Raw genomic sequence first — 273,003 nt, forward strand, 5'->3', positions numbered from 1 at the left:
AACAAGTCTGCTTGGCCAAATTCTTGCTGTGGAAACCTGGCAAGCCCCTGACCTGCCTGTTTAACAGAGGAGAAGAGCGAGTCCAGAGGGAGCAAGTGGCCAGCCCAGGCTCAGTCCTGTACATTGGTGACAGGATATGAAGAGGGGGCCAGAGCCTCCCTGTGGTCTGTGCCCAGTTGGGCGTGCAGGGGGAGCCACTGGGCCGGGCAGACCGGGCCTGGATGCCTCAGAGGGGACACGTTGGAGCTGAGAGGGAACATGGCTTGCCAGAGATCATCCTGACTGTACATGGCATAGGTGGGCACCCCCACCCTAGGCCTGGGCCCCTGACACTGGGAGCATGGGATGGGGTCACATGTGGAGGGACTCTTCTGTAGCTGTGACAAAGCCAGACTCAGGCTTTTCCTAGTCCCTGGGCGAAAGAGGCCCTTCGCCCTGCAGGATTGAGGGACAAGAGAAGCTAGAGGAAGGGGCTCCAGCCCCGGCAGGTCCTGCTGTGTCACTGGCTTCAGTCTCTGCACTTATACAGTGGCTCCAAAGCACCCCATCTCTGGGACTGTGATAATCCTCTGAGCAGTCCCCACGCCAGTGGGGGCCTTAAGGGAATGTGGGGGTCCCATACCTGATCCCTGAATCTGACTGTTGCCAGTCATCTCCTGGGGCACCAACTGTTTGGGCCAGGTGCTGAGTACCATCAGTTTCTACCCCAGCCCAGTCTTGCACACAGTAGGTGCTCTAATAACATCTGTACCAGACCTGCCCACCTGAGGAGCCCATCCCATTCCTCCAAACGTGTTGTGTGGTGGGGGAAACTGAGGCCCAAAGTCATGTTCATTCATTCAAAAAATATGAGTGCCCTACTATTGTGCCAAGCTCTGTGCTGGGTGCTGAGGATACAAGACAGACCTGGTATATGTCACATACACACATACATGTAAAGTTATTATAAACTGTACTGATATAAAAGATGTGTAGCACATAAATTGCAAGTAATAAAATATACAATATTCTTTATTATAAATTCTGTATAGCCAATTGTTTCTCACAGAATGCTTTTGTTGATTTTTTTTTTTGCTTAGTTCTTGTGTTTGTAGCCTACTGTGGTTGTAATTCAGCCATGATATGGCAAATGGAGTTGCATCCCATCTGCTTGTGTTAGTTTCCTAGGCTGCTATAACAAATTATCACGAACTTGGTGGCTTAAAACAAGAGAAATTTATTTTCTCACAGTTCTGGGAGGTCAGAAATCCAAAATCAGTATCACTGGGCTGAAATCACAGTGTGGGCAGGGCCATGTTCCTTCTGGAGGCTCTAGTCCTTGCCTCTGACAACTGGGGGCTGTTGACATTCCTTGACGTGTGGCCACACAACTCCTGTCTCTGCCTCTGTGGTTCCCTGGCCACCTCTTCTGTGTGTCTCCTGCCTCACTCTCATTAGGACACTCGTGATTGGATTTAGGGCCCACCTGGATAATCAGAAATAATCTCCCCATGTAAAGATCTTTAATCATATCTGCAAGGTAAAAAAAAAAAGGAAAAAATTTTACAAGTTCCAGGGATTAGGACCTGATATATTTGGGAGCCACTGTTCAGCCTACCACACTCCTCTTTTCCCAATAAATTTATTGTCATTAAATCTGATACATGGCCTACTGATTTCTCATTATTGAACAAATTATGTTAATTGGATTGGAATTTCTCAGCACTACTTTTAAATTTAATCTGCATCATTAATATTTTCTCCATCGATTTCTTAAATCTAGACCTGTGCTGTCCAATATGGCAGCCGCTGGACAATTCAGCTGCTGAGCACTGAAATGTGGCTAGTTTGAATTGAGATGTGCTTTAAGTATAAAATACACGTTAGAATTTGAAGAGTTAGTATAAAAAAGAATGTAAAATTTATCATTAGTTACTTTATATTGATTACATGTTGAAATGATAATATTTTGGACATACTGGGTTAAATAAAATATGCTATTTAAATTTCACCTGTTTCCTGTTACTGTTTTAAATCTGGCTACTTGAGAATTTAAAAGTACATGTGTGGCTTGCATTATATTTCTATTGGATGGCACTGGTCTAGAAAATCAACCAAAAATCAAGCCTGATTTGTGGTGTTTGCCAGTTTCCATGGTGTAAAGACTCCCATCGTGGCTGATTTTAAGCAGTCAACCTAAGGTCACTGAGCATGGAATTGTGAAGAGATGTGCAGAAGCACACCATTATGTAGTGTTTCCACCACACAAATACAGTAGATGTAATTAAAGACCACAGACAGTAGTAAAATAAAGTGCTTAGTTTTGAACATTACCTTTATTTTTAACAATTTTAATTTTATATAATTTAATTTTTAATAATGTCTGTGTTTGACAACTGACTCATAAAAATTCTTAAAATTTGACAGTTGGCTCTTGTGAGTGGCTTCCCATGGGAGGGTTTTGAGCAGAGGAGGACGTGCTCAGACTTAGGATCCCTTGGGCTGCTGTGTTGAGGACAGTCAAAATCAATAAGGTGATTGTGCATTGGTGAGAGATTCAGGGGCTCCAAACAGGGGTTGGGGCTCCAGGCCAGGTGGGGTTGGAGCCATTGGGTGGTGTGGGGGCTGGGGTGCTCAGGCCGGGTGTCAGGGTGCTCACTGGTGCAGTTCCCCCTGTGCCCACAGTGCGGCAGCAGAGTCCAAGACGGTGCTTCAGAGTGGGGCAGGGGACCGCTGTCTCGGTTTGGATGGGGAACTGAGGCCCCAGACACAAGCACTTAGGCTCCCCTCTGCTTCTGCCCCGCTCAGCCAAGGCCCCCAGGCTTAGTGGGTGTGCAGAGGAGCCCTAGCTCACGGGGGCATCCTCCCCTATGAGTCTTTGCACATGCCAGTGCCATTTGCCTTAGGGGGCTCCTGCTGGAAGCCACTTTCTCTGGCCTCCAGCCATTCTCCTCAGGGCTGCCTCTGGGCTTCCCAGACCCCTGGCTTCCCTCAGCACAGCCCAGAGTGTACTACGTGGTCCCAGTGCTTCCACTGCAGGCTGGGAGACTAGGACTTAACTCCTGCCCTCTCCTGGACTCTCGTTGTGAGTGAGGCCCTTTACAAATTGTCTCATTTAATTCTCTCCACAACCTCTAATAGCTCACTTCCTGGGCTCAAATCCTGTCTCTGCCATGTACTAGCTGTGTGACTTTGGGCAAATTACTTAACCTCTCTGACCTTGGTTTCTTCCTAGGATTAACGGAATGACTATAGTGCCTGGCACAGAGTAACTGCTCAGTGTTAATAAATGGTAGCAATTAGTATGCGCCCCAATTTTGCAGGTGAGTAAACTGAGGGCCAGAAAGATGAAGTGGCAGAGGCAGGATTAGAACTTGGGGCCACAGAGAGGAATGAATCACAGAACTCCACTTTCCAGCAGGCCTGTGACAGTGTCCACCTGCCTGCCCCTTGGAGCCTCAAACCTGACACTCGCTGCACCTGAATCCCTAGGTCCTGTGGCCCAGCACGAGCCGAGAACAGTACAGCTCAGGATGCAGGCTCAGGGCAAGCGTCAGGGCTGCGTCCTGCACCCGGAGAAGAGCACTGGGCTGGAGGTCCAGAAACCCGTGTATCATCCCCCATGTGGCCCTGGGCAGGTCACGTCTCGCTGAGCCTCAGTTTCCTCCCTTGTGAAATGAAGCCAGGCCTGGTCTGCCCCACCACTCCCCTACCTGTCTGGCCTGTCATTGAGGCCTAGCACACTGTTCCCTCTCTGGGGTCTGAAGGCCCCCGAGCCACTGCCCCTCCCCTTTCTGGGCCCTAAAAGACACCCTTAGAGCCAGCTTCACTTTGCACACCCTGCAGGATGAGGTGCTCACTCCTCCCTGGCTTGGGCTCCCCAGTGGTCTCCCTGTCAGACCCCAACCCTGCTTTCTCCCTCTTCCCCTCCTACCCCAGGCCCCGCCCACCCCCGCCCCCAGCCCAGACTCCACTCCAGGAATCCTAGAGCCTGCCAGGCCCCTGGGGGAGCCTCCAGGAAGAAGCTGCGTGTGTGGTTTGGGCAGCAGAAGAGGCTCGTGGCCTCAGCAGGGATCTGGGCCAGCTCCTGGAAGGCAGGGCCCGCCTCCCTGAGCCGGGCTCTCCTGGTTCTCCTCCCACTCCCTCAGCTGCCCTGCCTCTGCCTCCACCTGGGGCTTTCCCGTCACCCCTTCTTCCCCCCGTCCCTCCACAGGTGGCCATGGGCAAGGCCCTTCTCGACCCTTCCACATACTGTCTGTAGGGTGGACTCGTCCCTGTCCCACCTCCAGCGTCACTGCAAGCATCCGAGCAGAGAGAGCACAGATCCAGCGTTTACCAGGGCACCTGCCTCTGAAGATGCCCTTGAGCCTGCCAGCCTGGCCCAGACACCCTGCTCTCCACCTGCCTCACCACCTCCCAGCAACCACCATTTCCTGTGGACTCGACTCCTAAACAGTGTGTGCATTATTAGTATCTGTGTTTTATGTTTTTTAAGGAAATATTTCAAACACACTGAAAAATACTTAGAATAACCGAGAAGCCATACAAGCACCCACCACCCACACACATTAACATTTTGTCATATTTGCTTCAGATTTTTAAAATTAATTTAAATATATTTTCAGGGGCCAGCCCGGTGGCATAGCAGTTGAGTTTGTGTGCTCTGCTTCAGCGGCCCGGGTTCACAGGTTCGGATCCTGGGCGCGGACCTACACACCACTCGTCAAGCCATGCTGTGGTGGTGACCCACATACAAAAATAGAGGAAGATGGACACAGATGTTCGAGTGAACCCTCCTCAAGCAAAAGGAGGAAGATTGGCAACAGATGTTAGCTCAGGGCCAATCTTCCTCACCAAAAAAGAAATATATATATATATACTTTTGTGTTTTCAAATGTGTTGCACACCTACTGTGTGCCAGCACAAGGGACACAGCAGTGAACAACAGCATTAAAAACCGAGCCCCAAGGGAGCTCATTCTCAAGCTGGGGAGACAAGTAATACACACATAAGGAAGTTAAATAGGTGGTGAGTGAGAAGAGGGAGTCAGAGAAGAACTAGGCAGAGGAGGGCATCAGGAGTGGGGGAAATAGAGAGGTCAGGGAGACTTCCTTTAAGTCAAGATCAAAAGGAGGTGAGGGGGCTGCCCGGTGGCCCCGGGTTAAGTGTGCGCACTCTGCTGCAGCTGTCCGGGGTTCGCAGGTTCAGATCCTGGGCACGTACTGACGCACTACTTGTTAAGCCATGCTGTGGCATGGGCCAGCCCTGTGGCTTAGCGGTTAAGTGTGCGCGCTCCGCTGCTGGTGGCCCGGGTTCGGATCCCGGGCGCGCACCGACGCACCGCTTCTCCGGCCATGCTGAGGCCGAGTCCAACATACAGCAACTAGAAGGATGTGCAACTATGACATACAACTATCTACTGGGGCTTTGAGGGGAAAAATAAATAAAGCTTAAAAAAAAAAAAAAGCCATGCTGTGGCAGCATCCCATATAAAGTAGAGGAAGATGGGCATGGATGTTAGCTCAGGGCCAGTCTTCCTCAGCAAAAAGAGGAGGATTGGCATCGGATGTTAGCTTAGGGCTGATCTTCCTCACACACAAACAAACAAACAAAAAACAAAACAAAAGGAGGTGAGGGATTTGGTTAAGTGAAAACCTGGGGGCAAAGCGTTCCAGGCAAGGAAACAGCAAGTGCAAAGGTCCTGAGGCAGAAGCTCATCTGGTACATTTAAAGAATGGTAAGGCAGCCAGCATGTCCTGGAGTAAGAGTCCTAAAAACAGCTGGCTCACTAGGTACAGACCCTGCCAGGCCCTATGCTCAACTCCTGTTTTGTTTATTTATTTATTTTTTTGCTTGAGGAAGATTGTCCCTGAGCTGACATCTGTGCCCATCTTCCTCTATTTTGTATGTGGGACGCCACCACAGCATGGCTTGATGAGCAGTGCGTAGATCCGTGCCTGGGATCCATAACCATGATCCGTGGGCCGCCAAAGTGGAGCATGTGGACCTAACGACTATCCACTGGGCCGGCCCTCAACTCCTGTTTTGAATCATCTCATTTAGTCCTCACTAGATTTTACAGAGGAGGAAGCTGACGCCCAAGGTGGACAAGTGGCTATCCTGAGGTCACCCAGCCAGCAAAAGGATGTCTTGGAATTTGAAGCCAGACCTGAGTCCTACCTCAGAGCTGGGCTCTGGTCCTGGAGTGGCCTAGGAGGAGGGGGGAGGGAGAGGCCACCCCACCCAGGAAATGCTGAGAAGGCAGCCCCTCCCTGACCCGAGGCTGACCCAGGGCTGGGAGGCTAGAGGAGGGACCCGCTTCCCCTTCCAGTGCTGCTGACTCAGGTGCCCTCCTGCCTCCCCAGCTCCCAGGACAGGTGCCAGGGCGCCTGGGATCCCCGAAGACCCTATGTCCACACCCTGGCCTGGCCTCCCCTGAGCCTCTGTTTCCTGCTTCGAGCTGTGAGTGGCCTTGGCCTTGCAGCCTGGCCCTGTCGCCTTGGGCTCTTAGGGGAAGGGAGAGAGGAACAGTTGTGGTGCCCCAGACCCTCGTGCCAGTCCTAAATCCTGTCTGGAATGTGGATGGGCTGGGCCTGTCTGCCCAGGTCTCAGTTTACCCATTGGTACCTCAGTGTACCCACTGAACCCCTTTCAACCTGATTGCATGCGGCCAAGTGGGGCCTCAGTCACCTGGGAAAGGGCTGGTTTAAAATCCTGATTCTAGGGCCCCACTCCACAGGCACTGGCGTTTGGTGGACCCAGACTCTGCACTGTGAACAAGTGTGGGGGAGCTTGGACACTGCGGGAACCCCTGCTTGCCACGCGACCCTTCTGTCTGCCTAGCCTCTCCACCTGTTCAAGTCTACCCATTACAGCCCGCTGGGACTGCCCTCCCTCCAGGACACCTGCCCCGGGCAGTGCCTCTGCTGGGCTCCCACAGCCCCTGTGCGTCCCCATCACAGCACAGCGACCTCCAGACGGTTGTGGTCTCTCCTCAGCTCTGTGCCCCCCTAGACTGTGAGCTGGTTGTGTGGAGAGGCATGCTGCTCACGCCTGATGACTAAGTCCCGTTTCAAAGACAGAGGGATGGAGACCCAGGAAGGGTAGGGACTTGCCCAGGGGGATGGAGGAGAGGAGCTCAAATAGCAATTAGCAAGAACTCCAATAACAGCGGACACTCACACGGCCCTTCCTGTCCACCTGGTGCACCCTCAGGGCTCTACAAGTGCTAATTCATTTCATCCTCACAATGACGCTTTGAGGTAGGGACAAGTATTATCCACGTTCTTACAGATGAGGAAACTGAGGCAGAGAGAGCTTAAGTAACTTGCTGCAGGCCGCACAGCTGCTAAATGGTGAAGTTGGGATGTGAATCAACAAATTCCTAACACATCACCGAGTCCCTGTGCGAGGCCCTCATTTCGTGGAAGAAGCAACTGGGGCTCAGGCCTTGTCACTCAGCCAGTGGGTGGCAAAGCAGGGACCAGACCCCCAGTCTCAGAGCTGCCTATGCTGGGGATGAGGTGGGCAGTGCCCGGAGGGGTCTGACCTTCTCAGTGCAGCCAGCTCTGCCCACAACTCAGGTCAAAGCCCCTCTTGCCTTCGCCCATCTGTCTTAGCTTGCTCATCAGTAGAACCGGGCAATATTGTGCCTCCCTCACAACTGTTGAGAGCATTCCGTCAGTGGAAACCAGGAAAGGGCTGTGAGTGTGCCAGCACACAGTAGGCACTCTGGGGCTTCCTTGGTCTTATCATCTTCCCCTCACCTCCCGACTCCCCCGCTTGCCCCTTGCAGATCCAGCCCCAACCCCAGGGAAGCGCTGAGCAGGGCTGGCTGGGTGGAGGAGGCAGCCAGGCCCCTGTTGCTCGGCAGCTGCCTCGGGTCAGAATTCAGGCCCGCCTCTCTTGACACAGCTGGTGGGGTTGGGGCCTGGTCCACCTGCCCCACCTAAGCTTCTGGGACCTTGGACCTGGCTAGCCCTGAGCCCAGGGCAGCCCATCCTCAGCCTGGAAGGAAGGGTTCAGCCTCCAGGCCATTGTCCAGATGAGAGAAAGAGGCCTGGGCGGTGGGTGGGGACAGGCCGATTGTCCCTCGGAGAGTGGAGGCGGGGCGCAGCTTTGTTTATAGCTGTTCCCTGCGCAGAGGGGAGGCCCTTCCCCCATCTCTGAAAAGCCCAAATCCATTCTCAGGACTGTCCCCAATGCCACTCTGAAGAAGGGCCTCTTCTCTCTGCTGGGTCTCTGTCCCTCTCTTTGGCTGATGGCACTCCTAAGAATCCCCAGTGCTGCCCCACAGAGCCTTTTGCGTTGGGTCCTGAAGGATGTGTAGGAGTTCCCCAGGGGGCTGAGGAGGACGTTCCGACTGACCACACAGCCGGGGCAAAAGCATGGCGGTGGGAAGTGTTCCGGCACACTGGAGAACAATCGAAGCGGTGTCCCGCGAAACTGGTAAAATACAACCTGGCGATCAAAGGGCCAATGGCCTAGGGGGGGAAACTGAGGTTGAGGGGCCAGGGAGTTGCTCCAGTCAGAACTCTCCTGGCTTTCGGAACAGGACTGACTGCCTCATTACCTGAATATGCACGTCGCTCGCTCGTCGGAGGAAGGAAAAAGCCTCCTCCAAGTTGGGGAGCACGCACCGGGCCCCTCCAAAGCTGGTCTCCGGCCGCCCACGCTGGAGCCCTGGCTCGCGGACTACAAGTCCCGGCAGGCCGCGCGCCGCAGCGCATGCTCGGCGGGCGTCCCTTTGCGAGCCCGGCCGAGCCCGAGGGCCCTGTCTTCCCCATTGTCTGGCCGGCAGGGGCGGGGCGGCGGCGCGAGGGCGCGCCCATTGGCCGGGTGGCACGTCAATCGCGCCCTGCGCCCACCCCACACAGGCCCCGCCCCGCGCGCCCGCGCCCGGCCGCCAGGCGCCCCGCCCGCGCCTCAGGACCGGCGGGGCCGCGCGGCGCATCCTGCGGGCGGGGGCGGGCGCGGCGCCGGCGGGCGGACGCAAGATGATGAAGTTTCGGTTCCGGCGGCAGGGCGCCGACCCGCAGCGCGAGAAGCTCAAGCAGGAGCTCTTCGCCTTCAACAAGGTGCGGTGGCGGCCCGGCCGGGCGGGAGGGGAGGGGAGGGGCGGGCCGGGGGCCCGGGCCGGGGGCCGGGGGCCGGAGCCACGTCGGGCCGGGGGGAGGGGGCGCGCGGCGGGGCGGGCCGGCCGCCCCTCGGCGGGCCCCACTCCGCGCCTGCTCCGCGGCTCCGCGCCGGGCGCTGGGGGGGGAGGTCTGGGTCTCCGCTCTCTGGGATTCCCTGGCCCGCTCCGCAGGTCTCTGTCCCCGGGGTCTCGGGGGCTCCCTGTCTCGGGGCGGCTCCGCGCGGCTGCGGGGCTCTGCCCCGCGCTCTTGGGCCGCCTCCCCGTCCTCGTCTCTGCCTGTGTCTGGGAGGGGGTGTCTCTGCCTCTGTCCCTGTGTCTCTGCGTCTCTCTTCTCTCCCTGTTTTTCTGTCTCTGCATCTCGGAGTCTTTGCCTGTCTCTTCCTGCGTGTCTCTCTTTGCCTCCATATGTCTCTGTGAGGTCTCTCGAACTCTCTGTCTTTCCCTCTCTGTCTCTCTATCTCTCTTTCTTTGGGGCCCCTCCACACCCCTGCTCAGCCCTTGGGGCAGCCCAGGGCCCCGTTTGTTTTGCTTTTGCGCCCAGGCTGGGCGGGAGGGGTGCGGAGTGGAGGCAGATGTTGGGGAGTGGGGCTGGGAAATCCCTTCTCGGTTCTCTCCTCCCTGCTCCCACGGCCCTCGGCTCTGCCGTGCCCTGCTCTGCCCTGCCCTGCCGGGGGCTCCAGGGCAGATGCCTGGCTGTGTACCCAACTGCGCTTCACATCGTGGGGCCTCAGTTTTCCTTGCTGTGAAATGGGGCCACGTTCCTCTCTGCTGTGGGCTCTGCCCCCTGTGTCACATGGGCCAGCCGACCGAGGAGGTGGGGGTGGAAGTCTGCTCCTTCCTTTCTTTCCCTGGGTAGGGCGAGAGGGGCCTTGAGAAAGGGGCTGCCTTCAGCCCCAGCCTGCCCCTTGCTAACTCCTCCCAGGGGTTGGTTCTGGCCTCAGTTTTACCCCAAAGCCCTCTGATTGCACAGCCCTCACTGCTCTTGGGAGCTAGAGTTGTTATCCCTGTCATACAGGTGAGAAAATTGAGGTTCAGAGAGGGCTGACGACTTGCCCAAAGTCACAGAGTGAGCTGGGGCACTTTGTCCTTGTGTCCCCTCGTCGGTGGGATTTGACTTTAGTTGAGAGGCAGGGGTTTTCCGAGGGGCTGCTGTGGTCCAGGAGGAGACTCTTGTCCAGGAAGAAGCTCTGGGACAACTGGACTTGGAGTGGCTGAGGCACTGGGACATCTCTTGGGGTGGGCAGGGTTTCTGAGGTGGTAGTGAGGGGCTGCCCGGACCCGCAGACTTGGTGGTTGAGAACCTGCCAGGGGCCTGAGGGGAGGCTGGTGCCCAGGTGCTCCCAGACGGCCCCCCTCCTGTGCTGCGTGGCTGTGAGGGTGAGCCCCCGGGCGGTGAGAGGAGAATGACAGTGGGGCAGGCACTGGGCTAAGGTGTCACCTCCTCAGCCAGTGAGTTGGAGTGTGAAGTGGGGACCTGAGACAGATGGTGGGGAGGCTCGGCTCACCCTGGCTGGCGCTGGGTTGGCAGAAGGTGAGGGCTCCCCGCTAAGGAGCCCTTTCTGAGTGGGCAGCAACGGTGGGGGCGTGGTCTTGGGCAAGGAGCTTGGTCACCAGAAGGAGTCGTATGTGATCACTAGAAAATAGGCCCCAGATTCTCTAGTGGGGGGGCTCGTCAGGGGCGAGCATGGACTTTGGACTCTGTCTTGGGTCCGAATTCCAGCCCTGCCCGTAAGTTGCCTGTGGGATGTCCACTCTATGACAGTTTAACAAATACTGAGCTCCTGCTGTGTGTGAGTTCTTTCTAGGTGCTGGGGACACCACAGTGACCAAAAGGGACAAATACCTCTTCCCTCAGGGGGCTGATGTACTAGTGGGGGAGAAAGTGAAAAGCCACAATAAGAGTAAATGCTGCAGTAATTTGGGTGGTGGGCAGTGCTGTGGATAAAATAAAGTAGGGGGAGGGCATGGAGCCTTTGGGCAGGGATGGCTGCTAGAGCCTGGGTGCTTTAGGAGGGAACTGACTCCTGAGCTGAGACCTGAGTGATGGAAAGGAGCCCGCCATGGGGTGTGCTGGGTGAAGTGCCTTGCAGGTAGAGGGATAGTAGATGCAAAGGCCCTGAGGCAGGAGCCTGCCTAGTAAATTAGGGGAGAGCAAAAGATCACTGGGCCTGGAGTCCAGTGAGCCAGGGGGAGAGTGGGAGATGGAGGGCGGAAAGGGGCCAGTTGTAAGGATTTGGCTTTGCCAGAGTGAGCTGGGAGCGCCTGGAGGGGCCTGAGCGGGGGAGGAGCCTGGTCAGACATGGTCAGGTCCAGCATGGGCATGCTGCCTCCCCACCCCCGGCGACATGGGTGATTGTTGTCAGGTGGACTCACTGCCCCCAGTGCCCAGGTGGGAAACTGAGGCTTGGAGAGTGCTGAGGCTAGCCTGAGGCTGAGCCAGCTGCCCAGAGGGCACAGTCCCTACCTGGATGGGATGAGGCAGGAGGGAGGCTGGGGCGCCAGGCCCGGGGACCAGGGTTTCTTACAAAATATGTGTCTTGCTGAGGCAGTGGTCAGGAGGTACCAGTGGCCCACATCTGGTGTCCCACATTGGTGTTGAGGACGGGGGCTGGGGGCCCAGGGCTCGAGGGATGAGTAGCAGCTCCTTGGGGGGGTGGGCAAATGGAGGAAAGTGCAAGTGAGTGGAATTAAGGAGCGAGTGCAGCCTGGCGGGACTGGCCTCGACACCCCCGGTGCACAAGCCCCCTTCACACCATCCCTGCCACAGAGGGAGTGTGAATCTCATTGCCTGGCTTCCAGGGAAGGAACCCACGTCTGGGAGGTGGGTGACACCTTCAGGGACTGGGCAGGAGGCTCCCCCTCTGGGCCTCAGTCTCCCTGTCTCTGAGTCTAGGGATGGGGGCAGTCCTCTGGGGGTGAGGGCATCAGGAGCCTCTGCCTAGATAACCTTTGGGTATTGGCCTCTGACCTCCACGTGGGGTCTGTGTTTGGGGAGCGCCATGGATTTCCCGTGGGAGCCCGGGCAGCGTGGCACCTCAGCAAGCTTCTGCGCCTCTAGGAGTGGGGTGCGGGACGCCACCCTTGGGGTAGGTGGAGTCCACTCCCGGGCCTGTGCCTCGCTGAGTTTTGTTCTGTGTGTTTGTTGCCAGAGCCCGTGCACAGTGAGGTGGACACGGGTGTGGAGAGGGACGGGGGCTTGGCCAGAGGAAGGCCTCTGGTGACGCCAGGGGCTCAGGCCCTTGTACGCTGACTGGAGGCATGATGGCCCATTTCACAGTTGAGGACACTGAGATACAGATTGCAGGTGGACCCAGCTCTAGTCCTGCTGTGCACCAGCGGCAGAGCCTGGAGGCGGCCTTGGGGTGGGCCTCGGGGTGGGGCAGCAGGGCCTGTGCGAGTGCCCTGCCCTCCCCTCCCCTGTAGACCGTGGAGCATGGCTTCCCCAACCAGCCAAGCGCCCTGGCCTTCGACCCCGAGCTTCGCATCATGGCCATCGGCACCAGGTCTGGGGCTGTCAAGATGTATCCTTTGCGGGCCACGGCCTCTGGGGCCTGTGAGGACCACCTGCTTGCAGCTCCTTGTGTGCTGGGCTCCGTGGGCAGGGTCCGGCCTGGGAGGGAGGCTGCGGTAGGTGCCGGGATCCTGGTGGAGGCCACTGCAGCTTCTGCCCTGGGATGTTTCCTCAGAGAGGGTGGGGTGTCAGCTGGTAGTGGCCACAGCTGTCCCTCACTGCATTCCAGCCAACCAGTTACCTGGGTGACCCTGCCATTGTCCCAGCAGCTGTGACTGGGGAAGTTGGCCCAGGGGGCTGGCTGAGCATGGGACCCATCAGGGGTAGTGGGTGGGTGGGGGTCACACAGTGGGCCCCTGCCCTGGTGACCGGGCACACACACGTGTGTGATGTGAAGACACGTGTGTTCGGCCGAGGGGCTGGGGGCAGTGCCAGGCTCGGCATGGTGAGCGCAGCGCGGCGCCCACCTGGATGCTGGCGGCCACACAATGGGCCGTGTGAGCTGCACAAAGCGGGCATTTTCCCTGCAAGCGAGGGGTGGGGGTGAGGGGGGGCAAACAGGCAGCTGAATGCCTCCGTGCCTGCGGTGGAGAGTCCCACCCCCATTGCTCGCAGCGAAGCCCCTCAGGCGGGGACACTGAGGTGCAGAGTGTGGTGACGGCTGCATGGTGCGAGCTGCCCACCCCCACCCCTCCCCGTGTGACCCTCTGGGTCTCAGTGTCCTCGTTGGGGACATCAGTTGGCACAAAATGAGTCAGTGCCTGAAAGGAGCAGGGTGGGGTGGGGTCTCCCCACCCCAGGTCTGGGGGCACTGGCCAGGCAGGGGCGGGCGCCTGGCCTGCGGTGTGTGAGCTTGCCTCCTTGGGAGTCTGGCAGGGCCGGGATGCCCCTCCGCCACGGGCACTGAGGTCCCAGTGGGGAAGGGGATGGGCCAGGTGGGTGCAGTGCCCTGGCCCCCGGCCCCCAACCGCCCACCTGCCCACTTCCTGGCCTGCTGCTCCCACCCCTCCTGGGTGCTGTCCTGCCCCACTTGTGTGTTGTGTCCCCACAGCCCCTTTCTCCGTCATAGCAGTCGGTATCCCACAGTGCCCTGCACCACGCGTCTCTGTTAGCCTCTCAAGCTATCCCTCCTGGTGTCCTGGTCTCTCTTGGGCACAGACTCCTCATGGTCACAAGGAACGTGATGTACAGATGAGGAGATAGCCTCAGAGGAGGCCAGAGCCCTCCCCTTCCCCCCAGACCACCCCAGCCCAGAGCCCTCGGTTGGGAAACTGAGGCTGGAGAGGACAGGCCCTGGCCACAGAAGCCGCCCCTCCCCCTCAAGCCTGGCCCCCGTCTCCTTGACGACCCTGGTTCACGCCCAGCACTCCTGCCCCCTCTTTTGTCCCCTTTTCTGTTCTCCTGGCTCCTACAGGGAATCCCAGCTCCAACTCCAAGCAACGGCTCCTGCCTTGTTGCCGGGAAACGTTGCTGATCCCTCCCAGCCCTCCCTCCTGGGCCCCCTTGGCCCTGCCCATCCACTGTCAAGTTGCTTGGCCTCTGGCACTGAGGCTGGGCACTTGAAACAGGTCGTCCAGCCTCCCCAAGCCTCTGTGTACTCATCTGTAAAATGGGCAGGCTGCGGCCTCTCCTGCCTTGCTGTGGGGGCTGCTGGCTGTCTGCCCCGGAGGGAGGTTGGTTGCCCACAGCTGGAGTTTGGCCTGGAGCTGTGGGAAGGGGCAGCCTGGACTCTCCTCTTCCCCGGGCTTCCCTGCCCAGGCCTGGCCTCACATCTCTGCCTGTGTGATCCTGACCTGCGGGCTCACGAAGCTGACATAGAGTGGACTCTGGCTGTGTGCCAGTCTGGGCCAGGAGTGCTGGGTGTGTTTCTCTTCTCACTTGCCCTGTGCCAGCCCTACGAGGCAGGAGTCACTAGCCCATTTTACAGATGAGGAGGTGAAGGTCACATGGCAGCGCCGACTTGCAGGAGCTCAGTGGAGCCTGCACTGGGACCTGGAGATCCCATGAGAGTGCAGGATGGCGCTTCCTCAGGGAAGGGCCCACCTGGACTTTGGGGCCTCCTGGGTAGGCAGGGCTGGCTGGGACCCATTGGAATGGTCTTGGGAACGAGGACGCTTGGGCATCTCCCGTGCCTTGGCTTCCTGGCCCGTGCCTGCTTCTTTCTGCCCTTGACCTGTTGCCCTCAGCTACGGTGCGCCTGGCGTGGAGTTCACGGGCCTGCACCGAGACATGACCACTGTCACGCAGATGCACTTCCTGCCCGGCCAGGTGAGCGTCTACCCGCCCACCACCAGTTGGCTCCCATGGCCCCTAGGCCCCCTCCCCAGCCAGCCCAGTCCTGGTCTCTGCTCCCCTCCAGGGTCGCCTCCTGACTCTGCTGGACGACAGCAGCCTGCATCTCTGGGAGATCGTCCACCGTAACGGCTGTGCCCATCTGGAGGAAGCGCTCAGCTTTCAGCCACCCGGTCGGCCGGGCTTTGATGGTGCCAGGTACTGGAGGACTTGGCTGGGCACCAGCCGCCGGGCATGGGGGAGCTGGGTGGGGGCTGTGGAAGCGGCCATGCGAAGGCGCGGTGGGGACAGGAAGCTGCCCGGGGCAGGGTTCAGGGTGGCGGGGTGCGTTGAGTTGGGCCTGGGTCCCGGAAGGCAGCACTTGGACCCCTCTTGACTGAGATGTGCTGCATGGACTTTGCGGGTATTAGATGGGGAGTTGCAGCTGAGTCTAAGTTGAGCACGTAGGGGCTGTGCTACGGGACTGCTAGGGCCTCGAGACCCAGGATGGGAGAGCGTGTTGTGTCCCAGGCTCCCGGTACCTGGTGTGTGGCACTGCGCTCCCTGCAGTGATGGGGGTGTCTGGGGGCACTGGGCAGGACTAAGCAGAGCTGATACTAGCAAGGGTCCCCTGGCCCCTTGAATTGGGGGTGGGGTGACAGGCCATAGTGTACACAGGTGAAAGGGCGAGTTTAGGGGCAAGGAGGGTCCTACTGGGCAGTGCTGTGTGAGGTGCTAGCAGGACACCCCAGGGGACAACAGAGTGGCCTGGACTGCTGGTGAGAGTGTAAGGCGCCTCAGTCCCTGGCCCTGCTGGCCCTCACTGAAATGGCTGGAGTGGGCAAGTCCTTCACCCTGCAAGATGCCTTTCTCTAGCTCAGCGAGAGGCTTGTACTGCTCCTGCTGGGGGCTGGATGACACCCCTACACGTGCAGCCATAACCTAGGGGTGCAGTCCTGGGGTCTCCCAGCCTCTGCAGGCAGGACTGATCTGGGCCCTCCTGCAAAGTCAGGGGGCCATCCAGAGGGCTGGCGTCAGGGGTTCTTGGGTGGGGCTCAGGAGGGCTGTGTGTCCTGGAGCTCCTGGTCCTGGCCCAAGGGGTGGCCTGGTTCCTGCCTTCCCTTCCTGGAGGGTGGGAGGAACTTCGGAGCCCGTCTCCAAGACCTGGGGAGCCTATTTTTATCCCTCTCACTGCCGACATCCTGACGAATAATTGAGCGAGCTAATTACCATGCCCACAGCCACCACCCTCACCTTCTGGTCACCAGCCTGCTTGATAATCAGGGCCCAGTGAGCACAGAGGAGCTGTAATGAGCTAACAGTGGCAGCCCAGCCCCCCCGCACCCTCCTCAGCAGGTGGATGGGCTTGCACTCTCACCCGCCTCCCCTTGTCTCCCACAGTGGCCCGCCCAGCCTCACCCGCGTCACAGTGGTCCTGCTGATAGCTGCTGGTGACATGGCAGCCCTGGGCACTGAGGGTGGCAGCATCTTCTTCCTGGATGTTCCCACGCTGACGCTGCTTGAGGGGCAGACCCTTGGCCCTGACGAGGTTCTGCGAAGGTGAGAGGTGGGCAGCTCTCCCAGCACCCTGTAGTGCCTGGGCAGTGCTTCTGCTGGCTCACCTGAGCCCCCTCTGCAGTGTGCCAGACGACTACCGCTGTGGGAAGGCCCTGGGCCCCGTGGAAGCTCTGCAGGGACACCTGCGGGACCCCACCAAGATCCTCATTGGCTACAGCCGAGGCCTGCTGGTCATCTGGAACCAGGCTGCACAGTGTGCAGACCGTGTCTTCCTGGGGAACCAGGTGTGTGGGTGAAGCCGGTGCCCGCAGCCGGGGCCCTCTGCTCATGGCCGCCTTGCTCATGCCCACCCGCCCTGCCCTGCAGCAGCTGGAGAGCTTGTGCTGGGAGCGTGGCGGCGGCACGCTGGTCAGCTCACACAGCGATGGCAGCTATGCCGTCTGGTCTGCAGACACCGGCAGCTCCCCGACAACGCAGCCCGTGGTAGCCACCACGCCCTACGGTGAGTACTGGGGAGGCCTGAGCACGGGGTTGATGGAGGATCCCAAGCTGAGGCACTGGGGGCTGCCGCGCCTCAGTGGGGGTATCCAGGAGGACTTGTGGAAGGCGGCAGCACCAAGCCAAATCTGCAGAGGTGAGCCCCCCGGGAGGCATGGTCAGGGGCAGCGGCCTTCCCCTTGGAGAGGCAGAAAGCAGCTGTGAGGCGGGGAGTGGTAGAGGCAGGACGGGAGTGGGCAGAGAGGTGAGCAGTGCGACCTGAGGCCCTTCTGGTCCCAGCAAGCGAGCGAGTGAGCCTGACGCTGTCCCCCCTCCAGGTCCCTTCCCCTGCAAAGCGATCAACAAGATTCTGTGGCGAAGCTGTCAGTCTGGGTAGGTGGGGAGCTGGTCTCAGGTGTGGGTCGGGGACTGCGTCAGGCTGTGGGGCGGAGGGTGTGTTCCGGGCCACAGGAATGTCCTGTGATGCTCTCCCTGGGTCGGGCAGTGTGCGCTTCCGGCCCAGGTGGCTCACATGGCTGCTCCACTCTGCGCAGGGGCCACTTTATCATCTTCAGTGGCGGCATGCCCCGCGCCAGCTATGGCGACCGCCACTGTGTGAGTGTGCTCCAGGCCGAGACTCTGGTGACGCTGGACTTCACCTCCCGCATCATCGACTTCTTCACGGTGCACAGCACGCGGCCCGAGGATGGTGTGTGCCCTGCCCTCCCCCGGCCTGTGCCCAGCGCTGCTTATCCATGCTCACCCCGCTGCTGCCCCACAGAGTTCGACGAGCCCCAGGCCCTGGCCGTGCTGCTCGAAGAGGAGCTGGTGGTGCTAGACCTGCAAACGCCCGGCTGGCCAGCTGTGCCTGCTCCATACCTGGCCCCGCTGCACTCATCCGCCATCACCTGCTCGGCCCACGTCGCCAACGTCCCTGCCAAGCTGTGGGCCCGCATCGTGAGCGCTGGCGAGCAGCAGAGCCCCCAGCCTGCCTCCAGCTCCTTGGTGTGTGTCGAGGCGTCCTGTGGGGCCAGGTCTTGGGGAGGGAGGGTGTTCCCGGTGGAGGGCACTGTCCAGGCACAGGCCTGGAGGTGGTTAACGTGGCAGGTGTCTGTGGGGATCTCTGGGGCAGTTTGGGTCCTGGATGCCATGTCTGGGGTGAGAGGGAGAAGATATTTGTACTCACTTTGCACTTACATCTCGCCCCTTCTCCCAGAGCTGGCCCATAACCGGGGGCCGCAACCTGGCCCAGGAGCCATCACAGCGAGGGCTGCTGCTGACTGGGTAGGGCAGATGTCGTGTTCCCTGGCCACGCACAGTCGTGATGTGTATGTGTGCGTGTGTACGTGGGCGCGTGGGGCCTGGTACAGCCCACACAAGTGTAGGAGAGCCGTCCTGGGCCTGGCGGGTATTGACCCGCCTGGTGACTCAGGCCCTGGCCCTTGGTGGGACCAGGTTGCCCCATCCCACAGGGTGCATTGGGGTGAAGCTTCCCTAGATCCTGGTTCAAGGCCCTGCCCTGCCCTGCCTTTTGGCCTGGAACTGAGCTTCCCCCACCCAGCCTTCCTTGGGACCGGAAAATCTGGGCTGGCCCATGCTGAGCCGCCCAGGGCTGGTGTTGGAGAGCCCGGCCTGGGCCTGGCAGGTGCTGACGTGCCCGGTGATTCAGGCCCCACTTCCTGCCCTGCCCTTGCCGCTTGCCTGTGCAGGGACCCTCAGGCCTCTGACTCCTGCGTCCCCTCCCCTGCATCAGAACTCTTAACTGTGGCTTTCAGGGCTGCTAGAGGTGTCCCAACCAGCCCCACAGACTCACTCACCTTCTCATGTCTTGTCTCTGGGCTCCCTCCACCGCCCAGGGGCTCCCCACTGGGCTCTGCAGCTGTGTCCCAAGGCTGCACCCCAGATTTGTCTGCCCCTTCCCCACCCTTTCCCTTCCCTGCTTCCTCCCGACCTCCCCATTCTTCCTGCTGCTCTGCCTACATGGCTGCCTCATGCCCCAACTGATCCCTCTGCTCTGTGACTGGCTAACTTCTGATTACCTTTTCTGGATGCCCTCGTGGGGGCAGAACCCCCTGGTCCTCTGTTCCCGGCATTACCCCCTCTTCCATTTCCTGTTCATCACACTGGGGATTCTTTCCACCCTTTCTCACCCTGTTTGAAGAGCCCAGGTGCATGTGGCCTGGCCTCCAGCAGGCCCTCAGTTATGTGTTTGCCCTATATAGTGGGTGCTTCCTGTTGGTTGTATGCAGTAGGAGTCTGGTCAACGTTCAGCATTTGCAGTAGGTGCTCAGTGAGCGATCACTGGATGAGTGGAAGGAGGGGTGCATGGGGACCCGGTGTGGGCCTGATGTCGCCCTCCCTGCAGCCACGAGGACGGCACTGTGCGGTTCTGGGATGCCTCTGGGGTGGCGCTGCGGCCGCTCTACAAGCTGAGCACAGCTGGCCTCTTCCAGACGGACTGCGAGCATGCCGACAGCCTGGCCCAGGCCGCCGAGGACGACTGGCCGCCCTTCCGCAAGGTGGGCCCCCCTCCCAGCCCCTTGGAGCCTGGTCCCCGCTCTGCCCTGTGTCATCACTCCATCGCACTCCCCAGGTGGGCTGCTTTGACCCCTACAGTGACGATCCCCGGCTCGGCGTGCAGAAGGTGGCACTCTGCAAGTACACAGCCCAGATGGTGGTGGCCGGCACTGCAGGCCAGGTAGGCCTGCAGTGTCCTCAGGGTTGGGGGTCTCAGAGGGCTTTCTGAAGGAGGTGGGCCTAAACTGGAGGGTCTGGTGGAGTGGTAGGGGGTCAGCATGGGCAAAAGCCCGGAGGTGGGAATGGGGCTCCAGGCGGGGCTGGCTGGGGTGAGGCCAGCCAGGGCGGTGGGGCCCGTTGTTGGGGGCCTTGCATCCAAGCTTTGGCTGTAGGGGACCATGGAGGGTTGGGGCCGGGGGCAGGAACATAGGTGTTAGATGAGCCCAGGGAGGGCAGGGGCCAGTGAGTCTTGGTCACTGCCATGCCGCCAGCACGCGCACATTATGTAGAAGGTGCTCAATTTGTGCTTATTGCTAAACGGGAGACAGGCTTGGTGCGGGGGGATTACTTGGCCCCAGAAGGGCAGGGACTGGCAGGTCTTGGTCACCACCATGTTCCTCAGTGCTCACTGACGGCCTTGGTATACAGTAGGCATTCAGTAAGTGCATATTCAGAAGACGAACTGGAGATAATCCTGGGACCACCCCGGCAGTGGCTCTGTGGGCTCGGTGGGGCATGGGGGGCCCCTCCTCCGTGCTCACCCCCCCCTCGCCCGGCTGCGGGCTCAGGTGCTGGTGCTGGAGCTGAGTGACGCGCCGTCAGAGCAGGCAGTCAGTGTGGCCAGTGTGGACCTCCTCCAGGACCGCGAGGGCTTCACATGGAAGGGCCATGAGCGGCTGAGCCCGCGCACGGGGCCCCTGCCCTGGCCCACTGGCTTCCAGCCCCACGTGCTGGTTCAGTGCCTGCCGCCAGCTGCTGTCACCGCGGTCACGCTCCACACTGAGTGGAGCCTCGTGGCCTTTGGCACCAGTCATGGCTTTGGCCTCTTTGACTACCAGCGCAAGAGCCCTGTCCTGGCCAGGTATGTGGGGGGGCAGGCCTGGAGCCTGGTGAGATGGGGTCTGCACCTCCACCTGGGCTCAGCCTCCTGTGGGACCTATGGTGCAGCCCTGTGCCTGCCTGGGCCTCAGTTTCCCCTTCTAAGCCTTGGTGTGGTGACGGTGGTTCTGTTGCCTCTGGCAGCTCCGTCCTTATGTGCAGTGCTGCTGGTGGGGCTCTCAGGCCACCAGCTGCTGGGCTGGCTGGGCAGCATAGAGGGGCTCGGGCTTCCTGACCGGGCCAGCAGGAGCACGGGGGCTGCTCCAGGAGGCTGCTTCGTAGCACGACTGGCGCCTGCCTGCCCCCAGGTGCACCCTTCACCCCAATGACTCCTTGGCCATGGAGGGGCCGCTCTCCCGGGTGAAGTCGCTCAAGAAGTCGCTGCGCCAGTCTTTCCGGCGCATCCGCAAGAGCCGAGTCTCAGGCAAGAAGCGGGCTGCCAACACCAACAGCAAGGTGAGCTGGGGCCTGGCTGCCCGGTGCTGCTCCTCTGGGCCGTGCTGTAGAAATGGAGCCCCCTGGGGCCCCTGGGGTGATCCGGGTGAGCGGGGAGGATGGAGGAGGAGTGTTGGGCGCCAGGCTGTGTGAGAGCAGATGGGGTGCAGGGAAGGTGGTGTTCCGGAGCCCCACGCCCTTCCAGTTGCAGGAGGCCAACGCACAGCTGGCGGAGCAGGCCTGCCCGCATGACGTGGAGATGACGCCCGTCCAGCGCCGCATTGAGCCGCGCTCGGCTGACGACTCCCTCTCGGGCGTGGTGCGCTGCCTCTACTTTGCTGACACGTTCCTTCGAGATGGTGAGGCCGGGGGAGGGCCAGGGCCTGGGGAGATGGGCCTCAGTTGACCCGTCTAGGAAATGGGTGGTGGTGGAGGAGGGGTGGGACCACACCTTCCAGGAGGTTGGAGAGTGTTCTGAGTGCCTGATGTGTGCCGGGCTGTGCTCGCAACAGGGTGCCCTGGCCACCCAGGCAGCCCCCAGAATTTCCTATGCTATGGGGTTGGTCACTGAGTTGGGGTCCTCTGAGAGCCAAGTGGAGAGAAGGGAGTCCGAGATAGGAGGAGGGGAGCGTGGGGGGTCGGCCGGGGCCGAGGCCCAGAGGTGGCATGTGTTTGGGAGACTGCCTGGGTGGTGTCTGGAGTTGGAGGGACAGGGCTCCGGGAGGCACTGGTGCTGGCCGCCTGCTGAGGAGCCAGCTTGGACCCCGAGTGTTGGAGCCCCGAGAGGGCCTTGCGCAGAGAAGTGGTGTGGTTGGGTTTACTGACTGATTCGCGGATTGATTTTTAACTTGTATAACGGACAGTTTCAACCATACACAGTCATTCACGTCCCTCCCCTGGTGCCAGCGAGCAGGCCACTGCTGCACCTGTTCCCGCCCCACACTCTTGTTTATCTGGTTCGAGTATTCTACGTGAAAACCCTTGTGTGTGCAGGTTGGGGTGTCTTGGCCGGCCGCGGCTTGAGTTGCTCGCTACCTTTTCTCTGGGGTTTGGCTCCCCCTCGTGGTTGTGCTGAGTTCATCAGTGCGTCACAGGCGCCCACCGCTGCCGCCCGGGTCCACCTCACTCCTGTATTTTAGCTTTGATTCTCCTCTAAAGGACCTTCTCCAGAGGTTCAGCTCACACACGGAGAGCAGGCTAGACGTCCAGGGCCAGCCTCGGTTCATTTCAGCCCAGGCCCGGGACCTTCTGGGTCTGGTTGCCATGGAGAACACACCTAAAGGGGTGGGGGCGGCACAGGGGACCAGCAGCGGGGCAGAGCCGGCACGCTGATGCCCCTTTTGGGTGAGGGACAGGACTGGTGATGGGATGTGGGGGGACGTTGGGGCTTTGTGACGGGGCTGCATTGCTAAGATGGGGCTGAGGGAGTGGCAGGTGGGGTTGAAAAGATCAGGGTCCACTTCGGGTACCGTTGATGTCCCTGTGGAGGTGCCTGAGAGGCCGTTCCTGCTTCTGCAGGAGGCTGCATCTGAGCCCCCCATTGTCATCAGCAGTCTAAAGAAGGGGCCCGAGGCCATGAGGCTGGCCGAGAGAACCAGTCCTGGGTCCCAAAGTGTCAGGAGAGGAGGGAGGAGCCTGCAGCGTGCAGGCAGACACCTTGCCTCACTGCCTGTCACCCGCAGCGGCCCACCACGGGCCCACCATGTGGGCAGGCACCAACTCGGGCTCCGTGTTTGCCTATGCGCTGGAGGTGCCGGCGGCAGCGGCGGGCGGCGAGAAGCGGCCGGAGCGGGCAGTGGAGGCCGTGCTGGGCAAGGAGGTGCAGCTGATGCACCGTGCACCTGTGGTGGCCATTGCTGTGCTGGACGGGCGCGGCCGCCCATTACCCGAGCCCTACGAGGCCTCGCGGGACCTGGCACAGGCACCTGACATGCAGGGCGGCCATGCTGTGCTCATCGCATCTGAGGAGCAGTTCAAGGTGAGCCGCGTGGAGACTCTGCAGGCCCCCGCCTCCTAGACACCATTGGACCCTCTAGAACCCCTGCTCTGCCTACGCCCCCTACCTGCTGAGACCCCCTGGGCTACCCCAGCCAGCAGAGATGCCCCGAAGCACCCCGCTGCCCCTTCAGCCTGCTGCATTTCTGCAGATGCTTCTACCTGAGTTCCCACCGGGATCCCTTGACTGTCCTCCAGGCTCTGTCTGGCAAGAACTCGTGGTCTTGGGGGGGTACCAGCCATCTAACCCTTACAACCCAGTGTGACTGGTTTTGCCACAGAGGGAGGGGCCCTGGGAGGTTTCTGGGAGCAGTATGGCACCTAGGTCGAGTCCGAGGATGGTAGCTCAGGGGGGAGAGTGTCCAGGCAGAGGAGGTAGTGTGGTCAGCGGCACAGAACTGACTGGGCTTGGGGTGGGGCCTGGCACCGGCAGCCAGGAAGGATGGGCCGTGGGGGCGTGGACAGGCCAGCCTCTGCTCACCAGCCACCTGCCCCTGGCCAGGTGTTCACACTGCCCAAGGTGAGTGCCAAGACCAAGTTCAAGCTGACGGCCCACGAGGGTTGTCGTGTGCGCAAGGTGGCACTGGCCACATTTGCCAGCGTGGCCTGTGAGGACTATGCTGAGACCTGCCTGGCCTGCCTCACCAACCTGGGCGACGTGCACGTCTTCTCGGTGCCTGGCCTGCGGCCGCAGGTGCACTACTCTTGTATCCGGAAGGAGGACATCAGCGGCATCGCTTCCTGTGTCTTCACACGCCACGGCCAGGGTGAGGCGAAGGCTGCCTGGGGCAAGCGACCAGGCAGGGCTAGGAGAACTGCCGGGGAGTGTCAGCAGAGGGGTGGAATCCAGGCGGGGGCATGGCGCCAGCCAGGGCGCAGCACTTGCTGGGGGGAGCCCAGCCGAGGGGCTGTAACTGGAGTTTCGCCTCCTAAATGCTCTCTTGGCTCCTTCTTTCCCCCAACCAACCCAGGTTTCTACCTGATTTCCCCGTCGGAGTTTGAACGCTTCTCCCTAAGTGCCCGGAACATCACAGAGCCACTCTGCTCCCTGGATATTAGTTGGCCCCGTGATGCCACCCATGCCAGGTGCATGGATGGGGAGCCCCTGGCCCAGAAGGCCTGTGACCAAGGCCGGTCTCATCCCCACCCCCACATCCTGCATGGAGCAAGGGTGGTCCTCCCTGGTGTCACCCCTTTCTGGTCCCAGGGCTTGGGAATGGGAGGGCAGGGGTCTGGCCCTCAAGCCTTGAGGCACCTGCCTGTGGCCCCTATCATGGCCCCATATCTGCAGCTACGAGCTCTGCGAGTCGCCCAAGCTGAGCCAGGCTAATGGGACCCCGGGCATCGTCCTGGCCCCACGGAGCCACGATGGAAGCCCCAGTCCTGTCCACAGCAAGGGAGCTGGTGAGGGGTGCTGGGCATGAAGTGAGGGTGGCGGGGTGCCCACACAGCTCAGACATCAGGGCAGGCCTCTGCGGGAGGCGGCAGCTGAGCCAAGGCTGGAAGCCTGGGGAGGGGCATGCAGGCCGGAGAGGGGTGGGGTCTGTTGGTGCTGCGTTCCACCGTGGGCTGGGTTTGGGACTGGGTCCCCAGGTGCAGAGGGTGCCCAGGGACCCTGGCAGGGACCTGATCACTTCCTCCCTGCAGACACCCCAGAGCCACCCGAGGCCACACTCTCACCCGTGTCCATTGACTCGGCCACCAGTGCTGACACCACACTGGACACGACAGGAGACGTCACGGTGGAGGACGTGAAGGATTTCATGGGGTGAGGCGGGTGGGCAAGTCCACAGGAGGGGCTCCCCTGGCTCCCCAGCCTCCCTCCCCTCCCCTTCAGCCAACCTTAAGTCCAAGCTGGGCATGGAGGACCAAGGAGGGGCCAGACCCCAGACCGTCTGATCACAGCCCCTTTCCCCAGCTCCTCAGAGGAATCGGAGAAGAATCTGAGGAACCTGGCGGAAGACGAGGCTCGAGCCTGTGCCATCCTGATCAAATGAAGTGCTGCAGGTGTGCCGGGCCCTGGGTCCACCTGGTCCTCACCGCTCAGCCTTGACCCCTTGGGGCCCCCCAGCCCTGGTCTCCCACCTGAAATCCTGGCAGGCCCCTCGAGGCCTGGCTTCCTTCCAGAGATGTCCCGGCAGGGGCTTCAGGGACCCACACAGACAGGACTTTCATAGTTTGGTATTACAAAAATGGCCAGCTTCTCAGTTCCTGGATGTCATGGGGAGGGGAGTTTGGAACAAGGCCAGACCAAAACTTAGAGGTGGTGGCAGCTTGGGGCTCAGTGGCTGGTTGGCCCACTTCCGCAGATGAGATCACCTAGGCATATGAGGTCGGGCCCTGCCAGGTGAGCCCCAACGGGGCTGGCCAGTTCCCGCTCCAGGCCCAGGATGGCCTCCTGCCTGGGTCTGGGGCGTGTGTCTCCCCAACCTGTTATGTACCGAGTGCCCCCGCCCACACAGCCTCGCCCTGCACCAGGTACAGACACCCCAGCTCTCTATCTTTTGCTGGGGTCACCACTGCCCCCTCCCTGGCTACGTCCTGGGCTGGATGTGGTCAGTGCTTGGAAACTTGGCAAGCCCACCTCAGGCTGTCACTGCAGGGTCCTTGCCCCTGGATGGGTTGAGTGGTTTTTTGGCCTGCCCTGGAGGCACCTCTGGGTAAGGCCACCTGCCTCTTTGGGCCTCCCTGGCCTTCTGCTGACCCCTCTTCTCTTCCTCTGCCAGGAAAGCCAGGACTACCCGGCCACTACCTGCCCTGCTCGGAGCTGGGGTCTAGGACCCCTGGCTCCTGCCTGGCCCTTCCCTTAGACCCACATCTGCTAACCTGTGGGCTCCAGCAGGACCTGCCCACTCTGGCCCCAGGGCAGCCCAAAGGCGTGGGCCTGGGATTCTGCTCAGAGCCTTTGGGGTGGGATCAGACTGGCCTCTCCCACAGGCAGTGGGCTCCCCCGGAGACCAGGTGCTGTGCAGGGAGGACAGCTGAGGCTGGCAGCCTGTGTTGCCTCCTACTCCACACGCCATCCTTCCCCCCTCTCTTTGCAGAGTATTTTTCTAACGCCTGTGCCTGGCTGGACAGTCATTTCTAAAACAACTATTTTGGTACTTGCCCCTGGGCCAGCACTCCCCACCCCCAGCCTGTGCACGAGTGTGAGTGTGTGTGTGTGTGAGTGACTGGGAGCTCTGCCAGGACTGGGGCCCAGTCAGGTGTGTTTGGGGGTGGTGGGGGTTAGGATGGATTTCCCTGTAGATTGTACCTTGGGTCTTTTTTTTTTTCCTGTCATTTTGTTAAAGTTAGTGCTGTTTTAATATTAAAAATACTGATTTTTAATACTGAAAATAAAAGCATTTAATATCTCTTAAAGGGCAACCACATCTGTTTTCTCCCTGGCACGGGAGAGGATGTCACACGAGAGCTCACACTGGAGAGAGTCCAATTTCCCAGCCCTCGGGGGCCACTGGTTAGGGTTACCCCCGTTGGTGCTGCTTGGGCTGTGCTGCTGGGGACCATGGCACTAGGGAGTGATCAGAGCAGGGGCTGCCACTTGCATGGACAGGCAGGCCCTTCCTCTCCCTCACCCAGAGCTGGGGTGCCGGGGGGGCGCTGTAGGCTGGGGTGCCGCCCTAGGCCAGGGCCTGGCGGAAGGTGCTCCAGGCGTGGAAGCAGCGAGTGAAGGCGTGCTGCTCGTTGCCCTTGCGGACCAGGCGCAGGCGGCGGGGACGCTCGTGCTCTTTGGATCGCATGTGCTGGATGTACACCTGGCAAGCAGGACAGCGTGTGAGCCTTGGGCAGTCCTCCCAGACACCAGCCCGGCCTCAGCCCTCCCCTCCACGGGGCTCACCTGGCAGGCCTTCAGACTCAGTTTGATCTCCACCTGGCTTGTCTGGGTCCCCACCCACATGTAGACCTGTGGGGATGGCAGGGGAGGTGGTCTCATGGGGGACCTGGGGACACTCCTCCTCTCCCAGCTTCAGAACGCCTGTCCACGGATGGGTAGGCTCTTTGAATGGGCAGGGTCAGCAGGGTCTCACCTCTTGGCCGTTGTCTAACAACATGATGTCATCGTCTGCCAGGTCATCTTGGCAAAAGTCAGAGCATTTCTCAGTCACTGCAAAGTAGCCCTTCTCGTTGGAGCACCTGGGGTCAAGGGTCAGGGAGAAGCTGAGGGTCATAAGCAGCAGTGCCAAGACTAAGGAGGAAGCTGGGGTGGGGGTCGGGCCTGCCTCACCGAAAGAGCCGGGTGTGCTTCATGTATTCAGCGTCATCGTCATAAGGCTTCTGTGCCCCGATGCCCACCCAGAAGAAGTTCTCGGGCTCCTCTCCTTCGTTGATGACCTGTAGGAAAAGAGTCGGTCCCAGCCCCAGGCCCTGTCTGTCCTCACCAGGTTGCCCACTGCACGTCCCAGTCACCTGCTTGCTGTAGGCGGCGTCAAACATGGTGTTCAGGATATCCTCTGCCAGCTTGGCCTCGTCGGGATCCGACGCCCGGCCCACCCATGCATACATGATGCCCTGGTTGTCCTCACTCTCAAAGGGAACCTGGGAGCGTGCAGGGGGTTCGGGTCAGGCCAGCCTACAACCCACCACCCTGACCCACAGTCCTGGTCACACCCACCACCCCACCTTGAGAATGAAGCAGAACTCGGAATTGAGAAGGCTGGAGTCAGTGTTGATCTGAATGCACCTGGAGGAGGGTGGGGTGTCAGCAAGGAGTCATCGACCCGCCTGCCCGCCCCGCGACCCCTCCCCTGCAGCCAGGCACCGGGTGCACAGGGCGCTGCCGTTGGTGCGAATCTGGTAGAGGCTGGGTTGCAGGGCGCCCTGGGCTGCCTTCCTCTTGCCCCGGTGGATGATGAACTTTCTCTTGAAATGGGACAGGAACTTGGGGTTCTCCTGCTGCTGTGTCATGCGCACCACCTGGGGGCGTAAAAGTGTCAGGCCCACCTCCCTGGACCCCCACCCTGCCCATCGCAGGGCAAGCCTCCCCTGGGTCTGAGTCCCAACCCCCCGAGGCTGAGGGCGTGGCCCTGCGCGGGGGTGGGCGTGGCCAGCGCACCTCCAGTTTGCCCGGGAAGAGGCTCTCGAACTTCTTCTGCAGGCTGAAAGTGAAGGTGAGCCAGCCCATGTTGGAGGCTTCGCGGCCCTGCCAGAAGTACACGATGCACTGAAAGTCCTCCTCGGGCTGCTTCTCCTCCGCCTCGGCTGCCGCCGCCTCGCTTTCTTTGCCCTCGGCCCCGGCCCTCTCCTTCTCTTCTTTCGTCTCCTCCTCCTCCTCGTACTCCACGGGGACCCAATACCTGCGGGGTCAGAGGGCGGTAAGAAGAGCCCCCAGCAGCAGGGGAGGGGCCAGGCGAGGGAAGCACACTGAGGCGGCACCTGCAGAGGAAGACATAGCAGTCCTGCGTGTAGAAGTGGCCGAACTCCTCCTCGGGCAGCCGCGCGAACTTCTTGCCCTCGAGCACGAAGCCCTCCATGCCGTCCAAGTCCTCGTTCCACTCCTCCATCAGCTGCTCGGCCTGCATGTTACCGTCACTCGTTGGCCCGGGCCGGCCCCTCCTCACCGCACAGGGACCGGCACAGTGGCTCCTCCCACAACAGGTCCCATCACCGCCCGCCAGGGCCACGTCCTCCAGCCCCACCTCTAGGCCCGCCCACCTCCCAGGCCCCGCCTCTGGCCCCGCCCAGGCCGCAGGCCCCACCCAGGCGCCCCTCTAAGCCCCGCTCATCTCACAGACCCCCTCTTGGCCCCGCCCACCTCCCAGGCCCCGCCTCTAATCCCCGCCCACCTCCCAGGCCCCACCCAGGTGCCCCATAAGCGCCGCCCACCTCGCGCCCTAGGCCCCGCCCTCCCCAGGCCCCGCCCACCTCGGCCAGCGCCATGTGCGGCTGCCGCGGCAGGAAGAGCGCGGTGAGGTCAGCCTTCATCTGATCTTTCTTTTCGGCGTCGCGCTTCACCTTCCCGGCGAGTCCCGGGCCCTGCAGCACAGCCTCCGCGTTGCGCGTGTAGTCCACCATCAACACGTCGTCCCAATTCTTGAACTTGGCCTTGAACACCTGCCGAGGGGACGTGGAGTGGGAATTGGGCGTGGCCAAGGCGGGCGTCAGAGGAGGTCCGGAGGCGGGCCCCAGGAGCCAGAGGTGGGAGTGGCGAGCCAGAGGGGGCGGGGCCCGGCGGCAGTTCCGGGAGGTGGGGGCGGGAACGGATACAGAGGGGCAGGGCGTGAGCGGTCCGCGGGACCCCGGGAGGCGGCGGTGGCCGCACTGCGCACCTGCGCCTCGGTGCCCTCGAGGCTGCGGCTGACCGTGGCGTGGCGCGGCCGGTGCAGCATCCCGCACAGCTCCTGGCCCAGCTTGAGGGCGGCGGCGCGCACCAGGCGCGGGGACTTGCGGCCGAGCCAGATGAACACGTCAGACCAACAGTCCAGGATGTACACGCAGCGCGTGTCCAGCAGGCTCTGCAGCTGCGGGGCCGAAGGCTGGAGGTCAACGCCGGGGCCGCGCCACTGGGGAGGGGTCGCGGCCCCCTCGCCCTCCTCCCTGTGTGTATGTCTCACCAGCCGCATCCTGGGCATCAGTTCCACCTTGGGCCGCTTCTTATGTTCCACAGACAGCTTGTAGTTGATCTGCGGCAGCTCCAGGTAGCCCAGACCCAGGCCCACCTGGCGGAGGAAGAGGTGGACGTGGCAGGGAGGCGGTCTGGGGACATGAGCTCCACCCACAACAGCCCCTGATTTGGCGTGTGGCCCCTGCCCTGCTGTGTGCTCTCAGCTGCACTGCCTGCTCCTCTCTGGACCCGTTTCCTTCCTCCACCCACAGGTGTTTTAAGGGCATCCTGTCAGTGGAGGGGCTTTTAAACGGTGCTTTCCTTGCCTGCCCTCCTCAGGTCCTTACTGTCGCTTCTAATTCTCTAACTTGTCCTTTTCCTGCTCATAACACCCATGGCTTCCCATCACCTACAGAATTAAGGCAAGGTTCTCAGGCCTGGCACCCAGGCACTTCTCAGCCTCACCTTCTGGAAACACACAGCCCAGCACTGTTTCTCATGGCCCCACCCAGACAACTTCCAGATCTTTGCTGGGGCTACTCCCTGTCCAGAAGGTGGCAACCACTCCACACCAAAGTCCAGATGGAACCCACAGCCACCACAGTGATGCGTGGCCCATTCCCCCACCCTGACTGCCCTGCACCCCAGCTCACCTTATACAGCTTGGGCTGGGGGGGCCAGAAGTCATCAGGCACATGCTGCTTGATCTCAGAGGGCTCTCCGCCCAGCACCTCCCAGAACTCTGGGGGCTCCTGGCCCTGCACCATCAGCGTGATCTCTGCCTTCCCTTTCCGCTCGTTCTTGTTAATTTTCTCTGCAAAGAGCCTGAGGGCAGGTGCAAAGCCCTTAGTGAGGCCCATTCCCCTTCTTCGGTGATGATTTTTCTTTGCACAAAACACCCCACCACGTCTGAGCGGAACAGTCCTCATACCTAGCCTTGGTGGTGCTACTCAGTGTGGCCTGGGCTCCCCGCCACACGTAGATGTCCAGCCCTCGGTCCAGCAGGAAGACAAACCTGGACAGGAGGGGCAGAAGGGGCTGTGACAGGCATGGGCACTGATTGCCCCCATGCCCCTGACCCCACCCCAAATCCCTTCTGATGGAGCTGTAGCCCCCCTTGCTGGTCCTTCCAAGGTCTGTGGGACAGGGGTTAAAGGGGCTGCTGGTGGCCTCTTCTTCTAGAGCCCAAGCTGCCCCTCCCTGGTGGGAGAAGGTTCAGGGTCCAGCACCCCCACCTCACATCATGGGGGCTCACCTCGGGTCCAGGGAGGCCCCCTTGAGCGGCACAGGCTCCAGCTTGACGTTCTTTTTCCCATACACACGGTACATCCTGGGGGCCGGAGCAAGAGTGGCTGGGTGGGGGCACCAAGGGCCAACTGACCCTAACACCCTCCCCCCAATCCTTCCCAGCTGAGTCCAGGTCAGTGCCACCCCCCCACACCCCCTCACCTGGTGACATAGTGCGTGTCCTCCACAGTGTAGAAGCCACTGGCTGTTCCACCCTCGATGTAGGAGATGTCGTTGTCAAATACCTGTGTGTGAGAGTGCGGGCCTCATCACTGCTGCCCCCCGCCCCCAGTACACCTGTCCAGAGGGGACAGCATTGTGTACACTGCATCAGGGGCTACAAATCCCTTATGAAGTTAAAAAAAAGAATGAGATCTGTGTCTATAAATGTAAACACATTCTGGAGTGTAAGGAGGTACAAACATCAGTGTCTGTAGATACACACAGCACGTTTAGATAAGCATGTATCAGGCTACGGGAGCAAGCAGGCTGACGAAGAGGCAAACCTGGATGAGTCGGTACAAGGGGATGTGGGGGTGTCTACAGGTAGCCAGCTAGCCGCCGGGCCAGCACAGCTCCCTAGCCCTTCTCAAGGGACTCAGGTGCCCTTGGCCCTGCCTCCTTGTGCCTGCTGGTGGCCCCGCCCCCTAGCTGCTATGGGCCCCACCTCCCCATCTCTCTCCTGGCCTCCGCTGACCCAGCCTCCCGACCTTTGGCCTCATCTGGCTCCCTTGCCTTCACCCCAGTTGCCCTCCTGTTGCTTTAGGTCCCCGACCTCACGACCTGTGGCCCCGCCCCCATCAGCCTGCCCCTCCCCCCACCCCCAGGCCCTTCTGGGGTGGCACCTGCAGGAACTCCTCGCTCTCATCGCCCATCTCCTCCCGCACGGTACGGCACTCGGCGCCCAGGTAGTTGCGCAGGTTCACGGCGTGGATGGCAGAGCAAGCCTTCTTGTCGAGTGTGGCCTCCCCGCCAATCCAGTAGTAAATCTCCCAGTTCAGAGAGCCGCTGTCATCGAGAAAGGTCTGGGACCCAGGTCACGAGCTACGTCAGCCTTCACCAGGAAGTCTTGGCTTCCCAGCTGCCCCCAGAGAGGCTGCTCTGACGGGCACCGGCCCCCCGGCCCCAGGATGGGCTGCACGGCCACACCTCCGCCTGGGTCTCTCCACCTGTCCTCCGCAAAGTCCTCCCTGCACCTCCCTCAGTGAACAAGACTGTGCAGCGGGGGATTCTGAGCCATCTAAGAAGAGGCTGTGGGGGTCATGGAGCCCCCACAGCTGCCCAACCCTCACCTTGAGCACGATGTAGCAGTCGGCCTCATAGAACTTGCCATGGAAGGCTTCCTCCACCAGCACGGGCACGAAGTTCTCGATCTGCCAGATGGTCAGGCCAGGCAGCTGGCCCACGTCCTCCGTGAAGAACTCAGAGTAGTCGAGGCGCGGCTTCTCCAGGCCCTGGTCCCAGCGCCGCACCTTGCCCCCGGGGGCTCGCGCATCAGCGCTCTCCTGGAGGCACAGTCACAGTGCGTGGATGACTGCAGCGACTCAGGCTGGTCTCTCTACTGGCTACCCACCGCAGGGCCTTGGCATGGGCTGCTCTCTCTGTCTGGGGCCCCTCTCCCTCTCAGCCTGGTTCACACTGTCTTGAGCAGAGCCCAGGGCCGCCTGCCCTGTCCCAGGCCCGGGCCGGGCTTACCTCCTGCTTTTTGTTCTTCTCCTGGGCCACGTCTGACATGCCCTTTAACACCTGCTTGGCTTGGTCATCCTGGGCTGAGTCCTTGCGCCTCCGCAGCCGCATCTTTCGAGCCAGGGGGTCCTTGGGCCCGCTCCCTGCTTAGGGGAGGGGCAGACAGCTGAGCCCTGGCTGGGCCTGCCTGCCTCCTGGGGCACCCAGCCAACCAGGGGCCAACTCCATCCCCCAGGGCCCAGAGAGCTGTGTCCCACCCAATTCAAGATGGGTAAGTTGTGGCCCAGAGAGGAGCCCCCGACTCCCAGGCCAGACCTTCCCCTGCTCACCCGCTGCTGCTGCAGCCACTGTGGCAGGGGAGGCGCCCGCCAGCCGTAGCTGGTTCTGCAGCGAGAAGTCAATGTTGTACCACTCGGCGGCACGGTCAGCAGGCTTGGGAGGCATGACCAGGCTGGGGTTCTCCCGCACGTCCAGGACCTGCCTCGTGGGGTGAGCAGAGCTGGCACTGAGCCTGACCCCGTCCCCCAGCCACCCCAAATCCAGCTTCTTGCTCCTTGCAGCCGCCCAGGGCTGGGGTCAGGGGGCTCTCATCCCAGCTCTGCGGCTGCCCCTTGTGGGCTGGGTTTCCCCATCTGAACTGTAACCGCGCAGGCTGGCTGTGGGGCTTAAATGACGCTGTTGAGCGTGATATGGACGTAGGGACGTGGTTCTCCTTCTCCCCAAAGGCCCCCTGGCACTGGCCAGCCCTCCAGGAGGCCTCTGCTGGGTCTCCCTCACTCCAAGGACACAGCTTTGCTCGTTCTTTCCTGAGGTCTGCCTGTACCTCCCCCTCCCCCGCCCTGCCCCCGGTGCCAGTTGGGCCTGCTCCAACCTCGATCTCCGTCAGGAAGTGGATGGCTTCTGGGAGGGTCACCAGGCGGTTCTTGTTCAGGACGAGCTTCCTCAGCTTGGTGCACCTGTGAGGACAGAGCCAGGGCCTCAGGGAGGTGTCAGACGAGGGGCAGGGAAACTTCCGGTCCTGGGGGATGGGACGCAGGTAGGGCCAGAGGAACTGAGCAGCCCGGCTAGTTAAGACACCCGTGACTCTAACACGCTGGGAGGGAGGGCAGGCTGGAGCCCGTGGGCTGGAGTTGCCTCCCAACTCAGAGGTGACTGGGAAGTCCTTCCTATGACTTCTATGGAGCAGCATTTTTCAAAATGGCCTCCTGCCAAATTAAGGGTCCCTAGATACGACCAAGTGGGCACCAAAACACATGTGCTGTCCTCAAATTGGCTTGGAAGCTGCTGGGGGGCCCTCCGTTCTCCGCCTGAAGGACTCTCAGAGCCGGCAGACCATGCTGGTGGACACTGGGACCTCCACAAGGGGATAGAAGTTGCACTCTGTCCCAAACTCACAGGGCTGTGGAACCCCTCTGGCCTCGTCCCTATCAGTGTCCCCAAAGGGAGCTCTGGGGACCCCAAACTGGCCGTCCCTGGCACAGGACTGTGCGGTCTTCAGCCACAAAGCCAAATCAACCCATTTATTTTGTATGATGCACGAAGACTACAGGTGGGTTCTGGTTACGATTCTGGGGTTTTTTACGCCGTGAGCCCCCACCCCGCTGTGCCCCAGAACCTGCAGAGGCTCTCCGGGATCAGCTCCAGGTTGTTGTTGGCAGCCATGAACTCCTCCAGGCTGGCCAGCTTGCCAATGCCCGAGGGCAGCCCGTCGAAGTCCAGCTTGTTGGAGTTCAGGTAGAGCTTCTTCAGCTTGGTCAGCTTGCAGATGGCTGACTGGAGGGGACACAGGCAGGGGTGGCAATGAGGGGCGGAAGCCAGGGTGGCCTTTGGCCTTCTCCTCCCTCTCCTCGGGCCCAGACGCACGGGCAGGGAGGTGAGCTGGTTTCGGGACAGGTTCAGGGTCTCCACGTGCACCCACTGGTCAATGCACAGGGACAGCTCCGTGATCTGGTTGCTGCTGAGGTTGAGGCGGCGCAGGCTGGGGAGGGTGTACAGGCACTCGGGGACCCGAGGCAGGTCGTTGCAGGACAGGTCCACATCTGGGATACAGGGTGGGGCGCATCAGCTGGGGCCCACACAGCGGGCTCCAGGGGTAGCCAGCCCTAGTGTGAACCCCAGCTGCACCACCTCCAGGCTCTGCAGCCTTAGGCAAGTGACTTAACCTCTCCGACCCTCAGTTTCTCCATCTGAAGAAACCTCCTCAAACCAGGTGAATCTAGGCATCAAGTCTGTGCTCACAACTTGGTGTTATTACTAGGCATCACAATAACGACAGAAATAATCATAATGTAATCACATCCTTTTCCCTCTGGGAAGTGGTAAGAGAAGCAGGGTTCAACCCCTTCCTCCGTAAGGAAGTGAGGGACCTGAGGGGACCAGAGCCTGAGGGGGTCACCCAGGGACTGCCAACCTGTGAGGTTGCTCAGGCCCTCCAGGCTGGTGGGGAGGTTGCCCTGGGTGCGCTGCGTGTTCCTCAGGTGCAGGGTCTGCAGGGCCGTCAGGGCCGGGAGCTGCCTGCAGGCAGACGCGGCAGTCAGGCCAGGGGCAGGCCCAGGAGCGGGCCGAGAGGGCCTGCGGGCACAAGGCCAAGGTGGTTGCGCAGGGGAGATGGGGCGTGATGCGGAGGGAGGACGGGGTCTGAGAAGCACAGCCTACACGGCAGGGGTCGGGGTGTGGCCGGGCCAAAGTGGGAAGGGCCAGGGCTCGGGGGAGACCAGGGACCAGGCCAGACTCCCAGGGAGGGGGCGGCGCCGACCGGAGCTGGGCGTGCAGCAGCGGGTTCCCGTTGAGCACGAGCGTCTGCAGGTGCACCAGGCGGCGCATCTGCGGCGGCAGGCTCTCCAGGCGGTTCTCGCTGAGGTCCAGGTACAGCAGGTCAGTGAGGTTGATGAAGAGCTGGTTGGGGATGGTGTCGATGCTGCAGGCGAAAGGGCAGGAAGCCAGGCAGGCGGGGCCGCCCAGTCAGTGCCCCACGCCACTCCAGGACCCACCTGGCTCCCTGTGATGTCTCCCAGCGCCCCCCCCGCCCCTGCCGCCTGCCACCAGCCAGGCACCTGTTGTGGCTGAGGTTTAGCACCAGCATGTTCTTGGCGTTCTCTAGCTCCCGCGGGCACTCTGTCAGCTGGTTGTAGCTCAAGTCCTGGACAGGAGGGATGATGGTGGCTCAGAGCTGGCCCCACCCCGCCAGTCCTCTGCTAGGCTGGGGATCAGGCGGGGCACTGAGAGGGGAGCGGATGAGGGAGTTTCAGGGCCAAAGGGAGACAGCGGGACCCTGTGAGGAAGGGTGCCTAGACGAGGGATCTGACTCTAAGAGTGACTTTGGACAAGGCACTGCCCACTCTAAGCCTCAGTTTTCCCATCTGTAAAATGGGATAACAATGGGCCCAGGGACCATTGTAGTGAGTGGGGACTGAATGATGGGGCCGGCACGGGAGCCAAGTGGGTGGGTAACCACTGACCAGGACCGAAAGGTCATCCAGCTTGAAGATGTCATCGGGGACTCCGGAATTCTTCAGGCTGTTGGCTCGAGCCACGATGGCCTGGGGATAAACCACAAGAGTCGGTGACTCCCAGCTTCCACCCCCAGGAAGGAACAGAGAGATCAGGGAGGGACACTTCCTCAGGAAGACCACCGGAGGCCAGGCCAGAGTGCTCTCCTCCCCTGGCCTTTGCTCATAGTCCCTCCACCTGGCAAGCTCTTGCTATCCTCCCTATGAGCTCCTATTCCCATCTCAAAGCCCAGCTCAAATGTGCCCCAGAGCCCAGCAGAGGGTCCTCAGGGAACCTTTTCTGATCGAACAATCCCTATTCTTCCCAATTCCAGAGGGCAAGATAGGGGTGCACCTCTGAGTGAGGGTTTCTACACAGAGGGAGAAAGTTGAGCCAAAGAGAAATCAGAGTGTGGACCAAGCACAAGTCTGTTCTCTCTCCCTGTCGGGCTGAAACCTTCTCACGCTACAGATGTGCAGAGAGTACATGCAGGATGGCTGAGGGGAGAGAAGACAGGCCAGGGGGCAGTGCCATGATTGCAAGTGACAACAAGATTAACGGTAGCCGCCGCTGTTGACACTCTTTCAGCCCTAACGCCTGTGTGGTGCCATGCTGCTCCCTCACAGAGGACACCGCTGAACCCTCCCCAGAAAGGGAAAGGACTTGTCCAAGGTCACATAGGCGGGAAGGGGTAGAGCTCAGATTTGAACTTGGGCAGCCCGAGTCCAGAAGCTGTGCCCTTAACATCTCAGGGCTCCAACCTTGGATGGGAATGACCCTTGCTGTGGCCTGAAGGGTCTGGGACAGGGGCCTGTTGTTTTGGGACGTCAGAGGCTCCATGGAGGGCAGCGGTAAGCAGACCACCTTGACTGCGTCCCCCACCAGCCAAACCCCACCATACCCCAGCGCTACCACTGCCTGGCCATGTGACCTCAGGCAAGTGACCTGCCTCTGTGGCCAAGTGTCCTCATCTGTGAACTTAGTGGAGGCCAGGATTATATGAAAAAACCCTCATGGAATAGTTGGCACACTGCTCAGCTGATGTCAGCTGTTATTATTGTAGTTGTTGTCCAAAATGGGTGGGATTTTGGATTTTTAACCGTTTTCCCCATGGGTGACTTAACATAGGGCATCACTGTTATCCTCTCCCCTTAGGAGCAGACCCCTGAGCCTCACACACTGATGGCAGGGGTGCTGGTCCAGCCTGGGGTCTGGCCCTGCCCTCATGCCCCTGGCTGGGCTCCAGCCCCCACTCCCGAGCTCAGCGAGCACTCACCCGCAGTGACGGCAGGCTGGACAGCTCCCCATGAAGCGTGGTCAGGTTGTTGTGACTCACGGATAAGTGCTCCTGGGCCAGGACAGGGGAGCGGAGGCTCAGCAGGGCGGGTAGGGTGTCTACAGAGTCCCACCACAACCTTCACCACCCAGGGCCCTCAGCCACACAGGCCCAGTCCACCTCTGCAGCCTCCCTCCCTCACAGACCGTCTCCACTCGCACATCCCCAGGGACAGGGTACCACTTCCCCTCTGCCAGCTCTGCTCGTGGCCGTCAACGTCTTCCTCTATGTCGTCAGCCTTCTGCACAGGCTCTGCCCCCTGGCCCAGCCCCACACACAGGGACTCTCCCTGCCCACCCAAAGCCCCTTACCAGCTTCTGAAGGGCAGCCAGCTCCTCCGGCAGGTAGCAGAGGCCGGTGCGGTTCAGCTTCAGCCATCGCAGACTGGTCATGGCCTTGACGTTCTCAGGGAAGTAGCCACCCTGGGAGGTGTGTCACGGTGAGGCTGGTCTGGGAGAGGGGCAGCCCTGCTCTACCACCCTCTGCGGCCCCCACTGCCCATGGGAGCCTTTACGAAGCAACAGAGCCACCTCACACCAGCTGTGTGACCCTGGACAACTCTGTGCCTCAGTTTCCTCACCATAAAATAGGGCTAATAAAAGCCCCCTCAGGACTAAAGCGTTGTGAGGACCAACGAATTATCGGGATGGCTGGCGGCCAAAGATCTGTCTCTGCGGCTGGATTCTGAGCCTCAGGAGGCCAGGACGGAGCTGGCTTGTTGCAGGTGACATCCCCACACCCAGCTATGTGCTTACCTCAGCTCAAACGCCTTCGCCTGGCATTCCCGGCCCTGCCTGGGCTGCCTGGGGTGAGGGTACCCCCTGAGGCCCTACCAAGGCCCTACCTGCACCACCACCACCACCCTCCCCCCGCCATCAGCACACAAGCCATCTGTAGTCAGGTCCAGACCCCCCTGTGCCCCAGCCTGCACGGGTCCGCCTCGATCATTCGTTCACTCGTTATTCAATTCCTCACACCCAAATGCCCACCTCAGTATCCCAGCCCTAAAGGCAGGGAGCCGCGGGCAGCACGTGCCTTCAGTGCCCTTGGCTGGTGTCCCCTTCCCCCTATGGCCACATTCCTGGCTGATAACTCAGACTCTCCCAGTCTAGAAAGGCCACATGGAGACCCCAGGCGACAGTGGCAGGAACTGGGGCCCAGGAAAGCGGTGTGGCCACCTGTGCATGGGGTCAAAGGTGTGTGCACATGTGGGTAAATGCAGGAAGGACCTGCCTGCTTCCCTGGCCCTGGCCAGACCTCTGACCCCAGCCAAAGCCTAGGTCCCCTGACCCTGCAGACCCAGGCTGACACTACAATGACCCCAGCCAGAGTCTGCCCAGCCACCCATGCTGCAGCCCCAGCCGACCCTCCCAGGACCAGGCCAGCTCTCACCTCCACTCCTACCCTGCCTCCTCCCTGGTCACCAGCACTGCCCACCTCGTTCCTGGCTCTCTACAACTGCCCACCCACTCGCTGGAAGGCTGGGCTCCGGTTCCTGTGGCGCTGGTCTGTGAGTTCACAGCTGCTCAGACAACTGCCACCCAGGGCCTCAAACACCTGCCCGACACACTCTCCATAGCAACTAATCCAGGCTGCCAAGAGGACGACTTTAAAGCCCCTTCACCGGATGAGAAAACTGAGGCTCGAGAGGGGAAGTGACTTGCTCAAGACCACACAGGATGGAGGTGGCGGCGGCGGGGACAGGGCAGAGATGAGTCGGCTCCAGACCCGCCCTGGGGACAGCCAGGGGCACGGCTGTGAGTCAGAGCCTGGTCTGGGCGTGTGACCTCAGAGGGGTGGGGAAGGAGAGCCAGGGAGGAGGACAGGCTCGCGACCCCCGAGTCGCTCTCTGGCCCAGGCGGGGCCCACACCCCAGGAAGGGACACGAGGTGGGGGCCCGGCCCACCCCCTAGCGTGACCCCGAGCCCAGGCGTCCGCGCCGGCCCCGCCCGGCCGCGGTCTTCCCGAGCGGCACTGGCGGGGGCCTCGGAGGCCCGTTCGCGGGGGCTGGGCCCGGGAGCGCCCCACCCCGGTCGCCCGCAGTCCCGGCGGCTAGGCCCTGAGGCGGGCGGGGCAGGAAGCGGAGAGCCGCGCGGGCGCAGCGGCAGGGACGGCCCGGAGGGTCCGGGCCGCCGGCTCACCTTGAAGTCGTTGCCGCTCAGGTCCACGCCGCGCACGAAGGGCAGCACCCCGGTGGCCTCCATGGCGCCGCTCTCGCTGCGGGGCGCGGGGGCGGGCGCGGGCGCGGGCGCGGGGGACAGCCGCGGGCTGGGCCAGCGCCCGCCCCGCCCCTCAGCGCGCCCCGCCCGGCCGGCGCGAAGGCGGAGCCCGGCGCTCCGTGGGAGGCGGGGACCCGCCGCGCCCTAGGCCTCTGCGGCCTGTGCTTCCCTGTGTGCTGGGTGACTGGAGGGGCCCCGGGGAGGCCGGGCGCCCCGGTGCTTGCGCAGGAGGACTCAGCGCCTCCAGGCCGGGTCCCCGTGCCGCACGGCGGGGTGTGTCCCGGGCCCTGCGGGTCCAGGTGCTGCCCCCTGCGTTGCTGGAGCAGCTGCAGTCGGCGTGACCGCGGGAGGAATTCTGGACTCAGTCCCGGGGGCGCAGGGACCCGGGAAGTCTCTCTCTGCCGCTGGGCCCTGCATGGCGACCAGTGGTGGGAGGACGCCTGGGCCCTTGGGTCCTAGAGCCCTCGGCAAGCCCCAGGCCTCTTCCTGCCTCAGTTTCCTCATCTGTGAAATGCGTCCTAGGGTGGTTGTCAGGAACAAATGAACAAACGCACGGGTGCCTAGAGGCATACAGCAGGCGCTCAATAAGTGGCGCGTTATCATTCCTGCTTAGAGTCAACACCCCGTCCCTGTCCGCTCATTTATTTGCTTGCTGGCCCCCTTGGCCGGCACATAACAGGCCCCAATAAATAATTGCCGGATGAGCCACAACATGCTTCGCAGGGGTGGGCGGTCTGGGGTCCCCATTTCGCAGGAGAAAAAACCGAGGCCCGGGTGAAGTGGCCCGCACAAGGTCACACGGAGCAGGCGGCACGGGTAGACCCTGAGTCATGTCGTGTGCCCCGCGGGCCAACAGGTAAGAACAATGGGGCCACCAAGGCCCTCTCGCAGAGGTGACCTCAAGGATCAGTCAGACGTGCGGGCCTCAGGGCCGCCTGTCTGCCCGGGCCCCGGAAGGAACGTGAGCCCGGACAGCTTTCTCCACACCGGAGGCTCACATTACAAGCGCACACGCGTCACAACGGGCCCCGGGGGCTGGCTTCTTCCGCAGCCGGCCATACAGCTCATATCACCAGCCAGCCGGGTCGCAGGCTCGGAAGGGGGCCTGCGCCTGTAAATTCAGAGTGCATCGGAAGTCCCGCCCCCAAGGGAGCGCGCAAACCGGGGAGGGGGCGTGGCCCTCCCACCATTGGCTGAGCTGCGCAGTATTTTGGAACGTGAGCGCGGGCCTCGAGCGCTCCGATTGGAGCTAGGGCCTGCTCGTCTGCGTGCCTCGGCGTCAGCGCCCGCCCCCGGGGCCTCGGAGTTCGGTTCCCGGGTCCTCCACGTTCCATTCCCAGGCAGGTCCGGGGTCCCGGGTCCGAGCAGGCCCGCTGCGTCCGCCGGTCGGTGCGCTGAAGCCGCGACGCAGGTACGGCCGGAGCGCGGCGGGGCGGCTCGGTCATCCAGCCGCGGGCGTGGCGCGTGCCCCGGACGCAGGTCGGGGGCGTGGCCTCCGCCGGGGCCCGCGGTCCCGGCCCGGGAAGGAGGGGAGGGCTCTGGGCCCCAGGCCTGAGTTGTGATCCGCCTCTGCCTCTTCCCGTCTTGGGTATGTCACTTCACTTCCCAGGGCCGCCGTGTCCCCCCGTGAAGGGGGCCCTGACATGCCCACGCAGGGCCGCTGCGCGGCTGCTCAGCCCCGGCCCTGGGTTTGGCGGAGGAGGGGAGGACAGGAGGCGTCCCAGGGCGCTGTGGGGCCCGGCTGCGCAGAGTCGGGTTATTTTTAACCCGCGCCCTCTCCCCCTTCCCAGCGTTGGAAGGCTGCGGGTTGGGGCCTGCACAACCCCGCCAGGGGTGGGCTGAGTCCCGAGTTAGACAGGTGGAGGTATTTAAAGCGCTTGACAGTTTGCGAAGTGGACTTCTGGTCCCGCTGGAGGCAGGTGGCAGTATTGATCATCGATGAGGAAACTGAAGCTGGTTGCAGGGTCATGCTGGGTCACCCGGCTAGCCTTTGACCAACCCAGGCCCTCTTGTCCTATTTTTAGTTTGGGTGAATGGGGGCGGGTGTTGGGGCTGAGACCTGCAGTGCTTCAGGCTTCAGCTGCTCCAGGCATCTGGTCACCTGGTACCTGAGCCCCGGGCATCCACAGCCGAGCAGGGAGGCCAGAAGTCCTCGGGGCCCTAGCTGGCTCTGAGCTCACGGTCATCTGCTCAGGCGTTCTCATGGAGACAGTTGTGCCTGGTATCTGACTGGTCCCTTGAGTGTGCCTCTTGGTCACACTTCCTCTGCTCTCAGGGCTTGAGGGTAGGGGTCCCCCTGGAAGAACCTGAGGCTGGGGCTTGGTGGACTGGGCCCCAGGACAGATCTCTGCTTCCACTGCCCCAGAGCTCGGCCCCACACAGCCCCACACTTCTGGGCTCCGCACTTGTAACCCTTCCTCACCGCAGCCTCTGCCATTTTACAGGTGAGCAAACAGCTGGGGCTTCGGGCCCTCAGCTTACCTTCTCTGTTGCTTGGTCTCTCAGCAGCTGAGGCCACGCCCCCACTCCCCTCACACTGTCCCAAGCCTCAGAGGCCCCCATCCGGGGTACTGTGCGGGTCCTCTGTTTGGAGTCTTGTCTTTAGTGGTACCTTGCTCGCTGCCCCCGCAGCGGGGACTTCAGCCTTGACTGACACATACTCTTGACAGGCAGCTCCTGGGCGCCCCCCCTGCCCCAGGTCATCGTGGGCTATCTGACTCATCCTGTCCTCTGACTTGGTAGCTCTGCCTCTGGGGGCTGCCCTTTCGAGATCTGGAGGATAGCTGTGGCTCCGTGAGCTTCACCAAGGTCCCCCCAAAGGTCTGAGAGGCCCTCCAGGGCAGGCTGTCTGGGACCCCCAGCTATGGTCTTCTCTGGGCCTTGGTTTCCTCCTCCTGTCCCCAGCCCTGGTTAAGAACCAGGAGGACACAGCCGCTAGGACCTGACCACAGGCCCAGGGGCCTGATCAGACTGGGGGTGGGTGAGAGTCTGGACGCTCTGAGACCCCACCACTCACCGTGTGGTTTGGGAACCTGTTTCTCTGTAAAAGGGGGTGGGGGTGACAAGACCCACCTCACGGTCTTTGGTGATGTTAAGGGTCCTTGAGGGTGGGATGGGGGGGATGGGCACCCTTCTCTGACCTGCCACAGGACCCAGGGCCTTTCTCTGCAAGACCCCCTTTCCAGGGGTGAGTGGGTTGTTTGCAGGTTTGGGTGAGGGGTCTTGGGCAGCTCCCCATTTCCTCCCAAGAAACCCTGGGAATGGCCCCTGTCTCCTGAGGAGTTCTGAGGAACCCCACTCGTGGGCGTAATTCAGCGACCCCAGCATGATGGCAGCCAGAGCGCCGCCCACACCTGCCGCGCTGCCAGCCTGGCCGTCCCCACTGAGCCATCTCCGTACCCTGGCTCTCTTACAGGCAGACACCATGGCAGAGTTTTCCCAGAAACGGGGGAAGCGGCGTGACGGCGAGGTGCTGGGCAGCGCTGTGGACTTCCTCTTGGCCAACGCCCGCCTGGTGCTGGGTGTGGGCGGGGCTGCCATGCTGGGCATTGCCACCCTGGCTGTGAAGCGGGTAAGGCCAGGCTGGGCCAGTTACACCTGGGGCTCCCAGAGGAAGACAACGGGGCTGGGGCCTGCAGCAGGGCCCTGGGGGGTGGGGGGTACTGCCCAGAGCTGGCACCTGCTTCTTTGCCCTTGCAGGGTGGTTTGCTCTGCCCCTACCTTTGCCATGACCGCCCAGGCTGTGGATGCTCTGATATGTGTCTCTCTGCTTGCAGCTCATCGACAGGGCCACCAGCCCACGGGACGAGGATGATGCCAAGGGGGACACCACATGCCTGGAGGACAGCTGGAAGGAACTGAGCCTGCTGAAGGCCACACCATGTCTGCAGCCCCGGCCCCCACCTGCTGCCCTCAGCCAGCCCGTGTCGCCCCTGCCTCCCTCCCCCTCTGCCCCAGGTGAGTAGTACCCCTTCCCCTCTGACCTGGGGGGGGTCCCCCTTTGGTGGTTACATGTGGGACAGGCAGCCCAGGCCCCGCCACTGACCAACCATGTGACTGATGCAGGTCCCTGCTCCTCCAGGGCCACGGGCTCCCTGTATGTTTAATGGCGGCATGTTTCTCTGCCCTCCTACCTCCTGGGTGGTGCTAAGGCTCCAACTACCAGAACATGTGGACTGGAAGGGTGGTACTGGAGCAAGGCGGCAGCATTATGACGGGGGGGTGGGGGGTGGGGGGTGGGGCTCAGCTGGGGAAACTGAGGCCTGGGACCTATCTCGCACTCTGCATGAAGCTGTTTTAGCCCCAGGGTGTTGGGCATCTGGGGCAATGAGAATTTGTCATCAAGCGGTCACTATACATGAGGACTTTGACTAAGTGCTTTCTCAGGTGGTCGCTTTATAGATGAAAAAAATGCAGCCCGGGGCGGCACACAGCCAGCAATCGGGTAGAGCTCTCTTGGCTCATTACAGCGCGTTCTGACTTATTCCCTGGCCCTTTCACTCTGCAGAGCGGCCTGCAGATGCCGGTCCTCAGATGCCGCCTCCACTTAGCTCCCCAGCACCGTTGTGCCTGACGTTCCAGGAGAAGCTGCTGGCATTTGAGCGGGACCACGTGACTATCCCAGCGGCCCATGTGGCTCTGGCCAAACAGCTGGCCGGTGACATTGCCCTTGAGCTGCAGGCCTACTTGCGGAGCAAGTTCCCAGAACTGCCCTTCGGGGCGCTTGTGCCCGGCGGGCCACTCTATGACGGGCTGCAGGCAGGGGCTGCCGACCACGTGCGTCTCCTGGTCCCCCTGGTGCTGGAGCCGGGCCTGTGGAGCCTGGTGCCTGGCGTGGACACTGTGGCCAGGGACCCTCGCTGCTGGGCTGTGCGGAGGACTCAGCTTGAGTTCCACTCCCGTGGGAACAGCCCCTGGGACCGCTTCCTGGTGGGCAGCTACCTCTCTTCCCGTGCCCTGCTGGAGCTGCTCCGCAAGGCACTGGCCATTTCTGTCAACTGGCCAGCTATTGGCAGTCTTCTTGGGTGCCTGATCCGGCCCAGCGTGGCCTCAGAGGAGTTGCTGCTTCAGGTGCAGCACGAGCACCTGGAACTCACGGTCGCGGTGCTCCTGGTGGTCACTGGTGCCGCCACCGAAGAGCGCCTTCTTTTGGCCTGGCCCCTGGAGGGGCTGGCTGGGAACCTCTGGCTGCAGGACTTGTACCCCGCAGAGGCCGCCAGATTGCGGGCCCTGGATGACCATGATGCTGGGACCCGCCGGCGACTGCTGCTGCTGCTGTGTGGTGTCTGCCGCAGCCACTCGGCCCTGGGACGGCTGGGACGGGGCCACCTGACCCAGGTGGTTCTGTGCCTTGGGGAGGAGAAAGTGGACTGGGCCGAGGAGGCCTTGGGGGAGCGCTTCCTGCAGGCCCTGGAGTTGCTTATCGGCAGCCTGGAGCGGGCCAGCCTGCCCTGCCACTTCAACCCCAGCGTGAACCTCTTCAGCAGCCTGAGCGAGGAGGAGATTGATGACATTGGCTACACGCTGTACAGCGGTCTGCAGGCCCCTGAGTGGCTGCTCTAGATGGGTGGGGATAGGGCCGCTGGCATGTGTTCTGATGCTGATGAGCTGTGAACTGTGAACGCCTCCCTTCCAGGAATTTGGAGAGCACTTTTTCTCTTGCTTTAGCCAGAATAAAGGAGAGTGTGTTACCTAAGCTCACGGGGTTAGCATGTATGTAGGCTACAGTCCTGCGTGCAGCCTGGAGTGCCTGCTGCTCACACCTGCCCCCTCAGCCCTCGGGGCCAGCCCCAGGACCTTCGGCTCGTCCATCATCACCAGCAGTGAATCACTGAAAAACCCAGCTTCTGCGGGCCTAGGTGGGGGTGAGGCCAGCTCCGTTTTCTGTTGAGAGGCTGAGTTAGCGCTTTCTTGGGTGCCAGCTCCAGGCATCTCGAGGCTTCTGGTGCTGGATGGTAAACACCATGTGTTTCATTCGTCCCCAAAGGGCCAGGGTCACCTGGTACCCCTGGAATACAGCTCTCTGGCTGATGTAAAGGCTGGTGTTTTCTGATGTCAGCTGTGTGCCTAGTTTGCTTGTTGAGCTTCCTTCTCTAGCCTGGAGTGGGAGCTCAGGCTGATGTGCTGCCCACCTCCTATCTCGGGGAAAATCCCTTTTCTCTCCAACTAGGTGAGTTTTCTCTTTGGGCAGCAGAGGCCCCTGGGAGAGCCCCTTCCCTGCCTGGGGAGCTGAGGTTCTCTGTGCTGCCCACCTTGCCCCAAGCCAGGGGTGTCCTTCAGCTGCTAGTGTGCCTCCCGGAGAGGCCTGGTCTGCAGGCCCGGCCTCCACAGTGCCAACATGGACTGCTCAGCCGCCACCTGTGTTCACTGAAGCCTGGCAAAGGTGGGGGCTGAGGGAGGGAGGGTTCGCCTCCCCGCCCAGGCATCCCTCCTGTCTTTGGTAGCCTTCCTGCTGAAGCAAAGCTATGCCTCAAAGAATGTGAACAAGAATAAAAGGAAAAATTCAAATGTCCTTGTGACTCGTGCTGGGCTCATATGCAGCTGTTGGGAGTTCTGGAAGCTTGGCCAGAGGGGCTTGGGATCAACCTGGAGGTGGTAGGATTTAACTGGAAAAGCAGGTATGTGGAGGGAGAAGATTACAAGATTCTTGGTGTGATGTCTCTTTTGTAATGGGAACCAGCTAGTTAGGGTTTTGTTTCTTCCCAAAAGCCTGCTCTTGAGCCCCCCTGTGCTTTCTGGATGGATGGGCCTTCCCCAAAGGCCTTTAGCCAGCACTGACAGTTTTCAGAGAAACATGATTTCTCCACCTCCCCTGCCTCTCCTTGTGGCCCCACAAGTGGGGGGCAAACTGTCCCCCTTGCATGGACAGGGCAGCAAGTGCGTCTCAGCATCCCCACAGGAGCCAGAGCTGGGGCTCGCTTTGTCACCACAGGACAGGTGAGGCCTGAGGAGAGCTTTGGGCCACGTGGGCTTGGGGTGCAGCCACCACAGCTGTGCCATCCCCACTGTGCTTCTCTTCTTCCCAACCCATCGTATTTCCTGAGGGGCCCCCCACCCCTTCAAACTGTCTACAGGACACGGAGGGGGACGGGATCGGAGTCCTCCCTTGTCCAAGGGGCCGTGTCACAGGGGACAGATGAGATGGTAGCAGGACCATGGGCTGCCTCTGGAGGTCACAAGAGATCTGCCTCGGTGATGTTCAGATGGGCTTGATGGCTCCGCACAAAGAGGCGATGGCAAGGGTCAAAGGGCAGGAGATGGGCTTAGCCAAGGGCTGCTCAGATCCCTTGGTTCAGGAGCTGCACCTGGGCCTGAACGTGCTCGGTGCATGGAGAGCACTGAGCAGCTGTGATGGCAGCAAGGCAGCAGGCTGGCGGTCGAGGCTGTGCCTTGGTATTCTCATCAGTGAACTGGGGAATTATGCAATACCTACTTCACAGTGCACCTGTAGAGTGACTGCTGGCTGGCAGTGAGCAGTGGTAACCCAGTGCCTGGCACAAAGAAGGCTGTCCCCGAAGCAGAGATCCTTGGGCCTGCCTCCCTGACCAATGTCACAGAGCCCAAGCTCTGCTGCCAGGCCTCCGTCTGACCAAGGCCATGCTCCTTGGGACCACTGGTTATGAAGCATCTTGGCTCTGGTGAGGGGCTGACCTGGGTGCAGCTGGGCAGCAGTCGGGAAGCGAGCTGGGTCCAGAGCCCCTCTTCTTACTAGACAACCAGACCCCAACATGTGGTCCCTTCTGTGGAGGTCTCCTGCTTCAGGTATCTCCGAATTTCCCCACACCATGATTTCAGTAAGAAAAAAACAGGATGAACTAAAAGAGAGAGAAAGGAGGTGTTCGTGGCTACATCACTTATGCAAGGTTAACGTCCGGGACTTCAGTTTCTAGCCAGAGAACTGGACACGAACCACCGTTCTGCTAGAAGCCTTTGCGGGAGCTCGCGCGGGGCTGGCTTGGTCCCGGGCTGTGCCAGCTGCATGGGAAGCTGCTGCCCAGTTTCACTCACTCCCCTCTGACACAAGGACGATTCCAACTCCCAGGGTCTCAACGTCTTAATACTGAGACCCTTTGGCTGTGGTGGCAAAACCTGGCAATCCAAGTCCTTGGTTTGGCTTTACCAAGTGACCCAAGCCTGGAGTTCCGATGACTGTGGTAGAGCAGTGATGCCACCTGCTCAGAATGAAAGGACTGCCTGTGCAGATTAAAAAATACCACAAAAATGGCAAATAGAAACTTAGTAATTTAGGGCCGGCCCCGTGGCTTAGCAGTTAAGTGTGCACGCTCCACTGCTGGTGGCCCGGGTTCGGATCCCAGGCGTGCACCGACGCACCGCTTCTCCGGCCATGCTGAGGCTGCGTCCCACATACAGCAACTAGAAGGATGTGCAGCTATGACACAACTATCTACTGGGGCTTTCGGGGAAAAATAAATAAATAAAATTATAAAAAAAAAAAACTTAGTCATTCAAAATGTGACCCATATTACTGCTACCCTACCCTAACTCTAGAATAAGTCTCCCCATGTATAAAGCATATCCTTTTGTAAATTCACTCGAAAGCATGTCTCCTCAGGAACACTTAGCAGCAGAATAGCTACCAGGTGAGGTTACCATTCATCCCCCTAGAGCCGACCTGTCCAGTTGTTTCGATCTTTGCCATTATTTTAAAAAAAAAAAAGCCCTGAAGAAAGTCTTTGTGCACACAAGCCTTCTCATCAGGAAATTCCTGGGAGTGGAAAGTGTTCAAACATTGTTCAGATGCTGAAGGATCTTGCCAAACTGCATTCTGAAAGGACTGCAGTCAGCAGGCCAGAAAACCAGCCCCGAAGCATGAGCCGAGACTGGCGGGGCTGGAGCCGAAAGGGAAGAGCGGCTGCGTGTGGGAGCTGGAAGCGCGTGGCGCCCTTGACACCCACCACCAACCTGCACTGCCACATCGCTGCCTTCTCCTGAGCTCCTCTCGTAAGGTTTCATCACTTGAGTGGACAATGGAAGTGCGATTCACACTTCACCAGTGACACTGTGTGTGGCTCGCCATACCTGCCTGGTGTGTGCTGAGGAAAAGCGCAGTCAGTTCAGTGTCGGCTGAGGAGCCTCCCGGTTCTGAGACCTTAACGGGCCAGAACCTAGCTCGAGAACAACTGCCCCTGAGCTAGCGTACGAGGCACACAAGGAAAGCACCTCCTGACTTTTGGTCCCAAACAGGCCCTTTCCCTTCAGACAGGAACTCAGCTGTGAGGCTGAGCTTCGGAGCCCCCAGGAACAGACACCGAGCTTGCAGGGGCTCTAGAGAGGGGTGCGCCTCGTCTGGGGACAGGAAGGGACTGGGCCCAGGGTCAGGGGCTGGAACAGCTCACACCGCAGCCCGTAATCCAGGGCCACTGCTCCACCTCTGCCCTGTTCTCTCTAAAACGAGGGGCCTCCAACCTGGTACGTAGTATATGTCTGTGACACTTTGCATTTTTCATAAGGACATTTTTCTTTTGTAATCAGAAAAATAAAGATACAGTCTTTAAAAAAATTATAACACTACAGTTTGGTTGCACTTAATTCATTGAGGAAGCTGTGGCTGTAGCGGACGGAACTCGAGAGCGTATTCCAAAGGCCAACGCACATGACTCGGGGGACCCTGTTTTGGGTCATCCTTGCACTGTTGCCAATCTCCTGAGACAACACAGTTCAGCTGGCTGGGGCTCAGGCTGGCAGGAAGGCCTGACTGTCGGCTCATTCGCTCGTGTGATTTTACAATGAACTTTCCAGGCCGACAGCGAGCACCCCCTCCCAGCATGAACACTGGTGGTCTCAGGCGGAGATGGGACACACACATCAGTCCCTCACAGGGACAGGCATTGGGAGTGAGCAGCACCACCCCAGCCCGTGAGCTGAACCCGAGCCACCTGTGCATTCTAGCTCAGGGAACTCGGACACTGCGTGACGCCCGAGTCTGACATCCGAAGTTCTGGGCTGCAACAGGCCCTGCAAGGAAAGGTGGCTGTGACTTCAGCCAAAGGGCAATGGAGTCTCTGCCCAGCGTCCCGACAGCTAGCTAGTGCCCGATGCCGGCACAGCACTGCCAGACACACGGAGGCTGGCGCTCCCAGAGTGACTGGCTGCCCGCAGGCAAGGCTTATTTTTAGCTTCCAGCTGCTCCAAGACCAGTAAGCATCAGAGACAGATCCCCTCAACCACCAGCAGCTGTGTAGGGCAGCCGCTCTCGCTGTTCTCTAGATCAGGACAGGCAGTGCCACCCGGAGGAAGCGTGTGGGTTGAGGCAGCTGGGCTTCCTCCTCTCCGAGGCACGGCAGGGAGCTGTCACCCACCACAGGGGGCTCTTCATCTTGGCACCGAACATGGTGTGGATTCTCCAAGAACTCTGAGGTGTAGACAGCGTCAGAGGTTTGGTTTCAATTCCAGCTTAGCTGCTTGTGGGGGAAAGCATGTGCCTGTCAGAGACGTTTCCATCAAATGGGCAGCAGGCACTGGCTCGCAGGGGAGCTGGGAGGCTGAGAAACATGGTGTGTGAACCATGTGGCCTGGGGCCCAGTTGCAGCCAGGGCTCAGTAAGCAGGGGCTGTTTTCTCCTCAGTCCTGCACTGCACAAGCTGTAGATGGGGTTCCAACCTTCCCAATCACCGTCAGTGGGGAAGGACCAATTTCTCATTGCACTGACTGCTGCCAGCCTCAGTGAGCCATCAGGAGACACGGAAAACGCCCTCCGAGGTTCTACTGGGCAAGTTCTCACTGCAGTTGGGCCTGACTGTAACCCTGTGCCAAAGGGCCTCCGGCTGACTGGCACCTCCCTGTCACAGACAAGGCTGCTCAGGCCCAGCAGTGACGGCACCAGCCAGGAAAGCACGTGGTCAGTGGAGGCAGGACCCGAGCCAGCTCTGACCTTGAGACAGCCTGGTCCAGCAGTTCTCAGTCTTGGCACACACAAGAGTCACCTGTGGAAAAATTAAAATCCACAAAGGCATCTGGTATCCAGAATCGATAAAGAACTCCTACAACTCAACAACCAAAAGGCAGACAACCCAACTGAAAAATGAGCAAAAGGTTTGAAAAGACGCTTCTCCAATGATACACAAAATGACCAATAAGCACGGGAAAAGTTGCTCAACATCAATGGTCATTAGAAAAATGCGTATCAGGGGCCAGCCTCATGGCATAGTGGTTAAGTGCGCGCGCTCCACTGCTGGCAGCCCGGGTTTGGATCCCGGGCACGCACCGAGGCACTGCTTGTCAGGCCATGCTGTGGTGGCGTCCCATATAAAGTGGAGGAAGATGGGCACAGATGTTAGCCCAGGGCCAGTCTTCCTCAGCAAAAAGAGGAGGATTGGCATGGATGTTAGCTCAGGGCTGATCTTCCTCACAGGAAAACAAAACAAAAAAAAGAACAAAAATGCAAATCAAATCCACAATGAGATACCACTTCACACCCACTAGGATGGCCATAAAAAAAAAAAAAAAAAAAAAAGAAGCATTGGCCAGGATGTGGAGACACAGGAACCCTTGTGCATTGCTAGTGGGAATGTAAAATGGTGCAGCTGCTGTGGAAAAGAGTTTAGCGGTTAAACACAGAATTACTATATGACCCAGCAACTCCACTCCTAGGTGTATGCCCAAAAGAACTGAAAACAAGTATTCATGAATGTTTATAGCAGCATTATTCGTAGTAGCCAAAAGGTAGAAACAACCCAATAGTCCATCAACTAATGGATAAACATAATGTGGTCCATCCACATAAGAGAATCCAGTCATAAAAAGGACTGAGGTACCAACACATGCTACAATGTGGATGACCCTTGCAAACACTATGCTGAGTGAAAGAAGCCAGGCACAGAGGACCAGATACTGTCTGATTCCCTTTATGTGAAGTGTCCAGAATAGGTAAAACCATAGAGACAGAAAGCAGACTGGTGGTTGCCAAGGGCTAGAGGGAAGGGAAAACCCCAAACATGCAGGGCCGTGACCCACACCCACTGACCAGCTGCTCCAGGAGCAATTCCAGGCATCCTGATACCCAGCCAGGGCACAGGGCTACTGGTATAACTGAAGACACGGGGCCAGGAGTCCCAAGACCTGAGGACAGTTCATTTCTTCACCATTAGCAATGTGACTGGGCAATTCACACCCCGTTTCTGCTTATTTTCTAAACCATAAAATTATGCCACCATGGTTATGTATCATTAACAAGGTTTTTGTGAAGGCAAATAAAAAATGTGGCAACCTCTGGGAAGTGTGGAAGATGAACAGTATTCTGAATCTGGCATCAGCAGTCTTCTCTGCTCTGCAAGACCAACCGTGGGGTCTTGTGAGGGTCCCCCTTGTGGGGCCGGGAGAAGCTGGGCTTACTGCCTGCCCTGGGGACAGGGAGGCGGGGCGGGGCTGGGAGGGAAGGCCATGAGAGCCAGTGGGTGGCAAGACGTCCCTTGGGAACAGGCTGGTGTTTGTACCCGCTGTTCCTGCCAACCTTCACCAGACACTGCACCGTACCCACCAGAGTAAAGGGGTAGAATTCTTTATTAAGGCACATGAACACGTGTCCCGGCTGCAGCAGCTTCTGGATGAAGAGGAATCAACTTGTATAGACGCAATTTTAGAACAAGAGCCACGTCCTTGCATTAGACCCTCCTTTATCCGGGTGTGTGTGGAGGGAAGCCCCTTCCAGGCCAGAGCCTATGCTGGGAGTGCCGGCCTCTCACTCAGAAGACTTTCAGGAGGCGAAGGAAGTCTTGGAGCCACAGCTACAGAACGCACCAACCCCGCTGCTAAATGGTCTAGCTACCAGCCTCTCTGCCATGCTAACAGCAACAATCCCTCCAGGATCACAGGGAGCAGCTCCCGTGACTTCTCAGCAGTGGCATGATCATTCCTGAGCCCTGCGCAAAGGGCCACTGTCCAACAGAGGTGGACTTCTAGAGAGAGCAGTCTGGATCTTGACCCCTTCACATGGGCAGGCCAGACTCCAAAAGCCGCCACTTTGATCCTCAAAGCCTCCTGGGCAGTGAAGGGCCAGCCGGTCCTAGTGAAAACAACTTGTTTCCGAGACAAAAGGGGTGGGGAGAGGAAGTGGCCCTCTCTACCCTACCCTGCTCTCATCTGTTCTGAGGACATGAGGGACGGGTGTGGCCAGGCTGATGGCAAAGGCTGCACGTCCGGGGTTTCTTGGTCATGGACCCGGTGTCTGAAGAATTTGCTCGGGCTCTTTTGCTTCTGGCCTCAGGCCCCTGGGTTCTTCCTCTGCCTCCTGGCCAGGGTGGGGCTCCAAAAGTCCCTGTGGGAAGAGTCAGGGGAAGGCTGAATTTAGAACGGACACACTGAAGTGACATACAGGTTGGTGGAGGGCGTCCTCCCAACCTTTATGGAGTCACATCCACCCTACAGGCCAGGCTTCCTTCACTCCAGGTCAACACACGACGTGTCACCACCTTACGTTGCCCTGATGCCTCTCCCTAAAAAGCCCTGAGCTCCTGAAGGCCTCGGCCCGCTCCCACTGTCCTGGTAAGGAGGTCACTGCTGTGACTTCATACACGCCCTTTTTACAGAAGCAGAAACCAAGCAACTGGCCTGCAGTTTAGGAGGGGAGGCAGCACAGACAAGCAGGCCTGTGACCAACGACCTGCTCCCCATCTTCTATGCAAGGAAACCCAAGTTTCGGATCCTTCCAGTCCTTAGGCAGGCCTCTTAGAACTGACTGCACTGCTACCCAGGACAACTAATTAGCTGGCCTGCAGGTCAGACACCACTTCCTTCCAATGAGGGGACGAGTGGCCCTTGCAAGTATGAAGTGTGTGCGAGGCCGACTACCTCTCACACACTTCAAATGGGGGTCTGTCACGGCAATGGCCGTCTCTGGGCCCCTCTGGCACTGATAGCCAGCCCTATGCATTTACCAAGTGTTCTAGGTTCTTCCTGTATGTGCAGTGCTGGTGATGTGTGTGTTAGAATCACAGTCTGAAACTAACCAAACTCCTTTATAAAACAGGAACCCTAAGAAAGGTAGGCAGGTGCCCATCTTATTGTGGAAACTGAGGCTGAGGCCGAGTCATTTGTTGAAGGTTAGATGGCTGGGCTTTGGAACCAGCTCTGTCCAACAACAAAGCTCCCACCAGGCCTTGTGGTCATTCTCAGATGTTTAATTAAGCTTCTGCTGTGTACTGGAGTGGGCAGGGACCATTTCAAAGAGACTTCAGGTACATTATCGACCTTGATCCAATGTCTGGGTACCAGTTCTCACCATCTCCATTTCTGAGACACTGGCCTCAAGCTGTGTAACCTTGGGCAGGGTCCTAGACTTCATCAGGGCCAGTTTTCTCATCCGAGGAAATGAGGCTGATGATAACAACCTTGCAAAGTTTACAAAGGCTAGAGGAGCCCAGGGCTGTGGGACCAGGCCGACCTACGTTCAAATCTTGGGCTGTGTTGCTGTGTGACCCTGAGCAAAGTCACTGCATCTGTCAGGGCCCCACCTTCCTCATCTGTAAATTGTGATCACATGCTTACTTGATGAAGATGAAACAAGATGCATATAAAGTATACTCAGCGTAGTGCCGGCCACACAGCAAGCTATTCAATTAACGGTAGCCACCCTGTACATTGGAACGAAGACTGGGCCGTTCATTACCTTGCTGAAAGTGACCAAGTGAGGAGATAGAGGAGCAAGGCCGCCCATGCCTCTCCCAGTCCCAGCACCTCCCGCCCTGCCTTCCCTCTGCTGCCTTTGGTCTCTGAGGTAGAGACCACCATGCAAACCTCAGGCAGGGACCTGCACGCCCCCACCCACCCAGCCCAGCTCAGGAGCTGCTCCCCTGCAGTGCTGCTGCAGGGATGGCCTGTGCCCTCCTCACCTGGGGCCGCGTTCTCGTCCACCCACTGAAAGAAGCCGCACTGCTGCTCTCTTGGCTTGGCGCATGTGTGGAACTGGCGCCCCTTGTTGGGCCCATCCTTCTGCACAGTCCGTGTGACGACAGGCTGGCTGCACAGGCAGGACGTGCCACCACCACTGTCATCACCAAGGCTGCCAAACCTACCCGGGTGGTTCCTGGAGCCTGGTGGGTGTCCTAGCGAGCTGCCTGGGGGTTTCAGTGCAGAGGAAGAAGGCCCTCCTGCCCCTAGATGGCTGCTGTCGGCCCACAGGAAGAAGTTGCAACTGCCACTGTTGCATTTATAGAACTGCCGGCCCTGGTTGGGACCCTCCTTCCGGACAGTGAGCAGCAGCGCCTCCTGGCCACAGTTGCAGGTCACAGAGTTGCTTTCACCATTGGCAGTGGGTGGTGGTAGAGTCTGGGCCAGAGCCTTTGAGGGCCTGGTCTGCCTGGTGTTAGGAGGCTGGGGGTGGCTATGCTGGCCACTGTCCATTCTGTTCAAGGACTGGCTAGCCTGCAGGTAGCCAGAGGGCTGGTTGCCCGGCTGGTAAGCTCTGGGGGGGCCCTGTGAAAATCTCAGGTCTAAGATCTCCCTCAGGGTCTCATCACATCCGCCGATGCAGCCAACAAACTCCAGAGGCATGGTCGGGGGAAGGCTACCACGTTTAAACTTGAACTTCAACCTAGTGAGGGCAGAAGATGGGAAAAAACATTACCAGGTGCCAGAGTCCTCTCCTTGGTCCATAGAGGGCTGTGTGCACCCTAGGACTCCCCTCACCATCCCCACACCCTGGGAAGTCCATGCAAGGCACCAGCCAATCACCAGTCCCCTCCAGTCGTCACAAGAGCGCAGAGTGGGAGGCAGATGAAATCTAAGACTCCAATGAATCACCAAAATACAGAAGCCTCTGAAAGGTTCATTTCCCTGTACCAGTGGTTCTCAAAGTGTGGTTCAGGGGCCTCTGGGGGCTCCTGGGCCCTTTCAAGGTGAGGTCAAAACTATTTTGTAACAACACTACGAAGTTACAACTGTTTTGCTCTCCTTCCACGTGTGTGCACTAGAGTTTTCTAGAGGCTACCACACATGCCATAAACTCAGCCGACCGACTGTGGAAGCAGATAGGAGAACCCAAATGTCTCCTATTAATCCAGCCATTAGGCTTGCAAAAAGGGGAAACAATGAATCCTTATTATTTTTTTGCTTTGGAAAATAGGTATTTTATTCTAAAAACATGTTATTTACCTTAGTATGCAATGCATCTGTTATAAACAAATTAACAAATATTTTAAGATAGCTCCACCTTACCTTAGAATATGGTAAATGTTGATAAACATAACCTACAATGAAAGCTCTTTGGGTTCCTCAATGATTTTTAAGAGTGTAAGGGGTCCTGTGACCAAAAGGTCTGAGGACCAGTTCTACAAGGGCTTTTGGGAGAAGCTTGGAAATGATACTGGAAACACAAATACTTGCCCAAGCCCTGCAGAGCAGCAATCTAGGTGGAGAGGTCAGGGAAAGGGTGCTTTGGGATTCTTCACCAGGGCTCCTCCTGAGCCAGCCCACGCACCCGCCCCCAGGGACAGCTTCCACACATCGAAAAGCAGCAATGGGACACAAACCAACTTAGGACTGCTGACCTGGCTGCTGCTGAGCACAGCGAACCTCCTCACTCCAAGTGCCTAGGAATTAAAGTCTCTGGAGAGTCCCACCTGTGCTCTGTCTTGCAGCTGACTCAAGTGCCCAGCTCACCTGTAAACAGGGTGTGGCTGACAAACTGGACAGACACTCCCATCCCTGCTGGCTTCCAGCACAGAGTCGGGGAACCACATGGCCGATCGACACTCTGGAAAACCCACGCAGCTGAGGTAGAACCTGGGGAGCATGGGAGCAGGGTCAGGCAGGAACCACCAGACCACGGGAAATATGAGAACCGTTCCTAGGCTATCGCCCACCTGGCAAGGAAACTTTTCTTCAGCTGATTAAAGAAGACATTCATTTTACTGGAGAACACTTAAATAAGACACACAGTCACTGATAACGAACGACTCAGAAAAACTAGCCTGCATTTATTTCCCACCTCCCTAAAAAAATGAAACAGCTATTGCTGACTCAGCTTTCTACTTAACCAACCCACCTGCTAACACCTGGACCAGCACAAGGCCAAGTACGGAAGGCTCTGCTCAGGCTCTGTGCTGAGCGCCCTCACACCCTCCCTAACTTCCTCCTCACAACGATCCCGAGGGGGACCATCAGCACCCTCAGTTTACACTGGAGCAAACTGAGGCATGGAGCGGTCTGGAAACCTGCCCAGGGATGCACATGCCGTGAGTCCTGGAGCTCGGACTAGACCCCACCTGTCTGAGCAAAGAGCCCTACTCTGAACACCTACACCACGCCTTTCTTGGCCAACATCCCGACATCCTCCAGTCACGAAACTTTAGGGCTGGACTAACCAACACGCACGTGATTGACAATGTCCTTTGAGCGTGCCTGGGTACGACTCAACCAGGGAAAACAAACAAACCCTAAACCCCAATTGGTTAAATAGTAAATCCACAAACTCAGAAATGGAATTATCAGATAAACATCGGGATGGTAAATTCCAGAAGACAATCTCCAGACTTCCCTGAGTGACTTAAATACTTGGAGAATTCAGAGTAACACAAAAGCAAGCATTCTTTCCCCTTATGTTTCAATGATTACTAATCCATTTACGCAATGGTGGCAAAGAAAAAAACCATCAACAGCATTTATTAAGTGTTTACATGTGGCTACCAGGTACTGGACTACGCCTACAGTGGCATTGGCGTATATAATGTTTGCAGGCAACACAAGCCCTGCCACCTGCTGCCAGGTCAGGCCCACTAAGCTGTGGTTTCTGACAGCTGGGATGGCCTTCTCTTCACCCAGGTCAGGCCAGTGATGGCTAGGTGACGAGTTGGGGAAACCACCTCTTCATGTGGCAGCATGGTGGTAACACAATGCTGCAGCCCAAGGGGGCCAACAGAATGGAGAAGGGCCCTGAAGACCTGGGTTCAAATTCTGCCATTCCTGCTCCCCAGGGCTGCCTGGCTGTGGATAAGCCACCCCAGTCCACTAAGCCTTGGTCTGCACTTCTTAGAAAACTAGGGTAAAAACACCTGCCTTGTGGGGTGGTTATGGTGAAGAACGAGATGATGACTGTAGAGCACCTCGCATCATGCCAGCCACCAGGCTGGGCAACCTGAACCTCAGGGTAAACTGCCCACTCTGACCTACTGCACTGAAAACGAAAAGGGAATTGAGATGTTCAGACCCAACTCAGAACCAAAAGTAGGAGAAAAGGAGAGCAGTGTGGTTGAGTATCTCTAATGTATCATGCTCTGTGCTAGACTCTTGACCCTTTTCACTGAGTCCTCACCCTTCCCACAGCTTTGTGAGCTAGATGCCAGTGCCCTGAGTTTATGGAAGAGGAAACTGGGGCTCAGAGTAGTTAAGTAACCTGCTTCGGGGCACAAAGCTTATATGTGGCAGAAGTGGGATTTGAACCCAGACTCATGTGGGTCTGAAGCTCATGCCTCTTCACCGTTCTCCACACTCTGGGTGAGCAACGTCCTAGTCACAGGGGACATAAACCCTGCCATCACCCAGTACCTCCTCCTCTAAATTCCCACAGCACTTCACCCTTTCAAGGCCAGGTGCCAGTCTGCTACATTATGTCTCCAACACCTAGTCGAGGGGCTGGCGACAGCAGGCCTGCCTTTAAATAATGACACACAAATGAAACAGCTTTACAGAGCTGTCCAGTCAACCCGGCAGGTGCTGGGCAAGCAGAGGTGGGGCACAAGCTGGGGACTGACCCGCCGCTCTTCTTGGTCTTGAGGACCATGTCCTTGTTGCACTGTGGACACTTCCTGACGGGCTCTGGCATGGTCGGGTAGATGGCTTCTTGCTGGGGCACCTCTGCCCCTTCCCCAAAGTACTGGGACAAGGCCTCGTCCAATCTGAAGAAACAGCAAAGCATTTACAACATTCTTATGTGCAAACAACATGAGTGTGACCTAGGGAACCAGCTGGCTGGTCAGCCACAGGCCTGATGCAGAGAACGGAGGCAGACAGGGAACTGTGCGGGCCACGTGGCACTGGCTCCTCTCTGACTCCTGGCTCTTGGTCGCTCCCAGGAGTGATCCAGCTACAGGCAGGATTTCCACCTTGTCACTGGCCCCACGTCAAACAAAGAAAACCACACAGGGTCCATGTACACACTGCAGAAGTATCTGTGTGGGTTTAAGTTTAAACTAGCTCATGAAGGGCCGGCCCTGTGGCTTGGTGGTTAAGTGCGCGCACTGCAATGCTGGTGGCCCGGGGTTCGGATCCCGGGTGCGCATCGAGGCACCACTTCTCCGTCCATCCTGAGGCTGAGTCCCACATACAGCAACTAGAAGGATGTGCAGCTATGACATACAACTATCTACTGGGGCTTTGGGGGGAAAAAATAAAATAAATAAAATCTTTAAAAAAAAAAAAATAAATAAATAAACTAGCTCATGCATTTCTTTTCAACATTGGCACGGAGTAGAAAACATGTTATTTCTATCAAAATGCACACACGCTGCCTGCCAAATGGCCACCTCAAAATACTCCAGAGAACAAACGGGTCAGATGCCAGCACTTGGGTTTACTGTTACATAAGATTGTGCTGCCTACTAATTCAGGACAGAACTAAAATCAAGAGAATGGCGTTTCTAAAGCTAACAGCCCAGAATAACTGGACCAGATCTCTCTGATTATTGTTTCTATACCGACAAAGCTCTATGGAAAGAAACAAACAAAACTCAGGAGGAAAACCTGAAGGGGGAGGAGCTGTATGTGGACAGCTCTGCCAAGTAATAAGGCCACTGGTGAAGATAAACTGACCGGGCAGGAACTGAGCAACTCAAAGGGCCTGGGCTACAAGGAATCACATCACCTGGTTTCTGCTGAATCACCCCCACAAACTCCCACTTCTTAGGGAAATGTGATGGCTAAGGCAGCAGAGATAAGCGAGCTCCTGCACAGCAGAGCGGGCTCTGGCACTCACTTCTTAGCTTTAGCCACTGCTTCAATGAAAACCTGCTTGTATTTCTGGACCTGCTGCCTTAGAACCACAAATTTGTCCTTCTTCCCCTCACAGATCAGCTTCAGATCGGCTTCCAGCTCAGCCCGGAGGTCAGGCTTGGACATCTCATAGCCCATGGAGTCATACCCTGCAGGGAAAAGAGCAGTGTTTAATGGCCCTGAACGACACCTCAAGGACGTTAGTGACACAGCCTCCCCAGCTACCACTGCAAGCTCCCCCCTCCTTACCTTCCACAAGTCCCATGCCCAGGTGCCCAGGGAGAAACCGCTTGTCTGGGGTGAGTCCGACATACATCCGGGCTTTGATCGTCTCGATGTGCTCCGCGTGAGTGGCATCAGTACCTGAAAGCCACTCCCGGTTACTCAGGTTAATCCAGACACTCCCTCAGGTGTCCCATGGGCACCTTCTTCTGCCTGGACTTCCTGTTCTAGGTGAGACCCCTCCAATCACATCTGGCCCACGTAGACATCATAATGGCAAACTCAGCTCTCCCTCACATCTGCTTACTCACTAAAGCTGTCAATTCCAGCTTTGAAATTCCTTCTTTCAGTCTTTCCCTTCTGCTCCATGTGTCAGAGCCACGGCCAGAGCCCACACCATCTCATCTGCACAATTACAACATCTTCAGTCTCCTCGTTTCTGGTCTCTTCCTCCACCCACCCCATTCTTTATGCTGGCCAAAGGGATCTTTTAAAATGTAGCTCTGCCATCAGGGAAATGCAAATAAAACTACAAAGAAAGGGGCCGGCCCTGTGGCTTAGCAGTTAAGTGTGCGCGCTCTGCTACTAGCAGCCCGGGTTCAGATCCCAGGCACGCACCGATGCACCGATTCTCCGGCCATGCTGAGGCGGCGTCCCATGTACAGCAACTAGAAGGATGTGTAACTATGACATACAACTATCTACTGGGGCTTTGGGGAAAAAGAAAAAAAGGAGGAGGATTGGCAATAGATGTTAGCTCAGAGCCAGTCTTCCTCAGCAAAAAGAGGAGGATTAGCACGGATGTTGGCTCAGGGCTGAACTCCCTCACCAAAAAAAAAAAAAAAAAAAAACTACAAAGAAATATCATTTCAGGGCCGGCCCCGTGGCTTAGCGGTTGAGTGCGCGCGCTCCGCTGCTGGCGGCCCGGGTACGGATCCCGGGCGCGCACTGATGCACCGCTTCTACGGCCATGCTGAGGCCGCGTCCCACATGCAGCAACTAGAAGGATGTGCAGCTATGGCATGCAGCAATCTGCTGGGGCTTTGGGGGGAAAAAATAAATAAATAAAATCTTTAAAAAAAAAAAAAAAAAGAAATATCATTTCACACTCACTTGGATGGGTATAACCAAAAATAGTAACAAATGTTGGTGAGGATGTAGAGAAACAGCCCTCTTACACTACTGGAGAATTAAAAAATGGTGTAGCCACTGTGAAAAACAGTCTGGAGGTTCCTCAAAAGGTTAAACGTAGAGTTACCATATGACCTAGCAATTCTACTCCTAGGAATATACCCAAGAGACCTGAAACATGTCCACACAAAAACTAGTATACAAATGTTCATTGCAGCATTATCCATAATAGCCAAAAAATGGAAACAACCCAAATGTTTACCAAGTGGTGAATGGATAAACAAAATATACCTCCATTCAATGTATATCAGGTATACACATGCAATCAGACGGTGTGTGCTAACGAAAAGGAATGAAGTACTGAGACACACTACAACATGGATGAACCCTGAAAACATGCTAAGTGAAAGAAGCCAGTTACAAAAGGCCACATATTGTCTAGTTTCTTTTATAAGAAATGCAGAAACATCAGTGGCTGCCTAGGGCTGGGAAGACGGGAGGGAAGGGGGAATGGGGAGTGACTGCTAATGGGCATGGAGTTTCTTTCTGAGGTGATGAAAATGTTCTAAAATTGATTGCAGTGATGGTTACACAATTTTATAAATATACTAAACACTGAATTGTACATCTCAAATCAATGAATTGTATGGTACATGAATTATAGCTCAATAAAGCTATTAGCATTGTTTAAAAATACAGCTCAATTCTGCTCCTTTCCTTAGAAATCTTAGATGGCTCTCTGCTGACCACGGGCCAACGTCCAAGCCCCTCAGCCTGGCGCACCAGGCGCTGCCTCACCTTCTATGACACAACCTCCCTCACCTCATCCCCCTGCCACAGTGGCTTGTGCCTTCCTGTCCCTGAGTCCTTCCTCAGGCCCTGCCTGTGCTGGGCTTGACTTCACTCATTAGGAATTCCTACCATGAGGTGTTAAGGTCTCTGCCTGTTCCTGGCAGAACCCATCACACTGTATTTAGTGTGCTGGTTTGGTTTCTTTCTCCTGCTCAATAAACCCTTGAAGGGAAGGATTCTTTGTGTCCTCAGGGCCTAGACCAAGCTCTAGCTCTCGTAGGCCTCAAATTTCTCATGAATAAATCACGATGGGGGAACTAGCTCTGATTCTACCTAAACCGACAGGCTTCCTGGAGAGTACAGTAACAGCCAGTGGACTGTGGGTGGGAGCACTTCTTCCTAAGTCAGACAAAGCTCACTTTGTAGTGAGGCGGCCGTGCCCCTGAGGGAATGGCTTGCTTCCTAGCACACCCAGGGAGTCCCACTTCCCCTCCAACCACTTCTTCCTCTACCCACTTCCCTCTCCTTTGTGCCACAGGCCCTTCTGGACTAGCTCTGCCAGAGACAATCCTTAGAGCTGTGACGAAAACTGACAAGGGGGCAGATTTGTTACAAGGGACCCACTTGTAAACATTAGGTCTCAGGACTTACTGGGAAAAAACAATTCTGGCCCAGTTTTTTCTTTTTTAAACCTAATTTCTGATTCTTAAACAATTATGGGAAATATTTTAATAAAAGCTAAGAATATAGCCACCCATGGCTAACAGCAGGGTGGCAAACTCATACCCCTCAGGGGCCTGGCATGTAACAAGTAGGTGAGTGAAGCCAAGTGTTAGCAATGGAGAATGCACAACTAGAGGAGAAGGGCTGCCACTCAGATCCAACTGACTACTTCCACGTGGGAGCCAGGCTGCCAGACTTCCTCTGATACTTCCAAAGATGAAGATACAGATTTTTATGCTGAATCTCTCAAGTTTTAAATGTTGGTACCTTCTTAAAAATAAAACAAAAACAACAACAAGTCCTTGTGTAGGCCAGAAACAAAGTCTATGAACAGAACCTGGTCAGGGTGCTCCCAGTGGAGACCTCTGAGTTACGAGAAACATCTGCGTCCTTACATGGGTGGTGCAGAGCTGTGGTGAAGAACATCGATTGCAGAGTTATTCAAACCCAGGTCTTAATAATACATTCTGTGACTTTAGGCAAGTTCTTAACTTCTCTAAGCCTCACTTCAGCTATAAAGTGGGGGGAGAATATAACACCCACATTAGAGTTGTCATGAAGATCAGAACAGATACAGTGGCACATGAGGAGTGCTCAAGAGCCGCTAGTTACCATGACGACGCGCTACTGACCAATGCCATGCTTTTCCATGAGAGCAATGAGGTCGGCTTCAGTGAGCAGCTGGGGTGGACTGGTCTCCCCATCCACCATCTCTACAGTGCTGGGCTGAAAGCGGCAGCCTCTCTCATAGGCAGGGAGGGTCTACAGAGAGCAGAGGCAGTGTCAGTCAAATCAGTCTGCCAGGGCACTCAGGCAAGACAACTTGCATTTCAAAGAACATGGCCCTGCTCCATCAGACAGCACTAGGGTTGGGAACATGACTGTCTTTCCCTCTCCCTGAGGCCCACAGGGTGAGGTATGGATTCTGACCTCTGACTGGACCTACGATTTATCACCTTGTCACTCCAGTGATCATATGGGTACACATCCAGATAGTTTCGGGCCAGAATCACGAGGCCGTGGGCCATGAAGCGTTCCTGAGCGATGTCTATCTCCACGGTGGTCTCCTGCCCCTGAGCATCCTGGGAGCAGCAAGCTAGGAAATGGCGAATGATAAACTCATATATTCGCTGTTCATCTCCCTATGAAGAAAAGAAAAGAGCCTGAAACTCCCTGCAGGATACTACCTCTCAAGGATCTCAGCATCATTGGTAGTTTAACCTAGTTAATGTCACCTTTCAGGCTAAAGTTCTACACAGAACAAAGCAAACCGCTCCTGTAGCCTCCTGCACTAACACGGAGGGCCAGGCAAATCCTCTGTGTGCTTACAGGTTTAGGCTAATAACCTTCACACCTCTAATCAGGCAAAGATAAGCAAGGGAGTCATCTTGCCCTCAAGACTGGGAAGTGATTCTTTTGACATAAACCCTACCTAAGCAGAAAACAAGGAGAAAGCATAAGAAGGTAAGAAGATACTGCTTGTCGGGGCCAGCCCCCGTGGCTTAGCGGTTAAGTGCGTGCGCTCCGCTACTGGCAGCCCCGGGTTCAGATCCCAGGTGTGCACCGCTGCACTGCTTGTCCGGCCATGCTGAGGTGGCGTCCCACATACAGCAGCTAGCAGGATGTGCAACTACAACATACAACTATCTACTGGGGCTTTGGGGAGAAAAAGAGAAACAAAGGAGGAGGATTGGCAATAGATGTTAGCTCCGGGCCAGTCTTCCTCAGCAAAAAGAGGACTGGCGTGGATGTTAGCTCAGGGCTGATCTTCCTCACAAAATACATAAATAAATAAAAATTAAAAAAAAAAAAGAAGACACTGCTTGTATATAAGACACATAAACATGCACCTGGTGGTCTTAGACCAATTTGATGAACACAGGGGTCATGGTGATTTCCTACCAATTGAGTAGTCAAGGATTTAGCGAGGCTGAATCTATCAAAAGCCCATAAGATGTTCATAATCATATCCGATAATTCTCCTTCTAAGAACGTATTCAAAGGAAATAATGAGAGATCTGCACAAATATTTATCTATACAGATGTTAACTATAGTATATCATGTATCAAAAAGCTGGAAACAGGAGTGACATCAGCATTGTAGTGGAGGTGAATTGTTCCCTTTGTCTCTCCCCTCTAAGTTACAACCAAATGGACATCCGTTATCCAACAGAGGATTCCCTATACAACACAACAGACGCCTGCGAGATCCAGGCAGCTACACATCTGAAGCAGGTGGAATCTGTGACCAGAAGCATCAGGAACCACAGAAAGACCAGTGACCCAGCCCCCAGTGGTGGCAACCCCGACACCAGCTCCACCAGTGGGTGGGCCACACACAAGTGCCTGGGTCCCCAGGCCCCTGCCAGTGACAGTGACACCTGTGAACCCAGTACCCTGGCAGTGGTGCAACCAGCACCCCAAGACAACCTGGGAACAGCAGCGCAGGTGGTACACAGGACAGCAGTGTCCGAGCCTGTGGAGAGCCAGTGGAGGAACACTGGTGATCAGAACCAAAGTAACCAAAGCCTTACCCAAATAAGAAAAGGTGATTACTATCACAAATGTGCCAGTAGAGGATCAATTCATCAAACACCATGAAGAACTACAGTAACATGGCAGAACAGAAGGAAAAAGGAAAATGACAACTCTCTAGAAACCAAACCTGCAGTCAGAGAAGATTACAATCTAACTCACAGAGAATTAAAAATAGCTGTCATAAAGAAACTCAACGAGTTACAAGAAAACTCAGAAAGACAGTTCAGGGCTGGCCCCATGGCCTAGTGGTTAAAGTTCCATGAGCACAGCTTCAGCAGCTGGGGTTCACAGGTTTGGATCCCGGGCATGGACCTACACCACTTATCAGCCATGCTGTGGTGGCGATCCACATACAAAATAAAGGAAATGTTTACAAAATTCAAATTGTTAGCTCAGGGCAAATCTTCCTCAGCAAAACAACAAAAAGAAAGACAGTTCAATGAGCTCAGGAATAAAATTAATGAACAGAAGGAATACTTCACCAAAGAAATTGAAGCTCTAAAAAAAAAACACCAAACAGAAATTCTGTATATGAAAAACACAATTAATGAAATAAAAAATAATGTAGAAAGCATAAAAAATAGAGCAGACCTTATGGAGGAATTAGTGAGCTTGAAGGTAGAAACCTAGAAATACTTTAGGTAGAGGAAGAGAGAGAACTCAGAAAAAAAAAAAATGAATTTTTCAAGAAATATCTGACTCGATTAGGAAAAGTCACACAACAATTATACGTATCCCAGAGGGAGACAAGAGGGAGAAAAGAGCAGAGAGCTTGTTCAAAGAAATAGTAGCTGAGAACTTCCCAAACCTGAGGAAGGAACTGGACATGCAAGTACATGAAGCTAACAGAACTCCTAACTACATCAATGCAAAAAGACCCTCTCCAAAGCATATTAAAACTGTCAAAAGTCAATGACAAAGAAAAAATATTAAGGGCAGCCAAAGAGAAGAAAATAACCTACAAAGGAACCCCTATCAGGCTTTCAGCAGATTTCTCAGGAGAAACCTTCCAGGCTAGGAGAGAGTGGAATGATATATTCAAAACTAACAGCCAAGAATACTCTATCCAGCAAAATTATCCTTCAGATATGATGGAGAAATAAAAGCTTTCCCAGATAAACAAAAGTTGAGGGAGTTCACCACCACTAGATCTCCCTTACAAGAACTGTTGAAGGGAGACCTCCTACCTGAAACAAAAAGGTGAAGATTTACAAAGCTTTGAGCAAGGAGGTAAATAGATAGACAAAATCAGAAAATTGCAGCTCTATATCAAAATAGGTTAGCAAACACTAAAATATAACATAAAGGATTAAGGGAAAGAAACCATCGAAAATAAGTATAAACACTTCAATTTGGTCACAAACTCACAACACAGTGACAACAAAAATATAGAAGGAGAAGTGAAAAGGGATGGAACCTGCATAGGCTAATGGAGATAAGAGGCTATCAGAAAATGGACTATCTCATGCACAAGATCTTTCATACAAACCTCATGGTAACCACAAAACAAAAAATAAGAGTGGAGTCACAAATCATAAATAAAGAGAAAACCATCACAGAAAACCACCAAACTGAAACGGCAGTCAGAAATACAAGAGAAAAGAAACAATGGGAATACAGAACAACTGGAAAACAAAAGAAAATGGCAGTTTTAGCCCTCATATATCACTAATCACTCTACATGTAAATGGATTGGATTCACCAATCAAAAGACACAGAATGGTGGGATGGATTAAAAAAATGACACCCAACAATATGCTGCCTCCAGGAAAGACATCTTAGCTCTCAAGACAAACATAGGCTCAAAGTGAAGGGATGGAAGATGGTACTCCAAGAAAATGGCAAGCAAAAGAAAGGGAGTGTAGCCATACTTAAACAAAGCAGTCTTCAAGATAAAAAAGATAATAAGAAACAAAGATGGGCATTATATGATAAAAGGGACATTCCACCAAGAAGACATAACACTTATTAAAATATATGCACCTAACACAGGAGCACCAAAGTATATAAAGCAAATATTAACAGACCTAAAGACAGAAACTGACAGCAACACAATAATATAGTAGAGGACCTCAATACCCCACTTACTTAAATGGAGAGATTATCCAGACACAAAGTCAGCAAGAAAATAGTGGCCTTAAATGAAACACTAGATCAGATAGACTTAATAGATATACATAGAACATTCCATCCCAAAATAGCAGAATACACATTCTTCTCAAGTACACATGGAACATTCTCAAAGATAGACTATATGTTGGAAAACAAAGCAAGCCTCAATAAATTTAAGAAGATTTAAATCATACCAAGTATCTCTTCCAACCACAATGCTATGAAACTAGAAATCAATTATAAGAAAAAAGCTAGGAAAGTCACAAATATGTGGAAACTAAACAACATGCTACTGAACAACCATTGGATCAATGAAGAAATCAAAGGAGAAATAAAAAAATACCTACAGCAAATGAAAATGAAAACACAACATACCATCTCTTATGGGATGCAGCAAAAGCAGTACTAAGAGGGAAATTTATAGCAATACAGGCCTCCTTCAACAAACAAGAAAAATCTCAAATAAACAAGCTTACCTTATACCTAAAAGAACTATAAAAAGAACAAAGCCCAAAGTAAGTAGAAGGAAGGAAATAATAAAAATCAGAGCAGAAATAAATGAAATAGAGACTAAAAAAACAACAGAAAGGATCAATGAAACTACAAGCTGATTCTTTAAGAAGATAAACAAAATTGACAAATCTTTAGCCAGATTCACTAACAAAAAAAGAGAGATGACTCAAATAAATAAAATCAGGAATGAAAGAGAAGAAATTATAATGGACACCACAGAAATATAAAGGATAATAAGAGAATACTATGAAAAGCTATTTGCCAACAAATTGAATAACCTAGAGGAAACATATAAATTCTTAGAATCATACAACCTCCCAAAACTAAATCAAGAAGAAATAGAGAATCTGAATAGATCAATCACAAGCAAAAAGACTGAAACAGTAATCAAAAACCACTCAAAAAAAACAAGTCTAGGACCTGACGGCTTCCCCAATGAATTCTACTAAACATTCAAAGAAGATTTAACACCTATCCTTCTGAAACTCTTCCAAAAAAGTGAAGAGAAGGATAAGCTTCCTAATTCATTTTACGAGGCCAACATTACCCTGCTACCAAAACCAGACAAGGACAACACAAAAAAAGAAAATTATAGGCCAATATCGCTGATGAATATAGATGCCAAAGTCTTCAACACAATATTAGCAAATTGAATACAACAATATATTAAAAGGATCATACACCACAATCAAGAGGGATTTATTCCAGGGATGCAGGGATGGTTCAACATTGGCAAATCAATGTGATACACCACATGAACAAAATGAAGAATAAAAATCACGTGATCATTTCAATAGATGCAGAGAAAGCATCTAACAAGATCCAACATCCATTTATGATAAAAACTCTGAATAAAATGGGTATAGAAGGAAAGTACCTCAACATAATAAAGGCCATATATGACAAACCCACAGCCAACATCATGCTCAATGAAGAAAAACTGAAAGGCATTCCTCTGAGAACAGGAAGAAGACAAAGATGCCCACTCTTGCCACTCTTATTCAACACAGTACTGGCAGTTTTAGCTAGAGCAATTAGGCAAGAAAAAGAAATAAAAGGGATCCAAATTAGAAAGGAAGAAGTGAAATTCTCACTATTTGCAGATGACATGATTCTATATATAGAAAACCCTAAAGAATCCACCGAAAACTACTAGAAATAATCAACAAATACAGTAAAGTTGCAGGATATAAAATCAACATATAAAAATCAGTTGCATTTCGGGGCCCGCCCAGTGGTACAGTGGTTTAAATTTGCACGCTCTGGGCCGGCCCTGTGGCTTGGTGGTTAAGTGCACGCGCTGCAATGCTGGCGGCCCGGGTTCGGATCCCGGGTGCGCATCGAGGCACCACTTCTCCGTCCATCCTGAGGCCGAGTCCCACATACAGCAACTAGAAGGATGTGCAGCTATGACATGCAACTATCTGCTGGGGCTTTGGGGGGAAAAAATAAAATAAATAAAATCTTTAAAAAAAAAAAAAAAAAAAAAAATCCCTTTAAAAAAAAAAAAAAAAATTTGCACGCTCTGCTTCGGTGGCCTGAGGTTCACGGGTTCAGATCCTTGGTGTGGACCCACGCACCACTCATCAAGCCACACTGTGGTGGCATCCCACATACAAAAAAAAAAATAGAGGAAGATTGGCACAGAAGTTAGCTCAAGCCAATCTTCCTCAGCAAAAAGAAGAGGATTGGCAACAGATGTTAGCTCAGGGCCAATCTTCCCGACAAAAAAAAATCAGTTGCATTTCTATACACTATAACGAATTAGCCGACAGTGAAGTCAAGAATACAATCCCATTTTCAATCGCAACAAAGAGAATAAAATACCTAGGAATAAATTTAACTAAGGAGATGAAAGACCTATACACTGAAAACTATAAGACATTATTGAAAGAAATCAAAGTAGAGATAAAGAAATGGAAAGATATTCCATGCACTTGGATTGGAAGAATAAACACAGTTAAAGAGTCCATACTACCTAAAGCAATCTACAGATTCAATGCAATCCCAATCAGAATCCCAATGACATTCTTCATGGAAATAGAAGAAAGAATCCTAAAATTTATATGGAACAACAAAAGACCCCAGATAGCCAAAACAATCCTGAGAAAAAAGAACAAAGTTGGAGGTATCACACTTCCTGAATTCAAATTATACTACAAAGCTACAGTAATCACAACAGCATGGTACTAGCACCAAAAGAGAGACAGATCAATGGAACAGAACTGAAAGCCCAGAAAAAAACCATACATCTATGGACAGCTAATCTTTGACAAAGGAGCCAAGAACGTACAATGGAGAAAGGAAAGTCTCTTCAATAAGTGGTGTTGAGAAAACTAGACAGCCACATGCAAAAGAACGAAAGTAGACCATTATCTTACACCATACACAAAAATTAACTCAAAATGGATTAAAGACTTGAATGTAAGACCTGAGACCATAAAATTCTTACAAGAAAATATAGGCAGTACACTCTTTGACATCAGTCTTAGCAGCATTTTTTTGAATACCTTGTCTACTCAGGCAAGGGAAACAAAAGAAAAAATAACAAATGGGACTACATCAGATTAAAAAGCTTCTGCACAGCAAAGGAAATCATCAACAAAAGGAAAAGACAATCCACTAACTGGGAGAAAATATTTGCAAATCATATATCCGACAACGGGTTAATTTCCAAAATATATAAAGAACTCATGTAACTCAACAACAAAAAAATAAACAACTCAAAGCAGAAAATGGGCAGAGGATATGAACAGACATTTTTCCAAAGAAGATACACAGATGGGCAACAGGCATATGAAAAGATGTTCAACACCAATAATTATTAGGGAAATGCAAATCAAAACTACAATGAGATATCACCTCACACCTGTCAGAATAGCTATAATTATCAAGAAATAACAAGTGTTGGAGAGGATGTGGAGAAAAGGAAACCCTCATACACTGCTGGTGGGAATGCAAAACTGGTGCAGCCACTATAAAAAACAATATGGACACTTAAAAAATTAAAAATAGAAATATTATACGACCCAGCTATCCCACTACTGGGTATTTATCCAAAGAACATGAAATCAACAATTCAAATAGATTTATGCATCCCTATGTTCATCACAGCATTATTCACAATAGCCAAGACATGGAAGCAATCCAGGTGCCCATCAACAGATGATTAGATAAAGATGCTGTATATATATACAATGGAATACTACCCAGCCATAAAAAAAAGACAAAATCGTGCCATTTGCAACAACATGGATGGACCTTGAGGGTATTCTATTAAGCGAAGTAAGTCAGAGAAACACAAACACCGTATGATTTCACTCATACGTGGAAGATAAACACATAGATACGGTGAACAGACTAGTGGTTCCCAAAGGAGGAGAGGTGGGAGGAGGGCCAAAGGGATAAAGGGGCACACATGTATGGTGACAGATAAAAACTAAGGCTATTGGTGGTGAACACAATGCAGTATATACAGAAACCAAAATATAATAATGTATACTCAAAATTTACACAATGTTATAAGCCAATATGATCTCAATTAAAAAAAAAAGTTGGAAACAACCTAATCTGTCAAAAACAGACTTGGCAAAATAAATTATGGTAGGGGCCAGCCCGGTGGCATAGCAGTTAAGTTCACACGCTCTGCTTCAGCAGCCCAGGGTTAGCAGGTTCAGATCCTGGTTGTGGACCTACACACCACTTATCAAGCCATGCTGTGGCAGGCATCCCACATATAAAGCAGAGGAAGATGGGCACGGATGTTAGCCCAGGGCCAATCTTCCTCAGCAAAAAGAGGAGGATTGGCAACAGACATTAACTCAGGGCTAATCTTCCTCACAAAAAAAAAAGAAAAAAAGAAAAAACTAATATGCGTTATTAAAAGAAGAAGGAAAAAGACACTTACTTAGCTTTGCGATAAGCCTGCAGGTGTCAAACAAGCCTGACTAGCTCCAGCCCTCATGGAGCTCATTCCTCAACTGAGAAAATGACTGCAACATGTGACACATTCAAGCACAGCTGAGTGTGCAAACTCTGCAGTTCCTGGGGTAGGACAGGAGGGGGGTGGTAAAGTTTCGAGGAGGCGATGGAAACCGATCCGGTCTCGGGAGGATGGATAGGATACTTCCAGTTAACAAGGGACCAAGGAGGCCAAGCAGTTCCGTGTGGGTGTGGGAACTGAGGAGGTACAGGAAAGGTGACCTGCCTAGTATGTGTGTGGAGGGATCAGCGAAGCAGCAGAGGGAGTTGACAGAGCAGGGAAGTGGGGCTGGATAGAGAACAGAGCCCACCATGGGGGTCTTTCATGAAAGCCAGGCAGAAGATGACGATATAAGAGAATTTTGACACTAACATCTCTTTTCCGAAACAGAAGGGACAGCTCAAAATCACTTAGTTCTTACAATAAAAGCCCACAGAGTAAATTCAAATCCTACTACTGACCCCTCACCTCCCTCTGGGTTCCGGCAAACAGTACGGTCAGAGACACCAACCTGCAAGTTGCTCGTGTATTTGGTGGGGTGGATGGGAGGGTGAGCTTGGTCAGACTTGTTCCCGTTGCGTGGGGTAGGGCCACCCCGCTCTAGAATGTTCTGGGCAAAGGCCCCCCAGCGTGGATCCACGGTCTGCTGCTCCACCAGCGCTGTTAGGTTTAAGTCTTTGGGGAAAATGTTTGTTTCAGTTCGTGGATAGCTGATGTACCTAAAACGAAGGCAAACAAATGGAACAAGAAATTGCTACAACTGGTCTATAAACAAACAAATGAGATTTAAAACACCTGGTGACACCTGCATTAACCCATCCAATCCAGCCAACTCAACTAAAGGCAACCTAGGTTACCTACGCTGAGAAAATTCTGAGATGTGACCCCCTAAAGGGCTAAGGAGCAGTAGGCTCTCTTGCTAGCACATTCAAAGAAGCCAAAGGATCAATGAAAGGGGCAGCACAGTGTAGGGCATGCTCCCTACAGCTCAGCTCTGCCAGCAGCTGTTCGCCTGGGCATATCCTTGGCCGTCTCTAGTGCCAGTCTGACAGAGCAACCCCAGGATGAGCCCCACGGCACTCACAGTTCCAACAGTGTGTGCTTCTACAACTTTCCTTAAAGTATAGAAAGAACAATGCTGCCCAGTAAACTATAATGTGCAGCCTACATGTAATTTCAAATTTTCTATTAGCCACTTAAACATTATTGAGATCATTTACATTCCTTTTTTCATAAAAGTCTTAGAAACGCAGTATATATTTTATACTTACAGCACTTCCCAATTTGGACAACCCAAATTTCAAGTGCTCAATAGTTACCTACGGCAAGTGGCTGCCACACTGGCCAACGTGGACCACACTGTCACGGGACGGCACCAGGGTGCTCATGACCCCGAGACAGGATGATTTACAACAGGCAAACAACTCCTGAAGGGGCTGCTTGCCACCTGCCAGGGCTCCAGGGGAGGTGCTGAGTGCTCAAGAGTGGGATTTGAATTCACTCTATGGGCTCTTAATTTAGGAAATAAATGATTTTGAAATGTCTTTTCCCTATCAGAAAAGAGAAGTCAATGTCAAAATTCTTCTACTTCAGAGCTCAGCCCTCGAGACAGTTTGTGTTTCCCCATAAGCTGTATTTCTAAAATATTTCACCCGGACAAAGATGCATCAAATTCTATTCCCAAATGTAGAATACTGACCCTTGAGTGTAGAGCTTTTCGGCAATCCTCATGGTTTCTTTAGCATTTATTCTCAACTTTCGAGAAGCCAGCTTTTCAAGCTCCTGTTAATGTGTCAACAGGCATGTTAGGGTATAGTGCGTGAGTCAGAGGGCACGACACAACCACACAACTCATCTTCAGAACTGTCTGGCCCCGTCACTCCAGCTGCTGTCACACAGAGGGAGGAAGACTGTGCTGAACAAAAAAGTTCTGGACCTGCTAGGCAGAGCCAGATCTCAGCCCAGCAGTTCTCAGACTCTGAAGTGCAGAAGCAAGAATCACCTGGAAGCAAGCAGATTCCGGGCCCTGAGCATTAGGGATTCTGACAGAAGAGGGCTGGGATAAAGGCCAGAAATCCGCATTTTTTAACAAGCATCTAATTTATTGATTTTAACACAGGCAGTCTGAGAGCCACACTTTGAGAACACTATCTGAGCCCCAGGAAATTCCCCTGGATGATGAATACCATTCTTTTAGGCCTCCTGGGAGAAAATCAGCTGTCCTTTCCCCATGGTGACACTCCAACAATGCTGTTGGCTACATGTCAAAGCATATTTAAGCAGTGAGCAATGAAACACTTATGCCTACTATATGAAATCAATTCATAACTCTCCCCTCGTCATCCCTCCACACACACACACACACACACACACACAGTGCCACACCTGAGATAAAGAACGCACTGCCCACCAGTCTCTGCGTGTTTCTTAGCCCGCACATTCTGTATGTTCAACCTCCAGAGTTAACCCAGACAGTAATTATCCCCTGAACTTTCCTGCCAAGTGGTGACTGGGAAGGGGCACCCTAATGTGTTTTACTCAGACTTATGTCCCATGAGGGTGGCTCTTCTGGCTCAAAAAATTGAGAAACCCTATTCTAGAGTAGGCTTATTCTTTTTTTTTTTTTTTTAAGATTTTAAAGATTTTATTTATTTATTTTTTCCCCCAAAGCCCCAGTAGATAGTTGTGTGTCATAGTTCCACGTCCTTCTAGTTGCTGTATGTGGGACGCGGCCTCAGCATGGCCGGAGAAGCAGCGCGTCAGTGCGAGCCCGGGATCCGAACCCGGGTCGCCAGCAGCGGAGCGCGCTCGCTTAACCACTAAGCCACGGGGCCGGCCCTAGAGTAGGCTTATAAAGCAGATATTTAAAATGATGTTTACAGACTGTGCAGAAACATAAAAAAAAAAAATGCTCAGATGGAAAAAACAAGCTATTCCAATTACACTGCTGTAAAAAATAAGCATATAAAAAAACAGGAAGAGGGTCTGGCCCGTGGCACAAGCAGTTAAGTGCACGCGTTCTGCTGTGGCGGCCCGGAGTTTGCTGGTTCAGATCCCGGGCATGCAGTGACGCACCACTTGGCAAGCCATGCTGTGGCGGTGTCCCATATAAAGTGGAGGAAGATGGGCACGGATGTTAGCCCAGGGCCCATCTTCCTCAGCAAAAAAAGAGGAGGATTGGCAGATGTTAGCACAGGGCTGATCTCCTCACAAAAAAAAAAACAACAAAAAAATAGGAAGAAAAGACATCAAGATTATATCAGTGATCACATAAGGATGATGAGAAGATGGGTGATTTATTTTCCTCTTTTTGTTTTCCAAACCCCACTTAAAGTAGTTATATTGCATTTATTCACTTAAAAAAAGCCATTAAGAGGCCAACCAGGCCTGTGTTTGGGGGTTTCTGTTTGTCCCAAGCGCTTTCCTAATGTGCCCCTGGAAGGGTGACGCTTTCTGCCACTGGGCCACCGTTGGAGGCAGAACCCCGGTCCCAACAACAGGAAGTCAGAGCTCCTCAGGGGCTGGTGCAGGCCCTCCAGAACATACCACAGTGTCCAAAGCTTGAGGCCTCCACTTGCTCTTTGCCTTAGACCTGACCTCCACCACGGTCGCCCTGGGATCCTAGAAAGCCAGGAAAAGCAGAGGCCACTTTAAGCTACTGGTGAATCTTTCCCAGCTTTCCTATGACAACCCCTGCTCACCATTCCAGATCACACTCACCGCCAGCAGAGGCCCCTACTCTAGCCCGTGAGAGTGCCCCACATAATGCGGGTTTATACTGCTCAGTGTGATGGATGCCATCCCCACTTTCCTGCTCAAACCAAAACTTGGAGGGGCAATTTCACAAGCCCTAAGGTGCCTCCTCCACAGCCTATGAAATACAACAGCCTATGCATCTCCTAAGCACAGTTTCCTATCTACACATGCACGGCGTTATTATTTTTTAAATTCATGATAATACAGAGTTAGAAATAGGGGAAATTACATAATACAAGCTGGAGAAATCTAATCTTAAGATCAACTTCATAATTTTCAGAGACTGCAAATGGACAAAGAACTCAGTTTAAGTGATTTGTTAATGAGGATATTTGTATATCAAAATCTAAACTTCTCTCTCCAAAAAGACTGAGGACTGGGTGCTCTTGACAATAAGCTCAAAGTATCCCACGTGTCATGTTTTCCTGCACCACATCCTAGTAAAATAGAAAAAGGGCAGGTCTTTTTAATTGAACAGATAAACGTGCAGTGTCACAGACACACCAGGTGGTGCCATGACCTTCAGGGTCAAAGGGGGGAGTAGTGGACAGACAGGGTGACCCTGGGAGGCAGCTGGTCTGCAGGAGCTCAGGAGTCAGACAAACTGGGATCCAGTCCATGCTCTGCCCCTTACTAGCTCCAGTGTGTCTGTGCACGAGTTACTTAACTTTCTCTAGCTTCCTCCTCTGTAAAATGGGAAGAGTTTCACCACCCTCACAGGCACCATTAGGACTAAGTAAAATAACATGCACCACATAGTGTGTCTGGCACATAGCAGGTGCTCAGTAGTTTCGACTCCTCCTTACCAAATCTATAATAAACTCTCCAGTGGGCTATAGCCAAGAAGCATACCTGACTCATCAGACCTGGAGACCTGAGTTTTATTTAGGTACCACTGTGTGCAGCCCCTGGGTTAAAACAGGCTATTACATGCTGATCGACAGGAAGCAACATCACAACATGGACGATCAGTCTGAGGGTTGCAACTCAGCCACTGATGGCCTACGGCCTGAGCTGGTCATGGTCCTTCGCATGTGCTGCTCTCTCTATTGACATATGCTTCCCTCAGGTCCTCTCATGGCTGCCTCCTGCTAATCCCTCCAGCCCTCACTTACACGTCACCGCTGAGACACCTTTCATGGCCACCACACCTGGAATAGCCCCTCTATTCCTTTACTCCCCAGGCCATGCTCTACTCCTTTACTCTACTTTTATTTCCAGGCATGTTTTGCTGTATGAGGTTAACTTGTTCACCTGTTTGTGACTTGCACCTCTCTAGATTTCATCACCTGACCAATGGAAGAGGGAGTTGGACCAGATGCTTCCCAAACTCCTTCCAGCTCTAGAAGTCTATGATCCAGACTGGTCGAGCTGATCCTTATTCATCTCTGGTGACAGTATCCTGCTTTGGGGGAGGGATTTCAGCTATACATTTCTTAAAATATCTGACTTTACCTAAAAGTTCTACAGATCCTTTCCTTCTACATTTTTTTAGTGCTGTTTTCATGGGATGCTAGTCTCACTGATCCCCAGAAAGTGATGGCCTGAGATGCAAACTGAAAGCTACAGTTCACTGGGAAAACGGGACAGGATTCCCTCTGCCAACAGACATGGGGCGGCTTTGAAAATTGTAGAATGGTTTTCCAGGATCATTAAGATTTCAAAGTATTTTTTACCTCCATACACAGCTGATAGAGGACAAGACAGGCTGTGTGGTTAAAGAGACGATGCCTTTTCCAGTTGAATTCTACAATTCCATCTTTGTGGTCATGAGTTACTAAATTGGGGAAAGACAAACAGGAAAGCAGTGACTCAGAGAAGCCACATGCTATGACAGATAGGAAAATGTATTACAGTGAAAGTCAAAGGAATATGAAGTAGAGAAGCTCGCTAAACTTTAAGTGGATTCTGAATATTCTAATGGGGTAGGGTGGAGGGCAGCAAGACTAAAAAATAAATCACACATTTAATTAGTGCCATTGATACTCCATGGTGCCCCTGGTTACTCCTTGGCCCTTAGGTTCCATACCATAAACAACTCCCCCAGACTTACCTTTAATTTTGTGAAAGATTTCTGGCACAAAAGCCTGAATGGCTTTGAACCTCTCCACCACAAACCCCAGTGTTGGGAACTGGCAGCTGCCGTAACTGATCAGCTGCTCTGCCAACACCTCGGGGAAAATCTTTTGAAGCCTCAGGGTCTGGAACCTAGTGAAGGCAGCTCCTGGAAAGTGAGGATGGAAAGAAGGAATGAGAAAATGATGGACTGCAAGGTCAAAGGTAGGTGCACATATTTACATACAAACCTCACGTCTGGTTCCATAACCCAATAACCAGTGACCCATGTGGGCCATCAAAAGTAGTTTGTCCAGCTCCTCACCAATCCTCAGATCCAGCTCCTGCCTCACGTCCACAGCATCGCTCACTCTCTGATCAGGCTCGGTCAGGTTTTCACAGGCCATCCTGACAGCTCGGGGAGTGATCTCAGAGAAGCGGGCTCTCAACACCTGCAGATTGGGCTTCACTGTGGAACAGAGAGTCACCAAGGTTAAAGTCCAATCACACTGGGCTCATCACAAACGGCTTGCTTTTCTTAACCTCCTTGAACGAAAGGTAAACCAGTTCAAGAAGCTGCGAGGTGTCCAATTTTCATCACTAGGTTAAATTAACAGTACACTGTATATGAGGGAAACTTTACTATAACTGCTAAACTGAGTATTGTCAGAAATAACGGTGGAGCAAATTTTAGCTACTAACTCAAGCTCTCCAGTGAGCCTTTTGAGACTTTAACCTCACTTGCTCTCTTAGACCTACAGGGAAAAGAAAAATGTTGTTAATTAAAAGGTCCTTGGGGCCGGCCCCATGGCCTAGTGGTTAAGTTCAGCACGCTCCGCTTTGGCGGCCGGGGTTCAGTTCCCCAGATGTGGACCTACACCGCTTGTCAGCAGCCATGCTGTGGTGGCAACCCACATATAAAACAGAGGAAGACTGGCACAAATGTTAGCTCAGGGCAAATCTTCCTCAAGCAAAAAGAGGAAGATTGGCAACAGATGTTGGCTCAGGGCCAACTGTCCTCAGCAACAATGATGACAACAACAAAAGGTCCTATGTCTTGTCATAGAAATAATGTAAGACATATACATTGCTCCTGAAAGTCAACGTATTTAAATCCCAGGAGTCATTATAGCTTCAAAAACAGGGAAAACAGCAACCCCCTAACTCTTCGAAGCCCAAGAATGGCCTTCCTCTAAGTTACCTGAAATCATTAACCCTGTTAGAGCCATTTAAGTTCATTTCAACATTTATTAATATTCAGGCACTATACAAAGAATATAGGAGATAAAACATTGGGGCCAGCACAGTGGCATAGTGGTTAAGTTCGTGCACTCTGCTTTGCCGGCCCAGGATTCACAGGTTTGAATTTTGGGCATGGACCTATGCACTGCTTATCAAGCCATGCTGTGGTGGCATCCCATATACAAAACAGAGGAAGATGGCTACGGATGTTAGCTCAGGGCTAATCTTCCTCAGCAAAAAAGAGGAAGATTGGCAAGGGATGTTAGCTCAGGGCCAATCTTCCTAAGGAAAAAAAATAAAATAAAAAGGAGATAAAACAAATAGAATATTCTAGAATTATTCTTCATACTTTACATATGGTATATAATTCTTTTGTAAATATTCTATATACAACTGTAAAAAACAGAATATAAAGTCCCTGCTCTCGAGGAGCTGGCAATCTACTTGGACCTAAAATATAACAAGCCCTGGACTACAGGGTCTACACCACTTATAAACTCAGTTAGTACTCACGCAACCCTAGGAACTGTGTCAGACTGCCTGACTTTCCAGAGAAGGAAGCCAAGGTTCCCAAGGGTTCAGTGACTTGCTCTAGGACACAAAGCCAGTGAGACTCACAGAGGGATTCAGGAGGGAGAGTATATGGGAGGAGCTCAGCCACAGCCCACTCGCACATATATACAGGAGAACCATCTATTTACATGGTCCCAAAGTACAGAAACTCTGAAGGGGCGTCACTTACCAGCCTTGCATACATGGATAATCTCAAACCCGATATTTTCACCTTCTCTATCACAGTCGGTCCAGATCACCAGGGCCTGGCACTGTCGAGTTTCTCGTTCCAGAGTTTTCTGAAGTTCCCAGTGGGAAAAGAGCAGTGAGAGCACAATCGGCAGAGCACTTACTTTACACCTCTACACCAAACACGTCTGACTGAACGCTAACGATGTTCTCCGAGTGTGCCAACTTGGTGAGAAAAAGAGACCAGAGAAAACTGTTCTTACCAGTTCTAAGGATGGTGAGGTCCTAGTACAATCCTCCAGCTTAGTCACAGACTCACTAAGGAGCTTCCTGAAGACTGAGGGTTTAATACAACTATACAGCATAATGAAACCCAAAACTCAGCTCTAACACACACTTCTAACTCTAGTGGTTCTGATTATGTTCTGGTTAAAAAAAAATTAACCTCTAATTGAGTTTCACCCCAAGGTTTCCCAGTTAGCAGTGAACTAACTATAGGTGCCCTGATTCTTGAGAACTCACAACTTACTGTCAAATGACCATTTATACTTTGTAGTTTCTTCATGCCAACTAGGGGTAGGATGGGAGCTAGAATTAATAACAGTACTTCTTCCTAGTGTTTACCTCAACAACTACTATTCATAAAAAGGCTTACTTCAATTCCTTGGCCACTTACTTTGAACGGTCTCATTTATACAATGGGTGGGAATAATTTTTTAAATCATGGTACTTAGTTTGGTGGAAAACCCAATCTCTAAATTCTAACGCATTCAAAATACAGAAATCACTCAGTTCCATTATTCTGTGGTTGTTCAACTCCAGTGCCATATGTCTTCCAAAAGATCCTACCTTGATGTCTACAAAATTCTCTGGGCAGTACTTTTCAATTTCTGCTTCAAAGAGGACAAGGGGATTGCAGCTCTGCCTACAAAAGAAATAAAAACACAAAAAATCCTACCTCAGCACATTACAGAAAGTCCTCCATTTTAATGAGAAAAAATTGCTCCAGTGCACTCATGGATGGATCCCCAACAGAAAAAGTCCCACATGAGATGCCAGAGGATTAAAAGCAAGGCTATGACTCTCTGCACAATGCACTGTCCACTTCCCATGACGACTAACAGGAGCTGCTAAGAAGAACTTCTGGAATCCTTTCATACACATCTGCAGCAAGAGGATACATGCAACCCAGAGACTGCATGAAAAAGCTCTAGCTATCTGGGGGAACACACCTAAAAGTGGCTGTTTATTCTAAATATATGGTAAAAAGTCACAGCAAATCAGTTAATCCTAGGTCACTGCTATGGTCTCTATGGTTTGTGTCCTCTCCCAAAATTCACATGTTGGAATCTAAAGCCAATGTGATGGTACCAGAAGGTGGGCCTTTGGGAGGTGATTAGGTTATGAGGGTGGAGCCTCATGAATGGGATTAGTGCACTTACAAAAGAGACCCCACAGAGCTCCCTAGAGCCCTCCACCACGTGAGGACACAAGGAGAGGTCAGCAGCCTGCAACCAGAAGAAAGCCCTCACTTGACCACGCTGGCACTTTGATCTCCTACTTCCAGCCTCCATAACTGGGAGAAACAAATTTCTGTTGTTTATAAGCCACCCAGTCTGTGGCATTTTGTTACAGAAGCCCAAATGGATTCAGTCAGTCATCTTGGTATAGTCATAAGCCACATAACAATGTTTTTGGTCAACAATGGACTGCATATACAATAACGGTCCCATACGATTAGTACCACACAGCCTAGTATACAGTATATAGTAGGCTATACCATCTAGTTTTGTGTGCGTACACTCTATGATGTTTGCACGATGATGAAATCGCCAAACAATGCACTTCTCAGAATGTAGCCTCATCATTAAATGATGCATGACTATATTACGTTTAAGTTACACAGTAAGATCAACATGCCTCAAAATTCCTGTAGTATTTCACAACTTACTATAATAATCAAAAAGTTCTTCCCCCCCAGGAATTGTACTGACCATTTGCGAAACTGCATCCGGAAATCATGAGCCAGCAAATGTCCAGAAACTGAAGTCATTATCATGGTAACACTCTGAATGATAACAAAATTTGAGTTAGTCTTTTAGCAATTACATTTTGCCAAATCATTCAAATAAAAAAGAGGAACTTCTATTAAAGGAAAAAAAAGTGGTTGCCAGGTAGTGGGGGGATGAATTGGCGGAGCACAGACAATTTTTAGAGCACTGAAAATACTCTGTGTGATATTATAATGGTGGATATATGTCATTATACTTTTGTCCAAACCCACAGAATGTACACTACCAAGAATGGACCCTAATGTAAACTGGTCTCTTGGTAATTATGTGTCAATGTAGGTTCATCAATTACAACAAATGTACCTCTCCGGTGACGATGTTATTAATGGGGAAGACTGCAAATGTGTAGGGGCTGGGGGTATGTGGGAACTCTCTGTACTTTCCTCTCAATTTTGCTGTGAACCTAAAATTGCTCAAAAATAATGTCTATAAAACAAAAACCAGTTGACTAGGAAGAAACAAACATAAATATAGCTCTTCAAGCCAAAAGCCATAGTAATACAATCACCATTCTAATTCTAGTACCATGATGCCTTTTGTAGCATTTAAAATTTCCTCAAACTATTGTCTATTAGCTTCCTTCCTCTTTTATAATTTTATTTATTTATTTATTTTTCCCCCAAAGCCCCAGTAGACAGTTGTGTGTCATAGGTGCACTTTCTTCTAGTTGCTGTATGTGGGACACGGCCTCAGCGTGGCTGGAGAAGCAGTGCGTCTGTGCGCGCCTGGGATCCGAACCCAGGCCACCTGCATCAGAGCGCACACACTTAACCGCTAAGCCACGGGGCCGGCCCTGCTTCCTTCCTCTTATAAAGAGCTGAGATGGAACTATATTTTATTAAAAAGAGACTTCCTTATAAATTATAAAATGATCACCTGTAACCAGGGATCTTTAGGTCATAACAATAGTTATACTTAAAAGACAGTGACGTATTCTACAATGGCCAGGGTAATTCTTCTTGATTACATAACTTTAAAATACAAGCAATTTAGGGAAGACTTGTAGTAAACAGCTGTTCTTTTTGGCTGTAACAAAAAACCCAAGAAATGTACACTAAAATGACACATGGATCCAAAAGCACACTTCAGCTGTATGATAGAAACCTTGTAGCACCTACCTGGCCATACAGATGATAATCAAATTCATAGATCTTGTTGAATTTAGAAAGTCCATCCCTCTATAAAACAAAACAAAAATTAAAAACACATGTAAATTACATAAAAAACAAATGATTCCAGCGGTTAAGTGCGCACGCTCCACTGTGGCGGCCCAGGGTTCACATGTTTGGATCCTGGGCGCGCACCGACGCACTGCTTATCAAAGCCATGCTGTGGTGGCGTCCCATACAAAGTAGAGGAAGATGGGCACAGATGTTAGCCCAGGACCAATCTTCCTCACCAAAAAAAAAAAAAAAAAAGTAAGAAAAAAAGAAAAAAAAGTAAAGATAAAAAAGAGGAGGATTGGCATCGGATGTTAGCTCAGGGCTGATCTTCCTCACCCCCCAAAAAAAAAAAAAAAGATTCCATAGCATAAAAATCAAGCAAAATCCTGATAAGTGGGAATATTAAAAATACAACAGTATTTCCTATACATAAAAACTAGACTAAATTACTAAGACCATTTATTAAGTGGTCACTCAAAACACAGTTACAAGCATGTACTTGATAGAGTCCATGGAGTTTTTATGCTGGAAGGTAACCTTGAGATCAGCTATTATAACAACTTTTTACACACAAGAATGGACTTGTCCAAGGTCACATGACAAATTAATGGCAGAGAAAGGATTAGGATATAAATCTTGTAACGATTTTCTCCTTCCTCCCCACACATTACTACTATTTCCTGGCCACACAATTGCACCAGCAAACTGGTGACCATGGGCAAGTCATTCACCTTTCCGAACCTTTATTCTTGAATAAAATTATCTCTAAGCTCCCTCTGGCTCTGAAATCCAATATCACCATGAGCCCCAGTCAGGACCGGAATCCTGTCTACAAAGCACTTCTTCAGCTGCACTGTGGATGAACAAGGCGTCCCACTTTCTTCCACAAAGGTGTTAAAAGTAGTTATGCATGTGAGTTTCACACCAACACTGCCCAGAAGACAACAGAAAGGCAAAACAGGAACTGGGGATACGTTCAAGGGCCAAGAAGAATCAGTGTCGAGAGGATACTCCCTCAGCCTCACAAAGACAATTTTTCTGTGTAGATGAGGTTCTCTTTGAGGCATAATGGCAAATTTAAAGAGAGAATTTATTAGAGTATCTGATACTTAAGAGTTCACTGGATTAATGTTGCAAAGAAAAGAAACTCCCTTCTACAAATTCCAATTGCTAGTTAAGCCCTTTACTAACAGAGAATAGAAATTGCCTAACCAATGGTTTCTACTTCTTTTTAAGAAAGCATTGAAGCTTTCCCAAACAAAACCTTATACGGACCCTACGATATAATGAAGTTGAGGTACTCTGGCTGCAACAAGGCTGAGTCTTGCTTAACTCAGCCTCTCCCCAGTCTAGCCCCAAGTGGCTCCCTAGGTGCACATTCATGGTCCACTGGGTCTCTTGGGAACATAGTCTGAAACCCACTGTTCTAATCCTCTCCAGGTAAACGACTTGTCTAATAACATGTGTGCGACCCCAGGTCCAGGGCTCTCCCAGGCAGCCTCCTCCACCAATGGATAGTCTTGAGGATGTACTTGCCTCCCTGTAATTCCCATTTGAAGATAGTACACAATTATGTGCAATTCCATCTCTTGGAGGAGGTGTTCAGGGGAATAGGCTGCTTCTAAACTACAGTGGAGTTCTGGAGCCTAGAGAGAGAAAAAAGGATAGATCAACAAATGTAGCTTCTGTGACCTCTTTTCTCTCTTTTGTAGTGCTATCCACTCTATTAAAAAAAAAAGAGTCCAAATCCCATCTTCTCTAAGCACTCTGTAGGAACTGATCACACTGCTGCCCCTAAATCTATAGCAGGATTCTTTTTTTAAAATTTCTCCTTCTGAATATAAAAATAAAACCATGAAAAAACTGTACACACACAGAAAAGTCCCAAAAAATCTTTTAGTTATTAACAACAGTTACTGAGGTGGTGGGGATGGTTTATTTGACACACATCTGTATTCTCTGAATTGTTTGCAATAATTACCACTGACAAAGAAAAAAGAAACAGAAACATTCTATCTCTTGTTAATGTTTTGGTGAGTTTCTTTCAAAGACACATACATATTTGTTTAAAAGTCTTTTCAGGGCCAGCCTGGTGGCACAGTGGTTGGGTCTGCACGCTCCGCTTTGGCAGTCTGGGGTTCAGGGGTTTGGATCCCTAAACCTACTCACTGCTCATCAAGCCATGCTTTGGCAGTGTCCTACATGCAAAAATAGAGGAAGACTGGCACAGATGTTAGCTCAGGGCCCATCTTCCTCACCAAAAAAATAAATAAATAAAAATAAAAAGTCTTTTTCATAATAGATGTCTAATAACCTATCATAAGGAAGTAAAATTTATTTTACCATTCTATTTCCATTACTAGTTCTTGTTATTTCAATTCTTTGTTATTATAAAGCTGCAATGACCATCATTTGATTCTGAGTTGTGTGTGTCTGAGCTCCTCTATCAAAATTTAATTTAACTCCTCTATCAGAATTTAAGGTAGGGATAATGTCATTCAATGTGATTTTCATGTAGCAGGTTCTGTTTGAGGGATGAATAAATGAACAGGACCTGTCAGTGTTCTTAGGGAGGTGGCACTCCATGGGAGAGATGGATAAACAGCTAGATAACTCGACCAATGCTGACTGCTATCATCAAGAGAGATGAAAATGCATCCAGAAACAGAGAATGAAATGGATGGACAGGATGCTTAGGAAAGACTTCACAAAAGAGGTTACATTTAGGTTGTCTATTATTTTTTCTTTAGGTCATCAAAAAGATGAAGAGTTCATCAGGAGAGAAGAAGGAAAATATTATTCCAGGAAGAAGGACCAAAATTTGTAAAAGCACGGTAAACTTGTATCACTTAAACTCTGATTGCTTCTATCATTCCCTTCCTCTCCATTCCCTCTGCTCCTACCTAAACCATTCCAAGGGTCTCCAGAGTTCAGGCCTCTGAACGCTCACATGGAGAACTCCAACAGCTGTCTCCCTACCTCTAGCCTTTCGCTCTTCAAATCCTCTGCTGCCAAAGTGACTTTATAAAACACAAATATTACCCCAATACACCCCTACTTAAAACCTACATTGCTCATTTCAATTGAAGCAGAAAAAGCATTTGATAGAAATTCAACACCCTTCATGATAAAAGGCATTTACAAAAAACCCACAGCTAACATCACACTCAACGGTGAAAGACTGAAAGCTCTTCCTCTAAGGTAAGGAACAAGACAAGGATGCTCATTTTTGCCATTGCTATACAAGATTACTATAAGTTCTAGCCAGAGTTATTAGGCGAGAAAAAGAAATAAAAGACATCCAAATTGGAAAGGAAGAAGTAGAGTTATCTCTATTCACAGACAACATGATCTTATAGATAAAAATCCTAAAGAAGCCACATACATACAAAAAACTATTAGTGCTAATAAATCCAGCAAAGTTGCAGGATACAAGATCTACACAAGATTGTTCAGATCTGAACAATCTGAAAGGGAAATTAAGAAAACAATTCTATTTACAACAGCATCCAAAAGCATGATGAAAACTACAACACATTGCTGAAAGAAATTAAAGAAGACCTAAATAAATGGAAAGACTATCTGTGCGCATAGATTGGAAGACTTAATATTAAGAAAGCAATACTCCCCAAAGATCTACAGATTCAGTGCAATTCAAAATCCCAATAGTCTTTTTTGCAGAAATGGAAAAGCTGATCCTAAAATTCATATGGAATTGGAAAAGGCCCCAAATAGCCAAAATAATCTTGAAAGAGAAGAGCAATGTTGGAGGACTCACACTGCCCAATTTCAAAACTTACTACCAAGCTGCAGTAAGTCAAAACAGTGTGGTACTAGCAAGAGGACACACATACAGAACAACAGAATAGAACTGAGACTCCAGAAATAAACCCAAACATCTATGGTCAATTGATTTTTGACAAAGGTGCAAAGACCATCAAATGGGAAAAGGACAGTCTTTTCAACAAACGGTGCTAGGAAAAACTGGATATCCACATGCAAGAGAATGAAGTTGGATTCTTACTTTATACCAGACAGAAAAATTAACTCACAATGGATCAATGACCTAAATATAAGAGCTAAAACTCTTAGAAGAAAACTTGAGGCAAAGCTTCATGACCTTGGATTTGGCAATGGTTTCTTAGATTTAATACAAAAAGCGTAATAAACAAAAGAAGAAAAACTAGATAAATTGGACTTCATCAATATTAAAACCTTTTGTACATCAAAGATCACTATGAAGAAAATGAAAAGACAACTGATAGACGGGGAGAAAATATCTGCAAATCATATAACTAACAAGGATCTAGTATCCTAAATATACAAAGAACTCTTACAACTCAACAACAAAAAAGACAAACAACCCAATTAAAAAATGGGCAAAAGACATGGATAGACAACAAAACCACAATGAGATATTTCATACCCACTAGGATGGTGATAATCAAGAAAATGAAAAATAACAAGTGTTGGTGAGGATGTGGAGAAACTGGAACATTGCTGGTAAGGATGTAAAATATTTTAGCTACTATGGAAAACAGTTTGGCAGTTCCTCAAAAAGCTAAACACAGAGCTAACTTATGACCCAGCAATTCTACTCTTAGGAATTTACACAAAAGAACTGAAAACAGGTATTCAAACAAAAACTCGTACATGAATGTTTACAGCAGCTCTAGTCACAATAGCCAAAAGGTGGAACCAACCCAAATGTCCACCAACTGACGAATGGATAAACAAAATGCGATTTGAAATGGAATATTATTCAGCCATAAAAAGGAACAAAGTACTAATACATGCTACAACATGGATGGATTTCAAAGACATCATGCTAAGTGAAAGAAGCCTGACACAAAAGGCTGTGTGTTATATGATTCTTTTTATATGGAATATTCAGAAGAGGCAAATCTCTGGGGACAGAAAGCAGATTAGTGGTTGCCAGGTGCTGGGAGGAGTGGGGAATGAGGAGTGACTGCTTGATAGCTATGGGGTTTCCTTTTGGTGTGATAAAAATCTGGAACTATGGGCCGGCTCCGTGGCTTAGCGGTTAAGTGCGCGCGCTCTGATGCTGGCGGCCCGGGTTCGGATCCCGGGTGCGCCCCGAGGCACCACTTCTCCGTCCAGCCAGGGGCCGGGTCCCGCGTACGGCAACTAGAAGGATGTGAACCTCAACATACAACTATCTACTGGGGCTTTGGGGGGAAAAAATGAATAAATAAAATCTTTAAGAAAAAAAAAAAAAATCTGGAACTAGACAGACATGATGGTTACACATCACTGTGCATGTACTAAATGCTGCTGTACTGTATACCCCAAAATGGTTAAAATGGTTAAGTTTTACGTGTACTTTAACACTTGCACATAAAATACACAGCTCTGGAATACCTTCCTGATCTGCCTTCAACTGCCTCTCTTGCTTAACTCACTGGCTCCTCCTCCCACCACCCCACACTCCTCATTTCTGTTTTTGATCAGGCCAGCTGTTTCAAGACACTGGGTTGTTCTTTACAGTGTTTCCACCACCTGGTAAAACTTTCAGGACTCAGCTCAAACATTCATCCAACAAACATCTACTGAGAGGCTCCTGTATTCCACACACGGTATCAGGCACTAGGATTACAGCAAAGAACAAAACAGACACAGCCCCTTTCCTCTGGAGCTTAAGAGTCCAGGAGGGGTGGTGAGGGACATCCAATGAATAATTGCACAGTGCATCATTTAACTGTATTGGTAGGTGCCTTCCAGGTAGAACAGGGTACCATGACATATCACAAAGTGTCCCTCACCCAGTTGGGGGGAGAATGTGAGGAAAAGGTTCCTCGAAGAAGAGACATTTCAACAGAGCCCTGAAGGACACATAAGTTAGGTCAGATGGGCCATTCTCAAGAGGCCGAGAGCCCGAGAAGCAAGCCGACCTTGGGCTGGTCACCAGGACTCCTGGCACTGGAAAGAGGTGAAGCTCTCAGCTAACACTCACACAGCCTCAGCTCCTGCTCCCACTATCCACACGCTGGAAACAGAGCTCTAAGAATCCTGGGATTTGAAAGAAAAAGAAGCAGAGAACTTCCACCCATGCTCTTAGAAACGTTCTCCAGAAAACCATTGCAGGATCCACTTCTGTTATCTGAAAGATTTTCCTGACCAGCTCTTAAGGCTGCTGTGTCACCTTCTTCACCAAACCCTTTCTTACCTTCCCCTTCCTTCGCGCCTCCAGTGCGTCTAGAATACATCTTACCCCGTACCTGCCTGTCTCGCGCAATTCGTTTGTAGGAGTAGGCACAGGGCTACCTCGCCCCTAAGCCCCAGACCTTACACCCTGTTGCCCTGCCGCCAGCACTTACAGACTGTCAAGTCAGCGGGGCTGCAGGGCGCGGGGAGGGCGGCAGAAGGCGGGGAGGGCTAGGTCGGCTGGGAATGAGCCGGCAGGGCTTGAATGCCGAGTTAAAGGAGTTTGCGCAGCGGTTCCCAGCTTCAGAGTTTCAGAACCACCAGCGCAGACTGTTAAGATACAGGCTTCCCCGGTCTCATCCCAGACCCACAGAACAGCCAGCGCTCCACGTGGTTCCGAAGATCAGACACGTTCGGCAACCGCTGCAGCGGACAAGGAGGAGCCAAGGTTTTCAAGCAAATCAACGAAACGTTTTAACTACACTTTCAAACATCCATCAGTCCGAAGAGAAGACAGGAGACCACTGCAATGGGCCAGGGAGATGATGAGCACCAGGGCGGGAGGAGTCGCCCTCACCCCAACCCGGCGCCACCACCCCGTCCCGCTCGGCAGGCCTCCCTCACAGCGGCTGATCGAAAACGCGCCCCTTACCCGCCTCATGCGACCGTTGGACAGCAGGTCGGCGATCCCCTTGGCCGCGTCGTTTTTCTCGGCCACACAGAGGATTTTCCGCACGCCTCGGAAGGCCACCTCCATGGCGGCGCGGGACAAGGGCCGGCCTCCGGGCCGTTGCAGCCACCGGAGCGCGCAGCGGCCAACCGGGAAGATCATCCCTAGGCCCCGCGGCCGCTCCCCGGGAGCCCGCGCATGCTGGGGAAGCCGGAGGTGAGGGCCGCCCTAAGGGAACTAGAGCCTCCGGAGGCCGCCAGCACCGCCGCCCGCGTTCCGGGCACCCCCCCCACCAGCCTGCGGGGTTCAGGGCGCCAGCCACTTCCCTTTCTCCTCACCGCTGCCGCCTCCGCACCGAACCCCGCAACTTGGCGACGCGCTTCCGCCCGCCTAGTAGGGCCGCTTCCGCCCGCCTAGTCGGGCCACTTCCGCCCGGCGCGAGTGCCACAGGACTGCGAACTACAACTCCCAGACTGCTCCGCGCTCCGGTAACCCTCGCCCCTGCACGTTTCCGCTCCTCCGTCTCACTTCCTTTCCTTTCAGACAGGGGTTGGCTAATCGCTTCGTCCTTGGGAGAGGCCGCTCGACGGTCCCGCCCAAGCCTCTCTTACTCAGGATGTTTTCCTCTCCTACTCGGAACTCTACGCGGACGCTTCCGGGTCACGCGACGCCGATGTTCCGAGTCATGTGATACGAAGATGGCGGCGCCGCGGTAGCTGGCTTTGGGTTGTGGCGTCCAAGGAGTCGCGACGGTTTCTGCGGTCGGGCCGTGGGGACGGCAACGCGTGGCTGGTCCCTGCGGCTGCCCGTAGCCCCTCGTTAGGCACTCGTTCAGGGCTGGGGCTGTTTCTGTCGCGGTGGGTTCGAGGGAGTGCTGGTGACCTCGCTGCAGGTGCCCTGCGCTGCCCGCGTTCCGCGGAGGAGGAGGAAGACAACTGGCTTCCCGGTCTTCCAGACCTGCGGAGTTCATGAGGCCTCCGAGGGCCCTGGAGGAGCTACACTTCTGAGGGGGCTGAGGGAGTTCGAGTCCTGGGTGTGTGAGAGGCAGCCTAGTACCCCCGGGGGCGCAAAGAATACCGCAACGACTTTGCTTCCTCCTCCAGAGGCCTGGCTTCCCCGCGTGGATTACCCCCATATTCTTTCCCACTTCCTCTCAATGTTCTCTCCATATATTTGGAAATATGATCAGCGCCCCTGACGTGGTCGCCTTCACCAAAGAAGACGAGTACGAGGAGGAGCCTTACAATGAGCCGGCCCTGCCCGAGGAGTACTCGGTGCCTCTCTTCCCCTTTGCCAGCCAAGGAGCTAACCCATGGTCCAAACTGTCTGGGGCCAAGTTCTCTCGAGATTTCATCCTTATTTCCGAGTTCTCCGAGCAGGTGGGACCCCAACCCTTGCTGACCATCCCCAATGACACCAAAGTTTTCGGTACTTTTGATCTCAATTACTTCTCCTTGCGGATCATGTCTGTGGATTACCAGGCCTCCTTTGTGGGCCATCCCCCTGGGTCTGCCTACCCCAAACTGAACTTCGTGGAGGACTCCAAGGTGGTGCTGGGAGACTCCAAGGAAGGAGCCTTTGCATATGTGCACCACCTTACCCTGTATGACCTGGAGGCCCGTGGCTTCGTGAGGCCATTTTGCATGGCTTATATCTCGGCAGATCAGCACAAAATCATGCAGCAGTTCCAGGAGCTTTCAGCTGAATTTTCTAAAGCTTCTGAGTGCTTGAAGACAGGCAACAGGAAGGCATTTGCTGGGGAACTTGAAAAAAAACTGAAAGACTTGGATTACACCAGGACAGTGCTGCACACCGAAACAGAGATCCAGAAGAAAGCCAATGACAAAGGCTTTTACTCATCTCAGGCAATTGAGAAAGCCAATGAACTGGCCAGTGTAGAGAAGTCCATCATTGAACATCAAGACCTGCTGAAGCAGATCCGCTCATACCCTCATCGGAAGTTGAAGGGGTCTAACTTGTGTTCTGGGGAGATGGAGCATATTCAGGATCAGCGGGACCAGGCAGCCACTACCTCTAACCCTGATGAGTCTGCTGACACAGACCTTTACACCTGCAGACCTGCCTACACCCCAAAACTCATCAAAGCAAAGTCCACCAAATGTTTCGACAAGAAGTTGAAGACCTTGGAAGAGCTCTGTGACACTGAGTATTTCACCCAGACCCTGGCTCAACTCAGCCACATTGAGCACATGTTCAGAGGAGACCTGTGCTACCTCCTGACCAGCCAGATTGACAGAGCACTACTAAAGCAACAGCATATAGCAAACTTCCTCTTTGAAGATTTTGTGGAGCTCAATGACAGGGTGGTAGAGAAACAAGAGAGCGCACCCTCTAAGGCCAGTCAAGACAGGCCACCTTCCAGGTCTCTAGAAGAATGTCCGATTCCTCAAGTGTTAATCAGCATTGGCTCTTACAAGTCCAGTGTGGAGTCTGTGCTGATCAAGATGGAGCAGGAAGTTGGAGATGAGGAGTACAAGGAAGTGGAGGTGACAGAACCGAGCAGTTTTGACCCCCAGGAAAGCTTGGACTACCTGGATATGGATATGAAAGGGAGTATCAGCAGTGGTGAAAGCATTGAGGTTTTAGGCACAGAGAAGTCCACCTCTGTGCTGTCTAAGTCTGACAGCCAGGCCAGCCTCACGGTGCCATTAAGCCCGCAGGTGGTCCGGAGCAAAGCCGTCAGCCACAGGACCATCAGTGAGGACAGTATTGAAGTCCTCAGCACCTGCCCCTCTGAGGCCCTCATCCCTGATGACTTTAAGGCCAGTTACCCAAGTGCCATTAATGAAGAAGAATCATATGCAGGTGAAGGTGAGGGAGCCATCCGCTTCCAGGCAAGCCTCAGCCCGCCAGAGCCGGGTGAGGCAGAGGAGGGCAGCTTGGAAAACACCCCGTCACAGACAGACTCCTGCTGCATTGGGAAGGAGAGTGACAGTCTGCGAGGGCAGCTCTCCACTCCAATCCACACACACTCTGACGAGGACGGAGTAGTGAGCAGCCCCCCGCAGCGCTACAGGCAGAAGGACCAGGGGTTCCATGTGGACTTTGCAGCAGAAAACGCCAGCCCTTCTTCCCGAGACATCAGTTCCGAAGGCTTCCCTGCTTATGAGCTCGACCCAAGCTGCCTGCTGGCTAGCCGGGATGTTAGTAAGACCAGCCTAGACAACTACTCAGACACTACCAGCTACGTGAGCAGTGTAGCCTCTACCAGCTTGGACAGGACTCCCTCCTCTGCTCATCCTGCCAGTCCCTCTTCTGAGAGGCATAAAAAGAGAGCTGGCCAGAACGCCTTAAAATTCATCCGTCAGTACCCCTTTGCCCACCCAGCCATCTACTCCCTGCTTAGTGGGAGGACGCTCGTGGTCCTCGGGGAGGACGAGGCCAAAGTCAGGAAGCTTGTGACAGCATTGTCCATCTTTGTCCCCAACTACAGTGGCTCTGTGAAACCCGTGAGGCATTGGGTCTCCTCTCCTTTGCACATTATGGATTTTCAGAAGTGGAAGCTTATTGGCCTGCAGAGGTAATTGGTTACAGGTGGTGGGGAAGGGCCCTGTCCAATTACAGGTGAGCGTTCAAATGCATATCCTTCTGGGTGAGGTTAACAAGTTGGTGTGGTGGACCTCAGATCAGGAGCCCTGGCTTCCAGACTGGGGCCAACACCAACTCACTGTGTTACTTTTGGCAAATCATTCCCCTTCCCTGGCCTTCTGTTTCCCCGTCTGTCACATGAGGGGGTTGCAGTTCTTAAGTGGTTGCCAACCCTGGTCTGCACCTGCTGTGTCACAGTTATTTGGGAGAATTTTTAAAGTCGTGAGTTCCTGGGCCCTACCCCTAGATATTCTGATTCAGTTGGTCTGGGGTAAGATATGGAATTTATCTGGTGTACAGCAAAGTTTGAGAACGACTGAACTTATAGATCTCAGGTCCTTGCTGATTCTCAAATTCATGCTAAGGTATAAATGATTGAGGAGAGATATGAAAAATAGCTTTCGTAGTAATAGGAGAGGGCAGCCATCACTGGTGAGAGGACATCAGAGGGCTCCAGTGGCTTTCTCTCCACTGTCCTGTTTGCCCTGGAAGACTGTCCTAATAAGGAAATGCAAGAGCCAATTCCTTCTCTCTCTTTGAATGCTTTCTATTTCATTTCCCTATGCTACTCAACTTATGTTTTAGTAGATTCTTTGTTTTTCCAAATACTCCTTGACAAGTTGTCTGGCTCTGAGGACTCTCTCTCAGCATATGCACTGTGTTCTGTTTCCTCATTCCCTTCTCTGCACCCCACATTGCTCACCTGTGAAATACAGGTGTTGAGCTAGGTGATCATTGGAGTCCCTGCTGACACTCTCTGCTTCCCATGCTGCAAAGAAAGGGCAAAAAGAATTTCTTCCACACTGTAGTCAGCCATTTGTTCTAATTTTCCGACTTTCCCTTTACATGGGTCACTGACGTCATTGAGGCCACCATCCCGAGTCTCACTTGTTAAGAATCTACGCCAGGCCATGCTTGCGGGGGCTGGGGTACCTGGAGCAAGGCCACTCCTCTGGAAGAATTCGTAGTCCAGGAGAGGGGACAGGCAAGTGACTAGAGCCTTGCCATACAGGGAGATGAGAGTTCTAACAGTGAGTGCTGCTTGTGTTCTAAGAAAACGAAAGGAGCAATTTAGTGACCTGTGAGGAGTGAGGCAGATGGTGTCTGGAGAAGGTCTGGAGTTTTTGGCTTGAGTGATGGGGAGGGTGGGGTTGCCATTGTGGGGGAAGAGTGATGACGTGGGGACTTGGGTGACATGCCTGAGACACCTGGACAAGTGCGTTCCTTGGGCATCATAGGAAGCCATCGAGTCCTTGCTTACAGATGCAGGCTCTGAGGCTCAGTGGGTTAGATGACTACGCCAAGGGCCTTCGCAGGCTCTATCCTTCCTCCCAGGGTCCCGGCCCTCTGCTGGTGCCATCTCTGTGCTCTGTGGTTTAACCAGGCTGTCCCAGGAAGGGGAGGGCTTTTCAGGGATTATGATTTGCTACCGTTCTTGCTGGAATGATAAGTTGGTATTCCTTACAAACACACATCTTCTGTTCTCCAGCTCACTCCCTTCACCCCAGTGCTGATCTTTGACTTTTTTGCCTCAAAAAGTGGAGAATCTAAAACATACATCAGTCTATTGACATCAGCTGGCTTATATGGGACCAAGCTCTGGACAGTCTTGCCCTTTCCAGAGGCTTTTCCTGCACTTCCCTCCTTGGAATGTGCCAGAATGGCAAAGAGGTTCATCTCTTATGCCAGCTCCATTCTACTGGGTAGCTGACTGGAGTGATGTGTTGAGGAGGATTCTGAGGCCTAGGTTGGGGTGCATTGGAAAGCCTGCTGTGATCAATTAACAGTGTCTCGGTGGGTAAAGGAGAGGGTAGCTGGCAGTTGGGCAGTGTATTTGGCATCCTGGAGTGGAAGAGGAGGTGTGAGGTGGTCTGAGTCCCGGGCTGGCCCTACCACTGTTCATCCACACTGGGCACCGGGGCAAGTCCCTCCTCCACTCGAGGCTTTGTTCCCTACTGAGAAAATAAGTGGGTTTGATCACTGAATGATCATTTGCCAAATATTTATGGAGGGCTTTTAAGTGCCAGCCACTGTGCCCGGTGCCAGAATTATAAAGTGAGTCAGTTGGGGTGCGACCCAGGGCAAGGCAAGCGTGGCCTTCGTGATCAGCCCTCACTCTAGCCCCAGCTCTGTCACCATTCTGTCAGCTTAACCTCTCTGAGGCTGCTGCCGTCTGCAGATGGAGCTGACAAGACCTACCTTGTGATAGCGGCTGTCGGAGGGCCCGTCGCATCTGATCTGTGCCTGATCAGCGTGTGCGCTCCTCTCATGTCCTAGCTGGGGTGCAGACAGACTGCAGGCAAGGCGGGGCAGCAGGAGCTGAGTGTGGCCTCACCGCCAGACTGCAGAGCCTTGAAGCATCTCTCCGGGAATGCGAGAGGCCTGTCAGAAGTGACAGTTGAGATCTTTCCAAAAACTCCCAAATGGGAAAGTGATTACCTCTCCCATTAAGCTTTCCTTCTCAGACCTCCTGAGCATGCACAAATGTTGGGAATTGGGAGCATCTGCCTCCAGAGGGTCCTGCTCAGGCAGGGGTTGGAGGCCTTGTTCCCTAGGGGACGTGTCACTGGGGTGTCAGCTGAGGGGCCAGAAGTGAAGTGGGGACTGGATTTGCTACAGCTCACCCAAAGAAATCCTGGGAGGTGAGCAGTAGACACGATAGGAAAGTATTATGAGATGAAAATCTGTGGAGTCGTGGTCCGTGGCTGTTAAAGAGAGAAGTGGGGGGCGTCTTGAGTTCAGGTCCTGGTGCTGCCACTACTCGCTATGTGGATTTGGACCAGTCATCTCCTGTCATTCGCTCATTCAACAAAGCTTGTCGAACACATCTGTGATTGGGGCTTATAGTCGCCCCTGTGCGGAGCTGTCGGGAGGGTCGACCCCTGGGATGTATATGAAGCCCGAGTGCAGTGCCTGGCCCTCAGAGGTGCTCAGAGCTGTGGACAGATGGGGGTCACCCCAGTGGGCAGAACCAGTACTGAAACAGGGAGGCAGATTGGGGCCCCTGTGAGGACTAGCGTTCAAGAGTACGTGTAGGAGGGGTGCCTTTGTGTGGTTGTGAACGTCCTGTCCATGGGGTGCTCAGCTGTAGAGGGGTTGGTCCCGTGTGCTGGGTTAATCTGGAATCAGTGCTATGACCCACGACAGTCTCTGTCCCCTCAGGTGCTTTGACTCCAGCTAAAACCAGTTCTGATGATGAACTGTTTTTAAGGACTCACCCTAGAACCACCAGTGTCATTGGCCCTTGTTTTTTTTTTTCCACTAAAGTAGGTCCTCTGCCTGGAAATGCTTGTCAATCAAATAAGCCACTTGTGGGTATGAAATCAACTTCGTCTTCTATTATTTTAAATCAAAACCAGAGGTAATTGGGGCCGGCCCTGTGGCTTGGCGGTTGGGTGCGCGCGCTCTGCTGCTGGCGGCCTGGGTTCGGATCCCGGGCGCGCACCGCTTCTCTGGGCATGCTGAGGCTGCGTCCCACATACAGCAACTAGAAGGACGTGCAGCTATGACATACAACTATCTACTGGGGCTTTGCGGGGAAAAAATAAACAAATAAAATCTTTATAAACTGAGAATTCTCTTTAAAAAAAAACAAAAACCCAGAGGTAATTGTATTGCTTACTAAACAGCAGTAATAAGCCCTGGACTGTTTGAAAAATGGCTCAGTTCTGGTGGGAAACAGTGCTAGTGTGGGTCAGAGGCCCTGGGTTGAGTCCTGGCTCAGCCACTTCCTAGCTGGGTGATCTTGGACAAGCCACAGTCCCTCTCTGGGCCTCCTGTACAGAGGTTGCCTTCCTGGCTTTGGGATGAGCCGTAATGAATTTAAGACAGGTGTGGGAGGTGACGTGGGAGGCTCTCAGGCGCCCGTGCTGTGCAGGGAAGGGTCCCATGTCATCTGGCCTCCTGATGAGGAGCTTTGAGAGAAACAGAAATGGAGTAAGAGTTAGAAGGAGCAGCATCTTCTAAAAGGAGTAAGTGAGGGCGGTGTCAGAGCTGCCCTGGGAGAAGCTAGGCCTGAGGCCAGGCGGATGGGTGGCTGAGATGGAGGGGCAGGAAGATGAGGTAAGGCCTGGCTATGCTGCTGTGGCAGAGCCTTGGTGGGCTGGGCATGCCAGGCTCCAGGAGGCATTTGGCTCGTGGCCCAGCCCCCTTAGGGGAGGTAAGGGTGCCTCAGGAGTGGACTGAGCACACTAGGAGCGTGCAGGAAAAGGCCCTCCTCCCCGAGAAGCCAGTGTGCTGCCTGCAAGCTCCATTCCTCATCGCCTGTGGGATACGGGCCACAGCCCACTGCTCTCCTTCCAGTTCTCAGAACAAGTGGCTCTTTGCTTTCCCATCTCTGTGACCTTGCTCTTGCCATGGTCTAGAATGCTTTCCGCAGTTCCCAGAGCCCACCTTTCTTTCAAGGCCCAGCTCCAGGGCCACTCCTCCAGGATCTTCCTGGCCCTAGGCCTCTTGCGTGGAGACTGAGACCACGTCTCCTTCACTTGTGTATTTGTGTGCGTGTCTTTTCTTCCCAATCAAACCAGGATCGTTCTTCACTGCCTGCTCAGCCCCCAGGTCACTAACTGGAATATAGTTGATGCTCAGTAAATGACTGTTAACTCTACAAGATAACACCCAGGAAGGAAAAAGATGAGATCTTGGTCCCAAGTGACTGTGAGTCCTTTTTACGTATTACCTTAGATCTTACACAAGCCCTAAATTCTAGAGGTATGTCAGTCTGAAATCTCTGGTCAGCCAGCCATTTGCCAGATTCTGCAGGTAATCCCAGCTCCTCTGGGAAAACTGATCTAGAGGAGGGTTTTAAGGAGCTGCTTACTAAGGCTGACCACTCCGACCTCCTTCCCTCACTAAACAGACCCTGCCCACCTGCCTCTGATGTGCTGGGCACAGTACCAGGCAGTGGGAGCAGGAGGCCAAGTCAGGTCCAATCCTGGATCTGCAGAAGCTGTTGTCCAGTGGGCAAGATGAGAAAACAAACAGCAGTCACCACACTGGTCAGTACCAGGCTGATGATACTGAGGGCCAGGTGCTATCCTAAGCACAACTTATCTTGTCTCTGCAATAACCCCATGAGGTAGGAACTATTGTCTCTGACTTACAAATGAGCTTCAGAGAGGTGAAGGAACTTGACCAAGGTCACATAGCAAGAAAGCAGAGGAGGGGATCAAGGAAGGCTGGATAAGGTTTAAATTGGCATAAGCCAGGCACAAAAGGTAGGGAAGGTTATTTGAGGCAGAGCAAATAGGCCTGTGATTTTGAGGGTCCACCAAAAGCTTGGCATGGGGGTGGCCTGGTGGCATAGTGATTAAGTTCACACACTCTACTTCAGCAGCCTGGGGTTCACGGGTTCAGATCCTGGGCACAGACCTACACGCCACTTGTCAAGCCATGCTGTGGCGGTGTCCCCTATACAAAATAGAGGAAGACTGGCACAGATGTTAGCTCAGGGACAATCTTCCTCAAGCAAAAAGAGGGAGATTGGCAACAGATGTTAGCTCAAGGACAATCTTCCTCACCAAAAAAAAAACAAAAAACCTTGGCATGGCCAAAAGGGAGTCATTGGGGAAGTAATAGAAGAGGCATCAGAGGCCAGCAGGAAGCAGGTCGTGCAGGGCCTTTTGGGCCATGCCAAGGCACTTGACTTAGTCATGAGGGTGGTGAGGAGCTTCAAAGATCATCATGATCAAGATTTGTCTTCAGGGCCGGCCCCGTGGCTTAGCGGTTAAGTGTGCGCACTGCGATACCGGCGGCCCGGGTTCAGATCCCGGGCACGCACGGACGCACCGCTTCTCCAGCCTTGCTGAGGCTGCGTCCCACATACAGCAACTAGAAGGATGTGCAACTATGACGTACAACTATCTGCTGGGGCTTTGGGGCAAAAAAAAAAGGAGGATTGGCAATAGATGTTAGCTCAGAGCTGATCTTCCTCAGCAAAAAGAGGAGGATTAGCACGGATGTTAGCTCAGGGCTGATCTTCCTCACACACACACAAAAAGAAAGATTTGTCTTCAGAAAAGAGCTAGTGAGTGTTGGCCGGGTGGGAGCAGGCCTAGAGACAGGAAGCCCCACTCCCAAGATTCTGCCTCCATCTTCCTGGTCCTTGCCCTTCCTCCTGACCTTGGCCTGTGTGTTTCAGAGTGGCATCCCCTGCTAATGCTGGCACCCTCCACGCCCTGAGCCGCTACAGCCGCTACACAAGCATCCTGGACCTAGACAACAAAACCCTGCGCTGCCCCCTCTACAGAGGTGCCCTTGTGCCCCGGCTGGCCGACCACCGCACTCAGATCAAGCGGGGCAGCACCTACTACCTGCATGTCCAGAGCATGCTCACCCAGCTCTGCTCCAAGGCCTTCCTCTACACCTTCTGCCACCACCTCCATCTGCCTGCCCATGACAAGGAGACAGAGGAAATGGTTGCCAGCCGCCAGGCAAGCTTCTTGAAGCTGACCCTGGGTCTGGTGAATGAAGACGTCAAGGTGGTCCAGTACCTGGCTGAGCTGTTGAAGCTGCACTATATGCAGGAGTCTCCTGGGACCAGCCACCCCACGCTCAGGTTTGACTATGTCCCCAGCTTTTTGTACAAAATCTGAGGTCAGTCCCAGCCACTGTGACCAAGACCTGTGACTCAGGGTTTGGGGAGGGGAGGGATTGGCATGACCAAGCAGTCCTCTGAGCTGTTGAGACTTCTGGTGTCATCAGTGGGAAGGATACCAAGGTGGCAGCCTTGGTTCCAGGCAGCTTGTGAGTTGGACTTGGGCAGAGGAGGGAGCCTGGCTCTCTCTGAAGGCTTCTGGAAGGACAGTAACAGCTCTCTCGGCTCCCTGGTGAGGAGTGGCCCTGGGGTGGGGAGGGGGCTCTTGGCTTCCAGAGGACTGGTAGCCAGAGCAGGAGACAGCCACAGATAGGGTGGGATGAGGGGCAGGAAGGCAAAGCCTGATGGAAGGAGCACCATGGCCTCACTCAGCTCCGCTGAACACTCGAGCAGCAAAATCGAGGGAAGCAGCCCGCTAACTGGAATGATTGGTGGAAAAACAGGACGGCGGACCATCCATTGCCTCATTCAGACCCCAGCTGGGACCCTTTACTTGGCCTCCTAGAGCCCATCATCTCAGGAGAGGCCCTGGAGCGAGTGACGTGGAGAGGAGAAAGCTTGGCCCCAGCTGGCTCGTGGAAAATGCATAACCTTTTGGGCCCCAAGACACACCTGTTCCCATCCTCACTTCTGCCTGTAGGTGGGCCTTGGAAATCACTCCCCTGGTCAGCAGGAGTGACCAGAGCGGTCACTAGTCCCCAGTTGTGAGGAGGAGAGCCCAGGAGAGAGGCAGGGCCAAGGTGTCATGAGGCCGTCACCACTGTGCAAGCGATGAGGAGCCAGCAGCTCTGGGGCCCACCAGCTTTTCTGGCCAGAGTGCGTCAGTACTGTCCTCTTGGGGAAGGTCTGCAGACATGTTGGAACTCCGCAGAGATCACATCCCAGTCCTCTCACCCATAGCAGACCTTTGCAACCACTTCACTACCTCTCACAGGCTCTCGTGGGCACGGTGACAGCAGAGTTCTGTTCAGCGGGCTGGTCTGGGTGGGTAGCCCAGCTCATGGTAGATAACTCATGGCAGGGATTTCCTCCAGGAAGGAGGAAAGCCTCCTTGTGTGGTTCTTTGTGGATCTGCTTCTGGGAGGCCACACAGGCCTGGAGTATGCGCACCTCACAGCAGCTCACTCCCACCCCCACGTGCCCCCCAAGTACACACACCTCACCGCAGCTCACCCCCACTCTCACGTGAGTCTCCCCATTTGTGGAAGGAGCCACTCCCTGGTTCACCCACCTCGACCTCCCTGAGGCTTCTTGCACAGTTGCCACTGGTATATAGATGGTTTCTGGCAACCTTGAAAATTTTGTACCTTTTATTTTAAGCTGTGTTTTTCCCTAATAAGGGAGAACTCTTGGTGTTACTGCTTTTTAATTTGTTCCCAGAAAATTGTGATAAAATAGACCTACCAGCCACAAGTGGTTGCTCCTGGGCACGCATGTGCACATCTAGTGGGCCATGTTCCGTGTAGTTGGGGTCCTGCTGTTGAGACGTGGCACCATCAGCTTTGTGGCACACCACTGAGGTCAGAGGGGAGGCAGAAACCCCTGGTGACCAAGGAGGGTTGTGTCACGACTCCAGCAGTCCCTTCCTTGCCCAGGTCTTCTGCACAAGGATACGGTTGTTGGCTCTTGGCCATCAGCTCTGCTCGGTCCCTATTCCTGTCAGAGGTTGTGTGTGATTTTGCTTCTGAGGCTGTGCCCGAGAACCTTGTGGCAGATGGTGCTGCGTACATCTCATTGGTTTTCTTTATACCTGTTCCCATTGCATATGTTCACAGGAGTCGCCAGGACTGTCTTGGCAGCTTTAAAATGTGAAGTGTGTGTTTGCACGTGGGGAAGGCTGCATAGGAAAGCTGTTTCTCTTCATGGGCTCCTCTGTTACCACCTCCTCTCCCTCATGTTCTAGATGCTGCTTTGTCTTCTAACTGGTTGGCTAATTGCTGTCTAGTTAGGGCTCCAGGGACATGATCTTGTGACATTTTATCTCCAAGAGAAGCAAGGTCTGTGGGGTCCACATGACAAAATGGAAAGTGATCATTGGCACCACCATTGCTATTTCTTTCCTATGTTTCACCCCAACATGGACTCTACAGTTAACACTGTTCTCAGCTGGGAAACTGATAAAGGCAGAAGGTCAGTCTTACTTGGCCTTCCAGAAGCAAAAGCCACGCACTACTATGGCTGAAGTAGAAGGCCCCTTTGGAGAGTGTTTGCTTGGAAGCTCCGCCTCAAGGAAGGCCCTGAGGACTGCAAGGCGAGACCAGTTGGGTGTGAACAGAAGACACTGTCCTGTGGGGCCAGCCACAGAGAGAGCAAACGGGGAGCGCCTCACTGAGTTGTTTCTTCATTAAGAAACAAAGTTGGCTTCGCGGACCGACTAGTGGTTAAACTGCAGGATTTAAATTTCGTTTGAAATCTAACTTTTCGATGTGGCAGTTTCAAAGGACTGCTTGATGCCAAGTATGTTTCTTCTCAAAGGGATCTTGAAGTGGAACTGGGACTGAGCCAGTCTGGGCAGAGACAGGTGAGACCATGCAGCTGCCCCTCCAGTGCCCTCCACTTGGGAGAACTGGAACCTACTAGAAGCCTTAGATGCATCTATAAACCTTAATGGTGAGACTAATCTCTTCAAGAATTCTCATTTGAGGCTTTCCTCTAGTAATAGGTCAGTAAGTGTTAATAAAACATTTAAAAACACTTCCCAGAAAACAGAGGACATCACTGCCCCTTTGCACTTCTTCAGTCCCGTCACTTTGAAGGCCCAGGCACCGAAACTTTGAGGTGCATGTCAATCTTACTTCCAATCCATTACCTGCCCCCTCCCTTTTTTGAAAGCAGTCCAGGTTAAGAAAAACCTGATCAGGCTAGCAGTTATGCAGTAGTGGTTTCCAGAAGCTCCATTTTAGAGAAGCCTTTTTCAGCTGGAGCCTTTTATAGCACCTGTGGCACTGGGGACACTCCAGCCTGAGCTACTCACACCTCCCTGTTTCCCTAGGGACCTTGCTCCATTAGTGGAATCTTTGGATTTTAGAAGCTGTGACGGAATTTTCCATAATTTACTGCAATGGCTAAATTATACACATTGCACCAGAATTTGGAAATGGGCCATGATGGCTCACCTGTCATTTCCCACCTAGCTTTTAACTTCTTTCAGATCAGGTACTATATTCAAAGTATAGTAGACTTCAACCGCAAATGAATAACAAATCCCATTTCAAAATCCTAGGAAGGCCAATAGATTCTACCCCAAGTGCCAGGGCTGCTGCAATTAAGTGACATGTTTCTGGAGGCCCAGAGCAGTCTTGAAAATCGCACATGCACACACACCACCACTTCTGCCAGTGCTGGACGCACACTCTGCCTCCCCAGGTGTTGCATGGCAGGCCAGCTTCTTGTGCTGCTGCCATGTCATCTCTGCGTGGGTAGTAGCACTCCTCAGCTGGTGGGGGTCCACTGGTAGGTGAACAGCCTTCAGAGGCACTGATCCCCCAAACCAGCAATCCGATTTTACCTCCCATCTCCTCAGTCAGAAGGAAGTGCCTTGGTTCGTGCTTCCAAGCAAACCAGCCAGCTTTCTGGCTTTTCCCCAGTACTGTGATAGAAAGTGATAAAACTGGAATCTAAGAAAGAGATAGGGTATTAGATTGCAAAAAGGAAAAAGCATCAAATTTCTACTTCTGGCTGGAAGCAAAACCAATCTCAGCTGATAAGGTTTGAGCACACCAAGTTCTCCTGAGCCTTTTCTCCCTTGAGCACTGACCTAATCTGGCCTTAGCTGTCAAGGTTTGGTTTGGGCCATGGGAGGGAGGAAGCAGGAGTGGAGAGGGGATGCAACAAGCACTTTCCAGTGAATTAAGCTGCTGGTATGGGACCCTGGCTTCCTGGGAGTGACTCCTGAGCTTCAAAGTGGAGGCTACCGGGCTCTTGGAGATGTCTCTTTGTCTTCAGTTGGAGAAGAGTCAAGCCCTGAATATAAGACTGTTTTGGCAGCATAACGGCTCCCAAATTGAACACAGAGATGTGGGACTGGTGTGTCCCCCACGTCCCATGGAGACTGCAGCAACGGTCCCACCTGTGCTGGAGTAAATGCCACAGGGGCGCCTGCCAGGCAGGACCACAGGGTGCCTCACCCACCGACTGCCCAACATCAGCTGGCTGGCTACACAGGTTGGGTTGAGATAAATGCCGCCTTTACGGTTATAGTGGAAAGCATAGTCTGTGAGGAAGTTGTATTTGTTATTTTTTGGAAAGCTATTTTATTACTGCATGTTCCTCTGTCCGTGCGTGTGAATGTGAGTTCAGCCACTCGTGAGCCGCTGTCGTCGTCATGGTGGCTAAGGACAAAAGTGTGACAGACACTTGTGAGCCAGGCAGCTCCTAAGTAAGGCTGCACCAGAGTTTAACCAGAGTAAATGCCAAACAAACAATATGAGAAGTGTACTTTTTAAGAAATTAATTTATTTGAGTTGAGATATTTTTGAAATATAAAAACTGGTTGTATTTTTTAAAGCTATAATTCTTGTAGACATTCTGTGGTTAAAAACTTGATTGTGCTTATTAAAAATGGTCATCTATGTTTTGCACTTCAGCTTTGTGAAAAATAAAGTTTCTCTGGAAGGTGACATTTGGTTTCCTGATCACAGGAGGGAGCTGGTTATCTCGGGCAGACGAGGTGCCCCAGGCTCCCCTAGCTGCCCAGGGCGGGAGGTGAAGAGACCATTACCATCACGTATTGAGCTGCTGACAGGGAAACTCCCACCATGCTGAGTGGCCCCTGGTGTGGACTTAGGACTGATTTAAAATTCTGACTGAAAGGACACAGCAGAAGCTTCAGGAGAACTTCCTTCTTCAATTGTAACCGTCGTAATTCAGTTCTCATTTGGCATATTATGAATGGGCAGCTTTTACGAGCCATGAACTTGCGTATTTCTTATTTGTTGCAGCAAGTCAGGAGGAAGCCCAGTAACTAAGAGAAGGGTGAGTAAAATTACTGGAATCTTTCCAATAGCTCTGTCCTACTCAATTGTCTAAATGAATTAAGGCTAAATAGCTACATAGTATTTCATCTTTCTAGAATAATTCTCTTTATAGCTGTGAGAAAGTGAGGTTCAAATTTAAATTCCTTAATAACTTGTCCCAGAATTACTAACAATGAGCCTTAAACAAATTTTGATTTGTGAAGAAGATAATGTGAGAAAAGTCCAAAAAGAAATTTCCTCAGAGGGGACAAAGAAGTTGATCAGGTCCTGTGTGGGGCAGCTTTTCTGTCTCTCTTCAGAAGGGCACTGGGTCTTTGAGCAGGTGGCTCCTGGGCAGTCCCCATGCTCCCGTGCTGGGCAGGTGTGGCCACCAGCTCCTCTAGAAGTCAGGCAGGCCAGGCAAGGGGAAGAGAGACGCGAAGCTCTCTACCTCCTCCCTCAGAGCCCTGACAGCCCCTTGGTGCTTCTCATCCCCTGCTAGTTTCTCCTTGAATTCCTTCAGGGTGGCCTTGACACCGACATCGTTCTGAATCTGCAGAGTCAGTTCTATCCCTGTGCCGGCAAAAGACAAATGAGTCCTCTCGGGGCCGTGAGACACCCGAGGCCCAGCTGCCCAAATGCCCTCAGCAGCTGGGGCTGCGACAGCTGTGGGTGTCAATATTCACCCCAGAAATGATTCTGGTATGCACCCTTCCCTGGGCAGGACAAGTGTGCAAACCTCTCAGACCAGATGGTTTAGTAAGTGACTTTTGCTGTCTCCTGTCCCCAGCACTCAGCCTCGACACAGAAATGTTGTTCAGCGGCTGGGTCTCAACTGCTCAGTCACAGAGACTCCACACACACACAACACAACGTGGCAGACCTCCAAACCTTTATCCTTACCTCTGTGAATAAACTGGGCTACTATTTGGAACTCTTTTTCCAAAAGCCCTCGGGACGTCAGTGCTGGGGTCCCCAGTCGCAGTCCGCTGGGCCGCAGTGCGCTTTTGTCACCTTCAAGATAAACAGGCTCTGTCCCTGGGCCCACCCAACTCACCACAGACCACTTGCATTACAAAGGACACTGGAGCAAAAAGAATAGGCCTGCGGATGCTGGCTCGATCCCGAGAGAAGGGCACAGCTGGTTCCAACACTAGAGGTAGAAGCGAAGGCACAGGCTGCAGGGGCACATTTTGGCCGCGCTGTTTTAAGTAGTAAGAAAGTCACCTCCTGTGACGTGGCCCTGCTCCTGAAGGTGAGGCCAGCGTCTGTCTGGGTTTGGGATGCATCACCCACATCTTACTAATAACCCACTGAGAAATCCAGCCTGTTTTCGAGGCCCCTGCCTCCCTCATCGAAATGCCTTCCCACCTCTGAGCACTCCACCCCAGTCTCCCTTCTCTGTCCCTGGCAGGGTTAGAGCCGCGTCAGAAAGAGTGGGCAGGAGAGCCACAACTTAGCTCCCATCTAGCGTGGGGCATCTATCCCCCCAGATCATTTGATGTCTGTCCCCAGAGCCAAATTATCATCACCTATAACTCTGGCTATAAGAAATGGAGACAGGAGAGATATAGAAGAGAAGACCAAGGAGGATTCTCACCTGGGCAGGTGTTCTTGTTGCAGGCAATAGAACAGGCTTCTAGCACCTTCTCAGCCCTGCCTCCATCCGTGCCTTTGGAACGGAGATCCACGAGGATCAAATGGTTGTCAGAACCACCTGGAAACCAAGTTAGACATGGAGGAATGCAGAAGGCTGATTCCATGCCAAGTGAAGGAACCTCTCTCTCCTAAGAAATGAAGATGGAAGCTGCGGGGGCTAACGCAGACGAGGTCAGGAGGTGCACACCCTACCACGTGTCCTGAAGGCTTTAGTCACCTGCCAAAGAAAAGATGCCTGGGGCCTAAGAGTTTGAAACAGAGGACAGAGTAGTTTAAGAAGGGTACCTGATGATGCAGAGAGGGGCTGTGAGGCTGAGGGGAAAATGGCCAGCGGCTTCCACAGCCTAGACTACCACTGCCATGACCCAAAGCACCAGGTGCCGGGGAAAGGCCTGGAAGCTTGTCTGGGGAGTGACAGCGTGTTCAGTGCCATTCGTGGCTTCTGTTTTCTCTGACAGATCACTTGGGAATTTCTCACGTGTCTCTGAAATCCATCTTCAAGGCTCCCTCTAACTGGCATCAGAGTAGCAGGTAGTGGTTCAATTTATGGTAATGGTGGGTAACCCTACATTCACTGAGCACATTTTAGGCACCAGACACTGCTACTCTGTCGTATATTTTATCCCTAATCCTGCGAGGGTGACAGTATTACCAAAGTAGTACAGGTGAGGATATCAAAGCTATAAGAACTTTCTGGAACTGGCCCAAGGCCACCCAGGAGTCCAAGCACCTGGATCTTTCCACTTTGAACTCTCGCTAATCCCAGGTCATTGACTTTGGTAACAGCAACGACTTCAAAGATTCAGGCAACCTAGGTGACAGCCATCCACTTACTAGCCAAGTGGCTTTAGTCAGGCAGCTCAACATTTTGGAACCTCAGATGCCTACTTGTAAAATAAGACCAATAATTCACAAGGCTGTCAGGAGCTTTAAAAAAAAGGTACTGTATATAGTGCTTGGCCAGCACCAGGCTCAAAGCAGGTGTCCACAAATGCAGGCTGCTCTTGTGGTCACATGACCTGCATCAGCTGTCCGCATCGTGTCCTCAGAGCAGAGTGAATGAGGGGTAAGGGCAGGCGCAGGAGCTCAGTGAGGTGGGGAAGACTCACGGGGAGGCTTCGAGCAGTGCCAGGCTGTCAGGGCTGCCATGTGATGCCTTATAGTGGGAGGAGTTTGGCCTAAATCCTTGCAATGCCAAGGCTGGTTCCTGGACCAGCGTCACCGGGCAGCTGGTAAGAAACACAGACCCCACCGCAGACCTGTGGAGTCAGAACCTGCATTTTTACAGGGTGCCCGGGAGATTCGTGTGCACATCCAAGTTTGAGAAACAGTGACCTAAAGGACCTTGACGGTCACAGTCCACACTGAGATTTCTGGGGCTTTCTTACTGAAAGATGTGGAGAATGAAGAAGAAAGGAAGGGAAGTAGCACAGGAAAGAGGGATCCTACCCAGCTCTGCCACTCACGAACACAAGGTTTAGTGGGGAGCCCACTCCTCAGACCGGGGCCTGTAAGCCCTGTAACGGGCAGTGGGCAGGGAGTGGGCACCCAAGTCTACAGGATACCAGGACCCATCTACCCGGACCGCTCCACTGCTAGCATACACGGCAGCCTTATAAGCAGAAGAATAAAGCTGCCCATTCTCCAGACAACAAAGCACGCTGTCTGCCAGAAAAATGCCATCCTAACTGGAAGCCTGCAGTGACAGGCGGACGGCACCCCTGGAAAGTCCATCTCACTCTGTCACTCGGTGCCACTGTCTTTTGTATGAAAGCAAACATGGACATAACAAATTCCCCTGAGCTCCCAGCAGGAGGGCCTGTTGTGCCCTGACCCTCAGGGGTGAGTGGGGACACTCCTGTGGGACAGCGCGAGGCAGTGCTGTTGAGAAGGCCCTGGGTCCTGCCCTCTTCAGGTCCTGGCTCTGCCGCCCGTCAGGTGTGTAACAGCTGGTACCTCACCTCTCAGGTGAGCCGCAGATACTCCTTTCAGAAAGCTGTTCTGAGGAGGTGTGGTCTCAAACGCCAGGTGACAAACGGCAGCTACGCTACCATCATTTAGGGTCCAGCCGAGAAGGCAGCTGGCATTGCGTAAGGAAGGAGGAGGCCACGAGGGGCACGCCGACTCCTCTGGAAGAGCCCAGGGCCACCGCCCCACAGCCACACCCTGACTGGACGAACCAGGGTGCAAGTCTGAATGCAACCACAAGGAGCAGGGGCGCCTCCCCAGGGTCAGTGGGTCCCGCCCGCCAGATCTGTCGGTACCTGTTACGACTTTGTAGCCCAGCCCCATCAAGGTCTCAGCCAGAGCCCTGCAGTTGGCCACCACCTGGCGCTGGTAGAGCCTGAATTCCGGAGTCAGGGCTTGCTTCAGGGCCACAGCCACCCCTGGCAGGAAGGGATCAAAAGACAGACCGAGAGTCAAAGAAACACCCTTGTTTCCACTCAGGCTTCCCCACTTCTCAATGTCACCGAAGGGGGTGGGTTACATTGCCCCCCAAAATGACATCTATTTCTAACCCTACAGTTACCTGGCTAGCCAGACCTCTAGACCTCTTCTCTCTAAGGAAGTGCTTTTGAGGTACCTTTCTCCAGGCACGGAAGTTTCGTGCTAATAAGATTACCACAGGAAAGCTGTACTTAAGCAAGATGGATCTTACAGTCCTTTTTAAGCTCGATATGTGAAAACAATTACTTAGCTGCCCCAAAAGCTGGTGCTTTGTTGCCAAATTATACAGATCAGATCAGAGTCCAGGTGAGAGGAGCAGGCCTGTTTTATCCTGCACGTCCACTTATCTGGTACCTCGTGTTCAGTCCCGAGGGCTGTTAAAGGGGCACAGAAAACGGAGAATGCAGAAGACATGTGCCTGAGTCCAGCACAGAAGCCCAATCAATGTTTGTGGAAATGACTGGAAAAGGCCCAGAGTGGCTGGAGACCGGGCGATCCGATCATCTAAGAGTTGGAGAAACTGCGGTGCTGGGCTTGTAGTATAAAGGGGGGACGTGAAGACACCCCGGTGGGCACTCACCCCTCCCCAGGTGCCTACAATTCCCACTCACTGCTTCCTCCACCTCCCTCTTTGAAAAAGCTAGTGCTTCTCTTGATGGAGACATTACACCTCCGTCCTGGGCTCCTCTAACAATTGCTTTGTTCTGAAAAAGATAGTGGGATAACTTTGAAATCATCACATACTTTCTACACCACTTGCATAAACAGAGAAGGAACAAGTCAATGACAGCTTGCTGCGTGATCAGAGAATAGGACCCAGGAGCTACCAGTGTGGCCCCAAGGTCAACAGCGTGCGAGTCAGACACAGGAGGTCAGGATGTCAGGGGAGAGGCCATTCGTCCTTGCTACTCATACACTCCCTTTGCTGTGCCTTCTAATTGTCACACGCCTTCCCCGTTGTTTCTTTGAGAGGGCTGCACATGGAACCTGGCCTGGCTCTCAGTTCTGCCTGAGGATGGCCATCAGTCCTTCTTGTCCCTACCATACCAGTCACCACTGTTTTTCCCTTTTCTTCCTTGTTAGCATCTACCAGACAGAGCCATCCTCTAGTTTCACCCCAGCATGGAAGGCCTGGCACACACTTTTAGTGGGCTGGTGCGATGGGAATTAGGGTTCACAGGAGGAGCAAGAGGGAGAGAACCCCAGGCTGCTGGGGCCACTCTGGATGCAGGGCCACCTGAGGGCTCTGGGGTGGGTTTGGGAAAGTTTTACCAGCAATGGCGTGGTTGTGGGGACCTCCCTGGAGGCCTGGAAACACGGCAGAGTTGATGAGCGACTCCAGGTTGTACAGACTCTCCTTGCCGGTCTTGGGATCCACACTGCGCACTCCTGGATGAAGACAAATCTCAGAATGGGAACGTCGGATAGGCTGTCCCCCGTCTTCTCCCTGCTTGGACTCAAACCCAGACGGGCTCTGGAGGCGCCAAGCACAAGCCTGGCTGCTACTCCTGGAGGTGAGACCAGGTCCAAAATGCTGCAGAGCAGAGAGGGCGCTTGCTTCCCGAGAGGGGCAGCCCCCCTTCACAGATGAAATGGAAAAACAAGAATTTCCCTCCCCTGAGACTGTAACAAAGAACATGCCTTGGGCACATTTCCTCAAAGAAGTGTTCAAGAGAGCAGCCTTCCAAGATGACCACCTTGGAGAAAAGACTCATTTGGCTAGATACAGGGAATAAGGTTTCTTTCTGATAAAAAGTTAATCATCAGGAATAGTAACTACTAATGTCTAACAGAGAGCTTCTTGTGAGCCAGAACTGCTCTAAGCACCTGACCTAAATTCATTTAATTCTCACAGCAGCAGTCCAAAGAGACAGGTACTATTATTATGATCCTTACTCTGGAGGTGAGGAAATAAGACACAGAGAGGCTGTACAACTAATCCAAGATCACACAGCACATGCATGGCAGGGCTATCTGGCTGGCTGGGTCAAACAAATCACACCAACAGACAGTGGGAGAAACAAACATCTCCCAGGCAGTTGGGAATGGCTGCCTGCCTCAGAAACCTCAACTCGACTCAAGAAGGACCTCTAAGGAGCTTGGAGGCAACAGGGCACTGAGCACCCATGAGTGTGTCCAGCCCTGGCCAGGGGCTGGGAGAGGAGACCTCGCCTTGGAGGTAAAGAGAAATCCAGTCACCAGAGGGCTGGTTTCTCTGCTGATGCGAGGTCAGTGCATCGGGTCTCACCACGGGCTGAATGATGATCTGCTCGCTAATCTGGCTTTCTCAGGTATGGGAATCCCAAAATAAGGGGAGCACCTACATGTGGACTGTAAACATTCCATTACTGGAAAGACATCCCTCACTAAAATGACTAAACTGGTACTATGGTTTATACATCAGTGTCTCATGGTTTGATTACTGTGAGTCTTTCTCTGGGAGATACATGCTAGACTACAGTAAGTTCACCAAAATAATGCTGCACCGTGAGGCCTTCTGGTAGCCCCCACCAGCCACGCACATCTTCCTTTCACGCCAACATCTGCCTCTCTGGGGAGGGTCAGTTGAGCCAAGGGACACTGGCGCCCGGCACAATACCCTTCTTCCTTTCCCGGGACCCGGACTGCTGTGTTCAGGGCCTCCTTCTAGATCCCTTCCATAAAGCCTATCGTTGCCCCCTCCTAAGCAGCTCTTTAAAGGATCCTAAAATATTCAAGGGCTCCCAGGTCAGAGTCTTCCCCAGCTCCCTAAACCAAACGTGAAGCCCCAAAGGAGAAAGGCAGACCCCACGCGCAGGAGCGCACCTCTCCTGTAGAAGATCATGCCGGCCCGGCAGCCCCGCAGAGTTTTGTGGGTGGTGGTGGACACCACGTGGCAGTGTTCGAAGGGGGAGGGCACCACACCAGCCGCCACCAGCCCGCTGATGTGTGCCATGTCGGCCATGAGATACGCCCCATTGTCGTCTGCAATCTTCCGCAATCGAGCGTAGTCCAGGTTTCGGGAGTAGCAGCTGGTTCCTAAGATGGCCAAGGTGACACCACGGGGTCAGAGATGCCCACAGCTAGCTGAGAGTAGTCGCAGTGCACATCTGCAAAGTGGCCTCTGGGGATGCATGTTTGAAAGCTTGGAGATTTCTCTCTCTAAAATCTCTGGGAAAAGAAATAAGAATGCCCTCGAAAAACATCTTTGTGCCGAAGGCAACCACTCCGATCTCTGCCTCTTCGATGTCATGGTGGTTGAGAGCCCCCAACTATTATTACCACCCCCAATTAGTCAGGGATTAACGTTTCTAGATGATTCTCTGAGAACAGCCTTGGATCTTACTCCATCTAGTACTAATGGTGACAGACACGGACATTTGCCCTAAAAGAAAAGAATACACTTGGACCCAAGAAGCCTAGCTATCCAAGGCAGAAACGGGCAGTGAGGAAGGACAGTGGGGTACATCTTCACATCTTCCTTTTGCATGAGGCACGGATCTGCTGACAAAAACAGTTGCTCTCCGCCCAGCTCATCACCTGCGATAATCAGCTTCGGGTGGAAGAGGCGGGCGTTTTCCTCCAGCTGGTCATAGTTGATGTAGCCAGTGTCTGGGTGTACCTGTGGAACGTCACGGAGACAGCAGGCTCGGGCCGCTTCCTCCAGCCACGCAGTGCCTGCCCCCCACCTGAACTCCTGCCAGCTGTCAAGGGTAAGAGGACGTCCTGCACCTGCCAAAAGCTGTTCGCGCCACTCTGCCATGAACGTGGGACGGACGTCCCGGACCAGGGCTGGAGGGCGAGACGGAGTGCCAGTGTATTTGGCCTGCACAAGTGGTGTGCACAGCCAGGATCCCTCATGGGCCCAGAATGCACTGAGGGGTGCCGGGGGCAGGGGCTCCACCCCTCGACCAAAAAGAAGGAACCAAAAAGCCGCTGCAGAACGAAACAGGAATGACAGCCGTGCAGCACACAGTGCAGGTGCTAGGACAGCCACCTACAGGAGTGAGACAGATGCCTGCCAGCACCACTTCCAGTCCAAGTACCATGAGGCAAGAGAAAAAAATTAAAAGCACGAGGATGAGAAGATGTAAACTGACATGACACACAACACCGTGACTGTGCACCTGGAAAACCCAAGACTCCACAGGCAGGCTATTAGACTTAGTAAGTGAATTTGGCAAGGTCACTGCATACGAGGTCGAAAAACAAAAACCAATTATATTCATATATATAAGCAACAACAGAAAATGAAATTTTAATGATATCATTAGTGTCAAAAACCATAAAATACCTAATGAAAGACGTACGAGGCCTCTACATAAAACACTATTGGGAGAAATTGGAAAACACTCAGGAAGCTACAGTAACTAAGGCGGCGTGTGCTTGTGGAAGAGGAGCCCATCTGATGGGCGGGACGGAGAGCCCAGCACAACCCTCCTGATGGACGGTCACGGCTGGGTGACGACCGCGGTGTGGCAGGGAAAGGAGGGCTGTCCAGTCAACACACCAGCCCAGCTGGACATGCACACGGAAGACGACCTATCTGGACACCTGCCTCACCTCACACAGAAAGCAATTCCAGATAGATGTGGATCCATCTACATGTGAAATGGAAAACAACGTTTTCTTCTTTTCTGACAACACATTTCTTAGTAAGTTCAGTTTCTTAAAGTTGTATTAAAGCGTAAGTGCCAAAGGGAAGTAAAAATGATCAAGGGGGCTTACTGTAGGAAAAACTGTAGGGGTGTGGGGCACAGGAGCCCTCTGGGAAGGGGTGGTGAGAGGAGTTTCAGGCTCTGAAGCCCCTGCCCCCTGCAGGGGAGGGTTTCAGGTTTGGTGGTTTCCCCTTCCAAGTAAAAAAAGCACTTAGAATTCAACACAATCACGAAGCTTGTGTGTAAGGATACAGAAGCCAAGACACCATCTGGAAAGCAGGCTGAACGACCATTTGTGGTTTGGTTTTGTGAGTTTTGTTTCAGGAGTGTGAGCCGTTCTTTCTCAGTCACTGGAACTGGACAAAGAAACTGTTATCTTAATGAAAAATCAACAGCTGACCCACAAGAAAAAAATGGACATAATTCTAAAAATTTTTTAAAAGACAACTACCAAAAACATCTGTTGCTATTCTCTCCTTTCACATCTTGCTTTTTAAACTTGTGGGACTTCTTAAAAGATTTTTCTTTTTTTATTTTAATCTTGGAAATTCAACAATAAACCAACTCCCGGAAAAATTCACAGGCATTTGTAACAAACTGCAGAGGGGCCAGAGCAGTGCGGGGGCAGCAGCCAGCAAGGGAGCCCCCTCAGCTGCTTCGACCAGCGGGGATGGGGGAGCGTTAGTCACAGAGGAGGGGGGGAGGCGACAGAAGGTTTGTGTTGCTGTTTCTCCAGAGAGATGAAATGCCTGGCCCTCGGGGGTGTTGCCTGGAGGGTGAAAGCCAGTCCCATGGTGGGGGCAGGGGCCCAGGGAAGGGCGGGGCAGGGAGGCAACCTGGTGGGCAGAGGAAGAGCCCTGCGGCTACTGCTGGAGGCCAATGAGGCCAGTGTCCTCCTCCTTGCCCACCAAGGCCGGTGCCCCTCCAGCAGGTGAGCTGTGCCTCCTGCTGCCCAGGGTCACAGGCCCCACTGCTCCACATCCCCCACTGCACCCACTGGGCTGCAGCCTGACAGGAGCGGCTGCCCAGGACTGGGGTCAGCCCTGAGCCTGCTAATGCCCAGAAGAGACTCTTCAGTAACAGAGGACATGAGGCTGCCCAAGGCCTCATCTAAGGTCCAAAAACAAGTCAGTGATTACTCTCTGCCACCATTCTTTCCATAGTGAAAGAAACTGTAGAAATTGGCTTTTGTGTTCTACATGCAAAGACAGAGCATTGTTACTGTTGTCACGTTTCAAAATCCCTCTTCAAGGGCAGCATTGGCCAATGCGGACACCTGTGACTGGAAACACCTAGGCTTTTCATGAAAAGAAGTGAACCGTCACCTGTACACAAAAAGCACATGTGCAATTACTAGAACTGAGACAGAGGCTAATAAACAATGAGCAATCGAGGGTATGCAACAAAGACCACAGATGCCAAGATAGAACACCGGCTTGATTTTCTTAAATGAATAAAATTATGTGTCTGATATCCTGCCAAGCGTAATGATGCACTGCTACCTTTGCTCATGGTGGGACACATGAAACTAACCAGGAACAGCCCGTCTGACAATCAACACCACAAGGGGATGCTTCCTGGACATGAGGAAGGGTCATGTGCACCATAAACAAGTATGCAAGTTACCTCTTTTCTACGCATCACTCGAATCATCTTTACAGATAGTCACTATGCCTCGCATGAGCCCATGAATCTTACATGCATTTTTTGAACAAATTGTTTATGACAAAGGCCTTCACATAAATACATGCCGGTCCCACACTGGGCATATGGCTTGTACTGGCTGTAGCTGGCTGAGGACAAGTCTGTGCGGGAAGGTGGCAGGGGTACAGGGGCAGGTTGTTCCCATAATAGCCATACCATAGGCAGGGGGTGGGCACACAGCCCTGGCTCCAGCCTCCCAGCTGCAGGGGCTGGCTCTGGGCTGTGGAGGGCTGTGTTGATGGGGCTGCTGGCATAAGTGCTAGACCCAGGGCTGCAGCTGCTGGCCTGCAGGGGTTCCAAGCAGGGCTGTCACTAGGGGCCCGGCTGTAGCTGACCTGGTGGCTGGGAGCTGTCACCCTAGCTGTCATTGCCCCTAGTTGCAGCAGCCAGCAACCCTGCTGCAGCCAAAACCTCCTCGGTGGTCACCCCCGCACCCGTCTCCCTGTGCCTTGGCTCAGCCCCTTGCTCTCTGTCCCAGCTGCCCCCAGTGAGCCCTGAATGCTTGAGGAGTCCCCAGGGCAGGGAAATGACAAACGGTGAGAGATGGGGGCTTCTGTAGTGCCAAGTGAACAAAACTACTTCTTCCTACAGGCACAGCCAAATGCTGGAGGCTGTGTGAGGAAACAGACCACCGAGCTATGAAGAGAGATGCACTCCTACCTTATAGGGCATAGATTCAAAAAAGATGGATGTAGCAGAGATTTTCTTCTTGTCTGTCATGAACCCATGGGTCAGGTGGCCCCCATCGGGCAGGTCCAGGCCCATGATGCGCCCATGGGGTTCCACCAGGGCGGTGTATACTGCGAAGTTTGCAGGGGAGCCTGGAAGGGCAGACCAGAGGAGGCAGGATTACTTCTGCCGAGGTGGCATCAAGAAGTGCCTGGAGCTTGGCCACCAGGCCATCAACCAGCAATGGCCAGAACAGGCCTGGCTGCCATTATGCATTCCCCAAGCCCCTTGGAGGTTCCCCTTCAACAGTGCCTTTGATTGTAGGTGGAGGGGGACGTTCAGCGACAGGACATGGCCTGGGAAGCACAAGTACAGCCGGGAGCCAAGGGCAACGGAGAAAGACGCAAAGACCAGGAGGGGCTTAGCTTGTTTTTCACTTTCGTTTATGGGCAGTCCTCCTTAGAACCCCTCCTGTGAACATCAGCCCTGGGAGACCAGGCAGGCCGGGGGCTGCTCAGGCCTGTCTGGACGTGGCAATTACCTGAGTAGGGCTGAACGTTGACCCCCCAGCACTGGGGGTCCAGATCATAGAGCTGCAGCGCTCGCTTCTGACAGAGGAGCTCCAGCTCATCGATAAACTCAGTCCCGCCGTAATACCTGTGGTGGGGGGAAAGCAGGAGACTTGGGCCCCCTCTGGCCCCGAACCTGTGTGCTCAGTGCAGAGGCCAAAGCCTGGGGTGGGACAGAAGAACACGAGCGGAGAACTGGTTAGGACCTGCATTCTGAGCCCAACACAGCTCATGTTCCACCAGTGCCTCTGGGCTTGAGGGTCAGGAGACTGAGCCAGCTGTGACTTGAGCAAGCATCTCCTCATCTGCAAAGAGCGGGCGGTTTCCAGCTTTAAGAAGAAATAAAGGGGCCGGCCCGGTGGCGCAGTGGTTAAGTGCGCGCGCTCCGCTTTGGCGGCCAGAGGGGTCGGTCGCAGGTTTGGATCCCGGGCGTGCGCCGACACACCGCTTGTCAAGCCATGCTGTGGCGGCGTCCCATATAAAGTAGAGGAAGATGGGCACGGATATTAGCCCAGGGCCAGTCTTCCTCAGCAAAAAGAGGAGGATTGGCATGGATGTTAGCTCAGAGCTGATCTTCCTCACACACACAAAAAAATAAACAAAAAAAATTAAAAAAAAAAAAAAAAAAAGAAATAAAATTCCGACACATGCTATGTGAATGAACCGTGAGGGCATTATCATTCTGCTAAGTGAAATAAGCAGTTACTACAGTCTGACTCCCCTATATAAGGTACCAAGAGTCGTCAAATTCATAGAGACAGAAAGCAGAATGGTGGTTGCCAGGGCCTGGGGTGGGGACTTACTGGCGTTTTTGTGCATTTCTAATAAAATTTTATTTTCATTTGACAATTACATATAAAAATCTATCATGTATTTAGGTTTTTGATTATCTGTATACCATTAATAATCATAATCACTCACTCCAGAAGAAATTTTTTTTTTTGGGAAACAGTCGCTCTGAGCTAACACCTGTTGCCAATCTTTCTCTCTCTCTTTTTTTTTCCTCCCCAAAGCCCCAGTACATAGTTCTATATTCTAGTTGTAAGTCCTACTAGTTCTTCTATATGAGTCACCAGCACAGCATGGCTAGTGACAGACAAGTGGTGTGGTTCTACGCCCGGGAACCAAACCTGGGCTGCCAAAGTAGAGTGTGTTGAACTTTAACCACTAGGCCATCAGGGCTGGCTAAGAAGAAATTTTTAATACTTAGGCCTTGTGGTCACAAATAGCTTTAAAATTTTTAAGTGAAACATATATACATTTTTTATTAGAGTAAAAAACATATAACACTGGGGCTGGCCTGGTGGCGTAGTGGTTAAGTTCGCATGCTCCACTTTGGCGGCCTAGGGTTCGCAGGTTCGGATCCTGGGCACAGACCTACGCACTGGTCATCAAGCCATGCTGTGGCGGCATCCCATATACAAAATAGAGGAAGATGGGCATGTATGTTAGCTCAGGGCTAATCTTCCTCAGCAAAAAGAGGAAGATTGGCAATGGATGTTAGCTCAGGGCCGATCTTCCTCACCAAAAAAAACCCCACAAACAAACATATAACATAAAACTTACCATCTTAGCCATTTTTAAGCATACAGTTTAGTAGCGTTTGGTTAACTATATTCACATTGTTGTGCAACAGATCTCTAGAACTTTTTCCTCTTGTAAAACTGAAACTCTACACTCACCAAACAACTCTCCACTTCTCCCTCCCCCAGCCCCCAGTAACCATCACTCTACTTTCTGTTTCTATGAATTTGACTACTTTGCATACCTCACATAAGTGGAATCACACAGTATTTGTCTTTTTGTGACTGGCTTATTTCATTCAGCATAATGTCCTTAAGCTTGATCCTTGTTGTAGCATGTGACAAGATTTCCTTCTTCTCTAAGACTGAAGGACATTCTAGTGGATGGATAGACCACATTTTCCTTATCCATTCATTCATCAATGGACACCTGGGTTGCTCCCACCTCTTGGCTATTGTGAATAATGTTGCAATAAGCATGGGTGTGTAAATATCTCAACACCCTGCTTTGAATTCTATTGGATATATACCCAGAAGTAGGATAGCTGGATCATGTGGTAATTCTATTTAATTTTTTGAGGAACCCTCATATTGTTTTCCACAGTGGTTGCACCATTTACATTCCTACCAGCAATACCCAAGGGCTCCAATTTTTCCACATCCTTGCCAACATTTGCTATTTTCTGTTTTTTCAATAGTAGCCATCCTAATGGGTGTGAGGTGCTATCTCATCGTGGTTTTTTTTTTAAACATTTTATTTATTTATTTATTTCCCCCCCAAAGCCCCAGTAGATAGTTGTATGTCATAGCTGCACATCCTTCTAGTTGCTGTATGTGGGACATGGCCTCAGCACGGCCGGAGAAGCAGTGCATCGGTGCGCACCCGGGATCTGAACCCGGGCCGCCAGCAGTGGAGCGCACGCACTTAACCGCTAAGCCACGGGGCCGGCCCTCATCGTGGTTTTGATTTGTATTTCCCTGATGACTAGAGATGTTGAGCATCTTTCCATGTGTTTCTTGGCCGGGAGCTATTGTGTCATGAGTACAGAGCTTTGTTTCTGCAAGAGGAAAAAGTTCTAGAGATGGATGATGGTGATGGCTGCACAACAATGTGAATGTACTTAATGCCACTGAACTGTACACTTAAAAATGGTAAATTTTATGTTATGCATATTTTACCACAATAAAGAAAAGAGGAGGAATGAGAAGTTTTTACTCACACCACTTCTGATGCCAAATGTGTAGGTTTTTTTTTCACATCAACCAATTCTCACACCAACTGGGGTCCTACAATTCCAGTCAATTCCGACCTAACTACCTGGAGTTATCACAGACCCCACAGGTTAAGGACTTAGTCCTACAGGATGCTCTCACTTCAGAGGCCAGTCACAAGTATTGGGTCCCCAAGTTACCCACACTTCTGTCTGACAAACTTGGGGATTCCCATGACACCCCTCAGGTTCGATAACTCATTAGAATGACACAGAACTCAGACAAGCACTTTCCTTACTATTATTCATTTATTATAAAGGATGCAACTCAGGAGCAGCCAAATGGAAGAGATGCACAGGGCAAGGTGTGGGGAAGGCTCGGAGCCTCCACGCCCTCTCCAGGAGTCACGCCCTCCCAGCACCCCAATGTGTCCACCCACCGGGAAGCTCTCCAAACCTCCCTGTTCAGAGGTGTTGTGGACGTTTCATTATGAGGTGTGACTGATGAAATCATTGGCCATTGGTGATGAACTCAGTCTCCAGCCTCCAATGTGTTGGTCTTTCTGGCCACCAGCCCCCATCCTAAAGCTATCTAGAGGCCCACCAAGAGTCATTGCCTTCACATAAACTCAGGTTTGGTCTCGAAAGGCCTTATTACGAACAACAAAAGACATTCAAGGGGACTTGGAAGCTGTGTAAGGAACGGGACAAAGACCAAATATCTCTCTGTGATACCACAGGGCGTTTCCATTCAATTGTATACTTTACTTGGGTGAACTGTATGGCGTGTACATTACATCTCAATAAAACTGTTATAAAAAAATTAAAAACCAGAACTTTGTTTTTAGATTTGTACCAAGCAAAGTCATCAATGCTAGATTTTGAAAACAATGCTGTTTTCAAATGTTTACTTTGATCACTAATGTTCCAAAAGATAAACTGACCTTATTAATGGGGCCGGCCCCGTGGCTTAGCGGTTGGGTGTGCACACTCCGCTACCGGATGCCCGGGTTCGGATCCTGGGCACGCACCGCTGCACCACTTCTCCGGCCATGCTGAGGCCGCGTCCCACATACAGCAGCTATGGAGGATGTGCAGCTATGACATACAACTATCTACTGGGGCCTTGGGGAGAAAAACGGAAAAAAAGGAGGAGGATTGGCAATAGATGTTAGCTCAGGGCTGGTCTTCCTCAGCAAAAAGAGGAGGATTAGCATGGATGTTAGCTCAGGGCCAGTCTTCCTCACACACACACAAAAAAACTGACCTTATTAAGAAAATATCATGAAAATGGGTAATAATCACCTTTTAAAAGAGTCCTCTAAAATGAATAAATGATTTAATTATCTTCGATTTAAGTTTTTATAATATATATTAGTCTTATTTGGTTCAGCTAAATAATGAAAAAATCATAGAATGAGTCTTGAAACGGAAAGGGGCTTCACTGAATAACCTGGAAGGTCCCTTCCAGCCTCATATTCTCTGCTCTGTGACCAAAGAAGGGCGTGGTGTCCCCAAGCCTGAAGGAGAGCAGCCCCATGCCTGGGACCGTCAGGGATGTCAGGGCTACAGGGGCCTTAGCAATTAACCGTTTTCCAGGGGAGCAAACACGGTACAGCAATTCACAGTCCTGGTGAGGCCCCGAGCCCCTGCCTGCCTTGGCTCAAACAGACAAGCGGCAGCAGGGGCCTGCAGAAAGTGTGTGCTGTGCAGACAGGGCCCGGTCAGAATCCAGTTCTGCTCTTCACCAGCCGTGTGACTTGGAGCGCCTCCTGCGCCAGCCTGAGCCTAATTCCTTATCTTAAAAGGGGGCTGAGAGGGCTGCCTCTGCAGTCAGGCTGTAGAATACAGAAAAATGGGGGGGCCTGTGATCGCACTCAGCCCAACGCCTAGCACACAGCACTGCTGTGTTTCCTCAGTTTAAGACACCCTCAATTTCAAGACGACCATTATCTTATTAATCACCGAGAAAGAAAAAAGCATTTTCAATTATATTATGACTTGCCATCAGTCAGATTCATCCCAATTTCAGAAACGTTAAAGTGTGAAGAAATGAGAGCTGAGTGCTGATGAGGATCAGCCAAGCACTCGGTGACCGTCAGCGCAGCCCTGCCGCTGCCTCCACCTGTGGGCGAGCTCAGTTCTGTGCAAGGATTCAGAAGCCTGACTGTGGCCTGCTCTGCAAACCAACCTCACCTAATACTAATACTCTTCGTTTGTGTCCATTCTCATTTGGAACAAAACTCACGAGGAGAAATGCTACCAGTGATTAAGGGGTGCCCTCAAACCACAGCAGTAAACACAGCAAAACTCTGAACACCTCATGGGGGCCAGAATCCACCTGTCTCCGCTCTCCACAGACACAGGAACCCCTGTGCTCACTGCGTGGGGACAAAAAGCCCAGGAGCCATCACAGTATTCTCTACAAGAGCACCTAGAAATGCTGAACCTTCCGGGCCAGCCTGGGATTTGGAGCGCGTGCGGTTTTTCCAACACCAACAACCAGTCTCGGACACCAACTGGGTGTCCAACAGTTCCATTCAATTCTGACACTAACCACCTGAGCTGGCTCAGACCCCACAGGTTAAGGGTGCAGTTCCACAAGCCTGGCCCCACTTCAGATGCCAGCCACAAGTCCCAGGTCCCCAGGCTACCCCCACTTCTGTCCAACTTGGCTAAAAATTCGGGGGTCCCAACAACCACCCCTCAGGTTTGCTAATTCACCAGAACAACTCACAGGGCTCAGGAAAAAGCTTTACTTATGACTACTGGTCTATTATAAAGGATTCAACTCAGGAACAGACAAATGGAAGAGATGCACAGAGCAAGGCATGGGGGGCATGCTACCCTCCAGCACCTCAAGTTGTACAAGCACCTACTCCAGCCTCCCCACCGCTCCCTGGAGGTCAGGAGTAGGGACTCAAAGTTCTAACCCTCGAACCACGTGTTTGATCTTTCTGTGACCAGCCTCCATCTAGGGGCCCCACTCTGAGTCACATATTAGCATAAACTCAGTGTGGTCAAAAAGGGCTCATTATGAATAACAGAAGACACTCCTATCACCATGGAATTCCAAGTGCCAGGAACCAGGGACAAAGTCCAGATATTTATTTACCTATTGATTATTATTTTGTGTGTGTGAGGAAGAGTAGTCCTGAGCTAACATCTGTTGCCAATCCTCCTCTTTTTGCTGAGGAAGATTGGCCCTGGGCTGACATCCGTGCCCATCTTCCTCTACTTTATATGTGGGACACCTGCCACAGCATGGCTTGATAAGCAGTGTGTAGCTCTGCACCCAGGATCCGAACCTGCGAACCCTGGGCCGCTGAAACAGAGTGCGAGAAATTAACCACTACGCCACTGGGCCAGCCCCCTGATATTTATTTTTTATCCTACCACAGTGTGAAAACATCTGGATTCGAGTCCTAGCTCCGCTACCTGTGTGCACACTTGAGAAGTCCCTGAATTTTGGTCTCAGCTTCCCCATCTTTAAAATGTGGAACACAGCACCGCTTGCCCTACGGGGCTGCCGTGAGGTATCAGTTGTGAAAACACCCAGTGAACTCTTCAAGGCACAGTGCAAGAATTAGTTATTCACAGCAGGAGAAAGACAGGGCCCTCAACTTGGGTCTCAGTCCTTGTACAGAGAGCTTCAGGGGTGCCTCAGGATAGAATGCCACTTCAGCTCCAAGGGGGACCTTTCTTTTTCCGTGTCCTTTGGGATACAAAGGTACACATTTGCAAAAACCATGTTAAATCCTGTAATCATCATCTTTGCCTGATTATGATGACTGTAAAAAACGAGTATACTTCTCGTGGTTCTCAGGGTGAAAGAGCTGACCAAAATCACTGCATATGTAAATCCAACATTTATAATGCAGAAATGGTTTCCAGCACGACAGATTCAGTTTTCACTTTCAGGTCACTCCTGATACAGATTCCATTACCCACATGGCAAGAGAACCTTCCATGGCATCACTCAGAGTACTGACCCTTTTCTAGAGGCTTGACAACAGTCCAGCAGCTCCATACTCCTTATAGACTGGCCTGTTATTCTAGAAAGCCCCCCAAGGGACCGTTAAAGTGACCCTGACCTCTTTTGAATTATGTCAGAGAGCAGGAGTGGAAAGGAAATCACCACAGTTGAAAACTTTGTTGTTTTCTGAAATTTCCAAATTGCTTGGGTTCTATACTGATTCAGTAACTCACGTCACACTGTCAGAAGCAGGCCTTTGACGACATCACGTACCTCTGGCCTGGATACCCCTCAGAGTACTTGTTGTTTAAGCAAGACCCTAGGGCCTCCAAAACTGCTCGGCTGGCGAAATTCTCTGAGGCGATCAGCTCCAATCCGACCCTCTGCCGGTTACTCTCCTTCTTAATGATGTTGTAAACCTGATGAGAAGAAAATAGATGCTAAACATTTGGACATTTGGTTTAACATTTTGCTGTGATCAAAGCAATAACCTAATAAAGAGAAGAGCCACTATTATAGATTCATATTTTGCCCTCAGAAGCTGACCATAACCCAAATAATCAAACTCTTCCTCAAAGATTTTAGCAGCTGGGAAGGAATTAATAGAAGACAATGAATTAAGAAAACAAAATGATTGAAGAGAAAATGATCTTTAAAATAAATATCCCATCTAATTTTTAATTCTACACCATCTTGTTAATTTTCATCCCTACATTTTACCAACTTTCTCCTTCCCTGAACCTTATTCCTTGCTCCTCTTCCTTAAAAGATGCTTAGGTAAATCCAGAGACAGAAAGTAGACTAGTGGTTGCCCAGGGTTGGGGAGTTTGGTGGGGCCTAGGGGTGACTGGGTTCGAGGTTTCTTTTCGAGGAGATGAAAATATTCTAGAATTGATTGTGAATATACTAAAAACCACTGAATTTGGGGCCAGCCAGGTGGCATAATGGTTAAGTGCGTGCGCTCTGCTGTAGCAGCCCAAGGGTTCGTAGGTTCGGGTCCTGGGCGGGCACTGACGCACCACTTGTCAAGCCATGCTGTGGCAGTGTCCCATATAAAGTAGAGGAAGATGGGCACGGATGTTAGCCCAGGGCCAATCTTCCTCGGCCAAAAGAGGAGGATTAGCATCGCATGTTATCTCGGGCAAGAAATAATAAAAAAATAAAAAATAACCACTGAATTGTATACTTTAAATGGGTGACTTGTATGGTAAATGAATAATATCTCATATACAAAACTGTTATAAAAATACATACACAAGGGCCGGCCCAGTGGCGTAGTGGTTAAGTTTACCGGCTCTGCTTCTGCAGCCCGGGGTTCACGGGTTCGGATCCCAGGTGTGGAGCTACGCACCGCCTATCAAGCCATGCTGTGGCGGCGTCCCGTGTACAAAATAGAGGGAGATGGGCATGGACGTTAGCTCAGGGCCAATGTTCCCTACACACACAAAAATACATAAATAAAAGATGCTTCTCGCTGTCTAGATAAGCTCCTCTGAACTGTAAGGAAAGGGTCAAACCTCAATGACCCCTGCCCACTGCCCCGCTTTCTCCAGAGCACCCAGCACATTGCTCTGCACTCTGTAGAAACTCAGAAATATTTCAAAGGGCTTTTAGCCCCTTTGTCAGCCACTGCCTCTAAATCCGACACTCTTATACTAAGTGCAAGGCTGTCCCGAATAAAGTCCATTTATGACTAAAACCAGAGATGCAAACAAGAGCCTCTGAGGTAAGAACGTCCGTGAAAACCCCAAAGCCTCACCTCAACGTCGCTGTCTTTCAGGGGCTGCACCAGCATTTTCTCATGTGAGGACCACAGGTCAGCATCCTCATGGGCCCCGTTGACTGGAGTCGCCATTGCACTGGTTCAAAGTTGCCTAAAAATGGAAAAACTTTCAACATTAAATTTAGTCAAAGCTCCTGTTAGTTCTCCCAAGTTGCTAAAGTGCTGACACGCTTTTTCAGCCCTTCCCTCAGAGCTGCTTGGTAAACAGGAAGACATTCTATTGCCATACCATGGTGTGGACCTTCTGGCTCGTTTATGAACTGTGGCTGTCAGCTTGTTATCTCCCTCGTAATGAGAACTGCCCTTCCTCCCTCCGAGGCCCGACCCGGCACCGCCTCTCTCCACTAAACCTTACCTGGTTATGGCTTATCCTCCCAACTGAACTGACTCCTCTGAAGGCAAAGGACTGAGTGTTACTTTTTTTTTAATTCTCCCACAGCACCCAGCACGCCATACCTGAAGTAATATTTGCCAAATGACTGAACAAATGAACTGCTGATGTAAGTATTTTTCCATTTTTCAAGTAGTGAAAATGAGGCTCAGAAAAGTCAAGTGTCTTAGCGCAGGGCTGCACAGCAAGCCGGCCACGAAGATTAGACTCCAACTCCACAACACATGCTCCAAGTACCCCCGAGTTCCCGCAGGAGCTGAGTGTAAGCACCCCTCGCCTGGACACAGACCCTCCTGTGAGAATGACAGGTCAGATCTGCACGTCTATATTTCTCATCAGAAAACTACATCCCATTAAAATACAGCTGCCTGGAAAATGTATGTGCCTTAACGCATGTTTCTACAAAGAATGAGAATTCGTGATCAGTGGAATTTCCACTAGTGTGAAAGTTTAAATATTTACAGGAACTAATGTCCCTTAATCAACAGTTCAGTACTTTTCCATTAATTTTGTAAGTTTTCATGTGAAGGTTATCTTTTTGACAACTATTTATTGAGAACCTTCCCCGTCCAGCCAGCGTCAGTACTGGGAACACACCGTGAACAAAACAGACGGGAGCCCTGCCTTCGTGGGGTTTCCCTTGCGGGGAAGACAGCAGAAAACAAAACAGGTGCCTAAACGCAGCGGGATAACACAAGGAGAGCGCCACGGAGGATGAGCCCCAGGTGCTGGGTGGGCAGGGCTCACTGGACACCTGGGTTGGGGCCTATTGGAGGCGATGCCATCTAGACTGAGAAAGAGCCAATCACGAGGGGAGTGCTCACTTCCCAAGAGCACTGTGAAATAATACGGTCTCTGCTCCTAAAACCGTTGTGATTTCCTAAGTGATAAGAGTCCTCGGAGCATCTTTTGCTCTAATGTAGTGATTCTAGGTGGCTCCCGGTTAGGGGCTGGTCACCAGAAAGACCAAGCCATGATTAGAGGCCTGGAATTTCCAGCCCCATCCCCCATTCTCTAGGGAGGGGAGAGGAGCTGGAAATGGAGCTAATGGTAGATCATGCCATGTGATGAAGCCTCCATAAAAATCCTAAAAGTATGAGGTTTGGAGAGCTTCCAGGTTAGTGAACACATCTACGTACCAGAAGGGTGATGCACCCCAACTCCATGGGGACAGATGCTCCGTGCTCAGGACCCTTCCAGACCTTGCCCTATATACCTCTTCACCTGGCTGTTCATCTGGACTCTTTGTGATATCCTTTATTACATAATAAATTGGTAAACACGTTTCCCTGAGTTCTGTGAGCTGTTCTAGCAAATGATCGAATCAAAGGAGGGGGGTCATGGGAACCTCAGATTTGTAGCCAGGTTGGACAGAAGTTGTGGGGACCTGGGGACCTACTACTTGTGATTGGCATCCAAAGTGGGGGCAGTCTTGTAGGACTGAGCCCTTAGCCTGTGGGGTCTGCACTAACTCAGGTTAGTGTCAGAATCAAACTGAATTGTAGGACACCCAGCTGGTGTCACAGAATTGCTGATGTGTGGAAAACCCCCACATCTGGTATCAGAATTGTTGCAAGTGTGGTAGTAGTGTGAGAGTAAAGGAGACACACAGCAGGAAGAGTGTAGTTTTTCCTATACAAGTACACACACAGTATAATTTGCTAGACAAATACACCCATTAAACAAAATAGCCTGAGTCCCAAATCACGGTGATCCTCCTTAATCTCTGGCAGAGCTACTAAAAAGAAACTATCAATAATCTTTAACCAGGAAATTCCTAAGTAGGAATTTTCAAAGCAGCCATTATTTTAATACGAGCACAGCATGATTAGAAACACAGCCATGGATGCAAAATGCAAAGCCACAGTAGAAGCACTTGGACTCAAATGCAATGGACACCTCTGCGGCAACAGCGGTACCACCTCGCTGAAGGCGGCAGCCCCCAGTGTGTCCACATGTCCACATTCCCGTCAGAGGGGGAGAGAGAGACGTGTACATGGTTTGGGCGCTGTGCCTACGCTTCTCCGCGCTGACCTCTGCACTGGAGAATGGCCAGTGCAACCCAACGACCTCTGCATGGGCCCCACGCGTGCGCTTGGCATGTGGTAAACCCACAAAAAAAGCACAGGAGCCAAAATAGGCCCCCTGGTCCTAGAATCCTGGAGAAAAGGGTCTATTAAATATTAGCTACTCAAGGTTAAAAAGGGCTCAACGGTGGCAAGCAACACACTGAAGATATTTCTCAACCACCAAGTCAGTCAAGTCCATTTGGGACCCTCCTCCTCCAAGGACAGTCAGCTCTGCAGTCACTCCGTGAAAGGCATTCAGTTCCACTCTGCTCAGGGAAGACAGCCTCCACCTTCATCGGGGTCTCCCCCACTTCATGTCAGCCTAACAACCTGCTGCCCTTCACCCTCGCTGCACACCTTCTTCTTGTCCAACATGCTACTTCTGAGTCAGTTACCTCTCACCCCTCCTCAGGCCTGCAGTGCCATCCTGCTGTCACCGCCCACCCACCTGGAGGAGTTTTCTACCCTGTATCCTATTACGATTTAGGATCAAGTCATCCTCCAAATGGAGTACTTAATCCATACCCTTATTAAATCCCAACTTGAGTCCAAATTACACATTTTTTTAACCATGAAAAAGTCTGAATTCTTTATTCAAACAAAGAGCTCAAGGGGCTGGCCCGGTGGCGCAAGCAGTTAAGTGCACGCGCTCTGCTGCGGTGGCCCGGGGTTCGTTGGTTCAGATCCCGGGCGTGCACCGACGCACTGCTTGGCAAGCCATGCTGTGGTGGCGTCCCATATAAAGTGGAGGAACATGGGCATGGATGTTAGCCCAGGGCCAGTCTTCCTCAGCAAAAAAACAGGAGGATTGGCAGTTGTTAGCACAGGGCTGATCTCCTCACACACACACACAAAAAAACACGTAGAGCTCAAGAGTCTTTGCCTTGTTTCAATTAAATCAAGTAATCTATTATAGATATAATCTTGTATATCTACTAAGTCAATTAAATCTTTTATATCCTGGGGCATTCTGAACTACAGTAAGAAAGACAAAGATCCTGAGACTGTAACTCTTTTTTTTTTTGGTGAGGAAGATTAGCCCTGAGCTAACATCTGTTGCCACTCCTCCTCTTTCTGCTGAGGAAGATTGGCCCTGGGCTAACATCTGTGCCCATCTTCCTCTACTTTATATGTAGGACGCCTGCCACCACTTGGCTTGATAAGCAGTGCATAGGTCTCTGCCCGGGATACGAACCTGCCAACCCCGGGCTGCCAAAGCGGAGCACGAGAACTCAACCACTATGCCACTGGGCCGGCCCGCCTGAGACTGTAATTTTTATGATGCAGAGGGAAGATTATCATTTTTAGCTAATCCTATCTTTAGGGAAGACATACTTAGTATCTTTTCTTGAGGTCTGAAGGTTGGCTGAAAAACAATATACCTTGAACTTCTCTCTCACATTTTTTTGAACTGTGATAAAATATACATTACATAAAATTTACCATTTTAACCACTTTTAAGTGCACAATTCAGTTGTGCAACCATTACCACCATCCATCGCCAGAATTTTTCATCTTCCCAAACTGATACTCTGTCCCCATTAAACAACTCTCCATTCCCTTCTCCCCCCAGCCCATGGTAGCAACTATTCTACTTTCTGTGTCCGTGAATTTGACTATTTCAGGTATTTGTCCTTTTGTGTTTGGCTTATTTCACTTAACAAGATGTCTTCAAAGTTCATCCACATTGTAGCATCTGTCAGAATTTCCTTCCTTTTTAAGGCTGAATAATATTCCATTGTATGCACACACCGCATTGTTTATTCATTCATCTGTCAATGGACACTTGGTTTGCTTCTACCTTTTGGCTATTGTTAATAATGCTGCTATGAACGTGGGTGTACAAATATCAAGTTCCTGTTTTCACTTCTTTTGGGAATATACCCAGAAGTGGAATCACTGGATCATCTAGTAATTCTATGTTTAATTCAAAATAAGCTTTTGATATTTAAGAGCTCTACTCCACTACTATTAGCCCACAACAAACTCACCCATTTCTTGAACAAATATCTATTGAGCAACTCCTATGTCCCAGGCACTGAACTAGGAACTAAGACTACCAGGGCCGCCAAGACAGAGGCCCTGCTCTCATGAGAAACAGATATAAACAAGGAGACAAGAAATACACAAGGTCATTTCAGGCAGTAGTGACTGCTACAAGAACAACGAATGTGCGGGGGCTTTTGGGGCCTGGAAGGTGCCTGAGCCAAGAGCTGACAGCGGAAAGGAGCCAAGCATATGAGATCTGGGGTAACAGGGAGCAAACACTAAGTGCAAAGGCCCTAACGCGGGAAGAAGTTTGAATTGTCAAGGGTCAGAAATCAGGCCCATGTGGCTGAAGCCTGGGGAACAAAGCAGAGACAGGGGAGATGAGATTCAAAGGCCCAAGGGTACGAGCAGGGACGGGAAAACAGATTTTCACCGTAACAGTACATATTTTAGAAGTTTCAAACTGTTTTCTAGAAACTTTGGTTTCGGGCTATTTCTCAATCCATCTGTGAAATCTGAAACTAACAACTAGAGAAACCCAACTAGAGAAGATCAAGGGTCTTTACGTAAAAGAGCACGTGGACATCTCACAAGCTGGACGCCTCGCTTCTCCCACTTCCCAACAGCGAAGGCCACCTCCAAGGAAACGGCGCTGAAGCTCACCACAGAGCCAGGCTGCTGGGTTCAAATCCCACTCTCCACCTCCTAACGTGTAACCCAGTCACCGACACCTCTGTGTCTTGGTCCCCTCAGTATAGCACAGGGATGATGACAGTTCTGAAGCTGGTTCTGAGAATTAAATGAGGTATCAGATAGAGTGCTCGGAACAGTGCCAGGCACAGAGTAAGTACTACTCCAAAATTATCAGCTACTACCGTTGTTAAAGAAACCTTGGGATCTTAGGGCCATCTTCATTGCCACTCAGTAACCCCTGCTGGGCACCGCAGGGGGACACAGCTCACTACAGCTGTTACTGTCATTACAGTGTTACATATTTCTGTTGGGGAAATGTCACTCATGTGTGCCATGATCCTCACCTCAACCCCAGGGAAACAGACCTAATAAGTGAAATCACTTGCCCAGGTCACCAGCCTCCCTATGCCTCCAAATCTTCCCTGGGCCTTTGTCACATAAGTGGAACCAGCCAGGAGTCTGCTGAGGGAACTACCCTGTTGAATGCCATCTGTCTGTCTCATACACAGATTTTGTGATCTCTAAGAAGAGGAAACTGAGATTCAATGAGCGGTCTCAGGTCATATAATAATGAGTCAGCATCTGAACTCTAGTTTACTTCTAGTTCCAAAGCCCTTTTCCACGACAGTGCACTAGATAAAAGCACAATTACCCACCTCTGCTGCATGTTCCCTCAAGTAAGAAATTAAAAATATGACTCCATAAGAACCTAAACTGGTGTTTCCGGTCGGCCAACTGCCTGATAGATGGCAGATGTCTGTGCTGGTCTCAGCTGACCAAGGGTCGCTTAACTTCCAGGACCTGAAGCACAGGGCACCGGGCCAAGAACTCTGCTGTGCAACGTTTGTTTCCTAGAAGAAGGGGTGACAGATTGCAGAGAACGGGCGCAGACCTTGCCCCGCAGGGATCCGGTCGCACAACGGCGGGCGGACCAGACATGCAGTGGTTGAGGGCACACGCTGCAGCCATTTTGCTAGCTGCAGGGTGGCGCCTAAGTCGGCTCTTCTCTTCTAGCCTCACCCTCCTCATCTGTAAGGTGGGCTACGTGATAGCGCCGGACTTGCAGCTCTGTTGTGAGGATACTGTAGCGAGATGAAGGGCTGCACTTAAATTTACAAGCTCAACGAGAGAGGTGCTCAGTAGAGCGCGGCTACCTGTATCAGCAGCAAGCCTTCGTATCTGTGTCCCAGCCCGGGGCCAGCACCAGTCTGTGACCAGGGCCCGGGCGCTCTGGCTCGGCCGTCCGAGCCCTCACCCCAGGGGCTAACAAGCGCTCCTCACATTTCCGGCTTCGCAGCGGGGGAAGCGCGGCCGGAAGGCGCGAACACCAAGACGCCCCGCGAGCGCCGGGGACGCCGGGGCCCTGGCACCTGAAGCCGCGTACCTACCGGAACGGGGTCTCGTACACCTGCCCCACGACACCGAGGCTTCACGCTGCTGCCCGCGCGACAGAGTCCGGGGTCAACTGACCTGCTCCCGGCCGCGAGCTCGCCACGTGACCCGCCGCGCGAGTCTAGAACCCCGAGCTTGGCGCGCGGCGCTTTTCGCACCGCCCCGGGCCCCGCCCGGCCCTGAGGCGCCCAATCAGAGTGCGCAGCCAGGCAGAGCGCCGCCCCCCCAGAGCGCCGGCGCTATTGGCTGCAGCGGGGCGGTGGGCGGGGCTGCACCCCCCACCCCCAAGCCCGGGACAAGCCGCGTCGTGCAGCTGTTCGCCTAGGCCTGGTGGCGGTTGGGGCTGTGCCGCTGGCTACAGGTCAGAGGGGCGGGGATTTCCGGAAAGAGCGGAGGGCATGCCCCAGATAACTCGGGTAGGCGGGGGAATTAAGGGTGAATTTTTGTTGCTTGTGGTTGACTTTCCCAATGTCCTACTTCAACTTGAGCACAGTGGTCCTTTAAATAGGACAAACGTGGGCTCGAACTCCGACAGTCTGTACATACGGAATCCTAGACCAGTCACTTCCCTTTTTGAGTTTCGCATTTCTCGTCTTTGAATTGGAGATCAATGTATCTGCCTGGCTGGGCTGTCGGGAGGATTAATAGCATATCTAAAACACCTAACATTGTGCCTGACACATAATGAGGGCTCAATAAATATCAGACATTGTTAAGAATAATAAAAACCGAGGGGCTGCACGATATAGGGGAAAGCACTGACAAAGATTCTGCTATTGATTGAACTCTACCCAGGCTCCCCTGAACTCTTTTTCAACTAAGCCTGACTTTTGGACTTCTCGTGTTTGTCTCTGCATTGTCCAATTTTAGCAAGAATCCTGTTAAGTCAGTTTAACCAGAACCCCCCACCCTCCATATCTGATTGGATTCCTCATCCTCCACCATCCTGGTGATGTGTGATCACTCTGGCCTGGTCTGTTAGCTAGAATCCCTCTCACCCCTGATGTTTCCTCTTAGTAATGTTCCATCCGCTGATTCCCACTCTGCTCTTGGCTATAAAACCCCACTTGCCCATGCTGTGTTCAGAGCTGAACCCAATCTCTCTCCCCCACTGCAAGATTCCATCACAGTGGTCCCTATACCTATCGAAATAGTCCCTCCTCAAATAAAGTCTTCCTTACCATGTCTTGGACTAATTTTTGTGTGTGTGTGTGTGAGGAAGATTGGCCCTAAGCTAGCATCCGTTGCCAATCCTCCTCTCTTTGCTGAGGAAGATTGGCCCTGAGCTAACATCTGTTCCCATCTTCCTCTATTTTGTATATGGGATGCCACCACACCACAGCTTGATGAGCGGTGTGTAGGTCCCAGCTGGAAACCTGAACCCGTGAACTCGAGGAGCTGAAGCGGAGCACGCGAACTTAATCACTACGCCAGTGGCAGGCCCTTAAATAATTTTTTCTTTAACAGTTCCTAATCTTTCAGTCCTCAGTGTATGTACAACACTTCACCTCTTACAAAGTCAAGCGATTTCCAAAATGTTGTGACAAATGTGGCTAATGTGACAGTTAATAAATGGATTCACAACTGATTCAGAAAAGTCCAGGGAAAGACAATGAGAGAGTAAGGATCTATAAGTCAAAGAGGAAGCACTGTTATTTCTAGGAGAGTCATGTACTACAATACATATACTTAGAATGATTTTGTCAAATAGCTCTTTTGCCTAGTAACTCCCTTCCTTCCCCAGCTCCCCCAGCCCCCCCACCCCCGTGGATTTTTGGAATTTAGAGCATCAAGCAGAAGGTAGATTGTAAAGACAAATACAAATTAAAAATAAAAGCCTTTGGGGCCGGCCAGGTGGCGTAGCAGTTAAGTTCACACGCTCTGCTTCGGTGGCCTGAGGTTCGCGGGTTCTGATCCCGGCGTGGACGTACGCACCGCTTGTCAGAGCAAGCCATGCTCTGGCGGCTTGGCTTGGCGTATGTGGGCGGCGTCCTACGTAAAGTAGAGGAAGATGGGCACAGATGTTAGCCCAGGGCCAATCTTCCTCAGTAAAAAGAGGAGGATTGGCAACAGATGTTGGCTCAGGGCTGATCTTCCTCACCGATGCCCCCACGAGCATTTACTTTAGAAGACTTGTAAGTACTTCTCTTTCTCTTCGAAGTGTATATGAATCCTTCTGAAGACTAGGTAGACCTTTTGTCAACTTTATGACCTAGGAATGTCTTTCTCAAGGACTGCGCCATCTCTTCGGAATGTAAACATGAAGGGAGCTAGCCCTACGCTTCTGTGGGATGGTAGGAGCCTCAGAGGCACCTACTTCTAAGTTGCAAAACTACCTCCTGTCATAAAGATAGGAGAATTTTGTTACTCCTCTGGATAAAGCCAAGTAGCTAACATGGATAGTCTCCCGGATTACCAGGTAAAGTTAGGATGAACTGTGTGTGACAAATGGCACCATCCAGTCCTCCTACTGGAGGACTAGTTCTCTTTTATCTTGAGAACACGTGTGTAATGGGGTGCACCGCCCCGCTGTAGAAGGGGGAGGGATTGCTTTCCGTCTTTGCAAGCTCTTAGGGGATTGGATTGCCTGTGATGCATATCATATTCTAGTTTAATGCCCACTCATAATAAAAGTGTTTTCTTTTTCTACGACCTTTGTGGTGATTTCTGAGCTGGCAGAAGATTTTGGTTTCAGTTCTATTTCCCCAACAAGATATATCATTAACTTCATTTACATATGAGGAAATTGAGACTCAGACAACCCACAATGACATAGCTACTGTGATGGAGACCTGATTCAAATTTAGGTCTCTGTTTCTGAAGCCGGGGCTGTGTCCATGGTGCTTTGTGGCAAATAATGCAGCCACCCTAGAGCTTGGCACGACACATAGTAGGTGCAGAAGAAAAACAACCTGAATATTAGAGACAGGAATGTAGGGAGCACGAATCTCAAACCACAAGTGCAGGTGTACAAGAAAGGTAGCGCTAGTCCTTTTTTGATACCCAATTTAGTTTTAAGCCCTCGTTTTGCCAAGTGTCTTGAGCTTGCTCTCAGTCAATCACAGTCTCCCCTACTATTCTTCATGTTGCATCTAAGTTCCAAGGGTTATGTAGTGCCAAGGCGTGGACTGTGGTGAGGCGCCTCTGTGTGGACTTCTATGTACATTAGCATCCGCGGTGCATTCTTGGCCTTGGTCCCTGTGTGTTCAGGCATCGTCTACTACTGTGTACTCTCCCACCACCAATCCTCTTTGGCTTTGTAACAGCCCCTGTCTCCTTTGTGCCCGACACGAGTGTTGGGGAATTCTGTGCCCACCGCCTGAGTGCAGGCTAGGGGGTGAGAAGACCACTGCTGTGCTGGCTATGTCAGGCTGCATGACTGTCTCTGCTCTGGACACAGAGAAGCCTGGGTTCTGCCCTTTCCCTGAGCACAGGTCCTCTCCACTCCCAGGTTGTCCAAACCCACTTGGGGTCTCTATTTACCCACCCCACACACCTGCTAGTCCTGCAGCACAGCAGGAAGCAGACTCCTTCCCAGGGGCATGGCCCTGCATCTCTGACTGTTCCCCTCCAGACTGCTTCTTTCTCCAGTCTGGAGAAACTTCTCTCGTTATAGAGGCTTAGGTGCGATGGGCAATCATCTCGGACTCACCAGATAGTCTCTCTACCCTTGTTATGAGAGGTTTGGGGATTTGATCGGAGACGTAAAAGACACTTTCCACTCCAAACAAATGGACTGAAGGTATATTTTATTATATAGAGGATAGTAAAGGTGACAGTCTGCAAACAGATTCAAATAGGTCAAATATTAAGAGGGAAAAAACATCAGCCCGACTGGAAAGGGAAAACACCCACATCGGCTGAAGAGAAATGACACAAATCAACCAGAAAGAGAAACACCAGGTTAACCGAAAAGAGAACACATCAAATCAATTACTTTATATCAAATCAATTACTTTACATTAAATCAGTTACTCACAACGTCCACGCCCCACTGCCGGGAGAGCTCTGTCAATCGACGCGGCTGGGCAAGGATCACACGTCCTGGGCAAGGTGTCCCTTCCACAGGTGGAACTCTCACCAGGTCTCAGCTTCCAATAGTTTATATAAGCAGTTACAGAGTTTACAGAGCAAGCATCTAGTGTTCCCATGCACAAAACAGTTATCAGTGGCGTACGTGCACTGAGCCCCTTGGCTAACCTTCCAGCCCGGTGGTTGTGTACGTGAATTGTTTTTTTTGGTTATCGTCTTAGCCCAGCACAGATGGCCAGTCCATCCCGTGCTACGACGCTCCAAGAGCCTTAAACTGTTACAACTTGCAACTCCCTCCATGGAAAAAAGGCCAGTTCCCGGGAAAAGGCCAGTTCCCACCACACAGAAAGCAGCTTTGTATTTCTTTGTGTGCTGGTGGCTATAGCTCAATGGAGTGGCCAAACATGGCTGTACTCATGTCAAGACAACCCTAAAGCTCCTCAAGACAAAGGCCTTTGTAACCTCAAACGCCTCCTCTTTTGCCACCCAAAACCCTTTTCTCTCAAACCACTTGCTCTGTGAGGAGGTTCCCAAATGACTCAAAAATCAAGAATTGGCACCTTTCTTTCTCTCTGCCTTCTGCTCTGTCATTTCATCCTGAGGCTATAGTGGAACGGGAAATAGGAGTTGCAGCCAATATTGGTGGGGAGAGCACATATCAGTTAAGTAGATCAAAATATTGTCCTACCCAGGGAGTGATCTGAATATTTAACCACCTGTATAGAGTGGATGCTAACCAATTAGAAGAGGCCACACAGGCCAGTTAGAGTGGACACCAGCAAAAAACAAGGATGGCCAAACCAGTGCAAACTAGCTTAATATCAGCCTTGATGTTGCCACAAAGGCATGTAGAGGGACGTGAAGTGAATGTGCTGTGTGGCCTTGAGTAAGTCGCTTGATCTATCTGAGCCTTTGTCAAGTCCACTTTGGGCTCCTCTCACTCTTCCTTTGCCTTTCTCTAGCCTCTGGGCTCTCCAGACTCCATCTGTGGCCTTTGTGCTCCTTGTACACGTACTCCCCAGACCAGCTCATCCACTCCCCAAGCTGAGTGACCACCTTGGAGAAGTGTCACAAGTGTTGGAAAAAGGAGAGACAAATCCTGGGGTGGAGGTGGGGGCGTGAAGGCAGGGAGACGGTGGGTGCAAAGAAGAGACACACCAACTCTGCCCACCGAGGCGGGAAACCTGCGCTGAGTCAGGGCCGAGTGAGCTGCGTCTTGAATCACAAGTCTGATTTCTCCAGAAAAAAAGAGGTGCAAGGGGGCTGAAGTGGGCAGCAGAGCGTGCCGGCATGACCGGAGTTCTGTCCATTGTTTTGTCCCTGACACCAGGCTGCTTCTTTAATTGTCTTTTCTTTTGACTATTCAGCAAAACTTAAAAAAAAAAAGAGAGAGAACTTAAAACTCCACCATCATCACTTCCCCGTGTTGCCACATAAAAGTATTATCCTCAGAATGTTAAAAATATAAAACAGACCTCCAGTTCCGGTTATGGTGTGGTAGAAAGGACTGGATTGAGCCCTCCTTGATGAACAACTAGAAAACTGGGCAAAACATATAAAATAACCCTTTGCAGACATTGGACAACAAGCGGTGGAGGGCTGGACTCACGAGGAAGGGGAAGCAAACCGGCGAGTCCTGGGACTGCCCTGGCTTGAGGCGTGGAGGATATTTGCGGACCCTGTGTGCAGAGAGGGGAGCTCACAGAGGCTGGTGGTCTCCAGGGGACAAGGAGGTGGAGAAGTCTATGGCAGCTGGAGGTTGTGGGCTGTGGTTCTGGAAAGGAGGGAGCTGTGCAGAAAAAGAGCCCTAGAAATCTGCATGGAGTTCCTCTGAGTTTTTGCCGAGTATGTGACCTGCATGTGTAGAGTAAAGCTCCACAAAGACAGAACGATCAGGGAATTGTAAGCTGAAAGGTTCCCCGAGTCCACAGAGGGAAAGATGTTCCAGCTCTGAGCGGCCAGGGTAGATTCCTCAGGGCCAACTGGGGGCACAAAGCAGAAACCCCTGAGGGTCACACCTTGGTGAGAAGTCTAAACTCCCCCTGGAGGGAGGCGAGCCTCCATCTGCCCCAGCAAGACTGTAAAACCAGCCTCAGACAGAAACCAGCAAGGACATTGGAGAACCAACACCACCTTCGGCGAGCTGGCCTAACTGGCGTTTATGCGAAATTCTGCCCATCAACAGCACAGTGCACACACTCATCCAGTGACCGTGAGCAAATACCAAAGTCCACCACATCCTGGGCCATAAAACAAAGTTCAACCAATTTAAGAGAGCTGAAATCATACAATGTGTTCTCTGACCTCAGTGGAATCAAACTAGAAATCAATAACAGGGAGATTAAATAAGAAAATCTCCAAATACTTAGAAACTAAACAATGCAGTTCTAAATATTATATTTTAAAAATAGGATGTCTCAAGAGAAAAAAAGATACATTGAACTGAATGAAAATGAAAATACAACATTTAAAGATTTGTGGGACACAGCTAAAGCCATGCTGAGAGGGAGATTTATACCACTAAGTGCATTAGAAAAGGGGAAAAGTCTCAAAGCGTTAGAGAAAGTCTCCAGGATCCAAGGTTTGGCGTTCTTGGACGTGACACCAAAAACACGATCCTTAAAAAAAAAAAAAATCAATAAATTGCACTTCTTTACAATTAGAAACTTTTGCTGTATGAGAGACTCTGTTAAGAGGATGAAAAGACAAGCTACAGATTGGGAGAAAATATTTGCAAACCATCTATCTGAAAAAGGACTCACATCCAGAATACATAAAATTCAAAATTAAAAAAAAAACACAATCCAGTTAGAAATTTGGCAAAAGACATTTCACTGAAGGAGATGTGTCAAATAAGCACATGAAAAGATATTCAAAATCACTAGCCATTAGGGGAAAGCAAATAAAAATCTCGATGCGCTATCATTGCACACCTATTAGTGTGTTAGTGTGCTCTGGTTGCCATAACAAAACGCCACAGACTGGGCGGCTTAAACAACAGAAATTGATTTTCTCACAGTTCTGGAGGCTAGAAGTCCATGATATAGGTGCCAGCAAATTTAGTTTCTGGTGAGGGCTCTCTTCCTGGCTTGTATATGACTGCCTTCTCACCATTTGCTCACATGGCCTTTCCTTGGTATGTGCGAGCAGAGAGACACAGATTTCTGGTGTCTCTTCTTAGGAGGACACTAATCCTGTTGGATCAAGGCACCACATTTATGACCTCATTTAACCTTAATTACCTCCTAAAGACCCTATCTCTAAATACAGTCACACTGGAGGTTAGGCCTCCAACATAAGAATTTGGCAGGGGAAGTCGGGGGGACACAAAATTCAGCCCATGGCAATCAGAATGGCTAAAGTTAAAAAATAGTGGCAATACCAAATGCTGGCAAGAATGCAGAGAAACTGGATCTCTCATACATTACCTGTAGGAATGTAAAATAGTACAGCCACTCTGGAAAATAGTTTGTCAGTGTCTTAACAAACTAAACATACACTTTCATCATTACCCAGCAATCGTACTCCTGGGCACTTATCCCAGAGACATGAAAACTTAAGTCCACGCAACCTATACATAAATGTGTATAACAGCTTTATTTATAATAACCAAAAGCTGGAAACAACTCAAATGTCCTCCAATAGGTGAATGGTTAAACAAACTGCTATGGCTTGTTTAAATGGTTGAACAAACATCCCTACTATGGAATACTAGTCAGCAATATAAAGAAATGAACTATTGATACACACAACAATTTGGATGGATCTCAAGGGCATCATGCTGCATGAAAAAAGGCAATCTCAGAAGGTTACCTACTGTATGGTTCCATTGATATGACATTTTTGAAATGACATAATTATAGAAATGGAGAACAAATTACTCATTGCCAGGAGTTTGGGATAGGGTGGTGTGGGGGCATGACTATAAAAGGGTAACATGAGAAAGATCTTTGCAGAACAGTTTTGCATCTTAATTGTGATGGTGATTACATGAATCTACACGTGTGATAAAATGGCACAGAACTATATACACATATTTTATCATTGTAAATGTCCTGGTTTTGATAGTGATGGAAGACATAACCACAGAAACTGGGTGAAGGATACAGGGACTTCTTTGTACTATTTTTGCAATTTCCTATGAATCTATAATTATTTTGAAACAAAAAAATTTAAGTCTCAAAGAGATCAAACAGATCCACAAGTAACTTAACTTCAACGCACTTTAAAGGAAGACAGCGAAGTCCAGATACTCAACAAATGCCATCCACAATGTCCCGCATCCAATCAGAAGCTAGTAGACGTGCTAAGCAGCAGAAAAACTTGGCCCATAACTAGGAAAAAAAGTTAGTGAATAGAAACAGATGCAGGAATGACAGAGGGGCTGAAAGTAGCAGACAAAGTCATTAAAGCAGCTGTTTAATTGTGCCCGACCATTTAAAGGAGTACATGAACGTAGTGAGAAGAGACATTAATGAAATCAAAAGCAGAGTCTTTAGAAAAATCAACAAAATTGATAAAACTCTAGCTAGACTAGTCAAGAAAGCAAGAGAGAAGACACAAATTACCAATATCAAGAATGAAAAAGGGGACATCACTATGTATCATAAAAACATTAAAAGAACAATAAGGGAATTTAAATGAAATGGACAAATTCCTTGAAAGACACAAATTACCAAAACTAACTTAAGAAGAAACAGAAATTGTGGATAATCTTATATCAATTAAAGAACTTGAATGGTTATTTTTGAAAGTTCCCATAAAGAAAACTCTAGGTCCAGATAGCTTCCCTGTCTATCAAACATTTTAGGAAGAAATAATGCCAATTCTATACAAAATCTTTCAGAAAAATAGAGAAGTAGTAAACACCTTCCAACATATTTTATAAGCCCAGCATTACTTATTACAAAAACTAGACAAAAATCATTAGAAGAAAAGAAAGCTATAAACAAATATCCCTCATAAACAGAGACACAAAAATCCTTAAGAAAATATTAAACCAAATCCAGCAATATATAAAAATAACATCTTTGATCAAGTGGAGTTTATCCCAGAAATGCAAGGTTTATTCAACATTTGAAAATCCATCAATGCAATTCACCATTTTAATAGAATAAAGGTGACAAAAACCATGATCATCACAATAAAGGTAGGGAAAGCATTTATCAAATTCAACACCAAATTTTTTACTATTATGAATAAAGCTGTTATAAACATACATGTACAGGTTTTTTGTGTGACCATAAGTTTTCATTTCACCTATGTAAATATCTAGGAATGGAATGACTGGGTCTTATGATAAGTGTATGTTTAACTTTATAAGAGACTGCCAACATGTTTTCCAAAGTGACTGTATAATTTTGCGCTCTCATTAATAAAGTAAGAGAGTTGTAGTTGCTCCACATCCTCATCAGTATTTGGTTTTGTCAGTGTTTTTTTTTAAGCCATTCTAGCAGGGTAGTGGAATGTTACTGTGATTCTTATTTGCATCTTCCTACTGACTGCTGATGTTGAACATCTTTTCATATGCTTATTTGCCTCCTGTATATCTTTTTTGGTTATGTGCCTGTTCAGATATTTTACCCTTAAAAAAAATAAACTGTACACACTTAAGGTATATAATTTGATAAATTTTGACATATATATCATCCATAAAACAATCAGGACAATCATAACCAGAATAGTTACCCTGTATACCTCAATATGTGGTAAGCAGAATAGTAACCCCATCCACCTCAATCAACATAATGAAGATAGGGCCAGCTCCGGTGGCCTAGTGGTTAAGTTCAGCGTGCTCCACTTTGGCGGCCCGGGTTAGGTTCCTGGGCACGGACCTACACTGCTCTGTTAGTGGCCATGTTGTGCAGGTGGCCTACATACTAAAAAATAGAGGAAGACTGGCATGGATATTAGCTCAGGGCAAATCTTCCTCAGCAAAAAAATAAATAAGTAAATAAAAAAAAAAATAATAATGATGAAGATAATCATCCCAAAAGTTCCCTCATGCCCCTTTGTAATTCCTCCCTCTTGTCCCTTTCCCCATACCTCATTCTCTAAGCAACCATCAATCTGCATTCTCTTGCTATAGACTAGTTTATATTTTCTATAATTTTATATAGATGGAACCATACACTATGTATTCTTTTTTGTGTGTCCTCTTTCATTCAGCATAATTATTTTTTATTTTTATTTTTTTGTGAGGAAGATCAGCCCTGAGCTAACATCTGTTGCCAATCCTCCTCTTTTTGCTGAGGAAGATTGGCCCTGGACTAACATTGGTGCCCATCTTCCTCTACTTTATATGGGACGCTGCCACAGCATGGTTTGATAGGCAGTCCTAGGTCCACACCTGCAATCCAAACCTGCAAACCTTGGGCTGCCAAAGCAGAGAGTGTGAACTTAACCACTATGCCACCGGGCTGGCCCCTCATCCAGCATAATTATTTTGAGATTCATCCATGTTGTAGCACATATCAATAGTTCATTACTTTCATTGCCAAGTAATATTTCATTGTATGGCTATATCACAGTTTATCTACTAACCTGTTGATGGACATTTATGTTGTTTCTTGTTTTTGGCTATTACAAATAAAGCTGCTATAAAAATTTATGTATAAGTCTTTGTATGATATAAGCTTTCTTTCACTTGGGTAAATATTAAGAGTGGAATGGTTGAATCACATGGCAAATGTATGTTTAACTTTTTAAGGAACTGGCAAACTGTTTTCAAAAGAGGTGGTACCACTTACATTCCCATCAGTAGTGTATGAGAGTTCTAATTCCTCCTCATTCTTTCCAACACTTAGTGTGGTCAGTCATTTTAATCTTATCTGTTCTAGTTGATGAAGTGTACTGGTACCTCGTGGTTTTAATTTGCATTTCCCTAATAACTAATAAGATTGGGCATCTTTCCATAAGCCTATTTGTCATCTGCATATCTTGTTTGGTGAAGTGTCTGTTCAAATCTTTTGTCCATTGTGTTAGTTTCCTATTGTTGCTTTCACAAATTACCACAAATTAGTGGATTAAAATAACACAAATTTCATGATAATCAAGTGTTTTAGTCAATTACCTTGATGAAAAGCCAAAAAGATGGTATGGTTTCCTTAGGCTTAACGTCTTTGTAAAAAAAGGGAACACATTTCCAAAGATCAGCTCCATGGTCCGGCCCCGTGGCTTAGCGGTTAAGTGCACGTGCTCAGCTGCTGGCGGCCCAGGTTCAGATCCCGGGTGAGCACCGACGCACCGCTTCTCCAGCCATGCTGAGGCCGCATCCCACATACAGCAACTAGAAGGATGTGCAGTTATGACATACAACTATCTACTGGGGCTTTGGGGGAAAAAATAAATAAAAAAAAAAAGATCAGCTCCATGGAGTATGCTTGTCTAAATCTTCCCTGTCTCTTGAGACCACCTCTTCAGTGATTCTTTCTTTGACTCAATCACATAAAAATGTTGATTGAGCTGCTACTATGTGCTAGAGGCTTATGAGATCTCATCCACTTCTAAAATGTGTGATTCCAATAGCAGAGATTAGCAAAATTGGTACAAATTAGATCGGGTAAAGCATGCTGGGCCATGATTGGATTTCACCTTCAACTCATTTGAGACCCTAGTAATCCCTTGTAAATCTGTATGTTCACACACACAGAGATAGGAAGGCAGAGGGAGTCCTAGCTAGGAAAAGAGAATGTTGACAGACAACTAATGAGAAAAAAACTGTCATCACAATGTCATTCAATTCAGCTAACACTTAGTAAGCACTTACTTGTGGCTACCACTATACTGACTACTCCACATACTGCAAATTCAGGTGTTAAGCCCAATTGGGCAAAGTGTGGATTAATCATACAAAAGCACTCACAGAATATGAGCACAAGTTTCTTTTTTTCCCTTTTTGGCATTGTGATAGTTATCGAAAGCTCAGTTCACTAGCTGCTCAGTTGCTTTGCACGACTACCCTATGCACGTATGGAGTTCCAGAAACTGCTGAGTAAGGTTGATAAACCCAGGTTTCCATTTATTTTCCATTTATTTAGATGTTCTTTAATTGCTTTCAATAATGTTTTGTAGTTTTCAGAGTATCAGTTTTGCACCTCTTTTGTTAAGTTTGTTGACGCAAAATAACCAATAACCATTCTATAGATAAGAGAGATAAGGTAAGTTTTACTTGAGCCAGGGTGAGGATTATAAACCAGAAAGGCAGTTTCCACAAAGGAAGAAAGTTCAGAGAAGCATGGTTTTCAGTACAGTTTTATACCATTTTAGAACAAAGAACATACATTAAACACACTCAGGATACATATTCGTCAAAGTTTCAAAGAAGCCTTCAGTTGCAAATTAGCAGGTCAACATGACCCTGATGTTGGAAAAGGGACTAATACAGGAGTTACTGATAAGGGGATAGAGTGTTACCAATACTGGCATAGGAGAAGTATGCATTCTTATCTTAAGGGAGTGCATTCTTTGCTTTAATGGTTAAAGCAGATGTACAATGTATGCTTGATAGGCTGTAAGTCAGGCTTCTTTAGTTCAAGCTGAATCACTTTTGAACCAGAATAGTTACCCCATACACCTCAATATGTGAGAATCTCTTGTCATTTCCTGCTTTTAATCATAATATTTTGATAGAAAGCATTGATGATCAAGAGATTGTCCCTCAGTGCCAGGGTGGTTGCTGCCCGCTCTGGGTCCATCATGTCCCTCGGTGCTAGGCTTTTATTTCATTGATTTACCCAGTTATCCACCTTGGGGGGATATAGTCAGATATACTGGGCAAGCATAGAGGTATATATTGACAGGGGAAGCATTTCATAGGTTACGTAATTTATCAGTTACTCTTAGACTATCGCACAAACATTGTACATGTGCTTTTACATGACTTCTTATGATTACATTGTTTATAACAATGGTAATAAATTTAATACTTGAAATAATTAGTTGAGAAGAATGAATTTTAGACATAGTCTTTACCAGGAAAAGAAATTCATCCAGAGTTATAAGATTGATCAACTATCTAAAGTTGTTGAGCCCTCATCACTCTAGCCTGCGGGCCAGTCTTACAACAAAGGGTTTGAATGAGGAGATATAAGGTTGGAAATACAGGCCTGGTCCAGAGTCTTGGGACAGCTGTCTACAACAGATGCCATCTTCCTCTCATCCTTGTTTGGAGGTATTTGTCTTGGTCAGTCAAAATCAGGTGTCAGAAACAGGAGTTGAAATCCACTCAAGCAGAGAGGCCTTTTTTTTTTTCCTCCCCAAAGCCCCAGTACATAGTTGTATATTCTAGTTGTAAGTCCTTCTAGTTCTTCTATGTGAGCCATCTCCACAGCATGGCTACTGACAGAGGAGTGGTGTTGTTCCATGCCCAGGAACTGAACCTGGGCTGCCGAAGCGGAGTACGCCAAACTTTAACAGAGGGGCCTATTTTAATGAGAAATGTGAATCCATGAGTCTATGCCTTTTAATTTTGCAGTGCATGGATTGGTTAAAATTACCTGTTATGGCTCGTTCCAATGGGGCAGCAGGGAGTCTTTTATTTGATACCTCTTCCAATAAACAAAATCTCCAGGTTGTAGTCCCTGATCCTTAAGGTCTTCATCTCCCAGGAGCTTTCTGTGAAAGGAATCAGCTACCAACTTTTCATTTCTTTTAAGCACCTCAATGAGACCCTGACAACAATGGAATATATCTCCCTTAAGCAAAGTTGTTTCATACATTCTTTCATCTAATTGCTTAGGCCATCCTGTTATTATTTCAGAATAAGACAGCCAATGTTACCAACAGGGTGGATCTAAGATTGAGAAGTACTAGTGGAAGAGCTTTTGGCCATGAGAGATTAAATGCTTCTAAAAGTTTTGCCAGTTGAGTTTTGTTAGTGCCGTTACTTCTTTCCACTGATCCTGAGGACAGGGGATGATGAGTACTGTCAAAGTGCTGCACTATTGGCCAAGTGTCACAGATTTAACTACCTGTCCAGTGAAATAAGTTCTCTGGTCACTGTCTAACTTGGTAGGGATTCTCCAAACAGGAATTATCCTTTCCAATAATAACTTACCTACTGTTAAAGCCATTGCTCTTCTGCAAGGAAAGGCCTCAACCCAATGTGAGAACATACAAATCATTACTAAAATGTAATTATATCCTTGAGATGGTGGCATTTGAATAAAATTCAGTTGCTATACCTCAAAGTGTCCCTTAGGAAGGGGAAAGTGACCTTGCAACCCATGAAGGATTTTCCTGGGATTATATTTAGGACATAGAGTACAAATAGAATATGCTTTATGAGCCACCATGGGAGAAAGTTTCCAAAAATAATATTTTCCCCATAAAGTCATCTTTTCAGGTGACTAATAGGTTAATTGATGTATATGCTGGAGCAGTGGCAATTGTGCTCCAATAGGTACTATGGTTTTTTTACTGAGCCTGAACCACATCAGTGCAGTGGTGTCACAAATTCCCCCTTCTTGTTGCCATATTTGTTTCTCATCTTCCATGGCAATTTCTTGAGCCTATAGAAGGAAATCTTTCACTGGGTTAGCAGGGTTAACAGAAAGCAGTGGGCGGGGCCTGCCCTGTGGTGTAGTGGTTAAGTGCACACACTCCACTGCTGGCGGCCGGGGTTCAGATCCCGGGTGTGCACCGATTCACCGCTTGTCAGGCCATGCTGTGGTGGCGTCCCATATAAAGTAGGGGAAGATGGGCACGGATGTTAGGCCAAGGCCAGTCTTCCTCAGCAAAAAGAGGAGGATTGGCATGGATGTTAGCTCAGAGCTGATCTTCCTCACAAAAAAAAAAAAAAGAAAGAAAAAGAAAAAAAGCAGTGGGCATTATCAAGGATGGACAGCATATCCAGCCTAGTAATGTCCCTGCTCATCTTTTAAGTAAGACCCATCTGTAAACCAAATTAGATAATAAAATGCAGTCATGGTCATTTTCCTCCTGTGGTAATGGAAACAAGGCAGCAGAGTTAAAATAATGAATAATATTTACCCAGGCAATATAACCTAAGAAAGTTCATCATCATTTACTTGATAGTACTTCCCATGCAATTTAACATACCAAATAAACCTAATTAATTTAGTATCTCTTTTTATGGGAAGAGAGAACAAATTCTTTGAGAAGTCCCAAGGGCCCACTGGAAATTCTCAAAGTTAATTTCAGGTCAAAAGAAAGATTTCATTTAGGATTTGAATTTTGGGGGATGCTTGTCAAAAATATCAAAAGATTTTAAAATGCTTAGTCAAACAAGATCACACGTCACTGTGAAACAATGCTTAGTTATCCATTTAGCCATGGTGACAAAGATTTTCAGACAAATGCAGAAAATTAAATAGCTATAAGAAAAACCTTATGGGGCCGGCCCAGTGGCATAGTGGTTAAGTTCGCACATTCCGCATCGGCAGCCCGGGGTTTGCTGGTTCAGATCCCAGGCACGGACCAATGCACCATTTGTCAAGCCATGCTGTGGCGGCATTGCATGTAAACTAAAGGAATATGGGCACAGATGTTAGCCCAGGGCCAGTCTTCCTCAGCAAAAAGAGGAGGATTAGCAATGGATTTTAGCTCAGGGCTAGTCTTCCTCACACACACACAAAAGAAAAACTTTAGCTCCTGTGATTAAAGATCTAATAAAAAAATACAGAAAATTTTTATTTTGATAAGACTTAAAATCACTACCCTTCTGGTGGACCATTCAAAAGTAAAGAGAAACCTTCTATAATCTCTTTATCAAGAGCAGATGAAAAGTCCAAGGAAATTATTCTTTTAAGAGAAAGAAAACCAAATTTTAATTTTTATACCTGCTTACATTTGATATTAAAACTTACTCACTTAATTAAATTCATTTTGATTTTAGCCAACCTGACCATGCACAAAACTCTTTCCTCAGGGTTTCTCTTTGACAAATCTTCTATAACTTTCTTTTTACCTTCAAAATTTGTCCCATGTCTTCCCTCTTTCCTAGTACTTCAGGATTAATTTATCTTTCTTAACAAAACAAAACAAAAATATCTCCATTCCTTAAATTTTCTTTACTGAAAACATACATCTTACTTTCCTTAAATTTTTTTATACATTGGCATCCTGTGGATTGACAGACCTACAAATACTGTCTAGGAACATGTACTTTCTCATAGAAAATTTCTCTGCATGGCACAAAACATGTTTATCAATAAACTCAAGTATTTTTCTAGTTTCTCTGCAATAAGAAGCCATAGGTAGATAAATCTGTGTTTAGTAATTCATATCTAATATTTTATATTAATGGAAATGATCCATATCCTCAATAAATTTCTATCATTTAACTTAATTTAGCAAAACTCTAAGGTTTCAAGTTATCAAAATGTTTTGAAGTTATTTTAAGTACATATACCATAACATACAATTATTGTTAAAAAGCTCACCCAAAAACTTTTATCTTATTTACGTCTATTCAGTATATTTGTTTCCAATAATTATGTTTAGACTGTCTACAAAAACTGTGTGAGACATTAGACAAAATCAGCTATCATTTTAAGTTATTTTTGCAGACAAATTTTGTAACAGAGATAAGATGAGCTTATTTGACTAATAAACTCAGGTGGAATGAAGGTTGCATGTCTGCATCATATCTGATGCTGATAACTCTGAAGACATGCTTATTTCAATCAAACCAACAAACTTAAATAAGCTTTCATTTACCAAAGATTATTCTACATCATGTTAACTTGAAAGACATTTGCGTTAGTTTCTACTACATTTATATAAGCACTTACTTTAAGCTAATTAAATAGAGCTCTTTTAGAAATTATACCATCTGGAAGTAAAAAAATATTCACACATATATAACATATATAGACATGCATACACAGAGACTCCATAGCTATTGTTTAAAATTACTGTCATGAATCAGGTACAATAATACAAAGCTCACTAGTTGTGAAAGAATAATTGAATCCAAACTTTATTTTAAGCTTCTTCTACTAATATTTGTGGAGAAGATACTTAAGATGCTATATTTCGGGCAAGGTACTTCTATAGACATTTTGTTATTTCCTTTTTCCTTTTTTCCTTCAGTCTTAGGAACTGGTGATGGGCTAGATAATAGCTCCCAGAGAGGTCACACATTTTTTTAGATAAACAGGGGAAGATAGTTACTTATCAAAGGACTGACATGCCCATTCAACTACATTATCCTTAATTTTTCTTCTTTCCCTCTGGGTACATAGTTTTATCCTAATTTTGGGAAGAAGGCCTAAAAAAATAATCCTATCAGGCTGAATATCAGCTTCCAATTTGGCCTAGCTTCCAATGTGGCCAAATTCAGATCATAAGTTGCTAAATCCTTTCAAATATCTTGTTAAGTTTCAGCCAGGACAAACAGTAACTATACCTGGAAGTACTGAACGACTCCGTTAATCTTTAGCATAGCAGTTTCCCAGAAAATCTTTCAGAGTATCATTAACTTGGGGAGGGGGCTCATACTGGGCAGTCTTTTTTTTTTTTTTTTTTCGGTGAGGGAGATCAGCCCTAAGCTAACATCCATGTCAATTCTCCCCTTTTTTGGCTGAGGAAGACTGGCCCTGAGCTAACATCCGTGCCCATCTTCCTCCACTTTATGTGGGACGCCACCACACCATGGCCTGACAAGTGGTGTGTCGGTGCACTTCCGGGATCCAAACCCAGGTCACCAGCAGCGGAGCACGTGCACTTAACCGCTATGCCATGGGGCCGGCCCCCTGGGCAGTCTTTTGAAGGTAGATTATGGAAATGTCTGTAAAGCCATGACTAATAACTTTTTGCAATAAAACTGCCAATAAGACTATTTTGAAATTTTGAAACCTTTGCTCTTAAGTGCACTTCTTTCTTTCTTCCTCCCTTCCTCCCCTCCTCCCTTCCTTTCATTTATTTATTTTACGGAAGAAGATTCGCCTGAGCTAACATCTTTTGCCAATCTTTCTTTGTTTTTTCTGGCTTGAGGAAGATTAGCTCTGAGCTAACGTCTGTGCCAATCTTCCTCTGTTTTGTATGTGGGGTGCCACCACAGCATGGCTGGCAAGTGGTGTAGGTCCGCACCTGGGATCTGAACCTGTAAACCTGGGCCACTGAAGTGGAGCATGCTGAACTCAACCACTACACCACAGGGCTGGCCCCTAGTGCACTTCTCAAATGATCTTATCTAATTGGAGCATTCCTTCTAATGGCCAATGTAATTCCCCTGAGGCTGGCAGCAGTTTGGTGGAACCTAGCTGCAAATAGAGTGCAACCCACATTTCTGTCTGACCATCTCTGACTACAAATGGGATGCAACTGCATTTTTATCTCACCATATTTTTGGGCCCACAACCCGAAAATTATCGAGCCTAGCACTCAGGACACAAAACAAGCTTAGTAAGATTTTGCTGTTCTTTGTAAACCCTTAAAGCTTCTAGAATCTTTAGTTTTTGAGCAATTGTGTGGGAAGGTGGCATGCTTGACTTGAGAGATTAAAGATGCATTTGATCTCTGTTCCATGGCTCTTAGATCTAGTATACAAGAAGAGAAGTTTTGGAAGCTAAAAGGAGCCCCAAAGTGGCCACTGTAATTTAAAATTATTCTTTATTGTTTTGATCCAGGTATCCAACCATTTACGTTATCCCCATTTTGTTAAGCACTTACAAGTATCAGCTCCATGTACATATTGTACATGAAGCCAGGCTGAGTTCCAGGGGGAGGCTGCCCATTCAGGAACTGGTCAGCTTTTAGATGTTTGATTTCCTATTTTCTTTTAGTTTCATTTTACTATAAAGTCTGAACAATTTCTGACGACAGTGCAGTCAGTCAGAAGCATGCTGCTTATGAGTGTCACTTTCAAAAGGCTGTGAACACTCTCTTACATGTCTCGGTTTCTCCTGCCAGCAGTCTAAATCTACCATGAGTGCTGGACAACTAGTCCTTTCCTTTATGTGCGTGTCCCCAGATGAGCCATCAATTACTTAAAGTGAATGATCACCATGTAATTCCCTATAGGACCACTGCATGCCACGAGGCTCAACCTCACTCACTCCCACTGGGTTCTCAGTCACCTGAGAAAGCCTTATGGCTGGGAGGAGCTGGTGTCCCTTCTCATCAAAGCTGAATGAGTTTTCAGTCTCTCATTTTGCTATTAAATAATTTGTTCAGACTTTAGAGACACAATTCTTTCCAATTTAAAGCCAAATTAAAAGGTCAGCCTGCCCCTCTCCAAAGTTCACCCTAGGCTCCCCTGGCATAGAAAATTCCCCCTAGGTTCCTCTTACATAGGAAATGTACTGGTACCCCCTTAAAACACCTAGTCTTGCGACCAGCCCAGTGGTGTAGCAGTTAAGTGTGTGTGCCGAACTTCGGTGGCCCAGGGTTTGCAGGTTCGGATCCTGGGTGCACACTGGCGCACCACTTGTCAAACCATGCTGTGGCGGCATCCCATATAAAGTGGAGGAAGATGGGCACAGATGTTAGCTCAGGGCCAATCTTCCTTAGCAAAAAGAGGAGGATTGGCATCGGATATTAACTCAGGGCTAATCGTTCTCACAAAAAACAAAAAAAAACAAGAAAATACCTAGTCTTAAGACTTGAAACAGCTCGAGTAAAAGTCAGGACCTATGACTTAAACAAGGAGGTCTGTGTTGCAGAAGCAACTCACCAGGACACCTGAAGAGTGCAGTGGAGCTGGAGGGGCTCAATGGCCCCGCCGGACCCAGCACCAGTTCAGTGTAGATTCCAGGTGGTCTCCCATGGGTTTCTCTGAACTCCTGACACACTGCACCAAGAAGTGTCAATGTAAAATAACCAATAGCCATTCTACAGACGAGAGAGAAGGTGAATTTACTTGAGCCAGGATGAGGATTATAACCCAGGAAGGCAGTTTCCACAAAGAAAGAAAGCATTCCAGAGAAGCATGGTTTTCAGCACAGCCTTATACCATTTTAGAACAAAGAATAGGGGCCGGCCCAGTGGTGCAAGCAGTTAGGTGCACGTGCTCTGCTGCGGTGGCCCGGGGTTTGCCGGTTCGGATCCTGGGCGTGCACCGACGCACTGCTTGTTAAGCCATGCTGTGGCAGCGTCCCATATAAAGTGGAGGAAGATGGGCACGGATGTTAGCCCAGGGCCAGTCTTCCTCAACAAAAAAAGAGGAGGATTGGCAGATGTTAGCATAGGGCTGATCTCCTCACAAAAAAAAAAAAAAAAAAGAACAAAGAATATACATTAAACACCCCCAGGATACATATTCACCAAAGTTTCAAAGAGATATTCAGTTGCAAATTAGCAGGTGAACATGACCCTGATGTGGGGAAAGGGACTAATAGGGCGTTACTGAAACTGGTGTAGGAGGGGAAGTGTGCATTCTTGTTTTAAGAGAGTGCATTCTTCACTTTAATAGTTAAAGCAGATGTACAATGTATGTCTGATAGGCCATAAGTTAGGCTTCTTTAGTTCAAGCTGTATCAGTTTTGAACCAGAATAGTTGCTCCATACACTTCAATATGTGAAAATCTCTTGTCATTTGTTCCTAAGTATTTTATTGTTTTTTTAATGCAATAGAATTTTTTCTTAATTTCGCTTTTGGATTGTTCATTACAAGTGTATCAAATTATAGTTGATTTTTGTATGTTGAGCTTGTATCCTGCAACCTTGCTGAACTAACTTATTAGTTCTAATATTTCTTGGTGGATACTGTAGGATTTTTTATATTCGAGAGGATATCATCTATGAATAAAAATGGTTTTACTTTTTACTTTCCAATCTGGATGCCTTTTATTTCTTTTTCTTTCCTAATTGCACTAACTAGAACCACTAGCACAATGTTGAATAGAAGTAGTGAGAGCAGACATCCTTGTCTTATTCCTGATCTCAGGAAGAAAGCATCTCATCTTTCACCACTAAGTATGTTATTAGCTGTGGGTTTTTCATAAATGCTCGTAATCGGGTTGAGGAATTTCCCTTCTCTTCCTAGTCTGTTGAGTGTTTTTATCATTAAAGGGTATTGGCTTTTGTCAAATGCCTTTTCTGCATCTATTGGGATGATTATGTAGGGATTTATTATTATTATTATTACTGTACTGATAGGTACACTACATTAACTTATTTTTGAATGTTCAACCAACATTACATTTCTAGGATAAATTCCACTTGGTCAAGATGTATCATTCTTTTATGTTGGTGGATTCAGTTTGCTAGTACTTTGTTGAGGATTTTTGTTTCTGTATTTATAAGAGATATTGATCTACACTTTTCTTTCTGCTGTCTTTGTCTGGTTTTAGTATCAGGGTATTACTGGCCTCAGAGAATGGGTTGGGAAGTTTTCCTTCTTCATCTATTTTTAGGAAGAATTTGTGAGGAATTGTTATTAATTCTTCCCCAAATGTTTTGTCAAATTTACCAGTGAAACCACCTGGGCCTGGATTTTTCTTTGTGGGTGGCATTTTGATGAATATTTCAATCTCTTTACTTATTATAGGTCTACTCAGAGTGTCTATTTCTTTTAAGACAGATTCAGTGGTTTGTGTGTTTCTAGGAATTTGTGCATTTAATCTAAATTATCTAATTTATTGACATACATTTGTTTCAGCCATTATATCTTTACTTTTTTTTTGCTGGGGAAGATTTTCCCTGAGCTAACATCTGTTGCCAATCTTCCTCTTTTTTTTTTGGCTTGAGGAAGATTAGCCCTGAGCTAGCATCTGTAACAATCTTCCCCTCTTTTTTTTTTTTTTTTTGTGAGGAAGATCAGCCCTGAGCTAACATCCATGCTAATCCTCCTCTTTTTGCTGAGGAAGACCGGCTCTGAGCTAACATCTATTGCCAATCCTCCTCCTTTTTTTTCCCCCAAAGCCCCAGTAGATAGTTGTATGTCATAGTTGCACATCCTTCTAGTTGCTGTATGTGGGACGCGGCCTCAGCATGGCCGGAGAAGCGGCGTGTCGGTGTGCGCCTGGGATCCAAACCCAGGGCGCCAGTAGCGGAGCGCGCGCACTTAACTGCTAAGCCGCGGGGCCGGCCCAATCTTCCCCTCTTTTGTATGTGGGTCACCACCACAGCACAGCTGACAAACGGGGTAGGTCCATGCTCAGGATCCAAACCCGCAAACCCAGGCAGCTGAAGCAGAGTGCACCGAACTTAACCACTAAGCCATGGGGCCGGCCCCTTCACATTTTTTTCTCTCCTCTCTCTCTCCTTGCCTTCTTGTACTCCTGTTGCATGTATGTTGGTGCACTTAACAGTACCACAAATTTTTCTGAGGCTCTATTCATTTTTCTTCATTTTTATCACCTCTCTGTTCTTTGGATTACATCATCTGCATCAATCTATCTTCAGTTCACTAATTTTTCTTCTTCTGCCAGTTCAATCTACTGTTGAGCTCCAGTGATACCAAGCCTTTTCATCTCAAGTTCATGTGCCCAACAAGCAGTAAACCAATCACTGAGACATCGTGCATGGAGATGGAGAAAGGTTTATTTGAATTGGCCAAAATGAGAAGGCAGGAGGATAGGTTCTCTCAAATCTACCTTAACAAGAGAAGAAAGCACAGGGTTTTGTAGAGCTAAGGGGCTCAGCAGGAGGAGTTTTGGAGAAACAAAGGGGTAATCTGTGTTTCTTTCACTCCAGATAAGCAATCTGACTTCCGGGCATCAACAGTAGCTGGGGTCTGGTTATCTGGTGATTGTAACTTCCTTGAAGGTGTTCTTTTTCTTCTGCAAAACAAGCTCATAAATCCTTGTGACTATTGAGTCACCCCTCAGGTTAAACAAGGAAACAGCAAATTAACAAGATTAACTTCTTTTCATCTATGTTTGTGTTGGGAACAAGGTCAAAAGGTAATCCTGTTCTCATTGTATATTTATAGTAACCCTCAGATACTCAGCTGCACCAGTAGTGAATTTTTCATCTCAGTTATTGTACTTTTCAGCTCCAGAATTTCCATTTGGTTCTTTTTTATAATTTCCAACTCATTATTAATATTCTTTTTTTTTTTTTGATGTGACGTTGTCCTCACACATTCCTTTGCTTCTTTATTGATGTTTTTTTTTTTTTTTTTTTTTGGTTCTTTGAACATATTTATAATGCCTACTTTGAACTCTTTGTTAAATTTGACATCTGGTCCCTCTGAAGCAATTTCTGTTGCCTGACTTTTTTCTGGTGTATATGTTATTATTTCCTCTTTCTTTATATCTCTTGTAACTTCTTGTTGGAAACTGGGCGTTTTAGAAAATATATTGTAACAACTCCAGGTGCTGTTCCCCCACACTCTTCCAGAGCTTGTTGATGTTGCTTGTTTAATTATCTGGTGACTGGCTGAATTAATAAAGTCCATCCCTCCTCTCCCAAAGTTGAAGCCCATGAATTTGCTCCTAGGGGAGGAGGGTACCTTGGATATGCCTTCAGTCCCCCGGGGAGGACAGTGATTTTGGTAGTGCTCTCTTTGACTGCCTCTTTCCCTGACCACCCCCAGAAGTTAAGCTCCACCAATTGCCAGCTGATTGCTCTATAGTTTTCAACAGTGCTCTGGAGCATAGTTGTTCCATAAACTGATCCAATCGAATGTGGGCTTTTTTGAAGGAATATTTCCTGAGGTCAGTGTTTGAGATTTATTCTGACACCAGGAGGACTACTTCCAGATGTCTTTTTCCCCATTCATCTTCAATGAACTAGCCAGCCTACAATTTAGCCTACACATCAATGAATCTATCAGTCCCCTTCCAATTGCCTTTCACCACAAGCTCCTCTATTTTTTTAATTATTTCTTTTTTTATTGATGTTTTAATAGTTTATAACATTGTGAAATTTTTGGTTGTACATTTTTGTTTGTCCATCACCATATACATGTCTCCCTTCACCCCTTGTGCCCACCCCCCACCTCCATTGCCCCTGGTAACCACAATACAGTTTTCTCTGTCCATGTGTTGGTTTATATTCCACATATGAGTGAGATCATGCGGTGTTTGTTTTTCTCTTTCTGGCTTATTTCACTTAACATAATACCCACCAGGCCCATCCATGTTGTTGCAAATGGGACGATTTTGTCTTTTTTTTTAATGACTGAGTAGTATTCCATTGTATATATATACCGCATCTTCTTGATCCAATCATCAGTCAAGGGACACTTGGGTTGCTTCCACTTCTTGGCTATAGTGAATAATGCTGCAATGAACATAGGGGTGCATAAGCCTCTTTGGATTGTTGATTTCAGGTTTGTTGGATAGATTCCCAGTAGTGGGATAGCTGGATCATAGGGTATTTCTATTTTTAATATTTTTATTTTTGTGAGGAGACCAGCCCTGTGCTAACATCTGCCAATCCTCCTCTTTTTCTGCTGAGGAAGATTGGCCCTGGGCAAACAACCATGCCCATCTTCCTTCACTTTATATGGGCTGCTGCCACAGCATGGCTTGTCAAGCAGTGTGTCAGTGCGCGCCCAGGATCTGAACCGGCGAACCCCAGGCTGCCGCAGAGGAGCGCGTGCACTTAACCACTTGCGCCACCGGGCCAGCCCCTATTTTTAATTTTTTGAGGAATCTCCATACCGTTTTCCACAGAGTCTGCACCAGTTTGTATTCCCACCAGCTGTGTATGAGGGTTCCTGTTTCTCCACATTCTCTCCAACATTTGTTGGTTTTTTCTTGGTGATTATAGCCACTCTAAAGGGCATGAGGTGATATCTTAGTGTTGTTTTGATTTGCATTTCCCTGATGATTAGTGATGTTGAACATCTTTTCATATGCCTATTGGCCATCTGTATATCTTCTTTGGAGGAGTGTCTGTTCATTTCCTCTGCCCATTTTTTGATCAGGTTGTTTGTTTTTTTGTTGTTCAGTTGTGTGAGTTCTTTATATATTATGAAGATTAACCCCTTGTCAGATATATGTTCTGCAAATATTTTCTCCCAGCTGGTGGGTTGTCTGTTCATTTTGATTCTGGTTTCATTTGTCTTGTAGAAGCTCTTTAATCTGATAAAGTCCCACTTGCTTATTTTTTCTTTAGTTTCCCTAGTCTGAGTAGGTATGGCATTCGAAAGATTCCTGTATGACCAATGTCAAATAGTGTGTTGCCTATATTTTCTTCTATGAGTTTTATAGTTTCAGGTCTCACCTTCAGGTCTTTGATCCATTTTGAGTTAATTTTTGTGAATGGTGATAGCAGATGGTCCACTTTCATTCTTTTGCATGTGGCTTTCCAGTTTTCCCAACACCATTTATTGAAGAGACTTTCCTTTCTCCATCAAATGTTCTTAGCTCCTTTGTCGAATATTAGCTGTCTGTATATGTGTGGTTTTATTTCTGGGCTTTCAATTCTGTTCCATTGATCTGTGTGTCTGTTTTTGTACCAGTACCATGCTATTTTGATTACTATTGCTTTGCAGTATGTTTTGAAGTCAGGGATTGTGATGCCTCCAGCTTTGTTCTTTTTTCTTAGGATTGCTTTAGCTATTTGGGGTCTTTTGTTGCCCCATATGAACTTTAGTATTCTTTTTTATATTTCCCTGAAGAATGTCATTGGGATTCTGATTGGTATTGCGTTGAATCTGTAGATTGCTTTAGGTAATATAGACGTTTTAACTATGTTTATTCTTCCAATCCATGTGCATAGGATGTCTCTCCATTTCTTTATGTCATCATCGATTTCTTTCAATAATGTCTTGTAGTTTTCATTGTATAGGTCTTTCACTTCCTTGGTAAGATTTATTCCTAGATATTTTATTCTTTTTGATGCAATTGTAAATGGTATTATCTTTTTGAGCTCTCTTTCTGTTAGTTCATTATTAGCATACAGAAATGCAACTGATTTTTGTAGATTGATTTTGTAGCCTGTGACTTTGCTCTAGTTGTTGATTATTTCTAATAGTTTTCCAATGGATTCTTTAGGGTTTTCTATATATAAAATCATGTCATCTGCAAATAGTGAGAGTTTCACTTCTTCATTGCCTATTTGGATTCCTTTTACTACTTTTTCTTGCCTAATTGCTCTGGCCAAAACCTCCAGCACTATGTTGAGTGAGAGTGGTAAGAGTGGGCAGCCTTGTCTCATTCCTGTTCTCAGAGGAATGGCTTTCAGCGTTTCCCCGTTGAGTATGATGTTGGCTGGGGGTTTGTCATAAATAGCCTTAATTATGTTTAGGTGCTTTCCCTCTATACTCATTTTGTTGAGAGTTTTTATCATAAATGGATGTTGTATCTTGTCAAATGCCTTCTCTGCATCTATTGAGATAACCATGTGGTTTTTATTCTTTGTTTTGTTGATGTGGTGTATCACATTGATTGATTTGCGGATGTTGGACCATCCCTGCATCCCTGGTATAAATCCCACTTGATCATGGTGTATGATCTTTTTAATGTATTGCTGTATTCAGTGTGCCAATATTTTGTCAAGGATTTTTGCATCTATGTTCATCAGTGATATTGGCCTGTAATTTTCCTTCTTTGTATTGTCTTTGTCTGGCTTTGGTACCAGGGTGATGTTGGCCTCGTAGAATGAGTTAGGAAGTGTTCCATCTTCCACTATTTTTTGGACTAGTTTGAGAAGGATGAGTATTAAATCTTCTTTGAATGTTTACTAAAATTCACCGGAGAAGCCCTCTGGTCCTGGACTTTTATTTTTTGGGAGGTTTTTAATTACTATTTCAATCTCTTTACTTGTGATTGGTCTATTCACATTCTCCATTTCTTCTTGGTTTAGTTTTGGGAGGTTGTTTGAGTCTAAGAATTTATCCATTTCTTCTAGATTGTCCAATTTGTTGGCATACAACTTCTCAAAGTATTCTCTTATAATCCTTTGTATTTCTGTGGTATCCATTGTAATTTCTCCTCTTCCATTTCTAATTTTATTAAATTTTTTTTTAAATTTATTTTTCCCCCAAAGCCCCAGTAGATAGTTGTATGTCATAGTTGCGCATCCTTCTAGTTGCTGTATGTGGGACACGGCCTCAGCATGGCCAGAGAAGCAGTGCGGCGGTGTGCACCCAGGATCCGAACCCAGGCTGCCAGTAGCGGAGTGTATGCACTTAACCGCTAAGCCACGGGGCCGGCCCCTCTAATTTTATTTATTTGAGCCTTTTCTCTTTTTTTCTTAGTAAGTCTGGCTAAGAGTTTGTCAATTTTGTTTATCTTCTCAAAGAACCAACTCTTTGTTTCATTAATCCTTTTTACTGTTTTTTTGGTCTCAATTTCATTTATTTCTGCTCTGATTTTTATTATTTCTCTCCTTCTGCTGACTTTGGGACAAGCTCCTCTATTTTTGAGAGTGCTGTTGGGCTTGAATTTCTCCACACTGTTGTTACAAATAAAGTCAGTTCTTTGGGAGAAAGATAGGATCTCTCTCTTCTATGGCCCATCTCTTCCCTAGGGCAAAATCTCTTAGCCGAAGCTGTGCTGGGAGCAGGGACAATGGTGTTCCTCTCTCTGAATGACACTCCCACTTTAAGAGCTTAGGGCTTGGTGAAGAGGAGCACAGCCCTGGGTCTCCTTGGCTTGCCTCTCCCAGCTTGGAACCCCAGCCTCATGAGCCAGTGCAAGGATCACTGGGGCCTGGGTAGAAGAAGGGAGCCCCCACTCTTGTCTGCATTCATCCAGAACTTAGCTCCAGCACATGGTAGTTAAGGGCAGGATGAGAAATGCTGAAGTCCTGCCCTTCGTGGGAGGAGAGCCCAGGGCCTGGGAGCTGGAGAGGGAGGATCCCACACTCCTGGCTGTGCCAGTCTGTGGTGGGATTTCTGTCTCTGAGCTAGAAGAAAGGAGGGACCACATATCGGTTCAAATATCAGACTCTTGCTTTTCTTAATGTGTTTTAGTAGATTTTCTTAAATAAATGTTTCTTCATTTGCTATATGCCCTTAGGACTATTTCCAGAGAACTTAATGTTTTAAAAAAAATAAATTTCACCAGTTTCGCTGGGGAGCAGATCTACAGAGCTATTTATACTGTCATGCCAGAGTGGAACTCAACATAGATGAAATTTTTTTTTCCAGTTTTATTGTGATATAATTGACATACAGCACTGTATAAGTTTAAGGTGTACAGCATACTGATTTGAGTTATATATATCATGAAATAATTATCACAATAAATTTAGTTAATGTTCATCATCTCATATAGATACAAAAAAAAGGAAAAGAAAAATAATATTTTTTTCCTTGTGATGAAAATGTCACTGACTAACTGTCCTAAGGAACTCAAGGGAGGTTTCAGGAGCATTTAACTGTTTCTCCAAATTGTTTTTTGGAAGTAGACCAAGCCTCACCACAAGAGCTCCCACAAGAGCCTATGACCTTTGCCTCATTTTTAATGCTAAGATCTCTGCTCGGGAGGAGCTTAGGCCTTCCTACCATAACCTGCAGTGTATGTGGAAGCGTGTTCTCCAACTGAGCCTGTGCAAGCGAATACCCACCTTTCCCTTTTGAATATTCATTCCCCATCCAAAATAAAAGTTCCTGCTGCCCCGAGCTTGGGGAGAACCACAACTTTGGAAATGATTCTGCGTGGTCTCTTATTTGCTGCAAATAAACCCCACTTTGTGTGACAACGACTTCTGGTGGAGAGTCTGATTGTAACTCGCTGGGAGGTGAACCCGCTTTGGTTCAATAACGAAAAGTCTTAAGATTTACTCTCAACAACTTTCCTATATACCATACAGCAATGTTAACTGCAGTCACCATGCTGTACATTACATCCTTAGTACTTATTTGTCTTTTAACTAGAAGTTTGTACCTTTTGACCCCCTTCATCTAATTTCCCCTCCCTCCACCCCTTTTTACCTCTGGTAATCACAAATCTGATCTCTTTTTCTATGAGTTTGATTTTTTTGTTGTTTTTTTAAGATTCCACATATAAGTGAGGTCATACAGTGTTTGTCTTTCTCTGTCTGACTTATTTCATTTAGCAGGATGCCCTCAAGATCTATCCATGTTGTTGAAAATGGCAGGACTTCCTCCTTTTTATGGCTGAATAATAGTTCATTGTATATATAATCTATTCATCCGTTGATGGACACTTAGGTTGTTTCCATGTCTTGGCTATTGTAAACAATGTTGCTCTGAACATAGGGGTGCACATCTTCAACATAGTGTTTTCATTTCCTTCATATACATTCCCAGAAGTGGAATTGCTGAATCATAGGATAGTTCTATTTTTAATTTTTTGAGGAAACGCCATACTGTTTTCCATAGTGGCTGCACCAGTTTACAATCCCAACAGTACACAAGGGTTGCATTTTCTCCACATCCTCACCAGCATTTCTTATCTCTTGTCTTTTTGATGATAGCCCTTTTAACACGTGTGAGGTGATATCTCGTTGTAGTTTTGATTTGCATTTCCATAATGATTAGTGATGTTGAGCATCTTTTCGCCTACCTGTTGGCCGTTCATATATCTTCTTTGGAAAAATGTCTATTCAGGTTCTTTGATCATTTTTAAATCAGATTCTTTGTTTTTTTTGCTATTGAGTTGTATGTGTTCTTTGTATATTTTGGATATTAACCCCCTATCAGATATATGGTTTGCAAATATATTTTCCCATCCTGTAGGTTGTCTTTTCATTTTGTTGATAATTTCTTTTGCTGGGCAGAATGAATTTTAGCACAGATGAATTTTAAATGCATTTTACTATGTGAAAGAAGCCAGACCCAAAATGCTATATTAAAAAGATTCCATTTATATGGCATACTGAAAAAGGGAAAACTCTAGGGATAAAAATAGATGAGTGGTTGCCAGGGGTTGGGTGTCGGAGGAGGTGTTGACTACAAAGGGGCAGCATGAGAAATTTTGGGGTTGTTGGAACTGTTCTATAAGGCACTGGAGTGCAGAATACAAGACTCTATATGTTTATCAAAACCCATAGAACTGTACACCACAGAGAGTAAATTTTATGAATGCAAATTTTAAAAAATTACTCAGTCTGTGAAGGTAACCCCAAATAGAATGAAGCCTGTGACAAACAAATATAACTATAGTACCAATGAAGCCTGTAACCACCCTGAAGGGAATGGTGAGAAAGGAGCTGGGCTAATTAAATTTGGAACAACATTTTGACTGGAGACTGTAAAGCTAAAGACAAAAAGACCTATACGCAAACAGTGTACTCCATGGTAAATTTGTTTCTCATAGGGTCATGGGTCAGCAATTTCAAAACTACTTTATATGTACTTTAGGGGCTGAGCAAATTTATTGTAGATAACGAGAGCCAGATTTCTCACTGTTGGAGAGGGAAAGTGTTAAATTAGTTTAACAAGGAGGCCATTAGCCTGAGGTGGCTCTAATGCCTTCGCAGCCTACCTAAGCAGACCAAAGCCCAAGCCTGTAAATGCCTCAAGGTTAAGAAATCAAATCCTAAGGACATCCAGCACACACAGCCAAGGAGACTGTCCCAAATAAGGCAAAGGCTTAAGTTATAGCCAATGAAATAATTTTGTTGCTTTGCTTCTGCCTCTTCTCTATGAAAGTCTTTCCCCAGCTCCTGTTGGTGGAATACCCCTAATCACTTCCTGATTGGTGCTGCCTGATTCAAATTGACTTTTGCTCAAATAAATGCTTAAAATTTTTTAATATGCCTCAGTTTATGTTTTAACAAAAGTTACAACTAAGGAAAGAAGGAAAGCTAGAATGAACCCTGTGGGGCTTAAGAAATAAATACACACACGCACACAGATAGAGAGATACAGAAATAAATACATGTGTGTGTATGTGGACACATAAGGTAATGTACCTAGATATATTTCTTAGCTCTGCCCACCAAGGGGAACGACACTCCAGTAGCAATGAGTCATATAGTGCCCAGAACTTAGATTCTTGGATCTTGGAGAAGTGGGTGATTCCAGGGTTGGAGCAAGCAAAATACAAGATGATCTTGGAGCATCTTGTGGTGCCAAAAATAAGGAAGTGCTAAAAAAATTTTTTTTAAAGGATGGGGACACGTCAAGAGGACAAGAGCTACTGGGGACTCTTACAGTTCCCAATGATCAAAGTCGGAACAATTTGACCAACAAAATAACAGTATTGGATTATTACCCAAAGCATAAAATAAATATTCATGAGTATACACTGATATAACTAAAAAATAGAAATATAAATGGAGAAGGGACAACTTTTCCTTTCAGAAGAATTCCAGGGGTCAGCCTTGTGGCGTAGTGGTTAAGTGCGTGCAATCCAGTGTTGCAGCCCGGGGATTCGCAGGTTCGGATCCCGGGCGTGCACTGAGGCACCGCTTGTCAAGCCATGCTGTGGCAGCGTCCCATATAAAGTGGAGGAAGATGGGCACGGATGTTAGCCCAGGGCCAGTCTTCCTCAGCAAAAAGAGGAGGATTGGCATCGGATGTTAGCTCAGGACTAATCTTCCTCACACACACACACAAAAAAAACAAAAACAAAAAAGAATTCCAATGAATAAATATAGAAGGGATAAAGGAAATAGAAAAACATCATTAGAAAGTCTTGTTGCAGGCAAGATCCACCAATGAATGCTAACATTAAAAGGTGAAAGTTTAAAGAGAAAAACAGGATATTTGTGTAGTCTCAAAATATGTAATTTATTACTTACAAAGGGAAAAAGAGTAACTGCACAGAGGAAAGTCCTGGCAGACGTGACCTGAATCGAGTGATCAAGGTTCGTATCACCAGCAACGAGACGTATTGACGCCACACGAGACACCCAGAGAAGCACAGCGCCTCTCAGGTGTTCGTCCTCCACCTGCACAGCCTTAGTCGAGTCACAAGAAAAGGCCAGACAGACCCAGACTGAGAGGCATGCTACAAAACATCAGAATAGAACTCTTCAAACTTGTCACGGCTGTGAAGACAAGGAAAGCAGTGACAAGCTGTAGACTGGAGAAGGCTGAGGAGGTCTGACAGCTAAATGGAATATGGGATCCTGGCCTGGAAGCGGAAACAGACGGAAAATAAGCCTTAGTGGAAAAACTGATGAAATCTGAATAAAACATGTAGTTTAGTTAATAGTAATGTACCAATTTTAATTTCTTAGTTTTAATAATTGCATATAGTGATGTAACATGTTATCATTAGTGGAATCTGGGAGAATGGTACCTGGGAACTCTGTACTAATTTTTTTTATTGTGGTATGTACATAACATAAAATTGACCATTTAAACCACTTTCAAGTGTACAATTCAGTGGCATTTAGTACATTCGCTGTGTTGTGCAATCATCACAACAGAATGTGCAATCATCACATCCAGAACATTTCCATCACCCCAAAAGAACTCTGTGATATTCTTGCGACTTTTATATAGGGTTAAATTACTTCAAAATAGAAAGAAAAAAATCAATGCCCATTTATGATTAAAAAATTTTTCAGCAAATTAGGAATATAAAGAAACTTCCTTAGCTTGATAAAGGGCATCTATGAAAACCTACAGGTAACAAAACACTTAATGGTAAAAGACGCAATGCTTTCCCCTAAGACAGGGAGAAAGGCAAAGATGATACTCTCACCACTTATATAAAACCAATACCATTAACAACAGTGTCAAAAGCCATGAAATATTTAGGGGTAAATTTAACAGAATATGTTTATTTAATGTATAGTGAAAACTCCAAGATACCGTTGGAAGAAGTTAGAGGACTTAAATAAATGGAGACATGTTTCATTACAGCATGCTCATGGATTGGAAGCTTCAGTACAGGTTTCCCCACTATGTGAACGCAGAGCGTTCCTATGAAACCTTTCGTAAGCTGAAATGGCATAAAGCAAAGAAGTGATTATCATTAATTTATATGCGAAACATTTTTGAGTGTTCCCAGACCCAAAAAAGAACCTACCAAATCATACTAAATAACACATGAAACCTAAAATAGCACTAACATATAGTACAAGCAGGAATGATACGGCAAAGACAGCCTATATAAAGTACAAAAGATGTCAGTACTGTGCAGTTTCACTTACCAGAGTCAGGAAGACAGCGAGCACCCTGGAAGGCTGAGGTGGTGCAGGTGATGACGGGGTGTCAGGCTGAGTCATCAGAGGTGGGGGTGGTGGAGGTCCAGCAGACAGGGGTGTAGGGGAGAGAGGAAGAGGGTCACCTGGTAACACGGCCGTCTGCATCTGTCAGGGCAGGCAGGTCATTCGTGTCTGCACCTTCTTCCTGGTCTGCTTCCTTGATGTCGAAGGTCAGGGTGTGTCATCTGCCGTGGCTGCTGTGGCTGATGGGGAAGGCTGAAATAGGACAGTGTGCTTGACCGCTCAGCCCCTATAATGGCTCAGGCAAAACAAACGCTGAACACTATTTTAGCTTTTTGCCTTTTTTTGTAAAAGCGAAAATCCTCTTCGAATTTCTTTCAGTAATCGAAAACAAGTACTAATATAGGTCTTTGGTAAAAGAGAAGTGATGTAAAGCAAACTTTCAGATAGTGGGGGAAACCTGTATTGTTACGACAGCAGTTCTCAAATTGATGTGTAGATTTAATGCAATCAAACGAAATCCCCACAGGCTTTTCTTGTTTTTGTATAAATTACAAGCTGATTTTAAAATTTATACAGAGGGCCGGCCCCGTGGCTTGGTGGTTAAGTGAGCGCGCTCCACTGCTGGCGACCCGGGTTCGGATCCCGGGCGCGCACCGACGCACCGCTTCTCCGGCCATGCTGAGGCCACGTCCCACATACAGCAACTAGAAGGATGTGCAGCTATGACACACAACTATCTACTGGGGCTTTGGAGGGGAAAAAATAAATAAATAAAATCTTTAAAATTTATACAGAAATGTAAGAGCCAAATTAATTTTGAAAATAACCAAGTTGGAGGACTTATATTACCTGATTTCAAGACTTAAAATGGAGGTACGGAAATCACGTCAGTGTGGTACTGAGGTAAGGACAGACTTGTAAATGGAGAGGAAGAGATAGTGCAGGAACAGAACCACACAGATATGGTCAATTGAATTTTGACACAAGGGCCAACGTAGTTCAATGAGGAAAAGATATTCTTTTCAAGAAATGGTCCTGGAACAACTGGATATACACATGGAAAAAAATAAACTTTGACCCTCACCTCACACCATACATAAATATTTGCTTTAAATAGATTAGAGACCTACATGTAAAGGCTAAAATTATAGCAAGTTATAAGGCAAAGACAGAAGAATATGTAAAGGCATATTCACAATCTGGATAGGCAAAGATTTCTTAGTACACAAACAACATGAACTACAAAAGAAAAAAAGAGTAACTTAGACTTTACCAAAATTAAAAATATCTGCTATTTGAAGGACTCCTTTAAGAAAATGGGAAGACAAACCATAGAATGGGAGGAAATATTTGCAATACATACATCTGACAAAGGACTTGTATCCAGAAGATATAAAGATCTTTACAACTCAACAACAAAACAACAAGCAACCTGATTAGAAAATGGCCAAAGGACTTAAACAGACATTTCTCCAAGAAGATGTACAAATGACCAGTAAGCACGTGAAAAGATGCTCAACATCATTGGTCATCAGAGAAATGCAAATTAAAACCACAATGGGATAAGAAGCTGACAAACCGGTTTCTGGTTTCCAGTGTGTTTGTACCACTTCACATTCCCACACATAATTTATAAGAGTTCCAGTTGGTCCACATCCTCACCAACACTTGGTCAGTATTTTTTTTCTAAGCCACAGAGAATATAAAAAACTGGGACTTTTGTCATCAGTCAGGAAAAAAAGGAATGCCAAGATGAGAATGTTGTGCTCAATACAAAATTAGTTAACGTTTTACAGGGCAAAAACCCCCATGACACTTGGGGTTATCTTCTATATTGGACAGAAGATAAAAGCACCTTGTGTTCTTAGTTTTGCAGAATTGTGAAATATCTGGCCTCCAATCCATTGGCAAGTTATCTTTCCCCCAGAAAGTCATCTACCCTGAGTCAGGCTGGTTAGAAAAACCTCTACATGACACTGAAAGTTCACAGAGTCATTCTCCAAGTTTTGGGTAATTTTTCTCAATAACAACAATCTCCTGATTGGCCTTTGTTGCCACTCTGGCCCTGCTCCCATCTGTTCTCCACAACAGAGTGACTTGTTTTCATAATGCCAGCCAGCAGAGTCCCTTCTCTGCTTACAGCTCTTTCATTGCCTCCTGCTCTGACAAAGAAGTCCAGTATTTATTGCATCCCCTCCCTCATTGTGTAGCAGAAAGTGGTTTGAAGAAGATTGACCCAGGGCCGGCCCCGTGGCTTAGCGGTTAAGTGCTCGAGCTCCGCTGCTGGCGGCCCGGGTTCAGATCCCAGGCGCGCACTGATGCGCTGCTTCTCCGGCCATGCTGAGGCCGCGTCCCACATACAGCAACTAGAAGGATGTGCAACTATGACACACAACTATCTACTGGGGCTTTTGGGGAAAAAATAAATAAATAAAATTAAAAAAAAAAAAGAAGATTGACCCAGCCACCAGCTGATGGGATGAGCTCTAATTGGTCTAAGCCAGCCCCTGTCCAACTGGTTGATGGCCGCATGAGCTGAGTTGGTCCAGTCAGAACGAATCCCAGGAGTTTTGAGAGATTGTCGGGAGAATAGAAGCTCTCTCTCTCCTTTCATTGTGTGGTATACGGATGTGAGTCTTGAAACTTCTGCTTCTATTTTTTCTTACCAGGAAAGAACCCAGCCAGAGAGTGAAGCCCGTCCACAGAGGGGTATAGAGTTGACAGAAGAGTGCCAAACAAGGTTGTTACTACACAAAATTGTGGTTCTCTTGCCCGATGCACATAAACAGCCAATTAACTACAGCATCAGCTTTTGGGGGAGAAATCAGATTTATTCTGTGAGATTGATCTGCAGGGAGACAGGGGGCATGTGCTTTCTGATCTCACTCCTTGATTCGGGATTTGGGGAGAAATTTAAGAGGTTAGGGAGAACAGGCTGGCACATGGAAACACCGGCAGGACAGGTTTTGATTGGTGGGCTTCAAGCATTTATGGTAAGGTTTTAAACATTTGTGACAGGGTTCTAAATATTTATGATGAGGTTCTAAACTTTTATGATAGGGTTCTAAACATTTATGATGAGATGGGGAAGAAATTTTTTTGTGTGTTTGTTTTTTTGAGGAAGATTGGCCCTGAGCTAACATCTGTTGCCAATCTTCCTCCTTTTTTTCTGCCCAAAGCCCCAGTAGATAGTTGTGCGTCATAGCTGTACATCCTTCTAGTTGTTCCGTGTGGGACACCACCTCAGCATGGCTTGACGAGCGGTGAGTAGGTCCGCGCCCAGGATCCGAACTGGTGAACCCCAGGCTGCCCAAGTGGAAAGCAAGAACTTAACTGCTGCACCACTGGGCCGTTCCCGAGAAGAAATTTTTTTTTTTTAATTTTATTTATTTTTTTTGTTTCCCCCAAAGCCCCAGTAAATAGTTGTATGGCATAGTTGCACATCCTTCTAGTTGCTGTATGTGGGACGCGGCATGGCCAGAGAAGCGGTGTGTCAGTGCACGCCTGGGATCCGAACCCAGGCCGCCAGTAGCAGAGCGCGCGCACTTAACCGCTAAGCCACGGGGCCGGCCCTCGGGAAGAAATTTTAACACCAGATCTTCCTGAATGAGGGACCCCTTGCTTCTGTTAAGAGTCTGACTTTCAAGCTGTAGTTGTGTCCTGGTCCTTTGGTTCTTTGGGGAGGAGGATCTTTGGTTCCAGGGTCATTTCAGGTCAAGATTTCTTCTTCTGCGCGTGCTCTGGCTACGTGACTTTGCACGTTTTCTGAAAGGAAAGTTTTACTCATTCTGCTGATAAGAGATGGGGTCAGTTGAACTGGTCCTGGAGGGTCCGTGGTTACAGAGTCAAAGCCCTGATCAGTCCACTCTTGAATCCTGTTATCACTGGAGTTTTCCCATTACCTGAGCCAATAAATTCTCTTTATTATTTAAAACCGTTGTTTTCTTTGTTTTTTTAAGGAACACATTTATCCTTTGTGTCTGATTCTGTTCTAAACACTTTACTTATATTAACTGATTTAAATTTATAACAACCCTATGAGGTAGGTCTATTTTTTTACTCATGATTTACAGGTGAGGAAACTGAAATAGAGAGGTATTAAGTAACTTACCCCGGGTCAACAGCTAGTAAATGTTAGAGCCGGGTCTTGAACCTAGCAAGTTTGGCCACGGAGTTCCTGCTCTTAACTGCTGCTCTGTCTTAAGTATAATACCCTGGTCTCCAGCCGCAGACCCTGAATTAGGGATTTGACACAAGTAGTTTGAGAGATGGTCTGAAGGAACAGCAGTAAGGGAGTGGGAACGCGAAAGCAGCCAGCCAAGGGCACGCCGTCAAGTGAATTACTGCTGCGGTGGCCGGGTCTTAGCCCTTTTGAGGAACTCTGGGACACAGCGTGGAACGTGTGTGATCTGGTTCCCTGTAGCTGTATAACGAACCACCCCAAACTCAGCGCTGCAGAACAGCTGCCATTAGTGCTTTGTGATGTCTCGTGGTCCTGGTGGTTGACGGGGCTCAGCTAGAGGGTTCTTTCCCGAGGTCTTTCCTGTGGGTACAGTCAGAGGAGGCTGGGCCCGCAGGCTTCCTCACTCACCTGTCTGATGGTCGAGGCTGGCTGAGCTGAGTCCTCGGCGGGGGCTTTCAGCCACAACGTGAACATGTGGCCTCTACGTGTGGCCTGGCCCTCTCTGCAGTGTGGTGGCAGGGTTCTAAGAGTGAGCTGCCCAGAGAGATGGCCGCGCACTTTCACAACTAGCCCCGAATTCACGTGGCACCACTGCTGCTGCGTTCTATTCATTCGAAGCCAGTCGCTAAGGCCAACCGTGTCCTGTGGGCGTGGAATCAGATTCTGTCTCCGGATAGGAGGAGGGTCAGAGGCCGGAACCCGTCCTGGCGTGCCTACCCCCAGACGGTGTTACGTGAGAAAGAAGAAAGCTCTTCTGTTGTGTCAGTTATTTGTACTGTGAGTTTTTCTCTTATAGGTAATGGATTCTATCTGTCTGGAGCAAGCTCTGGCTTCTCCTCTTGACTCTAATCATCATCGCCCGCATTGCCTTATGTGGTTTACGTTAGCATTCTTAGAAAGGCAGGAAGATTTTCTTTTCAGATACTTTCCACCCAGCTGTCCAAAGAGTGCCAGAAGATAACAGGCTAGCCTCCTGCTTTGAGGGGCTGGGGTGGGAGAAATATAGCGAGAAGAAAACCAAACTAAGAGGCACATGCATACCATCACTCCACTGAGAGTCTTCAGTGTGTGATGTGTCGTTAACATCTGCTAAGATGTGGCATTCCTCGAAGGCAGGAACTGGCTCTGTCCAGTGGAATCCTCTGGGCCTGACACAGCCTGGCACATAGTAGATAGTCTGTACATGCTGCAGGGGTGAAGGAATGAATAAATGACTACAACTTTGTCAGTGTGCATGGAGATTTCAAAAAATATTTTGTTTGTATATGATTTCAAATTTACAGAAAAATTTAAAGAATCAGAATTAGACAAAGACGGGCCGGGCCTGTGGCTTAGCGGTTAAGTGCACGCGCTCCGCTGCTGGCGGCCCGGGTTCGGATCCCGGGCGCGCACCACTTCTCCGGCCATGCTGAGGCCGCGTCCCACATACAGCAACTAGAAAGATGTGCAGCTATGACATACAACTATCTACTAGGGCTTTGGGGGGAAAAAAATAAATAAATAAAATCTTTAAAAAAAAAAAAAAAAGAATTAGACAAAGAACATTTCCTTTAACCATATTCTCCTATTGCTAACATCTTGCCCCATTAGCTTATATATATATAAAAATCATAAATGCATAGTTAATATATATGTAAATTTTTTACTGAACATTTGAGTGCAGGTTGCATGTATCAAACCCTTTACTCCTAAATACTCAGGGTATTTCCTTAAGAAGGCAGAAATTCTCTTACAAACTACAGTACATCACAACTTCTGTAAATTTTACATTGACACATTATTTTAAAAACTAATCTACCATTCGTATTTCAACACTGTAAAATGACACAAAAAATGTCCTTTCAACACTTGTTCCCCCTCCAGTCCAGGATCCAGCCCAGGTCAGGAATTATGTTTTGTTGTCATGTCTATTTAGTCTCCTTTGACCTGGAACGTTTCCCTTGCTTCTTCTGTATGTTTGACAGTGACAGTTTTTAACAATCTAGCCCTATTTTTAAAAATAAACTTTTTATTTTAGAATAGTTTTACATTTAAGAAAAGGTGCAAAGATAGTCCAGAGAACCCCGACGTACCCCTCGTTCGGGTTCCCCCGCTGGAACATCTTATATTACCGTGGTGCATTTGTAACAGCTGAGAAACCATGGAGTTCAGTTTATCTGTTTTTGCTTTTGCAGCTTGTGCTTTTGGCGTCATATCTATGAATCAATTGCCAAATTCAAGGTCACAAAGGTTTACTCTTATGTTTTCTTCTAAGAGTTTTATAGTTTGGGCTCTTGTATTTAGATCATGGGTCCATTTTGAGTTAATTTTTAAGTGTGTTATGAAGAGGAGTCCAACTTCATTCTCTTACGTGTGGACATCCAGTAGTTCCAGCACCATTTGGTGAAGAGACTGTTAGCTTCCCCATTGAGTGGTCTTGACACCCGTCAAACTCTATTGGCCATTGATACTTGGGTTTATTTTTGGACTCTCAATTTTATTCCATTGGTCTATATGTCTGTCCTTACACCGGTACCACACTATTTTGATTACAATTGACTTGTATTAAGTTTTTAAATCAGTAATTGTGAATCCTACAACTTTGTTCTTCTTTTTTGAGATAGTTTTGACTATTTGGGGCTGCAATTCCATATGAATTTGAAGGTTAATTTTTCTGTTTCTGCAAGAAAGGCCTGTGGATTTTGATAGGGATAACATTGAATCTGAAGATTGTCTTGTGTATTATTATCATCTTAACAACATTAAGTCTTCCAATCCATGAACGTGAGGTATTTTTCCATTTATTTAGGTCTTTAATTTTTTTCAGCAGTGTTTTAGAGTTTTCAGTGTACAAGTTTCACCTTTTTTTGTAAATTTATTCCTAGGCATTTTATTATTTTGGATGCTATTGTAAATGGAATTGTTTTCTTTCTTTCTTTTTTTTTTTAAACTGGGAGATAGTTTATTTCCAACCATCTTACATCAAAGAAACTTTTTTGGGAGGGGGGAGATAATAAATACATATATATTTTTTTATTGAGGTCATAATAGTTTATAACACTGTGAAATTTTGGTTGTACATTATTATTTGTCATTCAACATATAAACGTACTCCTTTACCCCTTATGCCCACCCCCCAACTCCCTTCTCCTCTGGTAAGCACTAATCTGTTATGTTTGTCCATGTGTTAGTTTATCTTCCACATGTGAGTGAAATCATACAGTGTTTGTCTTTCTCTGTCTGGCTAATTTCACATGTTGTTGCAAATGGGACGATTTTGTCTTTTTTATGGCTGAGTAGTATTCCATTGTATATATATACCACATCTTCTTTGTCCAGTCATCACTCAATGGGCACTTGGGTTGCTTCCATGTCTTGGCTGTAGTGAATAATGCTGCAATGAACATAGGGGTGCATAAGTCTCTTTAAATTGTTGATTTCAAGTTCTTTGGATAAATACCCATTAGTGGGATAGCTAAGTCGTATGGTACTTCTATTTCTAATTTTTTGAGAAATCTCCAAACTGTTTTCCATAGAGGCTGCACCAGTTTGCATTCCTACCAGCAGTGAATGAGAGTTCCCTTTTCTCCACAACCTCTCCAATATTTGTTATTTTTTTGTCTTGGTGATTACAGCCATTCTAATGGGTGTAAGGTGAAGGTGATATCTTAGTGTAGTTTTGATTTGCTTTTCCCTGATGATTAGTGATGTTGAACATCTTTTCATGTGCCTATTGGCCATCTGTATATCTTCTTTGGAAAAATGTCTGTTCATATCCTCTGCCCATTTTTTGATCAGGTTGTTTGTTTTTTTTGTTGTTCAGTTGTGTGAGTTCTTTATATAGTTTGCAGATTAACCCCTTGTCGGATATATGATTTGCAAATATTTTCTCCCAGTTGGTGGGTCGTCTTTTCATTTTGTTCCTGGTTTTCTTTGTCTTGCAGAAGCTCTTTAGTCTGATGAAGTCCCACTTGTTTATTTTTTCTTTTGTTTCCCTTGCCTGAGTAGGCATGGTATTTGAAAAGACCCTTTTAAGACCGATGTCAAAGAGTGTACTGCCTATATTTTCTTCTAGGAGTTTTATGGTTTCACATCTTACCTTCAAGTCTTTGATCCCATTTGAGTTAATTTTCATGTGTGGTGAAAGATGATGGTCTACTTTCATGTTTTTGCATGTGGTTGTCCAGTTTTCCCAACACAATCTATTGAAGAGACTTTCCAAAGGAATTTTTTTAATTGGAATATAATTGACATATAACATATAAGAGGTATAACATATTGATGTGATATGTTTATGTTGCAATATGATTGCCATTGCAGCGTTAGCTAACACCTCTGTTGCATCACATATTTATCATTTCTTCTAGTGGTGGGAACAATTAAGAGCTAGTCTCTCAGCAAGTTTAATGTTTTTAATACAGTTTTGTTGTCTATAATGGAATTGTTTTCTTAATTTCATTTTTAAATTGTTCATTGCTGGTATATAGAAACAAACTGATTTTTGTGAGTTGATCTTGTACCCTGCAACTTTGCTAAATTTTTTTATTAGCTCTGGTAATTTTTTTGTGGGTTCTTTGGGATTTTCTATATATAGTATCATACCATCTATGAATAGTGATAGTTTTACTTCTTTTTCAATTTGGATGCCTTTCATTTCTTTTTCTACCTGATTGCTCTGGCCCGAAGTCCCAGCACGATGTTGAATAGCAGTGGTGAAAGCAGGCATCCTTGTCGTGTTCCTGATCTCAGGGGGAGTTTTCAGTCCTTTACCATTAAATATGATGTCAGCTGTGGGTTTTCCATAAATACTCTTTATCATGTTGAAGAAATTCCCATCTAGTCTGAGTTTTCTGTATATTTTTTAGCATAAAATGGTGTTGGATTTTGTCAAATGTTTTTTCTGCGTCGATTTAGATGATCAGGTGGCTTTTCCCCTCTTTGTTCTGCTAATGTGTTGTGTTACGTGGATTGATTTTCTTGTGTTGAACCACCATTTCATTCCTGGGATAAATCCCTCATGTTCACAGTGTATAATCCTTTTAATATGATGTTGGTTTCAGTTTGCTAGTATTATGTTGAGCATTTTCATCTGTATTCATAGGGATATTGGCCTATAGTTTTCTTTTCTTTTAGTGTATCTGCCTGGATTTGATATCAGGGAAATGCTGGCCTCACAGAAGGAGTTGGGAAGTGCTCTCTCCTCTTCTATATTTTGGAAGAGTTTGAAGTACTGGTGTTAATTCTACTTTACAGGCTTGCTAGAATTCGCCAGTGAAGCCATCTGGTCCTAGACTTTTCTTTCTTGGGAGGTTTTTGATTACTGATTCACTCTCTTGTTATAGGTCTGTTCAGATTTTCAATTTTTTTAAGTCAGTTTTGTTACTATGTGTATTTCTAGGAATTTTTCTATCTCATCTAGGCTGTCTAGTTTGTTAGCATGCAGTAGTATTCACAGTATTCTCTCACAGACTTTTTTACTTATGGAAAGGTATTTGTAATGCCCCCATTTTCATTTCTGATTTTAGTTATTTTCATCTTCTCTTTTTTTCTTGGTCAATCTTGCTAAAGTTTTGTCAATTTTGTTGATCTTTTCAAAGAACCAACTTTTCATTAATTCTATTGTTTTTCTATTTTCTATTTCATTTATCTCCTCTCTAATGTTTATTTCCTTCCTTCTATGAGATTTGGGTTTAGTTTGCTCTTCTTTTTCTGGTTCCTTAAGGTGAAGGTGTAATGTTAGATTGTTGATTTGAAACCTTTATTTATTTAATTTAATTTTATTATTATTATTATTTTTTTTTGTGAGGAAGATCAGCCCTGTGCTAACATCTGCCAATCCTCTTCTTTTTTTTTTTTTTTTTTTGCTAAGGAAAACTGGCCCTGGGCTCACATCCGTGCCCATCTTCCTCCACTTTATATGGGACACCGCCATAGCATGGCTTGCCAAGCAGTGCATCGGTGCGTGCCCGGGATCCGAACGGGTGAACCCTGGGCCACCACAGCAGAGCGTGTGCACTTAACCACTTACGCCACTGGGCTGACCCCAACTTTCTTTTTTTTAAATGTAAACTTTTACAAAATATAAATTTCCCTTTGAGCACAGCTTTTACTGCAGGCTCTAAGTGTTGCTATGGTATACTTTCAGCTTCATTCACCTCTTTCATCTCTAATTTTCTTTGTGCTTTCTCCTTTGACCCATTGCTTGTTTAAGAATGTGTTGTTTACATTTCCCAAACCATGGGGTAGAAACGGAGTTGTCTGCTAGGCATGCATGTCTAGAGCATGCATGTCTGCTAGAGCATTTCTCTGGGGTTCATGTGCAGGTGGGCAAATGCCTCTTCTCACTTTCTCCAGCCAGTGTTCCAGATCTGGTTAGATTTAGGTGGAATTTTCTTTCCTCCTAGGAATTCTATTAAGAACAGCACATGTGCAGTTACTACTGTTCATATTTTTAACCTTTTAAGTGATTTTTATTACAAAATAAATCCATGTTTGAGGTTAAAAATCAAATAACACAGGGGCCGGCCCCGTGGCATAGCAGTCAAGTGCGCGTGCTCCACTGCTGATGGCCCGGGTTCAGATCCCGGTCGCACACTGACGCACCGCTTGTCAGGCCAGCCTGTGGCGGTGTCCCACGTAAAAGTGGAGGAAGATAGGCACAGATGTTAGCTCAGGGCCAGTCTTCCTCAGCAAAAGGAGGAGAACTGGCGTGGATGTTAGCTCAGGGCTGATCTTCCTCACACACACAGAAAAAATCAAATAACACATAAACATATAAAGTAAAAAAGGAAATGCCTCCAACTCTCCCCACTACATCCCCTCCAAAAAAAGAATGTGTGGTTTAATTTCCACGTACTTGTGCATTTTCCAGTTTTTCTTCTCTTATTGATTTCTAGCTCCATTTTTGTGGTTGGAGAAGATACTTTGTATGATTGCAATCCTTTTAAATCTGTTGAAACTTAAGTTGTGGACTAACATATAATCTATCCTGGAAAATGTCCCATGTGCACTTGAAAGAAATGCATATTTTGCTTTTGTTGGGTAGACTGTTCTGTATATGTCTGTTAGGTCCAATTCATTTACAGTTGTTCAAGTTGTCTATTTCCTTAATGATCTTCTGTCTTGTTCTATCATTATTGGAAGTTGAGTGTTGAAGTATCCAACTGGTATTGTAGAGCTGTCTATTTTTCTCTTTGATTCTCTCAGTGTTTGGTTCATATATTGGAGCTCTGATGATTGGTGCATATATATTTATAATTGTTATCTCTTCTTGGCGAATTAACCTTTTTATATTATATAATATACTTCTTTATCTCTTTTAGCTATGTTTTGTCTTTTTGTGTGTGTGTGTGTGGGGAACATCAGCCCTGAGCTAATATCCGATGCTAATCCTCTTCCTCCTTTTTTTTTTTTTTGCCAAGGAAGATTGGCCCTGAGCTAACATCTGTGCCCATCTTCCTCCACTTTACATGGGACTCTGCCACAGCATGGCCTGACAAGCAGTGCGTGGTGCGCATCCGGGATCCAAACCCGCGAACCCCGGGCCACTGAAGCGGAGCATGTGCACCTAGCTGCTTGAGCAACTGGGCTGGCCCCAGCAGTGTTGTGTCTTAAAGTCTGTTTGTCTAATATGTATATAGCCACTTCAGCTCTCTTTTAGTTACCATTTACGTGGAATGTCTTTTTCCATCCTTTTGCTTTCAATCTATTTATGTCTTTGGGTCTAAAGTGAGCCTCTTATAGGCAGCATATAGTTGACTTATGTTTTTTAATTCATTCTTCCAGTCTCTGTCTTTTGATTGCTCTGTTTAATCCATTTACATTTAAAGTGATTGCTATTGAGGAAGCACTTACTTTTGCCATTGTGCTATTTTCTGTTTGTTTATATCTTATTTTATGTCTCAAATTCTCAATACTATCTTCTTTTGCATTTTATTTATTTTTTTCTAATGTGCCATTTTGATTCCCTCTTCATTTTCTTTTCAGTATATTTTTTAGTTATTTTCTTAGTGGTTATCCTGAGTATTACAATAACATCCTAAATTTATAACAATCTAGATCGAATTGATACTAACTTAGCAACAATAACATACAAAAACTCTGCTTTTATTCTATACAGCTCCTCAGTCCCTTTATGTTGTTACTGTTAAAAATTGCATTTTTATATGTTTGTGCCTATTAACATCAATTTATAATTACTTTTTAGGCATTTGTCTTTTAAATGATATGAGACACATAAAGAAGAGTTACAAACCAAAACTATGATAATACTTGTTTTTATATTTACCTATGTAATTATCTTTATCAGAGTTCTGTATTTCATTTACCTGGGAATATCATAATTTCTCCTTCATTTTTGAAGGTTAATTTTGCCAGATACAGATTTCTTAGTTGAAGGTTGTTTTTTTCTTTCAGTACTTTAAATATGTTATTGCATCACTTTCTGACCCTCCTGGTTTTGAGGAGAAGTAAGCTGTTAACCTTATTGAGGATCACTTGTACAGAATGAACCCCTTTCCCTTGGTCTTTCAAGATTCTCTTTTTTGTTTGATTAAAAAAATTTTTTTATTGTGGTAAAATAAACATAACATAAAATTTACCATATTAACCATTTTTAAGTGTACAATTCAGTGGTATTAAGCACATTGATATTGTTGTGCAACAATCACAACCATCCATCTCTAGAACGCTTCATCTTGCAAAACTGAAACTCTATAGCCATTAAACAATAACAACACATTCCCCCTCCCACCAGTCACTGGCAACCACCATTCTACTTTCCGTCTATGATTTTGACTACACTAAGTATCTCATATAAGTGGAATCATACAGTATTTGTTTTTTTGTGACTGGCTTATTTCACTTAGCATAATGTCCACAAAGTTCATCCATATTGTAGCATATGTCAGAATTTCATTCCTTTTTATGGCTGAATAATATTCCATTTTGTGTATATACCACATTTTCCTTATCCATTCATTCATCAGTGGAAACTTGGATTGTTTCCATATTTTAGCTGTTGTAAATAATGCTGCTATGAGCATGGGTGCACGAATATCTCTTTGAGACTCTGTTTTCAATTCTTTTGGATATACACCCAGAAGTGGAATTACTTTATTATATGGTAATTCTATTTTTAATTTTTGAGTAACTGCTATACTATTTTTCACAGTAGCTGTACCATTTTACATTCTCACCCAAGTTCACAGGTTTCCAGTTTCTCCACATTCTTGCCAACACATGTTGCTCTCTATTTTTTTAAATAGTAGCCACCCTAATGGATGTGAGGTGGTATCTCGTTGTAGTTTTGACTTGCATTTCCCTAATGATTAGTGATCTTGAGCAACTTTTCATGTGCCTGTTGGCCATTTGTGTATCTTCTCTGGAGAAATGCCTATTCAAGTCCCTTGCCCATTTTTGAATCAGGTTTTTTTTATTTTTTGTTGCTGAGTTGTAAGTGTTCTTGAATACTCATGGTCTTTGATGCAGCTTTGATGTGATGTAAGTGCCTTTGATGCACAGATTTTTAAATTTTCATGAAGTCTAGTTTCTCTATTTTTTCTTTTGTTGCCCATGCATTTGTATCATATCCAAGAAATCATTGCCAAATCTAATGCCGTGAAGTTTTTGTTCCATGTTTGCGTCTATGAGTTGTATAGTTTTAGGTCTTACATTTAGGTTGTGGATCCTTTTTTGCATATGGTTTTCAGTAAGGGTCCAACTTCATTCTTTTGCAAATGGATATCCAGTTTACTCGGCACCATTTGTTAAAAAGACTTTCTTTTCCTCCATTGAATGGTCTTAGCATCCTTATAAAAAATTATTTAACCATATACGTGAGGGTTTATTTCTGGATTTATCTTCTGTTTCATTGGTCAGTATGTCTGTCTTTATGTGGTACCACATTGTTTTAATTACTGTAACCTTGTAGTAAATTTTGCAATCAGGAAGTGTGAGTCCTCCAGCTTTGCTCTTCTTATTTAGAATTGTTTTGGATATTTGAGATCCCTTGAGATTCCATACGAGTTTTAGGATTTTTTCTATCTCTGCAAAACATGTCCGTGGGATTTTGATAGGCATTATCTTGAAACTGTAGATTGCTTTGAGTAGTATTGATATCTTAACAACATAAGTCATCCAATCCATGAACATGGGTTGTCTTTCCATTTATTTTAATTTCTTTCAGAAATGTCTTGCAGTTTTTATTGTACAAGTCTTTCACCTCTTGATTAAGTTAATTTCTAAGTACCTTATTCTAAATATCTTTCCTTTTATTTTAAGTAAATAGAATTGTTTTCTTAATTTCCTTTTTGAATTGTTAATTGTTAATGTGTAGAAATGCCACTGGTATTGGTGAGTTGACTTTGTTTCCTGCTACATTGTTGATTTCATTTATTAGCTCTAATAGCTTTTTTTGTGGTATCTTTATAGTTTTCTACATATAAGATCATATCATCTGGGAACAGAGATAATTTTACTTTTTCCTTTCTAATATGGATGCCTTTTATTTCTTCTTCTTGCCTAATTGCTCTGGCTAGGACTTCCAGAACTATGTTGAATAGAAGTGGTGAAAATAGGCATCCTTGCCTTGTTCCTGACCTTAGAGGAAAAACTTTCAGTCTTTTACCATTGAGTATGATGTTTGTTGTGGATTTTTGATATATGGCTTTTATTAGCTTGAAGTAGTTTCCTTCTATTCTTAATTTTCTGAGAGTTTTTTTTTTTTAAAATCATGAAAGGGTGTTGAATTTTCTCAAGTGCTTTTTCTGCATCAACTGAGATGATCATGTGCATTTTTTCCTCTATTCTGTTAATGTGGTGTATTACATAGATTGATTTTCATATGTCAACCTCCTTGCATTCCAAGAATAAATCCCTCTTGGTCATGGTGTATAATCTTTCTAATTTATTGCGGAAGTCAGTTTCCCAGTATTTTGTTGAGAATATTTGCATCAATATTCATGAGGGATATTTGTCTGCAGTTTTCTTTTCTTGTAGTGTAGTTGTCTGGCTTTGGTGTGAGGGTAATGGTGACCTCTTAGACTGTGTCAGGGAGTGTTCCCTCTTCTTCAGTTTTTTGGAAATGTTTGCAAAAGATTGGTGTTAATTCTTCTTTAAATGTTTAATAGAATTCACCAGTGAAGTTATAGGTCCAGGGATTTTCTTTGTCAGGAGATTTTTGATTACTCATTCAACCTCCCTCTAGTTATAGATCTATTTTATTTTCTATTTAGTCATGGTAGGTTTTGTATTTCTAGGAATTTGTCCATTTCATCTAGATTATCCAGTTGTTTAATGTACAACTTCTCATGGTACTTTCTTATAATCTTTTTTACTTCTGCGAAATCTGTAGTTATGTCCTCACTTTCATTTCTGATTTTAGTAATTTTAGTTTTTTTCCACTCTCTTTTTTCTAGTTCTTCTAGATAAAGCTTTGCCAATTTTGTTGATTTTTTCAAAGAACCAAATTTTACTTTTCTGTATTATTTTTCTATTCTCTATTTCATTTATATCCACTCTAATCTTTATTATTTTCTTCCTCCTCCTAACTGTAAGTTTAGTTTGTTCTTCTTTTTCTATTTCCTTAAGTTGTAAAGTTATGTTGTTGATTTGATATCATTCTTATTTTTAATGTTAATGTTTATAGCTATAAATTTCTCCCTCAGCACTGGTTTCACTGTTTACCATTAATTTTGGTATGTTGTGTTTTCATTTTCATTCATTTCTAAGTATTTATTATATGATCTATCCCGGAAAAGGTCCCATGTGCACTTGGGAAGAATGAGTATTCTGTTGTTGGGTGGAGTGTTCTGTATATTTCTGTTAGATCTCGTTGGCTTGTTGTGTTGTTCAAGTCCTCTATTTCCTTTCTCAAGTCTGGTTGGTCTATACATTATTCACAGTGGGGTATTGAAGTCTCCAACTATTTTTGTAGAATTGTCTATTTCTCTCTTCAATTCTGTCAATTTTTGCTTCATATATTTTGATGGTCATTATTAGGTTTATAAATGTTTATAATTGTTATATCTTCTTGTGGTATTGAACATTTTATTAATATATAAGGTCCTTGTTTGTATCTTGTAAACTTTTTTTTAATTTAAAGTCTATTTTTTCTGATATTGGTATTGTCAACCCTGCTCTCTTTTAGTTACTATTTGCATGGAATACCCTTTTCCATTCTTTTATTTTTCAACCTATTTGTGAGTTTGGCTCTAACATGAGTCTCTTGTAGATAGCATATAGTTAGATCATGGTTTTATTTTTCATTGTCAAATAATTCTAGTTTTTATTTCTTGGAAATTACCTAATTATACAGTTTGATATTTAGTGTAGTACTCCTTCCATTATATACTCTAGCATTTTGTGATCACCAGAAATCGCCTAATTTTATTTATCGTGATAAGAAAATACTTAACATGTGATCTCTCCTCTTAACAAATCTTGAGGTGCACAATACAGTATTGTTAACTATAGGCACAATGTTGTACAGCAGCTCTCTAGAGCTTATTCGTCTTGCAAAACTGAAACTTTATGTCTATTGAACAGCAACTCCCCACTTCCCCCTCCCCCAGCTCCTGGCAATCACCATTCTACTCTCTGTTTCTATGAGTTTGACATTTTTTCTTCTTCTTCTTCTTTTTTTTTTTTGTCCTTTTTTTTCAGCTTTATTGGGGTATAATTGACAAATAAAATTGTTAGCTATTTCCAGTGTGATGATTTGATACATCGTGAAAGGATTCCCCCCATCAAGTTAATTGCTACATCCATCACCTCACATATTTACCATTTTGTTCTTGTTGTTTTTTGGTGAGAACACTTAAAATCTACTCTCTTAGCAAATTTCAATTATGCAATGCAGTGTTATCAACTATAATGAATTTGGCTATTTTAGATACCTCACATAAGTGGAATCATGCAATATTTGTCCTTCTGTGACTGGCTTGTTACACTTAGCATGATCTGGCAATCCCACTTTTGGGTATATCCCTCCTCTGTCTCCCAGCTTACCCAGGGAAGGAGAAATCCAGCAGCTGCTGACAGCGAAACCTCTGGGATCAACTCCTTATTTTTAATCAGACTAGTGGGAAAGAGGGGCCTGGCGTGTCCAGGAGTAAGGGGGTCATCCCCATTTGTTTTGTTTTTCTCTCCCTGGTTACAGTCTCCTCTGCAGCTTCAGTGATGGAAGAGGCACCTAAAGCTCTGAGAAACGACCTGTGTCTCTGGACAAAGGAGCAGGTAAAGAGGTTCCTGCTGTCTGAAAAGGACGGGGGAAACCCTTGTTATTTTCTTCTTTCTTTCCTCTTGCTGTTTCACCTGAAAGGTTGACCAAGTTATGTGGAACAGCATGACATCACGGGGCTAAAACACTTGAGGAACCTGTAAGAGGAGACTTTAAAGCCTGAGACTGTAGAGAGAATCCTGAAGAGAAGGAAACTAGAGAAGGGAACAACTTAAGTCTGAGTATGAGCCAACATAAGTCCTGGGCTCACCCTGGGCCACATGCACAGAATAGACCCAAAAAGGCAAGCAAAGGCTTGGAGGACTGAACCACAATATAAGCCACCATTCAACTCCCAGACTGTCCCCGGAGTGGGACGTGCACCACGTGGACACAAACGGCCCGGCGATTCCGTGAAAACGGCACCAAGACTGGAACAACTGCCGATAGAAGGCGAGATGCACGTCAAGCCTGACCTTCACTGTGTTGATGGCTTCATCAAACAACAGGAAAAGAACAATGAGCCATTTCCAGAGGGGTTTAATAGGAACTAGAGCCTAAGATGATAAGCAAGCTGTCCAGGACAACATCCCAAAATCACACAACAAAACATGTAAAGAACTAGGAAAATCTGACCGATTCTCAAAGGAAAAGGCAATCAACAGATCCAACCCTGAGATAACCCACACGAAGGAACGCTCAGACAAAGCCTGCATTACAACTACGCTCAGTGAGGGAGAGGGAAAAACTCTTGAAACTAATGGAAAGAAACACCTCATCAGAGAAATAAAAACTGTAAAATAGAAGCAAATGGAAAATTTAGAACTTAACATACAATATCCCAAATCAAAAATTCACTGGATGGGCTCAATAATGGAAAGAGAAAACAGAGGAAAGAGTCAGAAAACTTATAGACAAATAGAAATGGCAAATCTCAAGAACAAAGAGAAAAAAAGATTGAACAAAAATTAAGAGACCCTCAGAGATGTGTGAGACGACGTCAAAAGTTTTAACTTATGAGCAGTAGGAGTGTGTGAAGAAAAGGTGAAAGAGACTGGTGCAGAAGAAAATATATGAGGAAAAGAACAGTTGTTAATTTTTTTTGTAATGAAATGTTTAGATTTCTTTCTCATTTCCTTATTGTATATTCTGCAGCTATTTTCCTTTTTGTTTTTTTGTGAGGAAGATCGGCCCTGAGCTAACATCCATGCCAATCCTCCCCTTTTTGCTGAGGAAGACTGGCCCTGGGCTAACATCTGTGCCCATCTTCCTCCACTTTATATGGGACACCACCACAGCATGGCCTGACAAGCGGTGCCTTGGTGCATGCCAGGGATGTGAACCCGGGCCGCCAGCAGCAGAGCGTGCACACTTAACAACTACGCCACAGGGCTGGCCCCTTTTTTTTATTTTATTTTTTTTTATATTTTATTTTTTGTGAGGAAGATCAGCCCTGAGCTAACATCCATGCCAATCCTCCTCTTTTTGCTGAGGAAGACTGGCCCTGAGCTAACATCCATGCCCATCTTTCTCCACTTTATGTGGGACACCACCACAGCGTGGCCTGACAAGTGGTGCGGCGCTGCGCGCCTGGGATCCAAACCCGGGCTGCCAGCAGTGGAGTGTGAGCGCTTGATCACTACACCACAGGGCCAGTCCCTCCTTTTTGTTATGATGGGAATTGCATTTAAAATCCTAAAGTTATAAACTTTAATTTGAATTTTTACCAGCTTAACTTCAATAGCATACAAAAACGACTCCTTTAAAAGCTCCATTCCTATCCCTTTCAGTTGTTGATGTCAAAATTACATCTTTATACATTGGGTGTCCAAAAACATAAACTAATCATTTTTTAATGCATTAGTCTCTTAAATCATGTAGAAAAGAAAATGTGGCATTACAAACCAAAGTTATAACAATACTAGCTTTTAGACTAATAACTGTTTTATTAAAAAAATGTATTTGTCTCTTAAATCATGTAGAAAATAAAAAGTAGACTTAAACACTATTGTTACAATCATACTAGCTTTTACAGTTGCCCATTTATTTAACTTTACTGAGATCTCTATTTTTTTCATACAGCTTTAATTAATGCCTATTTTCCTTTCATTTCAACCTGCAGGATTTCCTTTAGCATTTCTTGCAGAACAGGTGCAGAGGTAACTAATTCCCTCAGTATTGTATATCTGAAAATGTCTTCATTTCTCCGTCACTTTTGAAGGACATTTTTGCTGGATATTGGATTCTTGGTTGACAATTTTTTTCTGTTAGTACTTTGAGTATATTGACTCACTGCCTTCTGGCCTCCAAAATTTCTGATGAGAAATCTGCTCATAATTTTACTGAGTATCCCTTGTGTGTGACAATTTGCTTCTCTCTTGCTGCTTTCAAAATTCTCTTCATCTTTGTCTTTCAACAGCTTGATTATAATGCGTCTCAGTGTGGGTCTCTTTGAGTTCATCCTACCAGAGCTCTTTGAGTTTCTTGGATGTTTGTATTTATGTTTTTCATCAAATTTGAGGTCTGCCATTATTTATCCACATGTTCTGTCTGCCCCTTTCTCGCCCTCTTCTCATTTTGGGACTCCCACAATGTGTATGTTGGTCTGCTTGATGATGTCCCTCTGGTCCCTTAGGTTGTGTTCACTTGTCTTTAATCTTTTTTCTTTCTATTCCTCAGACATGATAATTTTCATTTTCCTATCTTCAAATTTGCTGATTCTTTCTTTTGCCTGCTCAAATCTGCCTTTGAATCCCTCTAGTGATTTTTTCATTTCAGTTATTATATTTTCAGCCTCAAAATATATTTTAATTTCTTTTCAGGTTTTCTACGTCTTTATTGATATTTCCATTTTGTTCATACATAGTTTTCTTGGCTTTCTCATCTTCCTTTATTTCTTTGAGCATCTTTAAGATATAGCTGTTTCAAAGTCTTTGTCTAGTAAATGTGCCATCAGGTCTTTTTCAGGAACTCTTTTTCTTGGTTTGTTTTTTTCCTTTGAATGGGCCATACTCTCCTTTTTTATGCCTTGTGATTTTTTTGCTGAAAACTGGACATTTGAATCTAATAATGTCATAACTCTGGAAATCTGATTCTCTCCCTTTCCCAAGACTTGCTGTTTTCTTTTTTTGGTGGTGGTGGGGGGTGCTGTTTTCTTGTTTTTGATTTTTTAATTGTCATAGCTGTCTCCTTGTTGAGGATCAGGCTGAGGTGTAAACTTATGGTCTTCATTGGTGTTTTTGTGTGTATGTGTAAGGAAGATTGTCGCTGAGCTAACATCTGTGCCCATCTTTCTCTATTTTGTATGTGGGACACTACTAGCATGGCTTGATGAGTGATGTGTAGGTCCGTGCCCGGGATCTGAACCCACGAACCCCAGGCTGCCAAAGCAGAGCACGCAAACGTAACCACTATGCCACCTGACAGCCCCTTGTTTGGTGTTTGAGTCTGCTTCTTCCCTTGGGGATGCACAGTGTCTTTCTAATTTCCTCTGTATTGCAGTTGCTGTATTGCAATCTGGCTCCCAAAATGGGGAGAAGAGAAAAACGAAGGAGGAAAAAAATGTCAGTCCTTTAAATCCCCTGGAAGTCACATCAGGAAGAGGGGGAGGGGCATGCAACAACACGTGGAGGAACAACAACAGCAGCCTCTGCCTCTTCATCTGCACCTCTGTGACCAGAAGCAGCGATTAGAGCACAGATCCCCAGTATTTGAAGGACGTGGTCCTTTTGCCCACCCTGGCTCCTGCTGTCTGTGTACAAGCTGTTCCGGGAACTTGTGCACAGCTGCCTGCCATGGTACTGAGGGGTGGGATGGGTACTACTACTCTGCTAAGAGCTAAAACTGACTGAAATTAACCCCCTTTTTTTTGGTCCAGGCCTTCCCCGGAAGTTACAAGCCTTCAATAGACTCCAGAGTTCCAAATAGTTACATGAGACAGACCCTGCCGTGCAGTTCTTGTCTAGGTGGGGGCAGATTTCTGGTACCTGCTGCTCCACGGTCTTTCCAAAATCCTCTTCCTCGTGTTTGTCTTTTGACAATTTTATTGTAATGTGTCTTGTTACGGATCTCTTTGGATCTGTTATACTTATAGTTCTTTGAGCTTTTTGAATATGTAGATTGTGATTTCATCAAATTTGGGAAGGGTTTGGCCTTAATTTCTTCAAATGTTCTCTTTCTCCCTCCTTTCTTTTCCTTTTGGGATTCCCAAAATGCATAGATTGCTACCTTTGTTGGTGTCCAGCAAACCTTTTAGGTTCTGTTCATTTTTCTCATTATTTTTTTTCTCTCTGCTCCTGAGACTGGATCATTTCAGGTGCCCTATCTTTAAGTTTGCCAATTCTTTCTTCTGCCTGCTCAAATCTGTTGTTCAACCCGTCTAATGAATTGTTTAATTTCAACTACTGTACCTTTAAGCTCTAGTATTTCTATATGGTTCCTTTTTATAATTTCTATCTTTTGTTAATATCCCCTATTTGTTCATACATCATTGCCCTGGATTTCTTTAGCTCTTTGAGCATATTTAAGACAATCGATTTAAAGTATTTGTCTAGTAAGTTGAACATCTGGGCTTTGTCCGTACAGTTTCTGTTATTTTCTTTTTTTCCTGTGACTGGGCCATACTTTTTTGTTTCTTTGCATCCCTTGTCATTTTTTGTTGAAAACTGGATATTTGAAATATTATAATGTAGTAACTCCAAAAATCAGATACTCTTCTCTCCCCAGAGTTTGCTGTTGTTGATTGTTGAAGTTTTCTGTTTTCTTGGGGCCTTTTCCACACTATTTTGGCAAAGAATGCATTCCTTGTCATGTGTCGTCACTGAGTTCTCTATTCTGTTATCTCAGCAGACAGATTTCCATAAATGCCTGGAGCCAAAAAGAAGGGGACAAAAAACCTCTCTGAGTCTTTGCAGATTGGACCTGAACTGGGGTACTCCTACAACACTTAGCCAGGCCACCTAGAACTCTACCTTAGCCTTCATCTCCTGCTTGGGCAAAGCCCAAGCATCAGCTAGACTTGCAAGCCTAGGATCCTGTGAGATCTTCTCTGTGTGTGCATCTGGCCCTTGGTGTGCTGTGTGTAGCCCAAATACCCTGGTGTATGCTGCAGTCCTTCAAAGCTCTTATTCCACATGATATCTTCCTCCTCAGGCTTCTTCTTCCCAGGCCTTTCAGTCCATCTGCTGCTATCCCTGTCCAATGTCACTTGCCCCAGATGGCTATGGGCAATCTATGTCTTTAAACTCTTTTGACAGTCACTGCCTGGAAAGCTGATGCAGCCTGAGGGAGGCAAAACTAAACAAACCTCTGCACCAGTACCTCACGTCACTGCCACTTCAGTCAAAACACGCAAGCACCATGGTTTAGGATAAAGTCCATATCGACCTCTGGCACCAGCATGTCACACCAGGAACATGGGCTGCCATCCCCATAGCCACCACTGCACTGGGAAATGAGGGATGGTAGGTGGGAAGGAAAAACACCACCAAGTCTTTCTTATTGAAATTTGATAGTTTTTTTTTCTTTATTAAGCACCCCCCTTGTTGCTGTAAGCTCTTGATTGGATTCCAGAGTTCCAAAGCTGGTTCTGTCAGTTTTTGCCAGCTTAATGGCTGCTTCAGTGGAGGGACTGACACTCTGAGCTCCCTACACTTCCATTTTCTGTCACTATCTTGCTCTCTTGCTCTGCATTTTCAAGCCTTTCCTTTTTATTAGTCAGTTGTTTTGTTTCCAATTTCTTCCTATCACGATCAGTGGTATTAAAAGCATCTGCAGAGAAATTGCATATTTTCCCCTTGGGAATGATTCCCTTAGAATATATTCCCAGATGGGGAAATTCCAGGCCAAAGGAAAGGAACAGTTGTACAGCTCTTGTTAAATATTGCCAGTTCCTCTAGAAAGATTGGTCTGACGTATCCTACCCACACCTCCAATCTCTGTTCTTCTCTTCAGTCTGTTGGCAATGGTTTTATTTTTAATTTTTCTCATATCTACTCCTTATTGAGTGTCTAATATGTGCCAAATGCCTTTATCTGCTATTTCTTAATGCATCTCCTCAAAGTGAGTGTTTTTTTTTTTTAATTTTTTGTTTATTGCAGTAACATTGGTTTATAACATTGTAAAAATTTCAGGTGTACATCATTGTACTTCTATTTCTGCATAGATTACATCATGTTCACCACCAAAATACTAATTACAACCCATCACCACACACATGTACCGAATTATCCCTTTCACCCTCCTCCCTCCCCCCTTCCCCTCTGGTAACCACCAATCCAATCTCGGTCCCTATGTGTTTGTTTATTGTTGTTATTATCTACTACTTAATGAAGGAAATCATGCGGTATTTGACCTTCTCCTTCTGACTTATTTCGCTTTGCATTATACCCTCAATGTCCATCCATGATGTCACAAATGGCTGGATTTCATCATTTCTTATGGCTGAGTAGTATTCCATTGTGTATATATACCACAGCTTCTTTATCCATTCGTCCCTTGATGGGCACTTAGGTTGCTTCCAAGTCTTGGCTATTGTGAATAACGCTGCAATGAACACATGGGTGCATGTACCTTTACAAATTGGTGTTTTCAAGTTCTTTGGATAAATACCCAGCAGTGGGATGGCTGGATCATATGGTAGTTCTATCTTTGATTTTTTGAGGAATCTCCATACTGTTTTCCATAGTGGCTGCACCAGTTTGCACTCCCACCAGCAGTGTATGAGAGTTCCCTTCTCTCCACATCCTCTCCAACACATGTTGTTTCCTGTCTTGTTAATTATAGCCATTCTGACGGGCGTCAGGTGATATCTCATTGTAGTTTTGATTTGCATTTCCCTGATAGTTAATGATTTTGAACATCGTTTCATGTGTCTGTTGGCCATCTGTATATCTTCTTTGGAGAAACGTCTGTTCAGGTCCTTTGCCCATTTTTTAATTGGGTTGGTAGTTTTTTTGTTGGTAAGATGCATGAGTTCTTTATATATTTTGGAGATTAAGCCCCTATCAGAAGTATGGTTTGCAAATATCTTCTCCCAATTGTTAGGTTGTCTTTTCATTTTGTTGATGGTTTCCTTTGCTGTGCAGAAGCTTTTTAGTTTGATGTAGTCAATCTCTGTTCTTCTCTTCAGTCTGTTGGCAATGGTTTTATTTTTAATTTTTCTCATATCTACTCCTTATTGAGTGTCTAATATGTGCCAAATGCCTTTATCTGCTATTTCTTAATGCATCTCCTCAAAGTGAGTGTTTTGATTTACAAATGAGGAAACTCAGAAAGCTCAAGTCACTTGAGGTCACAGAGCCAAAAGACAGACAAAGGCTGACTGGCCAGAACATTCCTATGGTTTCTATGAGTCCTGTGGCTGCCACACTGGGTGATGACCTGTATCATCTCAATAATGAAAAATATATATACAGATCCAAATTAAAACAGAAGAGGGCCGGCCCCGTGGCTTAGCGGTTAAGTGCGCGCACTCTGCTACTGGCGGCCCGGGTTCGGATCCCAGGTGCGCACCAACGCACTGCTTCTCCGGCCACGCTGAGGTCACGTTCCACATACAGCAACTAGAAGAATGTGCAACTATGACATACAACTATCTACTGGGGCTTTGGGGGGGAAAATAAAAGGAGGAGGATTGGCAATAGATGTTAGCTCAGAGCTGGTCTCCGTCAGCAAAAAGAGGAGGATTAGCACGGATGTTAGCTCAGGGCTGATCTTCCTCACACACACACACACACACAAAAACCCAGAAGAAAGAGTCTTGGATGATGAGGGCAGTGGTGGTATAGTATTTCAGTATCCTCAAATTCCTACATAAATACGGTGCAGCCAGGAGAGCGTCCCTTAATCCCATGGGCTAGATCTACAAGACCAGGTGGCGAGGACTCAATTTTCATGAAGGTGTGAGGACTCAGGGACAGTGTATCTATGAGCTGTTCCTGAGGAATCTATCAGAGCCTTTTTGGAGGATTAAAGATGGCCCTAGATCTTTTTGAAATCTCTTCCACTGGGGGACTATGTTCCCTTGAATTTGCGTGGGCCCTGGGACTGCCTTGACCATTAGAATACCAGGCAAGTGATAATGTGCTGATAACTCGGGCCTTGAGAACCTTGCAGCTTCCACTTCTGGTCTCTTGGAACACTCATTCTGGGGAAAGCTAGCTGCCAATGTCAGAAGCTGGACTACTCTGAGGAAGCCTAAGCTAGCCACACGGGAAGGCTACATGGAGAGAGGTCAAGGCCTGACCAGCCCCCACTGGTTCCAGCCATCCCAGCCCAAGTGTCAGACAGGTGAGCCAAGGTGAGTAGCCTTTGGAAAATTCCAGCCGCAGCCACCATCTGACTGCAATGGCCTGAGAGACTCTACAGCAGAACCACCCAGCTGAGCCCAGTCAACTCACAGAACCAGGACACATAGTGTAAAATAGCTGTTTTATGCCTCCACCTTTTATGAAGTCTCTTATATAGCAATAGATAACCAGAACCACCTTGCTATAGGAAGTGTGGTCCTAGGACCTCAGCATCAGCATCACGTGGGAGATTGTTAGAAATTCAGATTCTCGGGGCTGGCCGGGTGGCATAGTGGTTAAGTGTGCACACTCCGCTGTGGTGGCCTGAGGGTTTGCAGGTTCGGATCCCAGGCGCACACCAATGTACCGCTTGTCAGGCCATGCTGTGGCGGCATCCCATGTAAAGTAGAGGAAGATGGGCATGGATGTTAGCGCAGGGCCAATCTTCCTCAAGCAAAAAGAAAAGACGAGAGTTGGCATCGGATGTTAGCTCAGGGCTGATCTTCCTCACAAAAAAATAGAAGAAAAAGAAATTCAGATTCTCCAGCTTGAACTCTCAGCATCAGAATCTGAGCGCAGCTTGATCGTCGTCACCATTTTCACATCGCTCTTTGTGCAGCACTGCTGCTCCTCGGAGCCAAGCCGCTCTGGGCGTTGGGTGTTTTTTTCTGTTACTTGCACCTGAGTACATTCCTATTGCTACACACAGGATGGTAGGGTTTTTTTTTTTAATTGAGATATCATTTATATACCATAAAACTCATTATTTTAAACCATACAGTTCAATGGTTTTTAGTACATTCATACGGTTGTGCAACCCTCACCACTCCCCAATTTCACAACATTCTCATCACTCCCAAAAGGAGTTAGTGGTGACCCCACATTCCTTTCTCCCCCAAATCACCCCCCCACCCCTGGCAACCGCTAATCTACTTCTGTCTCTATGGATTTGCCTATTCTGGACATTTCACATAAATGAAATCACAAAATACGTTGCCTTTTGTGTCTATCTTCCTTCACCTAGCATAATGTTTTCAAGATTAACGTTCATTTCAAAGGTTTACCCAAAACTTGGCTCCTATATAGCTCCATTCTGCACCTCCTTTATGCTGTCTTTGTCACATTGTGTGCCCATCCACATAGATTTATAACTGTTGCTTTAAGTAGTTATCTTTCAAATCAGATAGAAGAAGAAGAGGAGGTGCAAGCCAGAAGTGCGACAATACTGGCTTCTGTGTCTACCTGTGTAGCTACCCGGATGCAAAGCGAGGCAGAGAAGGGTGGAGAATGATTGGGTGGGGGAGGGGCGCGAGTGGCTGGCAGAGAACAGCTGCACACAGGGGTCATTTGGAGGTGGTCCACGTGAGGCTAAGCTCAGGACTGTTGTCCATGGTTGTGGGAAACATGTTTTCCACCCTGGATTGAATAAGGAAGGTTCTTGCCCTGGTTACTGCTGATGGTCAGGGAGGAAGCCAGTCTGTGGAAGAAGACGACACATGCAGAGGGGCAGAGCTGAGAGAATAGCAGAGCCTGATCAAACCATTCCTAAAACTCATTTCACTCAAGCCAGTAAATCCCCTCTATTGTTAGGATTTCTGTTGCCTGAGCCCGACATACTCTGACTACAACTCCCTTTCCCCTACTCTTCTCACCCCGCCAAGCCTTTACACTTGGCCTTCCCTCCACTTTGCATGCCCTTCTCCTCCAGACCCACCTGGTGAGAACCTAGTTATCCTTCACTGTCCCTCTCAGCAAGGCTTTCCCTGCCCTCCCAGGTGGGTTGACTCTTTCTTCCATGGCACCCTCAGAGGCCCCAGGGCACACTGTGGTGTGTACACTGCGTATGATGGTATGATTGGTTCTTGGTCTGTGTCCATCAATGGACTGGACGGGGGTTCCTAGAGGGAAGGGCTGTGTCCAATTTATCTCTTGACCCTCAACCCCAGCACAGAGCTCAGATACACTTCTGAAATTGATTTACCCATGTTGATAAACATAGCAGTAGCTCATCCATTTTTATTACTGTGTAAGAGCCCATGATATCACACCATAATTTATTAGTCCATTCTTCTACACCAATTGATCATTGAGGTTATTTCCATCTTTTTTGCTATAACAAATAATGCTGCCTGCAACATTGCTTTACACGTCTCCTTTCCTATTCACTAGGATTACTGTTGTAGCTCTGAGTAATAGGGACATGAATCACAGTGGTGTAGTAGGCTGGACCATGGCCACTCAAAATATCAAGTCCTAATCCCTGGAACCTGTAATATGACTTTATTTGGAAAAAGGTGTGATTAGGGATCCTGAGATGAGGGGATTGTCTTGGAGGACCCTGAGTGCAATCACACAGATCTTTACAAGCGGGAGGCAGAGGGAGGCCTGACACACACAAGAGGAGAAGGGGGTGTGAAGATGGAGGCAGATCCGAGTGACACAGCCACAGCTAAGGAAGGCTGGCCGCCACCAGGAGCTAGAAGAGCGGAGGAGCAGATTCTCCTTTAAGACTTCTGGAGGGAGAGGGGCCCTGCTGACACCTCGATTTTGGCCCAGCAATACTGATTTCAAACTTGTGGCCTCCAGAACTGTGAGACAATAAATGTGTGTTGCTTTAAGCCACCCAGTTTGTGGTAACTTGTTACAGCGCCACAGGAAACTAATACAGGTGGCTGGAACAAGATAGAAGTTGGTGTCTTTGCACATCAAGGTCTGAGTGCTGACGGTCCGGGGCTGCTCTGGTGTCCCCACAGACAACTATGATTCGGGCTGATTAGCTTTCTGCCCTCCCATCCCTAGGGTGTGTCCCCGTCCCCACGTTCCAAGGAGGCACCCAGCACCACATTCTGTTTCTAAGTAACGGGGAGGAAAGGACAAAGGGCAGCCACGAGCTGTCTTTGGAGAAAACTTCCTAGAAACTGTCATGTAGCACTTGTGTTTCATCCGATTGGCCAGAACTTGGTCACATGGCCACTCCAGCCACACGGAAGCTGGGAAGTAGAAATGTGGTCTCTATTCCGGGTGACCACTTGACCAGCTAGAAATCAGGCGGTCTAAGTCAGGGAGAACAGATATTGGGGTCGGCAACTAGCTATCTCTTTGTGCTATTTCCTTGTGCTTGTCTTCATTTCATAAGTTAAAAATGTGTTTTAAAGGGGCCGGCCCCGTGGTGCAGCGGTTAAGTTCACATGCCCTGCTTCGGTGGCTGAGGGTGCACCGGTTCGGATCCTGGGTGCAGACCTATGCACTGCTCATCAAGCCATGCTGAGGCCGCATCCCACATAGAGCAACTAGAAGGATGTACAGCTATGACATACAACTATCTACTGGGGCTTTGGGGAGGAAAAAGGCAAAAAGGAGGAAGATTGGCAACAGATGTTAGCACAGGGCCAATCTTCCTCAAAAAAGAAAAGGATGCTTTAAAAAAAATGTTAAAAATAAATCACATGCATTGTTTGTGTATTTTTTAAATGTCTGAAATGAAAAGGGAAACCCTCAAAAAAGTGTTTTAAAAGCATCACTGTTATTTTTTATGAACACAATAAAATGAATCAAAAGGAAAACAGCAAATGAATTTTTTTTAAGTTTATAAACTTTATTAAAAAAATCACCACGCATTATTTGCGTATTTTATTTTATTTTTTTAATTTTTTTTCCCCCAAAGCCCCAGTAGGTAGTTGTATGTCATAGTTGCACAGCCTTCTAGTTGCTGTACGTGGGACGCGGCCTCAGCACGGCTGGAGAAGCGGTGCGTCGGTGCGCGCCCGGGATCTGAACCCGGGCCGCCAGCAGCAGAGCGCGCGCACTTAACCGCTAAGCCACGGGGCTGGCCCTATTTGTGTATTTTAAAAAAACGTTTGAAATGAAAAGGAGAGGGCAGCTGGGATGTTGGTAGCTTACTGTGTCCAGCGCCCGGCCCTCCCTGGGGAGCTGGTCTGGGAGCATCCACAGGGAGCTGATTCTAGGAGAAAACTCAGACTGAACAAAGCGGGAGACCATTGTGAGCAGCAGACACAATCAAACAGCCTGCCTGGAACCTCCCCCACCCATTGAGGTGGCTGTCACAGCAAAGCCAGCAGCAGGCTCCAGGGTGAGCCCCAGCTCGGAGCACGGGGAATGGCAGGCTCTCCCAGAAAGCTCCTGTGGAGCACGGTACTGGATTGAATAGTGCCCGCTCCATTCATGTCCACCTGGAACCTCAGAACATGACTTGATCTGTAAATGGTGTCTTCACAGCTACATTTGGTTAAGACGAAGTCATACTGGAGTCGGGTGAGCTCTAAATCTAATATGATTAGTGTCCATAAAGGAAGAGGAGGAGAGACACAAACACAAACACCCTGCAGTGACAAGGCAGCGACTGGAGTGGTGCAGCTACAGGCCAAGAAGACCCAGGGGTTCCGGCCACCACCAGAAACCAGAGAGGGAAGGAAAGATCTTCCCTTAGAGGCCTCAGAGGGAGAAGGACCCTGCCCACACCTGGATTTCTGATCTCGAGCCTCCAGAACTATGAGAGAATAAATTTCCGTTGCTCTTGGCCCTCCAGTTGTGGTACTTTGTATGGCAGCCCAGGAAGCTAATACAAGCACCTACTGTGTGTGAGACGCCATGCCAAGCACTGGAGACCACAGTAGTGAAGAAGAGAGCCAAGACCCTGTCCTGAAGGGCTCTCAGTCCAGTGGGGGAGGTGGACTTGTGCCCAAGTCCAGGAGGTTCTGAGCGTAAAGGGCAGAGACCTCTAATCCAGCCCACGTTCGGGAAAGTTTTCGTAGGGGAGGAGATGCCCAGGCAAGGCCTGGAAAGCTGAGCTCTTCTTTGGAGGGACATTTTTTCTAGGGGACGACCAAGCTGAGGCTCCTTCCCTGTCATCCTCCCTTGCAGTTACAGCCTCAGAAACCCTCAGCTCTTTCTGAGTCGCCACACAGGCCACGCTGCTCTGTGTCTCCCCTGAATCACAGTGACTGGGTGACAGGTCTATTTCCTTCAGGCTGCAAGGACCAGGTCTTACCAATTTGTTTAATCACTCATATTGCTCAGCAAAGTGCCTGGCACTGAAATAAGTGCCTAAAGAATGTTGGAAAAACTGAGGTTAAAAACAAAGCTAAGGGGGCCGGCCCTGTGGCTTAGCAGTTAAGTGCGTGCACTCCACTACTGGTGGCCCGGGTTCGGATCCCGGGCGTGCACTGACGCACCGCTTGTCCAGCCACGCTGAGGCCGCGTCCCATATACAGCAACTAGAAGGATGTGCAACTATGACATACAACTATCTACTGGGGCTTTGGGGAGAAAGAGGATGATTGTCAATAGATGTTAGCTCAGGGCCGGTCTTCCTCAGCAAAAAGAGAAGGATTGGCACGGATGTTAGCTCAGGGCTGATCTTCCTCACACACACACAAAAACAACAAAGCTAAAATGGGCACGAGAGATCTTTTTGGAGTGATGGAAATGTTCTAAATTTGTTTCATGGTGGTTGTTGCACAACTCTGTAAATTTAATAAAAACTATTGAATCGTACACATAAAACCAGGTGAATAGTACAGTATGTAAATTATATCTCAATAAAGCTGTTTAAGTCTAACCTTCTTGAAGGGCTAAAACGGAAAAGACAGACAATACCCAGTGCAGCTGTTATGCTGCTGCTCCCGCACTGGGAGTGTGAATTGGCTCAGCTGCGCTGGAAACGGCTTGGCAGTCCCTGCTAACACTCAACAATACACACAACCTGTGGCCCAACAATTCCATTCGTAGGTCCACATCCAGCAAAAATGCACAGATATACATCCACCAAAAGACAGGTGAAAGGCGCATAGCAGCACAACTCACAATGGCCCCCAACCGGAAATCACCCACACTCCCGTCTACAGTAGAATGGGGAAATGAATGTGGGAGCTACAGACCGGGAGAATGAACCTTGTGCATTTAAAACACAACTATACACGACCCCATGGGTGAAGCTCACAACCACATGTTGAGTGAAAAAGCCAGACCCAAAGGAGCACACGCCCTACGATTCCACGAACGCAAATGACAAAACAAGAAAGACCTTCTATGTTTCTGTAAGTCAGGAGAGCGGTTATCTTGGGATGGGGGTGGGGGCTGGAGAAGGGCCTAAGGGCGTCTCCTGAGGTGTGGATCCTATTCTGTCTCCTGAGATGGATGTTGGTCACACAGGTTTGTTCAGTTTGTGAAAATTCATTGAACTGAACACTTAAGACGCACTTTTCCATATATATATATATGACACATTTTGCACGTCACTAAAACGTTAGCAATAACAAAAACAAAGAATGGAGACTGGTTTCTCGGGTCTCCATCTCCACCTCGTGGTCACTCTGTGAACTACAACATCCAACCAGTGCTGGCTCCTGACTGGCGCTGGGCTGAAAGGGAAGCAGGTGAATTAACGCTTTCAGGAGAAAAACCCTTTCAGTGTCAAAACAAACAAACAAACAAAAATGGCTTTGGGGACTTACAGGACAAAAAAGCCCTTGGAACCAACTAAGAGCCTAATGTCCTCTGAAGTGGTTGGGACCAGGTCACCAAACAAGTCACCTCCCTCTCTGTTCTCATCTCTCACAGCTGCCCTCAACCCCACCCTGCAGAGTCCAGCCAGCCCTACTCCCGTTCCTTTGTTCCGGTCTCTGCCCACGCGGACTCCACCCTATATGGACCATGTGACTCAGGGCAGGCCAATCAGTGCTGACAGTCCCTGGCTTGACTGATTGGTTCAGGGGTGGGCATGGGACTAAGCCTGGCCAATCGGAGTGAGCCTTGGGACTTTTGCTAAGAATGCTAGGACATAGGCTGCTGAATGTCCTACTGGAAGGTGAAGTCTCCAGAAGCTGTTGACCACCACCTAAACACCTGTCTGAAAATGTAAGCAACACTGAAAAACAATAGCCAAGTGATGGAGAGAGAGAAATGGGAGCCTGGTCTCATCCTTTGATCTCTGGGTCAAAACTTGCCTGAAATGGAATCTAGGACTATTTGGTTATGTGGGAAAGGTTTTCTTTTCTTTTCTTTGTTTTTTTTTGGTTTAAAGCAATTTGTATTGGTTTTTTTCTGTGTCCTGCACTGAAGGAAGCCAACAGAAAGAGTCTGATGGCTTGTGCTTCCAGAAGAATCAGCTCTTGGATTGGAGGGAGAGATGGATGCTATAGCCAGGAGATCCAGGGGGACTGCAGGAAACAGAAGGGATTTGTGCTATGACTTGAGAGCAGGTATGTTGAAACAGGCAAAATTGACCAGTAAACTACACAGGAAATAAAAGCACGAGGTGAATTCCTCCAGTTTAGATTTTTTTTTTTAATTTCATGTAATGAAAATTTTCACCCACAGAAGCTTTGGAAGAATAGTTTGATAAACATTTACTTTCTCATTTCCCAGATTCAGCAGTTGTTAGCACTTTATCTTATTTACTTTAACTTATTTTTGCAAGGAAAGATTTGCTCTGAGCTAACATCTGTGGCCAATCGTCCTCTCTCTTTTTTCTTTTCGCCCCAAAGCCCCAGTGCATGTTTGTATACTCTAGTTGTAAGTCCTTCTAGTTCTTCTCTGTGAGCCGCCACCCCAGCATGGCAACTGACAGATGAGTGGACTGGTTCCACAACCAGGATCCGAACCCGGGCCACCGAAGTGGAGCACGCTGAACTGTAACCACGAAGCCATCAGGGCTGGCTCTACTTTAACTTTTTTGTTAAACCACTTCAGAAGAAGTTGCAGACATCATGACTCAAGGGAAAGCTTTCATGGCTGAACTGTGAATCCCTCCTCCAGCGTCAAGATTTGATTTTTGGTCTGAATTTAGATGGGGTTCCTGCAGGACCAGATGCAAGAATGCCCCCCAGCCTGCTGCACTTGGCTGTCGGGGTTGTTTCTGGTATAACCTGTAACTTGTGGACTGTGGCTCCACTGAAGAATGGGAAGTAGCCACCGACCTTTACAGAGCTACTTGACTAGCAGGGACCCCAGAGCCCGTGGCTCCCCTTTGCTGAAGTCACCTGTAACTAGCACAGGGCCCATGTGCAGTGGTGAAGGACTGGGACAGCGGTACCTGAGGGTCCAAGTTCTCCACGAAGCTGCTGCTGTGCTTCCTGCTCCGTGTCCTTTCTAACTAGGTCAGGTGCTGGACCAGCCCCTGAGTATTGTGAGTTTAATTGTCCTTCCTAATCCAAAACCCACTCCTGTGGCCTTGCGGTAACTTTTCACCTCTAAGTACTTAAGCACGCGTCTCCTAAAAATAAGGCTATCCTACATAACCACATGCAAGAAAATTTAAAATTCTATAATGTCATCTAACATCCAGTCCATTTTCAAGCTTCCTCAACTGTCCCTGAAATATTCTTTATAGCTGGGTGTTTAAAAGTAAAGATCCAATGGAAGATTGTTGGCAAAGATCCTCTCCTTGACCAAACTTTAGTCAGGCTCCTCTGAGCCCAGCTTGGCCCTGTCCTTGGTCATGTCCTCCAAGAGCCCAGTTTGAGCAAGAATCCTGCTAAGTCACTTTAGCCAGAATCCCCCACCCTTGAGATCTGACCAAATTCCTCATCCCCCGCCTCCCCCAAGTGGTATCTGATCACCTTGGCCTGTCTTCAGCAAAAGTCTTCTTCAGCCAGAATCCCCCTCACCCCTGATGTTTCCTCTTAATAGTTTTCCATCCACTGACCCCTGCCCTGCTCCTTGGCTATAAATCCCCATTTTTCCTTACTGTATTCGCAATTGAGCCCAGGCCTGTAGTGAGGTCCCTTTTCCCCTCTTGCAATAGTTCCTGAGTGAAACATGTTTTTACCACTTTAACTACAGGCAGGCTCTGGTTTTCTTTGACATTCTGAGATGGGAGATTGTTATGGGCCAAGTCTCAAAGCAGTGCAAACCACATCTGCTTACGTTCCGTTGTCCAGTCACTCAGCCCACTGCATGGAAACTGGGCAGTGCGGTCTGTCTTTGTGCCCACGAGGACACACTATCAACCCAGGCATTGTTTCACTGCAGGAAGAGCATAGCATAGTGGCAAACATTAACGGTATTGCTAGTCACTTCCCTAGTGCCAACCGTCCCCTCCTACTGTTACCCCAACGTTTGTACCTCAAGGGAAACTGACTCTGCCTTTCAGTACAGCTGGAAGAGGGGACGATGAGTTCAGACTCGATCTCCTAGGTTGGAGGTTGGAAGCTATTGCAGGTGAAAACGATTTTTTAAAAAAGGAACTGATCAAGATTCATGCGTAAAATGCCTTTTGAATCTGAGGCAGGTTACCTTTGTCTCAGACAAACAGGCTGCCCCAACAGAGATTTTGTGACCCAACCCTACCAGACCCCGCACCCCTAGCTGAGTCAGGTGACTCTCCTCACTGGCTTGGGGAGCAGGTATGTAAACCAGAAACGATTGCATCCCACTAGGAACCAATGGATGAAGAGATTGAAGGTGGGTGAAGGAGAAGGGACTTCTGGCCCTGCCACTTCCTGGCTCTGTGACCTCAGGCAAGTGACCTCCTCTCCCCCCTTTCCAAATGTGGCTGTGAGACCTAACAGACTAGACAGCTGTCTCTGGTGGAGTCTGCCCTACAGACGCCTACCTTCTGGTTTCCCTCTCAGAGGAAGATGGTGGAGGCGTGCATTATCATTCACAGCATGCCCTGCCACTTTGTGGAGGAGAACACCCTCCCCTGCTCCATTAACAGCAGGCTTGGCCACCTGTCCTCTGGCCAATGGATGTGCTAAAGAAAAAATCATTCCTCCTGACACTTGTTAAAGAACGGTGAGGCTGGCTTTATTCAAGATGGGCCGTCGAGATAAGTGTAGGGACCACCGCAACGGGATCTTGCAGTGGGGAAGAGAGATTGGGCTCAACTCTGAATACAACAAGGAAAAATGGGAATTGATAGCCAAGGAGCAGGGGGGGAGTCAGTGGATGGGAAATTACTAGGAGGAAACATCAGGGGTAAGGAGGGATTCTGGCTGAACAAGGTTTTTTGTTGGAGGCAGGCCAGGGGGATCAGACACCACCTGGGAGATGGTAGAGGACAAGAACTAGATGAGATATGGGAGGTGATCAGATATGGAGGATGGGGATTCTGGCTAAACTGACTTAGCAAGATTCTTGCTGAAACTGAACAATGCAGAGACGAACATGGAAGTCCAAAAGTCGAGGCTTGGTTGAAAAAGAACTCAGAGGAGCCTGAGTAGAGTTTGGTCAAGGAGAGAAGCTTTGTTAGATGTGAACAAAAGTGACACGTAAATTCCCAGCAGAAGTGTCAAGAGTTGAGGCATAACTTGCAATAGTTCTCTTTTTTCCCTCTCCCATGAGACGGGCAGTGTCCCCCACAGGGGCCGCTCCTTCAGGCTGGGGCCTTGAGCGTGGGTGATGTGGATTGGAGCTCCCAGATGACCCACAGTGGAGATAGAGTGTGAGAAAGAAGTCTTTGTTGGTGTAAGCCAACAATGATTTGGGGTCATTTGTCACTGCAGCAAAACGCAGCCTATCCTGACCTGTAGAGAAATCTTTATTGCCATCCACAGTGGTGACACAAGACAGGCCTTCTGTCAGCAGTTCTGACCAGCTCCTGAGGCTGAGACGAAACCTGTTTCCCTGCAGCCCCTGCCGTGGCCTCAGGGATGACCAGGGCCTGACTGTTCCCTGCCGTGGGACAGCCCTGCAGTGATCATGGGTGGAGGAGCTCTGCAGGGTCCACGCCCACGGCTTCCAGGAGGAGCTCCCACTTTATTTGGCAAGCTCTTTCGGTACCAAGCCCGGGACTTGTGACTGTTTCAAGGGCCTCCATTTATATTTGAGACCTAAAATTTTTTTATTACATCTAATTTTTTTTTTAAAAACCTGCAAAACCAATATTAATAGATGTTTAATTAAATGCTCACAACACATAACATTATACTCGATTTCTTCATCCTTAAATCTAATGTTCATAAAACTTTCAGGACAGTGAAAAGCATGTGGCTTAGGTTTTCTCACTTTGCAAGAATTCCCCATAAAGTAAGACGAAAATGATAGCTTAGGAACCACGGTCAACCATAAGTTGAGTGAATCATTTGTGGCCAAATGATTTCAGAAGCAAAATCATAAAAATCTTTTCAAATTTTATTTTACAGCAAAGAGTTCTATTTTCTGCGCTCTGTGGGTGTGTTTTGATACGTTTGGTAGGGATATGGAACAAGCATCCAAAGGAAAAGCCTTGAGAGACCGTCTTGATGCTGTTAGTGGTCCTTCATGGGACATGGCTCGGCCCCCTCCCCGTCTGTGAGGGAGATGGCAGGTAGCTCCCCAACGTCCCCTCTCCTTCATCCTCAGCAACAGAGCTCCTAGACAGTGATTCTCAAAGCGGGAGCCCTGGACAGCAGCGTTGTTAGAAATAGATGCTCACATTCCACCACAGCTGTACTGAATCAGAAACTCTGGGGTGGGGCCCAGCACTCTGTGTTTAAACAATCTCTCCAGTGGATTATGATAGCCACTCAAGTTTAAGAACCACTCCCAATACTCTCTAGGGGCAACAATGAACTCAGCAAAGGACTTCATTTCCCAACCTCCTCTGCTGCTAGGTGAGGCCATCGGGCTAAATTTTGACAAGATGTAAGTAGAAGTGTTGGGACTTCCAGGAAGTCTCCTTAAAAGGAAGAAGTCCTTCTTTGGACTTGTCCTCCAGCAGCTGGCCTGGAATGCAGTTGTAATGGCTGGACCTCTGGCAGACATTTTGAATCATGAGGATGAGGCCTAACCTTTAGGGATGGTGGAGTGGTGAGCTAATAACAGCCTGAGTCCCTGAGACTTTGTGAAGCTGCCATTTTTGAGAGAAATATAAGCTTATGTCTTATCTAAGCCACTGTTATTTTGTTTTCTGTTATATGCAGCTATATCCTCACTGATACACCATCCCAGTTGCCTTCTCTGAATCAACGGGAGCCCCTGTTCTGGCTGTTCTGAGCTCTGAAGTCTGGGCCTGCGCCTGCCTCCTCACCCTCCTCCTGGGTCCATACTTATTCCCTCGCTCTCCTCCCAGGCTCAGAACTCTGCCCTCACCCTCCTGCTGGACAGTGGGCTGAGGAGGCGTTACTGCACTGTCCATCCATCCCCTCAGCTCTGGGGCCATCACATTCTCCTCAGCTGAGGCCAACTTCACTTGAATTGTTTTCCCCAGGCCTGCCTCTCCTGCCCCCATTCACTGCCTCCCCACGGGTGGCCTGGCCAGCAGGTTATGACTCTAAGTGCCAAAAGAGAAGTGAAAGTCGCGTGCCGGGGAAGTCAGTAGGATGGGGAAGCGTCACAGAGCTAGGCCTCAGTGGGGCAGGATTTCTGCCAGCAGAGAAAGGAGGGGAAGAACCTGCCAGGCAGCAAGAACAGCACGGCTTATCCTCGGAGGCGTGCACGCGGCCGGCGGGGGAGACGGTGGGAGGGAAGGAGGCAGGAAATGAGTATAGACAAGTGCACGGGGACCAGCGTGTACGATCTGCCCTCAGGACCAGGCAGGTTTCTAAAAACAAACTTTATAGAAGTGTAATTTACATAAAATAGAATATAATCATTTTACAGGGACCACTATCACGATATATGACATGATACAACTTTTCTGTCATTGTGAAAAGTTCCTTCTTGTTCCTTTGCAGGCCTCGGCAACCACTCATCTGCTTTCTGTCGCTATTGACTAGTTTCGTCTTTCCCAGCATTTCATACGAAAGGAATCACACAGTATGGAGTCTTCCTCGTCTGTCTTCTTTCACTCACATAAAGTTTTTAGATTCATCCAGGAGCAGGATTCCGTTTTATCCATTCCCCAGCTGAGGGACATATGGGCTGTTTCCAGTTTTGGGAGACTATGTATAAAGCTGCTATGAATATTCATGTACAAGGCTTTCTGCTGGACATCTGTTTTCATTTCTCTCGGGTAAACACTGGGGGGGGGGGATTGCTGGGTCTCATGGGAGTTGTGTGCCTAACTTTGTAAGAAACAACCACACTATTTTCCAAAGTGGTTGTACCATTTAGGATCCCCACCAGCAGTGTAAGAATGTTCTAGTTCCTCCACATCCTCATCAACATTTGGTGTTGTCAGTTTTAATTTTAGCCATTTTCAGGCATGTTTAGTGGTATATTGTTGTGGCTTTAATTTACATTTCTCTGAAGACTAATAATATGGAGCATCTTTTCATGTGCTTTTTCTGCCACTCATATATCTTCTTTACTTAAGCATCTGTCAAAATCATTTGCCTGTTTTGAAAATTGGATTATTTGCCTTCTTACTACTGACTTTTTAGGTGAAATTCAAATAATGTATATTTAATCATTACCCATTTTAAAGTGTACAATTCAGTAGTATTTAGTATTTTCACGATATTGTGCAGCAAGCACCTCTATCTAGTTTCAAGATATTTTCATCACCCCAAAATGAAACTCCATCAACATTAAGCAATCATTCCCTGTCCCCCTCTTCCCAGCTCCTAGGAACGAGCAATCTGCTTTCTGTCTCTATGGATGTACTATCCTGGCTATATAATATAAATGAGATCATACAATATGTGGCCTTTTGTGTCTGGCTTCTTTCACTCAGCATAATGTTTCCGAGATTCATCCGTGTTGTAGCATGTGTCATGGTTCATTCCTTCTTATGGATGAATAACATTCCATTGTATTCCAGGTTTTTGGTTCTTCCAGAGAAGTATGATGCTGCCATATTTTCTTGTACCCTCCACAGCTGGGCCCTCACGGCGGGGAAAGAGAGAGAGGTTCGTTCTTTCTTTATCCACACTTTGTTTATCCATTCGTCTGTTGATGGACGTTTGGGCTGTTTCAACCTTGGGTGACTGTGAATAGTGCTGCTATGAAGATGTGCAAGTATTTGTTTGAACATCCGTTTTCAATTCTTTGGGGTGGATACCTAGGAGTGGGACTGATGAGTCATATGGAAACTCTGTGCTTAACTCTTTGAGGAACTGCCAAACTGTTTTTCAGAGTGGCTGCGCCATTTTATATTCCCACCAGCAGCATATGAGAGTTCCAATTTCTCCACATGCTCATGAACATTTGTTATTTTCTGGGGTTTTTTTAAACTACTTTTATTATGGTCAACATACTGAGTGTGATGTGAACCTTACTATCAATTTTTTAAAGTGCTTTATATAGTCTGGATGTAATTCATTTGTCAGATACACATACTGTGAATATTTTCTCCCAGCCTGTGTCTTTTGATAATATGCAGTTAAAAAAATTTAATGTATTTTATCCTTACAAAGACTCCGCACTATTCTAGGAGAATGGGATGACTTCATTCTGCCACACACCAGACTTAGAGCACCTGCTTCGTGAAAGAGGTTGTGTGTTTCTGAAAAAGTGGCATATAAGTGAAGTCTGAATGAGTTAGCCCTGTGAGGGTGGGTGTTTGCACGGCTGTGATATCTAAGAGGGAAAGATCCGAGTGTGTGTGGGACATCCGTGTGAATACTGAGTCACATCTGTGTAAGGTAAATGTGTGATGTATGATTGTGTGTGTCATGCATGAATGTGTGTGCCGTCCACTTGGGGGTCATGTGAGTTTGTGTGATGTTGCATGTACGTGTGAGATCTGAGGACGTGTGTGGCCTCTGTGTGTACATGTGACATCAGAGTCTCATCAGAGATTGAAAAGGACCCTGGACCAGCCAGGACCTCTTTCTTACTGAGGCCACAAGCCTCATACAGGTGAGGTCTATAGGAACCTGCACGTGCTGGCAGCCCTCTTGCTGTTAGGTGGGGAGAGCCTACCTGGGAACAAACCACCGAAGAGGAAAGCGGAGAGCACTCCGAGATGGAGAAAGACAAAACCCTCGGGATGGTTGAGCACAGGATCCAGTCGTGTCTGCAGCTCTGCCCTGGGCTTTGTAGTTACTAGACCAGTCAGCCCCCCTCCTCCCCAGCTCCTCCACTTCTCGCAGGTTTGAACTGGGTTTTGTCGCAAGAGTCCTGACTAGCATAAACACTTATGATAGGGTGCGAATGGGGAAAAGCCTTCCTTCTGCTTGCTGCCATCTCAACCTAATACAAAATAGGAATGAGCGGCGAGAGCTCAGAAGGAAGTGAAGGAGGGGCCCGCCTTACTTCCTGAGGCACCAGGAAGCCAAGCCGCCCAGGCAGGTGGGGCCTCCCCTCCCCCACTCCGTCCCCTTCCAAGGGAGGGGCTTCTCGTGAAGGGGGAGGAGAAGGTGCTGGCTGGATAGTGGAAAAGGGGCTCTCCAGCTGGGGCGGTGGCAGTGCAGGTGGGGGACGGGGGTCAGTGGGTCCCAAAACTTCAGTTCAGGGTGCCGCTCCCTCGAGCTACAGGGAGGGATCTGGATGGCTGAGCCAGAGAAATACGGTTTGGGGAGTGTTTGTTGTGGCTGGTCCAGGCTGAATGCCTAGGACCAGGCTGTCTCTGGCTGGAAGGGACCCAGCAGAGTTGAGTAAGGGGCTGGCATATGGGAGGATCATCAGCCCTCCACTCCACACTTTCCAGTGATGGAAATGAGGGAAAAAAACGTCCTGGCAGCCGGGCTGCTGCTGTGACTCAGGCCAGCGTTGGCATCAGTGCTGGGGAAATGGCTGCAGAGAGTGGAACGTCAGCAAAAGGCTCAGTCCCACGTCCTGGCTGCGTGCTGTCAGCAGGAGGAGGCTGCGGCGGGCCGTGTTGGGGCCTGTCTCAGCCTCCGGGGCTTCCGCGACTGCCAGGCCCTGTCAACGTTGTTCCACTCCTTCCTCTTGACAGTGTCATGAGGTAGGTGACATTAGCCCATTGACAGGTGAGAAAACTGAGGGTTGGAGAGAAGTGACTTCTAAGGTCCTGTGGCTAAAAATGATAATGATAATATGCAATATTATCATTATATTATAGTGTTAATGAATGTCATATACAGTGATAATAATACCACTTATGTATTTACAAAATGTGTGTCCTATATTATTTATAAAGATCTCACATGTGCAGTCTAGTTTATTGAGTCCTAAAGCAGGCACTTTGCTAACCACTTAGCAGGCAGTGGCTCATCACATGAGATGGCTGCTTTGTCATTCTCTGCCGTGGCCCAGCTCTCTAACACGGTACCCAACTCCTGGCACGCAGTAGGTGCTTAATCAGCATCATTCAGCGAATGAGTGGAGATGAAGGTCAGCTTGCAAGGTGGCCAGGGTAACTACAGGCAGCTTGATGTGGATGAGGTAGGTGACATTAGTCCATTGACAGCTGAGAAAACTGAGGGTTGGAGAGAAGTGACTTCTAAGGTCCTGTGTAGTTTTAAAAGCCCGGGCAACATTGACCATCCACTTGGACAAGTACCGGTGTTGGTGTGAACGAGGGGAAAAGGGCACTGTTCACCTTTCTAGTGAGAATGTAAATTGGTATAAAACTTCTGGGGGACAAAATTTTAAAAGGGCATACCCTTTGACCAAACAACTTCTAGAAATTTAATGTGAGAAAATACTTGTGCAAAGGTGCATAGACAGGTTGTGTATATTAGTAAAAAGTGCCCAGAATTAGAGATTGGTTAAAAACATCATGGGCCATCCATATCACAACAGTTCATAATAAGTGTGGCTAACAGAAAGTGGTTGGCAACTGTGCCCAGGAGTAACTCACTTGGTCATCATGACGACCCTATGGGGTAGACGCTGTGGTCATTCCCACCTGACAGGTGAGGAAGCAGGTGCGGGGCCGTAAAGGAGGGCACGCAGCTGCTGAGTAGGGAAGGGGTTTGGACGCAGGCCATCTGGCTCCCAAGCCTGTGCTCTTTAGTCCACAGCACACATGGCGATGATGTTGACATAAGTTCATTAATATGAACTATGTCTGCAATAAATTGTTAAGTGGAAAACGGAGGTTAAAAAATTGTCGAGTCGTTATTTCTCCATGGCAAGATAATGGCAAATATCTTTTTATTTTTTCTCTTTGTTTGAAATTTTTTACATGTAAATATTACTAATCATGAAAGACAATAAACTCTTTTCATTCTTGGGGGAAACAGAAAAAGGAGAAAATCTGAAGGATGAGGGAAAGGACTCAGTGATGGAAACTTCCAAGGTCCTCTTGCCTAGTGACCAGGCCCCTGGTCTCTGCAGCTTCCCACGGCCAGACAAGCTGCCATCCTCCTCCACTGGGGGAAAACCAAGGCCTTGTTTATTCATTCCTGATGGCCAGAGATGCACAACAGCTTCCTCTGGTGGCCTCTTACTCACGGACTCCTCGGAGAGGTCATTCCCCACCCAAATCCCCATGCCTCCATTTTTCAGGTGAGGAAACTGAAGCTCAGAGAGGGGCCTTTGCTCTCTGTCAAGGTCGTTTCTGCAACCAGGAGGCAGGATACAGACCCTGGTCGCAGTGACTGACAGTCAAGGCCCTGCATTTTCATTTCGACCATCATTTGAAAGAGAAGTCTGTGCTTTCTGTCCCACCATCCTGCTGAAAAACTTCTATAAAACTACAGCAAAGATTCTTTTCCTTCCTTTAAAAAAATGTTGAAAGGGGGCTGGCCTGGTGGTGTAGTGGTTGGGTTCCCGTGCTCCACTTCAGCGGCCCAGGGTTCACAGGTTCAGATCCTGGGCACCGACCTACACACAGCTCATCAAGCCATGCTGTGGTGGCATCCCATGTACAAAGTGGAGGAAGATGGGCACAGATGTTAGCTCAGGGACAATCTTCCTCAGCAAAAAGAGGAGGATTGGCAACAGATGTTAGCTCAGGGCTAATCTTTCTCACCCAAAAAAAAAAAAAAAAAGTTGAAGGGAAATGTCTTAGGCTTGGGCATCTTGATTCATATTCTATGCGCAGCAGTTTGGCCCTTGAATGTGGTCAATGACGTGGTGCAGGTAAGCTAAGCACTTCCATAATATGCAAAGACTCTGCAGACCTCCAGGCAGGCAAGGGACAACCAAGTTTAGCAATAGACTAACCAAAAACTGCATTAGAGTGGAACTGACCACAGGCTTTAAATTCTGGTTCTGCTCCTTTCTTGCTCATTAACCATGCTGTGTAACAAGACATCTCCAAACTCAGTGGCTTAATACAAAAATGTATTATTATCTCCCTATTTTCTGTGGTTTAACTGGGCCCAGCTGCATGGTTCTCACTTGGGGTCTCTCATAGAGTTGCAGTCAGGTGGTGGCTGGGGCTGCAGTCACTGGTGGGTCATCTGGGCTGGTTGTCCACCACGGCTCACATGACTAAACCCCAAGAGAATGGGAGACGAGACATCATCCTACGAGGGATTTCAAAGAGTCTTTGGGGAATGGAAGGCGGATGGAGAAGTGGTATCTGATATAACAGAGCAAAGGAAACTATACGCTAAATGCCTGCAGGGAGAGGAAACTGATGAGAAACCAGCCATTTCACTGCAAAACCGTGGAAGCAGTGATATGCGGGAGCCAGCTGATAATGGCTCACGAGAGCCGATTTTTAAAATTTCAGGAATATTGTCTCTGTGTGGTGCAAATACTATACAGTTATGTGCTACGGCCCGCCTCCTTTCCACCAAAGGGGTTAATTCTGAGGTAACCCATTTTACAGACATTTCTTGAATATCATACTTGTGCCAGGCACTGTGCTGGGGACTGGGAAACAGTGATCAGCAAAAGAGACAAAGAGCCTGCCCACATGGAGCTTACTGTCTCAGGTGGCTGGGGTGGAGATATTTATAAAATAATCACCCAAATAAATATACCTAATTAGCAATCATGATAAACTTCATGAAGGAAAAATACATGAAATAGGTTTTTTTTGGGGGGAGGGGAGTGGTTTAGGGAAGGCTTGAAAATGACAATTGAGCTGAGATGTAGTTTAAGTAGGAGTTATGGGGGTGAGGACTGCAGGAGGAAGTGCATTCCTGGAGGCAGGAGCAGCATGTGTAAAGGCCCTATAGTTCAGGGCTGGAGGACCAGGCTGGTGAGAAAGAACAAAGAGAAGTAAGCAGGGACGGCCCGGTGGCTTAGCGGTTAAGTGCGCGCACTCCGCTACTGGTGGCCCCGGTTCGGATCCCGGGCGCGCATTGATGCACCGCTTCTCTGGCCATGCTGAGGCCACGTCCCACATACAGCAACTAGAAGGATGTGCAACTACGACATACAACTATCTACTGGGGCTTTGGGGAAAAAAAGGAGGAGGATTGGCAGTAGATGTTAGCTTAGGGCCAGTCTTCCTCAAAAAAAAAAAAAAAAAGAGAAGTAAGCAGAGGAGGAGAACACACAGGCACCTGCGAATGGTAGAAACCCAATCCACACTGGCTTCAGAGGGTGGAGGGGAGGAATTTATTGGTCCCGTAATTAAAAAGTCTAGGGGCCGGCCTGTGGCGCAAGCAGTTAAGTGCGCGCGCTCCGCTGTGGCGGCCCAGGGTTCGCCGGTTTGGATCCTGGGCGCGCACCGTCGCACTGCTTGGCAAGCCATGCTGTGGCGGCATCCCATATAAAGTGGAGGAATATGGGCATGGATGTTAGCCCAGGGCCAGTCTTCCTCAGCAAAAAGAGGAGGATTGGCAGATGCTAGCACAGGGCTGATCGCCTCACAAAAAAAAAAAAAAAAAAATTCTAGGGACCTACTCACTTCAGATTCAGCTTAAACTCAACCAGCCCATCTCTATCCCTCCCTCTCTTCTCTCAGCATCTCTCTTGGGTGGTTCCCCTCCAGGCATCCTGACAGCAACAGGAAAACAAAGAGTCTCTAGCTACAGTTGCACACACTGCTCAAGAATGAGTCTCCTGGGCTCCGATTGGTTCAGCCGCCTATCCTTGGAGCGAATCAGCGAACTGAGAGGGAAGAGCTTCCCTGATTGGCCAGATTCAGTCACATGCCAAGGTGAAGGATGGAGCCAAGGCCACCAGAGCACATGGTGGGGGTGTGTCCGGGGTTAGAACAGAGTGCAGAAGGAGGGAAGTAAACAAAAGTCCGCTGGAAGAAGATTCAGTTTTGTTACATGAATATATCAGTGGGCTCGTGGGACTTGCTCTTTGCAGAGTTGTGTCCCTGTAAAGTTGTCAGGCAAAGGAAATGTCTCAAACAACTCCATTTCATGACGTATCACCTAGTTTATAAATTGAGATGCTTACATTCCCTGACTGTTGGACTATGAGGTTGGACTATGAGGACTGGCTGCTTGTAGCTAGCTGCGCAACCTCGGACGATTGATTTCATGCCTCACTCTTGTGAAAAATACGAAGCAGAATTGGAGAGCCGGTGTGGGGCAGGGGATGCTTTAGTGCAGACGTTGGCGCCAGGCCGCCTGGGTTGAAATTCTTGCCCACTTTGTTTGTCATTGGGCAAGATATTCAACGTCGGTGTCTGAGTTCACACAACTGTTAAAATGGAGATAATAATAATATCTACCTCATACTCTTGTGAGGATTAAATAATACTGTAATATATGGTAAGCACTTAAGAGGACCTGGCCTGACACGCGGCAAGCGTTACATACGTTTGTTATTATGTATATGATAAAGGGAAAACATACTTAAATTATAAAGAATTCAGGCAATGGATACCAAAAGCACCAATTCCTTTATAATAAAAGAAGGGCAATAAAGCAAATAATAATAATAATAACTGAGCGTTTATTACATGCCAGAACTGCGCTAAAAGCTCTGCAGTTGTTATCTCAATTCTCACAACAACCCTGTGAGATGGGTGCTACGATGATCTCCATTTTTCAGATGAGAAAATTGAGGCTCAGAGAGGTGAAGTGACTTTGCCCAAGATTGCAGGCCAGTAAGACTTGAACGCAGACATCTGTAATTCCAAACCTCAGCCTCAGTCCGCCCTCGATTTCCTTGAAACCTGCCTCTCACTTGCACAGCAGCCCCGGGGTTAGCTGCATCCCATGGCCCCAAGAGTCTCAGCCCGCCCCCTTCCCCGCCCCTCGTGCCGGCCTGGCCCCACCCTCCTAGCCTGGCCAGAAGGCCCCGCTCGGCCCCCGCGGGCGGGCCACGCCCACGACCCCCCCGAGCCAGGTACCTCCGCAACCCCGCCCCGCCCCGCCCCGCCCTCGGCCACGCCCACGCCCTGAGCCAGGTGCCTCCGCAGCCTCGCCCCGCCCCCCGCCACGCCCACGCCCTGAGCCAGGTGCCTCCGCAGCCTCGCCCCGCCCCCGGCCACGCCCACGCCCTGAGCCAGGTGCCTCCGCAGCCCCGCCCTCGCCCCGGCCTGGCCCGGCCACGCCCCGGCCACGCCCACGCCCTGAGCCAGGTGCCCCCGCAGCCCCGCCCCGGCCCCGCCGCTGCCCCGCCCCTACGCTCGCAGTGGCCGCGGACGCCGTTCTCGCGTATGGAGTCGCCATCTTGCTGCTAGAGACGCCGCGTGGAGGCCCGGCGCTCTCTTCCTTCGGCGGCGGAGGCTGCGGCGGGGCCGGGGCTGGGGTCGGAGCCAGGTAGGCGGGCGGGAGCCAGCGGCGAGTGGCGGCGCGGACCGCGGGCTCCGGAAGTGCGGCGCAGGTGCAGGGGCGGGCGGCCGCGGCGCCGGCCGGGCACTGGTGGCGGTCGCGGGGCGGCGGCTGGGGGCACAACCGGAGACCCCGGCCCCGCGCCCGCCGCCCCCTGCCCCCCTCTCCTGTCCGGGGTCCGCGGGCCCGGGCCTGGCGCGCGGCCCCGGGCTCCCTCACTGCGGGCGCCCGCGGCGGCCGGTCCCCGATGAAGGGACCTGCGGCCGGCGGCTCGGAAGATAAGCTCAGACCCAGACCCCGGATCTCTAATCCGGCGGAGCCCTGACCGTTTCCTTTGGTCGGCTGGCCAGTCGCGGACATGTCTGTTACCGTCAAAAACGGTGTTTTTATTCCGCTCAGAGCTCACCTGGCAGAGCTTGAGGGAGGACCTTGATGTAATTTTTAGATATTATTCTACTTTAAAATGTTTTCCCGCAAAACATCAATGTTACATTGATGATAAGGATTTTTCCCCCTTAGTTTAATGTTGGCGCAGTTTGGGTGTTTAGCCTTTGTTAGAAGGAAGGAAATGCGGAATGGGGATTTGGGCGTGAGGAAGTGTGATTTCTAATGTTTACAATATTTAAATGCACAAGTGAAAATAATTCATCCACATTATTGACCCCCACTAAAGCATACCCCTCTTCTTGTCCGTATTCCTGTCGTGACCTGGTCTATGCCATTATTGCCCAGTTTTGATTAGAGTAGACGCAGTTCTCTTATTCACTTAGCATAAGCACTTTTGCATAGTCTTGGATATTTATCGTTTTTATTATATTGAATGTATATTCAGAGTTTTAGTTACCCCATTATGAAACCTTTCCATATGTCCAGTGTTCTTCCTCTTAAAAAAATGTAGCAGTCACCATCATTGAGCATATAGCTCTTTCTTTCCTTGGAATAAATTCCCAAAGGGGGAAATACTGAATCAAAGTTATATGTTCTTTCTTTGGCACTTGATATAAATTGTTTTCCAAACAAGGCATGTTCTACTATAGACATTTTTCAAAATCTGGGTATTTGTCTGATTCTGCTCACTGTACTGTGGAATTCAGCGAGGTATCTGGTCGTTTTGTGTGGTGTGGGGGACAGGCTGCTGTTGTATGTAATGTCGGTGCTACAAGTCAGACAGAAACTGAGGTAATGTCTGCTGCGGAGAGGCAGTGCAGCCTAGGGTGAGTTTCATCTCTAGGCTTCACTTCCCCCTGTCTAAAATGGCTCTGCTTCTAGTACCTGCTTTATTGAGTTGTAAGAATTCAGAGCACTCAGAGAATGGTGTTTGCCGTAAAAAAATGTTCTGATGGCAACACGAGCAAAGTGCCTGGGATCACAGAGGCCTGGAAGATTCATTCAATTTAGGTTTGCCCTTCTAGTTCTCTTCAATACTGGTATTAGAAAGAAAGCATATTCTCTTTGAGTGAGGTACCTCGCTAATAAAAATAATTCTTTATACATTATGATGCGTTTTAGTTTGCAGAGTACTTTCAATTCCATTTGTGAAGTCTTTGCAACTCAGGTCAGGCTTCATTCAACCAACATTTGTTACTTGACAAACGCTCGTGGCGCCTCTGCCACATGCAGGTGCTGTTCTGGCACTGGGTGTGCAGCAGAGACTATCACAGTGAAGAGTCGGCTGTGCTGGCCCTGAAGTCCTGGTGGGGGAAGCTGTTTTTACCAAGCAGTATCTCTGTTGTGGGGAGGGGCAAGGCCGGGTGACCTGCCCGAGGACTGGTAAGCTAGCCATGGTGGAAGGCAAACCACGCTCCTCTCGGGCCGGCTGTGGATGGGAGGTGTTGACACAGCAGCCGCTTTACAGGAGAAGCAGGCCGCTCAACTGCGAGCCTTCCTCCTCCGAAATGTGGATGCGCAGTTTGAAGTGACCGCCAGCACATCCGGAGTAAGTGGCCTTGCAGTGTGGTTTCCTGCGTGAGACAGCAGATCATCAGCTCTTGTTCAAAGAGGAGCGTGATTTGCTTTTTGAAAGGTGCTGAGGTTCTCTGAAAAGGCTGTGTTTTCATACGTGTTATAAATAGTTCTCACACATTCTAGAGTAAATTTGGGATAATGTAAAAGCATCTGTAGTTTCTGGGGGGAAAAATGGGAGTGTTCTCTTTGCTCTCCATTTCACACTAAAGCCTTATGCTAATAAGCCTTCTGCCGGCCCTGTCATGGCCATTATCACGTTTCTGAGGATCATCTTGAAAACTCACTTTTCTTGAAGTGTGGTGAAGAGCACAACTTGGATTTCCAGTAGGGAAAAGGAAAATTAAAACTAGCAACAGCCCTTATGTTTGAACAACTTGTGAAATGAGCAGTCACAGAGCGTGACTGTATGGATAACCATTTCCAAGTGGACTCCCTGCCTGTGCCGTTTTGAGGGTGGGCTTAGGTGAGGTTTTGATTGTAGAAAACTGGTATCTGAAAACTGGAACTGCAGACCACAGTCGGTGATGAAGGGCATTTAAACCGTGACCAGTAAGGAAAGGCTGCAGGAAGTATCCTGGAGAAGAGAATACACAGAGGCAAGGGACCCATCTTGAGATGGGTTGAGGACTGTCCTGTGGAAGAGAAAGTATGTTTCCCGTGAATGTTCAAGGACAGGACAAGGACGGGGAGGCGGCTGCAGGGAGGGGAATCTCAGTGTGTCCTAAGGAAGAATTTGGAATGGACCGGCCCTCAGGACGTTGGCCTCAGGCTCTGGGGCTGTTCAGGCATCTGGAGTGGTTCCTTGGCAGGGGTCCTGTAGATGGGCCAAGTTATGTTCCAGGTCTCTTCCTGCCCCTCAGATACTTTCATTCTAAGTGTTCCAAGTCCTCTCAAGAACACTGTTGTACTTTAAGGAGCTTCTTATTTGAAGGGTGGGGGGTGTAAGAAGATGGCTACTCCATGCCTATTACTGTACTTATTTGGTAGATAACCAAAATATTACAAGTCGATTCATGTGTAGCTTCCATTTACCAAGCATGTCCTACACGTGGGGCACTGTGTTAAGTGCTGTACAGAAATTAGTTTTACAGTAATCCTGTAGGGTCAATATTCATAGTTGGATGGATGAGGGAATTGAGGCTAAGAGAGATGAATTGATGCAAGGCCTAGAAGTGAATTAGGAGAAGTAGGACCCAAGTTGCAAACATGAATTTGACTACAAAGCCTGTATTTGTAACTAAGGAGAATGTTTTGTTTTTATTGTTGATTCCTTTTCCAATCTGTATTCTCTTTTCTTAAATACAGACACGTATTGGTTGAGAGATGGTGTTAGAAGACACCTAAGATCTCTTCCAACTCTGACTATTGATGATTGAGTATGTTATTTCTTTCATTTACAGCAGCCACTCTGGCCCACACTGTGCTATAAAGCAGAGGTCAGTGGACTTTCTGGAGAGGGCCAGATAATATTTTAGGCTTTGCAGCCCATCCTCAACTCTGCCATTGTATCCATAGACATTTTGTCAACAATGAGTGTGGCTGTGTTCCAGTATAGTTTTATTTACAGAAATAGCTTTTGGAGGGACCTGATTGGGCTCGTGCGCTGTAGTTTGCTGATCCCTGCTCCAAGGCCGCTTTCCGTGGTAGACTCCAGTGGTCCTCCTTGGTCTCCTTAGGGCTTTGGTCAGTTGTGCATACGTTTCTGTTTGTAGTTCATAGACGTTAGGTAAATTCCGTTGTAGTGCTCCAGATTTCCCCTTGTGGAATGCCCCTTAAGAGGCGCTCTGTGGGGCAGTGTATTTTCGTAGCCTGCTGGTGGGACTGTAAATTGCACCACCCCATGACCTAGTGGTTCTGTTCTTGGAGTTCCTGCAGAGAGACACGCACATGTGCGCAGGAGGCCTGTTTAGAGTGGTGACCTGCTAAATGTGGCATCTCCCCACCATGGAATACTGGCAGCAGTTAAAAAGGGCACGATGGGTCTATATTTTCTAACCTGGGTTGTCCAAATGTATTGTTTAACAAAAAAGCAGATTATAGATAGATTTGTATGATGATCTTTTTTTGTGTTAGAAATGTATTTTTATGGATATTTTTTATAGGGGTCACGTGTGAATGTGTAAAGGCCTGATGGTGTCCATATCAAACTAATAAGAACTGTCACTTCCAAGAAGGTGGGTAGGAAGAGCCTGGGATTGGGACTGGTGACTTTAGCCTAAACTATGATGTTTCAACGCTTTAGTGAGAATGTGTTTTTGTATTACTTGTGTAATTAAAATTTAAGAATAACAAAAAAGAGCTGCTCGGCTTGAGCCCTTTCCTAATCTCCACCAGCCTTCCCAGAGCCATCCCAAGTAAACACATGTAAACATATATGAGGAGATGCCGTGGGCTCGCCGGGGAGGTGCCCCCTCTCCCGTCGGTTGTTGCTCCTGTGCTCAGTCCCACACGTTCCTTGCGCGGTAAGGACAGCTCTGAGTGGAGGGTGGACGAGTGCGTTCACGGGCCTGGGGTTAGAACCTCAGCCCTGAGCACTTGTGAGCCAGGCTCTTTTCTGTTGGTGCCCTGCTGCCTGTCACTTGGGTGGTCGCTTCACTTTCCTGTAAGGTTATTATCTGGTCAGCCTTGTGTTCCAGTAGAGGAAAATGCGGATGACAAGGTTAGTTTTAGACATGACTCAGGGCATCGGAGAGGCAGCTGCAAGGCCGGGGGAGGTTTTATGGGAAATATTGGGAGGTATTACGGGAAATACCTCCGTACAGGAAAAGCTGGGCAGAGATGGGTTGTTTGTTCGTTGTTGGAGGATCAGTCAGTCCATGTCCTTGCTAATGGCTCTGCCATTTCTCTGTGTGTTAATCCAGGAGGAATTTTGTTGTCAGAGAATAAAAGGAGTTGGTCCATAATTGACTTTAAGCAGCAGACAGTAAAACACTGAGCTCTTCAGCTCCGCCTTTCTTGTAAGTCTATCATTTGTTCCCAGTGGTCATGAAAACTAATTAAATCTTATGATAACATATTTCCATAAATTTGGAACCTTAAAATCCAAATGAACTTCTATTTGTCCATATATGTATTTAATGTAAAACACTCCATTATGGTGAAAACTAATTTCCTTCAACTTAAGTCATTTGCTATTAAAAAAAAATCCATTCAGGTGTATTTCATATCACATGACAGTTCTTAATATGTTTTGTATCCTTCTAGGCTCTGAGAATTGGAAAACCAAGAAGGTTTTGATGTTTTGTGTGGCGCCGCCTGAATTAGAAACCAAGATGAACATAACCAAAGGAGGTCTGGTGTTGTTTTCAGCAAATTCTAATTCGTCGTGTATGGAGCTTTCCAAGAAAATTGCTGAGTGAGTTGTAATCAGCCATTAAATCTGTATTTGTTATGTGATGTTTTAAATTTGATAATTGGATTAGCACTGATTGTTAAACTTGAAAGCAGATATTTTATAGTTAATCTGCATGTTGTTTATATATTAAGGGCTTACCTTTTTGTAAACTATCGTAACTCCCTACACATCTACTCAGCAGACGTTTAGTGAGTGCCTCGTGAGTGCCAGGGATTGTGTGAGGTGCTCCATATGTGTAGAATTACATGAGTATAAAGAATAGTGACACGTATGCTATATGAAAATAGTCTGTAGATTATAGTTCAGTATAATTTTAGTTATTTATTAACAGACATTGAACCCCTGCTATGTACTAGGCCTTGACCTAGATGTTGGGGATTAACAGTGAATAAGCCAGTCAAGATCCTTTCTGCTTAAATTTAGTAGGGGAGCCAGACAAGAAGCAAGTCAACAAAACAAACAAGATAATTTCAGACTGGGATAAATGCTATGAAGAAAACAGTGTGAAAGGAATGATGAGGGTCAGTTATTCTGCTTTAGCTTGGCTGCTCAGGTGGCTTTTAAACCAAGGGGATGGTATGTGAATTGAGAAACCTGAATGAGCCACCAAGTGAAAGTCTGAGGGTAGAGCCCTCCAGGCAGAGGGAACAGCAGGTTCAAAGGCCCTGTGGTATGCAGCAGGAGGTGTAGGTGTATCTCGGGAACACAGCTGGAGGACAGAGGGCACAAGGAAATGGTCGGTGAGTCAGGCAGAGCAGGACTATGTAGGCCTTCCTGGGTAGACATGGGGTGGGGGTGAGGGGTTAGGGAATGGAGTGACAGAACAATTTAATATCTACTTTAAATTTTATAATGAGTACCTCTATTTTATTTTGTTTTTATCAACTTATGAATCATCCTTAAATAGTAAAGATATTGAGTCTATTCTATTACCTTTTCAGCTTTTTCCCCCTTTCTCTTCTCCAGGCGGCTGGGGGTAGAGATGGGCAAAGTGCAGGTTTACCAGGAACCTAACAGAGGTGAGCTATCTCGGACATGCGTTTTGTGGCATATGACATACTGGCTCAGTCCTTCATCCTGCACTGTTGAAACAGTTAGACTAAGTGTCAAGTTAGTTCCATTAGCAGGAAGTCAGGCAGGCAGGGTGGGTGAGAGTGGTGTTTTAGCTCCCGCTCGTACTGGCTGGATATAGAACCCTGGGGCAGGTCACATCTGGGGGCTTGAATTCCATGCTTAGACTGCATCCAATAATAACGGCATAGATACATGTACCTGCTGGTCGGCTGAATGGAAACATTAGCTCATAGTTGTTTGAATTTGTGTCACCTTAGGCAGGAAGAGTAAATCCTCTGTGGCCACAATATTAATTGGTTGTTATTCTTTCTCTCTCTGTAAGCCGCCATGAGTTAGACTTCATGAAATCTTGTTAGGGAATGCTTTTTGCCAATTGATTTATGTCATTACATAAAAATCTCAAGTTGTAAAAAACGTGTTTTATTTAATGTTTGTAATTTCTGTAGAAATGGTGGATATTTGAAATTCTTCTGGCAGGAGGAATGGACAGCTTGCATGGGCTTGAGAGTCAGACAGCTTATCCTTGGCAAGTTATTTGACCTTTCTAAACTGCAGGTAATTAGGCTGTTTTGAGGATTAAATGGGATAATTTGTGTGCCTAACACAGCTCCTGGCACATAGCAGGTGCTCAGTAAATACTGGTTCCCTCTCCTTTTCCAGTGTGGGATTTTGTCAAGTACTTAAATATTAGAGAACTTACAAGAGACTTTGATGAAAAGGCAAAAGGAATTTGCTCTTTCCCTATTTATATTTCCATTACTGCCTCCTCTTTCCTATTTCCCAATATCCCCCATGTGCCTTCAGTAGGAAAAAAGTGTAATTAAAGAAAATATGTCGGAAGAGTTTGGAGAAGATTCTGCCGCTAAAGGGAATTGGATGATGCCGTTTGTCTAGTCTGGAAGGGAGGGCTAAAGGAGAGCTAGTGTAGAAGACCCAAGAGAAGGTGGGTCCACCCTTCAGGTTCATGAATGAGGGAGAGAAAGTGTATGGTGTCTGTTGGGCAGGAAAGAGGGAGCTAGCATTGTGGATTCCATACTGTTACCGGATACGGAAGAACTGAATCCGATGATGTTAGGTACGAGGTCCTGGAAGTAGCAGAGTCAGGATTCAAATCCAGATCTCCCCGACTCCAAAGTTCGTTTTCTTTCCATGGTACCACATTCTTTTGTAAGCCCATATTCTATTTTTTCTACCATTTTTAAAGATTTTATTTATTCCCCAAAGCCCCAGTGGATAGTTGTATGTCGTAGCTGCACATCCTTCTAGTTGCTGTATGTGGGACTCGGCCTCAGGATGAACGGAGAAGCGGTGCCTCGATGCGCACCCGGGATCCGAACCCGGGCCACCAGCATCGCAGCGCGCGCACTTAACCACCAAGCCACAGGGCCGGCCCTTTTCTACCATTTTTAATGAAAATATTCAAACCTATAAAGAAGTTAGAAGAATAGTCCAGTGAATACCCATATGGATGTCTCCCACCTGGATTCAACAGTTAACATTTTGCTATATGAATATGTATGTGTGGAACCATTTGAAAGTAAATTGCAGACATCAAGACACTTAACCCCTGAATGCTTGCCCGTGCATCTCCGGAGAATAAGGACTTTTTCCTACATAAATACACTACCGTTGTCACATCTAAAGAAACGAACGATAATTCCTAATCGTCTAATATCTAGTCTATATTTCAAATTTCCCTAGTTGTCCTAAAGAGCCTTTTATAGCTGTTTTTTTTTTCAAACCAGGATTCTTGGTTCAAGTGATGTGCTTTTTATATCTCTTTAGTTTCTTCTAAACTAGAACAGTCCCTTCACCTTTTTTTTTTAATTCCCATTACATTGACTTTTTGAAGATTTTGTCTTGTAGAATGTCCCATTCTGGATTTGTCTAATTGTTTCCCTGTGGCTGATCGCAAGTGTTTTGAGAGTAGGGATATTAGACCTTATTTATCTTTACTCTGACAACATTATTATAACATTTTGTTCCTAATAAGTTCTTAATTGTTGCTGGTTGAATGAATGAGTATATAATTTCCTATAAAGATACTCTGCTCAGAGTTTTACAGCACTCCGTACTTATATATGAGAAATGAGAAGGGGAGATTTACTTGTTTTTTAAGTCAGAAATGTAATTCCTTCTTAAGCGTGTCATGTAACTTAACATGTTTTAAAAAATGTGATTAATGGCAGTGTGTTCATTATCTTTTATCACATCTGAAGCCTAATGAGTTTGTAACAGTTCCAGTTTCCATATTTTATAACATTGGGAAATGCTGCAGATTTTTTGTGTATTTTTAAAAATGTAAATTATATGCCTTCTTCACCCCTACCCTCTTTTTTCTTTTCCTGCCAGAAACAAGAGTACAAATTCAGGAGTCCGTGAGGGGAAAAGATGTTTTCATCATCCAAACTGTTTCAAAGTGAGTACTTATCCAACAGAAGTGTTGTTGCTTTCTGGGTTTCTGTTTGGGAATGACTGTTGAGAATAATAAGAGTTGGCTAGACAGGAAGAATTGAGATAGTTTTAAAATTGGTATGTCTTACTCTGCTAATTTTTCTGATATAACTGCTGACTTTTATGTATTCTTTCAGTGTTCTTAAAGGGTGGAAATAACGTAATAGAACCCATTAAATTTCCTGTCAGTAGCCAGAATTTTATACAACTTGCAGAGAAGCTCTTCTAGTTCCAAAAAAAAAAAAAAAAGAAAAAGACAGGAGGAGAGGAGTTTGCTTAGTTGGGATTCTTAAAGCCTTTACTTATTATTTTGTGCATAAATTAAATGAGCTGAGAGATAAAAGAATATATTGAAGGAATGTGTCTCCTGTCTAGTGTGACATTTGACACACGTGTGTTCTGGAAATTGTTGGGGTCAGAAATGTGTGAGCTGGGTATAGAAGAGTCAGTGCAGTGAGGCCATCTGTACCACTCTTTGGTCCAATGCCACCCTGTCCAGGAATGTGTCTCCTGTCTAGTGTGACATTTGACACACGTGTGTTCTGGAAATTGTTGGGGTCAGAAATGTGTGAGCTGGGTATAGAAGATTCAGTGCAGTGAGGCCATCTGTACCACTCTTTGGTCCAATGCCACCCTGTCCACAGATGTCCCTGAGTGCTTTTGTATATGAAAGTTCTTCACTCAGAGCGATTTTTTTTTTTTTTTTTTTTTTGTGAGAAGATCAGCCCTGTGCTAACATCTGCCAATCCTCCTCTTTTTTTGCTGAGGAAGACGGCCCTGGGCTAACATCCGTGCCCATCTTCCTCCACTTTATATGGGACGCCGCCACAGCATGGCTCGCCAAGCAGTGCGTCGGTGCGCGCCCGGGATCCGAACCAGCGAACCCCGGGCCGCTGCAGCGGAGCGCGCGCACTTAACCGCTTGTGCCACCGGGCCGGCCCCTCAGAGCGATTTTTAATAAGGTCTAGAATTCAGTTTGTGTAGTGCACCAATTTTTAGCTTAGAGATTCCAGAAATTACTGCATGCTAAATTTGTGTTCGTATGTATAATAATAAATACCAAAAAAAAGGGAAGAAGAGCCAAATTTAGGAGAATTTAGACTTAGAACACACATATTTTCACCTAAATTTTGAACATCTCTGTCCTGGTCCTGGGTTCATCGGGATGAAATCTCGAAGCCATCTGACTCTTCTGGGAGGAGGGGGTGAGGGGACCTGTCATTGCATGCCATCGTCCTGGAGAGCATGTGTAACGTGAAGAAGGGAGTGGTGGCTTGCCTTTGCCACGGTGCCCTAGTTTCATTTCCTCCGTGCCACTTAGGATCCTCAGCAGAGCTGGGCGGTGGGGCATCGAGTTCGTGCTGCACCTGCCACCGCTCTCTTCTTTCGCAGGCCTGCCACAGGGCCATCGCGCTAGGAGAGCGCCCCTGTGCCCACACCTTACCCTGCACCCTCCAGCATCGGGGCGGGGAGAGTGCGGAGCACAGAACAGCTTACATCACTTCTGGTTCCTGGTGTTTGCATTACTTTGATCTCCTCAGAGACAAGTGTGATTCCATTTGGATAAATGCACAGAGGTTGTGTGCATTACCCAAGGGGATAAGTAGGATTGAAGGCCAAATTGGGCTTAGAATTCAGGACTTCAGAAGGGTGACTCTTGTAATCCTTCCTGTTTGCAAGTCCTTCCATTTCTTTCCTTTTATTTATTTTTGTTTGTTTCAGCACTCTTATCATTCTGCCCCTTCCTTTTGTCAGTTTCTTATCCCTTAGCCAAAATCACCTGCTTAATTTTCTCTGCGTGTCTCATTTTGCGTTGTTCTGAACTGTGCTGTAGGCTTGTGTTAACTCAGCGTTCTTAGTCTTCTCCAGGTTACAGAAAGCCTGGACATCGTGGTCTTTATGAAATAGTTAACCTTGAGATTTGGTGTTGTCAGATACATCTTATACTTCATTTTAGTACAGACTAGTGGTAGGCACTAAAAGTATAAGAAAAATTTTAAATTAAGAAAATTCTGTCCATTAACTTAACTTTTCCTGTACTACAAACAAGTTCATTATTTGAGTTTAGTGATGGAAAGCCTTTACCACCTCACAAAAGAATGGTGCTCCTGGGAGCATAGTTTGGGAACCTCGGTGTAACTTGACACTCCCCGTTGGTTTCTTTACTCTTATCCTTTCACATAGAATGCTTTTCTGAAAATCTGCTTTAGCTATTCAGATGTCAGGCTTCTTGTTAGATATTAACAGAAAGCCTACTCACCCAAATGTTCTGTGTCTCCATTCACTCATTCATTCATTTACAAATGTTTATTGAATGTCTGCTGTATGCTTGTCACTGTTACAGGTGTGTGAGATGCATTAATGACTGAAAGAGATAAAGATCCTTGTCCTCATGGAGTCTGTTCTAAGACGTGCGAATAACATAATCAATAAGTAGATTATCTAGTTTGTCAGAAGGTGATGAGTGCTATGGAAAAGCAAAACAAAACATCATGGCAGGAGGAGGGAGTAATGGTGAGAGAGAGGGCAGACGGGGTGGGCCTCGTGGAGAAGGAGACATTTGACAAAAACTGGAAGAAGGTGAAGAAGTAAGCCAGCTGGCCAGCTGGGGAGCAGAGCATTCCAGGCGGTGGGAGCACCTAGAGTGAGGGCCCTAAGAGAGCATTCCAGGCGGTGGGAGCACCTAGAGCAGGGGCCCTCAGATGGGAGTGAGGACTGACAAGGGGTCCAGTGCGGCCAGACTGAGGGGGCAATGCAGTAGGAGTGGAGGGCAGGGAGGCGGGGGTGAGTGGCAGACTATGAAGGAGCCTTGGGAGCCATTGTAGGGCCTTGGGCTTTTGCCATGGACAAAACGAGAAGCCGTTCCTAGCTCTTGAACAGAGGAGTGCATGGTCTGACTTTCACTTTAAGATCTAGCTGGATGCTATGTGGAGAGTGGCCTGCAGAGGATCTGCTGGAGGGGCAGGGAGACCTGCGGTAGCAGGCTGTCACAGTCACCTGGTTGAGGAGTGAGTGGCTCGGCCCCAGTGCGGTAGCAGAGTGGTGAGACTCTGTAACTTTTTGGACAGGAGAGCAGTTCAGGATGCCTCTGAGGTTTTTGTCCTGAGCACCTGGAGGAATAGCGTTCTCATTGACTGAGATGGCAAAAGTTTTATGGTGAAGCAGGCTTTTGGGGGCAAAGAGCAGTTCTGTTTGGGATGTGTGAAGTTTTGAGATGTCTTAACAGAGAGTCAAGTGGAATTGTCAAGTAGCACTTGAATTTGTTAGACTGGAGTTGAGAAGAGAAGCTTGGGCTGGAGCTGTAAGTTGGAGAGCCTCCAGCATTTATAAAGCTGTGAAATTGGATGAGACGCCCAAGGGATGAGGGAGATAGAAGGAAAAGGGGGCAAATGAATGAGTGTTAGGGCAGGAAGTTGCAGAGAAGAGGAACCAGCAAAAGAAGCGAAATGGAGCAGGAGAACAGTAAAGGGTCCTGGAAGCCAGTGAATCGAGTGTGTCAGGGAGCGGGGTGAACACCGTGCGATGCGAGGAGGCAGTGAGAGGAAGACTGAGAACTGACCGTTGGATTTAGCCACTGGAGGTCCTTGATGACCTGGAGTGGAATGTGTTTGGGAGAGCATGTGAGTAGATGAATCAGAGATAGTGAGTGTAGACAGCTCTCTTCAGATGTACAACACTGGGGAGCAAAGAAATGGGGCAGTGAGTGAAGTGGTCATGAGTTGTTTTTAATGGAAGAAATGACATACTGCTTATAGGCTGATGGGTGTGAGCCAGGGGAGTGTAACAGATTGATGACAGAAACAAGAGGGGGGGAATTGCTGGAGCATTCTCTTCAGTGGGCGAGAGGCGATGGGGGTTAGTGCGTGATTTGGAGGGCTAATTTTAGAGTAGCTTGGTGTGGAAGTTGGTCTCTGACGGCCGAGGGCAGCCGACTTGTAGGGTGCAGGTGCACGTGGCGTGGGAGCCCATGGGAGCTCTCTTATGACTGAGTGCTTTTCTCAGTGAGAAGGGAAGGAGGGTCATCAGCTGAGAGGGAATGTAGGGGGAGCTGATGGAGTCCCCGGAAGAGAGGAGTTTGTTGGTTGCTTTTTCGTGTCTTGGTAGAGGCATGAGTACCACATTGCTGACACTTTGTTGGACCAGGGAGATATCAAGCATCTTACGTTTCTTTCTGGGCTTTTCTGTCTCTTGGGTTACAGGGATGTGAACACCACTGTCATGGAGCTCCTGATTATGGTGTATGCGTGTAAGACCTCTTGTGCCAAAAGCATTATCGGCGTGATTCCCTACTTTCCTTACAGCAAACAGTGCAAAATGAGGAAAAGAGGCTCCATTGTCTCTAAATTGCTGGCTTCGATGATGTGCAAAGCTGGTAAGAATGGCGGGTATTTGGTGATTTATTGGGGGCCTGGGTGTTTTATTTTTATCTTAGACATTGTAAAGCATTGTCGTAACTAAACTAGAATGCTTAACAGAGTGAAAACAGTGATACAGCTTTTAGAGACAACTAATTTATAATGAGAGAACAGTGCGGAGAATTCTCCCTGTTCCCAGCTCCCTACAACATGAGGGAATGAGAACAACCTAGTTTCCTAAATTCTTTGCTTAAAAAATTACATTGAAATGACAAGTTACAATCATATTTAGATCGTTTTTAAAGGGGAAAAAGGCATTTGGAACCGACTACTCTAGCACAGCAGCTGTTTTTATCTTAGCCTCTTCCCTTTCCCAGGACAGGTTGGCATATTTTGCAAACCATATGTATTATTTTGTGTTGTACATTTTCAGGTAATATCCTAAGTGTCTCATGCTTGTTTCTAAATAATCTTCAGAGTTGTTATTGTATGTGTGTGTGCATGTGCCTGTGTGTACAGTCACGTGTCGCTTAATGACGGGGCGGTGTTGTGAACAATGCATTGTTAGGCGATTTTGTCGTTGTGCAGACATCATAGAGTGAACTTAACACAAACCTGGTTGGTGTAGCCTCCTACACAGCTAGGCTATGTGGTACTAATCTTACGGGACCACCGTCGTACATGCAGTCCATCCTTGACCCACACGTTCTTATGTGGCCCATCACTGTATGTGATTATAGAAGGCACGTATCACAGAGCATTTGCACAGAGAGAAAAGAATAAAAAGTCCCCATAGCACTATACTTTGAGACTGACACTATAGAATCAGTTTTCTACTGTAACATTCCAAAGAAGGCAAAAATAAAACAAAATTTGATAAAACCTGAACCCCAGCAACCTCAACAGCATACCCTTTTGAAAACTCTGTGACAGGTAGCTGTCTGAAGGGAGCAGGCTGGCTCACTGAGCCTTCCAGAGAGGTTTTGCCCCTCTCTTCTAGCCTTTCTCTTGGGCAGGCCACCAGTCTCACTTTCCTGCTCTTTTGGGCAAGTTTTTTTTTTCCCCCCCAAAGCCCCAGTAGATAGTTGTATGTCATAGTTGCACATCCTTCTAGTTGCTGTCTGTGGGACACGGCCTCAGCATGGCCGGAGAAGTGGTGCGTCGGTGCGCGCCCGGGATACGAACCTGGGCCGCCAGTAGCGGAGCGCACACACTTAACCGCTAAGGCACGGGGCCGGCCCTGGGCAAGTTTTGCTTTAAAAAAATTTTTCCAATTGAATTTTCCTTATACTTTTCTGGTGATCACTTAAGATATCCTTTAAGGAGCCAGTGGGGGCGAAGGTTCTTCATTTTCTCCAATTACTGGCCTTTGCAGTTTGTCTTAATATGGCTTTGCCGGAAACTTCAAGGAAATGTGATTTGCTCTAATAGAATTATCAGAGACATTTCTTCTTTACTATTATCTTTGCTATTTTAAGACTTTAAATTGATGTGAAAATCATGCATCTCTGTGTAAGAAAAACCACCCAGTCTTTCCCTTCTGAGTAGGGAATAGCCCAGTTCTCCACCTCCTGTGTGTTTCCTTTTCTATTCACACAGAACTCTTCACTCTGACACTACTGACACCAAGTGTGTAGGGGTTTTTCCCTACACCTAGCAATTCTCCACGACACGTGTTCGGTGTCCTACAATTTGACTCAATTTTGACACTATCTGTCTGGAGATAGCATCAGATTCCACAGGTTAAGGGCTCAGTCCCACAAGACTGCCCCCAAACCCCTTCAGATGCCAGTCTCAAGTCCAGGTTGTCACCTGTGCCTCTGACGGGTTGACTATAAATCTCAGGTTCCCACAACCCCCTCCTTGGGTTCAATTAGTTTGCTAGAGCAGCTCACAGAACTCAGGGAAACTGTTTACTTGCAGTTTACCAGTTCATTATTAAAGGAGATGATAAAGGATACAGATGAACATCCAGATGGAGGAGATGTGCAGGGCAAGGTATATGGGAAGGGGTGTGGAGCTTCCATGCTGTCTTAGGGTGCACCACTCTCCCTGAACCTCCACCTGTTCACCAACCTGGAAGCTCCCCAAAACCTGTGCTATTGGGGTTTTATGGAGGCTTCCTTACAGGGGCATAGTGGATCATTAACTCCATTTCCAGCCCCTCTCCGCTCTCTGGAGGTTGGGGGTCGGGGCTGACAATTCCAAGCTTCTCATCATGGCTTGGTCTTTCTGGTGACCAGCCCCCATCCAGGAGCCATCCAGGAGCCCCCCAGAGTCACCTCAGTAGAACAAAAGACGCTCCTAGTGCTCTTATCACTTGGGAATTTACAAGGGTTTTAGGCTCTGTGCCAGGAGGTGGGAGCAGAGACCAATATATATATTTTCTATTATTTCACACTCACATCGTACTAAAAAATCTGAGAAATAAAGATGCTGAGTTTTTTTGATGAGAGAGCAATTTGTAATAGTAATTTATTATATATAGTATTTTATATAGTACTTATTCATACAGTGCAACTGGTTAGCAAACCATTTATATGTTTTGTCTCTGCTTTATTTTCAAAGGTCTAACTCATCTTATTACTATGGATTTACACCAGAAGGAAATTCAGGGCTTCTTCAATATTCCTGTTGATAATTTAAGAGCATCTCCCTTCTTATTACAGTATATTCAAGAAGAGGTGAGCTAAGTCAAACTTTTTGTTTTGACGTTTTGTTTAACAGTTGAAAGATACATTTCCATTTCCTTGGGCTGTCCATAAAGGATTAATACTTGATATTTCCTGCTTAAAGTACTATTGTACTTTATAAATGTAGTTCAGTGTATTTAAAAATTCTTAATGTGCAATTTATTTCTTTTACTAAGCTCTTAAAATTGCTTTTTCTTCTTTTAGACCTCGGGTAACTAGAGTTGGACTAGTCGTGATCGTGGCAAATAACTCTCATCATTTGGTCCACATGGGTCCTGGCCTTCTTTTATGTATCCATCTCTTTGCATTGTCTCTCTGTCCATCCATGTATAATAGTCAGCACCGCGATCCACCACCCAACAAGAAAACCAGAATCATCATTATAACCTGCAGCACTCACGTGGTCCATCTCTGTCCCATGCCCCTGCTTCCTCCCACCTGAGGGAACCACCATCCTGAATCTTGTTTTATCTTTCTCTCAGTTTCCTTTTTATATAGATTTATCTCATATGTATTTTTTAATATATATATTTTTAGTATATATTTAAAGACAAAAAAAGTATATATTTTTTAACTTTATAAAAAAATCAAATTGTGTAATCTTTTGGGAATTTTGCACTTGATACTACATTAGTAAGAGTCATCCATATTGTTGTGTGTCACAGTTCATCCATTTTGACTACTGAGAAATACTTACTGTGCAGTGATTATCACAGTTTATTCATAAAGTTTTGGCTGGTGTGATAGTGCTCCTGTGAGCATTCTTGTATGTATCTCCTCTGGTACATAAGCGAAAGGGTATCTTGGTTATATACCTAGGGTGGAATTGCTAGGTTGTGTGGTGTGTTAATGTTTAATTTTTCCAAAGCGGTTATACCAGTTTATATTCCCACCAGCGGTGAATTAGATATCCTGTGGATCCATCTTTGCTTCAATACTTATATTACCAGAATGTAAAGTTTTTGCCAGTGGAATGGCTATGATATGGTATCTTGTTGTCACTTTGGTGGATATATCTCTGATGACTTATGAAGTTGAACATCTCTTCATATGTTTCCTCTTCTGTCCTTTAATGCTTTGGTTTGTTTCTTTCTGAGCTATAGGCATCCTTGTTTTATTCTTGATTCTTGCCATTTGTTAAAATTTGTTTCACATGTATCTCTCAGTTTGTAACTTGTCTTTTAGTTTTCTTTAGGGAGTCTTTTATTTATTTATTTATTTAAATTTTTTGTTTATTGCAGTAACATTGGTTTATAACAGTGTATAAATTTCAGGTGTACATCATTATACTTCTATTTCTGCATAGATTACATCATGTTCACCACCAGAATACTAATTACAACCCATCACCACACACATGTACTGAATTATCCCTTTCACCCTCCTCCCTCCCCGCTTCCCCTCTGGTAACCACCAATCCAATCTCTGTCTCTATGTGTTTGTTTATAGGGAGTCTTGATAAGCAGACGTATTCAAATTTTTTTTCATTGAGGTGAAATTCACATAGCATAAAATGAACCGTTTTAGCACAAACAGTTTAGTGGTATTTAGTGCATTTACAATGTTGTGCAACCATCACCTCTATCAAGTTCCGAAACTTGTTCATTACTCCAGAAGAACACCCTCTACTCTTTAAGTAATCACTCCTTATTCTTCTCTCCCCTCTACCTCCCTGGCAACCACTAATCTGCTTTCTGTCTCTGTGGATTTGCCTATTCTGGATATTTCGTATAAATGAAATCATACAATATGTGACCTTTTGTGTTTGGCTTCATTCACTAAGCTTGATGCTTTCGAGTTTCATCGACGTTGTAGCATGTATCAAGACTTCATTCTTTTCGATGGCTGAATAATATTCGATTGTATGTATATACTACTCTTTGTTAATCCATTCATTCGTTGATAGACATTTGGGTTGTTTCTACCTTCTGGCTATTGTGAATAGTGCTGCTGTGAACATTTGTGTACAAGTTTCTAAGGGAACGTATGTTTTCACTGTGGACATATCTTTCATTTCTTGGATATATACTTAGGATTGGAATTACTTGGTAATATGGTAATTCTATGTTTAACTTTTTGAGGAACTACCAAACTGCTCTCCAGAGTGGCTGTACCATTTTACATTCTAACTAGCAGTGTGTAAGATTTCCAATTTGTTCATATCTTTACCAACATTTATTTTCTGGTTTTTTTTCTTATAGCCATTTTAGTGGTTGTGAAGTGATATCTCATTGTGGTTTTGATTGATTTGTTATTTCACTAATGACTAATGATTTTGAGCATCTTTTCATGTGTTTATTGGCCATTTGTATGTCTTCTTTCAGTAAATATTCAAATCCTTTGCCCATTTTTAATTGGGTTGTTTGTCTTTTTATTGAGTTGTAGGAGTTCTTTATATATACTGGAATCTACACTCTTATCAGATACATGATTTGCAAATATTTCCCTCCATTCTGTAGTTTGTCTTTTCACTTTCTTCATAGTGTCCTTTGTTGCACAAAAGGTTTTACCTTTGGTGAAGTCCAATTTATCCATTTTTCTTTTGTTATTCATGCTTTTGCTCTTATATCTAAGAAAACATTGTCAAATCCAAGGTCATTAAGATTTACCTGTATGTTTTCTTCTAAGAGTTTTATAATTTTAGCTCTTATGTTTAGGTTGATCCGTTTTGAGTTAATTTTATATATGGTGTGAGGTGGGGATCTAACTTCATTCTCTTGCATGTGGTGTCTAGTTGTTCCAGCACCGTTTGTTGAAAAGACGATTTTTTCCCCATTGAATGGCTTTGTCAAAAAACCCTTGCCAAGAAACAATTGACCCTAGATGTTTGGGTTTATTTCTGGACTCTCAGTTCTATTCCATTGGTCTATATGTTTATCCTTATGCCAGCACCACACTCAATTTTGATTACTGTATAGCCTTATAGTAAGTTTTGAAATTGGCTTTCAGTTCCATATGAATTTAAGGATTTGCTTTTCTGTTTCTGCAGAAAAGGGCATTGGAATTTTGATAGGGATTGCATTGAATCTGTAGATCACTTTGGGTAGTATTGCATCTTAATATTAAGTCTTCCAACCATGAATATTAGATACTTTCCATGCATTCAGGTTTCTTTAATTTCTTTTAGCATTGCTTTGTAGTTTTCAGTGTACAAGTCTTTCACTTTTCTTTGTTAAATTTATTCCCATGTATTTTATTCTTTGGATACTATTGTAAATGGAATTGTTTTCTTAATTTCCTTTTGGATTGTTCATTGCTGGTGAATAGAAACAAAACTGATCTTTGCATGTTGATCTTGTACCTTTGACTTTGCTCGATTCATTTATTGGCTTTGATAGTTTTTTTGTGTTGTATGTGGATTCTTTAGGGTTGTCTAGTATAACATCATATCATTTGCAAATGGAGACAGTTTGACCTCTTCCTTTCCGATTTGGGTACCTTTTATTTCTTTTACTATCTAATAGCTCTAGCTGTTAGATAACCTCCGGTACATTGTTGAATCCATTGTTGAATAGCAGCAGTGAAAGTGTGCGTCCGTGTCTTATTCCTGATCCTAAGGGGAACGCTTTCAGTCTTTCATCATCGAGTCTGATGTTAGCTGTAGGATTTTCATAAATACCTTTTGTCATGTTGAGGAGTTTCCTTCTATTCTTAGTTTTCTAAATTTTTTTTTTTATTATTTTTATTTTTTTGTGAGGAGATCAGCCCTTTGCTAACATCTGCCAGACCTCCTCTTTTTTTGCTGAGGAAGACTGGCCCTGGGCTAACATCCATGCCCATCTTCCTCCACTTTATATGGAATGCCGCCACAGCATGGCTTGACAAGCAGTGCGTCGGTGCGCGCCCAGGATCCAAACCTGCGAACCCCGGGCCGCCATAGCGGAGGGTGCGCTCTTAACTGCTTGTGCCACCGGGCAGGCCCTCTAAATGTTTTTATCATGAAAGGGTATTAGATTTGTCAAGTGCTTTTCTGCATCAATTGAGATGATCATGTGGATTTTTTTCCTTCATCCTATTAACGTAGTATATAACAATGATTGGTTTTTCTCATTTTGAACCACTCGTATTCCTGGAACAAATAAGACATACTATATCATTTTAATCTAGTAATATTTGTTATTCTTTGATATGATAGCATTTTTGTGCCTTATTATTTAAAAAGCCTTTTTAAATGTTAACTTATAATGCAGTTAGCTATTTTGCTCTTTTAGGAACTGTTTTCCTCACATGAATTATTTCTGTCTTTAGTAACTTTTCCAGAGAACTCTTTTTACAATAGTATATTTAAAAGATGGCAATTTGTAGATTTCTGAGCATCTTCTTTCTGTCAAGAGTACAGGCCTTCCCCATCCTCCAGCAATTAACGTAGACCCTCATTAGTGAAAATGAATTTAAGTATTTTTGAAAGAGAAAAATATAAAATATTCTACTTGTTTTCTTTAAAGTTATATACAAAAAACATACAAACTCTAATAAATTCAGAAAATAATATAGAATATAAGTTACCTGAATATGATCCTCAGGTGAGAGAAAGAGAGGGTGAGTGAGCAATGGCAGATGTCTTGATGGGGGAGGAAAAGGGGGCCAGGCAGAGAGAAGAGTGAGAGGGTGAGCCTTGAGCATGTAGTATGTGGTCCAGTTAAGAACTGTCTAGATAAAGACACCTATAGTTTTGGAAGAAATAGAGCACTCGGTGTAGACTTTCATAGGCTAATGTTTACATCTTGTGATTTTGGGGGGAGTTTCCGCTCAAGGTGCCCGGCGTGTTGTGTGCTGACGTCTCGAGGCATAAATGGCAGTAGCGCCTCTTGAGAGGCGCCCTAGGCCTGGTGAGTCAAGACTACAGTGCCTTCGTGCTGGTCCCGAGGTCAGGTGCAAAGCTGCTCCAGCGGCTCTCATGTTGCCCTTGGTGTAGGCTCTGCCTCAGTACGAGGCTGCCTGCTGCTTGAGAAGTCCCATCTTAGGTTTTATCATTGAAAACAAGTCAGGGTTGAACTCTCTCTTGTACTGTTTCTGGTTCAGCAAACTAGGGAAATGGTTGTTTGTTTTGATGGTGAGCTGACAGTGATAACTCCGGACATTCATAAAAATAAATCCTTCATTCATAAAAATAAATTAAAACAGACTATAAAAAATGAAATACTATAGGGAGCTCACTGTTAAAAAGGAATTTTGTTCTCTTTGCTTTTCTGTAGTGTGCTTGTTTTATGCCTTTCGTTTTCATGTATTAGGGCTTCTCGAGCAGGAGGTAAATAGACTGTATTTTACTGCATCTAAGGTGCCATCAGTAAGGTTTACATTATTTATGTCATCAAGAAGGAAGAAAACACTGCCAATTATACTGTGACACAATGCCTTTATGTCACTTAGTGAGGCTATTCTGCGAGTTGTGATGCTGACACTCTCCTGTGTGACAGCTCATACTGTTTCTCTTGAGGTCACTGGAATTGACGCACTCTGCTGGAGTCCTAGTCGGATGCTCATTGGCCTGAGACTTTGTCGTCTGTTGTGAGGGTTTGGCAGTTTCTCCTGCCTGCAGTTGTGTTGCTCTCCATGTGTTAGGTGTCCTTTTCAGGTTCACTCGTTTCACAACTCTACCTGTTTTAGGGGAGTCTTCCTTTCCTAGGGCTCATAAAGCATTTGATTGTTGCCTTGTGAGGAACCATGGAATTGTGGTCGTGCTTCCAGTGATGACCATTTGATTCACTAATGTGAAATTTACACCCTGCTGCCCTCTTCCCGTGTCTCTCTGCGTGCATGGTAACTTTTCCTTTTAATGCTGAATCATAGTGAACTCTTGCTGGAGTCATTTTAAATGGCAGTTAAACCCAGCGCATATAGAAGCGACAGTGCCTGTGACTCATTTGAAACGAGGGCCTGAGGAATGCCTCAGCCTTCTCCCCGCGTGTGAAGGGGTAACAAAGCACGTCGCAGCTGTTGTTGGGCCGACAGCGGCTGTAGGACACTACCAATTGTAAGACATCCAAGTTGTAGGCGTATTAAAACATGACCAAAAAATGGTTTGGGTGTTGATAAATATAGTGCATGTTTTTAAAAAATGACAAAGTATTGTAGTGATAGTTGTAGTAATCATTGGTCTGTATCAGGATTTTTTAAGGAAGAGAAGGGCTACAAGTGTAGTTTTATATTGCGCATAGAGATCCCATCCTATCTCATCAATTTTTTAAATAGGAACTTTTAGAGTTATCCTGGTTCTGATTCTGGGGTTGCTTTTGTTTTTCCCAGTGTTCTTCTTAGTGTGTTTATATCAGGCCACTCTCATTATCACAGAAATGAGATATGTCAGGAAATGGAAAATGAGGGACAAGGGGTATGGCAGAGGAGTGTTGGGTGTGGGGCAGTTTGATTCTTTGTGCTTCCACATGTGGCCCTGATGATGTTTTCCCTTAATGTCTCAGGGGACAATTACGATAGAGTTTGGAAGTCAGACTTGTATGATGTGTAGTGTGTTTTTCCCCTTCACTTGATAATAAGAGTAATCTTTTCCTAAAAAGTGAAAATGAACATTTATGTTTATGATGCAGTGTAGGGAAATGCGTGTTTGTGTACAGACGTGCTGGCAGTCCTGCGACGGCCTGGCTTCCCTGGACCGCCACCCTGGTCCTGGGCCCCTCTGCAGGGCGGCCTTTGTTACCAGCCTGCTTTGTGTCCTGTATGCTCTCGGGTCTTTCTCTGTGTGTTTACCTCCTTGTCTGTAATACACAGTTAGAGATACTGATCTGTGGGGGCTTTTTTAAAAAAAAATTGACATATTTGCATTGTTCTGCAGCTTGTTCTTTCCTTTCTCATGCTGGTATCTGGAGGTCTTTCCCTGCTGGGATACATAGGTTTACCTCTTTCTTTATAATGGCTACGTAGTATTCCTTAGTTTAGATCAGCGATGTCCAACAGAACTTTCTGTGACAGTGAAAATGTTCTGTCCGCCGTCTAGTACAGTAGCCACTAGCCACATGTGGCTACTGAGTCCTTGAAATGTGCCTAGTGTGACTAAAGAACTGAATCTTTCATTTTATTTAAGTTTAATTTAAATATAAATAGCTACGTGTTTAAATGTTTAAAGCACAAGTTTCAATGAGCCACAGTTTTTTCAACCATTTCCCTCTTGATTGGATATTAGGTTGTTTTACTTTTTCACCCTTTTAAGTGAAATATTTTATTTTAAAAAAATATTTAAGTAATGCTGCATTGAAAATTCTTGTACTTAACCTTTCTGAGTACTTAGATTAGTGTTTTTCTGAGATATATTAGGAAGTGGAATTGCTTAATTGGAAAGTATCTACATTTTTAATATTTTAATAGCTATTACAAAAATTGCAATTTTCTGAAAATTTAATATTTTAATACATATCGTGAGAATTCCAGTTATCAGAATGGATAGTATTAATTTACACTCCCAGTAGCAGTGCATGTGATAGTACCTGTTTCCCCATGCCCTTAATTTTGCCAATTTAGTGGGCAAAACAATACTATATTATCTGAATTTTTTAGTTCCCTGATTTCTAGTGTGATTGGGCATCTTAGCATGTGTTCTTTTTGGGGGGTGCAGAATTTCCCCCATCTAAGATAGTGTTTTATCTTTTTGCTGTGGTGTTGGAGTTTCTGCATGCCATGTCTGGGTGGATCCTTTTTCCATTCATTTTGCTGGATACTCAGTGGGTCCCTCATTCTCTGGGAATTTTTTTTTCTATAGTTTATTTCATCCCTTCTTTTTTTTTTTTTTATTCTTTCCTTTGGTAACTATTAGGTGTTGAAAATTTTGGATCTAGTCTCTATATTATTTAACTTTTTTATTATTTTTTTTCAAGTTTTGTGTTCTCATATACTGCATTGTGGGAAAATCCTTTGGCCTGATGCCCAGGTTTGTTCTTCAGCTGTGTCCATTCTGCCATTAGGCAGCCAGCTGCTGAGTTCTTATTTGGACCATAATAACTTCCGCCTCCATAAGAGCTTGCGCTCTCTTTATGCCTATGATTTTCTGTTTTAACCCCTGAAGAGACAGTAGACCTGTTTTTATTAAAGAGTCCTTTCTTTTAAAGTCTCCTTTTATTTGCTTTATTAACTGTTTCCTTGATTTTTATTTATTCTCTTGGCTGGGTTTGGTGCTGTTTGATGAGACAAGGAAGTACATAAAACCATTTAGAAAGACTTCCAGCAAAAATGAAGAAAGTGCGTAAATGAAAATAGTTTTTGCTGCCTTACTCCCTGATAGGGTGGGGTAAATTAAGCTTTCCTGGAGAGACACCTGATCCATGTGCTTATGCTAGATGTATCTATAATAGAATCTTCTTCAAATCAATCAGTTTTTTGTTTGTTTACTGAGTATTTATTACTTAATGCTTCCTATGTGCTAGGCATTGTCCAAGGTGCTAGATGTTATTAAGTGCTTATATTAAAATTCATTGATCTGCATAATTGTAGGAAGCAATGGGGATATATTTGAATGAAATAATACACTTTAATTGAAGTGATTGAATTTCAAGAACATAATTTGAAAACATTGCCAAGATGAAGTTGGAAACCACAAACCTCTGCTCAGCTTGAAACTGGCTCTGGCTTGTAAACTCTCAGAGGTTGATACTGGGTGTATCTTCAGTTATAATCATCACCAGCACAGATCACTTCCGATGTTCAACAGTAAAAGACTCCAGTGTAGACCGGTATTGTAGTTACTTTCTTAAGGGCTCTTGCTGTCTGGATGAAGCGGCACTGGGCTGACTGTCCTGTAACAGGTGGGTTTCTTTAGTCTGCCCTGACTGAGACAGCTTAAATCATGGTGTGTTTGGAGCGCACTAATCTGGAATTTGACGGTTACCTCGGATTCAGGTTGGATGGATGTTGTCCTTGCACCATGAAATTACATGTAACTGGATTCATGAGAGGGCTTCCTGTTGGCTTTATGAAAACGCCTTTATCCCACGTTATCAGTGTATGCTGGCATCACTATTAGCCCTACGTTTTTCTTTAAAGAAGTCTGTGAGGCTCATACCTTAACAATATTTTTTTCCTAGGCAGGCATTTCTTCATTTTTCCAAAGGAGAAATTTACTTCGAACTTTTTCTCTTTTTGGAAAACTTTCAAGTGACCAGATGACATTTTTGAGTCTATCAAAATGTTCCTTTTTATTGAGTGTCGCATGTTGCTGTGAATAGTGTTGTGGAGATGTGGCGGTAACCCCCCACCTCTTGTCTGTCCCAGATCCCAGACTACAGGAATGCGGTGATTGTGGCCAAATCTCCAGCGTCGGCCAAGAGGTAAGTGGGAGCTCTGACTGCTCCTCGGATCTGCCTCCAAGGATCGCATCCCCAGTCCGATCCCTGGCGCTCGGCATTCTGCCTCAGTGGTTCCTGCTGGTGTCCCTGATTTTTGTTCTGTGGATTGATAGTCTAAAAGATTGCCAACTCCATTTATTAAGTAATGATTTACTTTCCTCTTTTTATTTCAATCCCAGTCTGTGACTGGTAGTCGTGTGTCTTGACCAAAGCCATCCGAGTGTGGGGCAACCTGACCTAATGCTTCCCAGATTGGCAGCCACCTGTCGTTGATCTTCCAAGCTGGCGTTTAAAATACTGATGAATATACTTTGTGGTGGTTTACTGCCTTTTATTCAAAAAACCTCAGTGCTTTATTAACAGAATTGTATCCAGCTGAGAGGACACTTATTGGTTTGTGTTAGAAGGTGACGTTTTACAAAACTGAAACACCCTGAGGTGACGACTGGGGCAGTGCTGAGAATTACTTGTGACCTGGAGTAACTGATGAGTCCTTAAAATTGTGGTTGGGGGGCCGGCCCCGTGGCTTAGCGGTTAAGTGAGCGTGCTCCACTGCTGGCGACTCGGGTTCGGATCCCGGGCGAGCACTGACGCACTGCTTCTCCGGCCACGCTGAGGCCGCGTCCCACATACAGCAACTAGAAGGATGTGCAGCTGTGACATACAACTATCTACTGGGGCTTTGGGGGGAAATAAAATAAATAAATAAAATCTTTAAAAAAAAAAAAAAAAAAAATTGTGGTTGGGTTGAGAGGGTTTCAGATACTAATGTTTCCTGGAGAAGCCACTCCGTTGGAGAGGGAAAGAGCAAAATCCCATGTAGGAATGCAGTCTTTTTCCTAAAAAAGATCTTTTAAAATTATTTCCCACAATTGAATACTTTTGCTCACTGGACCATTGTTGAGTCCTGTGGAATGAAAAAAAGCATAGGTACCTCCATCCTGGGCCCACAGACTGTTACTATGCACATAGTAAGCTATTGATTTAAAAGATATGACAGATAAGTAGTTTTCTATTATAAAATAATAATATTTTGTATGTTGGGTAAATTAAGTTGGCATTTATGATGAAACCATGAAGTTGCCATGTCCTTAGAGCCAACCTTGCGGAGCAGGCCAGACTGTGCCCACCCACACTTCCTTCAAGAAGCTCCATCATCGGAGTCTCACATTGTCCCTTGATTAAGTCATAGTAAACCATGACTCATTTTGGAATATGAATATTTTAAACATGTTTTCCAAGCATTTGTGCAAAGGCTGAATTCATTTTAATTTAGTAATTTATTTTCCTCTGATATACTTTTTTTTATTAAGGTGAAAATCATACAGCATTTTAAAGTGTACAGTTCACTGGCATTTAGTGCATTGACAATGTTGTGCAACTACCACCTCTCTCTAACTTCAGAACTTTTTCATCATCCCAGAAGAACACCCTGTGCTCCTTAGGTATTGACTCTCCACTCCCTTCTCCCCTCATCCCCTGGCAACCACTAATCTGCTTTCTGTCTGTGTGGATTTGCCTATTCTGGGTATTTCATATAAATGGAATCATACAATATGTGGCCTTTTGTGTCTGGTTTCTTTCCCTTAGCATAATGTTTTCAAGGTTCATCCATATTATAGCATATATCAGTAATTCATTCCTTTTGATGGCTGAATAATATTCCATTGTGTGGATATACTACAATTTGTTTATCCATTCATTCATTGACAGACATTTGGGTTGTTTCGACCTTTTGGCTATTATGAATAGTACTGCAGTGAACATTTGTGAACAAGTTTCTGTGTCGACATGTTTTGGTTTTTTGTGGATGTATACCCAGGATTGAAAATGCTGGATCATATGATAATTCTGTGTTTACATTTTTAAGGGACCACCAACTTGTTTTCCAGAGCAGCTACACCATTTTACGTTCTCACCAGCAATGTACAAGGGTTCCAATTTCTCCACATTCTTACCAACATTTATTTTCTGGTTTTTGAATATAGCCATTCTACTGGGTGTGAAGTGGTATTTTATTGTGGTTTTGATTTGCATTTCCCTAATAATTAATGCCGTTGAGCATCTTTTCATGTGCTTGTTGGCCTTTGGTGTATTTTTAGAGAAATGTCTTGTAAAGTCCTCTGCCCATTTTTCACTTGGGTTGTTTGTCTTTTTGTTGTTGAGTTGTAAGTGTTATTTATATATTCTGGATACTAGACCCTTATCAGATATATGATTTGCAAATATTTTAACCCATTCTGTAGGTTATCTTTTCCTTTTCTCGATAATGTCCTTTGGTGCACAAAATTTTTTAATATTTTTGAAGTCCAATTTAGCTTTCTTGTTGCTTGTGCTTCTGGTGTCATATCTAAGAATCCATTGCTAACTCCAAGGTCACTAAAGTTTTACCCCTATGTTTTCTCATAATAATTTAGTTTTAGCTCTTATATTTAGGTTGTTGATCCATTTTGAATTAATTTTTGTATATGGAGTGAGGTAGGGGTCTAGCTTCTTTCTTTTCCATGTGATTTTCCAGTTGTCCAGTCTTTTTTGAAAAGACTGTTCTTTCCACATTGAATGACTTTGGCACCCTTGTCAGGAATCAGTTGGCCGTAGATGTTTGGGTTTATTTCTGGACTCTCAGTTCTTTTCTGTTGTCTGTATGTCAGTACCACACTGTTTTGGTTACTGTAGCTTTGTGGTAACAGTCAGATCTAAACCATCAGAAGTGGGTGAAAGTGAGGGTGCTAGCTCCCTGCTGGTCCTCCACCGACACCAGGGTGGAGTGGCCTTGTTACCGCTGGGTGTTGGTGGAAGCCCTGAGTCCAGTAGGCCTTGTCTGATACCAACTCAGTGGGGAGGGAGAGGCACCTCTTTACTGCTTAATTGGGGTGAAAGTCCAGGTTTCACTCTCCGCTGGCAGTGGGGGGCGGGGGCTCATTACGTCTGAGTAGGGATAAAAGTCCCAGCTCCCTGCTTGGCCTTATCTTAAACCACCCCCTCAGGGGCTTTGGGGTGCATCATTGTAGCTGACAAGGGAAGAAGTATAGCCCCTCTACTTGGCCTTTGCTCATGTGGGGGAGGGGTGCAGCCAGTTTCTGTGGTGTTGGGCTGGAGAACAGTTATTGTCTTAAAGTTTTCTTTCTTTCTTTTTGTTTTTTCTGTGAGGAAGATCGGCCCTGAGCTAGCATCTGCCAATCCTCCTCTTTTTGCTGAGGAAGACTGGCCCTGGGCTAACATCCATGCCCATCTTCCTCCACTTTATATGGGACGCCGCTGCAGCATGGCTTGTCTTCAAGTTTTCTGACTTGCGAGGCTGATCCTTTCTTGCTCCTTTTGCTAGAGAGAGTGGGCTTTTGTTTGGGCTTTTTTGTTTATGCCTTTTGGCATTTTGGGGTTGTCTACTTCTCCAGCTGCAAGCCTGGGATAATGAGGCAAAAAGAAAGCCCGGAGGATTCCCCAGCAAGTCATTCCTCCGGTCCCGAGGTCGCTAGCCAGTCTGCTCTCTCCTCTCCACCAGTAGAGTCTTCTTCTTTTTTTTTTTTTTTTTTTGTGAGGAAGATCAGCCCTGAGCTAACATCCATGCCAATCCTCCTCCTTTTTTTTTTCTGCTGAGGAAGACTGGCCCTGAGCTAACATCCGTGCCCATCTTCCTCCACTTTATGTGGGACGCCGCCACAGCATGGCCTGACAAGCAGTGTGTAGGTGCGCGCCCGGGATCCGAACCCAGGCTGCCAGCAGTGGAGCTCGCGCACTTAACCACTACGCCACGGGGCCGGCTCCCAGTAGAGTCTTCTTATGTTTGTTTCACATGTAATATCCAGGGTTTTAGTTGTACTTAGTGGGAGGAGTACTCTATCTTAGCAGGAGCAGAAGTGGCAGCAATGTATTTTGATAACTTTTTCCCACTAAATACCAGAAGAATATGATGAATTTTCTCATCCATCTGATGAAGACTTGCCCATCTGGGTAGGCTTCTGGTAACTTCTTTATTCCTCAGTTTACTTCTAACATCAAGTGTTGATGATGGATGGAGGAGTGGTAGCGTTTTTATCCCTGTGGTAGTCTTTTGCTCAGTTTCAGTACTACAGTGATGTTTGTCACTTATCCACTCAGACGTTTATTGAGAGCCTGTTGTGCTAGGTCCGGGAAGGCCAGGAAGATGCCCTTAGGGGCTTGTTTTAGTGTCGGACGTTTTATCTGCTGTTGTGGACTAAATGTCTGCCCCCCAAATTCCTGTGTTGAAATCCTAGCCCTGAGTGTGATGGTGTTGGGAGGTGGGGCTTTCAGGAGGTAATTAGGTCATGGAGGCGGAGCCCTCAGGTATGGGATTAGTGCCCTTATGAGAAGAGACACAAGCGCTTGCTCTAGCTCTCTGCTCTCTGCTGTGCGAAGGTAAAATGAGAAGATGTCTGTCTGCAAACCAGGAAGCGGGCTCTCACCAGGTGCTGATCTGCCGATGCTTTGATCTTGGACCTCTAACCTCCAGAACTGTGAGAAATACATTTCTGTTGTTTAAGCCACCCAGTCTGTGGTATTCTGTTACAGCAACCAGAACTGACTAAGACATCGACATGATCACTTTTGATCTTCTCTACCTAGGAGATCAGCATTTATTGTCTCTCACAGTTGAGGAAACACACCCAAGGAGATGAAGAGACTTATCCAAGGTGATTCAGCTGTATGTTCTTTTTTTATAATTTTATTTATTTATTTTTTCCCCCCAAAGCCCCAGTAGATAGTTGCATGTCATAGTTGCACATCCTTCTAGTTGCTGTATGTGGGACGCAGCCTCAGCATGGCCAGAGAAGCGGTGCGTTGGTGTGCGCCCGGGATACGAACCCGGGCCGCCAGAAGCAGAGCGCGCGCACTTAACTGCTAAGCCCTGGGGCCGGCCCAGCTGTATGTTCTTTACTGTAAGGTAGTGGCACAACTTAATTGCTTCTTAGAGTGCTTTCCACACCAGTGATTATGAGATTTGGGTGTTGGCGAAATATGATTGTGGTTGACTTGCCCATTCGCTCGGTCTTCACTTGGTACGTATGTGAGTGCCATTCCATGCTGTTGTGGATAGAATGAACTACCGCAGTTTTCTCAGGTGGCGAGCAGCGCGTACATCACTCCTCTCCCCTGGAGCTTGCTGACTGCCCCATGTGCTGTTTAGCCAGTGGGTCCTTAGGTAGATTGGAATGAAGCATCCAACCTCTTTTTGTTCCCAGCTTCTGTAATTGAGTCCATGTAGGTTACACTGCATTAGATAAATGTTTTAGGATGGAGATGGTTGCTGCAAAAGGCTAAATAAGTTTTGTAAGGATGAGGTAATAGTATAGTTATGGCCTGGGAGTTTGGTCCCTGCGTTGAAAGTGTTGTGAGAGCTCTGTGGTCAGTTGCATCTAACGTAGTGAAGTTGATTTCGTGGCTGTCTGCATCTCCTATAGCTATGTTCTGGTGATTTTATTTTATTCTAATGCCCTGATTTGCACATGTATCTGGAGTTAGAGCTTGAGATGGCACTTTCTGGCTTAGCAACATGCCATTTTTGTTGTGATTGTTTCTAGCTTCCTCCTCCAAGTTTTTCATTTGGCACGTAACCTTAGAAAGCTGTTAAAGTTAGATTAAAAGACACCTAGGCAGCAGCAAGATAGTTAAACTAGCCGTCAGAAGACATGGGCTTCCAGTTGTGGTTTAGCCAGTGTTTGTGAGAACCCTGGTCAAGGCAGTCACAGCAGGCCTCAGCCTTCTCATCAGTGAAAGGAGGATAATACCTGCTCTGCTTATCGGACAGAGGTGTAATAAGCACCAAAGAATATAGGGAAGGATTCCAGCAGTTAAATACCACTATGTGGAGCGGTGGTGGTTAGTGCCCTTAGAATTCGGAAGTTACTGTTGAGTAGGTCTAAATGTGCAGCTATCGTTATGGAGTTCTTTGACAATGAGCAGTTGTTTTGAATAAAAGAGGTCATCTGAGAATATAGTGTTGCTTTAATAAGAAGCGGAACTTGCTTTAATGAGTTGTTTGGGATTGTTTTCACAGAATAACTGAATAGAAAAAAAACATCTGAGATCCTGTGTCTTGTTCTGACTCATGATGTAAATTGAATTAACCCTTATAATTGTACAGCCAGGAGCAAGATGAAGTTACTTTGGAATTCCTCCGTGACTGTTAGTATATAAAACAATCTGAGCTACAGGAACCATCCTGGTTCTTTTTGGAAGCAGGTGGGAATTCAAGTTACATGACTAAGTGATACAAAGTATCCAGAAACTAACATCAGCGTGCAGGTAATGATTTCATTTATCTTGAAAGTATTGCATTTTGTAGAGGTTGGTAGTATTAAAACAGCATCATTCTGGAAATTGGCAGACCTCTAATGAAAAGGCCTCCTTAGAGGATAACTAAGAGGTCAGTTCTTTTGACAACAATCTTGTCTGCACAGCCATCTTGAATTTGAAGGAGGAGCTACTCTCTGTGTGCCAGTCTCCATGAGGTTAGGATGGGGCGGAAGCTAGTGAAGACTCTGCCATGGTATTTGTCTGAACATTTTTTCCTCTGAGAATTTCTTTAAAAACTATTTTGGGGCCGGCTCCGTGGCTTAGCGGTTAAGTGCGCTCGCTCTGATGCTGGCGGCCCGGGTTCGGATCCCGGGCGCGCCCTGAGGCACCGCTTCTCCGTCCGGCGCGAGGCCGAGTCCCACGTGCGGCAGCTAGAAGGATGTGAACCTATGACATGCAGCTGTCTACTGGGGCTTTGGGGGGAAAAAATGAATAAATAAAATCTAAAAAAAAAAAAAAAAAAAAAAAAAATAACTATTTTGGATTTTTTTTAAGGGTGAATTTATGCAAATACTACATCTTAAATCTCAGGATATTTAGCAATTTTTATTAAAATATTCTCCCTCTTGATAACTCTCCCTCTTTTTCCTAAGTAAAAATATTAACACACACACACACACTTTTCTGTATCAGATTATGCAGTACAGTTCTGCTCCTGTGAAGCCTTACTGTCTTTTCCTTGGAAATATGAATTAGATTCATCACAGATAGGGCCAGATCAATAGATGTTTCCTTATGTGCATTTGAGATTTTTTTTTTAATACCACGGAAGACTTAACTGTTGCTGCGTAATGATAGCACACTTTCTACTGAGAGGCAAAATGTAACTTTATAAGAAAGTATCATGAAATAGAAAGATTGAAGGATGAATTTAAATCTTTTGAAATAATTACTAACAGTATAACAAAGCTTTCCTTAGTTGTATAGTACATACAGGAAGCCTGGGTAGAGGGTAGGTTTCTGTTCCCACTAGGGCACAGTATTTAGTGTTTTCAAGTGCCCTGCTATTCATGTGGCATTTAAATACCTTGGCTGTGTCTAGTACAGATAGTACACATGGGATTCAATTTAATCCCTAAGTTAAGACCACAGCCCAGTGTTTTTAGCTGTTCTTGTGAACTGTTAGGAACTTCTTTTGAATTTTTGATGTTTGAAAACCAAGATTGGGAGACCCTTTTGGATCCTTAAGCACTTGAACATTTACTGTGCATGTGGTGCCAAAGGTAGAAGAAAGAGTTTACCCCAGATGGCTTCAGTGGTGAATTCTGTCAGACATGTAACGGAGAAATAATGCTGATCGCACATAAAATCTTCCAGAAAATTGAGGAAGAACAGATACTTCCCAGCTCATTTTATGAGGCCATCGTTACCCTGATAGCAAAGCCAGACACAGATATTAGAAGAAAAGAAAAACAGACCAATATTCCTCATGAACATAGATGAAAAATTCTAAGCAACATTTTAGAAAATTGAATCCAACAATACATAAAAAGGATAATATACCATGACCATTTGGGAATAAACTAAAAAAGGAAAACCATATGATTATCTCAGTAGACTAAAAAAGCATTTGACAAAATTCAATTTCTATTCCTGATAAAAACTTTAAGCAAACGAGGACTAGACGGGAACTTCCTTATCTGATAAGAGATATCTATGAAGAACCCACAGCTAACATCACACTTAATGCTGAAAGACTGATTGCCTAAGAACAGGAACGAGATGAGGATGTCTGCTCCCCCTGCTTCTATTCAACATTGTACTGGAGGTTCTGAATAGTGCAATTAAAGAAAGAAAGAAAGAAAGAAAAAGAATCCAGTATGGAAAGGAAGAAGTAAAGCAGTTCTAATTTGCAAGTGGCATGATTATTTATGTAGAAAAATCTGATGAAATATACAAAAATGCTGTTAGGACCGATAGATCAGTTTAGCAAGGTTGCAGGATACAAAATCAGTATACAAAAATCAGTTGTATTTGTATACCAACAATGAACAATGGGAAATTGAAATGAAAAATAAAACCAAATAGCATCAAATTAAGTGAAAACTTATGGATAAATCTAAGATGTTCAAAACTTGTACTCTTAAAAATACAAAACACTGCTGAGAGAAGTTAAAGGAGACCTAAATGAATGAAGAAAGGTACTGTGTTCAGGTCAAAAGACTCAGTATTGTTAAGGTATCAGTTCTCCCCAAATTGGTCTATAGAATTGACACCATCTCAGTCAAAATGTGAGCAGGGTTTTTGTAGAAATTGACAGGCTGATTCTAAAATTCATGTGGAAATGTGAAGAACCTAGAATAACCAAAACAACTTGGAAAAAGAACAAAGTAGGAGCTCTAAGACTACCTGAATTCAAGGTTTATTATAAAGCTAAAGCGATCATGATTATGTGGTATTGGGATAAAGATAGAAAAACAGATCAGTGGAACAGAACAGAGAGTCCGAAAATAGACCCACATATATCTGGAATATTGATTTTCAGCAAAGGTGCAAAAGCAATTTGATGGAGAAAGGATAGTCTTTTCAACAAATGGTGTTGGAATAATTGGATGTTCATGTGCAAAATAATGAATTTTGAGTCCTATCTCATATCATATACAAAAATCAACTAGAAATGAATCATGTACCTACATGTAAAACCTAAAGCTATAAAACTTCAAAGGAAAACAGGAGAAAATCTTTGTGACCTTGGTTTAGGCAAAGATTTCTTAAATATGACACCAAGAGTGCAATTCATAAGGGAAAAAAATGTTAAATTGGACTTTATCAAAATTAAAAACTGCTCGGGGCCGGCCCCGTGGCTTAGCGGTTGAGTGCGCGTACTCCGCTACTGGCGGCCCGGGTTTGGATCCCGGGCGCGCACTGACGCACCGCTTGTCCGGCCATGCTGAGGTGGCGTCCCGCATACAGCAACTAGAAGGATGTGCAGCTATGATATACAACTATCTACTGGGGTTTTGGGGAGAAAAAGGGGGAAAAAAAGGAGGATTGGCAATAGATGTTAGCTCAGGGCCGGTCTTCCTCAGCAAAAAGAGGAGGGTTGGCATGGATGTTAGCTCAGGGCTGATCTTCCTCACAAAAAAAGAAAAGAAAAGAAAAACTGCTCTTTAGAAGACATTATTAAGAGAGTGACAAGAGAAGGCACAGATTGGGAGAAAATATTTGTAAAGCATATATGTGATAAAGAACTTATATTTAGAACATATAAAAAGAGTTCTTGAGATCTAACAGCCCATAAAAATTAACAAAAGAGAAACAGATCCTTTACCAAAGAATATATATGAATTGCAAATAAGCACATAAAAAAATGTTCAACACCATTTATCACGAGGGAAAGTCAAATTGAAACCACAATGAAGTACCATTGTACTTCTTTAGAATGGGTAACACTGAAATGACTGAGCACAAGTGTTGGTGAAAATGTGGGGCGACTAGAACTCTCATGCACTGTTCATGGGAATGTAGGATGGTGTCACCACTTCGGAAGACAGTTTTGTCGTTTTTTAAGGGGTTAAATATATGCCTACCATGTGACCTAGCCATTCTACTCTTAGGTGTTTACCCAGAGAAAAGAAAGCATATGTTCATACAGAGGTTTGTACATAAATGTTCACGGCCGGTTTTGTAATAGCTTAAAACTGGAAACAACCCAAAAGTCCACAAGTAAATGGATGAACTGTGATAGACCCATAAAATGAGATACTACTCAGCAGTGTAAAAGGGATGACCTGTTGATGTACAGTATAACATGGATGAAACTCCAAAACATTATGCTGAGTGAAAGAAGGCCAAAAAAAGACTACATATTCTAATTCTACTTATGAAATTCTAGAAAAGGTAAAACTGTGGTAACAGAAGGCGGATCAGTGGTTGCCTGGTGCTGGAAGGAGAAACTACAGAGGGGCACAAGGACATGTTTGGCAGTGATAGATATGCCTTGTCTTGGTTGTGCTAGTGGTTGTACAGGTGTATACATACATCAGAGCTTATGAACTTGTACAGTTTACATATGTACAGTTTGTTGTGTCTCAGTTACACCACAGTATAACTGTATCTCAATAAAGCTGTTAGAAAATGGATGCTTAATACTTTGGGCGTATTTACTGCGCTTTGTCTCATATGGCTGGTTCTCACTTTTAAGGAGGTAGATAGGTAGAAGGAGCAATTACAAGTGAGGAAACAGGCTTAGAGGAAGTTGGTTAGCTTACTCCCGCCCACCCAGCTGACCAGTGCAGGCCAGGGCCATTGTCACCTGCTGCCAGAGGGTCGACAGATCTCCACGTGGGTGTCCTGGATTCTAACACTGAGGTCATTTTATTCTCTTTTGTCACTATTCCTTTGAGAAGCTATGTTTTATTTATGTTCTGATGTTTCTCCCATAGCTGTTAACAGAAAACAGGTGGTATGCGGTTTCTGACCTGTCTGATGCTCTCCCTCAGGGCACAGTCGTTCGCCGAGCGCCTGCGACTGGGAATTGCGGTGATTCACGGAGAAGCGCAGGACGCCGAGTCCGACTTGGTGGATGGCCGGCATTCCCCACCCATGGTCAGGAATGTCGCTGCCATCCACCCCAGCCTGGAGATCCCCAGTAAGTGTACTGGCCCCTCTCTCTCTCAATTTCCTCTTTGATTTTAAGGCTGGGTTAATTTTTTTTCAAATGTGAATTACATCTTCTCTTTCCGTGTTTTAAGTTGGCAAAACAGGTAATACCTTTCCTGGCCTGGTTGTAACAAATGCACTTCTGATGGCCATGTGGATTGTAGAGCCTCCTAGAAGATCATAGCAAGACCTGTGAAAATGTTCAAACTATTTAGCCTCAGATCTGGTACCTCAGGGCACTGCATTCATTCACTCAGGAACATATCCTAGAGTATAGTTTAACATGCGCAGAAAAGCTTTCTGTGCACAGGGTTATTCACTGTAGTGTTATTTTTAATGCAAAATATTGGAAAAGTCTAAATGGTTTACCAGAGGGTAGAGCTTGATCAACTATGTTGTATCAATACAACTAATTATTCAGCCCTTTGAAATAATTAAGACTATTTGGAAACGAGAAAATCTGTGGAATGTATCTGAATAGGCAGAATACAAGAGTTTATACCTATCTTTGTGCAAGGACCAGGAGGGAAGAGGAAGAATAAAAATAGTTGTGATGGGGTAGTAGAATTATGCATGGATTTATTTTTGTTTTTAAGAAACTTTAATAACATCTTTAAAAATATTGCCTTTATTTGAGTCTGTTGGAGAGGAAAAACTTTTCCTCTGTCCTCTGTAGGTTTAGTGCTTAGAGGCCTGCAAATGAAACTGACAAAAGACAGATTAGCAAGAGAAAGACAGATTTTGAGAGTTTAGAATTTTGGGCTTGTATATCATCTTAATAGGGCAAGGGACAGGGGAGAAGGGAACTTACAGAAAACAAATGACCTCTTAATAGAGGAAGTGGGGAGGAGGGAATGGGCACTTATGGGAAAACAAATGACTTTTAGGAAAGATAAATGGGACCCTTAGGAGAATAAATGGGAGATGTGTTAGTTTTGTGACAATGTCTGTTTATATGTGGTGCCAACTTCTAGTCTAGGTGATAAGAGCCAGTCTTCCCTGGTTGTTCCTAGGAGGGGATTTATGGCAATGGAATTCTTTTGGGAGGCTCTGCTTTTAAGCAAATCAAGGATGTCAGGAACTCAGATGCCTTTTGCTCAAAATAGTTTTTATGCCACTGTGGCGTATTCTGGACCCCTTAATGTTCTTGCTTTGCCTAGGAGTTTGCTCATCTGTAAATAGAGAAAACTTCAGAGAGGGAGATAGTGTACTGGGATAGCCGTGAAGGAGCTGAGATTGCAGTGAGCCATGTGGATCTTGGTTAGCTGAGGTGGGGATAGAAGGCGTCCAGGCAGGGGTTAAGTCAGGGTGCCGGGACAGCCTGGAGGGCAGGAGGACAGGCTCTGGAGGCCAGGGCTGGGGTGTGTGTCTGGCCTGGTGTGGCCAGGAAGGGCACCACCCTGACTTGTGGAAGGTCCTTGGAGGGAAGAGATAGGGATAAGGTGCAATATTCTGCTGGAGCAGACGGGGAGATTTTGAGTGCTAGTTAATATGCTTGCCTTATGAAAGGCAGTTGTCAAAGGTTCTGGAGCTGGGGGCAGTTAGGGCGGGCTGGGTGTCTTCAGAAGTCCAGGCCTCCGTCAGTGTTGGGGTAGGTTGCAGGGAAGAGGGGCAAGACATAGGGTGGCCAGATGTGGGAGGCTGGTGGAGGTAAGCAGCTGCACCGTGGAGGGCTTTGCTCTTGGGCTGCACTGTCCACACAGTGGCCGCCGGCGACGTGTGGCTCCTACCCACTGGAGTGAGGTGAGTGGGAGTTGAGGCGTGCTGGGACTGTAAGGACATGCACTTGATGTGAAAACCATAACGTGAAAGATCTCATTTATCAATTTTTTATTGATTACATGTTAAAATGATATTTTGGATAGATTGGATTAAATAAAATAAATAATTAAAATTAATTTCACCTGTTTCTTTGTGCTGTGGTAACGTGGCTACTAGAAAATTGAAAGTTACATGCGTGACTTACATTTTGGCTCAGTGTGCGCCGCTGCTGTTGGGGAGTGGCGGTGGGCTTGCCCAGCTCAGAAGCCTGTGGTCTTCCTGTTCCTCTCTTGACTCTCTCCCTCTCCAGCTGGCGGCTTAACGAGGAGGGAGGGCTGGGGGTGGAGCCAGTTCAGGATTTGTGCGTGAAGCTTTCCACTCAGGGCTGGGGGCCTGCGATTGTGTGTGCACTTGTCCCTGCCTCGTGCTCCAAGGCTGCCGGGCGCTCAGGCCTGTGGCCGGCCCTTTGTTTCAGAGCCCGTGCCGCGCAGTGAGGGGCTCGTGTCAGGACCCTCAGCGGGCTGTTGGGATGCGCCCTTTCCCTGAGCGTGGAGGAGGCGCGTTCCCATTTGGAGGTTGTGCAAGCACATGGGCTGAGTTCAGGAACATGTTAGCAACCTTTAGGTGAGCCAGCTCCTTTGTGTCTTCTGGGCGGTGGCTTTACGTGGGTGCTAGCTAGTCGTTTCTGGGCTGCAGGAACAGAGCTCCGTGTTCCCATCTGAAGATATGGGGATGGACTGTAATCTGCGTGCTCTCCCACATTCCATTATCTACTTATCTGGCCTTATGTTTCATTCACGATTTTACCTTTTTTTTTTTTTTTTTTGTGAGGAGGATCGGCCCTGAGCTAACATCTGCCAATCCTCTTTTTGCTGAGGAAGACTGGCCCTGGGCTAACATCCATGCCCATCTTCCTCCACTTTATATGGGAGGCCGTCATAGCATGGCTTGACAAGCGGTGCGTCAGTGCGCACTCGGGATCCGAACTGGCGAACCCTGGGCCTCCGCAGCAGAGCGCGTGCACTTAACTGCTTGCGCCACCGGGCTGGCCCCACGATTTCACTTTTAATTATAATGTTTCTGTGTTTATATTTTGACTCAAGTAATGTTTACTAGAGGACTTGTGAGGGAGTATACCAGAATTTTAGTTTCACAGATCCTGAATATTAAATGTTTTTGCACATTTGATGGCTTGACAACCTATATATAATGCTTAAGTTATAGCAAATAGGTATATGAAGGGAAAAGAAAGCATTTGTCCTATCGCATCTCAGATACGTATTTTTTGTGTGTGTGTGTGAGGAAGATTAGCCCTGAGCTAACATCCGTGGCCATCTTCCTCTACTTTATATGGGATGCTGCCACAGCATGGCTTCACGAGCGGTGCATTGGTGCACGCCCAGGATCCAAACCTGCAAACCCTGGGCCACCGCAGCGGATCATGCACACTTAACCGCTGCGCCACTGGGTGGCCCCTCAGCTATGTATTTTGAGGTTTTGACTATATCAAAAAGATTTTGATATTTAGCGTTAGACTTAAGAAATTATTTTGTATCTTCTGGTTTTTTATAGATGAAAAATGTCAGCTAAAAAAGAAAATAATAAAAAATACTTTTTCAGAATATAAACCTAATATATAATTATTTAAAATATTATAATGCATAAAATTTAGAAGAAAGTAATAATCAGTGCTTAATTCCACTGTTCAGAGACATACGTACCACTTTTATATATTGGTGGGCCTCCTTCCATCTCATCCTTTCTGATTTTCATAGACCTGTGAGCTGTACTGATTACATAATTGTGCACATTGCCGTCTTTGTCCAGCTGTGTAATATATCTTTTCCCAAGTCATTAAAAACTTTCATAAACGGCATTTTGAATGGCTCTGTAACATCCCATCTTATGGATGTGGCTTAGACCACCCAGCTGGAGTCTGACTGGGTATTTATGTTTTCTCCTGTTCTTTGCCAATATAATATTGCAGCAAACATATGTGGGTAAAAAACTCTTTCCATACTTTGGCTTATTTCATTGTAAGTTTCTAAAAGTGAGATTAGTGAGTCGAAAGGTATGACTGTTTATATGGCTCCTTGTCAAATTGATTTCCTAAAGGGCTACACCATCATACTCTTTCCCCAGCACAGGGACGGGGGTCAAGTGCCTGGGAAAAGGAGTGTTGCAAATGTAAAAAATTACTTCAGTTCTGGCATTTATCTTGCTTTGTTTGGTTTTACATTTCTGTCCCCTCCCCCCACACCAACCTAGGTTCACATACTGCATTTGATTGTCATCTGTCTCTAGTCTCTTAATCTAAAGCAGTGGTTCTCAGCTAGGGGCGGGGGGCGGGGGGATATTGTCCCTTGGAGGACCTTTGGAAATGTCGGGAGACATGTTTTGATTGTGACAATGGAGGGGGGTGCTACTGGCATCTGGTGAGCAGAGGTCAAGGATGCTGCTAAACGTCCTGCAACACACAGGACAGCCCCCCAACACAGAATGATATGGCCACAGTGTCGGTGGTGCTGAGGTTGAGAATCCCTGATCTAGAGCAGTCCCTCTACTTTTTTTCTTTACGTGGCATTGACTTTTTCTAATAAATTGAAGTGAAAGTCACATAACATAGAATTAACCATTTTGAAGTGTACGGTTCACTGGCATTTTGTACGTTCACAGTGTTGCACAACTACCATTTCTTTCTGGTTTCACACTTTTCATCACCTCAGAAGAACACTCCTACCCACTAAATAATCACTCCTCATGCCCCCTTCCCCTATCCCCTGGCAACCACTAATTTGCTTTCTGTCCCTATGAATTTGCCTATTCTGGACATTTCATATAAGTGGAATCATACAATGTGTGATCTTTTGTGTCTGGTTTCTTTCACTTAGCATAATGTCTTTGAAGTTCATCCAAGTTGTTGCATGTACCAGTTCTTCATTCTTTTTGATGGCTGAATAATATTCCACTGTATGTATATGTCATAATTTGTTTATCCATTCATCCATTGAGGGACACTTGAGTTGTTTCTTCCTTTTGGCTGTAATGCTATATGCATTCATGTACAAGTTTCTTGGGGACATATGATTTCATTTCTCCAGGGTCTATACCTAGGAATAAAATTGCTGAATTGGGCCGGTCCCGTGGCTTAGCGGTTAAGTGCATGCGCTCCACTACTGGCGGCCCAGGTTCAGATCCCCGGGCGTGCACTGACGCACTGCTTCTCCGGCCATGCTGAGGCCGCGTCCCACATACAGCAACTAGAAGGATGTGCAACTATGACATACAACTATCTACTGGGGCTTTGGGGAAAAAAATAAATAAATAAAATAAAAAAAAATTGCTGAATTGTATGGTAATTTTACATTTAACTTTTTGAGGAACTGCCAGACTGTTTTCCACAGCACCATTTTACATTCCTACTAGTAATGTACAAAGGTTCCAGTTTCTCCACATTCTTACCAACATTTATTTTCTGAGTTTTGGATTATAGTTATCCTGGTGGGTATGAAGCAGTAGTTCATTGTAGGTATTTTTTTTTCCCTTGGTGAGGAAGATTGGCCCTGAGCCAACATCTGTTGCCAGTCTTCCTCTTTTTGCTGGAGGAAGACTGTCCCTGAGCTAACATCTGTGCCCATCTTACTCTATTTTGTATGTGGGACGCCGCCACAGCATGGCTTGATGAGCAATGTGTAGGTCCGCGCCCGGGGTCCGAACCCACAAACCCTGGGCCATCGAGCGCGTGAACTTAACCACTACTCCATCAGGCCGGCCCAGTTCATTGTAGTTTTGATTTGCATTTCCTTGATGGTTAATGATGTTGAACATCTGTTCATGTGCTTGTTGGCCATTTGTATATCTTCTTTGGGGAAATGTCTGTTCAAATCCTTTGCCCATTTTTAAATTAGGTTTTGTCTTTTTATTTTTGAGTTGTAAAAGTTGTTTATATATTATGAACACTAGACTCTTATCAGATGTATGATCTACAGATATTTTCTCCCATTCTCTAGGCTGTCTTTTAACTTTCTTGATAGCGTCCTTTGATGCACAAACGGTTTTAATTTTGATGAAGTCCAATTTATCTATTTTTTTAATTTGTTGCTTGTCTTTTGGTGTTGTATTTAAGAATCCTGTGCCAAATTCAAAGTCATGAAGATTTACCTCCTGTGTTTTCTACTTAGAGTTTTATAGTTTTAGCTCTTATTTTTAGATCTTTGACTCATTTTGAGTTGATGTTTGTATATGGGTATCTAGTTTTCCCAGCACCATTTGTTAAAAAGACTTTTCTTTCATGGAATAGTCTTGACATTCTTGTCAAAAATCAATTGTAAGTGTCCATTGATGGATGAGTGGATAAAATGTATAAAACAAAATAATTTTATACACAAACACAATGGAATATTATTAAGATATAAAAAAAAAAAGGAAATCCTGCCTTTTGTGACAACATGGATGGACCTTGAGGGCATTATGCTAAGTGAGATAAGTCAGAGAAAGGTAGATACTGTATGATCTCACTTATATGTGGAATCTAAAAAAAAAAAGCCACACTCATAGAAACAGAGAGTAGAGTGGTGGTTGCCAGGGGCTAGGGGGTGGAGGAAATGGGGAGATGTAGGTCAAAGGGACAAACTTTCAGTTAGAAGATAAATGACTTTTGGGGATCTGATGTACAGCATGGTGACTATAACTAACAATACTGTATTATGTACTTGAAAGTTGCTGAGAGAGTCGATCTTAATGTCCTAACCACAAAAAAATTGTAATCATGTGAGGTGACGGATGTATTAACTAATCTTATTGTGGTAATCATTTTGCAATATATACATGTATCAGTTCATCACATTGTACATCTTAAACTTACACTGCGTTATATGTCAGTTACGTCTCAATAAAGCTAAGGAGAAAAATCAGCTGCCCATAAATGTTTGGGTTTATTTCTAGACTCTCAATTCTAATCCATTGAGCTGTGTCTCTGTCTTTATGCCAGTTCTGTGTTGTTTTGATTCATATAGCTTTGTAATAAGTTTAGCAATAGGGAAGTGTGAGTCTTCCAACTTTGTTCTTCTTTTTCAAGATTGTTTTGGCTATTTGGGCTCCTTTCTATTTCCATATGAATTTTAGGATCAATTCATTTCTGCAAAAAAAAGCAGTTTGGATTCTGATAGCGATTGCATTGCATCTGGAGATTGCTTTGGGTGCAATTGCCGTCTTAACAGTATTAAGTCTTCCAGTCCATGAACATGGGATGTCTTTCCATTTGTTTATGTTTTCTTTAGTTTCTTTAGCAGTGTTTTGTAGTTTTTGGTGTGCAAGTCTTTCACCTCCTTGGTTAAATTTATTCCTAGGTATTTGATTCTTTTTGATGCTTGCATAAATGGAGTTGTTTTCTTTATTTCTTCTTCCGATTGTTCATTGCTGGTGTGTAGAAACACAAGTGATTTTTGTGTGTCGGTCTTGCCTCTTGCAACTTTGGTGAATTCATGCATTAACTTTAGTGGTTTTTTTGTGGAGTATTTTCTATATGTAGGATCATGTCATTTGCTAATAGAGATAGTTTTACTTCTTCCTATCCATTCGGGCTGCCTTTCCTTTCCTTTTCTTCCTAATTGTCCTGGCTAGCACATCCAGTGCAGTGTTGAATAGCAGTGGTGAAAGTGGACATCCTTGTCGTGTTCCTGATCTCAGGGGGAGTTTTCAGTCTTTCATTAAGTATGTTGTGAGCTGTGGGTTTTTCCTAATTGCCCTTTATCAGGTTGAGGAAGTTCCCTTCTGTTCCTGGTTTCTTGAGTCTTTTTATCATGAGATGTTTATCAAAGCCTTTTTAAAGGGTTTGGTTTACTTTTTAATATAGAAACTTTTGTGTACGTGTGTTTTATTTGACCAGTGCTGATTCCTAAAGAAAAGCCCCCAATCACAGTTGTTGGCGATGTGGGAGGAAGGATCGCCATCATTGTGGTATGTAGACCTCTTTTATTATTATTAGTTGTCATCTATACCATTGTTATTCTGTCGACTTATTTGTTAATTATGTGGGGATAGTGGTATGGCCAGGTAAGTCTCATTTAAATTGGTGCCTTGTGCTAAATTTTTACTTTAGTCCAAAAATTGAAAATTATCATTAGTTTATTAACAAATTGTAACTAATTAGTTAACTAAATAATGTGTAACTGTTTGTCATAACATGGGAAATTGTTTTATGATCAAAGTAGGGTACAGAATTGATTATAACTGTTTAAACACACATCCTCTCACACTTCACAAAACCGGTGCACAAAAGGAGTCCCTTTAGTGCCACGTATTTTAAAGAGGAGTCAGATGAACATGTGGGGACTCACTGCTCAGCTTGGCACAGAATGTTGAGGAGCAGCCTCGAGACCACCTCGGGGCTTTTCCCTGGTCTCCCTTCTCTCCCCCCGAGGCTGTCACTAGCCTGAAGGTCGTCATTCATGCCCTTGCCTGTCATTACAGTCTGCCATGAGTGCATGTGTCCCTAAACACTATATTGTTTTGTTTTACTCGTTTTTGATGTTTATGTAATAAAGTCTTTGTGTACTTGGTGACTTTTTGTTCCACACTGTTTTGAGGTTTCTCCAGGTAGTAACATGTAGTTGTATGTTTTCACTGCTGTATGGTGTTCCATGGTATAACTGTTACACAACTTTTGTGTATCTGTTCTCCAGGCATTGAACATACAGGTTTTTTTAATTTCCAAATAATACTGCTTGGAACATTCTTGCACCTATTTTCTGGTGCATCCATGGAGGACTTGCTAGGTGCCTGGGAGTGGAGTTGTGGGTCTGAAGGCATGCCCGTTTCCAACATTACTAGGTGGTGCCAAATTGCTCCCAAAGCGGTTGCACTGGTTTTCAAGCTTCCCTGCTGGGGACCACACACTCTCCCCAGGGCTTGTAATTTTGTTTGCCCCTTTTTCAAGTTAGGAAATCTCTGATGCCATCCTACAAGGTAATAGCTGTCCACTAATTTGTTCCTTAACTAGCAAAATCTGTAGTGACAAGATGCTATAATTCATTCGCATTTTTTCCCCTTTCTACTGCATCTGCATTTAAAGGAAAGAAAACCTTTTTATGTTGAAGTCATTATAGATTCATAGGAAGTAGCCAAGAAAAAAAAAAGTACAAGGAGGTCTTGTGTACTCTTTACCTACCTTCCTCCTCCTTGCTTAACCGTGGTGCCATAACATAATCCAGAAATTCATTGCCATGATCCACGAGCTGCTTCAGACAGCACCAGTGTTGTGTCTGGTGTAGGTCTATGCAGTCTTACCACGTGTGTGGCTTTGTGTAACCACCACTGCAGTCAGGAGACGGAACTAGTCCATTGCCACAAAGCTCCCTCGTGCTACCCTTTGTAGCCACCCCATCTCCTCCCTACCTGGTCCCTGACTCGTGGCAGTCACTGATCTGTCCCCTGTCTCTATAATCGTGATTTCAGGAAAGTAATACAAGTGGAATATGTAGTATGTCACCTTTGAGATTGGTTTTTTCACTTAGCACGATTCCCTGGAGAGCCCTGCAGATTGTCATGTATATTATAGTTCATCCTTTTATTGCTGAGCAGTGGTCCATGTATGTAGGTGCCACAGTTTAACCACTCACCTGTTGAAAGACATTTGGATTGTTTCCAATTTTCTGCTATTAGAAATAACATTGCTATTATGCACATTTGTGTCTGGGTTTTTGTGTGAACAGAGTTTTAATTTTTATGGGATAAATGACCAAAAGTGCAATTGTTGGGTTGCGTGGTAATTGCAAGTTTAGTTTTATAGGAACCTGTCAAACTATTTTTCAGAGTGGCTGTGCCATTTTACCAGTAGCACTTTTAAAGTAATATATATGTATTTTTTTCTTTGATCATAGTAATATCAGTATACATTTGAAAAGAATAATATATGTGTATAAAATGAATACATAAATATTTATTTAACTCTAAACAATGCTTGATACCCCAGTGGGTTTAAAATGACCTTGGTGGGCTGCGTGTGATGGCAAGACTCAGGTTCCTGCCTCTGAGTCTCTGCCTCTGAGTCTCCTTTACTCTCACACAGACACTGCACTGCTGGTCGCCAGATGGGTGGAGTTTTCCTCACACCAAGCAATTCTCTGTGACACTAGCTGATGTCCTACAATTTAACTCAATTCTGACACGACCTACCCAGAGATGGTGTTGGATCCCACAGGCTAAGGGCTCCGTCTCACAAGACCACCCCACTTCAGATGCCAGTCACAAGTAGTAGGCCTCCAGGTCCCCCACAACTTCTCTACAATTTAGCTGCAAGTCAGGGGTTCCCGCGCCCCCCTCCTCGGGTTTGATTAATTTGCTAGAGCGGCTCACAGAACTCAGGGAAACACGTTTATCAGCTTATTAAAGGAGATGATAAAGGATACGGATGAACAGCCAGATGAAGAGATACACAGGGTGAGGTCTGGGAGGGTCCCGAGTGCAGGAGTTTCTGTCCCCGTGGAGCTGGGGTGTACCACCCTCCTGGTGTGGATGTGCTCACCCACCTGGAAGCTCTCCGAACCCCCTGTTATTGGGGTTTATGGAGGCTTCCTTATGTGGGCATGATCAATCATTAATTCCGTTTCCAACTCCTCTCCCCTCTCTGGAGGATGGGGCCGTGGGGCTAACAATTCTAAGCTTCTCATCATGGCTTGGTCTTTCTGGTGACCAGCCCCCATCCAGAAACCATCCAGGAGTCCCCCCAGAGTCACCTCAGAACCAAAGATGCTCCTAGTATTCTTTGTTTTTTTTAAAGATTTTATTTATTTATTTTTTCCCCCCAAAGCCCCAGTAGATAATTGTATGTCATAGCTGCACATCCTTCTAGTTGCTGTATGTGGGACTCGGCCTCAGGATGGACGGAGAAGTGGTGCCTCAGTGTGCGCCCGGGATCCGAACCCGGGCCACCAGCATCAGAGCGCGCGCACTTAACCACCAAGCCACGGGGCCGGCCCTGCTCCTAGTATTCTTATCACTTAGGAAATTCCAAGGGTTTAGGAGCTCAGTGCCAGGGGCTAGGGGCAGACACTAATATATATATTTTTCTCTTATCTCACACTGGGAATCTGTGATCCATAGATTAGAAACCACTGGACTGGGCATTTTGTTAAAAATAATATTATTGTTTTTCCCATTATGAATACATATGTAAAAAGCATATTTCCCATATGTCCAGTAGAAAAAATTTTGAAAATAAGGAAGAGTAACAAGAAAAGAGGAAAGAACTGCCCAGAATCAAAAGCATCTTCTAACAGTTTTACTATGAATTAAAAAAAAAAACATTCAGCGAACATCTCTGGAGCCCCTGCGTGGTGAGGGCACGGCTCTGAACAGTAGGGTATAGAGATGGAGACCCCAGGGGGCCCTGAGTGTGGTGGATAGACAGCCTGTACATGGCAGGTGCCGTGCAGGAGGAGGCCTGCTGGGAGAGGCCTGGAGGGAGTGCGGCGGGAGCACGGTGACAGGCCCCATGACCAGGCCGTCGGGACAGATTAAAATGGGACAGCAAGTTTGTCATAGTAGAATTAGACCCTCTCTCTTTCCTAGTTGTCTAAACCCACCTTTGCAAAAGTGTTCATGTACCTTTTGCTCAATCTGTAACTTGACAGGATGACATTATCGATGATGTTGACAGCTTTCTTGCTGCGGCAGAGACCCTGAAGGAAAGAGGTGCATATAAGATCTTCGTGATGGCGACTCATGGCTTATTATCTTCAGATGCTCCCCGACTGATTGAAGAATCTGCCATTGACGAGGTAACAGAGCCAGGCGAGTGCGGGTGCACCTGCTCTGCCTCTTCGGCGCCTCCTGATCTGTGGTTACAGAGAATAGGTAGAAGAATGAGCTGTTTTCTAGTGAAAAATGAACTGAAAACATGGGTTATGTTTGCGTTTCGTTGAGTGTAAGCCTCTGTCTTTTGCCCCTGGTGCTGGTGACTAGTTTTAGTAACTCTCATCAATGGAGCACACCGTCTCTGCCGGCCCCGCCCGGGGCTCCAGCACGGCCCGCAGGGTCCGTGTCAGTGCCCCTTTTAGAGACGAGAAGTTGTGCACCAGAAAAGTTGAGTGACTTCTTAAGATCAGACAGCTACTAGGCTGAGCATTTGGGTTCAGACCTTAGTTTGCCTGATGCCAAAGCCCAGCTCTCTCCCTGGTACAGACACTCGTGGAACGAAATTGGGAGAGGAAGGCAAACAGGGCAGTTTTCCTAAGCTGCCTACAGTTCCCAGTGTGGCTGAGCGAGGCTGTCCAGGGTTACTCACCGTGCTTTGTCCAGCCCCCTCTTTCCACAGGCCAGCTAGGCAGCTGGGGGTTTGATTGTATAAACCACATTTTTATTATCTCTTAAGAAGTGGAAGTGCTGTCCCCTGTATATTCCTGGGTGTTGAATCTTAGATTAGTCCAACTGCTTTTACTTTTCCGAGTCCCGCGTTTTTACTCTTCAGTGGTAGACATCCTTGAGCCTGGCCCCGTGTTGATCAGCTTTGATGGGTTCAAGATGTCTTGGCCCAGGCAGAAAGCCAGACCTGTGTGCTGAGGTCAATCCAGCCTCCTCACTGAGCTGGTCATAAACGTACTGAGAACCAGGAATAACGTTAAAAGCATTCAAAGAGGCAGAAGTGACGACGTAGAGCTCACGTATTAAGTAAAGCAAGAAGACTTCAGGCCCAAGGTGGCTCTCACCAGTCTGTCCACGTGGCACTAGGCGGGCTTCTCGAGGGTGCTGTGTGTGGGCAGGTTAGAAAGAGCACACCAGGGGCTGGCCCCGTGGCGCAGCGGTTAAGTGCGCGCGCTCCGCTGCTGGCGGCCCGGGTTCAGATCCTGGGCGTGCACCCACGCACCGCTTGTCAGGCCATGCTGTGGTGGCGTCCCATATAAAGTGGAGGAAGATGGGCACGGATGTTAGCTCAGGGCCAGTCTTCCTCAGCAAAAAGAGGAGGATTGGCATGGATGTTAGCTCAGGGCTGATCTTCCTCACAAAAAAAAAAAAAAAGAAAGAGCACACCAGAGGCAGGTGGCAGAGACTGCTGGAGCCAGGCCTCTTAGAGCAGAGTGGGCTTTGGAGAGCAGCGTGAGTCCAGCCGCAGGAGCTCCTGAGTAGAGGCTGCCCGGTGGATGCCTTGCGTCAGCTCTGTCACTGATACTCATCACGGGGAGTTGGGTGAGTAACTAAGGGCTGAATCGGGTTCCTGGGTTCACTCTGCTTAGTAAGCTAAGGATTTTCATATAAACTTAAAGTGTAGTCACACAACAGATTATAAAGTTATAAACGATGTCAAAGTCATGGCAGAATCGACAGTTAGGAGGTGGAAGGTGGGAGAAGTGGAGAGAGGCTGATTTCTTGTCTTTCAGAGTAGGAGCCAGTAGATAGTGTTTGGGGTTGATAAATCAAGATTTGAAGTGTTTTTCTTTTTTCTTTTTTTTTTTTTTTTAATTAAAGCTAGTTAAATGAAATGTGGAGAATAGACATCTGTAGAGACAGTAGACTCGTGGTTGCCAGGGGTTTGGGGAAGGGTGACATGAGGAGTGACAGCCTAAGTGGTGTAGGGTTTCTTTTTGGGGAGATATTCAACACAACTCTGAATATTCTAAAAACCATTGAATTGTACACATTCAATAGTTGAATTGTATGGTATATGAATTATATCTCAGTAATGCTGTTATTTTTAAAAAGTGGTTAGAATAAATTTTCCAAATTTATTCCCCAGTGAGAGTGGTTATTTAGTGAGTAAAGCTGACCCCCGAGGTCCCCATGTGGTGCATTCAGGAGGCGCTGGGCATGGAGTGCAGGGTGACCCCGGATGGGGCCGCCCAGGGTCACCCTTCACATTGATTCTGTGTGAATGGCGCAAAATTCTGTCTGATACCAGTGGGAAGGTATTTTTTGGGAACTGTTCTTTTACAGGTCATGAGACTCATATAACCCTTCATGTTTCCGTTTTGCTGTAATGTTACCAGGAAGATCAGATACCAGATGATGAGCACAGTTTTACGTTAGGTAGGTTTCCGTGGCCCTGGCACTGGTTCTGAATGATTCCTGATCGTCCATCTCTGTTTCAGCATCTCAGTGTGCGTGTGCCTCTTTCTTATAAGCTGTCTTGGGGCTTATTTTAGAAGTAGGGAGTATATGTTATAAATAATAATAAAAAAATTATTCCCAATCCGTGTTTTTTTAAGAAGCCTGAGTATTTTTATTTTCCCCATTTGTAACTGTTGAAAAGTGCTTGTTTTCTCCTTTTTTGATTTTCATCAAATCTCAACATCCTAAAATAACAGCTTTGAGATATAATTCACATACCATACAATTCACCCATTTAAAATATATACTTCAGTGGTTTTTAGTATATTCACAGAGTTGTGCAACCATCACCACAATCACTTTTAGAACATTTTTATCCCCCCAAAAGAAACCTTCTACCTTTTAGCAGTTACTCCCCATTTCTTCTCAATCCACTCAGCCCCTGGCAACCACTAATCTGCCTTCTGTCTCTATAGATCTACCTAATCTGGGCATTTCATATCAATAGAATCAGACAATATTGATCTTTTATGTCTGGCCTCTTTCCCTTAGCATATGGTGTTCCTGGTTCATCCATGTTGTGGCGTGCATCAGTACTTCATTCCGTTTTATTGCTGAATATTTCATTGTATGGCTAGACACCACACTTTATATCTCCATTTGTAAGATGATGGAAATCTGGATTGCTTCTACGTTTTGACTATTGTGATAATGCTGTTATGAACATTTGTGTACAAGCTTTGGTATGGACATACGTTTTCATTTCTCAGGTATATACCTAGGAGTAGAATTGCTGGGTCATATGGTAACCCTATGTTTAAACTTGAGGAACTGCCAGACTGTTTTCCAGAGCAGCTGTGCCATTTTACATTCCCACCAGCAGTGCACGAGGGTTCCAGTTTCTCCACATCCTCGCCAACACTTGTTATTACCTGTCTTTTTGCCTATAGCTGTCCTAATGGGTGTAGGGTTATCAAATCTTAACCTACGAAACCCGGCTAGCATTCACATGGACTGAAAGCATTGTTGCAGGTACAGTAGACCCGCTGTCCTCCTCAGAGATTTGAGAATATGTCAGATTGTCACATCAAGCCAGGAAGCTACTTGGTTTTATGATGCTTTTGGTGGTTTTGTCTTGTTTCGTAGGTGGTGGTTACCAATACAATTCCACATGAAATCCAGAAGCTCCAGTGCCCCAAAATTAAGACTGTGGATATCAGCATGATCCTTTCAGAAGCCATCCGTCGGATTCACAACGGGGAGTCCATGTCCTACCTTTTCAGAAACATCGGCTTAGATGACTGAGCAGCTTTCCTTTCCTAAAACTCCGAGGGCCAAACTAGAAACGTAAGAGTGAGTGCTGGGAGGGTTCTACCTGAGCGGGTGTGTTTCCAGGGGCCGTGTGTGTTTTGCTCCTTTTTTCTTGTTAATTCCTATGGAGATAGACCAACTTTTTGTGTCGATTTGGGTGTTTGTGAGTTTGTTGGGCAATTTTTATAAAAGAAAAACTATATTCTCCTCTTAAAATAAGTTAAGACCTGGTTGTTTTTAGTTTATTTAACATATAACTTAGAATAAGATTTTTAAGCTCACAAACAGCCTTTTTCCAAAGTTGCTGGAGCCCAAGTGCTTAAAAAATTAAACAATAAAACAATCTGTATTATAGGTGCAGTTGAAAAGCCAAAAAGATTCTGCTGTAGAATCCAGTGTGTGACATTGTTAGAAATGCTTTTATAGACAAGCATGTGGAGTATGTGACCTTATTTATTTTCTGTAACAAAAGAAGGAATAAAAACGTCCTGTGTTTGTGTGTTTTTTTAAAACTTGGTGTTGGGCATTTGTTTTATAACTAAAGTAAAATGAAAGCTGAATATACGTGCTCTGGATGTGGAAATGGTTATCAGCTTGTTAAGTTTTCTCTTGTGCAGCTTTTCGGGAGGGTCCAGTCACCTCTTCGGGATGTGAATCCCCTGTTCTGTCTGTCCAGGACCCTGCACGTTCCTGATGTGTGGTTGTTTGCGGTAGGGGCGTTTGAATCCCAGGCTGTGAGCTGTGGGGGCAGGCCAGCGAGTTGGCGGGAGCTGCTGCCTGAACCTTGGCGCAACTTTGTTCTGCTCCCTGTTCCTCAGCACAGCCACTCTTGAAACAAGATGCGCTACTGCCTGCTCTGGGGAATAAGATGCTGGAGGGGGGCACAAAGGGCAAGTGATGTGACCCTAGTCCATGTCAGGCATCTAAAGTATAGTCCGTCTTAGAGTTCAGAGTTCAGAACTCCAAACTTGTACCTTAGAGTTTATCAGACTGGAACACTGGGGTCCTATGAGTTATTCCAATGTGTCTTTCCTCTCAGGTCACCTGGTGGCAGTCCCATCCAATTCATGGAGGAAAAAATTAAGACTTTCTCAGACAGAAAAAAATTACTTTTTCTTCCAAAAACCTAAACCCTTTACTTTCTGCCTGTCTGTTAGAATTGGGAATAAAATAGCAGCTGACTTAGCACAGATTAAGATTCGTCACTTGCTGTTTGTCATGTCAGGGTTTCCTGGCACTCCCCTGAGAGCAGCTTGGAAGCCTGCCCAGAGCAGGCTGGGGGCCCGCACGTGCAGAAGCACTGAGAGCTCCACTTCCAGTGGCTGCCCTGGGTACTAGCTGGCCTCCTGCACGTCCCCTCTGCACTCACCGCGCCCAGCAGTGCCCAGTCCCCCTCCAGGCCCCACCACAGTTTACTTCTGAGGAAACCGAGTTTCAGAGAAAAGCACGCCCCCAACCAGGTGTTCTAATCCAGTTAACGACAGAGCCGTCTACTTTGAAAACGTGCCCTTGCTTTTTGAAAACCTGTTCCTAGAAGTGGGAATGTAAGATCTTTACAAGCGGGTTTAGGAAATATTACGCTGACAGCTGCTTTGGCCAGAGCAGCTCTGGTCAGCAGCAGATTGTCATCCTCCACCAGTTGCCACATTTGGAAAAAGAGCCTTGGGGACAGGTGTCACCTGAGAGGAGCCAGCCTTTGCCCATCAGGACCCTCACATTAATTCTCCGAAATGGGCTGAAGAAGCCTCACAGCGAGTCTCATATCTCCAGACTTTGCTGTGTTTGAATTTTTGCCATCTTTGGCCCTTTTGATACTGTCTCATCACTGAGCTCATTCAGTACGAAGTTTCCTCTTAGTGGCTGTGTCCAGTGAGGTTTCATCTGCATGGTTTTTCTTAATGTGTTATCCTTCATGAAGAAAAACCAAATTTACAGAAGAGAAGTAAATGAAAAAAATGTGTAATGGGAGTGTTTTCCTCTGGGTAATGAACTTGTGGTAAAGCTAGGACTCTTCAAATCCACAAGACTGGGAGGAAATCTCTGTGCTAGATCTGGAGGGATGTGAGGATGAACACCTGAAAGAACCCACTACCTGCTGGGGGTTGAGACCCAGGCACCTGGTGGCCGTAGAGCTTAGCAGAGAGTTGAGGGGCATGGAGAAGGAGTAGCTGTTCCATGTGAGGATCAGGAAAGATAGTAGGCGGAGAGTAAGGAGAAGAAACAGCACAAGCAAAGGCTCTGAGGTGTGACGATGCAGACGTGTGGAGTGTCACATCAGAGCCCGATGTGGCTGAAGCTGGAGAAGGGGGTGCAGGATAGAGACCCTTGAGGGGCAAATATAGGAAGTTAGGCTCTGCTGTGTGGTGGGAGCACTGTGAGGTTCTGAGGGCCAAAGAACACAGAAAAGGAGGTCTCCCTTCCACCCAAGCCCCTCACCACCCACTTCCTCTTCCAGAGAAAACCATGGTTACCAGGTTTTTGTGTGTGGCAGGCTTTTCCTCAGCCAGAGAAGTCCTGTTGACCCTCCAAACTACTGTCTCCACTTAGCCAGAAATGGGGAGTTGAACCTAGAAATTCTTTAACAGCAAAAAAGCTAATAGTTTCCGATTTTGGTTATTGTGATGTCATCACTCTGGACAGACAAATGTGGGTTGGAAATGCTTTCAAGGGGGCATCAAGAACACGGGACGATGTTACTGAGGGGCATGAATGAATGAATGCATGCATAACAAACCACCACTTCAGCCACTACTGTGTGCCAGGATTAATTTGGTCCTCATAATTTGTGTGTTACCTCCAAGGCTCCACCTTGAAGTGATGACTAATCAAGCTAGGATTCAGAAGGAAGCTTCCTGCTTCTGAGCCCATGCTCTTTCCAGTTGTTTCAAATGTATTCTGACTAACGGCTCCCTCCTTTGACGTGGGTTATATGGCAGAGCTGGAAGGACATCTAGGCATTCCTTGAAGGCCTTGGCTTGGCTCACTTGTGAGCCTTGATCTGAATCTGAACACTGTTGAGTGGCAACCTGCCTGCCAAGTCTTTGGGTGGTAATATTTGTGCCTAAAAGTTTCAGGTTGGCTACCTACTACAAAAACAACATTAGTTGTTCTAGAAAGAGAAGAGAGAAAGAGACAGAATATTTGAGTAAATAATGGCTGAAAACTTCACACATTTGATGAAAGACATGAATGTAAACATCCAAGAAGCTCAGTAAACTGTAAGTAAGATGAACTCAAGGAGACCCACACCAAGACACATGATAATCAAACTGTCAAAAGCCAGACAGAGAGAATCTTGAAAGCAGCAAGAGAAAAGTAACTTGCCACATACAAGGGATCCTCGATAAGATTATCAGTAGATTTTTCATCAGAAACTTTGGAGGCCAGAAGGCAGTGGACTGAAACATTCAAAGTGGTAAAAGAAAAAAATGGTCAACCAAGAATCCTATATCTGGCAACACTGTTCTTCAAAGGTGAGGGAGAAATTAAGACATTCCCATATAAACAAAAGCTGAGGGAGTTCATTACCACTAGACCTGCCCTGCAAGAAATGCTCAAGTGAGTTTTGCAGGATGAAATAAAGGGATACTAGATGGTAACTCAAGGGTGTACGAAGAAATAAAGATCTCAATAAAAGTAAATACGTGGGTAATTATAAAAGCTACTATCACTAACAATGGTTTCTAACTCCACTTTTTGTTTTCTACATGATGTAAGAGACATTTTTTTAAAGAAAAAACAGTTATTAGTCTAAAAGCTAGTATTATTATAACATTGGTCTGTAACTCTACTGTTTCTTCTCTGCATAATTTAAGAGCCTAATGCATTTAAAAGAATTAGTAGTTTATGATTTTGGGAGCACAGTGTATAAATATTTAATTTTGTGATAACAACTCAAAGGGGTGGAGACGGCTCTGTTAAAGAAGCAGACTTTTTGTATGTTATTGAAGTTAAGCTGGTGTAAATTCAAATTAGAGTGTTATAACCTTAGGATGTTGAATATAATCCCGATGGTAAATACAAAGAAAATAGCTGTAGAATATATGCCAAAGGAAGTAGGAAGTGAGTTTAAAGATTTCACTACAAAAAATCAACTGAGCACAAAAGAAGACAGTAATGCAGGAAATGAGGAACAAAAAAGCTATATGGCATATAGAAAAACTGATAGCACAATGACAGAAGTCCTTCCTTATCAATAATTACTTTAAATGTAAATGGATTAAACTTTCCAATTACAAGACAGAGATTGGCAGAATGGATTAAAACACACACAATTCAACTATATACTGTCTACAAAAGACTCATTTTAGATCCAAAGACACAGATTGAAAGTGAAGGGATGGAACAAGATATTCCATGCAAATAGCAACCAAAAGAGAGCAGGGGTGGCTAAAATAATATCAGAAAAAATGGACTTTAAAACAGAAATTGCCATAAGAGACAACAAAGGACATCATATGTTAATAAGTTCAACACAACAAGAAGACGTAACAGTTATGAATATTTACATGTCTAATAACAGACCATTAAAATATATGAAGCAAAACCAGACAGAATTAAAGGGAGAAATAGATAGTTCTACAATAACAATGGGATATTTCAACACCCCACGTGTGGCAATTAACCAATACACTCTTAGCCAATTAATCAAAGAAAAAAATCACAAGGGAAATAGGAAGATACTTAGAGATGAATAAAAATGAAAATGCAACATACCAAAACTTATGGGACACAGTGAATGCAGTGCTAAGGGGGAAATTTATACCTATAAACTCTTACATGTAAAAAAAAAAATCTCAAATCAACAACCTAACTTTACAACTTAAGGAACTAGAAAAAACAAACTAAACCCAAAGCCAGCAGAAGGAAGGAAATAATGATTAGAGCAGAGATATAAAAAATAGACAAGCAATAGAGAAACTCAATGAAACCAAAAGTTGGTTCTTTGAAAAGATCAACAAAATTGACAAACCTTTAGCTAAGGACTAAGAAAAAAAGAGAGAAGGCTCAAATTACTGAAATCATAAAAGAAAGTGGGGACGTTAATACTGATTCTAAATAAATAAAAAGAATTATCAGAGTACTGCAAATAATTGTATGCCAACAAATTGGGTAACCTAGACAAAAGGGACAAATTCCTAGAAACACAAAACCTACCAAGACTAAATCACGAAGAAATAGAAAATCTGAGTAGACCTATAACTAGCAAGGAGATTGAATCAGTAATCAAACATCTCCCAACAAAGAAAAGCCCAGGACCTGATTCCCTTCACTGGTGAATTCCATCACACATTTAAAGAAGAAAAACTAACGACAATCCTTGTCATACTTTTCAAAAAAAGGGAAGAGGAAGGAACACTCTCAAACTCATTCTGTGAGGCCAGCATTACCCTGATACCAAAGACAAAGACACTAAAAGAAAATAAAATTACAGATCAATATCCCTTCTGAATATTGATGCGGACATCATCAACAAAATACTAGAAAAACAAATTCAGCAGCATATTAAAAGGATTGTATGCTATAACCAAGTGAGATTTATGCCTGGAATGCAAGATGGTTCAACATGATCAGTTCAAAACTGATTAATGTAATACCCCATATTAATAGAATGAAAGGAAGAAACACATTGTCATCTCAAATGATGCAGAAAAAGTGTTAGACAAATCTAAAACCCTTTCATAATGAAAACACTCTGAAAACTAGGAATAGAAGGAAACTACCTGAACATAATAAAACCATATATGAAAAACCCACAGTGAACATCATACTCAATGGTGCAAGACTGAAAGGCAGGAATGTCCACTTTCACCACTTCCATTCAACATACTAGTGGAAGAACTAGCCAGAGCCATTAGGCCAAAAAAGAGAGGGAGAGAAAGAAAAAGGAAGAAAGAAAGAAAGGACATCCAAATGGAAAAGGAAAGAAGTAAAAGTATCTGTTTTTGCAGGTGATATGATACTGTATGTAGAAAACCCTAAAGATAAAAAAAACCAAAACAACTTTTAGAACTATTAAATGAATTTAGAAAAATAGTAGGATGCAAAGTCAACAGACAAAAATCAGTTGCATCTCTATGTGCTAACAATGAACAATCTGAAAAAGAAATTAAGAAAACAGTTACATTTACAATAGCATCAAAAAGAATAAAATACTTAGGAATTAACTTTAACCCAGGAGGTGAAAGACTTGTACGATGAAAACTACAAGACATTGCTGAAAGAAATTAGAGAAGACATAAATAAATGGGAACACATCCCTTGTTCATGGATTGGAAGAATTAATGTTGTTAAAATGTCAGTACTATCCAAAGCAATCTACAGATTGAACAAAATCTCTAAAAATCCCAATGACATTTTTTGTGGAAATTGGAAAACCCATCCTAAAATTCATATGGAATCTCAAGGGACCTGGAACAGCCAAAACAATCTTGAAAAAGAAGAAAGCTGGAAGACGCACACTTCCTGATTTCAAAACTTACCACAAAGCTTCAGTATCAGTGTGGTACTGGCATAAAGATAGGCATATAGATCAATGGAATAGAATAGAAAGCCCAGAAATAGACCCTTGTGTATATGGTTAAATGATTTTAGGCAAGGGTGCGAAGACTATTCAGTGGGGAAAAGACAGTCTTTTAAACAAATGGTGCTGGGAAAATTGGATATCCACATGTAAAAGAATAAAGGTGGATCCTTCCCTAATACCATGTACAAAATCAACTCAAAATGGATCAAAAACCTGAATGAAAGACTAAAACTTTTATTTATTTATTTATTTTTATAATTTTATTTATTTGTTTATTTTTTCCCCCAAAGCCCCAGTAGATAGTTTTATGTCATAGCTACACAACCTTCTAGTTGCTGTATGTGGGACGCGGCCTCAGCATGGCCAGAGAAGTGGTGCATCGGTGCGTGCCTGGGATCCGAACCCGGGCCGCCAGCAGTGGAGCGCACGCACTTAACCACTAAGCCACGGGGCCGGCCCAAGACTAAAACTTTTAGAAGAAATTTTAGTAATTAGTAAAATTTTAGAAGGAAACAGGGCAAAAGCTTCACAATGGCAGTGATTTCTTAGATATGACACCAAAGGCACAGGTAACAAAAGAAAAAATAGATAAATTGGACTTCATGAAAATTAAAAATTTTGTGCATCAAAAGACAATATCAACAGAGTAAAAGGCAACCCACAGAATGAGAGAAAATATTTGCAAATCATATATATATATTATGGATACATTATATATCCACTATACTATATATATTCAAATATATATAAGGGGATAATATCCAGAATATATAGAGAACTCCTAAAACTCCACAACAAAGAAATCAAACAACCCAATTCAGAAATGGGCAAAGGTCTTGAATAGGTATTTTTCCAAAGAAGATATACGAATGGCCAATAAGCACATGAAAAGATGCTCAACACCACTAATCATTAGGGAAATGCAAATCAAAGCTACAATGAGATACCACTTCACACCCATTAGAATGGTTACTATAAAAAAAAAATAAAATAACAAGTGTTGGTGAGGATGTGGAGAAATTGGAACACTTGTGCACCATTGATTGTAAAATGGTACAGCTGCTGTTGAAAATAGTATGGTAGTTCCTCAAAAAATTAAAAATAGAATTACCATATGACCCAGCAATTCCACTTCTGGGTATATACCCAAAAGAATTGAAAGCAGGGTATCAAACAGATAATTGTACAAATATGTTCATAGCAGCGTTATTTGTGATAGCTAAAATGTGGAAGCAACCCAGGTGTCCATCAATGGATAAGCAAAATGTGGCATTTACACACGGTGGAGTTTTATTCAGCCTTATAAAGGAAGGAAATTCTGTCATATGCTACAACATAGATGAACGTTGAGGACATTATGCTAAGTGAAATAAGCCAGTCTCCAAAAGAGAAATACTGTATGATTCTATGTATATGAGGTACTTAGAGTAGTCGAAATCATAGACAGAAAGTAGAATGGTGGTTGCCAAGGGTTGGTGAGAGGAGAGAATGGGGGAGTTCTTGTTTAATGCTTATAGAGTTTCAGTTTTACAAGATGAGAAGAGATATGGAGTTGGATAGTGGTGATGGCTGCACAACAGTATTATAATTATTAACATTACTGTTACCACTGTACTGTACACTTAAAAATAAGATAGTAAAAAAATTGTGTATTTTACCACAATAAAAAAACGTGGAAAAGAAGAAGGAAGAAATATGAACACAGCTTGAGAGACCTGTAGAATACCATCAAGTTTACCAACATATACATAAATAGGATCCCAGAAAATGAAGAGAGAGAAGGGGCAGAAAAAATACAGGCACACCTAGGAGATATCATGGGTTCAGTTCCCGACCACCGCAATACAGCGAGTGTCGCAATAAAGTGAGTCACACACATTTCTTGGTTTCCCAGTGCATATAAGTTATGTTTACACTATACTGTAGTCTGATAAGTGTGCAATAGCGTTATGTCTTAAAAAACCATGTACATACTTTAATTTAAAAATACTTTATTGCTAGAAAATGCTAACTGTCATCTGAGCCTTCAGAGAGTTGCAATCTTTTTGCTGGTGGAGGGTCTTGCCTCAATGTTGATGGCTGCTGACTGGGTGGTTCCTGAAGATTAGAGTGGCTGTGCTAATTTCTTAAAACAAGGCAACAATGAAGTTTGCCGCATTGATTGACTCTTCCTTTCATGAGTGATTTCTCTGTAGCATGTGATGCTGTTTGATAGCATTTTACCCACAGTAGAACTTCTTTCAAAATTGGAGTCAGTCCTCTCAAACCCTGCCGCTGCTTTATCAACTAATTTTATGTAATATTCTAAATCCTTTGTTGTCATTTCAACAATCTTCACAGCATCTTCACCAGGAGTAGATTCCATCTCAAAAAACCACTTTCTTTGCTCATCTCTAGGAAGCAACTCCTCATCCATTAAAGTTTTATGAGATTGCAGCAATACAGTCACATCTTCAGGCTCCACTTCTAATTCTAGTTCTCTTGCTGTTTCCACTACATCTGTAGTTACTTCCTCCACTGAAGTCTTGAACCCCTCAAAGTCATCCATGAGGGTTGGAATCAGCTTCTTTCAAACTCCTGTTAATGTCGATATTTTGACTTCTTCCCATGAATCACGAAGGTTCTTAATGGCATCTAGAATGATGAATCCTTTCCAGAGGTTTTCAATTGACTTTGCCCAGATCCATCAGAGGAATCACTATGTATGGCAGCTACAGCCTTACCAAATGTATTCCTTAAATAATAAGACTTGAAAGCTGAAATTACTCCTCGATCCATGGGCTGCAGAATGGATGTTGTGTTAGCAGGCATGAAAACAACATTAATCTCTTGTACATCTCCATCAGAGCTCTTGGGTGACCAGGTGCATTGTCAATGAGCAGTAATATTTTGAAAGGAATCTTTTTTTCTGAGCGGTAGGTCTCCAACAGTGGGCTTAAAATATTCAGTAAACCATGTTGTAAACAGATGTGCTGTCATCCAGGCTTTGTTGTTCCATTTATAGAGCACAGGCAGAGTATTTTTATCATAATCCTCAAGGGCCCTAGGATTTTCGGAATGGTCAATGAGCGTTGGCTTCAACTTAAAGTCACCAGCTGCATTAGTCCCCTAACGAGAGTCAGCTGGTCCTTTGAAACTTTGAAGCCGGGCATTGACTTCTCCTGTCTCGCTATGAAAGTCCTGGATGGCATCTTCTTCCAGTATAAGACACTGCAAATATGTTCTGTAGTGTAGCCACCTTTATTAGTGGTCTTAGCTGGATCTTCTGGAGAACTTGCTGCAGCTTCTGCATCAGCACTGGCTGCTTCACCTTGCGCTTTTGTATTATGGAGATGGCTTCTTTCCTTAAACCTCGTGCACCCATCTCTGCTAGCTTCAAACTTTTCTTCTGCAGCTTCCTCACCTCTCTCAGCCTTCAGAGAATAGGAGAGTTAGGGCCTTGCTCTGGATTAGGCTTTGACTTAAGGGAATGTTGTGGCTGGTTTGATCTTCTATCCAGAACAAACCACTACAACTTTCTCCATATCAGCAGTAAGGCTGTTTCACTTTCTTATAGTTCGTGTGTTCACTGGAGTAGCACTTTTAATTTCCTGCAAGAACTTTTCCTTTGCATTCACAACTTGGCTAACTGTTATGTGCAAGAGGCCTAGCTTTTGACCTGTCTCGGCTTTTGTCATGCTTTCTTCTGTTGACCGAGGCAAAATCACAGGGATTTAAACAATAAATATTTCTTTGGGCAGTTAGAATTGCAGTTTAGGCAGAAACCCAAAATGTGCTCTGGAGAAGACAAAGAAGGCAAGAGTTAATAAAGACAAAAAGAGAGGACTCACACAGGTTGTTTTGCAAGACGCAGATCAGTGCCGGCAGCTGTCACTCGCCAGCTCCGCCTGATTAGCTGCCAAGGCCATCTCTAAGGAGAAGCCTGATGCATGGGAGTAAGCATTTTTCTATAGGAGTAAGCGGTTTTTTCTTAAAGGAAGGTCAAGATAACAAGAGTGTGAGGCACAGTTCAAAAAGTCACATTCCATCTGGGCAGAGACGTGGTGGACGTGCACAAGCCTCACGTCCTTAATGGCCTCCTCACTCCGTTCTGGAAGCCCT

General features: G+C 47.2%; 7 protein-coding genes and 1 long non-coding RNA gene across 23 annotated transcripts; 5 read left to right on the forward strand and 3 right to left on the reverse strand.

The window, feature by feature from the left end:
* Positions 1-8,898: 8,898 nt before the first annotated feature.
* LLGL1 (LLGL scribble cell polarity complex component 1) lies at positions 8,899-26,300 on the forward strand. Of its 3 annotated transcripts, none has more exons than XM_087440303.1 (23): positions 8,899-9,056; positions 12,539-12,636; positions 14,813-14,894; positions 14,986-15,116; positions 16,299-16,457; positions 16,537-16,699; positions 16,782-16,917; positions 17,231-17,285; positions 17,447-17,601; positions 17,674-17,897; positions 18,109-18,176; positions 19,258-19,411; positions 19,486-19,590; positions 20,198-20,490; positions 20,816-20,963; positions 21,148-21,301; positions 22,625-22,920; positions 23,440-23,704; positions 23,909-24,023; positions 24,229-24,341; positions 24,585-24,705; positions 24,856-24,944; positions 25,664-26,300. In XM_087440303.1, exons 1-22 carry the CDS (start codon positions 8,976-8,978, stop codon positions 24,932-24,934), a joined length of 3,195 nt encoding a protein of 1,064 aa, XP_087296429.1. In that variant the 5' UTR covers positions 8,899-8,975; the 3' UTR covers positions 24,935-24,944; positions 25,664-26,300. The 3 variants fall into 3 exon arrangements, with proteins under 3 accessions (XP_087296429.1, XP_087296431.1, XP_087296430.1); XM_087440305.1 differs by having other exon boundaries at positions 21,154-21,301; XM_087440304.1 differs by having other exon boundaries at positions 16,785-16,917.
* On the reverse strand, positions 26,261-39,564 carry FLII (FLII actin remodeling protein). Of its 2 annotated transcripts, none has more exons than XM_087440302.1 (30): positions 39,421-39,564; positions 37,591-37,701; positions 37,220-37,291; positions 35,913-35,993; positions 35,508-35,593; positions 35,210-35,371; positions 34,865-34,968; positions 34,318-34,493; positions 34,070-34,227; positions 33,326-33,410; positions 32,784-32,931; positions 32,464-32,597; positions 32,061-32,273; positions 31,614-31,793; positions 30,931-31,013; positions 30,737-30,811; positions 30,413-30,496; positions 30,135-30,306; positions 29,492-29,596; positions 29,207-29,398; positions 28,803-28,991; positions 28,314-28,453; positions 27,994-28,234; positions 27,700-27,854; positions 27,561-27,621; positions 27,348-27,476; positions 27,166-27,272; positions 26,969-27,074; positions 26,779-26,844; positions 26,261-26,695 (listed from the first exon to the last, which is right to left on the reverse strand). In XM_087440302.1, exons 1-30 carry the CDS (start codon positions 39,481-39,483, stop codon positions 26,561-26,563), a joined length of 3,813 nt encoding a protein of 1,270 aa, XP_087296428.1. In that variant the 5' UTR covers positions 39,484-39,564; the 3' UTR covers positions 26,261-26,560. The 2 variants fall into 2 exon arrangements, with proteins under 2 accessions (XP_087296428.1, XP_087296426.1); XM_087440300.1 differs by having other exon boundaries at positions 32,464-32,600.
* A 1,232-nt stretch (positions 39,565-40,796) lies between these two features.
* Positions 40,797-46,009, forward strand: MIEF2 (mitochondrial elongation factor 2). Of its 3 annotated transcripts, none has more exons than XM_004432998.3 (4): positions 40,797-40,909; positions 42,914-43,069; positions 43,275-43,455; positions 44,006-46,009. In XM_004432998.3, the coding sequence occupies exons 2-4, from the start codon at positions 42,923-42,925 to the stop codon at positions 45,058-45,060; spliced, it is 1,383 nt and encodes a 460-aa protein (XP_004433055.1). In that variant the 5' UTR covers positions 40,797-40,909; positions 42,914-42,922; the 3' UTR covers positions 45,061-46,009. The 3 variants fall into 3 exon arrangements, with proteins under 3 accessions (XP_004433055.1, XP_087296440.1, XP_087296439.1); XM_087440314.1 differs by lacking the exon at positions 40,797-40,909 and adding an exon at positions 40,972-41,086; XM_087440313.1 differs by lacking the exon at positions 40,797-40,909 and adding an exon at positions 41,102-41,942.
* Positions 46,010-51,346: 5,337 nt separating this feature from the next.
* On the reverse strand, positions 51,347-89,677 carry TOP3A (DNA topoisomerase III alpha). Of its 4 annotated transcripts, none has more exons than XM_087440307.1 (20): positions 89,299-89,443; positions 84,018-84,127; positions 82,437-82,496; positions 81,241-81,314; positions 80,096-80,171; positions 79,248-79,356; positions 77,589-77,732; positions 77,262-77,432; positions 76,885-76,985; positions 74,999-75,073; positions 73,152-73,234; positions 71,964-72,171; positions 63,264-63,449; positions 62,940-63,069; positions 59,689-59,802; positions 59,423-59,588; positions 58,203-58,346; positions 56,113-56,235; positions 54,345-55,045; positions 51,347-52,771 (listed from the first exon to the last, which is right to left on the reverse strand). In XM_087440307.1, the coding sequence occupies exons 4-20, from the start codon at positions 81,303-81,305 to the stop codon at positions 52,593-52,595; spliced, it is 2,775 nt and encodes a 924-aa protein (XP_087296433.1). In that variant the 5' UTR covers positions 81,306-81,314; positions 82,437-82,496; positions 84,018-84,127; positions 89,299-89,443; the 3' UTR covers positions 51,347-52,592. The 4 variants fall into 4 exon arrangements, with proteins under 4 accessions (XP_087296433.1, XP_087296434.1, XP_004433056.1 ...); XM_087440308.1 differs by lacking the exon at positions 89,299-89,443 and adding an exon at positions 88,820-89,170; XM_004432999.3 differs by lacking the exon at positions 84,018-84,127 and having other exon boundaries at positions 89,299-89,677.
* An 86-nt stretch (positions 89,678-89,763) lies between these two features.
* Positions 89,764-104,139, forward strand: SMCR8 (SMCR8-C9orf72 complex subunit). The gene is made up of 2 exons (XM_004433000.3): positions 89,764-92,857; positions 99,065-104,139. The coding sequence occupies exons 1-2, from the start codon at positions 90,498-90,500 to the stop codon at positions 99,516-99,518; spliced, it is 2,814 nt and encodes a 937-aa protein (XP_004433057.1). The 5' UTR covers positions 89,764-90,497; the 3' UTR covers positions 99,519-104,139.
* SHMT1 (serine hydroxymethyltransferase 1) lies at positions 103,956-131,327 on the reverse strand. Of its 4 annotated transcripts, none has more exons than XM_014789458.2 (12): positions 131,185-131,326; positions 124,631-124,745; positions 123,145-123,290; positions 116,134-116,249; positions 115,584-115,744; positions 112,102-112,183; positions 111,388-111,600; positions 109,855-109,971; positions 108,399-108,521; positions 106,076-106,192; positions 105,379-105,489; positions 103,956-105,048 (listed from the first exon to the last, which is right to left on the reverse strand). In XM_014789458.2, the coding sequence occupies exons 2-12, from the start codon at positions 124,724-124,726 to the stop codon at positions 104,876-104,878; spliced, it is 1,455 nt and encodes a 484-aa protein (XP_014644944.1). In that variant the 5' UTR covers positions 124,727-124,745; positions 131,185-131,326; the 3' UTR covers positions 103,956-104,875. The 4 variants fall into 4 exon arrangements, with proteins under 4 accessions (XP_014644944.1, XP_087296436.1, XP_087296437.1 ...); XM_087440310.1 differs by having other exon boundaries at positions 131,181-131,314; XM_087440311.1 differs by lacking the exon at positions 108,399-108,521 and having other exon boundaries at positions 131,185-131,327.
* Positions 131,328-196,636: 65,309 nt separating this feature from the next.
* LOC147914857 (uncharacterized) lies at positions 196,637-202,678 on the forward strand. The gene is made up of 3 exons (XR_015554575.1): positions 196,637-196,664; positions 196,869-197,008; positions 202,406-202,678. It is a non-coding gene; the product is annotated as an uncharacterized LOC147914857 (long non-coding RNA).
* Positions 202,679-211,007: 8,329 nt separating this feature from the next.
* Positions 211,008-262,888, forward strand: PRPSAP2 (phosphoribosyl pyrophosphate synthetase associated protein 2). Of its 5 annotated transcripts, none has more exons than XR_015554610.1 (13): positions 211,008-211,147; positions 215,986-216,081; positions 216,329-216,479; positions 217,446-217,498; positions 219,906-219,972; positions 224,207-224,379; positions 226,931-227,046; positions 236,272-236,327; positions 247,103-247,251; positions 254,911-254,981; positions 258,656-258,802; positions 262,016-262,097; positions 262,212-262,335. XR_015554610.1 is itself a non-coding variant. In XM_087440316.1 (13 exons), the coding sequence occupies exons 4-13, from the start codon at positions 216,361-216,363 to the stop codon at positions 262,368-262,370; spliced, it is 1,110 nt and encodes a 369-aa protein (XP_087296442.1). In that variant the 5' UTR covers positions 211,044-211,147; positions 215,227-215,298; positions 215,986-216,081; positions 216,329-216,360; the 3' UTR covers positions 262,371-262,888. The 5 variants fall into 5 exon arrangements, 4 of the variants coding, with proteins under 4 accessions (XP_087296441.1, XP_087296443.1, XP_087296442.1 ...); XM_087440316.1 differs by lacking the exon at positions 262,016-262,097 and adding an exon at positions 215,227-215,298 and having other exon boundaries at positions 211,044-211,147; positions 262,212-262,888; XM_087440315.1 differs by lacking the exon at positions 262,016-262,097 and having other exon boundaries at positions 262,212-262,888.
* Positions 262,889-273,003: the final 10,115 nt, after the last annotated feature.

Source organism: Ceratotherium simum, chromosome 16 (assembly GCF_057802395.1).
Source record: "Ceratotherium simum simum isolate JZ-2026a chromosome 16, ASM5780239v1, whole genome shotgun sequence".
NCBI classification, from domain to species: Eukaryota; Metazoa; Chordata; class Mammalia; order Perissodactyla; family Rhinocerotidae; genus Ceratotherium; species Ceratotherium simum.

What these genes read in the sequence shown, in the direction of transcription:
- LLGL1 (XM_087440303.1), top strand. Translation starts at nt 8,976, where the DNA reads ATGATGAAGTTTCGGTTCCGGCGGCAGGGCGCCGACCCGCAGCGCGAG. An exon ending in TGACACGTTCCTTCGAGATG is followed by an intron (nt 21,302 to 22,624) that starts GTGAGGCCGGGG and finishes TGTCACCCGCAG; the next exon opens with CGGCCCACCACGGGCCCACC. An exon ending in CATCTGAGGAGCAGTTCAAG is followed by an intron (nt 22,921 to 23,439) that starts GTGAGCCGCGTG and finishes GCCCCTGGCCAG; the next exon opens with GTGTTCACACTGCCCAAGGT.
- FLII (XM_087440300.1), bottom strand. Translation starts at nt 39,483, where the DNA reads ATGGAGGCCACCGGGGTGCTGCCCTTCGTGCGCGGCGTGGACCTGAGC. An exon ending in ACTGCTACATCGTGCTCAAG is followed by an intron (nt 31,794 to 32,060) that starts GTGAGGGTTGGG and finishes CCTGGGTCCCAG; the next exon opens with ACCTTTCTCGATGACAGCGG. An exon ending in TGCTATGTCTTCCTCTGCAG is followed by an intron (nt 28,235 to 28,313) that starts GTGCCGCCTCAG and finishes CTGACCCCGCAG; the next exon opens with GTATTGGGTCCCCGTGGAGT.
- MIEF2 (XM_004432998.3), top strand. Translation starts at nt 42,923, where the DNA reads ATGGCAGAGTTTTCCCAGAAACGGGGGAAGCGGCGTGACGGCGAGGTG. An exon ending in CCACCCTGGCTGTGAAGCGG is followed by an intron (nt 43,070 to 43,274) that starts GTAAGGCCAGGC and finishes CTCTGCTTGCAG; the next exon opens with CTCATCGACAGGGCCACCAG. An exon ending in TCCCTCCCCCTCTGCCCCAG is followed by an intron (nt 43,456 to 44,005) that starts GTGAGTAGTACC and finishes TTCACTCTGCAG; the next exon opens with AGCGGCCTGCAGATGCCGGT.
- TOP3A (XM_004432999.3), bottom strand. Translation starts at nt 89,478, where the DNA reads ATGATCTTCCCGGTTGGCCGCTGCGCGCTCCGGTGGCTGCAACGGCCC. An exon ending in AAGACCAAGAAGAGCGGCGG is followed by an intron (nt 56,236 to 58,202) that starts GTCAGTCCCCAG and finishes CATGCTCCCCAG; the next exon opens with GTTCTACCTCAGCTGCGTGG. An exon ending in GGACGAGAACGCGGCCCCAG is followed by an intron (nt 52,772 to 54,344) that starts GTGAGGAGGGCA and finishes CTCTTCCCACAG; the next exon opens with GGACTTTTGGAGCCCCACCC.
- SMCR8 (XM_004433000.3), top strand. Translation starts at nt 90,498, where the DNA reads ATGATCAGCGCCCCTGACGTGGTCGCCTTCACCAAAGAAGACGAGTAC. An exon ending in AAGCTTATTGGCCTGCAGAG is followed by an intron (nt 92,858 to 99,064) that starts GTAATTGGTTAC and finishes TGTGTGTTTCAG; the next exon opens with AGTGGCATCCCCTGCTAATG.
- SHMT1 (XM_014789458.2), bottom strand. Translation starts at nt 124,726, where the DNA reads ATGGCGACTCCAGTCAACGGGGCCCATGAGGATGCTGACCTGTGGTCC. An exon ending in CATGATCTTCTACAGGAGAG is followed by an intron (nt 109,972 to 111,387) that starts GTGCGCTCCTGC and finishes GTCTTCATCCAG; the next exon opens with GAGTGCGCAGTGTGGATCCC. An exon ending in CCACAACCACGCCATTGCTG is followed by an intron (nt 108,522 to 109,854) that starts GTAAAACTTTCC and finishes CCTTCCTGCCAG; the next exon opens with GGGTGGCTGTGGCCCTGAAG.
- PRPSAP2 (XM_087440315.1), top strand. Translation starts at nt 216,361, where the DNA reads ATGTTTTGTGTGGCGCCGCCTGAATTAGAAACCAAGATGAACATAACC. An exon ending in TTACCAGGAACCTAACAGAG is followed by an intron (nt 217,499 to 219,905) that starts GTGAGCTATCTC and finishes TTTTCCTGCCAG; the next exon opens with AAACAAGAGTACAAATTCAG. An exon ending in GAAGGATCGCCATCATTGTG is followed by an intron (nt 254,982 to 258,655) that starts GTATGTAGACCT and finishes GTAACTTGACAG; the next exon opens with GATGACATTATCGATGATGT.